Below are 288,358 nucleotides of genomic sequence, written 5' to 3'. Positions count from 1 at the left end.
ATAAATATGCACTAACGGGAGGAAATCAACTTGTGTTATTTGTTTAGGAGGTCTAAGATCCTCGCATTGACTATGGAAGAGGGTGATCGTTTAGTCGATCAATCTATAGAGACTGAGGTGCAAGGGGATACCCTAGCCCTACATAATGTTAGTGGATCAGCCGCACCAGCCCCCGCAGTACCGCAGTTTCCTGCTCAGTTCGCTCAGCTGATGGCTGCAATGTTTCAACAAATGGCTAGTAATGTGCTTACTCAAGTCCCAATACAGACACCTGTGGTGCAACCACAGTCTTCTGCGAGGCAGTATGATAAATTAATGAAATATGGGGCTACAGAGTTGTAACACCCCAAAGTTCGGTAGTGCGTTCTACTGCTTCGGTGACCAGTGTTGTCCGGACAGCTAGGATGCCTAGAACTACACTTTGACATGAGGGAGGAGACATAAAATAATGAAATACAAGAAAAGAAAATATAAGAAAAACAAAGGAAAAATAATAGCAAAGAAATGTGATCAAGTTAAGCGAGCCGGGAAACCTAGCGATGGGTGACCGCACCGGGAAGTCACGGCGTGGACCGTTGACTAGCTACTGCGGGAACCCTAGAAAACATTTTTAGGACTTAAATAGACCCTTATTGAAGAATAAATATCATTAGAAAGATTAAAGAAAAATTAAATAATTAGTACAAAGAAAAGTGAGAAATCGAAAAACGGACAAAACCCGGTGTTACCGAAAAATCGGGAATGCAACCCGAACAGGGGCATTATGGTCATTTGACATCCCGAATTGTCTTTTGACCTAAATGTCCATTAAAAATAAATATTATTACACTTAGAAAATAAAATGAAAAATTAGTTTAGTGGTATCTAATACAAATAGCTAAAATCATGGGTTAATGTGGAATAAATGCACAATTGGCTTATTATATGATTATTTGGAGTTAGTGGACCATTAAAGGATTAATTAAACACATAGTGGGGCAGGTGTACTTCCATTACACCATCAGAAAATTTCATCTTCTCCATTGTACCAAAGTTGCCGTGAATGAAGGTGAGAGAAAACTCCATGGGCGTTTCATGCAAGCTCACTTAACCTCCCCATTTTCAACTCCAATCCCTTAAGTGGCTTCATGAAAGTTTGTCTACTCATCACAAGGAAGAGTTTGATACCAAATTTGAGAAGTTTAAGCAAGGTTTAACAAGCTCCAACCATAAGGTAAGTTTGCATTTTTGAAGATTTCTTTGATAAACTTTGTATACATGTTACGGGTGTTGGTTTTGTGAAGGAAATTTTTAAGTTTGAAGAGTATTGAGATATCCATTTTTGGGCAGCCATATAATCATGTATTGATGAAGTATTTGTACATATAATTGATGAGAATTATGTTGGTTGTGATGATTTAATAACCTAGTGAATTACTTCATATTTATATGGTGATTTTTGGCACTTGGATGGGAATTGATGAATTGTAGGACAATTTGGTGTTGAAGAAGATTTTCGGCAGCTTGGGGACACTTGAATAAATGTATGTATTCATGGAAGTGTTGGCAGAATATTGACATAGAAGGATTGATGGATATGTATATGAACTTGTTGTGTAAAGAGTATGTAAAAACTAGTAATGTTATGTGTATGTGTAATTGTGTTTGGACTTTGGGAATTAGAGTTATATTTGGTGTATTGAAGATAATTGTAATCTGCCCAAAGTGATGTTAATGTAAAGTAATATATAGTTTTGGTAATGTACCAAAACAGATTTGGTAGGGAAGTAAACATATTGCAAGGTAAATGTGTGTAATTGATGTGTGTTAAGCAAAGTAACCAAGGGCAGTGTACATTTTAGCCAATAAGTTTAAATGTGTAACCTCAATTGGTATGAGACCAATTGGAGGTGGAACTAGGCACAAAATGTGCCAACTTTCATTGAGAAAACATACCAAAATTCTGCTTGCAAGGTGACCTAAGAAAATGACCAATTCGGATTAGGTGCAATTAGGACCTGAAAAATGACTAATTGGGCAGCAGTGAGTGTTTAGGCCATAACTCACTCAAAACAGGTCCAATTGACCTGAAATTTTAACCATGAATAATTAAGCCCATACCTACAAGTCTTATGAAGACACCAAAACCCAGAAATGACCAGAAGCAAGTCAAAAAGCTTGCACAAGTTCGGGTCCAAAAACTGGCTGAACCAAAGTTGACCAAATTGACCTAAAATTGACCTAATTTGATGCCATTTGACCAGCAATAGTATAATGACCATAACTTGGTCTACTTAACTCGGATTGACCTAAAATTTTGCACCGCGTGCAGTAAGACATAGATCTACAAGTTTGTAGTTTTGACCAAAACCCAAAAACCGAGGGAACTAGGTCGTCCGGCTAGGTCAAACTAGTATTCCGGAATCCAACAAGTTGCATTAAAATGCACTAAATAAGGAAATGAGTTTGGTAAAACATACCAACCCTAAAACCCTATCGAATGTGACATATTAATGACACTAAAACCTAATTTACCTAAAACGCATCGAGGGTCGGTATATTTGGTGATTGAGCAAAAAATAGCCTTCAGTGAATTACTTATCGAACATTATCGTTAGAGACAGTTTAATTTAGTACTGAAACACTTCAAATTGTGTTTCTCAGTTACCAAAGACTCAGGAAAAGGGAAGGAAACACTGAGTTCGCATCGAGAGATTATCGAGGTTTGTGCACAGCTAGTTTTTAACTGATTTTGTTTTGAATATTTCATATGATTAAATGACATATTTTCTTATGTATTATGTTTAACAAGCATTAGATTTAATTCAATGATTATTGAAAATTATTATAGTATGTATGAATTTAGCTTTGTGAAATGGTATTTCCACAAGTATTAAGCATTGTTATGGATTGAATAAATTATGTTTTGAAAAATTGTGATAGAACATGTTTTGAATTGTGAAGGTAATTTTCATGGAAAAATGCAAATTTATGATTTGAATTGTGATGAGCATAAAAATTATTGGATATTAGAATTGACTTTGAATCGAATTATATTGTGATTTATGCTCACTAAATGGATTGTAATATTGTTTTATATCTCACTATAGATGCTTGACTAGGTTATTACCCGTCTCTCTCATTTGTTGAGAAGACAATGGAGTTAGTTGTGTTTTGATTACCATGGTACGTGCACAGGCTTAGATTTTCCTCTGATTTGAGGTTAGATCTAAGTTTATTTTATCGTTATGGCCCTTGCGGAAGATTCATTATTGTGATGGTACTGTGCACGATGATTCGACCTCCCCGACCATAGGGAGTTAGAATCTGATTCGACCTCCCCGACCATAGGGAGTTAGAATCACATCGAAGATGGCTCTATCGGATTAGTCTTGCATAGTTAGTGAGATAAAGAATGATTTGTAAGATACAGCACGGTTTTTGAGCTACAGCGTGGTTTTTGAGATACAACATGGTTTTGAGATAAGGATTGAATTTTGAGATACATAATGATTTTGAGATACAGAATGGCTTTTGAATGGTAAAGAATTGTGATTTCAATTATGGTTTATGTACAATTGATTTTGTTGGAATTACTTAAATGGTTAGTTATGATTTGATAAATTGAATTTTGTGGTCAAAGTCAATTATACAAATGATTTACATTATTGGCAATGAATATTTTGAGTTTTAGAATTTGATGAGTATTCAGATTTCCAAATTATTTACTGTAAATTTTGTCAATGTATATTGTACTATGTTTTAAATTATAGTTGTGCATCACTGAGTTCACCACTCAGCGATAGCTTTGTATGCTGTCGCAGGTAAGAAGAGCATAGAGCAGTGAGTAAGTTTCTTTGAAGACACTTTCAGACCAGCTCCAGGTATATTATAGGTATACCCATGTACATAGGTCTGATGTATGCATGTAATAATATGTATGTAAATTATTTGAGCAGTTGTAAATTAAAATTGTACATTGAAGTTGTAAAGTGAGTTATGAGTTATTTTGACTTGTAAAATTTGTATTATATTTCTTTTATCTCATCCTTTGAAAATACTGAAAAATTGTTGTGGATTGAGTTGAAAAAAATATTGTGTTGAATTTTGTTGGAGTTGAGATTTGGAAATATATATTGAAGTGCTTTTTACAGGTTTTCTGAAGAACTGTTTTATCCAAAATATAGATGGCACTCTGCCAAAATTTTTACAGAAATTCCAAATAAGTCAAATGTGTTAGTTCTACCACTTCAGTTCACAAAAGTTTTTAACACCTGTAAATAGTGCTCACCACTGTGAAAGAAGTAAGAAAAGTTTTTAAAATCCCTTGTAGTGTACTTTAATGGGTTATCAGTAGACGAAGTTGATAATTCATTAGGTATACTACGGGATCATGTCATGCCTTACAGAGGGGTAGGATGTGACAAGAGTTCAAGGAGACAGTAGATCCTCTAGAGGCAGAACAGTGGTTAGAGAGAATGGATAGGGTATTCAAGAAGCTACATTGTACAGAGGAGATCAGATTTGAATACTCAGTATCTCTGCTACAGGGGGATGCATATGACTGGTGGAAAACCATTCCCCACAGTCTGGTAGAACCTGCAGTGCTAACATGGAGTGATTTTCTACGGGAATTCAAACAAAAATATGTCCCTGATGCTTATGTGGACCAGAAGCTGCAAGAGTTCTTAAGTTTGAAATAGGGGAGTAGATCAGTGGCTGAATATGAAAGGGAATTTTCCCACCTGAGCCATTATGCAGTAAGTCTACTTGCTACCAGCAGGGAGAGAAGCAAGAGGTTTGAAACCGGCTTGAAGCCCAATATCAGATTACAAGTGGTCGGATTCAAACATACCAACTTCTTTGAACTTATTTCTCAAGCACTAGAGTTAGAAAGAATTGAATCTAAAGCGGCCCCAGAGAAAAAGAAATCAGAGAAGACAGAGAAAGAGGGAAAGTCAATAGAACAGAGTTCCAGTGGTCCTACTGGAAAGAGGAAGAACCATGGGGGACACAGCAGAGGTGGTAAGAAGTCTGGTAGGGGAAGATATTCAGGATAGAAACCTTCTCTATCTGGTCAGCAGAGTACCATAACTTCTTACCCTCCCCGCCAATGTGAAACTTGTGGAAGAATTCATGGTGGGGTATGCTACAAGGCTATTGGAGCCTGTTATAATTGTGGAGGCACAGGACACTTTTCCAAGGACTGCACCAGTACTCGTAGAGTTGGACAACCTCTTACTACTGCAGAAGGGTCAGTTCAGAGCCCTATCACCACAGGTTCACAACCACCCAACAGAGGTAGAGGTAGGGGTAGAGGTAACCCAGCAGGCAGCTAAGGCACAGTAAAACAATCAGAGCAAGACAGTGCTCCAGTCAGAGTCTATGCAATGAGACAGAGAGAAGAGGCCGAGACATCTGATGTTGTGGCTGGTACCTTCTCAACCTTTAATCAAGATGTGTTTGTGTTATTTGATCCGAGTTCTACCCATTCTTATGTGAGTGCTAGCATCATTGATTGCATTGCTGTTCCATGTACAAAAATGGACTTTGAGGTGCTAGTAACAAGTCCGTTAGGACAAGAGGTCAGGGTTAATAGAATGTATAGGGATTGTCCTTTGGTGATCCAAGGACACACTTTTCTATCTGATCTCATTGAAATGCCCTTTAGAGATTATGATATCATCTTGGGCATGGATTGGTTAGCCAGGCATCACGCCATGATTGACTGTAGGCTGAAGACAGTCACTTTTGGTCTCCCCCAGTACAATGATGTGGTAATACATGGGGAGAGGCAGCTATTGCCATCAAACATCATTTCGGCTGCACTAGCCAGAAAAATGATCAGAAAGGGGTGTGAAGCATACTTGGCATATGTGGTAGACACCCAAGTGGAGAGTCCAGCATTAAGGGACATCCCTATAGTATATGACTTTCCATATGTGTTTTCTGATGAATTGCCAGGATTACTACCGAAAAGAGAAGTGTAGTTTGAAATTAATGTTCTGCCTGGTGTGTATCCAGTCTCCATAACACCATACAGAATGGCACTAGTAGAGTTGAAGGAGTTGAAGGCACAGTTGCAAGAACTACTTGAAAAGGGCTTCATCCGCCCTAGTGTGTCACCTTGGGGAGCGCCAGTATTCTTTATTAAGAAGAAAGATGGCACCCTCCGCTTATGTATTGACTACCAGCAGTTGAATAAGGTGACAATAAAGAACAGATATCCATTGTCTCGCATTAATGATCTGTTTGATCAGTTGAAGGGTGCAGCTGTATTCTCCAAAATTGATTTGCGATCTAGTTATTATCAGTTGAAGGTGCAAGAGCAGAATATTCCAAAAATTGCTTTCAGGACTCTGTATGGCCACTATGAGTTTCTGGTAATGCCATTCGAGTTAACAAATGCTCCAGCTGCTTTTATGGATCTGATGAACACTATCTTCAGACCATATCTCAACCACTTTGTGGTGGTGTTTATTAATGACATTTTGATATATTCGAAGAATGCAGAGGAGCATGACAGACATCTGCGGATTATACTGCAGACTCTAAGGGAGAAACAACTATATGTCAAATTGTTGAAATGTGAATTTTGGCTAAAAGAAATCTCCTTTTTGGGACATGTTGTGTCAGCAGAAGAGATTAAGGTAGATTCCAGCAAGGTAGAAGCTATCCTTAGTAGGAAGCCACTCAGGAATATCACAGAAATTCACAGTTTTTTAGGTTTAGCTGGATGTTACCGCCGGTTTGTGAATGGGTTTTCTATGATATCTTCTCCACTAACCAAGCTGCTTCGAAAAGATGTAAAATTTCAGTAGATAGGCAAATGTCAGTAGAGTTTTGATGAGTTGAAGAGGTTTTTAACTGAAGTTTCAGTCTTTACTTTACCTACTCCGGGTAAAGAATACACAGTTTATAGTGATGCTTCTCACAATGGGTTAGGCTGTGTACTGATGCAAGATCGTAATGTCATTGCTTATGCATCACGCCAGCTGAAACCGCATGAGAGGAGCTACCCAACACATGATTTGGAGCTAGCAGCTATTGTTTTTGCTCTAAAGATCTGGAGACACTATTTGTATGGGGAGAAATGTTACATTTACACAGATCACAACAGCTTGAAGTACTTAGGTACCCAGAAAGAATTGAATTTGAGGCAGAGGAGATGGTTAGAACTCATTAAAAACTATGATTGCTTAATAGACTATCAGCCAGGGAAAGCAAATGTGGTGGTTGACGCCTAAAGTCGCAAGACTATGGCAAGTCTCAGAGTTTCTCCTTTGTCCATGGTATATGAGTTGAAAGCACAGCATGCCAGTTTAGAGATTGATGATGAGGGACAGACAGTACTTGCATGGCATGTACAGCCAGTGTTGATTGATCGGTCGAGAATGGTCCAGAGTGATGATAAATATCAGAAGCTACTGAAAGAAGTCCAGCAGGGCAAGAAACCTGAATTCTCTGTGAAAGATGATGGTTTATTACTACATCAAGGCAGAATGTGCGTTCCTAGTGATGTGGAATTGAGACAAATCATTATGAGGGAAGCACATGAGTCTCCTTTTGCTATGCACCCTGGTGGAACTAAAATATATAGAGGGCTGAAAGAGCATTACTGGTAGATGGGTATGAAAAGGGATACAGCTGAATTTATTTCCAAATGCCTAACTTGTTAGCATGTAAAGGCAGAACATCAAGTTCCAGCTGGTTTATTACATCCATTGCCAGTACCAGAGTGGAAATGGGAACGAATAACTATGGATTTTGTTACGGGACTTCCGAGGAAACATAATAGTCATGATGCAGTATGGGTTATAGTTGACAGACTGACCAAGTTTGCTTACTTTTTGCCAATTCGGATGGACTATAGCCTGGAAAGATTAGCCAGATTATACATATATGAAATTGTAAAATTGCATGGAGTGCCAGTATCGATTGTATCTGACAGAGATCCTAGGTTCACTTCTAGATTCTGGGGTAGTCTTTAGAGAGCCCTAGGAACTAGATTGAACTTTAGCACAGCATTCCACCCACAGACAGATGGCCAGTCTGAAAGGGTAATTCAGATATTGGAGGATATGCTACGGGCTTGTGTGATTAAGTTTGAAGGTAGTTGGGATACACACTTGCCTTTGATTGAGTTTGCTTATAACAATAGCTACCAATCAAGCATTAGGATGCCTCCATATGAAGCTTTGTATGGCAGAAAGTGCAGAACTCCCCTATGTTGGGATAAAGTTAGTGAAAGAAAGACGATTGGGCCAGAGATTGTTCAGCAGACAGAGGAAAAGATCAGATTGATCAGAGATAGACTCAAGGTTGCATCAGACTGTCAGAAGTCCTATGTTGATATAAAGAGAAGAGACATTGAATATGCAGTGGGTGATAAGGTATTCCTCAAAGTTTCTCCTTGGAAGAGGATTATGAGATTTGGCAGAAAGGGGAAACTGAGTCCTCGTTTCATTGGACCATATGCGGTTCTGGAAAGAGTGGGTCCTTTGGCATATCGGTTGGCATTACCTCCAGAGCTAGAAAGGATACACAGTGTCTTTCATGTGTCTATGTTAAGGAGCTATAAATCTGACCCATCTCATGTATTATCAGTTGAAGAGATTGAGGTAAATCCAGACCTCTCATATGATGAAGAACCCATAGAAATTCTAGCATATGAGGTGAAGCAGCTGAGGAATAAACAGATACACCTGGTTAAAGTGCTGTGGAACCATCATTCAATCCAGGAAGCTACTTGGGAACGTGAAGAGGTTATGAGGAGACAGCACCCACAACTGTTCAGAGATTAATGCCAGGTAAAATTTCGAGATGAAATTTATTTTAAGTGGGGGAGAATTGTAACACCCCTAAGTTCAGTAGTGCGTTCTACTGCTCCAGTGACCAGTGCTGTCCGGACAGCTAGAATGCCTAGAACAACACTTACATATTGATGATGAGACATAAAATAATGAAATAATTAAAAAAAATACAAAAAAAAACAAAGGAAAAATAATAGCAATGAAATGTAACCAAGTTAAACGAGCCGAGAACCCTAGCGATGGGTGACCGCACTAGGAAGTCGGGGCGTGGACCATTGACTAGCTCTGGACCGCGGAAAACCCTGGAAAATATTTTTAGGACTTAAATAAATGTCTATTGAAGTATAAATACCATTTGAAATATCAAAGAAAAATTAATTAATTAGTACAAAGAAAAATGAGAAATCGAAAAACGGACAATACCCGGTGTTACCGAAAAATTGGGAATGCAACCCGAACAGGGGCATTGTGGTCATTTGACACCCTGAGTTGTCTTTTGACCTAAATTTCCATTAAAAATGTATGATATTACACTTGGAAAATGTCATGAAAAATTAAATTAGTGGTACCTAATGTAAATAGCAAAAATGGGAAGCTTAATGTGGGAAAATGAAACCTTAGATTAAACTAATATTTAATTTTAACTTAGTGCTCTGCTCACCCATTAAAGTGGACCACTAACTCATCATTTTGGGCAGAATACTCATCTTCATCTTCAACCTCTCAATTTCAGTGGAAACTAAGAAGAACAAACCTCCATTGTCGCATGGCTTGAAAGCTCTATGCAAGTGTGATCCAAGCTCCTTTCTTGGCACTTTCCTTCATTAAAAGTTGTCCATACACCCTGTGCAGTAGATAGGCAACAAGAAGACCAAGTTTTGGAGAGGTTTTGAAGAGTCTCCAAAGTGGTAAGTTTGTGTTTTTTATTATTGCTTCATTAAAGTTTGTGAGAATGTTATGGGTACTTGAATTGTGGAGAGATTTTTGAGGTTTGATGTTTAAAGGGAGATGTGTATTTTTGGCAGCCATGGAAACTCCTTAAGGGCAGTTTATTCTTGCTTGTAAATGGTAGATTAAAGGGTTGATTAAGTGTTTATGTGTGTAAGAATTAATTTGAGTGATGTATACAAAGTATATGTGAATGTGTACTTAAATTTGGAAGCTTGGAAATTAATGGAGAGTGATGTATGAATCGGCAGCTTGAATGGTGAACCATAAAAATTTCATTTCATGGTTTGGTTTATGGAATATTAATGTTGAATTGTGGTACTTGCTATGGAAGCTTGTGTATATGTATGATAGTGTGAGGTTGGACATGTAAATGAGCTAGGTTAGGTGATTGAATTGTTTGTAATTTGAGCTTGAAAAATTCTGTACTATATGGTGCATATTGAGTGTGATTATAAGCTGCCAAAATGACCAATAATTTGTTGTGAAATGTGTTTGTATTATGGTACAAAATAGAAATGGCATGAATGTGCAACTTGGTAAGTGTTAAAAGTGTATTTGGTATGTAATGAAGAGTATTGCTATAGGGCAGTGTGCATTGTGACCTAGAACCTTAAGTGTGTGGCTCCAATTGATATGAGACCAATTGGAGGTGAAACTAGGCACAAAATGTGCCAACTTTCATGAAGGAAGCTTACCAAAATTCTGCTTGTAAGGTTACTTGAAAAATGACCAAATCTGGATTAGTGCATTTAAGGCTTGAAAATTGACCATTTGGGTAGCAGTTAGTGTTTAGGCCATAACTCACTCAAAACAGGTCCAATTGACCTGAAATTTTTACCATGAATAGTTGAGACATATATATACAAGTCTTATGAAGACACCAAAGCCCAGAAATGACCATAAGCAAGTGAAATAGCTTGCACAAGTTCGGGTCCAAAAACTGGCCGAACCTAAAATGACCTAAAATGACCCAAAGTGACCAATTTTAATGCATTTTGACCAGCAATAGTAAAATGACCATAACTTGGTCTAGTAAACTCAGAATGACCTAAAATTTTGCCCCGCGTGCAATAAGACATAGATCTACAAGTTTGTAGTTTTGACCGAAACCCGAAAACTGGGGGAACTAGGTCATCCGACTAGGTCAAATTAGTATACCGGAATCTGACAAATTGCAATAAAGTGCACTATACATGGAAATGAATTGGGTAACATGTACCACCCCTAAAAGGCTACAAATGTGACATATTAGTAACATTAAAACCTAATTTACCTAGAATGCATCGAGGGTCGACAAATAAGGTTGAGTAAGCAAATAATAGAATTCAGTGAATTAATTATCAAGCATTATCGTTAAAGACAGTTTAAATGAGTACTGAAACACTTCAAATTGTGTTTATCAGTTAGCAAAGACTCAGGGAAGAGGAAGGAAACGCTGAGTCAGAGCCAAGAGACAGTAATCAAAGGTTTGTGCACAACAGTTATTTCTTTTGAAATTTTTCAGTTGAAATAAATTATGACTATTTGTATATTATTGTTTTAAATTGTGGAAATGTGTTTGAATGGATATTTATTGCTTGAAAAGCATTGTAAATAGTTTGAAACTGTGAGAAATTGTTTGAATGATATTTGATAGATACTTATTGATTGAAAAGCATTATAAAGGGTTTGAAACCACAGCTATCATGTATATTAATTGTATTCCTCGCTAGCTTGTCTAGTGGAACGAATTGAATTCCCTCTTTGGCTGAAGTGTTGAGGTGTGTGCCTGTTGAGGATGAATCGAATGAGTACTCATATTTTTGCTAGCTAGCTATGTTATTCCTCATTAGCCATCGGCTTTTGAGACGAATTGAATACCTCACTAGCCATCAGCTTTTGGGACGAATTGAACTTTGAGACATAATTAAGCTGTGTGTGATTTATTGAGATTTATTGTGATATTGTGAAATGGACTTTAAATTCTTATTGACATTTGCTGTCTTTTGAATTTAACCATGTTTTGATTTATTAAGATTCATTGTGATATTGTGAAATGGAGTTTAAATTCTTTATGACATTCATTGTCTTTGAATTTAACTATGGTTTTAAGTATCCACTACTTATATGATTTGTGATTTAAAGTTATATTTGGTTAATGTTGTGCACCACTGAGACAATGGCTCAGTGATAGCTTTTCATTGCTGTCGCAGGTAGACAGACTGACAGGGCAGCAGACTAGGCTGCTAGTGCTTCAGTGAGAGATCATCGGGTATATTGAGTATACCATTTTCTGCATTTTGTATTGTAATGTATGTTCACTGTATGTATATAGTGTTTTTTCTTACATATCCCCATGGATATGCAGATGGTTTGATAAATTCTGGCAATGCCAAGGATGAAGCACAACCTGTGATGCCCCAGGACAAATCTGAAGTGGAGTGTTATGGTGGTGATGAGCCCGTCGAGTACTATGTGGCTTGTTAACTAGTGAGATATGCAGTGAAGGTGGTTGCACAGGAAGAAACCCATGCTACATCGCTGCCCGGTGACCATATACCAAAGGAATAAGAGCTCATTGGCGTTTACCATGGCTAAGCTATCACTGCAGCCCATGATGGTGTGGACGGCTAGTCGGTGCATGTACCGCAAAGTAGGACTGGTGATTCTAGAGGATTTGGACTTGCTAGAGTTATAAACATCAGTCTTTGGAGCAATGGAGCACCAGAAATCCACGCTGTTGTAGATCATCCTATTTTGTGGGAACTCCTAGAATCCGACCCTTTCAAAGCCGAACACCGCGTTGAACTCGTCCATGATCATCACTCGATCAATTCCAAGTAGTCGAAAATTGATCCTCCCCCTATCCTCTCGATCTGTGGGCCATAAAATGGCCTTAAAACTTCTAAGGAACTCTAGAGTGGTGTCCTAGTAGATGAGAAATTAGAGTTGGGTGAATCTGGTCCACCCAATGCTGTCAAACAGCCCATCAATCTCCTCTCATAGACAGAGTTGTTCCAACAACCCAAAATCCATGTACTTGGTGGAGATAATCCTCTTATTGTTAAGCCGTGCACATAAGTCTTGGTGGGTGGAATTGCGAAATGTCCAGGTGATGGAGAACTCGGGTTATGCTGGCTATGGAGGTTGCATTTGAGGTGCGGGTTGTGGTTGAGGTGTGGGTTATGGTTGGGGTTGAGGTGGTAAAGGTGGGGCTGGCCTTGTTCTTGGGCACTAGGGCGATGGCTGAGGAGGTGAGGGTGAGGAGTCTCCTCCTTGCATTAAGGAAGAGCCCATTCTTCTTACTAGTCTCTTAGCAGGTGCCATTGGTGATTTTGGGCAAAGAAAAGGCAAGGGTTTTGTGAGGGGAGAGGAGATTTTAGAGGGTTTTAAGGAGAAAGAGGCTTGGAGAGGAAGAGTTTTTGAGTGGGAGGGATTTCAAGGGGTGTTAGGAGCATTTAAAGGGTCGTTGTGACCCTTCATTTCACTCATTTCGTTCGCGTCTGTGACATAATACACAGGGCGTGTATCACTACATGGGTCACGGTCCTCGGACCTGTGTGACCTTTTGTCCGAAATTTCCCTTTTTTGCTAAGTGACATGGTCTGTGTAAATCTATTTGGGCACTCGTGTAACTTCCTGTCCAAAGGTTGCATTGCTAGCCAAGTTACACGGTCCGTATAAAGTTGATTTGGGATCCGTGTAACTTTTTGCCTCCCTTAAACTTAAAATTTCTCTCTCCATTATCGAAGCATGCACCGTGTAATGTTACACAGGGTCAACCCATGTAAGTTTTTGGAACTTGTACAGGTGTGGTTCTGGGGGTACAAAAGATTACACGATGCATGTAGAACTATATACACGACCTATGTAAAGTTCTGGCTTTCCAATTCTCTCTGTATGAAAATTTTATGCTAAGGTTTTCCTACCATTATGAATGAAATGAATGTAAAAATTAGCAGCAGAGTTACTTCCCTGGTTTTGTATAGTCTCCTCTTGTGTGGTTTTAACTTGGCATCTCCTTTTTTCCCTTGCCTTCAGTTCCTTACTTTATGCAGAATTACGATTTGGGGTACCTTACGAAACAAAACACGGATCAAACATAAACAAAAATAAAATAAGAATGAAAATAAAGGAAATTTAAAAATTTTGGGTTGCCTCCCAAGGAGCGCTTGTTTATAGTCTTTAGCTTGACTTTTGTGTAACTCATTGAGTTGTAGGAGTCTTTTTTCACCAGCAGCTTTGAGGTCAAAATTTAGGGTCTGAATTGGCCAGTAGGCTTTGTTTTCAAGTTCGACAGGGAGGTAGTATGATTCCCCATAAACCAGCTAAAAGGGTGTTGTTCCAATTGAGGTTTTATACGTAGTGCGGTATGCCCACAGTGCATCATCTAACTTCACAGACTAGTTCTTCCTTGAGCGGTTTACTATTTTCTTTAGGATACATTTTAGCTCCCTATTTGAAATTTCTACTTGACCACTGTTTTGAGGATGATATGGTGTGGCCACCTTGTGAGTAACTCTATACTTTTCAATAGTGTTTCAAATTATTGGTTGCAGAAGTGACTTCCTCCATCGCTGATTATTGCTCATGGTGTGCCAAATCTCTTAAAGATGTTCTTCTTAAGGAATTTTGTGACCACTCTGGCATCATTAGTTGGTGCGGCTATTGCTTCTACCCATTTTGACACATAATCAACACCAACTAGAATATACTTATTTCCAAAGGAAAATGGGAATGACCCATGAAGTCTATCCCCCACACATCAAATAGCTCTACTTCAAGTATACCATGCAATGGCATGTCATTCCTTCTTGAGATGTTATCAGTTCTTTGGTATTGATCACAAGCTAGCACGAAGGATCTCACATCCTTGAACAAAGTAGGCTAATAGAATCTCGCTTGCAAAATCTTAGCTGTTATTTTTGTGGTGCCAAAATATCCTCCATATGGTGATGAATGGCAATGCTGAAGAATGCTCTCTATATCTTCCTCCAGTATGCATAGTCTTATCAGCCCATCATTACATCTTCTGTATAGCAGAGTTTCTTCCCATGTTTAGTATCGCACATCATGCAGGAATTTCTTCCTTTGCTAGTAAGGCATGTTGGGTGGCAAAACCCTATATACAAGAAAATTCACAAAATTGGCATACCATGGGGCTTGGGATAAGGCTAATAGGTATTCATCTGGGAATGAGTCATCTATTGGCAGCTCTTCAGCTTCTTCTAAGTCCTCTTGTCTCGCCCTTGAAAGGTGATCAGCTACCACGTTCTCTATCCCCCTTTTATCCTTGATTTTAAGGTCAAATTTCTGTAGGAGTAAGATCCATCAAATCAACCTTGGTTTGGCTTCCTTCTTATTCAAAAGGTACCTGATAGCAGCATCGTCTGTGCATACAATGACTTTTGATCCAAGATGATAGGATTAGAATTTGTCAATTGCAAACACTACTGCTAGGAATTCTTTTTCAATGGTAGCATAGTTGATTTGTGCATCATCAAGTGTTCTACTGGCGTAGTAAATGGCATGGAGCTTCTTATTTTTCTTTTGTCTGAGTACTGCTCCAATAGCATAGTCACTTAAATCGCACATGATTTCAAATGGTAGCTCCCAATAAGGTGGTTGCATAATAGGTGTTGAGATTAAGGCCTCTTTTATCTTATTGAAAGAAGTAAGGCAATTTTCATCAAAGTCAAAGGGAGCATCTTGACTTAATAAATTAGCCAATGGCTTAGCTATTTTGGAAAAATCTTTGATGAATCTTCTGTAAAAGCCTACATGTCCCAAAAAGCTTCGCACTCCTTTGACTGATGTTGGTGGTGGCATTTTTTCAATGATCTCAACTTTTGCCTTATCAACTTCAATCCCTTTTTCTGATATCAGGTGGCCAAGAACTATGCCCTCCCTTACTATGAAGTGACATTTTTCCCAATTCAAAACTAGGTTTGATTCTTTACATCTTTGTAACACTTCGGACAAGTTAGCAAGGCAATCATCAAAAGTAGTTCCATAAGTCATCCATAAAAACTTCCATGATATTTTGAATATAATTGGAAAAAATGACCATCATGTATCTTTGAAAAGTAGCAGGGGCATTACAAAGACCAAAAAGCATTCTTCTATATGCAAAGGTTCCATAAGGGCATGTGAATGTGGTCTTTTCCTAGTCTTCTGGGTGAATAGAAATTTGGAAAAATCTTGAATACCCATATAGATAACAAAAGTATGAATGTTTTACTAGCCTTTCTAGCATTTGGTCTATGAAGGGGCGAGAAAAATGGTCTTTTCTGGTGGCACTATTCAATTTCCTATAATCCATGCACATGTGCCAACCACTGACTACCCTAGTAAGGATCAGTTCATTGTTTGCATTTTGAACGATAGTTGTCCCACCTTTCTTGGGTAATACATATACTGGACTAACCCATTTACTATCAGAAATTGGGTATATAATACCCACATCTAATAGTTTCAGAATTTCTTTCTTAACTATTTCTTTCATGTTTGGGTTAAGCCTTCTTTGGTGTTCAATAGTGGGTTTGGTGTTTTCCTCCATAGGTATCCTGTGCATGCAAATTGAAGGATTAATCCCTTTTAGGTCTTCTATTTTATACCCTATAGCTTTGCTATGGGTCCTAAGCACTTTTAACAATTTTTCCTCTTCCATTTCAGATAGGCTAGCATTGATAATAACAGGATATTTAGATTTTGAGTCCAAGAATGCATACCTTAGTGAAGAGGGGAGAAGTTTAAGTTCTACCTATTTAGTGTTATCCTCTGGTTTGCTTTTGGATTGCTCCTCCTTTAGCTCCTCCACCTTGAAAGCTTGGGCTAAGGGTGTGGGTGGATTAGTTGCTAAAGATTAGGCACAAGCTGTAATTTTTGTGTTTACATTATCTGCTGTGTGGCTGTGCACAATGCATGCTTTAAGAGGATCTTCAGGATGTTCTTTATGAAATTCCTCTTCAACTTGCTTGTCAACTATATCAACCTTAAAGCATTCATCAGGTTCAAGTTTGTGCTTCATCATGTTGAACAGGTTGAATTCCACCTCTTCATCTCCTACTTTGAGAGTTAACTATGCATTTTTAACATCTATAATAGCTTCGGTGGTTGCCAAGAAAGGTCTCCCCAGGATGATAGGAATTTGGACATCCTCCTCCATTGCTAAGACAACAAAATCAACTGGGATAAAGAATTTTTCCAATTTGATGGGGATGTTTTCTAGAATGCCCATAAGGTATTTGACAAATCGATCAGAAAGTTACAGCAAAATTGTTGTAGGTTTAAGCTCTCCTACCTCCATCTTTTAACATACTGATAAGGGCATTAGACTTATACTCGCTCTAAGATCATAGAGAGCCTTGTCTATATTCATATTGCCGATGAGATAGGGTATGGAGAAGCTTCTTGGATCCTTTAGTTTTGGTGGCAGCTTGTTTTGCAATATGGCACTGCATTCCTCTATAAGAGCAATAATCTCATAATCTTCCAGCTTTCTTTTCTTTAATAAAATTTCCTTAAGGAACTTGGCATAGGATGGCATCTGAGAGACTGCTTCTGTGAAAGAAATGTTAATATAGAGTTTCTGCAAAACTTCTAGAAACTTTCCAAACTGCTTGTCCAATTTGGCTTTTTGGAATTTTTAAGAAAAGGGTAAAGGAGGTTGATATGGCTCTGGTAGTTTCTTCTTTTTCTTTGTTTCCTCTTCCTGGTCCTTTTTGGCTTCTTCCTCTTTCTCCCCTTTTTGGTTTTAAGATTTATCAGGAGTCTTCTAGGTTGATTCTTCCTCTTACGATTCTAAAACGCTTCCACTCTTTAATGTAACTGCCTTACAATGCTCCTTTGGGTTCATCTCTAGTTGACTAGGCAATTTACCAGTAGTCTTGCTTGAAGAACCTGCCTACTAAGCAATTTAATTTTCAAGCATCTTATTATGGGTGGCAAGTTGGTCCATTCTGGAAGCTAGCTACTTGATCATTTCATTCTGCTATTGTTGCGCTGCTAGAAAGCCCTCCATCATGGATTCCATAGTTAATTTCGATTCAAGCTGTTGAGGTTGAGGAAGTGGTGGTGGCTGTGTAAAGTTTTATCCTCTGTTCTAAAATCCAGGGGGTGCTGGTGCCCTGTAGCCTTGTTACTTATTCATGGGCTGATTCTGCGAGTTGGACCATGAGAAATTGGGGTGGTTCCTCTATCCAGGGTTGTAAGTATTTGAGTATGGGTTGTTGAGCTACCTCTGGTTGAAGTTGCCTTCAATATTCATGTAGTTCATCTATTCTATGGAGGGTTCATTGAAGTTCTTACATTCCAAAGTCATAAATCCTCCTCCACAGCTGTCGCAGTGTTGGTTGCTTGCTCCAATAGCATTGGCTTACATTCTATCAAGCCTCTTCTTAAGCTGGTCAAACTGAGCATTTATCATGGTTAGGGCATCCACTTCTAGGATCCCTGCTGTCCTCCTTGTATTCCCCCTTTCATTTGACTACTCATAGTTGTGATATGCAACCCTCTCTAGAAGTTCAAGTGCTTATGCTACCATTTCCTCCATTAGGTCACCTTCTACAGTTGAATCTATTGTGCTCCTTATAGAGGGCAATAGCCCATTATAAAAATTCTGAACTAGGAGCCAATCCTCTATGCCATGCAGGTCTATATACCTCTCCCATGCGTCATAGAGTGATTCACCTTCCTTTTACCTGAAGGTGTTGAGTTTAACCCTCAACTTTGTAGTCTTTATAGGTAGGAAATACCTTGCTATAAAAGCTTATGAGAGGTCTTCCCAAGTGGTGAATGTTCCAGCTGGTTAAGAAAGTAACCACTTCTTTGCTCTGTCTCGAAGGGAGAATGGAAATGCTCTGAGTCTTATAGCTTAATCAGAGACTCCATTCATCTTGAATGTGTCACATAGGGCAAGAAAGCTCTAGAGGTGGTAATGTTGATCTTCTATTAGTGAACCCCCAAACTGGGTCTGTTGAATCATCTGGAGCCATGCCAGTTCAAAATTGTTGGCTTCCACTACAGGTCTTGTAACACTGAGCTGGAATCCTTGTATAGATGGAGCTTTGTAGTCCCTCAAGAGGCTTGGCTTGTTATTGTTGTCAGCCATGATTGGAGTTTTTAGATTTCCTTGATCTTGTTCTTGGTGTCTCCTTTCTCTCCTGATGGCTCTTAGAGTTCTATCTATCCTAGGATCCAAGTCCAAAACTTCCTCCTCTGGCTTCATTCTGGTCATGCACCAAACCAAATACCTGAGAGAAAATAAAAGAATTAATTAAGTAAAATTAAACAATAATAATAAATGCCTAAATCAGCTAAAGTGCCTATTGCCTAATATTGCTAAAAATAAAAATTCCTCAACAACGACGCTAAAAACTTATTTACTGGTTTTACAACCACTGCAAGTGCACAAATTGCTAACAAGTAATAAAGTGATTAGTAGAGTATTATTCCCACGAGGACCGTGTTGAGTACCTAATTATAGTCATTTTAATTATCTAGATGATCGAATTATATAGAAATAATAATTAGATCTAAATTAAAAGAAATAAAAAATAAACAATTAACTAAACTAAAATACCAATGGACAATGGCATTCTAGAGCTAAGGGTTCACACTTCAATCAATTATAAAATTAATATAATTCATTCAATAAATTGGAGACTATTACTTTGATGGAAATTGATCCTAAGTTATCCTAGATCCTTTCTCAAGGTATTTAAGATGTATTTCAATTAGAGTCAAACCCTACTTTTATTAGTGATTAGTCCTAATCAAAATCCTTTAAGATCTATGATTAATTTTAGAACTTCACAAAGGTTATCAGCCTATGTCAGATTTCCTATGTTCAAAATCCCAATTTTCTAATAATTCACCTTTCAGTCCTTCAATTAATATTTGTAATCAATACTAAGCAGGTACCAACACATAGCATGCATTAAGATCACAAGAGATTGAATCAAAGAATAAAATACCCAATGTATTAAATAAAATCAAACCAGATCCATAATGAAATTGAGTGCTACTCCCTAACTCTAGAGTAAAGAACCTACTCACCCATGGTGAGTTTTACGATCAAGTTTATAAAAGTATAAAGAGAAGACATGAGAAGAAAATAGAGTGTAAGAACCCAGAAAGAGAGTTACAGCCTTAGACTTTTGAAACTTCAGCTGAAAATCCCTTCGCAATCTTATAGATCTTGTTTCTCCCTTGCCTTCCTTAAAGTTGATGTGCATTCTTGAATGTAAATCAGCTCCCTTGAATGTAAATTCCCTTCTTCCTCAATTCTTGACTCATTATATTTATATCTAGTGTAAAAACCCTAATTTCAGAGTCCTAGAAGCATTAGAAGTCCATCCAGGTTGAGTTGGAACAAAGAAAAGCAGCATCGGAATTGCTGACAGGGCACTTTAACTAGCCATGTAGTGATACATGCCCTGTGTAACTTTCTGCCACTTTTTTTTTTTTTAAATTTTCTTTGTCTAGAAGGTTGCACGGGGTCCAGGAAGTTACACGGGGCAGGTTACACGGCCCATGTACTGCTTCTGGCCTTGTATTCTTCACGTTTTGACCTCCAGATCTCTTTCAAACTCATCTTTGATTCTAGAACCACATAAAAACATCTGATAAAATATAAAAATCAATGAATTGAGTTGGATTAACATGTTTTCTAAAAAAATAATAAAAACAAATAAAAATAAATATAAAATGAGACTAAATGCTAACAATATGCAATGAATGTCAACCTTAAATGTCTATATAATTTGGCGTAATAAAGTAACTAGCTATCCATGTCTTATCTAAAAAATTGTTACATTAGATTTTTGCTTAATTTTTTGTTGGATTTCCTCTAAAATTTGGCCTTAATTAACCAGTTAAATATGTATCAAACAAATTCTCATATTATTATTCACTTCCTAATAGTTATTAATGTAACATCCTCACTTTAGGTAGTCCGTACATTCTACTATTCCGATAACTAACGTCTGTTTAAATAGCCAGGATGTCTAGAACTATACTTAAACTAGAGTGGGAAGACATAAATTGATTGAATAAAGATCAAGAAAAATTAAGGAAAAATAAAAGAAATGAAATGCCAATAGGTTAAAAGAGTCGATGTTCCAGCGATGGGCAACCCTATCGGGAAGCAACTGTGAATACAGTTGCTAACCCCAGACTCATGGGGAATGTCACACCTTATCCCTTGTAAGGCACGACATGTTCCCGTAGCATATCTAATGAATTACCGAACTCCACCTATCGATAACCCATTAGTTATGCTACAAAGGATTTTAAAATAAACTCTAGCTTTTTATCTTATCAATTCTTTTGCGGAAAACTGCATGAGAATAGTTAAAATTCCATATAAACATTCATTGGAAATAACAATAGACTAAATATTGCAAAAGTTTCTTTTTCATAAGTCTCAAAGTAAAATACAAAATAGTTACAAACTCAAAATGTGATAGCAATGCAATGCTTTTAAATACAAACTGCTCAATGTTCGTACATCCATACATATAGATACAAAATACATCCAAAGGAATCACAAGGGTATAGCTAATGTAAATACCCACAAATAATACCAAAATGCTACTTTTAAGTCTCTCACTCGGCAACCTTCTCCTTTCCCTTACCTGCGATAGCATAAAGAAGCTATGGCTGAGTATATCACTTAGTGGTGCACAACTAATAACTTTAAAACTTAAAGTAAAACACAATTTGTCAAAGCATAATAAATCACATTTTTCTTAAGCATGAAAACTTCACAATAATTCTAAGTCCATAAGAGCCATTTATTGGAATAACATTTCAAAAGAGAAATCACACTTCATAAATCACAATTCACAAAGCATTAGTGTTGCCAACATCAACACACAGTTTAGGCCATGACACAAAATTTTACGATTAGTGCCGTGTTGTACACCACGACAAAGCAATCTCAACCTCACTAATCGTTATTAAAGAGGGAAGGGCTAGCAAACTAATGAGTACTCATGTAGTCTTACCCCACTAACCATTATTAATGGGAGACATAATCAATATCAATTATAAAACCCCAAGTAGCCGTTACTACTGGGGAGCTCTGAAGAGACTGTCATGCTAACTGTGGTTTCAAAACAACTTTCAAGAGTTTCTAAATCAATAATCACGTTTGCAAAATAATAACATATTCAAATCATCATAAAACCCATAAAAGGGGTGGCAACACACAAATTCCTCAAATACAAGAGAAAAACATACCTCATTCAAAATAAACTCATTTCAAATCAAACTCAATCAAATAAACTCATTCAAATCAATTTACGAAGCTAAAACAAAGAAAAAGGTTAGTTGTGCACAAACCTTCAATGCTCTCCTTTCTCTTTACTCACTATTCCTTGTCTATTCCAACTTTTTTTTTCTATTGAAAATACACAAATAAAATACCTCAATAGCAATCTCAATTGCTACCAAAAGCTCATTACATGCATGTCTAATGCATTCCAAGTTAGCTTTGAAAATTTTAGAAAATTTTAGTTTTGGACAACTTGGTGCCCCAACTTTTGAACCCAATTTTTACCTAGTTTCGATCATAATTTGGTGAGGTGTTCTTCATGAATGTTGTTCAACTAGGTCTTAACTTTATTTTCCTTATTCAATATCCTGATTCGGAGATTTGTAGCTCATGTTATGCCCAAAATACTATTACTGTTCACTTCACTGTTCATGCTGCATATTCAGTTCTAGCAGATTTATCGATCTAATTTCGTTTAGCAATTTGGTCAAGTTAAGTCCATAATTTGGTCTAATGTTCTTGATATGAAATGTTCTACTATGTCTTAGGTTTCCATTGGTTCAAGAATCGCCTAAATCAGAGTTTTCTAGAGAGAGTTATGTTCATGCAAAGTTTACTATTCATATGGTAAATTTGCAATTCTGTAGATTTGGTGATTCAAATTTGCTCAGCAATTTGATTGGGTTAAGTCCATAATTTGGCCTCAAGTTCTTCATATGAAATATTCTACTATATCTTAGGTTTCCATTGGTTCAAGAATTGCCTAAATCAGAGTTTTCTAGAGAGTTATGGCCATGCAAAGTTTACTGTTCATATGGTCAAATTCTGCAGGTTCCAGAATTTTGTCTCTAAGTTCAAGGCTCATTTCGGATAGCTTAAGGTCATTTTCAGGGCAAGGTATCTTCACAAAAATTCTAGCCCTATATCTTAAGTTTCATTTTCAATTGATTTCACACCAATTAGAGTTGTGTAACTCAATTTATGGGCTGTCAAACACATTGAACTTAGTGTGCGAATTCTGCCATAGGTTCAAAATTTTCATTTCTTCAATTATTCTCACTAACCAACCTCAATTCACATTTAATTCACCCAAAATAACTATAATTTAGCATTGAGACATCAATGGCAGTTCCTAGCACAAACCCCATAATTTTCAAATACCAAAGTTTGCAATTTTCCCTAATCCTAACATTTTATTACCTCCATTCATCGACCCAATGTCAATTCAAACTAAATAAACCTCAAATGACCATAATTTAATACTACACACACCAATTTCACTCTCTAGCATCAAAACTCCAAATTTTCCACGTAACACCCCTATTTGTATAGCCTGGTATATTTCACTATTCCAGTTATCGGTGTCGGTCCAAATAATTAAGGGGATTAGAACCACATTTAAGACAACTAGATAAGCCCTAAACACAAATAACTAGTAATTGTCAATTAGTTAAGTATAAATAAGAAAAATAGAACATAATAAGTTAAATGAGCCGAGAGTCACAGTGATGGGTGACCTTCTCGGGAAGGATTGCGAAGTCGATTTAAACTCAAATTTCGAACCGTAAAATGTGACGCTGCGGTCCTTAGGAATATTGCAAACATAGTGGAAAAGAGATAATCACGAAAAAGAATTATTAAGCAGGTCAAATAATTAGGTCAGAGATCCAGAAGAAATATTAAATTATTTGCAAACCGAGTTAAACCGGCGAGGGGCAATTTGGTCAATTGACCCCTAGAGCTGACTTCTGACCTAACTGTCAAATAAAATAGGAGAAAAAAAAATTTTGGAATCGGGAATTAAATTAAAGAACTAATGGAAAAGTAAATAGAAAAAAAAATGAAAATGAAAAAGTGAAAAGTGATGACATCATGCATGACATCATGCATGATGCAATAAATATAATAATTAAAAAAATTAAAATTAAATTAAATTTGGATTAATTTGTGGTCTTCCATAAAGTATTAATTTATAAAAGAAAGAAAGAAAAAAAAAGTCATCTTCTACAATTGTCGTTCCATCTCTTCTCTCTCAACTCTCTCACTTTTCTTATCTTCCTCCATTGAGGCTTATTAAAAAGCTTCTTAAACACAAAAATTGAGCCATAAAATTTATAGATTTCTTGGTTAAAAATTTTAGTTGATTCTTGTTAAGAAGATTGAAGAGAGAAAAATTGAACAAAACTCGAAGAATCAAGGAGTTAGGAAGCTCCATTTGAGGTAAGCTCCCTTGCTTAACTTTGCTTTAGTTATAAGTATAAAAGTAAGATTTAAATGGTAGAATTACATGAAAATATGAAAAGAAGCATGCCTATCTAGAATCCTAAGAATTTTGGCCAGCAGTAGATTAATATTGTAATGGGTGTTTTAATGCAAATAATGAAGTGGATAAGTGTAAATGAATGTATGAGTATCAAATATGCATTTAGAATTCAAAAAATGTAACAAATTGGTGAATTAGGGTTTGGACCTAGGGTTTTGGAAGCCAAAAATTGGAGAATTGGTCAAATGGTGTGTTTGACCTAGTTTGAGCTGAAAAATTGTAACACCCCTAAGTTCGGTAGTGCGTTTTATTGTTCTGGTGACCAGTGTTGTCCGGACAGCTAGGATGCCTAGAACTAAACTTAGATATGAGTGAGGAGACATAAAATAAAGAAATACAAGAAAAACAAAAGAAAAATAATAGCAATGAAATGTAACCAAGTTAAACGAGTCAAGAACCCTAGCGATGGGTGACCACACTAGGAAGTTGCGGAGTGGACCGTTGACTAGCCCTGGACCACGGGAAACCTTAGAAAATATTTTTAGGACTTAAATAAATGTCTATTGAAGTATAAATATCATTAGAAATATCAAAGAAAAATTAATTAATTAGTACAAAGAAAAAGTGAGAAATAGAGAAAACGACAAAACTCGGTGTTACAGAAAAATCGAAAATGCAACCCGAACAGGGGCATTGTGGTCATTTGACACCCCGAGTCGTCTTTTGACCTAAATTTCCATTAAAAATACATGATATTACAATTGAAAAATGTCATGAAAAATTATATTGGTGGTACATAGTTTAAATAGCAAAAATTGGGAGTTAAATGTGGAATTTGAAATCTTTAGAATATTAAATACTTAAATCTCCACTTAGTGGTCCACTAACACCTAAAGTGGACCATTAATCTTCATTTTGGACAGCAGAAATTCACTTTCTTCAACCTCTCAAAATCCAGCCAAAAATGGAAGAGAGAAAAACCTCCATTGCCTTCCACTTTGAAGCTTCATGCAAGCATGATCCAAGCCATTTTTCTACGAGCTTCCTTCACTAAAATTGCTTTACACCAGTTGGGCAGTAGATAGCCAGCATGAAGATCAAGTTTATTCAAGGTTTTGAAGAGTTTCCAAAGTGGTAAGTAGGTATTTTTGATGCTTGCTTCATTAAAGTTTGTGTGGATGTTATGGGTAGTTGAATTGTGGAAAGATTTTTGGAGTTTAATGTTTTAAGGGAGATGTGTATTTTTGGCAGCCATGGAAACTCCTTAAGAACAGTTTATCCTTGTATGTAAATGGTAGATTAAAGTGTTGATGAAGTGTTTATGTATGTAGGAATAATTGGGTGATATATACTAAATGTATATGTGAATATGCACTTGACTTTGGAAGCTTGGAAAGCTAATTAAAGAAGATTACAATTCGGCAATGTGAAGTGTGGACCAAAATATGTTGCTTTATGGTTTGGTTTATGGAATATTATTGTTGAATTATGGTACTTATTATGGCAGCATGTATATGTGTATAAGAGTTTGAGTTTGGACATGTAAATGAGCTATATTATGTAGTTAAATTGTGTGTAATTTGGACTTCACAAATTCTGTACTATAATGTGCATATTGAGTGTGGTTACAAGCTGCCAAGATGACCAACAATGTGAAGTAAAATGTGTTTATGTTATGGTACAAACTAGAATTGACATGGATGTGTAACTTGGTAATGTTAAAAGTGTCCTTTGATGAGTGATGAACAATGTGCAATAGGGCAATGTGTATTTTGGCTTAGAACCTTAAGTGTGTCGCTCCAATTGGTATGAGACCAATTGGAGGTGAAACTAGGCACAAAATGTTCCAACTTTCATGAAGGAAGCTTACCAAAATTCTGCTTGGAAGCTAACTTGAAAAATGACCAAATTCGGATTAGTGCATTTAAGGCCTGAAAATTGACCATTTGGGCAGCAGTTAGTGTTTTGGCCATAACTCACTCAAAACATGTCCAATTGACCTGAAATTTTTACCATAAATAGTTAAGACATATATCTACAAGTCTTATGAAGACACCAAAGCCAAGAAATGACCATAAGCAAGTCAAATAGCTTGCACAAGTTCAGGTCCAAAAATTGGCCGAACCAAAAAATGACCTAAAGTGACCATTTTGTTGCATTCTGACCAGCAATAGTAAAATGACCATAACTTGGTCTAGTAAACTCAGAATGACCTGAAATTTTGCCCCGCGTGCAATAAGACATAGATCTACAAGTTTGTAGTTTTGACTGAAACCTGAAAACCGAGGGAACTAGGTCGTCCGGCTAAGTCAAATTAGTATACCGAAATCTGGCAAATTGCAATAAAACGCAATATACATGGAAATGAATTGGGCAACATGTACCAACCCTAAAAGGCTACAAATATGATATATTGGTAACATTAAAACCTAATTCACCTAGACTGCATTGAGGGTCAACATCTTAGGTTGACTAAGGAAATAATAGAATTCAATAAACTAATTGTTAAGCCTTTTTCTTAGAGACGGTTTAAATGAGTACTGAAACACTTCAAATTGTGTTTCTCGGTTAGCAAAGACTCAGGGAAGGGGAAGGAAACACTGAGTTAGAGCTAAGAGATAGTTATCAGAGATTTGTACACAACAGTTATTTCTTTTGAATTTTTCAATTGAAATAAATTATGACTATTTGTATATTTGTCACACCCTACTCCTCGTAAGATGTAACATGCTCCCGTAGTACACCTAATGAATTACCGTACTTCACCTACCGGTAATCCATTAAATATACAACAAGGGATTTTAAAACAATTTTCGTTCATTTTGGAATTGGTGGGTAAAATTTTTTTTTCAAATTTTAAAAACCTTCATTTAAAGTCCAAACATAAATCAAATTTTTGTATATTTAAAATCTCCGCAGTTTTTACAAAAATTTCGGCAGAGTGCCTTCTGTATTTTGAGAAAACAGTTCTTCAAAACCTAAAAATAGAAACACTCCCAATATATTTCTCAATCACAACTCCATTTGCAACCACCAAACTTCAAATCAACAGCAATAGCAACACTTCTATTCAAAATCCAATTTTCAAATCAAGAAATAATATCTCAAAACATTTTATAACTCATGCACATTGCATTTTAAATTATTAATTTACAATCATAAGTTAATTTACAAATGCAAAATCTCAAAAATAATATTATTATAATTTTATCTGTACAACTGCTCAAATTACAGAGATACATATGCATACTATCATATTTACATCAAACTAAACTACTAGGGTATAGACAAATACCCGTAAAAAAATTCTTCAATTGTGCTCTTCTCTGACTGTAGTAGCTCACTCTGCTGCTATGTCCTTTTCTCTATCTACGACAGCAAGTTAAAGCTATCGCTGAGTATATAAATACTCAGTGGTGCACAATAAAGCATAAAATGCATAATATAAAACATTTATGAACAAATCATCATTCAAAAATCTCATAATTGCATTTCACTTTTTTTTTTCTCAAATCACATTTATAACAAATCATAATTTTCAAAGCTTAATATAACACAACTTGATCAAACAATTTAATAAACATAGTGTTGCCAAACAATAACACAACTTAGGCCATGACATAAAATTTCCAAACATGTCGTGTGTACATCACGACAAGGCATACTCACCCTACTAATCGAAATCAATGAGGGAGGTGGCTAGCAAGCTAATGAGTACTCATCCAAACTCACCCCTCAGACTGGAAAGCCAAAGAGGGAGGAAAGTGATCAAATATCAAACTCACCCCACAAGTGGAGGAGGAACATATTAGTATTGCCATGCTAAGTGTGAATTAAAAACAATTTAAATCAAGTTATTCAAATATTTTATACAATTCACAAATAATATTTCATTCTAAACTTTTCATTTATAAAGTAGGCAACACACTATTTTTCAAATAAGATTTTCAAAGCCATAACTAAATTCAAAACCATATTGTTCAAATATTTCATACAAATCAATAATTAATTTTCCTTCCAAATTTCCATTATAGAATAGGCAACACAAAATTCTCGAAATTCATAATGAACAAACACATTCACAATGTATAACAAATCAAATTCCATTATGAAAACTATAATTTAAAATTTTTGTGCACAAACCTGACGTGAGTCGCCCTAGGCCTTGACTCAGTCCCTTATACCTTCCGGGTCTTTTTCAGCTGAAACACAACATTTATAGTGTTTCAGTATCTTATTTCACAGTAAATCCAATAATTAATTCATAAATACTTAATTCTAGCCCAAATATGCTTAAACTAACATTCTTAGAAATTTTCATTTTAGAGTTACTATTCATGATACTATTCAAGTCAATTTGTTGACTTTCTAAGGCTTAATAAGTATGGGAATTCCAACTTCACCCGCATACCACATTTTGGTCACTAAATTTGTTGGTTTTGATTGTTTACTCAAAGTTTAAGTCTTTTAGGCAAATTTTCAAATTTTCAGTTTTGGTGTCTTAAGTTGCACTGTTCCATTGGTCATTTTGCTGTTAGAATTTGGCAAAACTTTCTTCATAGAAAATATTTCCTATTGTCTTAAGTTTATTCTCCTTTTTGAATCACTCCAATTGGAGTTTTGTAGCTCAAGTTATAGCCATTTGAACCATGGCTGCCGGATTGGACTTAACCCAGATTTCTGGGCAAATTTGGTTCTGGTAGTTTTAGGTCACCAACTTTGGGAGGCCAAATGACTTGGTTAATGGCATAATTTGGGTTTGTGTTCTTCATGAAAGTTTTAGGTCTATATCTCATCTGTCCACTGGTAAAAGTTCAGGTCATTTAGACCTGCCTAGCTTTATAACACCCCCATTTGCATAGCCTGGTAGATCTCACTATTCCGGTGACTGGTGTCGGTCCAAACAATTAAGGAGATTAGAACCACATCTAAGACAACTAGATAACCTATAAACACAAATAATTAGTAATTGCCAATTAGTTAAGTATAAATAAGAAAAATAGAACATAAGAAGTTAAACGAGCCAAGAGTCACAATGATGGGTGACCTTCTCGGGAACGACTGTGAAGCCGTTTTAAACTCAAATTTCGAACCGTAAAATGTGCCGCTGCGGTCCTTAGGACCATTACGAACACAGTGAAAAAGAGAAAATCATGAAAAAGAACTATTAAGCCAGTCAAATAATTAGGTCAGGAAGCCAGAAGAAATACTGAATTATTTGCAAACCGGGATGAACCGACAAGGGGCAATTTGGTCAATTGACCCCGAGAGCTGACTCCTGAACTAACTATCAAATAAAATCAGAGAAATGAAAACTTCGGAATCGAAAATTAAATTAAAGAAGTAATAGAAAAATAAATAGAAAAAAAAGAAAATGGAAAAGTCAAAAGATGATGACATCATGCATGACCTCATGCATGATGTCATCACCTTTTGAAAATGGAAAAGTCAAAAGGTGATGACATCATGCATGACCTCATGCATGATGCCATAAAAATGATACTTAATATATTTACTTAATTGGAATTTTTGGGTCTTCCATAAGGATAAAAACAAAACAAAACAAAAGAAAAAAAAATCAACTAAAAGTCATCTTGCTTCCAAACTTGCTGCCTCCCATCCTTCTCTCTCGCTCACCATAGTTAAACCTCCGTTAAAGCTTGCTTCAAGCTTTGAAATCACCATTAAACCTCAAATCCTTCCATACTTGCTTCACAAAAACTTGATTTAGTCACTTGAGAAGAAGCTTGGTCATCAAAGAAAGAAGAAAAGAAGAGGGAAATTAGAGAATTCAAATTCAAGTGAGGTAAGCACATCAATTTGAAAGTTTGAGATTTAATTGTTGTGTTTTTAGCTTGAATTAGCTTGTAATATGCTTAAAATGAAAAGAAAACAATTGTGAGGGACCATTACTGAATTTCGGCCAACATGAGGGGGAGGGTGATTTGCATGATTTGAATGGTTTGAATGGGTATATAAACCTTAGTTAGTTGAATGACTAGGGTTAAAGTCATGGAATCAAGTAAATGCAATAAATGACATGAATTAGGGTTTTGGACATTAGGGTTTAGAGACCAAAAATGTGAAAAACTTGTAAATTGTGTCTTTGACCTAATGTGAAGTGAGAAATGGTCATTTGTGACCTAATTAAGTGTGTTAGAAGTGTTGGAATTAAAGTCAAATTCGGAGGGAGTGTGGTCATGCTACTGCAGCATGACCAAGTTAACTTTGAGGGACCAAAAATGAAATTTTACAAGTCCAATTGGTATGAGACCAATTGGAAATGAAAATAGGCACTAAATGACACAATTTTCATTTGGGAAGCATGCCCAAAAAGTGACTAAAACCTAGTGAACAAATTGACCAATGTTGGAAAATTGCAGGCTGCCCTGTATAAACTGACCAAATGAACAGTGTTTATTCATTTGTTCATAACTAGAGATAGGCAGTCAAAATGACCTCAAATTTTACCAGTGTTTAGATGAGATATAGACATAAAACTTTCATGTAGAACACAAACCCAAATTATGCCATTAACCCAATCAAATTACTGAGCAAAGTTGAATCACTGAATCTGCAGAACTGCAGATTTACCATATGAATAGTAAAGCTTCAATGGCTATAACTCTCTCTATAAAACTCTGATTTAGGTGATTCTTAAACTGATGGAAACCTAAGGCATAGTAGAACAATTCATATGAAGAAAATTAGACCAAATTATGGACTTAACTTGATCAAATTGCTGAATGAAGTTGGATCAATAATCTGCAAGAACTAAAATCTGCAGCATGAACACTAAACATAATTTGGATATAACTTGAGCTAAAAAACTCCAATTGGAGTGATTCAAAAAGGAGAATAAACTTAAGACAATAGGGAACATTTTCTATGAAGGAAGTTTTGCCAAATTCCAACAGAAAGGTGACCAATGGAATAGTGCAACCTTAGACACCAAAACTGAAAATTTGGCAAAAAGACCTAAGTTTTGAGAAAATGACTAAAATCAATAAGTTTGGTGACCAAAATGTGGAATGTGGGTGAAGTTGGAATTCCCATACCTATTAAACCTTAGAAAGTCAATAATTTGACTTGAATAGTGTAATGAATAGTAACCCGAAACACAAAATTTTCAAAAACATTGAGTTTAGCACATTATAGCTAGATAAAAGTGAAGTTAAATTTATTTTTGGATTTGTGCTAAGTTATGGTACTGAAACACTGTGAAACTGTGTGTTTCAGCTAAAAAAGACTTGGAAGCTCTGAGAGACTGAGTCAAGGCCTAGAGGCGACTCACGTCAGGGTTGTGCACAATAAACCTTATTTGAGCCTTTTGTCATTGAAAAATTGATTTAGTGTGATTTATGAAAATTTGAAGTTAATTATGAATTGTGTTGCCATCTTGTGAATGAAATTATGACTTTGGAAATTTATTGGATTTCTCACGAATCATTTGAATAAAATGTTTGAAATTGATTTTTGATTCACACTTAGCATGACAGTATCTTATTATTCCCCCTCCATTTATGGGGTGAGATCGGTTATCTTTCCTCCCTCTCTGGTTTACCAGTTGAGGTTGTAGAACGGATGAGTACTCATTAGCTAGCTAGCCACCTCCCTCATTGATTTCGATTAGTGGGGTTGTAGATTGCTTTGTCGTGGTGTACAACGCGGCATTGATCGGAAATTTTGTGTTATGGCTTAAGTTGTGTATGAATTGGCAACACTGTGTTCTTAAATTATTTGACTAAATTGTGTTATTATGAGCTTTGATAATTTGTGAAATGTGATTGAGAAATATTTAAATTGTGTTTTGGCAATGAATGATTTATGTATTGTATTTCAAATTTTTATTGTGCACCACTGAGTATTTTTATGCTCAGCGATAGCTTGTTTTGCTGTCGCAGATAAGAGCAAGGAGAAAGCAGCAGAGTGAGCTGCTATCGATATTAAAGACTTCATTGACCTTTTCTGTACGGGTATTGTTTTATACCCTTGTAGTTATTTTGATGTAAATACTGTAATGTCATAAGTATCAATGTAAAGTGAGCAGTTGTATAATAAATTGTAATAATATTATTTTTGGAACTTCTTTTTGTAAATTAATATTTATAGTTTGTGAATTTCATACTTTATGCATAGTGAATTAAGTTATTAAATATTTTGAGATGATAAACTTTGATTGGATTGTGGAATTATTTTTGAAGTGGATTAAATTGAGTTGACTTGAAATTATTTGGTGGTAGGGAGTTGTGAAAAATTTTTGGAAGTGTTTTTCTCAGGTTTTTGAAGAACTGTTTTCTCCAAATACAAACGAAACTCTGTCAAAATTTTTATAAAATTTGCCGTAAAATTAAAATGGACAAAAATTTTTACTAGTTTATAAGCTTTGAATAAATGATTTTAATTCCTACCAAAATGCTCACCACTTCCAAAATGCAAGAAAATAGTTTTAAAATCCCTTGCAGTGTACTTAATGAATTATCGGTAGGTGAAGTTCGGTAGTTCATTAGGTATTCTACGGGATCATGTTATGCCTTACAGAGAGGTAAGGTGTGATATATTTTAGTGGTATCAAAGCATGGTTTTGCAATGAATTTTGACTATTTATATGACCATTTCTTTGATAAGTACAACTGCTCAAGTATCTTTAATTGATACATATGACATATTTACATCATGAATATGCACTAACGGAGGTCAACCTCCTTGTGTTTGATCTCAGGAAGTAGAAAATTTGGAAAAACGAAATGGAAGGAGGAGATCATTCCGTAGAACAATCTGTTGAGGCTGAGGTTCAAGGGGAAGCCCCAGCACTATAGAACGTGAGTGGGTCAGCTACTTCAGCTCCTACTCTAGCACCGCAGTTCCCTGCTCAGTTTGTATAGCAGATGGCTGCGTTTTTCCAATAAATGGCAGGAAATGTGCCACCCCAAGCTCAAATGCAAGCACCTATAGCACAACCACAGCCCTCAGCTCGGCAATATGAAAAGTTGATGAAATTTGGGGCCACCGAGTTCAAGGGCACTGTGGATCCACTGAAGGCAGAACAGTGGTTAGAAAGAATGGAATGGGTTTTCAGAAAGCTGCAGTGTACTGAAGAATTAAAATTTGAATATTCAGTATCTCTTCTCCAAGGGGATGCATATGACTGGTGGAAGACCATCCCCTACAGCCTAGTAAAACCTCCAGTCCTTACTTGGTCAGACTTTTTGAGGGAGTTTCGACAGAAGTGGGTTCTCGATGCATATGTGGATATGAAGTTACAAGAATTCCTGAGTTTGAAACAAGGGGATAGAACTATAGTAAAATATGAGAGAGACTTCTCTCGACTGAGCCACTATGCTGAAAGCTTAGTCTCCACCCCCAGAGATAGATGTAAGAGGTTTAAGTCTGGGTTAAGGCCGAATATGAGAATGCAATTTGTGGGTTTCCGACATCAGAATTTCACTGAGTTGATCTCACAGGCCCTGGAACTGGAAATGATAGAATCAGAAGGGGTAGTGAAGAAGGGTACACAAGAGAAAGAGAAGACTGAAAAGACTACTGGACAAGCACCTGAAAGTGGTTCTGGGAAGAGGAAACAGTTTGGGGGATCCAGCTCCTGTAGATCTGGCAGAGGCAGATTCTCTAGCCAAAGACCACCCCGGTTTGGTCAGCAAACCCAGCAAGCACCCCGGGGAGCTCTATCAATTCGACAGTGTGAAACTTGTGGTAGAACTCATGGTGGGGTTTGTTTCAAAGTCACCGGTGCATGTTTTAACTGTGGAGGGAGCGGACATTTTGCTAAGAATTGTACTAGTCCACGCCAGTTTGGACCTTCTGCTACATCTGAAGGATCAGCCCAAGTCTCTGCACCTAGAGGGTCACAATCAGCTGCTAGAGGTAGAGGCAGAGGTAGGGGTCTTGGTAACACTCCTGGAAGTCAAAGCACTATTAACCAGCCAGTATCCAGTGGCGCACCAGTCAGAGTGTATACCATGCATCAGAGGGAGGAAGCTGAAACATCAGACGTAGTAGCTGGTATTTTCTCCATCCTTGACCAAGATGTACATGTGTTATTTGATCCTGGCTCCACACATTCATATGTTAGTGCTAGTGTGATGTGTTCTACTGCTATTCAGTGTGTACCAATGGACTATGATGTGCTAGTAACTAGTCCATTAGGCCAGGAGGTCAGGGTAAATAGGCTATATAGGGACTGTCCTTTGGTGATCCAATGACATACTTTTCTATCTGATTTGATTGAAATGCCCTTCAGAGATTATGACATTATCTTGGGCATGGATTGGTTAGCCAGGCATCATGCGATGATTGACTATAAACTGAAGACAGTCACTTTTGGTCTCCCTCAGTATGGTGATGTAGTAATACATGGGGAGAGGCAGTTATTGCCTTCAAACATCATTTCAGCTGCACTGGCCAGAAAAAATGATTAGGAAAGGGTGTGAGGCGTACTTGGCACTTGTGATAGACACCCAAGTGGGGAGTCTAGCACTGAGGGACATTCCTACTGTATGTGACTTTCTGGATGTGTTTCCTGATGAATTGCCAGGATTACCTCCAGAAAGAGAAGTGTAGTTTGAAATTGATGTTATGTCTGGTGTGGACCCAATCTCCATAACGCCATACAGAATGGCACCAGCAGAACTAAAAGAATTAAAAGTGAAGTTGCAATAGCTGCTTGATAAGGGCTTCATCCGCCCTAGTATGTCACCTTGGCGAGCACTAGTGTTGTTTGTAAAGAAGAAGGATGGCACTTTCTGATTATGCATTGACTATCGGCAGTTGAATAAGGTGACAATAAAGAACAGATACCCATTGCCCCGCATTAATGACTTGTTTGGTCAGTTGAGGGGTGCAGCTGTGTTCTCCAAAATTGACCTGAGATCAGGTTATTATCAGCTGAAAGTACAGGAGCAGAGTATTCCTAAAACTGCCTTCAGACCCCGCTATGGTCATTATGAGTTCTTGGTCATGCCATTCGGGTTAACTAATGCTCCGGCTGCTTTTATGGATCTGATGAACAATATCTTTAGGCCATACCTCGACCAGTTTGTTGTGGTATTTATTGATGATATATTGGTTTATTTGAGGAATGCAGAAGAGCATGATAGACATCTGCGAATTGTACTACAGACTTTGAGGGAGAAACAGCTATATGCCAAATTGTTGAAGTGTGAATTTTGGCTAAAGGAGATATCCTTTTTGGGGCACATAGTATTAGCAGAGGGTATTAAGGTAGATCCTCGCAAGATAGAAGCTATCCTTAATTGGAAGCCACCCAGAAATATCACAGAGGTTCACAGTTTTCTGGGGTTAGCTGGATACTACCGTCGATTTGTGAAGGGATTCTCCATGTTGGCATCTCCTGTCACACCTTACCCTTCCGTAAGGCATAGCATGCTCCCGTAGAATACTTAATGAACTACCGAACTTCACCTACCGATAACTCATTAAGTACCGTACAAGGGATTTTAAAACAATTTTCTTACATTTTGGAAGTGGTGAGCATTTTGGTAAGAATTAAAAATCATTTATTCAAAGTTTAAATACTAGTAAAAATTTTTGTCCATTCAAATTTTGTCGCAAATTTTATAAAAATTTTGACAGAGTTCCCTCTGTATTTCGAGAAACCAGTTCTTCAAATACCTGTAAAAAGCACTTCCAAAACTATTTTACAACTCCCAACCTCCAATAATTCACAATTCAACTCAAGTCAATCCATTCCAAAACAGTTTCACAATCCAAGTCAAATTTGTCAACTCAGTATGTTCAATAATTCCATTCACAAAACATAAGGCAGAAAATCCATATGTACAAATATCAAATTTACAGAAGAAAATCTAAAATAATATTATTATAGTTTATTTACAACTGCTCAATTTACATTGATACTTATGACATTACAGTATTTACATCAAAATAACCATAAGGGTATAAAACAATACCCGTACAAAAAGGGATCAAAAAGATCTTGTCAATTCGCATGACTCACTCTGCGCTTTCTCCTTGCTTTTATCTGCATGATAAATTAAACTATCATGAGTATAAACATACTCGATGGTGCACAATAAAGATTTAAAATGTGATACATAAATCATTTATTGATGAAATATAATTTGAATACTTCACAATCACATTTCACAAATATCAAGCTCATAACAACTCATTTGTCAAATAATATATTAAACAACAGTTTAGTCAAACAATTGCATAAACACAGTGTTGCCAAAGTCGTACACAACTTAAGCCATGACACAAAATTTCCGATCAATGCCGTGTTGTACACCACGACAAAGCAATCTCAACCCCATTAATCGAAACCAATGAGGGAGGTGGCTAGCTAGCTAATGAGTACTCATCCGATCTACAACCTCAACTGGCAAGCCAGAGAGGGAGGAAAATAAACGATCTCAACCCCATAAATGGAGGAGGAATAATAAGTAACTGTCATGCTAAGTGTGAATCAAAAATCCATTTCAAACATTTCATTCAAATATTGCATACAAAAATCAAATCCATTTCCAAAGTTACAATTTGATCACAAGGTGGCAACACAAAAGTTCATAAATTCATAATGCGTAATAAATCAATTTTTCAAGGATAAAATGCTTAAATAGGGTTTATTGTGCACAAACCTCAAGCGAGTCGTCCCTTAGCCTCGACTCATTTCCTCGGGTTCCTTCCCGATATTCTTTTCAACTGAAACACAAAATTTTACAATGTTTCAGTACTAGAACTTAACATAAATTCCAAAATAAATTTTAACTTCGCATTTACCTATTTCTAACGTGTTAAATTCGACGTTCTCGAAATTTTGTATTTCGGGTTACTATTCACTGCACTATTTAAGTCAAATTATTGACTTTCTAAGGCTTAATAGGTATGGGAACTCCAACTTCACCCACATACCACATTTTGGTCACCAAACTTGTTGGTTTTGGTCATTTGTTTAAAGCTTAGGTCATTTTGGCAAAATTGCCAATTTTCGGTTTTGGTTCTCCGAAGTTGCACTGTTCCATTGGTCGATCTACTGTTGGAATTTGACAAAACTTTCTTCATAGAAAATGTTCCTTATTGTCTTAAGTGTATTCTCATTTTTGGATCACCTCAATTGGAGTTTTGTAACTCAAGTTATGGCCAAAATAAGTTTACTGTTCACGTGTCTTTGTTCATCTTGAGATTTTGGTGGCAGATTTTTGGTCCAACTTTGGTTAATAATTTGATCAAGTTAAGTTCATAATTTGGTCTCACTTTCTTCATATGAAATGTTGTACTATTTCTTAGGTTTCCATCGGTTCAAGAATCGCCTAAATCCGAGTTTTCTAGATAGAGTTATAGCCATCCAAACATTGCTGCTCAATGAAAATTCTGCAGAATCTCAGTACAGTAAATTTAACTTTGCTCAATGATTTGAATGAGTTAATGGCCTAATTTGGGTTGGTTTTCTTCATGAAAGTTTTAGGTCTATATCATATCTAATTTCTGGTAAAATTTCAGGTCAATTTGACCTACCTAGCTCGAGTTATGACCAAATGAACAGTTACTGTTCATTTGGTCAGTTTAGTGCAGTGGCAGCCTGCTATCAATTCACTTTGGTCAATTGTTTCACCAAGTTTTGGTCAGTTTTTGGCCATGGTTCCTTAATGAAAATTGTGCTCTTTTATGTCTATTTTCATCTCCAATTGGTGGCATATCCATTAGGCTTGTAAAATTTGAGTTTTGGTCCTTCAAAGTGGGTTTGGTCATGCTGCCAGCAGCATGACCATTAACCTACGAATTTGGTTTAATTTCCTACCATTCCCACACAATCCATTTGATCATAATTGACCATTATTTCACTTCATAATAGGTCAAACATGCTATTTATGCATTTCTCCAAATTTTGGTTCACTAACCTAGCATTGAAACCCTAATCACACTAAATTGTTTCATTTAATCACATTTAAGCATACCAACATCACATCTACCTTCATATAAGCTTGCCTACACTTATAATCTAATCAAATTCATGCACTTACATATCAAACCCTAGCTGATCAAAATCCAGGTTTAGTCCTCCTACAATTAATTTCATTTTATTTTAAGTTAAGATCTAAGTTACATACAACAAGAACACAAATATTAAACATAATTTTAATTTTAAATTCACTAACCTTAAACTTTGAATTTCAATCTTCCTCAAATCTTCAAATTCTTTTAATTTCTTGCTCCAAATCTTCTTCTTGAGGGTCAATTTAATGGTTTCTATAATTATTTTTAAGAATTAGGGGGTGAAATCTAAAGTTTAAGAAGCTTAAATCTAAGTTTTAATGGTGAAACAAAATAAAAAGAGAGGAGAGAGAGAGCTACGGGAAAGAGAGAAAAAAGAAAGAAGAAGAAGTAAAAAAATTGGCTTTTCAATTTTGTTTTTAGTCTTTAATTTGACTTAGTCAATTAGTTAATTAAATTAAAATTAATTATGAAGTCATAGTTACATCATCATGATGATGTCATCAACTTTTCAACTTTTTCATTTTCTCTTCTTTTTTTTTTCTTTTTTTTTCTATTAATTCTTTAATTTAATTGTCGATTCCGAAATTTTCTTTTCTCCGATTTTGTTTGTGATTAGGTCGAGTCACTCTCGAGGTCAATTGACCAAATTGCCCTCGCCAGTTCATCGGTTTGCAAATAATCCAATATTTCTTCGGCTCACGACCTAATTATTTGGTAGCTTAACAGTTCTTTTTCATGATTTTCTCTTTTCCACTGTGTTCATAAGGGTCCTAAGGACCGCAGCGTCACTTTTTACGGTTCGAAATTTGAGTTTAAAACGACTTCGCAGTCGTTCTCGAGGAGGTCACTCATCGCTGTGACTCTCGGCTCGTTTAACCTCTTATGTTCTGTTTTTCTTATTTATAGTTAACTAATTAAACATTACTAATTATTTGTGTTTATGGCTTCTCAAATTGTCTTAAGTGTGGCCCTAATCCCATTAATTGTCCGGACCGACACCGGTCACCGGAACAGTGAAATCTACCAGGCTATGCAACAGGGGTGTTACAATTCTTCCCCCCTTTAAATAAATTTCGTCTCGAAATTTTTACCTGGTATCAATCTCTGAACAGCTGTGGGTGTTGTCTCCTCATGTCCTCCTCTCGTTCCCAAGTAGCTTCTTGGCCCAAATGATGGTTCCACAGCACTTTTACCAACGGTATTTGCTTATTCCGTAGCTGCTTCACCTCATAAGCCAGAATCTTTATGGGTTCTTCTTCATATGTGAGGTCTGGATTCACTTCTATTTCTTCTACTGGTAGTACATGAGATGGGTCTGATCGGTACCTCCTCAACATGGACACATGGAAGACGTTATGTATCTTTTCTAACTCTGGAGGTAGTGCCAACCGATATGCCAAAGGACCCACTCTCTCCAGAACCTCATATGGCCCGATGAAACGAGGACTTAGTTTCCCCTTCCTGCCGAATCTCATAATCCTCTTCCAAGGAGAAACTTTGAGGAAAACTTTTTCACCCACTGCATACTGAATATCCCTTCTTTTCAAATCAACATAGGACTTTTGACGGTCTGATGCAGCTTTAAGTCGATCTCTGATCACCCGGATTTTCTCTTCAGTCTGTTGAACAATTTCGGGTCCAATCATCTTTCTTTCACCCACGTCATCCCAACACAACGGGGTTCTACATTTTCTGCCATACAAAGTTTCATATGGAGGCATCCCAATGCTTGATTGGTAGCTGTTGTTGTAAGCAAACTCAATCAAAGGCAAGTGTGTATCCCAACTACCCTCAAACTCAATCACACAAGCCCGTAGCATGTCCTCCAAAATCTGAATTACCCTCTCAGACTGGCCATCTGTCTGTGGGTGGAATGCAGTACTGAAGTTCAATCTAGTTCCTAGGGCTCTCTGAAGACTACCCCAGAATCTAGAAGTGAACCTAGGATCTCTGTCTGATACGATAGATACTGGCACTCCATGCAATCTCACAATCTCATCGATGTACAACCTGGCCAATCTGTCCAAACTGTAGTCCATTCGGACTGGCAGAAAATGAGCAGACTTGGTTAGTCTGTCAACAATGACCCAAACTGCATCATGACTCTTCTGTGTCTTCGGAAGTCCCATCACAAAATCCATCGTTATTCTCTCCCATTTCCACTGCATCGGTAGTGGATGTAACAACCAATGGTACTTGATGCTCTGCTTTTACTTGCGACAAGTTAGGCATTTGGATACAAACTCGCCACATCTCTTTTCATACCCATCCACCAAGAATGCTCCTTTAGCCCTCTATACATTTTTATGCCACCGTGGTGCATGGCAAAAGGAGACTCATGTGCTTCCTTCAAAATGATCGCCAAATCAACATCATTAGGAACACATATTCGCCTGGTGTAGCAATAGACCATCATCTCCGATTGAGAATTACGGTTTCTTGCCTGTCGGACTTCTTCCATCAATTTACGATACTTCGATCATTACGGAGCCATTCTTATCGATCAATCAACACCGCTGTACATGCCATGCAACCATCTGCCGCCTCATCATTAATCTCTAAACTGGCATGTAATGATCTCAACTCATGTACCAAAGACAAAGGAGTAACTCGTAGACTTGCCATAGTCTTGCGACTTAAGGCGTCAGCCACAACATTAGCTTTCCCTGGCTGATAGTCTATCAGACAATCATAGTCTTTTATCAACTCTAACCATCTCCTCTGTCTCAAATTCAGCTCTTTCTGGGTGCCCAAATACTTCAAACTCTTATGATCTGTGTAGATGTAACACTTTTCCCCATACAAATAGTGTCTCCAGATCTTAAGAGCAAACATAATAGCTGCAAGCTCCAAATCATGTGTTGGATAATTCCTCTCATGCGGTTTCAGCTGGCGTGATACGTAGGCAATGACATTTCGATCTTGCATCAACACACAACCTAACCCATTATGAGAAGCATCACTGTAAACTGTATATTCTTTACCCGGTGTAGGTAAAGTTAAGATTGGAGCTTCAGTCAAACATCTCTTCAATTCATCAAAACTCTGCTGGCATTTGTCCGTCCACTGAAATTTCACATCCTTTCTAAGCAGCTTGGTCAATGGAGATGCCAACATGGAGAATCCCTTCACAAATCGACGGTAGTATCCAGCTAAACCCAGAAAACTACGAATTTCTGTGACATTTCTGGGTGGCCTCCAATTAAGGACAGCTTCAATCTTACTTAGATCTACCTTAATGCCCTCTTCTGATACTACATGCCCCAAAAAGGATATCTCCTTTAGCCAAAATTCACACTTCGACAATTTGGCATATAGCTGTTTCTCTCTCAAAGTCTGCAGTACAATCCGCATATGTCTATCATGCTCTTCTGCATTCCTCGAATAGACCAATATATCATCTACGAATACCACAACAAACTGGTCGAGGTATGGTCTGAAGATAGTGTTCATCAGATCCATAAAAGCAAATGAGCATTAGTTAACCGAATGGCATAACCAAAAACTCATAATGGCCATAGCGGGTTCAAGGCGCTTTAGAAATACTCTGCTCTTGTACTTTCAGCTGATAATAACCTGATCTCAGGTCAATTTTGGAGAACACAGCTGCACCCCTCAACTGATCAAACAAGTCATCAATGCGGGGCAATGGATATCTATTCTTTATTGTCACCTTATTCAACTGTCGGTAATCAATGCATAAACGAAGAGTGCCATCCTTCTTCTTTACGAACAACACAGGCGCTCCCCAAGGTGACACACTAGGGCGGATAAAGCCCTTGTCAAGCAATTCTTGCAACTGCACTTTCAACTCTTTCAATTCTGCAGGTGCCATTCTATATGGCGTTATGGAGATTGGATCCACACCAGGCATAACATCAATTTCAAACTGCACCTCTTTTTCTGGAGGTAATCCTGGCAATTCATCAGGAAACACATCTAGAAAGTCACATACCGTAGGGATGTCCCTCAGTGCTGGACTCCCCACTTGGGTGTCTATCACATGTGCCAAGTATGCTTCACACCCCTTTCTGATCATTCTTCTGGCTAGTGCAGCCGAAATGATGTTTGATGGCAGTAAATGCCTCTCCCCATGTATGACCACATCACCGTATAAAGGGAGACCAAAAGTGACTGTCTTTAGTCTACAGTCAATCATGGCGTGATGCCTGGCTAACCAATCCATGCCCAAGATGATATCATACTCTCTGAAGGGCATTCCAATCAAGTCGGACAGGAAAACATGTCCTTGGATCACCAAAGGACAGTCTCTATAAATTCTGTTGACCCGGACCTCTTGTCCTAAAGGACTAGTTACTAGCACTTCAAAACCCATTTGCACACATGGAACAGCAAGTGAACTGACTATGCTAGCACTAACATATGAATGGGTTGAACCCGGATCAAACAATACAAATACATCTTGACCAAAGATAGAGAATGTACCAGCTACCACATCAGAAGTCTCAGCCTCTTCTCGCTGTTTCATTGCGTAGATTCTAGTTGAAGCACTTCCTTGTGCTGATTGACCAACTATACCGATCGCTGGCAAAGGTGCCTCTACCTCTGCCTCTTCCTCCGCTAACCGATCGTGAACTCGGGAGCGGGACTCAATAGATCCTCGGCGAGTAGGAGCTGGGCTATATCTCGGAGCACTAGTATAGTCTTTAGCTATATGGCCCTTGCCTCCACAGTTAAAACAGGCTCCAGTGGCCCAATAGCATTCCCCCCCATGAATCTTGCCACAAGTCTCACAGGGGCAGGCAGAATGTGAACCTGCTGATCACGACTAGACCTAGGGGGTCTCTGTCCGGAGAATCTGCCTCTACTAAATCTTCCACCTCGACCCCTGCTGGGTCCACTAAACTTCTTTTTCTTTCCAGAGGTAGCACCGTAACTCGTTCAACCGATTTTTCCCCTTGTCTTTTCTAATTTCTCGACTTTTTCCTTCACCGGGTTTGCTTCGCTTCAACTCTCTCTAGTTCAAGTGCTTGAGACATAAGTTACGAGAAGTTGCTGTCGAAATCCCACAACTTGCATCCTTATCTTGGGCTTCAAACCCGCTTTCAAATCTCTTGCATCTTGCTTTCTTGGTAGTAAGGAGACTCTCCGCATAGTGACTCAAAGCGGAGAACTCCCTCTCATACTCTGCCAGCGATCGATTTCCTTGTTTCAAACTAAAAATTCTTGCAATTTCGATCAACATATGCGTGGGATGTATTTCCTCTGAACTCTGATGAAGTCATCCCAGGTTAGCATTGGTGTTTCTGCCACGCTGGGGGGATGGTCTTCCACCAATCATATGCATCCCCTTGCAGTAGCGACACAGAATATTCGAACTTCAACTCATCTGGGTCGTGCAATTTCTTAAACACTGGCCCATTCTTTCAAGCCATTGTTACGCCTCTAAAGGGTCCATGTACCTTAAATTCTGCAGCCCCATACTTCAATAATTTATCATCTTTCTGGCCGAGGCGATGGTTGTGTCCGCAGTGGTTGGGGTGGAGCTTGAGCAGCATACCCACCATTTGTTGAAACATTGCCGCCATCTCAGTAAACTGCAGTGGAATCGCGGCATTTGTGGGGCTGGTGCTACTAACCCACTGACATTCGGTAAAGCTGGGGCTTCTCCTTGTGCCTCAGCTTCAACAGACTGCTCAACTGAGCGATCCCCTTCTTCCATTTCAGGCTGAAGCTAGGGTATCTCCTGAACAAGTAACATAAGGAGATTTCCCTCCGTTAGTTCACATTCATGATGTAATGCACTGTATGTAACAATTATGGACATTGAGCAGTTGTACTTAACAAAGAAAAGACACAAATTCACAATTTAAAACATAATTCAAAAATTTGCTCTGATACCACTAAAACATGTCACACCTTACCCTTCCGTAAGGCATAGCATGCTCTCGTAGAATACTTAATGAACTACCGAACTTCACCTACCGATAACTCATTAAGTACCCTACAAGGGATTTTAAAACAATTTTCTTACATTTTGGAAGTGGTGAGCATTTTGGTAAGAATTAAAAACCATTTATTCAAAGTTTAAATACTAGTAAAAATTTTTGTCCATTCAAATTTTGTCGCAAATTTTATAAAAATTTTGACAGAGTTCCCTCTGTATTTTGAGAAACCAGTTCTTCAAATACCTGTAAAAAGCACTTCCAAAACTATTTTACAACTCCCAAACTCCAATAATTCACAATTCAACTCAAGTCAATCCATTCCAAAACAGTTTCACAATCCAAGTCAAATTTGTCAACTCAGTATGTTCAATAATTCCATTCACAAAACATAAGGCAGAAAATCCATATGTACAAATATCAAATTTACAGAAGAAAATCTAAAATAATATTATTATAGTTTATTTACAACTGCTCAATTTACATTGATACTTATGACATTACAGTATTTACATCAAAATAACCATAAGGGTATAAAACAATACCCGTACAAAAAGGGATCAAAAAGATCTTGTCAATTCCGCAGCTCACTCTGCTGCTTTCTCCTTGCTTTTATCTCATGATAAGAAATTAAACTATCGCTGAGTATAAACATACTCAGTGGTGCACAATAAAGATTTAAAATGTGATACATAAATCATTTATTGATGAAATATAATTTGAATACTTCACAATCACATTTCACAAATATCAAGCTCATAACAACTCATTTGTCAAATAATATATTAAACAACAGTTTAGTCAAACAATTGCATAAACACAGTGTTGCCAAAGTCGTACACAACTTAAGCCATGACACAAAATTTCCGATCAATGCCGTGTTGTACACCACGACAAAGCAATCTCAACCCCATTAATCGAAACCAATGAGGGAGGTGGCTAGCTAGCTAATGAGTACTCATCCGATCTACAACCTCAACTGGCAAGCCAGAGAGGGAGGAAAATAAACGATCTCAACCCCATAAATGGAGGAGGAATAATAAGTAACTGTCATGCTAAGTGTGAATCAAAAATCCATTTCAAACATTTCATTCAAATATTGCATACAAAAATCAAATCCATTTCCAAAGTTACAATTTGATCACAAGGTGGCAACACAAAAGTTCATAAATTCATAATGCGTAATAAATCAATTTTTCAAGGATAAAATGCTTAAATAGGGTTTATTGTGCACAAACCTCAAGCTAGTCGCCCTTAGCCTCGACTGCTTTCCTCGGTTCCTTCCGATATTCTTTTCAACTGAAACACAAAATTTTACAATGTTTCAGTACTAGAACTTAACATAAATTCCAAAATAAATTTTAACTTCGCATTTACCTATTTCTAACGTGTTAAATTCGACGTTCTCGAAATTTTGTATTTCGGGTTTCTATTCACTGCACTATTTAAGTCAAATTATTGACTTTCTAAGGCTTAATAGGTATGGGAACTCCAACTTCACCCACATACCACATTTTGGTCACCAAACTTGTTGGTTTTGGTCATTTGTTTAAAGCTTAGGTCATTTTGGCAAAATTGCCAATTTTCGGTTTTGGTTCTCCGAAGTTGCACTGTTCCATTGGTCGATCTACTGTTGGAATTTGACAAAACTTTCTTCATAGAAAATGTTCCTTATTGTCTTAAGTGTATTCTCATTTTTGGATCACCTCAATTGGAGTTTTGTAACTCAAGTTATGGCCAAAATAAGTTTACTGTTCACGTGTACTGTTCATACTGAGATTTTGGTGCTGGCAGATTTTTGGTCCAACTTTGGTTAATAATTTGATCAAGTTAAGTTCATAATTTGGTCTCACTTTCTTCATATGAAATGTTGTACTATGTCTTAGGTTTCCATCGGTTCAAGAATCGCCTAAATCCGAGTTTTCTAGATAGAGTTATAGCCATCCAAACATTGCTGCTCAATGAAAATTCTGCAGAATCTCAGTACAGTAAATTTAACTTTGCTCAATGATTTGAATGAGTTAATGGCCTAATTTGGGTTGGTTTTCTTCATGAAAGTTTTAGGTCTATATCATATCTAATTGCTGGTAAAATTTCAGGTCAATTTGACCTACCTAGCTCGAGTTATGACCAAATGAACAGTTACTGTTCATTTGGTCAGTTTAGTGCAGTGGCAGCCTGCTATCAATTCACTTTGGTCAATTGTTTCACCAAGTTTTGGTCAGTTTTTGGCCATGGTTCCTTAATGAAAATTGTGCTCTTTTATGTCTATTTTCATCTCCAATTGGTGGCATATCCATTAGGCTTGTAAAATTTGAGTTTTGGTCCTTCAAAGTGGGTTTGGTCATGCTGCCAGCAGCATGACCATTAACCTACGAATTTGGTTTAATTTCCTACCATTCCCACACAATCCATTTGATCATAATTGACCATTATTTCACTTCATAATAGGTCAAACATGCTATTTATGCATTTCTCCAAATTTTGGTTCACTAACCCTAGCATTGAAACCCTAATCACACTAAATTGTTTCATTTAATCACATTTAAGCATACCAACATCACATCTACCTTCATATAAGCTTGCCTACACTTATAATCTAATCAAATTCATGCACTTACATATCAAACCCTAGCTGATCAAAATCCAGGTTTAGTCCTCCTACAATTAATTTCATTTTATTTTAAGTTAAGATCTAAGTTACATACAACAAGAACACAAATATTAAACATAATTTTAATTTTAAATTCACTAACCTTAAACTTTGAATTTCAATCTTCCTCAAATCTTCAAATTCTTTTAATTTCTTGCTCCAAATCTTCTTCTTGAGGGTCAATTTAATGGTTTCTATAATTATTTTTAAGAATTAGGGGGTGAAATCTAAAGTTTAAGAAGCTTAAATCTAAGTTTTAATGGTGAAACAAAATAAAAAGAGAGGGAGAGGAGAGAGCTACGGGAAAGAGAGAAAAAAGAAAGAAGAAGAAGTAAAAAAAATTGGCTTTTCAATTTTGTTTTTAGTCTTTAATTTGACTTAGTCAATTAGTTAATTAAATTAAAATTAATTATGAAGTCATAGTTACATCATCATGATGATGTCATCAACTTTTCAACTTTTTCATTTTCTCTTCTTTTTTTTTTCTTTTTTTTTTCTATTAGTTCTTTAATTTAATTGTCGATTCCGAAATTTTCTTTTCTCCGATTTTATTTGTGATTAGGTCGAGTCACTCGTGGTCAATTGACCAAATTGCCCTCGTAAGTTCATCGGTTTGCAAATAATCCAATATTTCTTCCGGCTCACGACCTAATTATTTGGGCTTAACAGCTTCTTTTTCATGATTTTCTTTTCCATTGTGTTCATAAGGGTCCTAAGGACCGCAGGCGTCACTTTTTACGGTTGAAATTTGAGTTTAAAATGACTTCAGCTGCGTTCAGAGAGGTCACTCATCGCCGTGACTCTCGCTCGTTTAACCTCTTCTGTTTTGTTTTTTCTTATTTATAGTTAACTAATTAAACATTACTAATTATTTGTGTTTATGGCTTCTCAAATTGTCTTAAGTGTGGCCCTAATCCCATTAATTGTCTGGACCGACACCGGTCACCGGAACAGTGAAATCTACCAGGCTATGCAACAGGGGTGTTACATCTCCATTTACCAAGCTGCATAGAAAAGATGTGAAATTTCAGTGGACGGATAAATGCCAATAGAGTTTTGATGAATTGAAGAGATGTGACTGAGGCTCCAGTCTTAACTTTACCTACTCTGGGTAAAGAATACACAGTATATAGCGATGCTTCTCACAATGGGTTAGGTTGTGTGTTGATGCAAGATCAGAATGTCATTGCCTATGCATCACGCCAGCTAAAACCGCATGAGAGGAATTATCTGACACATGACTTAGAGCTTGCAGCGATTGTGTTTGCTATTAAGATCTGGAGGAAAAGCTAATGTTGTGGCTGACGCCTTAAGTTGCAAGACTATGGTAAGTCTACGGGTTACTCCTTTATCTTTAGTGCATGAGTTAAGATCATTACATGCAAGCTTAGAGGTTAATGATGATGGACAGACAGCAGTTGCATGGCATGTACAGCCAGTGTTGATTGATCAGATCAGAATGGCTGTTCAGAGTGATGAAAGGTATCAGAAGCTGTTAGAAGAAGTCCGGCAGGGTAAGAAACCAGAATTCTCAATCAGAGCTAATGGTCTATTGCTACACCAGGGCAGAATATGTGTTCCAAATGATGTTAATTTGAGACAGATCATTTTGAAGGAAGCACATGAGTCTTCTTTTGCCATGCACGCTGGTGGTACAAAAATGTATAGAGGGCTAAAAGAGCATTACTGGTGGATGGGTATGAAAAGAGATGTGGCAGAATTTTTTTCCAAATGCCTAACTTGTCAGCAAGTAAAGGCAGAGCATCAAGTACCCACTGGGTTGTTACATCCACTACCAGTGCTAGAATGGAAATGGGAGATAATAACTATGGATTTTGTAATGGGACTTCCGAGGACACAGAAGGGTCATGATGCAGTATGGGTCATTATTAATAGACTAACCAAATTTGCTCATTTTCTGCCAGTCCGAATGGACTACAGTTTAGACAGATTGGCCAGGTTGTACATCAATGAGATTGTGAGACTGCATGGAGTGCCAGTATCCATTGTATCAGACAGAGATCCTAGGTTCACTTCTAGATTCTGGGGTAGTCTTCAAAGAGCCCTAGGAACTAGATTGATCTTCAGTACTGCATTCCACCCACAGACAGATGGCCAGTCTGAGAGGGTAATTCAGATCTTGGAGGATATGCTACGGGCTTGTGTGATTGAGTTTGAGGGCAGTTGGGATATAAACTTGCCTTTGATTGAGTTTGCTTATAACAACAGCTACCAATCAAGCATTGGGATGCCTCCATATGAAGTTTTGTATAGCAGAAAATATAGAACCCCATTGTGTTAGGATGACGTGGGTGAAAGAAAGATGATTGGACTCGAAATTGTTCAGCAAACTGAGGAGAAGATCAGAGTAATCAGAGGTCGACTTAAGACTGCATCAGACCGTTAGAACTCCTACATTGATCTGAAGAGAAGGGATATTGAGTATGCAGTGGGTGAGAAAGTTTTCCTCAAAGTTTCTCCTTGAAAGAGAATTATGAGATTCGGCAGGAAGGGGAAACTGAGTCCTCGTTTCATTGGGCCATATGAGGTTCTGGAAAGAGTGGGTCCTTTGGCATATCGTTTGGCACTACCTCAAGAGTTAAAAAAGATACATAATGTCTTCCATGTGTTCATGTTGAGGAGGTATCGATCAGACCCATCTCATGTACTACCAGTAGAAGAAATTGAAGTGAATCCAGACCTCACATATGAAGAAGAACCCATAGAGATTCTGGCTTATGAGGTGAAGCAGCTACGGAACAAGCAGATACCATTGGTAAAAGTGCTGTGGAACCATCATTCGGGCCAAGAGGCTACTTGGGAACGAGAGGAGGACATAAGGAGACAGCACCCACAGCTGTTCAGAGATTGATACCAGGTAAAATTTAGAGATAAAAGTTATTTAAGGGGGGGAGAATTGTAACACCCCCGTTTTGCATAGCCTGGTAGATCTCACTGTTCCGGTGACCGGTGTCGGTCCGGACAATTAAGGGGATTAGAACCACATCTAAGACAACTAGATAACCTATAAACACAAATAATTAGTAATTGCCAATTAGTTAAGTACAAATAAGAAAAACAGAACATAAGAAGTTAAACGAGCCGAGAGTCACAACGATGGGTGACCTTCTCGGGAACGACTGCGAAGCCATTTTAAACTCAAATTTTGAACCGTAAAATGTGACGCTGCGGTCCTTAGGACCATTACGAACACAGTGAAAAAGAGAAAATCATGAAAAAGAACTATTAAGCCAGTCAAATAATTAGGTCAGAAAGCCAGAAGAAATACTGAATTATTTGCAAACCAGAATGAACCAGCGAGGGACAATTTGGTCAATTGACCCCGAGAGCTGACTCCTGACCTAACTGTCAAATAAAATTGGAGAAAATAAAACTTCGGAATTGAGAATTAAATTAAAGAACTAATAGAAAAATAAATAGAAAAAAAAAGAAAATGGAAAAGTCAAAAGGTGATGACATCATGCATGACCTCATGCATGATACCATAAAAATGATACTTAATATATTTACTTAATTGGAATTTTTGGGTCTTCCATAAGGATAAAAACAAAAGAAAAGAAAAGAAAAAAAAATCAACTAAAAGTCATCTTGCTCCCAAACTTGCCGCCTCCCATCCCTCTCTCTCCCTCACCATAGTTAAACCTCCATTAAAGCTTGCTTCAAGCTTTGAAATCACCATTAAACCTCAAATCCTTCCATACTTGCTTCACAAAAACTTGATTTAGTCACTTGAGAAGAAGCTTGGTCATCAAAGAAAGAAGAAAAGAAGAGGGAAATTAGAGAATTCAAATTCAAGTGAGGTAAGCACATCAATTTGAAAGTTTGAGATTTAATTGTTGTGTTTTTATCTTGAATTAGCTTGTAATATGCTTAAAATGAAAAGAAAAAAAAAATTGTGAGGGACCATTACTGAATTTTGCCCAGCATGAGGGGGAGGGTGATTTGCATGATTTGAATGGGTTGAATGGGTATATAAACCTTAGTTAGTTGAATGATTAGGGTTAAAGTCATGGAATCAAGTAAATGCAACAAATGACATGAATTAGGGTTTTAGAGATTAGGGTTTAGAGACCAAAAATGTGAAAAACTTGTAAATGGTGTCTTTGACCTAATGTGAAGTGAGAAATGATCATTTGTAACCTAATTAAGTGTGTTAGAAGTGTTGGAATTAAAGTTAAATTCGGAGGGAGTGTGGTCATGCTGCTGCAGCATGACCAAGTCAACTTTGAGGGACCAAAAAATGAAATTTTACAAGTCCAATTGGAAATGAAAATAGGCACTAAATGACACAATTTTCATTTAGGAAGCATGCCTAAAAAGTGCCTAAAACCTAGTGAACAAATTGACCAAATTTGGAAAATTGCAGGCTGCCCTGTATAAACTGAATAAATGAACAGTATTTGTTCATTTGGTCATAACTAGAGTTAGGCAGGTCAAAATGACCTAAAATTTTACCAGTGGTTAGATGAGATATAGACCTAAAACTTTCATGAAGAACACAAACCCAAATTATGCCATTAACCCAATCAAATCACTGAGCAAAGTTGAATCACTGAATCCACAGAACTGCGGATTTACCATATGAACAGTAAAGTTTCAATGGCTATAACTCTCAATAGAAAACTCCGATTTAGGTGATTCTTGAACCGATGGAAACCTAAGGCATAGTAGAACATTTCATATGGAGAAAATTAGACTAAATTATGGACTTAACTTGATCAAATTGCTGAACGAAGTTGGATCAATAATCTACCATCTTGTGAATGAAATTATGACTTTGGAAATTTATTGGATTTCTCACGAATCATTTGAATAAAATGTTTGAAATTGATTTTTGATTCACACTTAGCATGACAGTATCTTATTATTCCTCCTCTATTTATGGGGTGAGATCGGTTATCTTTCCTCCCTCTCTGGTTTACCAGTTGAGGTTGTAGAACGGATGAGTACTCATTAGCTAGCTAGCCACCTCCCTCATTGATTTCGATTAGTGGGGTTGTAGATTGCTTTGTGGTGGTGTACAACGCGGCATTGATCGAAAATTTTGTGTCATGGCTTAAGTTGTGTATGAATTGGCAACACTGTGTTCTTAAATTATTTGACTAAATTGTGTTATTATGAGCTTTGATAATTTGTGAAATGTGATTAAGAAATATTTAAATTGTGTTTTGGCAATGAATGATTTATGTATTGTATTTCAAATTTTTATTGTGCACCACTGAGTATTTTTATACTTAGTGATAGCTTGTTTTGCTGTCGCAGATAAGAGCAAGGAGAAAGCAGCAGAGTGAGCTGCTATCGATATTGAAGACTTCATTGACCTTTTCTGTACGGGTATTGTTTTATACCCTTATAGTTATTTAGATGTAAATACTGTAATGTCATAAGTATCAATGTAAAGTAAGCAGTTGTATAATAAATTGTAATAATATTATTTTTGGAACTTCTTTTTGTAAATTAATATTTGTAGTTTGTGAATTTCATACTTTATGCACAGTGAATGAAGTTATTAAATATTTTGAGATGATAAACTTTGATTGGATTGTGGAATTATTTTTGAAGTGGATTAAATTGAGTTGACTTGAAATTATTTGGTGGTTGGGAGTTGTGAAAAATTTTTGGAAGTGTTTTTCTCAGGTATTTGAAGAACTGTTTTCTTCAAATACAAATGAAACTCTGTCAAAATTTTTAAGAAATTTGCGATAAAATTAAAATGGACAAAAACTTTTACTAGTTTATAAGCTTTGAATAAATGATTTTAATTCCTACCAAAATGCTCACCACTTCCAAAATGCAAGAAAATAGTTTTAAAATCCCTTGTAGTGTACTTAATGAATTATCGGTAGGTGAAGTTCGGTAGTTCATTAGGTATTCTACGGGATCATGTTATGCCTTACAGAGGGGTAAGGTGTGACAAGCTCAAGTTACGGCCAAATGAACAAACACTGTTCATTTGGTCAGTTTATACAGGGACAGACTGAGATTTTCCAAGTTTGGTCAATTTGTTCACTAGGTTTGGTCACTTTTTGGGCATGCTTCCTAAATGAAAATTGTGTCATTTAGTGTCTATTTTCATTCCCAATTGGTATCATTCCAATTGGACTTGTAAATTTTCAGTTTTGGTCCCTCAAAGGTAACTTGGTCATGCTGCCAGTAATATGACCACATTGAATCCGAATTTGGTTTCAACTCTAACCATTCCAACACACTTCATTTGGTCACCATTGACCATTTCTCACTTCAAATTAGGTCCAAGACATCGTTTATCAATTTTTCACATTTTTGGTCTCTAAACTCTAATGTCCAAAACCCTAATTCACTCTAATTGTTACATTTAACCAATTCAATGCTTTTAACTATCATCACTCAACTAATTAAGGTTCATATACTCATTCAAATCCATCAAACCATGCAAATATGTCCCCATACACATGCTGGCTAAAATTTCAGTTTGGTCCTTCAACAATTAGTTTCATTTCATTTCTTTAGTTTCTAAGTTACTTTAAGCTACAACACAACTAATAAATCTCAAGTTTTCAAATTAGGGTGCTTACCTCAACTTTGATATTCAATCTTCAATTTTTCTCCTCTTTTCTTCTTTCTTTCTTGCTAAATTTCTTTCTCAAGGGAAGGAAATAAGGTTTTATGGAGTGATTGGGAAAGAACTTAGGGTTTAATGGGGGATTTAAAAGCTTGAAACAAGCTTTAATGGAGTTTCATTCGTGGTGATATGAGGGAGAGGAGAGTGAGGCGGCAACACATAAGGAAGAAGGACTTTTGTTTATTTTTTTTTTCTTTTCTTTTCTTTCTTTTATGTCTTAGGAAGACCATAATTCAATTTAATTTAATTTATTAATTATAACATTTATAGCATCATGCATGATGTCATCTCCCTACTCCTTTTTCATTTTCTCTTTTTTTTTTTCTATTAGTTCTTTAATTTAAATCCTGACTCTGAAATTTTCTTTTCTCCAATTTTATTTCACAGTTAGGTCAGGAGTCAGCTCTCGGGGTCAATTGACCAAATTGCCCCTAGCCGGTTCAACCCAGTTTGCAAATAATCTAATATTTCTTCCGGCTCCCTGACCTAATTATTTGACTGGCTTAACAGTTCTTTTTTGTGATTTTCTCTTTTCCACTATGTTCATAATGGTCCTAAGGACCGCGACGTCATATTTTATGATTCGAAATTTAAGTTTAAATTGACTTCGCAGTTGTTCCAGAGAATGTCACCCATCGCTGTGACTCTCGGCTCGTTTAACTTCTTATGTTCTGTTTTTCTTATTTATACTTAACTATTTGGCAATTACTAATTATTCGTGTTCAGGGCTTCTCTAGGTATCTTAGATGTGGTTCTAATCCCCTTAATTGTCCAGACTGACACCGGTCACCGAAACAGTGATATATACCAGGCTATGCAAATAGGGGTGTTACAATTCTCCCCCTCTTAAAATAATTTCGTCCTCAAAATTTTACCTGGTATCAGTCTCTGAACAGTTGTGGGTGCTGTCTCCTCATATCCTATTCACGCTCCTAAGTAGCTTCCTGGCCTGAATGATGGTTCCTTAGTACTTTAACCAATATTATTTACTCATCGATTGCTTACCTCGTGTGCCAAGTTTCTTATGAGCTTCTGTCATAAGTTAGATTCAAATTCATTTCAATTTTAGAGGTAAGCAAATCTGTATGCTAATGGATCCGCTTTTCTAGGACCTCGTGTGATCCTATGGGTGAGAACTTAGTTTTACTCTTTTCTTATCAGATCTCTTAATCATTTGATGTAGCCTTCAGTTTAGTTTAGAATATTTTAGTCTTTTCTTGCTGTTGTTTTAGCAATTATTTTCTTTTGTAGTCTTTTCTTTCTTGGCCATAGGTCCATAACCATTATCTTACCATCTCCATTTATGACCAAGGCCTATGTGCCATTTTGCACTATCTTGTTTGCTTTGGTTTAACTTATTTCTTTCTTGATAAAATAATTCGGAATATCGTTACGCATCTTAAGTAAATTGCTTGCCTTGGTAGCAATTCCTCATCTAGTATTTTTCTCATTTCTTACTGTTCTATTTATTTTTATCCATCGATATTCTATAGCTTATTTTGCACTGATGTGTAGTCATTATTTTCTTTTTTACTAAACTATAACCTTTCAATATTCTGACTTTAGAGTTTTAAATCTTAGATTAGGATTTTCAAACTCCTTTCCAATGAGAAAACTTTATCTTATCATAACTGTACCAAAACAGATGCCATTTGCAACTATTCTTATTCTTGTATACTATTGGGTAGTATGTAGCTCTACACAATAAATCCCAAGTCAGTACAGTAATCTGCAGCTTACAGCACAAACATCAAGAATATTGCATAGTTACTACGATACATCCCAACAGAACAAACTTCCCTATCTCTTATTTCTTTTAAATTCACTAATATCTTAAACTTATGTTGATTATGGTACCCACTAACATCTATCAGCAATAATACCCTTACCCGCATCTAAGGTAGCTATATTACTATAACTTACTTTTAGGTTCTCTTTCCTTACATAATTAGGCTTACTAATTAACTTTACAAATTCTTGTGTGCTAGCAAATACTTTTCACTGACAAACTCTTCCAAAATTAATTTTAAAAAGACTAGTCACTAACATATCAAAATTGATTTTTTTTTTTTACACATATACATATCTCAGTTAAGAATTAACAAAATACCAGCAACCATACCAGAAGTCTCATCCTCGTCCTTCTATCGTATAGTGTATACTCTCACTGGAGTATCACCTTATCCTGGTTGATTCACAGTATTCTGACTTCCAGGTGTACTACCCCTACCTCTGCCTCTGCCTCTACCAACTGTTGGTAAACTCTTCGGGGTAGAAACTTGGGCTGATCCTTCTGCCGTGGTAAATGATCCATAACGGCATGGACTTATGCAATCCTTAGAAAAATGACCAGTCCCTCCACAATTGAAACATGCTCCTATAGCTCTATAATATACTCCACTATGTGGTTTACCACAAGTCTCACAAAGTCGATCTGATAGCGTATTTTGGCGTCTCTGTTGAGTTTGCTGATCGGGTTGGGATGGTTTCTATCTAGAAGATATACCTCTACCCGATTTGCGCGAGTTAGATCCTCCAAAATGTTTTCTTTTCCTAGAGCCACTCTCAGTAGCTTGACCAGTAATCTTTTCAATTTTCTCTTTCTCTTGTGTACTCTTTTTCACTACCCATTATGATTCTATCCTTTCCAGTTCCAGGACTTGTGAAATCAATTCAGAAAAATTCTGGTGTTGGAACCCTACCACTTGCATTCTCAAGCTAGCCCTCAACCCAGCCTCAAACCTTTTACACCAGTCTCTGGGGGTGGAAACTAAGATTCCAGCATAATGGCTTAGCCTTGAAAAGTCCCGCTCATACTCTGCTACAGTTCTATCCCCTTGCTTCAACCTTAAAAACTCTTGCAGCTTCATGTCTACATAAGTATCGGGGACCCACTTTTACCGAAATTCCCTTAAAAATTCTGCCCATGTGAGGACTGATGGCTCTACCAGACTGTAGGGGATAGTGTTCCACCACTCATATGCATCCCCTTGGAGAAGAAATACTGAATATTCGAACTTCAACTCTTCAGCACACTGTAGTTTTCTGAAAACCCATTTCATCCTCTCTAACCATTGTTCTGCTTCCAGTGGATCCACTATTCCTTTGAATTCTGTAGCCCCAAATTTCATTAGTTTCTCATATTACAGAGCCAGAGGCTGTGGTTGTGCTGCAGGTGCTTGTGTCTGTGCTTGAGGTGGCACATTTCCCACCATTTTTTGAAAGAACGCAGCCATCTGCTGTGCAAACTGAGCAGGGAACTGCAGTGCTTGAGGAGGAGCTGGAGTGGCTAACCAACTCACATTCTAGAGTGCTAGGGCTTCTCCTCGGCCTCAGCCTCGACAGATTGCTCTACGGAATGATCTCCCTCTTCCATTCTATTTTCCAGAAATTTTCTACTCTCTGATAACAAACATAAGGAGGTTGACCTCCGTTAGTGCATATTCATGATGTAAATATGTCATATATATCAAACATTTGAGCAGTTGTATATATCGACAAAATATTTCAAATTCACAGTTCAAAATTTATTTTAAAACCTTGCTCTAATACCACTAAATATGTCACACCTTACTCCTCGTAAGATGTAACATGTTCCTGTAGTACACCTAATGAATTACCGTACTTCACCTACCGGTAACCCATTAAATATACTACAAGGGATTTTAAAACAATTTTCGTTCATTTTGGAATTGGTGGGTAAAATTTTTTTTCAAATTTTAAAAACCTTCATTTAGAGTCCAAACATAAATTAAATTTTTGTATATTTAAAATCTCCGCAGTTTTTACAAAAATTTCGGCAGAGTGCCTTCTGTATTTTGAGAAAACAGTTCATCAAAACCTGAAAATAGAAACACTCCCAATATATTTCTCAATCACAACTCCATTTGCAACTACCAAACTTCAAATCAACAGCAATAGCAACACTTCAATTCAAAATCCAATTTTCAAATAAAGAAATAATATCTCAAAACATTTCATAACTCATGCACATTGCATTTTAAATTATTAATTTACAATCATAAGTTAATTTACAGATGCAAAATCTCAAAAATAATATTATTACAATTTTATCTGTACAACTGCTCAAATTACAGAGATACATATGCATACTATCATATTTACATCAAACTAAATGACTAGGGTATAGACAAATACCCGTACCAAAATTCTTCAACTGTGCTCCTCTCTGACTGTAGTAGCTCACTCTGCTACTATGTCCTTTTCTCTATCAGCAACAGCAAGTTAAAGCTATCGTTGAGTATATAAATATTCAGTGGTACACAATAAAGCATAAATGCATAATATAAAACATTTATGAACAAATCATCATTCAAAAATCTCATAATCGCATTTCACATTTTTTTTTCTCAAATCACATTTATAACAAATCATAATTTTCAAAGCTTAATATAGCACAACTTGATCAAACAATTTAATAAACATAGTGTTGCCAAACAATAACACAACTTAGGCCATGACATAAAATTTCCAAACATGTCGTGTGTACATCACGCCAAGGCATACTCACCCCACTAATCGAAATCAATGAGGGAGGTGGCTAGCTAGCTAATGAGTACTCATCCAAACTCACCCCTCAGACTGGAAAGCCAAAGAGGGAGGAAAGTGATCAAATATCAAACTCACCCCACAAGTGGAGGAGGAACATATTAGTATTGCCATGCCAAGTGTGAATTAAAAATAATTTAAATCAAGTTATTCAAATATTTTATACAATTCACAAATAATATTTCATTCTAAACTTTTCGTTTACAAAATAGGCAACACACTATTTTTCAAATAAGATTTTCAAAGCCATAACTAAATTTAAAACCATATTGTTCAAATATTTCATACAAATCAATAATTAATTTTCCTTTCAAATTTCCATTATAGAATAGGCAACACAATATTCTCAAAATTCATAATGAACAAACACATTCACAATGTATAACAAATCAAATTCCATTATGAAAACTATAATTTAAAATTTTTGTGCACAAACCTGACGTGAGTCGCCCTAGGCCTTGATTCAGTCCCTTATACCTTCCGAGTCTTTTTCAGCTGAAACACAACATTTATAGTGTTTCAGTATCTTATTTCATAGTAAATCCAATAATTAATTCATAAATACTTAATTCTAGCCCAAATATGCTTAAACTAACATTCTTGGAAATTTTCATTTTAGAGTTACTATTCATAGTACTATTTAAGTCAATTTATTGACTTTATAAGGCTTAATAGGTATGAGAATTCTAAATTCACCCACATACCACTTTTTGGTCACTAAATTTGTTGGTTTTGGTTGTTTACTCAAATTCTAAGTCTTTTAGGCAAATTTGCAAATTTTCAGTTTTGGTGTCTTAAGTTGCACTATTCCATTGGTCATTTTACTGTTAGAATTTGATAAAATGTTCTTCATAGAAAATATTCCCTATTGTCTTAAGTTTATTCTCCTTTTTGAATCACTCTAATTGGAGTTTTGTAGCTCAAGTTATAGCCATTTGAACCATGGCTGCCGGATTGGACTTAACCCAAATTTTGGGGCAAATTTTGGTTCTGGCAGTTTTAGGTCACCAACTTTGGGAGGCCAAATAACTTGGTTAGTGGCATAATTTGGGTTTGTGTTCTGCATGAAAGTTTTAGGTCTATATCTCATCTGTCCACTGGTAAAAGTTCAGATGATTTAGACCTGCCTAGCTCAAGTTATGGCCAAATGAACAAACACTGTTCATTTGGTCAGTTTATATAGGGACAGACTGAGATTTTCCAAGTTTGGTCAATTTGTTCACTAGGTTTTGGTCACTTTTTGGGCATGCTTCCTAAATGAAAATTGTGTCATTTAGTGTCTATTTTCATTCCCAATTGGTCTCATACCAATTGGACTTGTAAATTTTCATTTTTGGTCCCTCAAATGTAACTTGGTCATGCTGCTAGCAGCATGACCACATTGAATTCGAATTTGGTTTCAACTCCAACCATTCCAACACACTTCATTTGGTCACCATTGACCATTTCTCACTTTAAATTAGGTCCAAGACATCTTTTACCAATTTTTCACATTTTTGGTCTCTAAACCCCAATGTCCAAAACCCTAATTCACTCTAATTGCTACATTTAACCAATTCAATGCTTTTAACTATCATCACTCAACTAATTAAGGTTCATATACTCATTCAAATCCATCAAACCATGCAAATATGTCCCCATACACATGCTGGCTGAAATTTCTATTTGGTCCTTCAACAATTAGTTTCATTTCATTTCTTTAGTTTCTAAGTTACTTTAAGCTACAACACAACTAATAAATCTCAAGTTTTCAAATTAAGGTGCTTACCTCAACTTTGATATTCAATCTTCAATTTTTCTCCTCTTTTCTTCTTTCTTTCTTACTAAATTTCTTTCTCAAGGGAAGGAAATAAGGTTTTATGGAGTGATTGGGGAAGAACTTAGGATTTAATGGGGGATTTAAAAGCTTGAAACAAGCTTTAATGGAGTTTCATTCATAGTGATATGAGGGAGAGGAGAGTGAGGCGGCAACACATGAGGAAGAAGGACTTTTGTTTATTTTTTTTTTCTTTTCTTTTCTTTCTTTTATGTCTTAGGAAGACCATAATTCAATTTAATTTAATTTATTAATTATAACATTTATGGCATCATGCATAATGTCATGCATGATGTCATCTCCCTACACCTTTTTCATTTTCTCTTTTTTTTATTAATTCTTTAATTTAATTCCCGACTCTAAAATTTTCTTTTCTCCAATTTTATTTCATAGTTAGGTCAGGAGTCAACTCTCGGGGTCAATTGACCAAATTGCCCCTAGCCGGTTCAACTCGGTTTGTGAATAATCCAATATTTCTTCCGGCTCCCTGACCTAATTATTTGACTAGCTTAACAGTTCTTTTTCATGATTTTCTCTTTTCCACTATGTTCGTAATGGTCCTAAGGATCGCGGCGTCATATCTTACGGTTAGAAATTTGAGTTTAAATCGACTTCGCAGTTGTTCCCGAGAAGGTCACCCATCGCTGTGACTCTCGGCTCGTTTAACCTCTTATGTTCTATTTTTCTTATTTATACTTAACTATTTGGCAATTACTAATTATTTGTGTTCAGGGCTTCTCTAGGTATCTTAGATGTAGTTCTAATCCCCTTAATTGTCCGGACCGACACCGGTCACCAGAATAGTGAAATATACTAGGCTATGCAAATAGGGGTGTTACAATATTATTGTTTTAAATTGTGGAAATGTGTTTGAATGGATACTTATTGCTTGAAAAGCATTGTAAATGGTTTGAAACTATGAGAAATTCTTTGAATGATATTTGATGGATACTTATTGATTGAAAAGCATTGTAAATGGTTTGAAACCACAGCTATCATGTATATTGATTGAATTCCTCGCTAGCTTATCTAGTGGGACGAATTGAATTCCCTCTCTAGCTGAAGTGTTGAGGTGTGTGCCTGTTGAGGATGAATAGTATGAGTACTCATATTATTGCTAGCTAGCTATGTTATTCCTCCTTAGCCATCGGCTTTTGGGACGAATTGAATTCCTCATTAGCCATCGGCTTTTGGGATGAATTGAACTTTGTAACATGATTAAGCCGTGTGTGTGATTTATGGATATTCATTGTGATATTGTGAAAAGGGAATTTAAATTCTTATTGACAATCACTGTCTTTTGAATTATATGTTTTGATTTATTGAGATTTATTATGATATTGTGAAATGGAGTTTAAATTCTTTATGACATTCATTGTCTTTGAATTTAACTATGGTTTAAGTATCCAATATTTATATGACTTATGATTTGTGATTTAAAGTTGTGTTTGATTAATGTTGTGCACCACTGAGACAATGGCTCAGCGATAGCTTTTCATTACTGTCGCAGGTAAACAGACTGACAGGGCAGCAAACTAGGCTGCTAGTACTGGACTGAGAGATCATCGGGTATATTGAGTATACCGTATTTTGCATTTTGTATTGTAATGTATGTTCACTGTATGTATATAGTATTCTTAGTTTTGAGCAGTTGTAAATTAAAATTGTATATTGAAGTTGTAAAATAAATTGTAAATTATTTTGGTTTGTAAATATTGTGATATATTTCTTTTATCTCAGCCTTTGAAAATACTGAAAACTTATTGTGGATTTGTGTTGACAAATGTTGAGAAACATATTGTGTTGATTAAATGTTGGAGTTTGAGATTGAGAAATATATTTGAAGTGCTTTTTACAGGTTTTTGAAGAACTGTTTATTCAAAGTATAGATGGCACTCCACCAAAATTTTTACAGAAATTACTAATAATTCAAATGTGTTAGTTGTTTCACTTTAGTTCAAAAAAAATTTTAACACCTGCAGTTAGTGCTCACCACAGTAAAAAGAAGAAAAGTTTTAAAATCCCTTGTAATGTATTTAATGGGTTATCAGTAGATGAAGTTGGTAATTCATTAGATATACTATGGGATCATGTTATGCCTTATAGAGGGGTAGGGTGTGACAAAAATGGTCATTTGTGACCAATTGAGGTATGTTGGAAGTGTTAGAATTAGGTTTAGATTCGGATTGGATGAGGGCAGTATGCAGGCAACTTGACCAAGGTCCTTTTTAGGGACCAAAACTGAAAATTTACAAGCCCAATTGGTGTGAGGCCAATTGGTAATGAAACTAGACACAAAATGACACAGTTTTCATATAAGAATCATGCCCAAAAAGTGACTAAAACTTAGTGAATAAATTGACCAAATCCAGATTAGGCAATCTAACATGTATAAAAATGACCAAATGAACAATGTTTGTTCATTTGGCCATAACTTGGGCTAGGCAGGTCTAAATGACCTAAAATTTTACCAGTGGAAAGCTGAGATATAGACCTAAAACTTTCATGAAGAACACAAACTCAAATTATGCCCTTAACTAAGTCATTTAGCCACCCAAATTTGGTGATCTAAAACTGCCAAAACCATAATTTGCCCAGAAAATCTGCGTTAAGTCCAATCCGGCAGCCATGATTCAAATGGCTATAACTTGAGCTACAAAACTCCAATTGGAGTGATTCAAAAAGAAAATAAAGTTAAGATAATAGGGAAAATTTTATATGAAGAAAATTTTGCCAAATTCTAACAGCAAAATGACCAATGGAACAGTGCAACATAAGACACCAAAACTGAAAATTTGCAAATTTACCTAAAAGACTTAAGTTTTGAGAAAACAACCAAAACCAACAAAATTGGTTACCAAAAAGTGGTATGTGAGTATAGTTGGAATTCTCATTCCTATTAAGCCTTAAAAAGTCAACAAATTGACTTGAATAGTATCATGAATAGTAACCCCGAAATACAAAATTTAAAGAATGCCAAGTTTAGCATATTAAAGCTAGGTATAAGTGAATTTGAATTTATTTTTGGATTTATAATGAGTTATGATACTGAAACACTGTGAAACTATGTGTTTCAGTGGAAAAGAATACCGGGAAAGAACCCGAGGGATCGAGTCAAGGCCAAGAGGCGACTCCCTTAAGGTTTGTACACAACATCAATATACTTTAAAATTCAATTACAAAGTGCATGAAATGTGTATTATGCTTTTGCTTTGAATTGTTGAAAGTTTATTTGTGTATGTTTGAAATGGCAATAAACGTTTAGTAAATTGTTAAGATAAGTTTTGAAAGCACAGTGTCATGACCATATATTTGAACACCTCATTAGCATGACTAGTGGGGGAAATTAGTTTCGAATTTTGATTCCTTCTCTGGCTAAAGTGTTGAGGTGTGTGCCAGTAGAAGAAGAAAAAGAATGGGTTCCCATATATTTAAGCTAGCTAGCCTTGTAATGTGACTTCTCCTTAGCCTCTGGCTATTGAGATGATATTTGTTTCTAATGGCATGATATAACTGTGTGTTTTTATGAAATTTGTTTTGAGACTTTTGAAAGGAAATTATTTGGATTAAAATTTTATAAGTCATGTTTTGAATGTATTGCTCATGTTCAATTTAAATTTTGAATAAATATGATTTAAATTTCGTATAAAGATTATTTTAGTATGTTATGCACCATTTAGTCCTAGTACTCAGCGATGGCTGTTATTGCTGTCGCAGATATTGAGACTAGAGGAGCAGCAGAGTGAGCTGCTGAGGATTGAGGAGCTACCTACTCTGAAGTCTATCGGGTACTATTTTATACCCTGATTGTAAAAATTATTTTGATGTATGTAAATGTATGTAACTACATAGACATGTAAAATTGGTTATGAGCAGTTGTATAAAGTTGTATAGAGTTGTATAAAGCTTGTAATAAATTTTGGTTTGGATTTTTCCTAATGTAAATTTTTAGAATGATGTATCTAAATTGTTTTATCTTTATTGAAATATGAATGGAAATATTTTGTTTTAATTTGAATGAAATTGAATTATAGTATTTTGATGATGTTGGATTTTGGAAATTGAGAAATGATGTTGAAATTAGCTGGGATGGATGTTGAAATGAGGAAGTTGTTGAGATAAATCTTTGGAAGTGCTTTTTTACAAGTATTTGAAGAACTGTTTTCTCAAAATACAGACGGCACTCTGTCGAAATTTTTATAGAATTTGAAGAAAAATAAAATGGGACAAAAATTTTAACTAGTTTTCAAACTCTAATTAAATATTTTAATACCTAGTAGAAAATGCTCACCACTTATGAAAGTAAGAAAATTGTTTTAAAATCTCTTGTAGGGTACTTAATGAGTTATCGGTAGGTGAAGTTTGGTAGTTCATTAGGTATTCTAAAGGATCATGTTATGCCTTACAGAGGGGTAAGGTGTGATATCCTATGAACCCTAATCTCCCATAATTAAATTTATTCACATTTCATGTAATTTCTTTACTCTAATCATGCATACTACTTCAACTAAGTTTGATTTCATCATCATTTTCATTGAAATATATCAAACCCTAATTTTTCTCCAATTTGGCCAAAACCCTAGTTTAGGTTCCATGCATGTTTCCTTTTATTTTCTTATGAAATTTCATCATAATCTAACTTAATTCAAGGTTTGTATAACAAAATGAGCATTAAAGAACTTACCTCTTAATGACTTCTTTCCAACTCCTTAAATCTTCAATTTTCTTCTAATTTCTTGTTTCCCCTTGCTTTTAATCTCTAAATCAAATATTAATTTGATGCTCTATACCAATTAGATGCAAAACCCATAGAGGAAAAGCAAGGAATTGAGTTTTGAGAATGGGTGTCAATGGAGAAAGAAGGAAGAAGAAGAAAGAAAAAAAGAGAGAAGGAGAGAGAGTGGGTGGTAATTAAATGGGAAAGAAAGGGAAGAAATGGCTTTTTAATTTTTCTTATCTTTTATATATATTTATTCCCAAAATTAGTTTATTTCAATTAAAAATTTTAATTGTGTCAAAAATGTCATAAAACTTACAATTTTATTTCCTTTCTTTTCTTTTTATATTTATACTAAAATTTTCTCAATATTTCTTCATAATTCAATAATTTATTTTTTATTTAATTAAATTGACATTTTGGTAAAAAAAAATCAACTTTTAAAGTGAATTGACCAAAATGCCCCTTATCGGGTCATAATCCCTCTTTTATAGTATACCTAGTGAATCCTTATATTTTTTGGTCACTTGAATTTTTATTGTGTCTATCTCAATTAATTTTCTATTTATTTTTTGTCTTCAAGGTGTCTTTGAATAGTACTAGTCACGAACCAAAAATGATACTATCCATAACTCGGAGGTTCGGGGTGTTACAATTCTCCCCTCCTTAAAAATAAATTTCGTCCTCAAAATTTACCTGGTCTCAGTCTCTGAATAGCTGTGGGTGCTGTCTCCTCATGTCCTCCTCATGCTCCCATGTAGCCTCCAAGCCTGAATGATGGTTCCACAATACTTTCACTAGAGGTATTTGCTTGTTCCTCAGCTGCTTTACCTCATGTGCCAAGATCTTTATAGGCTCTTCATCATATGTCAGGTCTGGATTCACCTCAATCTCCTCTACTGGCAAAATGTGAGAGGGGTCTGATCTGTAGCTCCTCAACATGGAGACATGGAAGACATTGTAAATCTTTTCCAACTCTGGAGGCAATGCAAGTCTATATGCCAATGGACCCACTCTTTCCAGAATCTCATACGGCCCAATGAAGCAAGGACTTAGTTTCCCCTTTCTACCAAACCTCATGATCCTCTTCTATGGGGAAACTTTCAAGGACACCTTGTCACCCACACTATACCGAATATCTCTTCTCTTTAGGTTAATATAGGACTTTTGTCTATCCATTGCAACTTTGAGTCTGTCTCTAATGAGCTTAACCTTTTCTTCTGTCTGCTGCATCAATTCTAGGCCAATCAACTTCCTCTCGCCCACTTCATCCCAACACAAGGGAGTTCAACACTTTCTGCCATAAAGTGCTTCATATGGGGGCATCCCGATGCTTGACTGATAACTGTTATTGTAGGCAAATTCAATTAAAGGCAAGTGTGTGTCCCAACTCCCTTCAAACTCAATCACACAAGCATAAGCATATCCTCCAAAATTTGAATGATCCTTTCAGATTGGCTGTCTATCTATGGATGGAATGTTGTACTAAAGTTCAATCTACTTCCTAGGGCTTTTTGAAGACTACCCAAGAATCCAGAAGTGAACCTTGGGTTTCTGTCTGACACAATAGACACTGGCACTCCATGTAACCTCACCACATCATCAATGTACAGTTTGGCCAATCTTTCTAGGCTATAATCCATCCTCACTAGCAAAAAGTGTGCAGACTTGGTCAATCTATCAACAATAACCCAAACTGCATCATGATTCTTTTGTGTACGTGGAAGTCCTGTCACAAAATCCATAGTGATTCTTTCCCATTTCCACTTGGGTATTGGCAATGGCTGTAACAACCCTACAGGCACTTGGTGTTCTACTTTTACTTGCTGATAAGTTAGGCATTTAGCAACATATTCTGCAATGTCTTTCTTCATTCCTCTCCACCAATAGTGCTCTTTCACACTTCTGTACATTTTGGTTTCACCGGGGTGCATTACAAAAGGTGAATCATGTGCTTCCTTTAAAATGGTCTGCCTCAGTTCAACATTCTCAGGAATGCACATTCTGCCCTTATATAACAACAAGCCCTCATCATTTATTGATAATTCTAGTTTCTTGCCATCCCGAGCCTCTTTCATTAACTTCACATACTTATCATCCTTCTGTGCAACTGCTTTAATTTGTTCTGCCAGCATTGGCTTCACTTGCCAAGTAGCTACCATCTACCCATCTTCATTAATCTCCAAATTAGCATGCAATGCCCTTAATTCATGCACCATGGACAAAGGAGAAACCCTCAAACCAGCCATAGTCTTGCAACTTAAAGCATCAGCTACAACATTAGCTTTTCCAGGCTGATAGTCTATCAAACAATCATAATCTTTTATCAGCTCTAACCATCTCCTCTGCCTCAAATTTAACTCCTTTTGTGTGCCCAAGTACTTCAAACTTTTATTATCTGTGTATATATAACATCTCTCCCTATACAAGTAATGTCTCTAGATCTTCAAGGCAAAGACAATGGCTGCCAGCTCCAAGTCATGTGTAGGATAATTCCTCTCATACGGTTTAAGCTGGCGTGAAGCATAGGTAATGACATTCCTATCTTGCATCAATACACAGCCTAATCCGTTATGAGAAGCATCACTGTATATGGTATACTCCTTTCCCAAAGTGGGCAAGGTTAATACTGAAGCTTCAGTTAAACGCCTCTTTAACTCATCAAAACTTTCTTGGCATCGATCAATCCACTGAAATTTTACATCCTTCCTAAGTAGCTTGGTCAGTGGAGATGCTAGCATGGAGAATCCCTTCACAAACCTTCGGTAATACCCGGCCAAACCAAGGAAACTTCGAACTTCCGTGACATTTTTGGGTGGCTTCTAATTAAAAATGGCTTCTACTTTGCTAGGATCCACCTGGATACCCTCTGTAGATACAATATGCCCCAAAAATGTAATCTCCTTTAGCCAAAACTCACATTTCGACAGTTTGGCATACAACTGCTTCTCCATCAAAGTCTGCAATACTATTCTCAAGTGCTTGTCGTGTTCCTCTGCATTCTTTGAGGACACCAAAATATCATCCATGAACACCACAACAAACTGGTCCAAATATAGCCTGAAGATAGTGTTCATCAAGCCCACAAAAGCAGCTGGAGCATTAGTCAACCTAAATGGCATTACCAAGAACTCATAGTGGCCATACTGAGTCCTAAAGGCAATTTTAGGAATACTTTGCTCCTGCACCCTTAACTAGTAGTAGCCCGATCTCAAGTCAATTTTGGAGAATACAGTTGCATCCTTCAACTGATCAAACAAATCATCGATCCATGACAGAGGATATCTATTCTTTATGGTCACCTTATTTAACTATCTGTAGTCTATGTATAGGCAGAGAGTACCATCCTTTTTCTTCACAAATAATACTGGTACTCCCCAAGGTGACACGCTAGGGCAGATGAAACTCTTATCTAATAATTCCTGCAATTACACCTTCAACTCTTTCAACTCAGCAGGTGCCATCCTATAAGGAGTGATGGAGATTGGCTCCATACCAGGTATAGTCTCAATTTCAAACTGCACCTCTCTTTCCGGAGGCAATCCCGATAATTCTTCCGAAAAGACATCTCAAAAATCCCATACCGTAGGAATATCTTTAAGATCTAGACTCCCCACCTGGGTGTCTATCACATGAGCTAGATAAGCTTCACATCCCTTTCTAATCATCTTTCTAGCAAGTGTAGCTGAAATGATGTTGGATGGCAATAACTGCCTCTCCCCATGTATCACTACGTCTGCATACTCGGGAAGACCAAAAGTGACTGTCTTCAGTCTACGGTCGATTATGGCATGATGCCTAGCTAACTAATCCATGCCCAAGATGATATCATAATCTCGGAAGGGCATGTCAATTAAGTCTGATAAGAATGTATGTCCTTGGATCACTAAAAGACAATCCTTATACAATTTGTTCACCCTAACCTCTTGCCCTAAGGGACTAGTCACTAGCACATCATAATCCATTTTTAAGCAAGGAATGGCAATAGAACATGCAATACTGGCACTAGCATAAGAATGTGTAGAACCAGGGTTAAACAGCACATATACATCTCTATCAAAGATGGAGAAAGTACCAACCACAACATCTGATGTCTCAGCTTCCTCCCTCTAGTGCATGGTGTACACTCTGGCTGATGCACCACTCTGTTCTGGTTGGCTTACTGTGCCCTGGCTACCAGAAGTGTTACCTCTACCCCTACCTCGGCCTCTACTAGCTGTCTATTGTCCTCTGGAAGCAGAACCTTGAACAGATCGCTCAGTGGTGGTAGGCGGCCCAGACCTGCGAGCACTAGTGCAATCTCTAGCAAAGTGCCCACTTCCACCACATTTATAACAGGCTCCTATGGCTTTATAACATACTCCTCCATGATTCCTGCCACAAGTTTCACAGGTACGAGCAGGAAAGGAACCCCTAGATGTCTACTGTCCGAATCTAGGTGGCCTCTGCCCTGAGAATCTTCCCCTACTAGATCCTCTGTTACTTGGTCCTCCAAAACTCTTCCTCTTACCCAGATTGTTACTTGGACTCTGACCTGTAGGCTTACTGCTCTTCTCTTTTTTAGTGGTTACCTTCTCAGATGCCCCTTTCAGTTCTATCATTTCCAATTCAAGGGCCTATGATATCAACCCAGAGAAGTTGTCATGTCGAAACCCAACCACTTGCAATCTCAAACTAGGCCTCAAATCGACCTCAAACCGTTTGCATCTGTCTCTACTGGTAGTGAGTAGGCTTCCAGCATAGTGGCTGAGGCAAGAAAAGTCTCTCTCATACTCGGCTACAGTTCTGTTTCCTTGCTTCAAACTGAGAAACTTCTGTAGCTTCATATCTACATATGTGTCAGGAACGTACTTCTATCTAAATTCTCTGAGAAAGTCATTCCATATTAACACAGGGAGCTCAACCAAACTGTGAGGAATGGTCTTCCACCACTCATATGCATCTCCATGCAGTAGAAAAACCGAGTATTCGAACTTCAAATCATCGGTACAGTATAGTTTCATGAATACTCTCTCCATCCGCTCTAACCATTGCTCAGCTTCCAATGGGTCCACTATACCCTTGAACTCTGTTGCCCCATACTTCATTAACTTGTCATATTGTCTGGCTAGGGATGGTGGTTGCACTGGAGGTGCTTGCATAGGAGCTTGGACTAGTATATTGCCAGCCATTTGCTAAAATAATGCAGCCATCTGCTGAGCGAATTGAGTAGGAAACTGCATGGGTGGGACGGGTGCAGCTGACCCATCGGCATTACGAGGAGCCGCCTCCCCTGCACTCAATCACATCGATTGCTCTACTGTGTGATCCCCCTCTTCCATATTGAATAATAAAGAATTCTACTCCCTGGAAAACCAACATAAGGAGATTTCACTCTATTAGTCCATATTTATGATGTAATGCACTATATGTATCAATTAATGACAGTTGAGCAGTTGTACTTATCAAAATTTTTCAAACATGCAATTTCAAAACTTGTATAAAAACCAAAGCTCTGATACCACTAAAACATGTCACACCTTATCCCTTGTAAGGCATGATATGTTCCCGTAGCATACCTAATGAATTATCGAACTCCACCTACTGATAACCCATTAGTTATGCTACAAAGGATTTTAAAACAAACTATAGCTTTTTATCTTATCAATTCTTTTGCGAAAAACTATATGAGAATAGTTAAAATTCCATATAAACATTCATTGGAAATAATGATAGACTAAATATTGCAAAAGTTACATTTTCATAAGTCTCAAAGTAAAATACAAAATAGTTATAAACTCAAAATGTGATAGCAATGCAATGCTTTTAAATACAAACTGCTCAATATCAGTACATCCATACATATAGGTACAAAATACATCCAAAGGAATCACAAGGGTATACCTAACAAAAATACCCACAAACAATACTAAAATGTTGCTTTCAAGTCTCTCACTCGGCAGCCTTCTCCTTTCCCTTACCTGCGACAGCATAAAGAAGCTATCGCTAAGTATATCACTCAGTGATATACAATTAATAACTTTAAAACTTAAAGTAAAAAACAATTTGTCAAAGCATAATAAATCACATTTTTCTTAGGCATGAAAACTTCACAATAGTTCTAAGTCCATAAGAGCCATTTATTGGAAAAACATTTCAAAAGAGAACTCACACTTCATAAATCACAATTCACAAAGCATTAGTGTTGCCAACATCAACACACAGTTTAGGCCATGACACAAAATTCCACGATCACTGCCGTGTTGTACACCACGACAAAGCAAGCTCAATCTCACTAACCGTTATTAATGAGGGAAGGGCTAGCTAGCTAATGAGTACTCATGTAGTCTTACCCCACTAACCATTATTAATGAGAGACATAATCAACATCAATTATAAAACCCCAAGTAGCCATTACTACTTGGGAGTTCCGAAGGGACTGTCATGCTAACTGTGATTTCAAAACAACTTTCAATAGTTTTGTGACACCCCTTACCCGTCTACAGTGTAGCCGAGTAAGTTATGCCACTCAGTGTGCCAGAGCACCAATCCATATTTTAATTACAATTTATCCCTTTTAATTCATTTATTTACAATTTTCGATAAATCTGAATTTTTTCTGAAATTTTTATAGAAAATTCGGCAGAGTGCCGGCTGTAAATTGGAAAAACAGTTCTTCTGAACCTGTTTAAAAACACTTCCAATATAATTTCTAAATCCAAACTCCATTATACACATTTCAAGTCAATCTCAAAATCTCAATCTCAAATCACAACACTATTTTCAGAAATTTTTCTTTTCACTTCATTACTGGAAGCACATTCATAAATATTCCTTAACATTTCATTTATCAACATACATTATACAGAAAATTTCAATAACATGAAATTTCATAGATTTACATTATTACATAATCTCAAGAGTTTATAGTTACAATCCAAACTAATACAAAATGCTACCCAAAATCCTAATGTCCTACCATATGCACTGCAGAGGTGAGGTGACTATGGACTCCGGATGTAGCTCTGAAGGCTCACCCTATCTGATGTCTGCTGGGCTCCCCAGCTAGGTCTCCAGTACCTGCGCGTGGCAAAAGCAACGCGCTAAGCAATTCTGCTTAGTGGTGATAATATAAAATAAAATAAAATAACTATGCAGAATGTATGTTTACATTTTTTAGTAGACTTAATTTCTGATATTACTTGTAGTATTATTCAATTAAAATTTGATAAGGTTTATTATCATTGCCCGAGTAACCCATATTAGTCGACTAGACTGGATAAATGGGTAAACTGGCACTGGGTACTAAGTACCTCGGACCATCACACCATCAGTCACATTGTGTCTCTCGGTGTGCAACAGAACAGCTAATAAGCTGTAATAATCATTAGGGTTAAAACCCAAGTATATCAACTCAAATAACATAGCCAAAGGCTATTATGTCACAGAATGGCATGGGAAGCCATGAAACACATAATGGTATGAAGCCATATGCACTACTGCTAACAGAATCGTATTGGCATGCCAACCTATCCAAACCAATCTTGCTAGGTATACTAGGGCATTTTACACTTTTAAGTTTCACATTTTTTGAAATATAAGTTTTAGTATTACTATTCCATTTATTAGTCAACAAAAATGTTGACTTTTGCATAGGCAATAGGTACATTGGTTCTAATACTCCCAACATACCACATTTTGCATTCTAAATTTATTGGTATTGGTTGCCAATACCATTTCTAAACTTAATGTTAATTGGATAGAATTTTCAGTTTTCATGCTTTGTATTTACTATTCCATTAGTTATTTTTTTAGTGAAAATTTGGAAAAATGATCAACATGAAAGTTGTTCCTTATTTTGTCTAGTTGCATTTCATTTTTTGAATCACTCCATTTGGAGTTTTGTAGCTCAAGTTATGGCCCAGAAACCACAACTGGCTGGATTGAAATTTTTCCAGAATTTCTGGACTGACCAAATCTATAGTGTTAGGAACAGTGACTGCAACTCACTTTTTGAATATGTTCTGATCATAATTTGAGTTAGGTTTCTTCATGAAAGTTTTAGATCTATATCTCAGCTTGTTTCTGGTAAAATTTCAGGTCAATTGGACCTTTCTACACTGAGTTATGGCTACATGACTAAATACTATTCATTTGCAAGGCACCCAGATTAGGGCAAACTTTTGGTCAACTTGGCTTAGTTTTCTGGGCATGGTTTCTTCACCAAAGTTGTGCCATTATGTGTCTAGTTTCATGTCCAATTATCCTTGCACCAATTGAACCTCTACAATTCAAGTTATTACTGCCCAAACCTACTGGACTCATACCCAGTCCTGCAGGTCACCAAGGGCAGCCACACCAAACTCCAATCCCACTATACAATTCACTTCATTTTTTATTTAAACAGAACCAAATGGTTACTAATTGACCATTAAAACCTACTTTCATCATCACATGACCAAAATCTCAATTTTCATCCCAAAACCCTAACTTAAACATCACATACCATACAATATCATTGTATTTCAACATTCCACTTAAGAGATACAATTTAAGGGTAGCCATACTAGCATGTTAGCTCCATAAAACTCATCACAATCATAGCCCAACCAAGGCTGCCAAAATTTAGGGTTAGCAAACCAATGGTATTCAATAAATTTTCTTTGTAATTTACACTCACTTAAGGTCCTTAAACATGAATTCAAAGTAAAAACTAAGGTTAGGTCACTAACCTCTAATGGAGTGAAGTTTTCCCACTTGCTAGAGTTCTTGTTTTCCTTTTCTTTTTGCTCCCAAAAGACTCACCAAGATGCAAGAACACTTTTTTGTGTTGGGAGTATAGGGTTTAGTGGGGTGAGAGCTAGGGAAATCAAGCTTTCAAAAGCTTGAAAATGGGTGGCTATGGAGGAGGTGTGTGACGGCAAGGAAGGTATGAGAAGGCTTTCTAATTTTTTTTCTTCATTTTCCAGCCCATTAAGTCTCTTTTAAATAAGTTTATGCCATGTGTCAACATTGGATTGGTTGGGAGAATTTTAATGACATTATGATGATGTCATAAGTCCATTTTCTTTCATTTTCTCTCCATTTCTTGTCTATTTAATTTCAATTAAATTTTTAACAACATTTATTCATATTTTATGTTATATAAATTATTTATTTAATTGGACAAGTTGGCCAAAAACCATCTCTGAAGACGAAATGACCAAAATGCCCTCCATTTGGCTTAACGAGCCAAAATTATCTGTACCAATTGAAAATTTTTTCTAAGCATTTTCTTGGCATTCTAATGCCATAAGAACCTCAACAACCCTTCTCTGGAGTCCTAATTATTATTTTATAATTTTTCCCCCGGGTCTAGGATTGCTAACAGCCTTTACCGTCACTTCCCCTTCGGGTTACTCATCCCTGGGGTTTCGGCTCATTTAACCTTAGTGTATTTGGTTTCTAAAATTTTTCCTTGATTTTTATGAGCATTATTTAGTTTCATTATAACTCCTCACTCTAGTCTATTTATAATTTCAAATATTCTAGCTACCCGGACCAACATTGGTCACCGGAACAATAGCCTGTACGGACTAGCTAAAGTGAGGATGTTACTAGTTTCTAAATCAATAATCATGTTTGCAAAACAACAACGTATTCAAATCATCATAAAACCCATAAAAAGGGTGGCAACACACAAATTCCTCAAATACAAGAGAAAAACATACCTCATTCAAAATAAACTCATTTCAAATCAAACTCATTCAAATAAACTCATTCAAATGAATTTACAAAGCTAAAACAAAGAAAAAGGTTAGTTGTGCACAAACCTTCAATGCTCTCCTTTCTCTTTACTCACTATTCCTTGTCCATTCCAAATTCTTTTTCTACTAAAAATACACAAATAAAATACCTCAATACCAATCTCAATTGCTGCCAAAAACTCATTACATGCATGTCTAATGCATCCCAAGTTAGCTTTGCAAATTTTAGAAAATTTTGGTTTTGGACAACTTGGTGCCCTAATCTTTGAACCCAATTTTAACCTAGTTTTGATCATAATTTGATGAGGTGTTCTTCATGAAAATTGTTCATCTAGGTCTTAACTTTATTTTCTTTTTTGAATCGCCTAATTCAGAGCTATGTAACTCAAGTTATGCCCAAAACATGATTACTGTTCACGTCACTGTTCATGCTGCAGATTCACTTCTGACAGATTTATCAATCCAATTTCGTTCAGCAATTTGGTCAAGTTAAGTCCATAATTTTGTCATACCTTACCCCTCTGTAAGGCATAACATGATCCCGTAGAATACTTAATGAACTACCGAACTTCACCTACCGATAACTCATTAAGTACCCTACAAGGGATTTTAAAACAATTTTCTTACATTTTGGAAGTGGTGAGCATTTTGATAAGAATTTAAAATCATTTATTCAAGTTTAAATACTAATAAAAATTTTTGTCCATTTTAATTTTTCTGTAAATTTTACAAAAATTTTGATAGAGTTCCCTCTGTATTTTGAGAAACCAGTTCTTCAAAGACCTGTAAAAAAAAACACTTTCAAAAATATTTCACAACTCCCAACCTTCAATAACTCCATCATCTCAATTCAATGCACTTCAAAATAATTTCACAATATAAATCAAGTTTTCTCATTTCAAAATATTTAAAATTTCCATTCACCAAGCATAAAGCAGAAAATCCATATATACAAATATTAAATTTATAGAAGAGAATCCAAAATAATATTATTACAATTTATTTACAACTACTCAACTACATTGATACAAATAACATTTCTATATTTACATCAAGATTATCTACAAGGGTATAAAATAATATCCGTACAAAATGATCAGAGTAGTCTTCGATTTAATAGCAGCTCACTCTGCTGCTTTCTCCTTACTCTTATCTGCGACAGTAAAATAAGCTATCGCTGAGTATAAAAATACTCAGTGGTGCACAATAAAAATTTAAAATGCAATAAATAAATCATTCATTGCCAAACACAATTTAAATATTTCTCAATCACATTTCACAAATATTAAAGTTCATAATAACATCATTTTGTCAAGTAATCTATTAAACACATTTTAGTCAAACAATTTTGTAAACACAGTGTTGCCAAAGTCATACACAACTTAAGCAATGACACAAAATTTCTGATCAATGCCGCGTTGTACACCACGACAAAGCAATCTTAACCCCATTAATCGAAATCAATGAGGGAGGTGGCTAGTTAGCTAATGAGTACTCATCCAATCTACAACCTCAACTGGCAAGCCAGAGAGGGAGGAAAATAAACGATCTCAACCCCATAAATGGAGGAGGAAATGTGATATTGTCATGCTAAGTGTGAATCCAAAATCAATTCAAAACAATTTATTCAAATAATTTATTGGAAATCTGGCAAACTTTGAAAGTCATATTCACAATCATAAATGGCAACACAATTCGTAACTAGCTCAAAAAAAATCAATTTTTCAAGAATCATATATTCAAATAAAAATTACTGTGCATAGACCTGTCGTGAGTCGCCTTTAGGCCTTGACTCAGTCTCTTTGAGTTTCCAAGTCTTTTTCAGCTAAAACACACAATTTCACAGTGTTTCAGTACCATAACTTAGTATAAATCCAAAAATAAATTTCACTTCATTTTTACCTAGCTTTAATGTACTAATTTCGACGTTCTCGAAGTTTTTGTGTTTCAGGTTACTATTCACTACACTATTCAAGTCAAATTGTTGACTTTTTAAGGCTTAATAGGTATGGGAACTCCAACTTCACCCACATACCACATTTTGGTCAATAAATTTGTTGGTTTTGGTCATTTTCTCAAAGCTTAAGTCCTTTTGGCCAAATTGTCAAATTTTCAGTTTTGGTGCTCCAAGTTGCACTGTTCCATTGGTAATTTTACTGTTGGAATTTGGCAAAACTTCCTTCATAAAAAATATTCCTTATTGTCTTAAGTTTATTCTCATTTTTGAATCACTCCAATTAGAGTTTTGTAGCTCAAGTTATGGCCATTTGAACTAGGGTTGCCGGATTGAAAACAACCCAGATTTTCTGGGCAAATTTTGGTGCTGGCAGATTTGAGTCACCAACTTGGGGTGGCCAAATGGCTTGGTTGCTGGCAGAATTTGGACTTGTTTTCTTCATGAAAGTTTTAGGTCTATATCTCATCTAAGCTCTGGTAAAATTTCAGGTCATTTTGACCTGTCTAGCTCGAGTTATGACCAAATGAACAAATACTGTTCATTTGGTCAGTTTGTACAGTGGCAGACTGCTCTTATTCAACTTTGGTCAATTCGTTCACTAACTTTTGGTCACTTTTTGGGCATGGTTCCTAAATGAAAATTGTGTCATTTTATGTCTATTTTCATCCCCAATTGGTGCCATATGAATTGGACTTGTAAAATTTCAGTTTTGGTCCTTCAAAGTTGACTTGGTCATGCTGCCAGCAGCATGACCATACAACCTCCGAATTTAGCTTCCATTCCAACCATTCCCACACATCTCATTTGGTCATAATTGACCATTTTCCACTTCACAATAGGTCAAAGACATCATTTATTCATTTCTCCAAATTTTTGCCTCAAACCCTAGGTTTCAAACCCTAATCTCACTACTTAATTACCATTAGCAAATTTCAAAGTTCTCAACCATAATCATTCAACTAAGGGAGGTCCATAAATTCATTCAAACCCATCAAATTCATGCAAATCATACTCCCCTTCAACAGGCTGAAATTTCAGTTTGGTCCCTCACAATCTTTTTCTTTTCATTTTAAACATATTACAAGCTAATTCAAACCAAAAACACAAAAATCAAATCTCAACTTTTAAATTGATACACTTACCTCAACTTTGATACCAAATCTTCAATTTTTTTCTCCTCTTTTCTTCTTTCTTTCTTGTTAATTTTCTTTCTCAAGGGAAGGGAATAAGGTTTTATGAAGTGATTATGGAAAAATTTGGGTTTTGGTAAGGGTTTCAAAGCTTGAAGACAAGCTTTAATGGAAGTTCATCAATGGTGAGGGAGAGGGAAATGGGAGGCGGCAATAAGGAAGGAAAGATGACCCAAAATGATTTTTTTTTCTTTTTATTTCTTTTATGTATTTTAGCTTATGGAAGACCACAAAAGTCTAATTTAATAATTCAATTAATTTATTTATTTATAGCATCATGCATGAGGTCATGCATGATGTCATCACCTTTTTACTTTTTCATTTTTCCTCTTTTTTTTTTTTCTATTAGCTCTTTAATTTAATTCTCGTTTCCGAAATTTTATTTTCTCCAATTTTATTTGATAGTTATGTCAGGAGTCAGCTTTCGGGGTCAATTGACCAAATTGACCCTCGCCGGTTCATCCCGGTTTGCAAATAATTCCATATTTCTTCCGGCTCCCTGACCTAATTATTTGACTGGCTTAACAGTTCTTTTTCGTGATTTTCTCTTTTTCACTGTGTTTATAATGGTCCTAAGGACTGCAGCGTCACATTTTACGGTTCAAAATTTGAGTTTAAAATGACTTCGCAGTCGTTCCCGAGGAGGTCACCCATCGCTGTGCCTCTCGGCTCATTTAACTTCTTATGTTATGTTTTTCTTATTTATACTTAACTAATTAAACATTACTAATTATTTGTGTTTATGGTTTCTTTAGTTGTCTTAAGTATGGTTCTAATCCCCTTAATTGTCCAAACCGACACCGGTCACCGGAACAGTGTAATCTACCAGGCTATGCAAATGGGGGTGTTACAATTCTGCGCCCCCCCCCCCCCCCTATAATAAATTTCGTCTCGAAATTTTTACCTGGTATCAATCTCTGAACAGCTGTGGGTGTTGTCTCCTCATGTCCTCTTCTCGTTCCCAAGTAGCTTCTTGGCCCGAATGATGGTTCCACAGCACTTTTACCAATGGTATCTGCTTGTTCTGTAGCTACTTCACCTCATAAGCCAAAATCTGTATGGGTTCTTCTTCATATGTGAGGTCTGGATTTACTTCAATTTCTTCTACTGGTAGTACATGAGATGGGTTTGATCGATACCTCCTCAACATCGACACATGGAAGACGTTATGTATCTTCTCTAACTCTGGAGGTAGTGCCAAACGATAAGCCAAAGGACCCACTCTTTCCAATACCTCATCTGGCCCGATAAAACATGGACTTAGTTTCCCCTTCCTGCCGAATCTCATAATCCTCTTTCAAGGAGAAACTTTGAGGAAAACTTTCTCACCCACTGCATACTGAATATCCCTTCTTTTCAAATCAATATAGGACTTCTGACGGTCTGATGCAGCTTTAAGTCGATCTCTGATTACCCTGATCTTCTCTTCAGTCTGTTGAACTATTTCGAGTCCAATCATTTTTCTTTCACCCACGTCATCCCAACACAACGGGGTTCTACATTTTCTGCCATACAAAGCTTCATATAGAGGCATCCCAATGCTTGATTGGTAGCAGTTGTTGTAAGTAAACTCAATCAAAGGCAAGTGTGTATCCCAACTACCCTCAAACTCAATCACACAAGCCCGTAGCATGTCCTCCAAAATCTGAATTAACCTCTCGGGTGGCCATGCATGCGTGGGTGGAATGCGATCTTGAAGTTCAATCTAGTTCCTAGGGCTCTCAAGACTACCCGAGAATCTAGAAGTGAACCTAGGATCTCTGTCGTCACGATGAATCGGCACTCCATGCAGTCTCACAATCTCATCGATGTACAACCGGGCCAATCTGTCTAAACTATAGTCCATTCGGACTGGCAGAAAATGAGCAGATTTAGTCAGTCTGTCGACGATGACCCATACTGCATCATGACTCTTCTGTGTCCGCGGAAGTCCCATTACAAAATCCATCGTTATTCTTTCCCATTTCCATTCTGGCACTGGTAGTGGATGTAACAATCCAGTTGGTACTTGATGCTCTGCCTTTACTTGCTGACAAGTTAGGCATTTTGATACAAACTCTTCCACATCTCTCTTCATACCCATCCACCAGTAATGCTCCTTTAGCCCTCTATACATTTTTGTACCACCAGGGTGCATAGCAAAAGGAGATTCATGTGCTTCCTTCAAAATGATCTGCCTCAAATCAACATCATTAGGAACACACATTCTGCCTTGGTGTAGCAGTAAACCACCATCTCTGATTGAGAACTCTGGTTTCTTACCATGCTGGACTTCTTCCATCAGCTTCTGATACTTCTTATCATTCTGAGCAGCCATTCTAATCTGATCAATCAACACTGGCTGTACATGCCATGCAACTGCTGTCTGCTCCTCATCATTAATCTCTAAACTGGCATGTAATGATCTCAACTCATGCACCAAAGACAAGGGAGTAACTTGTAGACTTGCCATAGTCTTGCGACTTAGGGCGTCAGCCACAACATTAGATTTCCCTGGCTGATAGTCTATTAGACAATCATAGTCTTTTATCAACTCTAACCATCTCCTCTGTCTCAAATTCAACTCTTTTTGGGTGCCCAAATACTTCAAACTCTTATAATCTGTGTAGATGTAGCACTTCTCCCCATACAAATAATGTCTCCAGATCTTAAAAGCAAACACGATAGCTGCAAGCTCCAAATCATGTGTCGGATAATTCCTCTCATGCAATTTTAGCTAGCGTGATGCATAGGCAATGACATTTCGATCTTGCATCAACACACAACCTAACCCATTGTGAGAAGCATCGCTGTAAACTGTATATTCTTTACCCGGTGTAGGTAAAGTCAAGACTGGAGCCTCAGTCAAACATCTTTTCAATTCATCAAAACTTTGCTGGCATTTGTCCGTCCACTGAAATTTCACATCCTTTCTAAGTAGCTTGGTCAATGGAGATGCCAACATAGAGAATCCCTTCACAAATCGACGGTAGTATCCAGCTAACCCCAGAAAACTGCGAATCTCTGTGACATTTCTGGGTGGCTTCCAATTAAGGACAGCTTCAATTTTGCTAGGATCTACCTTAATACCCTCTGCTGATACTATGTGCCCCAAAAAGGATATCTCCTTCAGCCAAAATTCACATTTCGACAATTTTGCGTATAGCTGTTTCTCCCTCAAAGTTTGCAGTACAATCCGCAGATGTCTATCATGCTCTTCTGCATTCCTCGAATAAACCAATATATCATCAATAAATACCACAACAAATTGGTCGAGGTATGGTCTGAAGATAGTGTTCATCAGATCCATAAAAGCAGTCGGAGCATTAGTTAACCCGAATGACATGACTAGGAATTCATAATGGCCATAGAACGTCCAAAAAAATATTTAAACTAAAGTCAGGAATTATAATTAACTCAAATATTGATAATAAAAATTTAGTAAAAATTTTAGAAATAAAATACAACCAAGTTAAATGAGCCGGTGCCCTAGCGATGGGTAACCCAGCGGGAAGTTGCGATTTTCGCAACTAAGAGCCCTAGACCCTGGGGAAAAATTATAAAATAATTTTTGGGACTCCAGAGAAGGGTTATTGAGGTTCCCATGGCATTAGAATGCCAAGAAAATACCTAGAAAAATTTTTCAATCGGTACAGACAATTTTGACCCGTCAAGCCAAACGGAGGGCATTTTGGTCATTTCGCCTTCAGAGGCGATTTTTGGCCGACTTGTCCAGTTAAGTAAATAATTAATATGACATAAAATATGAATAAATATTACTAAAAATTAAAGTGAAAATGAGTAGAGAAAAGAAGAAAAGAAAATGAAAGAAAAACCTAAATATGACATCACATGATGTCATTTGGAAGGCTTCCACCAATCACAACCCAACAAGCCAAATTAAAAAGAGAAAAATGACAAATGAAGAGACAAATTTTCTGGTTCTTCTTCTTCATTTGGACGTGAACCTCTTCTTCCATAGCTAAGTATATTCAAGCTTTTCAAAGCTTGATTCACCCATTTCTACCCAACAAAATCATAACCTAGCTTCACAAAAAATTAACCTAGCAACTTGAGTAACCTCTAGGCAGCCAAAAGAAGAAGAAAGAAGGATTTTGGGTAGTTTGAAATTCTGCCCTATTCAAGGTTAGTGCCTATTTACACTTAAATCTCTTTTAATTCATGTTAAAGACTTAAAGTGAGTAAGGTTTTGTGAATTAAATGAATGGAATCTATGTATATGGACCCTATGAATTTTCGGCAGCCCTAGGAAGGAATGAGGTTGATTGTATTAATGGATTTAGAGTGAATTGGAGATTATGTTTAAAGTGTATACATATATATATACAAGAATGAAAGAGTTAACTAAAGAAATTGTGAAAACCATGACTTTGAGCTAGGGTTTAGGAGTGAAAATTTGACTTTGCTTATGAAATTGTTAAAGAACATTCTAATAGTCAATTAGTGACCATTTGAGGTAAGTTGACCATAATTAGGAGTGAATTTTTGCATGGCAAAGTGGAATGGGCAGGCTGCCCCATGAGTGCAGCAGGGTAACTGAAATTTCAGTCCACTTGGACTGCCATATCTTGGGCTGTGTTGGTCCAATTGGTGTTTGGCCAATTGGACATGAAACTAGGCTTATAATGGCATATTTTTGCTGAAGAAACCATGCCCAAAAGACCAAAGCAAGAGGACCAAAAGTTGGCCCCATTAGGATACCACAACCAAGCACTGCGAAATGACCATATGAACAGTAACTGTTCATTTAGCCATAACTCACTGTAGATATGGTCAATTGACCTGAAATTTTTACAGCAACAAGATAGGATATAGAAAAACAACTTTCATGAAGAACATCACCCCAAATTATGCCATTAACCCATTCAAATTATTGGTCAAAGTTGAGTTATCAAACCTGCAACTCTACAGATTTTCATTTGAGCAGTAATGTTTGGAGGACTATAACTCTCTCTAGAAAACTTGGATTTAGGCGATTCTTGAACCGATGGAAACCTAAGGCATGGTAGAACATTTCATATGAAGAAAGTTAGACCAAATTATGAACTTAACTTGATCAAACTACTAACCAAAGTTGGACCAAAATCTGCCAAAACCCAAATTTGCAGCATGAACAGTACACGTAAACAGTAAACTTATTTTGGCCATAACTATAGCTACAAAACTCCAAATGGAGTGATTCAAAAAATGAAATTCAACTAGACAAAATAGGGAACAACTTTCATGTTTACCATTTCCTCAAATTCCCACTGTAACAGTGCTTAATGGAATAGTAAAGTTAAGCTTCAAAAACTGAAAATTTTATTTCCCTTGGTTTAAGCCTAGAAATGGTAATGGTGATCACTCCCAACAAGTTTTAAATGAAAAATGTGGTATGTTTGAATTGCCAAAGCCAATGTACCTACTTTCTATGCAAAAGTCAACTTTTTGTTTGACTAATGAAGTGAATAGTGACACCAAAACTTGAAATTCAAAAATGTGAAACTTAAAAATGCAAAATGCCCTAGTAGGCCTAATGTGATTGGTTTGGATAGCTTGGCATGCCAATAGGGTATTGTTTTAGCAGTACTGCAAAAGGCTTCATGCTTGTGTTCATGGCTTTATGCCCGTATTCATGGCTTTTATGCCCGATTATGTGATATCATGGCTTTTTAGCCATCGATCGCATACATGGTTGGCGTTACCGTCCCATGGTATGACGGCCCGAGGCACCGCAGTGTCCAGTGCCAACGACCCGTTATCCAGTCCAGTCGTCCAGTATAGGTTACTTGGGCATGGAAAAGTATAACTGTGATTGAACTGATTATTAAAGAAAATACGAAAATTAAGTATCAGGAATGATTACAAAAATACAAAGAAGCTCAAGATCATGAAGAAAATAATTAACGAAATGCATGAAGAAGTTAATATCATAAAACATGATTAGCCCTCGACTAAACAATAAGTTAGTAATTATTCATCTCTCATGAACACAATAGCAAGGAATTATTATTTTTATTTGCATATTATATTTTCTTGTATTATTGGCACCACTAAGCTTTATGCTTAGCGTGTCGCTTTTGCAACGCGTAGTGCGAAGATTTGGACAGAGGGCCCAGACCACAGATTCGGTAAGGCGGTTCACGATTACGCATAGCGTCCGTGTCACCTCACGGACTACTGATTGCATTGGTAGGACACTAGGTCCCATTTTGTATTTTGAGATTTTTGTAAATTTGGTAATTAAACTCTTATTTTATCATATGTATTTGAACAAATGTAATATAATTTTGTATTAATGTAAGTACTTGTAAATTGTGATTATAAATCACATGTGAGAATTTATTTATGATTTGAGTCTAATGATGATGTGAAATGAATGAATGACAAATAGAGGAATTGTTAAGAAAATTGTGTTTGTGAAAGGAAAAGTGAATACATAACTGTGACTTGTACATGATTATCACATGAGATGAATGATTGAGAAATGAATGGTGAAAAAAGTTGAGATTTTGATATTGAAGTTTGAGAGTGATGAGATGATTGAATATGATCATAGGAAGTGTTTTTCACAGGTTCCGAATAACTATTTTCTCTATTTTTAGCCGGTACTCTGCCGGATTTTCTATAAAATTCTCGGAACCTCAAATAAATTATAATTTCGATAAATGACTTAAATAAATTATATTTCACAAGTTATATTCAAAACTACGATAAAAATGAATTAAGATAAAATAGAGTGCTCGGCACACTGAGTGGCATAACTTGCTCGGCTACACTGTAGTCGGGTAAGAGGTGTCACATTTAGTGGTATCAGTGCACGGTTTAGGCATTTCTGAGCCTAGATTGAGTCCATACCATGCATTGCATTTGTAAGAGTCGAGGTGACACTAATGCAGATCTGTTTGTCTTTCTTATTTTGAATAGGATATGGACCCTACATCTCAGAGGGCAGTTGAGGAGGAAGTGGAGAGTCATGCTCCACCGCTTGGTGAGGCTGGGGTATGGGAGAACTGCTCCGCCACTCAAGCGAGCACCTTTCGGCCTCCACAGGCCATGTTCCAACAAATGGCCGATTTCTTTAGACAAATGGCTGGGGTAATGCCAGCACCACCACCACCACCACCAACTCCACAGCAGAAATCACACCTGGAAAGGCTAAGAAAGTTTGGAGCAGTGGACTTCTATGGTAAGAGAGAAGATGATTCTGTTGCAGCCGAAAATTGGATGAACAGAACAGGCAGAATTCTAAAATAACTCCATTGCACTCCAGAGCAAAACTTGGAATCTGTTGTATCTCTGCTGCAAGACGATGCATATGAATGGTGGGACACTGTGTCCAGTGAAGTGCAGCCAGAAATAGTGACATGGGACTTCTTTCTCTCCGAAATTAAGAAGAAATATATGGGTACTGTATACCTAGAAGAGAGAATAAGAGAGTTTATTAACCTGAGGCAGAGACAGTTGTCAGTGGCCGAGTATGAGAAGGAATTCGTAAGATTGAGCCGCTATGGAAGGGAGATAGTCCCTAATGAAGCTGAAAGGTGCAAGAGATTCGAAGAGGGACTGAATGACAACATAAAGATCCAGCTCACTGCCTTGGGAATCACAGAATTTACCAAGTTAGTGGAAGCTGCATTAAAAGTGGAGAAAGTGAGAATAAATGAACAAAATAGGAAAGATAGGCAGCGTAAGAGGGAATTTGGACCAGGACAGTCAAGTATACCAATTGATAGTAAGAAGTTTAAGGGTTCTAGTTCACAAGATCAGACATAGGGCCACAGAGGCCAGATTGGAATATCTATAACTAGTTCCCCGGGCACAATAACAAGGGGATCAACCCCAGTGCCAGAATGTATGCATTGTGGTAGAAGACACAGAGGGGAGTGCCGACTGTTAACTGGAGAGTGTTTCAAGTGTGGGGCTACGGATCATTTCATAAGAGATTGCCCTCAGAGGAGTGGTTCAATAGCTCCGGTACAAGTTGATAGATCTTCCCCTATAGTTTAAAGGGGTAAAAGATCGGGTAGAGCAGAAACGGCTGACATTTCACAGAAGATTGTTTCTGAGACAGTTGAAAAGCCCGAAGTCAGGGTGGCACCACAAGTATATGCTATGGAAGCACAGGAAGAGCCAAACCCAGACACTGATGAGGCGATACAAGGAAGTGAAGAAACAGGGAGGTAGCAACTCCCCGATTACTTAAGTCAGGTAAATTTCGAGGACGAAATTTAAATTAGAGGGGAAGAGTTGTAACACCCTCCCGGTAGCACTCCATACATTCTCTTTGTTTGGTGGCCAGGATAGCTAGAACGTCCGGAAAAATATTTAAACTAAAGTCAGGAATCATAATTAACTCAAATATTGATAAGAAAAATTTAGTAAAAATTTTAGAAATAAAATACAACCAAGTTAAATGAGCCGGTGCCCTAGCGATGGGTAACCCAGCGGGAAGTTGCGGTTTTCGCAACTAGGAGCCCTAGACCCTGGGGAAAAATTATAAAATAATTTTTGGGACTCCAGAGAAGGGTTATTGAGGTTCCCATGGCATTAGAATGCCAAGAAAATACCTAGAAAAATTTTTCAATCGGTACAGACAATTTTGACCCGTTAAGCCAAACGGAGGGCATTTTGGTCATTTCGCCTTCAGAAGTGATTTTTGGCCGACTTGTCCAGTTAAGTAAATAATTAATATGACATAAAATATGAATAAATATTACTAAAAATTAAAGTGAAAATGAGTAGAGAAAAGAAGAAAAGAAAATGAAAGAAAAACCTAAATATGACATCACATGATGTCATTTGGAAGGCTTCCACCAATCACAACCCAACAAGCCAAATTAAAAAGAGAAAAATGACAAATGAAGAGACAAATTTTCTAGTTCTTCTTCTTCATTTGGACGTGAACCTCTTCTTCCATAGCTAAGTATATTCAAGCTTTTCAAAGCTTGATTCACCCATTTCTACCCAATAAAATCATAACCTAGCTTCACAAAAAATTAACCTAGCAACTTGAGTAACCTCTAGGCAGCCAAAAGAAGAAGAAAGAAGGAGTTTGGGTAGTTTGAAATTCTGCCCTATTCAAGGTTAGTGCCTATTCACACTTAAATCTCTTTTAATTCATGTTAAAGACTTAAAGTGAGTAAGGTTTTGTGAATTAAATGAATGGAATCTATGTATATGGACCCTATGAATTTTTGGCAGCCCTAGGAAGGAATGAGGTTGATTGTATTAATGGACTTAGAGTGAATTGGAGATTATGTTTAAAGTGTATACATATATATATACAAGAATGAAAGAGTTAACTAAAGAAATTGTGAAAACCATGACTTTGAGCTAGGGTTTAGGAGTGAAAATTTGACTTTGCTTATGAAATTGTTAAAGAACATTCTAATAGTCAATTAGTGACCATTTGAGGTAAGTTGACCATAATTAGGAGTGAATTTTTGCGTGGCAAAGTGGAATGGGCAGGCTGCCCCATGAGTGCAGCAGGGTGACTGAAATTTCAGTCCACTTGGACTGCCATATCTTGGGCTGTGTTGGTCCAATTTGTGTTTGGCCAATTGGACATGAAACTAGGCTTATAATGGCACAGTTTTTCTGAAGAAACCATGCCCAAAAGACCAAAGCAAGATGACCAAAAGTTGGCCCCATTCCAGATACCCAACAACCAGCACCTGCAGAAATGACCAAATGAATAGTAACTGTTCATTTGGCCATAACTCACTATAGATATGGTCAATTGACCTGAAATTTTTACAGCAACAAGATAGGATATAGAAAAACAACTTTCATGAAGAACATCACCCAAAATTATGCCATTAACCCATTCAAATTATTGGGCAAAGTTGAGTTATCAAACCTGCAACTTTGCAGATTTTCATTTGAGCAGTAATGTTTGGAGGACTATAACTCTCTCTAGAAAACTTGGATTTAGGCGATTCTTGAACCGATGGAAACCTAAGGCATGGTAGAACATTTCATATGAAGAAAGTTAGACCAAATTATGAACTTAACTTGATCAAACTACTGACCAAAGTTGGACCAAAATCTGCCAAAACCCAAAATTGCAGCATGAACGGTACACGTAAACAGTAAATTTATTTTGGTCATAACTTAAACTAAAAAACTCCAAATGGAGTGATTCAAAAAAGGAAATTCAACTAGACAAAATAAGGAACAACTTTCATGTTTACCATTTCCTCAAATTCCCACTTTATGATGCTTAATGGAATAGTAAAGTTAAGCTTCAAAAACTGAAAATTTTGTTTCCCTTGGTTTAAGCCTAAAAATGGTAATGGTGATCACTTCCAACAAGTTTTAAATGAAAAATGTGGTATGTTTGAAGTGCCAAAGCCAATGTACCTACTTTCTATGCAAAAGTCAACTTTTTGTTTGACTAATGAAGTGAATAGTGACACCAAAACTTGAAATTCAAAAATGTGAAACTTAAAAATGCAAAATGCCCTAGTAGGCCTAATGTGATTGGTTTGGATAGTTTGGCATGCCAATAGGGTATTGTTTTAGCAGTACTGCGAAAGGCTTTATGCCTGTGTTCATGGCTTTATGCCCGTATTCATGGCTTTTATGCCCGTATTCATGGCTTTTATGCCCGATTATGTGATATCATGGCTTTTTAGCCATACTGACTGCATACATGGTTGACGTTCTTCGTCCCATGGTATGACGGCCCGAGGCACCGCGGTGTCCAGTGCCAACGACCCGTTATCCAGTCCAGTCATTCAGTATAGGTTACTTGGGCATGGAAAAGTATAACTGTAATTGGACTAATTATTAAAGAAAATACGAAAATTAAGTATCAGGAATGATTACAAAAATACAAAAAAGCTCAAGATCATGAAGAAAATAATTAACGAAATGCATGAAGAAGTTAATATCATAAAACATGATTAGCCCTCGACTAAACAATAAGTTAGTAATTATTCATCTCTTATGAACACAATAGCAAGGAATTATTATTTTTATTTGCATATTATATTTTCTTGTATTATTGGCACCACTAAGCTTTATGCTTAGCGCGTCGCTTTTGCAACGCGTAGTGCGAAGATTTGGACAGAGGGCCCAGTAGACCACAGTTCGGTAAGGCGGTTCACGATTACGCATAGCGTCCGTGTCACCTCACAGACTACAGTGCATTGGTAGGACACTAGGTCCCATTTTGTATTTTGAGATTTTTGTAAATTTGGTAATTAAACTCTTATTTTATCATATGTATTTGAACAAATGTAATATAATTTTGTATTAATGTAAGTACTTGTAAATTGTGATTATAAATCACATGTGAGAATTTATTTATGATTTGAGTCTAATGATGATGTGAAATGAATGAATGACAAATAGAGGAATTGTTAAGAAAATTGTGTTTGTGAAAGGAAAAGTGAATACATAACTGTGACTTGTACATGATTATCACATGAGATGAATGATTGAGAAATGAATGGTGAAAAATGTTGAGATTTTGATATTGAAGTTTGAGAGTGATGAGATGATTGAATATGATCATAGGAAGTGTTTTTCACAGGTTCCGAAGAACTGTTTTCTCTATTTTTAGCCGGTACTCTGCCGGATTTTCTATAAAATTCTCGGAACCTCAAATAAATTATAATTTCGATAAATGGCTTAAATAAATTATATTTCACAAGTTATATTCAAAACTACGATAAAATGAATTAAGATAAAATAGAGTGCTCGGCACACTGAGTGGCATAACTTGCTCAGCTACACTGTAGTCGGGTAAGGGGTGTCACACAAACTGTTTCCTCTTTCCAGAACCACTCTCAGATGCTTGTCCCGTAGTCTTTTCAGTCTTCTCTTTTTCTTGTGTACCCTTCTCACTGCCCCTTCTGATTCTATTCTTTCCAATTCTAGGGCTTGTGAAATCAATTCAGCAAAATTCTGATGTCGAAAACCCACGACTTGCATTCTCAAATTCTGCCTTAGCCCAGACTCAAACCTCTTGCATCTGTCTCTGGGGGTAGAGACTAAGCTTCCAGCATAGTGGCTTAGCCTTGAGAAGTCTCTCTCATACTCTGCTATGGTTCAGTCCCCTTGCTTCAAACTCAGGAATTCTTGCAACTTCATATCCACATATGCATCGGGAACCCATTTCTGTCGGAACTCCCTCAAAAAGTTTGTCCATGTCAGCACAGGTGGCTCAACCAGGCTGTGGGGGATGGTCTTCCACCATTCAAACGCATCCCCTTGCAACAAGGAAACAGAATACTCAAACTTCAGCTCTTGGTACATTGCGACTTTACGAAAACTCATTCCATTCTTTCCAACCACATTACGCCTCCAGTGGATCCACAGTGCCTTTAAACTCAGTGGCCCCAAATTTCATCAATTTTTCATACTGCCAAGCTGAGGGCTGTGGTTGTGCTACAGGTACTGGCATCTGAGCTTGGGGTGGCACATTACCCACCATTTGTTGAAAGAAGGCAGCCATCTGCTGCATAAATTGAGCAAAAAACTGCGGTGCTGGAGCAGGAGCTGGAGTGGCTGACCCACTCACGTTCTGGAGTGCTGGGGCTTCCCCTTGAACCTCAGCCTCAACATATTGTTCTTCGGAATGATCTCCTCCTTCCATTCCATTTTCCCAAATTTTCTACTTCCAGTGATCAAACACAAGGAGGTTGACCTCCGTTAGTGCATATTCATGATGTAAATATGTCATATGTACCAATTTAAAGACACTTGAGCAGTTGTACTTATCAATAAATTGTTCATACACGTAGTCAAAATTTATTGAAAAACCATGCTCTGATACCACTAAAACATGTCACACCTTACCTGTAACACCCCTCACCCGACTATAGTGTAGCCGAGCAAAGTGTGCTACATTCGGTGCCGGAGCACCCTATCTTATCTTATTTTATTCCTTTCATATTTTGATCTCGTTATATTTTAATATTAATTATTTTTCGACGGAGAAACCAGCGGAGTTTTCCCCATTTTATTACCAGTTGACGTATTTTACTATTTACCTGTTTGAAAGTTTCAATAATATTTTACAAATAAAATCTCATCAATTATTTTCATAACCATCTCATAATTAACATCTCATTCATATATCTCAATTTCATATTCATTTCCATGCATTATCTATATATTTCAAATCTGTCTTCGAATCCATACAATCTCATTCATGCTCAAATCACATAAATAAAATTTTCAAATTTCTTTAATTTACATAATTTCATAATTTACATGATATATAAATTAATTACACATGAAAAAGCTAATTTATTAAATTACATTACATTTCTATTAATTACCTGCTCATAATCTACATTATAATACAATATCTAGCATTTTATACTAAATACAAAATATGATCTATATGGGCCCTATCTACATGCATTGTTGAGGAGGTGATAACCTTGAATACTCCAGCCACTTCTGCAGATCTGGACTCCAAAAATCTTAGTCAAAGTACCTGCGCGAGGAAACAAATCCATCGCGCTAAGCATTGCTGCTAGTGGTGCAATAATAGAACAAGAAAATAAAATATACAAATAAAGAAAGAACGAAGCATAATTTGAATATTTAAGAATCAATTTAATTTAATACAATGTGTCTAATATTAATTTTCTTTTGTTCTCATTTGTTTCGCTTTGGAAGCGTTTAATTCCGAAATTCACAGTGATAATGTACAACGTACAGAATTAATAAAAATACTCAGTTTATATTTATATGGCAATAGAAGGTACATTTAAAATATTTAGTTAAGTTATACCTATTTTTGCAACTCTTTTATCATTTTACTTAACAATTTTTATGTGATTTGGATCATTTCATAATTGTAACTAATTCTTTTGAAGTCTTATTAACTCATTTATTTGATTTCTAATATTTTTAATTACTAATAGTCTTAATTTGTTTCAATAAATTACACTGCCCAAGTAACCTATGACAGGCTGACTAAACTGGATAACAGGTCGTTGGCACAGGACACCGCGGTGCCTCGGGCCATCATACCATGGGACGCAGAACGTCAACCACGTATGCAGTCAGTATGGCTAAAACGCCATGATAACACATAATCGGGCATAAAAGCCATGAATGTTGGCATAAAGCCATGAATACGGGCACAAAGCCATGAATACAGGCGTAAAGCCTTTCGCAGTACTGCTAAAACAATACCCTATTGGCATGCCAATCTATCCAATCTAACACACGTGTTCAGGCAATATAAGGGCACATAATATCATTAAATATTAATATTTTTTTTTTATGACTTCATTAGTTCATGATAAATTTCAATTATAATTCATACATTCATTTGATCATTTATATGATCACAATTCACATCAATTATCCTTTTATACCATTGTACTTAAAATACTTCTCCTCTCTACAATAATGAGAACTAATGTCTCATTCATACATTAATATGGTTCATTTATTCATTCATTATGTTATTCATATTAATCACAATTCTAAACAATGGTTCACATGTACCATTGTATTCAAAACATTTTCCCTTTTCTCATTTATACATTCAAGAATCTACTTATGTAATTACAAATTTTATATTTCAAGTTGAATTATTAATATTTTATGAATTCCATTTGTGATGGGCATATAAACCCTAACTATCTATTCACATCAATTAGGTGACTTATTTTTCATGTTTCAAGTAATCCATAAACATTTCATGGATTTCAAATTTATGGCCTTAATTCCTTTTTAACAATTTTGACTAGGATGCATAGTCTACATTTGTCATACAATTCTAAGCATTTAAGCTTAGAATTGGTTCTAGGTTTTCATCTTAATTTACTAATCATTTTGATTACTATTCACCTTACTAGTCAACCAAAATGTTGACTTTTTCATACTTAGTGGATATATTAATTCTAATTACACCAAGATCCCACATTTTGAGTTTTACATTTGCTAGTATTAATTTCCAATTGCAATTTAAAGTCCCCTATATGCATTTCTAATTTCAAATTTTGAATTTCAAGTTTTGGTGTCACTATTCACCTCATTGGTCAACAAAAATGTTGACTTTTGGATAGAAAATAGGTACATTGGTTTTAGCACCCCCAATGTACCAAATTTTACATTTAAAACTTGTTGGAATTAACCACCAAATCCATTTCCAAACCTAAAACCAAGAGAATAAAATTTTCAGTTTTTGTGACCCAACTTTACTGTTCCATTGGGTCCTGTTGCAGTGGGAATTTGAGGAAATGGTAAACATGAAAGTTGTTCCTTATTTTGTCTAGTTGAATTTATTTTTTTGAATTACTCCATTTGGAGTTTTGTAGCTCCAGATACGGTCCAAAAACCACAGCTGGCCGGATTTCAATTCTGCAGAATTTACCAAATCTATAGTACCATGAACAGTGACTGCCACTGCCATTTGGGTTAGGTTCTGGTCATAATTTGGGGTAGGTTTCTTCATGAAAGTTGTTTGTCTATGTCTTGACTTGTTTTTGTAAAACTTTCAGGTCAATTGACCATTTCTACAGTGAGTTATGGCCAAATGAATTGAATTGAATTGCATAATTGAATTGCAGGGTATCCAGATTGGGGCCAACTTTTGGTCTACTTGCTTTGGTCTTTTGGGCATGGTTTCTTCAGAAACAATGTGTCATTATAAGTCTAGTTTCATGTCCAATTGGCCAAACACCAATTGGACCTACACAGCCAAAGTTAAGGCTGTCTAAGTGGGCTGGAATCACAGCCTCATTGCTGCTGTCACTAGGCAGCCTACCAACTTGGTTTGTGACACTTTAGTTCACTTCAATTTATGATTAACTTGCCTCAAATGGTCACTAATTGACCATTAGAATTTCCATTAATCACTTCATAAGCCAAGTCCAATTCTTCACTCCCAAAACCCTAATTTCCATTTCAATTCACCCATACACCTAGTTAAACACTTTCATTCATTATATATGTGTATATACACCTTAAACATAATCTCTAATTCATTCTAAGTCCATTAAAACCATCAAAAACACTCCATCATTATTCCTTCCTTAGGGATGCTGAAATTCATGGACATACACATATATTTGGTTCATTTAATTCACAAATTTTTACCTATTTTAAGTCTCTAACATGGAAAATAAAGAGTTTAAGTTATATATGTGCACTAACCTCTTGTAGGGCAGAATTTTCCCAAGCTTAACTTCACTTTCTTTCTTCTTCTTGGCTACCAAAAGGTTATGCAAGGTGCAAGGATAAATTTTAGTGAAAGGAGTAGGAGGAATTATGGTGAAAAGAGGAGAGAAATGAAGCTTTGGTTGAAAATCAATGGAGGTTTGGCTATGGAATTTGAGAGCTACGGGTGAGCTTTGTGAAGGTGATGGCTGCTGGAATTTTAGGAGCTTTTGTTGTATTCTTATACATATTTTATTAGTTAATTTAAGTGTTGACTAAATGTGATTGGTGGGTAAGTGTTTAATGACATCATATGATGTCATAATTGGTATTTTCTTCCATTTTTTTTCTTCTCTTCTCTACTCATTTTCAATTTAATTTTTAGCATTATTTATTCATATTTTAGATCATAATAATTATTTACTTAACTGGACAAGTCGGCCAAAAATCACCTGTAAAGGCGAAATGACTAAAATGCCCTCCGTTTGGCTTAACGGGTCAAAATTGTCTGTACCGATTGAAAAAATTTTCTAAATATTTTCTTGGCATTCTAATGCCATAGGAACCTCAATGACCCTTCTCTGGAGTCTCAAAAATTATTTTATAATTTTTCCCCCGGGTCTAGGGCTCCTAGTTGCGAGAATCGCAACTTCCCACTGGGTTACCCATCGCTAGGGCACTGGCTCGTTTAACTTAATTGTATTTTATTTCTAAAATTTTTACTAAAATTTTCTTATTAATATTTGAGTTATTTATGGTTCCTCACTTTAGTTTAAATATTTTTCCGAACGTTCTAGCTGTCTGAACCGACACCAGTTACCGGAACAGTAGAATGTACGTAATTGCTACAATGAGGGTGTTACATTACCCCTCTGTAAGGCATAACATGATCCCGTAGAATACTTAATGAACTACCGAACTTCACCTACCGATAACTCTTTAAGTACCCTACAAGGGATTTTAAAATAATTTTCTTACATTTTGAAAGTGGTGAGCATTTTGATAAGAATTTAAAATCATTTATTCAAGTTTAAATACTAATAAAAATTTTTGTCCATTTTAATTTTTTCGCAAATTTTATAAAAATTTTAACAGAGTTCCCTCTGCATTTTGAGAAACCAGTTCTTCAAAGACCTGTAAAAAAAACACTTCCAAAAATATTTCACAACTCCCAACCTTCAATAACTCCATCATCTCAATTCAATGCACTTCAAAATAATTTCACAATACAAATCAAGTTTTCTCATTTCAAAATATTTAAAATTTCCATTCACCAAGCATAAAGCAGAAAATTCATATATACAAATATTAAATTTACAGAAGAGAATCCAAAATAATATTATTATAATTTATTTACAACTGTTCAACTACATTGATACAAATAACATTTCTATATTTACATCAAGATTATCTACAAGGGTATAAAATAATACCCGTACAAAATGATCAGAGTAGTCCTCGATTTAATGACTCACTCACTGCTTTCTCCTTGCTCTTATCTGCGACAGCAAAATAAGCTATCGCTGAGTATAAAAATACTCAGTGGTGCAAAATAAAAATTTAAAATGCAATAAATAAATCATTCATTGCTAAACACAATTTAAATGTTTCTCAATCACATTTCACAAATATTAAAGTTCATAATAACATCATTTTGTCAAGTAATCTATTAAACACATTTTAGTCAAACAATTTCGTAAACACAGTGTTGCCAAAGTCATACACAACTTAAGCAATGACACAAAATTTCCCATCAATGCCGCGTTGTACACCACGACAAAGCAATCTCAACCCCATTATTCGAAATCAATGAGGGAGGTGGCTAGCTAGCTAATGAGTACTCATCCGATCTACAACCTCAACTGGCAAGCCAGAGAGGGAGGAAAATAAACGATCTCAACCCCATAAATGGAGGAGGAAATGTGATATTGTCATGCTAAGTGTGAATTCAAAATCAATTCAAAACAATTTATTCAAATAATTTATTGGAAATCTGGTAAACTTTCAAAGTCATATTCACAATCATAAATGGCAACACAATTCGTAACTAGCTCAAAAAAAAATCAATTTTTCAAGAATCATATATTCAAATAAAAATTACTGTGCACAGACCTGTCGTGAGTCGCCTTTAGGCCTTGACTCAGTCTCTTCGAGTTTCCAAGTCTTTTTCAGCTGAAACACACAATTTCACAGTGTTTCAGTACCATAACTTAGCATAAATCCAAAAATAAATTTCACTTCATTTTTACCTAGCTTTAATGTACTAATTTCGACATTCTCGAAGTTTTTGTGTTTCGGGTTACTATTCACTACACTATTCAAGTCAAATTATTGACTTTTTAAGGCTTAATAGGTATGGGAACTCCAACTTCACCCACATACCACATTTTGGTCATTAAATTTGTTGGTTTTGGTCATTTTCTCAAAGCTTAAGTCCTTTTGGCCAAATTATCAAATTTTCAGTTTTGGTGCTCCAAGTTGCACTGTTCTATTGGTAATTTTACTGTTGGAATTTGGTAAAACTTCCTTCATAGAAAATATTCCTTATTGTCTTAAGTTTATTCTCATTTTTGAATCACTCCAATTGGAGTTTTGTAGCTCAAGTTATAGCCATTTGAACTAGGGTTGCCGGATTGAAAACAACCCAGATTTTCTGGGCAAATTTTGGTGCTGGCAGATTTGAGTCACCAAATTGGGGTGGCCAAATGGATTAGTTGCTGGCAGAATTTGGACTTGTGTTCTTCATGAAAGTTTTAGGTCTATATCTCATCTAATCTCTGGTAAAATTTCAGATCATTTTGACCTGTCTAGCTCGAGTTATGACCAAATGAACAAATACTGTTCATTTGGTCAGTTTGTACAGTGGCAGACTGCTCTTATTCAACTTTGGTCAATTCATTCACTAACTTTTGGTCACTTTTTGGGCATGGTTCCTAAATGAAAATTGTGTTATTTTATGTCTATTTTCATCCCCAATTGGTGCCATATCAATTGGACTTGTAAAATTTCAGTTTTGGTCCTTCAAAATTGACTTGGTCACGCTGCCAGCAGCATGACCATACAACCTCCGAATTTAGCTTCCATTCCAACCATTCCCACACATCTCATTTGGTCATAATTGACCATTTTTCACTTCACAATAGGTCAAAGACATCATTTATTCATTTCTCCAAATTTTTGCCTCAAACCCTAGGTTTCAAACCCTAATCTCACTACTTAATTACTATTAGCAAATTTCAAAGTTCTCAACCATAATCATTCAACTAAGGGAGGTCCATAAATTCATTCAAACCTATCAAATTCATGAAAATCATACTCCCCTTCAAAAGGCCGAAATTTCAGTTTGGTCCCTCACAATCTTTTTCTTTTCATTTTAAACATATTACAAGCTAATTCAAACCAAAAACACAAAAATCAAATCTCAACTTTTAAATTGATACACTTACCTCAACTTTGATACCAAATCTTCAATTTTTTTCTCCTCTTTTCTTCTTTCTTTCTTGTTAATTTTCTTTCTCAAGGGAAGGGAATAAGGTTTTATGAAGTGATTATGGAAAAATTTGGGATTTGGTAAGGGTTTCAAAGCTTGAAGACAAGCTTTAATGGAAGTTCATCAATGGTGAGGGAGAGGGAAATGGGAGGCGGCAATAAGGAAGGAAAGATGACCCAAAATGATTTTTTTTTTCTTTTTATTTCTTTTATGTATTTTAGCTTATGGAAGACCACAAAAGTCTAATTTAATAATTCAATTAATTAATTTATTTATGGCATCATGCATGATGTCATGCATGATGTCATCACCTTTTTACTTTTTCATTTTTCCTCTTTTTTTGTTTTCTATTAGCTCTTTAATTTAATTCTCGTTTCCGAAATTTTCTTTTCTCCGATTTTATTTGACAGTTAGGTCAGGAGTCAGCTCTCGAGGTCAATTGACCAAATTGACCCTCGCCGGTTCATCCCGGTTTGCAAATAATTCCATATTTCTTCCGGCTCCCTGACCTAATTATTTGACTGGCTTAACAGTTTTTTTTCATGATTTTCTCTTTTCCACTGTGTTTATAATGGTCCTAAGGACCGCAGCGTCACATTTTACTGTTCGAAATTTGAGTTTAAAATGATTTCGCAGTCGTTCTCGAGGAGGTCACCCATCGCTGTGCCTCTCGGCTCATTTAACTTCTTATGTTATGTTTTTCTTATTTATACTTAACTAATTGAACATTACTAATTATTTGTGTTTATGGTTTCTCTAGTTGTCTTAAGTATGGTTCTAATCCCCTTAATTGTCCAGACCAACACCGGTCACTGGAACAGTGAAATCTACCAGGCTATGCAAATGGGGGTGTTACAAATTTGGTCTAATGTTCTCAATATGAAATGTTCTACTATATCTTAGGTTTCCATCGGTTCAAGAATCGGCTAAATCAGAGTTTTCTAGAGAGAGTTATGGCCATGCAAAGTTTACTGTTCATATGATAAATCTGCAATTCTGCAGATTTAGTGATTCAAATTTGCTTAGCAATTTGATTGGGTTAAGTCCATAATTTGACCTTAAGTTCTTCATATGAAATGTTCTACTATGTCTTAGGTTTCCATTGGTTTAAGAATTGCCTAAATCGGAGTTTTCTAGAGAGAGTTATGGCCATGTAAAATTTATTGTTCATATAGTCAAATTCTGCAGGTTCTAGAATTTTGTTTCTAAGTTCAAGGCTCATTTCGGATAGCTTAAGGTCATTTTCGGGGCAGGGTATCTTCACAAAAATTCTAGCCCTATGTCTTAAGTTTCATTTTCAATTGGTTTCACACCAATTGGAGTTGTGTAGCTCAATTTATGGGCTGTCAAACACACTAAACTCGGTGTGCAAATTCTGCCCTAGGTTCAAATTTTTCATTTCTTCAATTATTCCCACTAACCAACCTCAATTCACATTTAATTCACTCAAACTGACTATAATTTAGCATTGACACATCAATGGCACTTCCTAGCACAAACCCCACAATTTTCAAACACCAAAGTTTGCAATTTTCCCTAATCCTACTATTTCATTACCTCCATTCATCAACCCAATGTCAATTCAAACTAAATAAACCTCAAATGACCATAATTTAATACTACACACACCAATTTCACTCTCTAGCACCAAAACTACAATTTTTCCATGAACTCTAATCTCCCATAATTAAATTTATACACATTTCATGCAATTTCTTTACTCTAATCATGCATACTACTTCAACTAAGCTTGATTTCATCATCATTTTTATTGAAATATATCAAACCTTAATTTTTCTCCAATTTGGCCAAAACCCTAGTTTAGGTTCCATGCATGTTTTCTTTCATTTTCTTATGAAATTTCATCATAATATAACTTAATTTAAGGTTTGTATAACAAAATGAGCATTAAAGAACTTACCTCTTGATGACTTCCTTCCAACTCCCCAAATCTTCAATTTTCTTCTAATCTCTTGTTTTCCCTTGCTTTTAATCTCTAAATCAAATATTAATTTAATGCTCTCTACCAATTAGATGCAAAACTCATAGAGGAAAAGCAAGGAATTGAGTTTTGAGAATGGGTGTCAATGGAGAAAGAAGGAAGAAGAAGAAAGAAAGAAAGAGAGAAGGAGAGAGAGTGGGTGGTAACTAAATGGGAAAGAGAGGGAAGAAATGGCTTTTTAATTTGTCTTATCTTTTATAAATATTTATTCTCAAAATTAGTTTATTTCAATTAAAAATTTTAATTGTGTCAAAAATGTCATAAAACTTACAATTTTATTTCTTTTCTTTTATTTTTATATTTATACTAAATTTTCTTCAATATTTCTTCATAATTCAATAATTTATTTTTATTTAATTAAATTGACCTTTTGGTAAAAAAAATCAACTTTTAAAGTAAATTAACGAAAATGCCCCTTATCGGGTCATAATCCCTATTTTATAATATACCTGGCGAATCCTTATATTTTTTGGTCACTTGAATTTTTATTGTGTTTATCTCAATTAATTTTCTATTTATTTTTGGTCCTCAAGGTGTCTTTGAATAGTACTAGTCACGGACCAAAAATGGTACTATTCATAACTCGGAGGTTCGGGATGTTACAGGGAACCCTATGAGATAAATATTTGGGACTTCATTGGGGGATTTATGAGGAAAAATGACAATAAAAATGCCAAAGAAATGCCAAGAAAATTTAAGTCAATCGGTAAAGGTAATTATAACTCAATGAACCCAATAAAGGGCATTTTCATCATTTCACTTGGAGAGTTTACTTTTGACCAAAATATCAATCTAATTAAGTGAGATTCATCTAATAAAATATGAAGAAATATTGATAAAAATTTAAATGGAAATAAGTAGAGAAAAGAAGAAAAGAAAAGAAAGAAATAAAAATTTAATTTTTATTTATGACATAAGCATGATGCATGGATAACTTAATTAAAATTTTTAACCAACAGAAATTAGACAAACATATATAAAGAAGTCAAAAGAAATTAAAAGACATAAAATTTGGTCATCTTCTCCCTCTCCACCAAGTTGGCTGAACCACCATAGCCATCACCTCCACTATTTTTTTCAAGCTTTCAAGCTTGATTTTCCCATGCTTCTCACCCTAAAACATATACTTCCCTTCATTAAATCTTGATTCTACACCTTGGGGAAGCTATTGGCAGCCAAGAAAGAGGGGTAAATTGAAGTTCTAGCAAGTCAAAGCTTGGTCACAAGTGAAGTTAGTGCAAGATTAGCCCAACCTCTCTTCTTTAATCATTGTAAGCATGTTGAAATGAGTTGGTATGACATGAAAATTGAAGAAAAAGATGAGTATATGAGGAGATGAATTTTCGACAGCCATGGGAAAGATTAGAGTTTGATGATTTTGGTTGAATTAAATTTGTTTAGTAATAGTGATTGATGAGTATACATGTATTAGAAGTTGCATGTTATGAGTTTGTATGAGTTGAGAATTTTGATAGTTAGGGTTTTGACCCAAAAATTTAGGGTTTTGTGAATTGATGCCTAATTGACATTGTTGAGACCATTTATTGACTATTTGAAGTGTAGTGAATGTGGTTTGAAGTTTGGTAGTGGATGGAATTAAGATTGGAAGTGCTGAATCTCTTATGTAGGATTCTAGACCCTGAGTCTAGTGCGGTTATGTGGCCATAAGTAGAGCCAAATTGTTTTAATTGGTGTGAGGCTAATTGGAGATGAAACTTAAGACATAATGTCACATTTTTCATGAAGAGACTCTACCCAGAAACTGAACCTAACAAGACCTAAAATTGCCTTGAATCCGGGTGACCACTTGCTGGACCTGGAAAAATGACTATATGAATAGTAAATGTTCAAATGGGCATAACTCACTCTAGGAAGGTCAGAATGACTTGATTCTTAACCAATGGAAAGGTTAGACATAGGAGCACATTTTTTATGAAGAACATAGGGCTCAGTTTTGACTCTAACCCAACCAATTTGCCAGAACAAATTAGGTCGACAATTCTGACCAGAACCAAAACCTGACCTGAAATTCTGGACTTTGACCTACCTGACCAGTTTTGGCAAAAATGCCATAACTCAGTCCACAAAACTGCAAATACAGTGATTCTAAAGCTAAAATCTCCTAAGACCTAGAACTACAATTTTTGTGTTTTGACCAAAACCCAGAACCTAATGGAACTTAGACAATTTGCTAGGACAAGTCAGTACTTCCAATCCTGGATTTTCTGAACTTGAACCAAAATGCCATTTGACCCCTGGACAGTTGTTAAATCATAACTCCCACTAGGAAACTCCAATTGGGATGAGCTAAATTGTTCTAGAAACTTAAGAAACAGGACTCCAACTTTAGTTTAGGAACTTTACTCAAATTTTGAGTGTAAGGACCTTAAAATGGGAATTGTAACACTAACCTAAACCTGAACTCCTGAATATACAGGGTTCATAAGTCCAGGTCAGTTAATTAGCCATAGCTCACCCTACACAACCCAAAAATTAGTTATTCTTGAACCTGTGTGACCCTAAGACACAAGGGAACAGCTAATACGAAGGACATTAGGCCGAAATATGACCGTAACATGACCAAATGGTTGGACAAATCTGGAATTCCAGAATCTGCCTAGTTCTAAAACAGTAATGAGTCAATGGACCAGTCTTGAAAAATTGACCATAACTTGAGTTTTAAAACTACAAATAACATGATTCAAAAAGAAAAATAAAGATAAGATATAGAGGAACAACTTCTATGAAGGAAGTGTGATCCAACAGACCTTGCATCATAACTAATTTTCTAGGACAAATTGCAATACCAAATCTGGACCTTGAGAAAGGTTCATGAAATAACTTGTTATATGATATGGAATTAACTAAAATAACTTGTTATATGATATGGAATTAACCAAAATGATTTGTTAACCACATAACTCGCTTGAAAATGAGATTGGGACCTATGTTCCCACCACAAATGGAATGACCATGATATGCACAGTGAATAGTACCTATGAATAGTACATAAAATAACATAATGACACTAAATTGCCCAAGATATGCCTAGACTTATGTGTAGAGGTTGGATCGATGTATTTAGGGACCACAGATTACAATACTACTTTTATGAATGATCATTGATAGATAACATTTGTTTGATATGATTATTCTTCTGGCTTTATGCCTGACATGATATGATCTGGCTTTTATCCCTGACATGATTTTTGGCTTTATGCCTGCCCGCTGGCCTAGTGCCTAATATGACATGATATATACTTTGTCACACCTTGCCTCTCTGTAAGGCGTAACATGATCCCGTAGAATACCTAATGAACTACCGAACTTCACCTACCGATAACTCATTAAGTACCCTACAAGGGATTTTAAAACCATTTTCTTACTTTTTGTAAGTGGTGAGTATTTTAGTAGGAATTAAAAACAATTAATTGAAGTTTGAAAACTAGTTAAGATCTTTGTCCCATTTTATTTTTTCACAAATTTTATAAAAATTTTGGCAGAGTGTCATCTGTATTTTGAAAAAACAGTTCTTCAAATACCTGAAAAAACACTTCCAATAATTATTTTCACAACTCCCAACCCAAATCAACTCAAGTCAACATGATTTAATTTAATTTCACAACTCAACAAAAAATTTGTCAACTCAAAATACTTCACAAATTTATTAACATTGCATATAGTACTTAATTTACAAATACAGATTTTAATTTAAAAAAAGAAAAATCCAAAATAATATTATTACAATTTACTGTACAACTGCTCAACTTTTCATTAATACATAAGACACTACAGTATTTACATCAAATAACTACAAGGGTATAAATAAATACCCCTACAAAAATATCAGCGAAGTCCTTGCCAATTCAGTAGCTCACCCTGCTGCTTTTTCCTTGCCCTCATCTGCGACCGTAAAATAAGCTATCGCTGACTATAAAAATACTCAGTGGTGCACAATAAAGTATAAAATGCATAACATAATATATTTATGAACAAATTATAATTCAAAGATCTCATAATCGCATTTCATAATTTTTCAAATCACATTAATAACAAATCATAATTTTCAAAGCTTAATATAACACAAATTTAATCAAACAATTTAATAAACACAGTGTTGCCAATCAATAACACAACTTAGGCCATAACACAAAATTTCTGAACATGCCGTGTGTACATCACGACAAGGCAAACTCACCCCACTAATCGAAATCAATGAGGGAGATTGCTAGCTAGCTAGCTAATGAGTACTCATCCAAACTCATCTCAGACTGGCGAGCTAGAGAGGGAGGAATATAATCAAATATCAAACTCACCCCACAAGTGGAGGAGGAACATATTAATATTGCCATGTCAAGTGTGAATTAAAAACAATTTAAATCAAGTTATTCAAATATTTTATGCAAAACACAATCAATTTCTAAAGTCAAATTTCCATTCCCAAAGTGGCAACACAGTAGTTCTCAAAACCCATAATTAAGACAATAATTTCACAATGTATAACTGAACAAGTTTTCTATGAGAAAACGATAAATTAGGGTTTATTGACGTGAGTCGCTTCTAGGCCTTGACTCAGTCTCTTAAACCTTCTGGGTCTTTTTCAGCTGAAACACGAAATTTATAGTGTCTCAGTGTCTTTGCCTCACAATAATTTAAATAATTAATCCCAATATGCTTAAACTTACATTTTTGAAAATTTTCACGTTGGGGTTACTATTCATGGTACTATTCAAGTCAAAATATTGACTTTCTTATGCTTAATAGGCATGAGAAATCCAAATATACCGACATACCACATTTTTGTTATCTAACTTGTTAGTTTTGGTCATTTTCTCAAAATTTAAGTCTTTTAGGCAAACTTTCAAATTTTCAGTTTTGGTGACCTATTTTGAACTGTTCCATTGGTCATGTTGCTGTTAGAATTTAGCCAAGTTTTCTCCATAAAAATTGTTCCTTATTGTCTTACTTTATTTTCCTTTTTGAATCACTCCATTTGGAATTTTGTAGCTCAAGTTATAGCCATTTGAACATGGCTGGCCGGATTGGCCTAACCCAGATTTTTGGGCACCAAAACTGGTTTTAGCAGTTTTAGGTCACCAAATTTGGGTGGCTAAATGACTTGTTTAAGTGCATAATTTGGGTTTGTCTTCTTCATGAAAGTTGTAAGTATATATCTCAGCTTTTTACTAGTAAACTTTTAGGTCATTTAGACCTGCCTAGCCCAAGATATGGCCAAATGAACAAACACTGTTCATTTAGTCATTTTTGTACAGGTCAGAACACCCATTTCCAGATTTGGTCAGTTTGTTCACTATGCTATGGTCACTTTTTGGGCATGATTCCTGAATGAAAAATATGCCATTTTGTGTCTTGTTTCATTCCCAATTGGCCTCACAACAATTGGGTTGGTAAATTTTCAATTTTGGTCCCTAAAAGGGACCTTGGTCATGCTGCCTGCAGAATGACCATATCCCATCCGAATTTCAATTTGGTTCTAACACTTCCAACACACCACAATTGGTCACATTTGACCATTTTTCAGCTCAAACAAGGTCAAACACATCATTTAACTAATTCTCAAAATTTTGTCTCCCAAACCCTAACTTTCATGCCATTCAAATCTAATACATTCCTGTGACACCCCTTACCCGACTACAGTGTAGCCGACCAAGTTATGCCACTCAGTGTGTCGGAGCACTCTATTTTATCTGATTTCATTACAGTCCTTGATTTATTTATTCAAAAACTTTATTGAAGATTTAGGCTATTTTTACTTTTATCAAAATCTAACTAAGTTGGAAATTTCAAAAATTTTAACGATAATCCGACAAAGTGTCGGCTGTAATTTGGACTAACAGTTCTTCTGAACCTGCCAAAGACAATTTCAATATATACTAAATTTCTCAAACTTAATAGTCTCAAAAATTTTCAAACATAATGTATCTCAATGCAGTATCCAGATTTCTCAGAAATCTCATTAGATTTTCAATATCTCAATATTCACAAGTATAATCTCATTATAACTCAAATTCAATTCACATACTAAAATACTTACTTTGAATAGCTTCCATAATTCATAGGTTAATTACATGAGTTTATTTTGTACAAGATATACAAATAATTTACAATGTGCTAGGAATGAACAATATACATAACATGTATAAAATGAGCCCTATCTACATGCATTCCGAGGAGGTGACAATCTTGAACTCTTCCGACACTTAGATCCGACTCCAAAAATCTCTGGTTTTACCTTGATACTGCGAGGAAGCAATTCCATCGCGCTAAGCATTTCCGCTTAGTGGTGCAATAATATAACCAGAAATAATATATACAAGTAAAGAAAGAAATAAATGATAATTCAGATACTCAAGAATTAATTTAATTTGGTATGGTATTTCTAGTATCAACGATCTTATATACTAGTTTGTTCCTCTTTGGAAGTGCTTAGTTTATAACTTTTAATACTAGCAGTATATAATTTATTCTATCCGTATTGTATTTCAAGTGCAATTTATATTTTTGTTATGTTTCTTTTGCTAATCTCTTTTGCTTATTCATTCAATACTTAATTTAATTGTACTAGATTTTCATTATACTTAACTTAACTTAGCTGAATTGAATAATACTTTAATTGATCGCCCAAGTAACCTATACTAGACGATCGGATCGATAACGGTCGTTGGCACCGATGTGCCTCGGGCCGTCATATCATGGGACGCAGAACATCTACCACGTATGCAGTCAGTATGGCTAAAAGGCCATGATATCACATAATCGACATAAAAGCCATGAATACGGGCATAAAAGCCATGAATACGGGCATAAAGCCATGAATACGGGCATAAAGCCATGAATACAGGCATAAAGCCTTTCGCAGTACTGCTAAAACAATACCCTATTAGCATGCCAAACTATCCAAACCAATCTTGTTAAGTATACTAGGGCATTTGATAATTTAAAATTCTTTAATATATTGTGCTTTATGACTTCATTATTTCATGATAAATTTCAATCATAATTCATACATTCATTTGATCATTTATATGATCATAATTCACATAAATTATCCTTTTATACCATTGTACTCAAAATACTTTTCATCTTTACAATAATGAGAACTAATGTATCATTCATACATTAATATGGTTTATTTATCCATTCATTATGTTATTCATATTGATCACAATTCTAAACAATGGTTCACATGTACCATTGTATTCAAAACATTTTTCCTTTCTCATTTATACATTCAAGAATCTACTTATGTAATTACAAATTTTATATTTCAAGTTGAGTTACTAATATTTTATGAATTCCATTTGTGATGGGCATATATGCCCTAACTATCTATTCACATCAATTAGGTGACTTATTTTTCATGTTTCAAGTAATCCATGAATATTTCATGGATTTCAAATTTATGGCCTAAATTTCTTTTTTAACAATTTTGACTAGGATGCATAGTCCATATTTGTCATACAACATTTAAGCTTAGAATTGGTTCTAGGTCTTCATCTTAATTCACTAATCATTTTGATTACTATTCACCATACTAGTCAACCAAAATGTTGACCTTTTTATACTTAATGGATATATTAATTCTAATTACACCAAGATCCCACATTTTGAGTTTTACATTTACTAGTATTAATTGCCAATTGCAATTTAAAGTCCCCTAGATGCATTTCTAATTTCAAATTTTGAATTTCAAGTTTTGGTGTCACTATTCACCTCATTGGTCAACAAAAATGTTGACTTTTGCATAAACAATAGGTACATTGATTTTAACACTCCCGATGTACCACATTTTGCATTTAAAACTTGTTGGAATCAATTACCAAATCCATTTCCAAGCTTATTTCAAGTTTTCATGTCACTATTCACTTCATTAGTCAACTAAAATGTTGACTTTTGCATAGAAAATATGTACATTGACTTTGGCACTTCAAACATACTACATTTTTCATTTAAAACTTGTTGGTTTTGGTCACTTTCTCAAAGCTTAGGTCATTTTGGCAAAATTGCCAATTTTCGGTTTTGGTGCTCTGAAGTTGCACTGTTTCATTGGTCGATTTACTGTTGGAATTTGACAAAACTTCCTTCATAGAAAATGTTCCTTATTTTGTCTAGTTGAATTTCGTTTTTTGAATCACTCAATTTGGAGTTTTTTAGCTCAAGTTATGGCCAAAATAAGTTTACTGTTTACGTGTACTGTTCCTGCTGAAATTTTGGATTTTGGCAGATTTTGGTCCAACTTTGGTCAGTAATTTGACCAAGTTAAGTTCATAATTTGGTCTAACTTTCTTCATATGAAATGTTCTACTATGCCTTAGGTTTCCATCGGTTCAAGAATCGCCTAAATCCGAGTTTTCTAGAGAGAGTTATAGCCATCCAAACATTACTGCTCAAATGAAAATTCTGGAAATCTCAGTACAGTAAACTTCACTTTGCTCAATGATTTGATTTGGTTCTGGTCATAATTTGGGGTAGGTTTGTTCATGAAAGTTGTTTTTCTATGTCTTAACTTGTTTCTGTAAAAATTTCAGGTCAATTGACCATATCTACAGTGAGTTATGGCCAAATGAATAGTTACTGTTCATTTGGTCATTTCTGCAGGGTGTCCGGATTGGGGCCAACTTTTGGTCCTCTTGCTTTGGTCTTTTGGGCATGGTTTCTTCAGCAAAAATGTGCCATTATAAGCCTAGTTTCATGTCCAATTGGCCAAACACCAATTGGACCAACACAGCCAAAGATATGGCAGTCCAAGTGGACTGAAATTTGCACTCATTGGGCAGCCTTCCATTTCAGTTTTGCCATGCATTAACTCACTTCAAATTATGATTAACTTGCCTTAAATGGTCACTAATTGACCACTAGAATGTCCATTAATCATTTAAACACAATATCTCCAATTTTCATACTAACCCTAATTGATCAAATCTCATTCTCATACAAACTCAAAAAATTCAACTCCATTAAACTCCAATTCATATATATGCATTAATTGACATTAATATACCAACTTAATTGCAATTAAACCATCAATACCCTAACCCTCTCTTGGCTGCCACCATTCATACATACTCCTACATAAGTGTTTTATTCAATTTCTTAACAATTTCTTATTCACTTGAACTTCCTAACATGGAATAAAAAGAAAAATGTAAGAGTTAGCACTAACCTTTTTTTTTAGCAGAATTTTCCCAAGCAATTCCTTCACTTTCTTGGCTTTTCTTGGCTGCCAAACACTCCTACAAGGTGTGGGGCTAATTTTTATTGAAGGGATCTAGGGTTTTTGGTGCAAGATAAGCAAGGTTTCCAAGCTTGGAAGCTTGAACTATGGTGGAAACCCTCTCCTCTCTTTCTCTACGTTTTGGCTGCCCAAGGATGAAGATGGGAGTGCAGATTTGGTCTTTCATTTTGTCTCTTTTTAATTAGTTTTTATCTCTTTTAATTTGGCTTGTTGGGTTGTGATTGGTGGAAGCCTTCCAAATGACATCATGTGATGTCATATTTAGGTTTTTCTTTCATTTTCTTTTCTTCTTTTCTCTACTCATTTTCACTTTAATTTTTAGTAATATTTATTCATATTTTAGATCATAATAATTATTTACTTAACTAGACAAGTCGGTCAAAAATTGTCTCTGAAGGCGAAATGACCAAAATGCCCTCCGTTTGGCTTAACGGGTCAAAATTGTCTGTACCGATTGAAAAATTTTTCTAAATATTTTCTTGGCATTCTAATGCCATAGGAACCTCAATGACCCTTCTCTGGAGTCCCAAAAATTATTTTATAATTTTTCCCCCTGGTCTAGGGCTCCTCGTTTCGAGAACCGCAACTTCCCTCTGGGTTACCCATCGCTTGGGCACCGGCTCATTTGACTTAGTTGTATTTCATTTCTAAAATTTTTACTAAATTTTTCTTATTAGTATTTGAGTTAATTATGGTTCTTCACTTTAGTTTAAATATTTTTTCGGACGTTCTAGTCATCGAATAAGAGAATGTACGGAATTGCTACCGGGAGGATGTTACAATTCCAATCACCAATACATAGTTTACATACATAATTCAACTTAAACACCCATTCAAATACATCAATTCGTTCATTATCAAACCCCAACCTACTGCTGGCCAAATTTCTATTTGGTCCATCATGCTTGGTTTTGTTTAATTTTTTCACAATTTCTAGATTAACTCATGCATATAAACATAATTCTAAAGAAAAATCTAGTGGTTAATTACTAACCTTTATGCAGAATTTTTCACCTCTCCAAACTTCTTCCTTTCTTCTTCTTTTTGTTGTCAAACTCCTTGTCAAGGTTTAAACACAAGATTTAATGATGGAAAGTAAGGTTTCTATGGTGGGATTTAGGTTTTTTTCAAGCTCAAATTGAGCTTTAATGGAGGATGAAGTGAGAGAGCTTTGGGAGAGAGAAGTGGGCGGCAACCTAGGAAGAAGAAGACCAAAATAAATTTTCTTTTATTTTGTTATTTTATGTGTATTTATCATAAATTGACTTGGTCAAATTAATTCATTAATTTAATAATTATTTATGAGGTCATCCATGATGTCATGGAAGATGATGTCATAAACTTTTTCCTTTTTTTTTCTTTTTCTTTTGCATTTATTTTTCTATTAATTCTTTAATTTAATTCTTAATCCCACAATTTTTTTTCTCCAATTTTATTTGACGGTTAGGTCAGGAGTCAGCTCTAGGGGTCAATTGACAAAATTGGCCCTCGCCGGTTCGATCCGGTTTGCTAGTTATTTGATATTTCTTCTGGATCCCTGACCTAATTATTTGACTTGCTTAACAATTCTTTTTCATGATTTTCTCTTTTCCACTGTGTTCGCAATAGTCCTAAGGACCACGACGTCACATTTTACGATTCGAAATTTGAGTTTAAATCGACCTCACAGTCCTTCCCGAGAAGGTCACACCCATCGTTATGACTCTCAGCTCACTTAATTTTTTATATTCTGTTTTTCTTATTTATACTTAACTATTTGACAATTACTAATTATTTGTGTTCAAGGCTTCTCTAGGTGTCTTAAAAATAGTTCTAATCCTCTTAATTATCTGGACCGACACCGGTCTCAGGAACAGTGTAATTTACCAGGCTATGCAAATAGGGGTGTTATAATTCTCCCCCCCTTAAAATAAATTTCGTCCACAAAATTGTGTCCACTATCTGTCATCAAATAGTCATACGTGTTGTTTTCTCATATTTTTCTCACATTTCTATATGGCTTTATAATCGGAATAATGGTCCGTAGCACTTTAACCAACGATATTTACTCATCGATTACTTACCTCGTGTGCCCAGTTTCTTATGAACTTCTGTCATAAGTTAGATTCAAATTCATTTCAATTTTAGAGGTAAGCAAATCTGTGCTAATGGATCAACTTTTTCTAGGACCTCGTACGATCCTATGGGTGAAAACTTAGTTTTACTCTTTTCTTATCAAATCTCTTAATCATTTGATGTAACCTTTAGTTTAGTTTAGAATATTTTAGTCTTTTCTTGCTGTTGTTTTAGCAATTATTTTCCTTTGTAGTCTTCTCTTTTTTTCTATCGATATTCTATAGCTTATTTTGTACTGATGTGTAGTCATTACTTTCTTTTGTACTGAACTATAACCTTTCAATATTCTAACTTTAGAGTTTTAAATCCCAGGTTAAGATTTTCAAACTCCTTTCTAATAAGAAAACTTTATCTTATCATAACTATACCAAAACAGATACCGTTTACAACTATTCTTATCCTTGTGTACTATTGGGTAGTATGTAGCTCTACACAATAAATCCCAAGTCAGTACTGTAATTTGCAGCTTATAGTACAAACATCAAGAATATTGCATAGTTACTATGATACATCCCAATAGATCAAACTTCTCTATATCTTATTTCTTTCAAATCCACTAATATCTTAAACTCATTTTGATTATGGTACCCACTGACACCTATCAGCAGTAATACCTTTACCCGTATCTAAGGTAGCTATATTACTATAACTTACTTTTAGATTCTCTTGCCTTACCTAATTAGGCTTACTAATTAACTTTACAAATTCTTGTATGCTAGCAAATATTTTTCACTGACAAACTCTTCCAAAATTAATTTTAAAAAGACTAGTCACTAACATATCAATTTTTTTTTTTTACACATACATATCTTAGTTAAGAATCGAGAAAATACCAGCAACCATGTCAGAAGTCTTATCCTCGTCCCTCTGTCGCATAGTGTATACTCTCACTGGAGCATTACCTTGTTCTGGTTGATTCACAGTACTCTGACTTCCAGGTGTACTACCCCTACCTCTGCCTCTACCTCTACCAACTGCTAGTGAACTCTTCGGGGTAGAAACTTGGGCTGATCCTTCTGATGTGATAAATTATCCATAACAGCATGGACTTACGCAATCCTTAGCAAAATGACCAGCCCCTCCACAATTAAAACATGCTCCTATAGCTCTATAACATACTCTACTATGTGGTTTACCACAAGTTTCACAAAGTCGATCCGGCAGCGTATTTCTGCTTGTCTGTTGAGTTTGCTGATCGGATTGGGATGGTTTCAGTCCAGAAGATCTACCTCTACCCGATTCGCGCGAGCTAGATCCTCCAAAATGTTTTCTTTTCCCAGAGCCACTCTCAGGAGCTTGGCTAGTAACCTTTTCAGTTTTCTCTTTCTCTTTTGTACTCTTTTTCACTGCCCATTCTGATTCTATCATTTTCAGTTCTAGGGCTTGTGAAATTAATTCAGAAAAGTTTTGGTGTCGGAACCCTACCACTTGCATTCTCAAGCTAGGCCTCAGCCCAGCCTCAAACTTCTTACACCGGTCTCTAGGGGTGGTGACCAAGCTTCTGGCATAGTGGCTTAGTCGAGAGAAATCTCACTCATACTCTGCTACAGTTTTGTCCCCTTGCTTTAAACTTAAAATCTCTTGCAGCTTCATGTCTACATAAGTATCGGGGACCCACTTTTGCCGAAATTCTCTTAAAAAGTCTGCCCATGTGAGGACTAGTGGCTCTACCAGGCTGTGGGGGATGGTCTTCCACCACTCATATGCATCCCCTTGTAGAAGTGATACTGAATATTCGAACTTCAACTTTTCAGCACACTATAGTTTTCTAAAAACCCGTTCTATCCTCTCTAACCACTGTTCTGCTTCCAGTGGATCCATTGTTCCTTTGAATTCTATAGCCCAAATTTCATTAACTTCTCATATTATCGAGCCAAAGGCTATGATTGTGCTACAGGTGCTTGCATCTGAGCTTGTGGTGGCACATTTCCCACCATTTATTGAAAGAACGCAGCCATCTGCTATGCAAACTGAGTAGGGAACTGCGATGCTTGAGGAGGAGCTGGAGTGGCTGACCCACTCACATTCTGGAGTGCTGGAGCTTTTCCTCGGGCCTCAGCCTCGACAGATTGCTCTACGGAATGATCTCCCTCTTCCATTCCATTTTCCAGAAATTTTCTACTCTTTGATAACAAACACAAGGAGGTTGACCTCCGTTAGTGCATATTCATGATGTAAATATGTCATATGTATCAAATATTTGAGCAATTGTATTTACCGAAAAAATATTTCAAATTCACAATTCAAAATTTATTTTAAAACCTTTGCTTTGATACTACTAAAACATGTTGCGCTTTACCCCTCTGTAAGGCATAACATGATCCCGTAGAATACTTAATGAACTCTCGAACTTCACCAACCAATAACTCATTAAGTACCCTACAAGGGATTTTAAAACCATTTTCTTACTTTTTGGAAGTGGTGAGCATTTTAGTAGGAATTAAAAATAATTAATTGAAGTTTGAAAACTAGTTAAGATTTTTGTCCCATTTTATTTTTCCGTAAATTTTATAAAATTTTCGGCAGAGTGCCATATGTATTTTGAGAAAACAGTTCTTCAAATACCTGAAAAAACACTTCCAATAATTATTTTCACAACTCCTAACCCAAATCAACTCAAGTTAACACAATTTAATTCAATTCCACAACTCAACCAAAAATTTGTCATCTCAAAATACTTCACAAATTCATTCACATTGCATATAGCACTTAATTTAAAAATACAGATCTTAATTTATAAAAAGAAAATCCAAAATAAAATTATTACAATTTACTGTACAACTGCTCAACTTTTCATTAATACATAAGACACTACAATATTTACATCAAATAACTACAACAGTATAAATAAATACCCGTATAAAAATATCAGCGAAGTCCTTGCCAATTCAGCAGCTTACCCTGCTGCTTTTTCCTTGTCCTTATCTGCGACAGCAAAATAAGCTATCGCTGAGTATAAAAATACTCAGTGGTGCACAATAAAGTATAAAATGCATAACATAAAACATTTATGAACAAATTATAATTCAAAGATCTCATAATCGCATTTCACAATTTTTCATATCATATTTATAACAAATCATAATTTTCAAAGCTTAATATAACATAAATTTAATCAAACAATTTAACAAACAGTATTGCCAATCAATAACACAACTTAGGCCATGACACAAAATTTTCGAATATGCCGTGTGTACATCACGACAAGGCAAACACACCCCACTAATTGAAATCAATGAGGGAGGTGGCTGGCTAGCTAATGAGTACTCATCCAAACTCACCTCAGACTAACAAGCTAGAGAGGGAGGAAAATAATCAAATATCAAACACACCCCAAAAGTGGAGGAGGAACATATTAATATTGCCATGCCAAGTGTGAATTAAAAACAATTTAAATCAAGTTATTCAAATATTTTATGCAAAACACAATCAATTTCTAAAGTCAAATTTCCATTCCCAAAGTGGCAACACAGTAGTTCTCAAAACCCATAATTAACGCAATAATTTCACAATGTATAACTGAATAAGTTTTCTATGAGAAAACGATAAATTAGGGTTTATTGTGTACAAACCTGATGTGAGTCGCCTCTAGACCTTGACTCAGTCTCTCAGACCTTCCGGGTCTTTTTAAGCTGAAACACGAAATTTATAGTGTCTCAGTATCTTTGCTTCACAATAATTCCAATAATTAATCCCAATATACTTAAACTTACATTCTTGAAAATTTTCATGTTGGGGCTACTATTCATGATACTATTCAAGTCAAAATATTGACTTCTTATGCTTAATAGGTATAGAAAATCCAATTATACCCACATACCACATTTTGGTTACCTAACTTGTTAGTTTTGGTCATTTTCTCAGAACTTAAGTCTTTTAGGCAAACTTTCAAATTTTCAGTTTTGGTGACTTATTTTGCACTGTTCCATTGGTCATGTTGCTGTTAGAATTTGGCCAAGTTTTCTTCATAGAAATTGTTCCTTATTATCTTAACTTTATTTCCCTTTTTGAATCACCCCATTTAGAGTTTTGTAGCTCAAGTTATAGCCATTTGAATATGGCTGGCCGGATTAGCCTAACCCAGATTTTCTGGGCACCAAAACTGGTTCTGGCAGTTTTAGGTCACCAATTTTGGGTAGCTAAATGACTTGGTTAAGTGCAATACTTGGGTTTGTGTTCTTCATGAAAGTTGTAGGTCTATATCTCAGCTTTCTACTGGTGCTTTCTACTGGTAAAATTTCAGGTCATTTAGACCTGCCTAGCCCAAGAGATAGCCAAATGAACAAATTGGTCATTTTTGTACAAGTCAGAACACCCATTTCCGGATTTGGTCAATTTGTTCACTATGCTATGGTCACTTTTTGGGCATGATTTCTGAATGAAAAATATGCCATTTTGTGTCTAGTTTCATTCCCAATTGGCCTCACCACAATTGGGTTGGTAAATTTTCAATTTTGGTCCCTGAAAAGGACCTTGGTCATGCTGCCTGCAGAATGACCATATCCCATCCGAATTTCAATTTGGTTCTAACACTTCCAACACACCACAATTGGTCACATTTGACCATTTTTCAGCTCAAACAAGGTCAAACACACCATTTGACCAATTCTCAAAATTTTGTCTCCCAAACTCTAGGTCTGAAACCCTAACTTTCATACAATTCAAATTTAATGCATTCCAATCACCAATACATAGATAATTCAACTTAAACACCCATTCAAATACATCAATTCATTCATTCTCAAACCCTAACCTACTCCTGGCCGAATTTCTATTTGGTCCACCATGCTTGGTTTTGTTTAATGTTTCCACAATTTCTAGATTAACTCATGCATATAAACGTAATTCTAAAGAAAAATCTAGTGGTTAATTACTAACCTTTATGCAGAATTTTTCACCTCTCTAAACTTCTTCCTTTCTTCTTCTTTTTGTTGTCAAACTCCTTATCAAGGTTTAAATACAAGATTTAATGATGGAAAGTAAGGTTTCCATGGTGGGATTTAGGTTTTCTTCAAGCTCAAATTGAGCTTTAATGGAGGATGAAGTGAGAGAGCTTTGGGAGAGAGAAGTGGGCGACAACCTAGGAAGAAGAAGACCAAAATAAATTTTCTTTTATTTTGTTATTTTATGTGTATTTATCATAAATTGACTTGGTCAAATTAATTCATTAATTTAATAATTATTTATGAGGTCATCCATGATGTCATGGAAGATGATGTCATAAACTTTTTCCTTTTTTTTTCTTTTTCTTTTGCATTTATTTTTCCATTAATTCTTTAATTTAATTCTTGATCCAAAATTTTTTTTTCTCCTATTTTATTTGACGATTAGGTCAGGAGTCAGCTCTAGGAGTCAATTGACTAAATTGCCCCTCGCCGGTTCGATCCGGTTTGCTAGTTATTTGATATTTCTTCCGAATCTCTGACCTAATTATTTGACCTGCTTAACAATTTTTTTTCATGACTTTCTCTTTTCCACTGTGTTTGCAATAGTCCTAAGGACCGCGGCGTCATATTTTACGATTCGAAATTTGAGTTTAAATTGACCTTGCAATCCTTCCCGAGAAGGTCAACCATTGCTATGACTCTCGGCTCACTTAACTTTTTATGTTTTGTTTTTCTTATTTATACTTAACTATTTGGCAATTAATTATTTGTGTTTAAGGCTTTTCTAGTTGTCTTAAACATAGTTCTAATCCTCTTAATTGTCCAAACCGACACCGGTCTCCGAAACATTGTAATTTACCAGGCTATGCAAATAGGGGTATTACATACTTGGTAGACACACAGGGTGTCTAACTAGTGTACTCAAGTGTATCCAGTCTTAACAATCTGTTATAGGATACTTGGGCATTGAAATAAGTTAATAAGATTTGATATTAACTAAATGAAAGAAAAAGATCCAAATGAACTAAATGTCCCAACAATCACCAAAAATGTTTAAATCTGAAATATACATGGACATGTGAATGAATTACATAAACATAACATTTCATGATATTACACACATGGAACCTATACTTTTATGGTTTAGTTTAATTTGCATTATCTTATTGCACCACTAAACAATATGCTTAGAGCAATGGATTTTTCCCTAACGTAGGTACCAAAGATACAGCCTAGTAGACAGAGGACTGGGAATTGGACTACAGATCTACACTAGAGCTAGAGTCACCTCAGCAGTATATTTTTGGTAGGGCTCATATATACCTAGATTTTGTATTTTGCTCGTTGTACATAAATGGGACTTGTAATTAAATTTTGAGATTGTATAATAATTTGTAAATATTGTACATGATTTTATATGAATGAAATGAAAGGTATTTACTTGAAATGAATATGAGAAATGTGTATGAGCAAAAGATAATATGATATGATACATAGAAAAATGAAATGGATATGAAACTATTTTTAGCAGGTAAATAGTGAAACCCACCAAACGCTAATAAAACAGAGGAGACTCTGTCCAGGTCTCCATAAAAATAAAATGTGGTGAAAAAAAATTCAACACATGGGATAATATAAATAAATAGAATTTAAATTAATAATGTGTATGACAAGACAAGATAGGGTGCTCCGGCACTGAATGTTGCACGCCTTGCTCGGCTACACTGTAGATCAAGTAAGGTGCGTCACAATTAACCTACAATATCTTACTTTTAAAAGCTTTATTAATTCATTCAATAAACATAATGAAGTCTTGTACCTAATTTAACCAACTCTAAATTCAAAAAAAGCTTTAATTATTACATTTATAACTATACAAGTCCAAATGAATTTTTCACAAACACACTATTATGCTATACATGACTTAACTAACTCACCAATACACTTGTATTATATAGATATTTTAAGGTACATTTTACTGAATTTCATGAGCATTTAGTTAGTTAATTGCATGATTTCTTGTTAGTTTCATTGCTTTTTAGGATTTTTGGTTACTTTGGCTTAATTTCTTAATTTCTATATTTTATCAGGTGATTTTATACAACCCTAAGGCCTAGAACGCATTTGGACAAGTTGGAAAGTCAAAAGGAATAAAATTTGTACTGAGGAAGATTGCACATGTAGTGCATTGAGTACCCTTGCCCTGTGTAACTGATTGTCAAGAAAGTGCTGAGAAAGCGCAAGTACACAGGCTTGTAAAAGGACCCATGTAAAGGTCCCTAGCCTGTGTGAACTTCTGCCACCCTAATATTTGAAAGCTTCAAGAGCTCTAGAGAATTATACAGCCTACCCCATGTAATGAATCATGGGTTATATAAAATGCCCTAACTCATACTCCGATTCGACTCCAACTCTACTTTGCTCGACTCGGATAGACTTCTAAGGCCTCTAAGACTCCAAATTGAGGGTTTTTATGCCAGATATAAATACGAGAAGTAATGTAACACCCTCACTTTAGCTAGTCCATGCATTCGATTATTTTGGTAACCAATGTCTGTCCAGACAGTCAGAATGTCTGGAATTATATTTAGACTAGAGTAAGGAGTCATAAATAACTCAAATAATGGTAAGAAAAATCAAGGAAAAATTTTAGCAATGAAATACAACAAAGTTAAATGAGTCGTTGCCCCGACGATGGGTAATCTAATGGGAAGTTGCTGTCTTCACAACTAGTTACCCTAAACCGAAGGGAAACCCAGTGAAATAATTTCTGGGATGCCAGAGAAGAGTTACGGCACCCTAGGTAGCATTAGAATGCCAAGAAAAGGTTAGGAGAATTTTTAAGATTGGTACAGATAGTTTTGGCTCCTTAAGCAAAATGAAGGGCATTTTAGTCATTTCGTCTTCAGAAATGATTTTTGACCAACTTGTCCAATTAAGTAAATAAATTATATGACATAAAATATGAATAAATAATGCTAAAAATTTAATTGAAAATAAGTAGAAAAGAAAAGAAAGGAAAATAAATAAAATGGGACTTATGATATCAATATGATGTCATTTAGAAAGCTCCACCCAATCACCATTGGACAAGCATTTTAAAAGGATAAAAACTAAATCAATAAGGCTAAAAATTAAAAAGAATCAGACCTTCTTCTTCTTATTTTCGATAGCCACTCTTTCTCTTCACCATTGAAGAGTTTTCCTCTCTCTCTCTTGCCAAACCTCACCTTTTCACCATAAAACCTAACCTTTCTTCATTAAAACTTCTCCTCACACCTTAGATTACCTTTAGGCAGCAATTTGAAGAGGAAATTAAGAAGATTTAACAAGTTTGAGATAGCTCAAGTTGAGGTTAATGCCTATTTCTTCTCTTTTTCTTTATATTTTGTGCTAGTAACATTATTTATGCTAGGAAATTGAGAAAATTGAACAAATATGTGCAATTTTGGGCCTCTGCAAATTTCGGTAGCTTTATGGGGGGAAGTAGTTCTGATTATTTTGATGGATTAAAGTGGATTAGAGGTGGTGTTTAAAGTGTATATGTAGAGTGATAATGAATTAGTATGTTTAATTGATGTATGTGCATGAATTGAAATTGGAGAATTAGGGTTCTTGAGCTAAATTTGGGGATTTGTGCTTTGAGGGTGAATTAGTGTTTTAATGGTCAATTAATGACCATTTATGGTGATTTGCATTTAAATTGGAGTGAGTTGTGGCATTAAGAAGTGAACTGGTATGCTGCCTCTCAAGGTGCTAGAATACTGGACTTGAGTCTAGTGTGTTCCTAGGGTTATAACTTGAGCTATGTTACTCCAATTGGTGCAAGCTCAAATGAAAATGAAACTAGATACAAAATTGCACAACTTTGATGTAGAAACCTAGCCTAGAAAACCAATTTAAGTTGCCCTAAAAATTGACCTAATCTGGGTGACTAATATGCTGTCCTTGGAAATTGACCAAATGAGCAGTGTTTGTTCATTTGGTCATATCTCACTGTAGAAATGTCCAATTGACCTGAAATTTATATCAATAGAAAGCTTAGACAATTTAAAACAACTTTCATGGAGAACAACACTTCAAATTTTGATCATAAACTATCTGAAATGCTGGCCAAAAATAAGGTACCAAAATTGCCAGAACACATTCTGCCCAAAAATTCTGGGTAGATACCAATCCGGCCAGCCTTGCTAAAATTAGCATATCTTGAACTAGAAAACTCCAAATGGAGTGATTCAAAAAGGGAATTAAAGAAGACACATAAAGGAACAACTTTTATGGAGAAAGTTTTATCAAAAGTTCACTGTAGTAAGGTCCAATGGAACAGTAAACATGGACCTCAAATTCTGGAAATTTGAAATAAAACCTAGGAGACTAGGAATTGAGTTTGGCAACCAATGCCAACAAAAATAAAATGTAAAATGTGGTATATTGGTGAACTTAGGCTTAACAAATCTATTATGAATTAAAAAGTCAACTTTTGTGTAGGAATGACCAAGTGAATAGTAACAACCAAAATTAATATAGTGAATGGTGGCCCACTTAAATGATTTAATGAATTTTTAAATTATGTAAATGTGTAAATGAGGTTTGTATTCTCATCACAAATAAAACTTAGGGGATATTGTTAATTTAATTTGAAATGTGATTTATAAATGACTATAAATGAAATATTAAAAGTATAAAGGATGTGCAAATAATATTTGGGACTTAGGTTCCTTTTATGAATACAAATGAAAATACTTGAATCTAGGTACATATAAATAAAAATGCTTGAACCTAGGCACTTGTAAATTGGTGTAATAAATTAGCTAAATGATAAATAAATAGTGAGGTTGATAAATAGTGATCTATATAAATGAAATTTATTAATGATAATTTACATAAATAGGGTAATAAATAAATGGATGCATAAATTTGACATTAGTTCTCCTCATGAGAGAAAGGAAAAATATTTCAATGTACAAATGGTACATAAAAATTGATTGATGTGAATTGAAATTATCATAAATAGTATAATGAATTGTATAAATTGTGTAGGAATGAAATTAGGGTATTTATGCTTTTGCTATGAATAAAAGTTAAAATACTATAAATTAGGATTAGAGTATTTAATAAAATAATGATATTATGTGCCCTTGTATTGCTTAGACATGTGTGTCAGATTAAATAAATTGGCATGCCAATAGGGTATTGTTTTACCAGTACTGCATAAGGTTTTATGCCTGTATTCATGGCTTTATGCCCGCACTCATGGCTTTTATTCCTGATTATATGTTATCATGGCTTTTAGCTATACTGATATGTTATCATGGCTTTTTAGGAATTCCGACTGCATACGTGGTTGACGTTCCGCATTTCAGGTCCCATGGTATGACTGAAGGAGCAGAAGTATGAAAAATGTAAGTTTAGATCATTGAAATTCAAAATTTTTCATCTAGGGTCACATGCATCATGCAAGATTTATTTTTATCTATTTGATTTCATTGATAAACAGCATATTAAAACTCTTTTAATATATTTTTGGATCAACATTTAATAGATTAATCCATTAAAACCCTAGATTAGATCAAGAACAAGTGCACTAATCTTTTGATGCGCTGCAGTGTGTTTAGCACCTTTGGGATGCGTCTTTAGGACACCAGATGTTGTCCCTCTAGCTTGTCCACACCAAGATCACCTATGGCAGCCCTTGAATAGCTTATAATGCTTTTTCTATGAATTAGAAAATTAAGTTTTGCCTTTTGAAAGATTAAAGATGTAAACAGGACACTAGAAACAATTTCTAGTATTTTTAATTAAAGAGATTGTTTACTAATCTCTTTGAATTGATGAGAGATGAAGAAGAAGAGAAGAGAGAGCAGCCAAGGGTGGCAGCACAAAGAGATGAATGGCAACTTGTTATTATTTTTTCTTTTCATAACAACACTTATATAGCTAGGTCACCACTTAAAACCCTTGCAACATGTCACCTTCTTATTGGCTTTAGGTTTAATTGACCCAATCACATTGTGCCAAGTGTTAAACCTATATTTAATCTTGACTTTGATCATCTTACATGATTAAAAGACATATGGCAAGCTTATGTGTAGTGCCATGTGCCACCATCTCATGGTGCCACATGTCACCCTGTGAAATGACCAAAATACCCTGTGTCTTAATTTTGAGTTCTCAACCCAAAATAATTATTTCTCTTCTTCTAATCAATGTATATCAAATATAAATTAATTAATTAATCTCTATTAATTAATTTTTCATTAATTAAATTCATATTTAAACACTTTAAATATAAATTTAACTTATACTATAATCCAATAACCTAGATTTAGTTTCAAGCCATGCTAGGGACTTTGCAATCTAATTGCAAACCAAACCTATTTAATAAATCAATTAAACTCTTTAATTAATTAATTAAATCATAATTAATTTGGTGATTACTTGTGTATATGTGTGACTTACTAGGCTCATCACTAATTGGCAATGAGACATGATATCAACTCTTAATATCATCATAACTCTTTCTTACTATAAATGATTTCTCTAAATCATTTTATGCATCTCATAGACCATGGTTAGCAACTAGCATAACATACTATGGCCACCCAATCAGTAATAAGGTTTACCTTAAATGAACCTATAATCATATGTTACCATGCACTAGAATCTCTCTGTTACAAAATCTTAATTCGAGCTGAAGTCATGGTTTATGTCAAACCCCATTTGCTATGAATATTATGTTCTCTTTTAATTCCAGTTCTTAATTAAAAGATTTTCTCATCAGAAACTCTTTTCTGATTAAATATATCTGTCCTGGCTAGGAACTTGAAACATCAAGAATAATTAAATGAACATACGATTTTATCCCTATTTACTTAGTGGAACAAATTCCATCTTGATCAACACCTACCTCCATATATAACTAGTAGGAGCCAACACATGCCCATATACCCATACACAGTAAAAGTATGAAAGTAGTATCAAACTCAAACCACCTATATACAAGATAACTATGCTATCTCAAGTCTAAAGATTATATGCACTGATATGATTTATGACAATGCATTGACAAGACTAAACTCCATTTGCTTGTCATAAGTGTCACTGGTTTGACCTACTTATCATGTATAAGTGCCTATCATGTTTGTTATATGGCATGAGACTCACCATTCCATCCTATTTACATCTCATATAAATAACTTGGGAACAAATATGATTACAATCTTTCTGGATAATTCATGTTCTTATTGTGAAGTATCCTCGATTGTGAACCTATTTATGATACTTTGTAACACCCCCGTTTGCATAGCCTGGTAGATCTCACTGTTCCGGTGACCGATGTCGGTCCAGACAATTAAGGGGATTAGAATCACATCTAAGACAACTAAATAAGCCATAAACACAAATAATTAGTAATTGCCAATTAGTTAAGTATAAACAAGAAAAACAGAACATAAGAAGTTAAACGAGCCGAGAGTCACAGCGATGGGTGACCTTCTTGGGAACGACTGTGAAGCCATTTTAAACTCAAATTTCAAACCGTAAAATGTGACGCCGAGGTCCTTAGGATCCTTATAAACACAGTGGAAAAGAGAAAATCACGAAAAAGAACTATTAAGCCAGTCAAATAATTAGGTCAAGGAGCCAAAAGAAATATTGAATTAATTGCAAACCGGGATGAACCGACGAGGGGCAAATTGGTCAATTGACCCCGAGACTGACTCCTGATCTAACTGTCAAATAAAATCGGAGAAAAGAAAATTTTGAAATCGAGAATTAAATTAAAGAACTAATAGAAAAATAAAAAAAATGAAAAAGGTATAGGAAGATGACATCATGCATGACATCATGCATGATGCCATAAATCCTATAATTAATAAATTAAATTAAATGGATTTTTGGGGTCTTCCATAAGACAAAATAAATAAAAGAAAAAAAAATTCATTGTCTTCTTCTTCCCTTCCAAGACGTTTTCTCTCTCCCTTAGCTCTCTCTTTCAAACTCCATTAGAGCTCTTAAGTCAAGCTTCATAAACCTTCAATTCCATCCTAAAAACCTTACTCTCTAATATTAAATCTTGTAGTTAGACCTAGATAAGGAGCTTAACAACAAAAAGAAAAAGAAAGGAAGGAGTTTTGAAGAAAAGGAAATTCTGCATAAAAAGGTTAGTAATCAAATTTGATAAATTGAGTTTGATTCTTACATTTCTAACTTATTTAGCTTGTAAATATGCTCATAATGAAAAGAAAAATTGTGAGGGACCATTACTGAATTTCAGCCAGCATAAGGGGGAGGGTGATTTGCATGATTTGAATAGTTTGAATGGGTATATAAACCTTAGTTAGTTGAATGACTATGGTTAAAGGCATGGAATCAAATAAATGCAAAAATTAGTGTGAATTAGGGTTTGGACATTAGGGTTTAGGGACCAAAAATATGAAGAAGTGCTAAATGATGTCTTTGAAATAGTTTAAGGAAAGAAATGGTCATTTTTGACCTAATTAAGTGTGTTAGAAGTGTTTGAATCGAAGCCAAATTCGGATTGGGTATGCACCATGACCAAAAGTCAACTTTGAGGGACCAAAAATGGAATTTTACAAGTCCAATTGGTATGGGACCAATTGGGATTGAAAATAGGCACTAAATGATACAATTTTCATTTAGGAAGCATGCACAAAAAGTGACCAAAACCTAGTGAACAAACTAACCAAACTTGAAAATCTGCAGTATGAACAGTACACATGAACAGTAATCATGTTTGGGTCATAACTTAAGTTAGGAAGGTCTAAAAGACCTGAAATTTTACCAGTAGTTAGATTAGATATAGACCTAAAACTTTCATGAGAATACAAACCCAAATTATGCCATTAACCAAGTCATATGGCCACCCCAAGTTGGTGACTCAAACCTGCTAGCACCAGAAAATTACCCAGAATTCTGGGTTGTGTCCAATCCGGCAGCCATGGTTCAAATGGCCATAACTTAAGCTACAAAACTCCAATTGGGGTGATTCAAAAAGGAGAATAAACTTAAGACATTAGGAAACATTTTCTCTGAAGAAAGTTTTGCCAAATTCCAACAGTAAAGTGACCAATGGAACAGTGCAACTTAGGACTCCAAAACTGAAAATTGGCAATTTTACCTAAAAAAACCTAACTTCTGAGAAAACAACCAAAACCAATAAATTTAGTGACCAAAATGTGGTATGTGGGTGAAGTTGGAATTTTCATACCTATTAAGCCTTAGAAAGTCAATAATTTGACTTGAATAGTATAGTGAATAGTAACTTGAAACACAAAATTTCAAGAACGTCGAGTTTATCACGTTAGAGCTAGGTAAAAGTGAAGTTAAATTTATTTTTGGATTTATGCTAAGTTATGGTACTAAAACACTATGAAATTGTGTGTTTTAGTTGAAAAGAACACCGGGAAAGAATCCGAAGAACCGAGTCAAGGCCAAGAGGCGACTCACTTGAGGTTTGTGCACAACGTATACTTTTTATAATCATCTTTTGCATATTGTTTTGAATAATGTGAAATATTGGATTATGGCATTCTTATGATGTTTGATTTAAATTGTTGATAGTTATTATGTATATTTGAAATGACAATGTTTAGCAAATTGTTAAGATAAGTTTTGAAACCACAGTGTCATGACCATATATTTGAACACCTCACTAGCACGACTAGTGGGGGTAATTAGTTTCAAATTTTGATTCCTTCTCTGGAGAAGTGTTGAGGTGTGCCAGTAGAAGAGGATGTGAATGGATATCCATATATTTGAGCTAGCTAGCCTTGTGATGTGATTTCTCTTTAGCCTCTGGCTATTGAGATTCTATTTGTTTCGAGTGGCATGATCTAACTGTGGGTTTTATGAAATGTGATTTGACACTTCAAATTGAAATTGTTTGGGATTAAAATCTCATAAATTATGTTTTGTGTTTAACTCGCATGCTTAGTTCAAATTTTGAATAAATGTGATTTTATTTCCGCATAAAGATTATTTTAGTATGTTGTGTCACACCCTACCCCTCTGTAAGGCATAACATGATTCCGTAGTATACCTAATGAATTACCAACTTCGCCTACTGATAACCCATTAAATACACTACAAGGGATTTTCAAAACTTTTCTTACTTTTTTTTACAGTGGTGAGCATTATTTACAAGTGTTAAAAACCTTTTTGAACTGAAGTGAATTAGCTAACACATTTAGACTATTAGTAATTTCTGTAAAAATTTTGGCAGAGTGCCCTCTGTAATTTGGATAAAACGGTTCTTCAAAAACCTGTAGAAAGCACTTCAATATTTTTCTCAATCTCAAACTCCAACATAATTCAACACAAATCCACAATAATTTTTCAAAGACTGAGATACAAAAAATATAATACAATTTTTACAAGTCAAAATAACTCATAATTTATTTCATAACTTTAATGTATAATTTTAATTTACAAATGCTCAAAATCAAGAACAATATGTACATATAGTAGTCATACATTACAGTACAAAATGCAAAATGTGGTATACTCATTATACCCGATAATCTCTCACTGGATGTACTAGCAACCTAGTCTGCTGCCTTGTTCGTCTGTCTACCTGCGACAGCAATGGAAAGCTATCGTTGAGACAATGTCTCAGTGGTGCACAACATTAACCAAATACAACTTTAAATCACGAATCATAAATCATATAAATAGTGGATACTTAAAAACCATAGTTAAATTCAAGACAATGAATGTCATAAGGAGTTTAACACAATATCACAATAAATCTCAGTAATCAAAACATAGTTAAATTCAGAAGACAGTGAATGTCAATAAGAATTTAAACTCCATTTCACAATCTTACAATACGTATCAATAAATCACACACAGCTTAAAATCATGTTCCAAAGTTCAATTCATCCCAAAAGCCGATGGCTAATGAGGAATAACATAGCTAGCCAGCAAAAATATAAGCACTCATTCTATTCGTCCTCAACAGGCACACACCTCAACACTTCAACGACAGAGGGAATTCAATTCATCCCACTGGATAAGCTAGTGAGGAATACAATCAATATACATGATAGCTATAGTTTTAAACCATTTATAGTGCTTTTCAATCAATAAGTATCCATCAAATATCATTCAAACAATTTTTCACAGTTTCACAATTTAAAACAATAATATACAAATAGTCATAATTTATTTCAATTGAAAATAATTCAAAAGAAATAGCTGTTGTGCACTAACCTCTGATAACTGTCTCCTGGCCTTGACTCAGTGTTTCCTTCCCTTTCCCTGAGTCTTTGCTAACCGAGAAACACAATTTGAAGTGTTTCAGTACTAAATTAAACTGTCTCTAACGATAATGATTGATAAGTAATTCACTGAATGCTATTATTTGCTTAATCAACCTAATATATCGACCCTCGATGCGTTTTAGGTAAATTAGGTTTTAGTGTTACTAATATGTCACATTCGATAGTCTTTTAGGGTTGGTACATATTACCAATTTCAGTCCCGTGTATACTGCATTTTCTTACAATTTGCTGGATTCCGGGATACTAGTTTGACCTTGCCAGATGACCTAGTTCCCTCTGTTTTCGGGTTTCGGTCAAAACTACAAACTTGTAGATCTATGTCTTATTGAAAGCGGGGCAAAATTTCAGATCATTCTGAGTTATGTAGACCAAGTTATGGTTATTTTACTATTGCTGGTCAAATTACACCAAAATTGGTCATTTTAGGTCATTTTAGGTCAATTTTGGTTCGGCCAGTTTTTGGACCCGAACTTGTGCAAGCTTTTTGACTTGCTTATGGTCATTTCTGGACTTTGGTGTCTTCATAAGACTTGTAGATATGGGTCTTAAATATTCAAGGTCAAAATTTCAGGTCAATTAGACCTGTTTTGAGTGAGTTATGGCCTAAACACTAACTACTGCCCAAATGATCAATTTTCAGGCCTTATTTGCACTTAATCCGGATTTGGTCATTTTTCAAGCTACCTTGCATGCAGAATTTTGGCAAGCTTCCTTCATGAAAGTTGGCACATTTTGTGTCTAGTCTCACCTCCAATTGGTCTCATACCAATTGGAGCCACACACTTAAAGTTCTAGGCCCAAAACACAAACTGCCTTATTGCATTTCTTTCATACACATCAAGGATCACTTTTAACACTTAACAAATTCAACATTCGAGCCAATTCTGATTGTACCATAATCTAAACATAATTCACAACATATTATAGGTCATTTTGGCAGCTTACAATTATATTCAATGTGCACCATTTAGTACAGAATTTTTCAAACCCAATTTACAACAATTCAATCACCTAACCATAACACTTTTACATGTCCAACTTCACACCATTACACACTTATCCAAACTGCCATAATAACCAACACAATTCAACATTAATATTCTATAATCCAAACATGAAATAACATCCTTATGGTTCACCAAACCAGGCTGCCATTTCATGCATTACATTCCCATAATTTCCAAGCATTCAAATTTCAATACACATTCACATATACTAAGTATACATCACCCAAATAATTTCCTACACAATATATATTAAATCAATCCTTTAATTCAACATTTACAAGCAAAAATAAGCTGTCTTCAAGGTGTTTCCATAGCTGCCAAAAGTACACTTCCCCCTTTAAACATCAAACCTCAAAAATCTCTCCATAAATCAAACACCCATAACATCCTTATAAACTTTAACAAAACAACAATAAAAAATACAAACTTACCTATTGATGAGGCTTGTTAAATCTTCCCCAAACTCCCTTAAATTTAGTATCTACTTCTTCCTTATGAGGTGGGGATCAAGATTAGTGAAGCAACTTTGGTGTTTGGAGGTGAGAATAGAGGAGATTATGAAGTTCTTTCAAGTTTCGGCCATGGAGGTTTTGATGGAATTCATTTCGGCATGGGAGAAGGATTGAAGATGATGAAGTGTTTAGTGGAAGTAATCTACCCACTTAGTGTATATTTTAATTCCCATAGTTCTCCACTCACCTAAGAAAATGATTTAATATGATTTAAGTGCTAATTACCCAAATTATACTCCACTTTTGGCTATTTACATTAGGTACCCCTAATTTAATTTTTCATTATATTTTCCAAGTGTAATATCATGTATTTTCAATGGACATTTAGGTCAAAAGACAACTCGGAGTGTCAAATGACCACAATGCCCCTGTTCGGGTTGCACTCTCGATTTTTCGGTAACACCGGAATTTGTCCGTTTTTTGATTTCTCACTTTTCTTTGTACTAATTATTTAATTTTTATTTAGTATTTCTAATGATATTTGTATTTCAATAGGTGTCTCTTTAAGTCCTAAAAATATTTTCCAGGGTTCCCCGCGGTCCAGGCCTAGTCAATGGTCCACGCCGTGACTTCCCGGTGCGGTCACCCATCGCTAGGGTTCTCGGCTCGCTTAACTTGGTTACATTTGTTTGATATTATTTTTCCTTTGTTTTTCTTGTATTCCATTATTTTATGTCTCCTCACTCATAACGAAGTGTAGTTCTAGACATCCTAGCTGTCCGAACAACACTGGTCACTGGAACAGTAGAACGCACTACCGAACATAGGGGTGTTACAATTCTGTGTCTCTTTAAGTCCTAAAAATATTTTCCAGGGTTCCCCGCGGTCCAGGGCTAGTCAATGGTCCACGCCGTGACTTCCCGGTACGGTCACCCATCGCTAGGGTTCTCAGCTCGCTTAACTTGGTTACATTTGTTTGCTATTATTTTTCCTTTGTTTTTCTTGTATTCCATTATTTTATGTCTCCTCACTCATAACGAAGTGTAGTTCTAGACATCCTAGCTGTCCGGACAACACTGGTCACTGGAACAGTAGAACACACTACCGAACATAGGGGTGTTACAATTCTCCCCCCCCCCCCCTTAAATAAATTTCGTCTAGAAATTTTACCTGGCATTAGTCTCTGAATAGTTGTGGGTGCTGTCTCCTCATATCCTCTTCACGTTCCCAAGTAGCTTCCTGGCTTGAATGATGGTTCCACAGTACTTTAACCAGGTGTATCTATTTGTTCCTCAGCTGCTTCACCTCATAAGCCAGAATTTCTATGGGTTCTTCATCATATGAGAGGTTTGGATTTACTTCAATCTCTTCAACTGATAGTACATGAGATGGGTCAGATCTGTACCTCCTTAACATGGACACATGGAAGACATTGTGTATCCTTGCTAACTCTTGATGTATTGCCATCCGATAGGCCAAATGACCCACTCTTTAGAGAACCTCATATGGTCCGATGAAAAGAGGACTCAGTTTCCCCTTTCTGCCAAATCTCATAATCCTCTTCCAAGGAGAAACTTTGAGGAATACTTTATCACCCACTGCATATTCAATATCTCTTCTCTTCAGATCAACATAGGACTTCTGACGGTCTGATGCAGCCTTGAGTCTATCTCTGATCAATCTGATCTTTTCCTCTGTCTGCTGAACAATTTCTGGCCCAATCATCTTTCTTTCACCTACTTCATCCCAACATAAGGGAGTTCTACACTTTCTGCCATACAAAGCTTCATATGGAGGCATACCAATGCTTGGTTGGTAGCTGTTGTTATAAGCAAACTCAATCAAAGGCAAGTGTATATCCCAACTACCTTCAAACTCAATCACACAAGCCCATAGCATATCCTCCAATATCTGAATAACCCTTTCAGACTGGCCATCTGTCTGTGGGTGGAATGCTGTGCTGAAGTTCAATCTAGTTCCTACCGCTATAGACTACCCCAGAATCTAGAAGTGAACCTAGGATCTCTGTCAGACACAATTGATACTGGCACTCCATGCAGTTTTACAATCTCATATATGTACAATCTGGCCAATCTTTCCAGGCTATAATCCATCCGAACTGGCAAAAAGTGAGCAGACTTGGTCAATCTGTCAACTACAACCCATACTGCATCGTGACCATTCTGTGTTCTTGGAAGTCCTGGAACAAAATCCATAGTTATTCGTTCCCATTTCCACTCTGGTACTGGCAAAGGATGTAACAAACCAGCTGGAACTTGATGTTCTGCCTTCACTTGCTGACAAGTTAGGCATTTGGAAACAAATTCAGCTATATCTCTCTTCATATCCATCCACCAGTAATGCTCTTTCAGCCCTCTATATATTTTAGTTCCACCAGGGTGCATAACAAAAGGAGACTCATGTGCTTCCTTCATAATGATCTGTCTCAATTCCACATCACTAGGAACACACATTCTGCCCTGATGTAGCAATAAACCATCATCTCTCATAGAAAATTCAGGTTTCTTGCCTTGCTGGACTTCTTTCAGTAGCTTTTGATATTTATCATCACTCTGAGTAGCCATTCTGATCTGATCAATCAACACTGACTGTACATGCCATGCAACTACTGTCTGTCCCTCATCATCAATCTCTAAACTGGTATGCTGTGCTTTCAATTCATATACCATGGACAAAGGAGAAACTCTGAGACTTGCCATAGTCTTGCGACTTAAGGCGTCAGCCACCACATTTGCTTTCTCTAGCTGATAGTCTATTAAGCAATCATAGTCTTTAATCAGTTCTAACCATCTCCTCTGCCTCAAATTCAATTCCTTCTGGGTGCCTAAGTACTTCAAGCTCTTGTGATCTATGTAAATGTAGCATTTGTCCCCATACAAATAGTGTCTCCAGATCTTCAGAGCAAAAACAATAGCTACTAGCTCCAAATCATGTGTTGGGTAGTTCCTCTCATGCGGTTTCAGCTGGTGTGATGCATAAGCAATGACATTCTGATCTTGCATCAGTACACAGCCTAACCCATTGTGAGAAGCATCACTATAAACTGTATATTCTTTACCCGGTGTAGGTAAAGTGAGGACTAGAGCTTCAGTCAAACACCTCTTCAACTCATCAAAACTCTGCTGACATTTATCTGTCCACTGAAATTTTACATCTTTCCGAAGCAGCTTGGTCAGTGGAGAAGATAACATAGAAAACCCTTTCACAAACCGACGGTAATATCCAGCTAAACCCAGAAAACTGCGAATTTCTGTGATATTCCTGGGCGGCTTCCAATTAAGGATAGCTTCTACCTTACTGGAATCTACCTTGATCCCTTCAGCTGACACAACATGTCCCAAAAAGGAGATTTCTTTCAGCCAAAATTCACATTTCGACAATTTGGCGTATAGCTGTTTCTCCCTTAAAGTCTGCAGTACAATCCGCAGATGTCTGTCATGCTCCTCTGCATTCCTCGAATATATCAAAATGTCATCAATAAACACCACCACAAATTGATCGAGATATGTTCTGAAGATAGTGTTCATCAGATCCATAAAAGCAGCTGGAGCATTTGTTAACCCGAATGGCATTACTAGAAACTCGTAGTGGCCATACCGAGTTCTGAAAGCAGTTTTTGGAATACTCTGCTCTTGTACCTTCAACTGATAATAACCAGATCGCAGATCAATTTTGGAGAATATAGCTGCACCCTTCAATTGATCAAACAGATCATCAATGTGAGGCAATGGATATCTGTTCTTTATTGTCACCTTATTCAACTGCCGGTAATCTATACATAAGCGGAGAGTACCATCCTTCTTCTTAACAAACAACACTGGTGCTCCCCAAGGTGACACACTAGGGCGGATGAAGCCCTTTTCAAGTAGTTCTTGCAACTGTATCTTCAACTCCTTCAACTCCGCTGGTACCATTCTGTATGGTGTTATGGAGATTGGTTCCACACCAGGCATAACATTAATTTCAAACTGCACTTCTCTTTCCGAAGGTAATCCTGGCAATTCATCAAGAAATACATCTGGAAAGTCATGTACTGTAGGGATGTCTTTCAATGCTGGACTCCACACTTGGGTGTCTACCACATGTGCCAAGTATGCTTCACACCCATTTCTAATCATTTTTCTGGCTAGTGCAACCGAAATAATGTTTGATGGCAATAACTGCCTCTCCCCATGTATTACCACATCACTGTACTGAGGGAGATCGAAAGTGACTGTCTTCAGCCTACAATCAATCATGGCATGATGCCTAGCTAACCAATCCATGCCCAAGATGATATCATAATCTCTGAAGGGCATTTCAATGAAATCAGACAAAAAAGTGTGTCCTTTGATCACCAAAGGACAATCTCTATCATTGTATTAACCCTGACCTCCTGTCCTAGCGGACTTGTTACTAGCACCTCAAAGTCCATTTTCGTACATGGAACAACAATGCAATCAATGATGCTAGCACTCACATAAGAATGGGTAGAACCCGGATCAAATAACACAAACACATCTTGATTAAAAGTTGAGAAGGTACCAGCCACAACATCAGATGTCTCGGCCTCTTCCCTCTATCTCATTGCATAGATTCTGACTGGAGCACTATCTTGCTCTGAATGTTTTACTGTGCCTTGGCTGCTTGCTGGGCTACCTCTACCCCTGCCTCTACCTCTGCTGGGTGGTTGTGAACTTCTAGTGACAGGGCTCTAAACTGACCCTTCTGCGGTAGTAGGAGGTGGTCCAACTCTGCGACTATTGGTGCAGTCCTTGGCAAAGTGTCCTGTGCCTCCACAGTTATAACAGGCTCCAATAGCCTTATAGCATATCCCACCATGATTTCTTCCACAAGTTTCACATTGGCGGGGAGGGAAGGAACTTCTGGAACTCTGCTGATCAGATAGTGGAGGATTCTGTCCTGAATATCTTCCCCTACCAGACTTCTTGCCACCTCTGCCATGTCCCCCATGGTTCTTCCTCTTTCCAGTAAGACCACTGGGACTCTGTTCTACTGATTTTCCCTCTTTCTCTGTCTTCTCTGATTTCTTTTTCTCAGGAGCAGCTTTAGACTCAATTCTTTCCAACTCTAGGGCTTGAGAAACAAGTTCAGAGAAGTTAGTGTGTTTGAATCCGACCACTTGTAATCTGATACTAGGCTTCAAGCCGATTTCAAACCTCTTGCATCTCTCCCTGCTGGTAGCAAGTAAACTTACTGCATAATGGCTCAGGCGGGAAAATTCTCTTTCATACTCAGCCACTGATCTGCTCCCCTGTTTCAGACTTAGGAACTCTTGTAGCTTTTGGTCTACATAAGCATCGGGGACATACTTTTGTCTGAATTCCCTGAGAAAGTCATTTTATGTTAGCACCAGTTTTACTGCATCGTGGGGAATGGTTTTCCACCAGTCATAAGCATCCCCCTGTAGTAAAGATATTAAGTATTCAAATCTGAGCTCCTCCGTGTAATGCAGTTTCTTGAATACCCTATCCATCCTCTCTAACCACTGTTTAGCCTCTAGAGGATCTACTATCCCCTTGAACTCTGTAGCCCCATATTTCATCAATTTGTCATACTGCCTAGCAGGAGACTGTGGTTGTACCACTGGTATCTGTATTGGGACTTGAGTAGGCACATTACCAGCCATTTGTTGGAACATTCTGACCATCTCACGAGCGAATCGAGCAGAAATCGCAGATCTGCAGGGCCGGTGTCTTTGAACCACTGACATTGTGTAGGCCTGGGGCATCCCCTTGCACCTCAGCCTCAATAGATTGATCGACTGAATGATCACCCTCTTCCATAGTCAATGCGATGATCTTAGACCTCCTGAACAAATAACACAAGGAGATTTCCTCCCGTTAGTGCATATTTATAATGTAATGTACTGTATGTATCAAACAATGATATTGAGCAGTTGTACTATGAAGAAAGAATATTCAAGTAACAGGTGAAAACAGAATTTAAAAACTTTGCTCTGATACTACTAAAACATGTCATTCCCTACCCCTCTGTAAGGCATAACATGATCCCGTAGTATACCTAATGAATTACCAACTTTGCCTACTGATAACCCATTAAATACACTACAAGGGATTTTCAAAACTTTTCTTACTTTTTTTTACAGTTGTGAGCATTATTTACAGGTGTTAAAAACCTTTTTGAACTAAAGTGAATTAGCTAACACATTTAGACAATTAGTAATTTCTGTAAAAAATTTTGCAGAGTGCCCTCTGTAATTTGGATAAAAAAGTTCTTCAAAAACCTATGGAAAGCACTTCAATATTTTTCTCAATCTCAAACTCCAACATAATTTAATACAAATCCACAATAATTTTTCAAAGACTGAGATACAAGAAATATAATATAATTTTTACAAGTCAAAATAACTCATAATTTATTTCACATCTTTAATGTACAATTTTAATTTACAACTGCTCAAAACCAAGAACAATATGTACATACAGTGGTCATACATTACAGTACAAAATGCAAAATGTGGTATACTCATTATACCCGATAATCTCTCATTTGGATGTACTAGCGGCCTAGTCTCCGCCACTGTCGTCTGTCTACTGCGGCATAAAGAATGGAAAGCTATCTCTGAGACAATATCTCAGTGGTGCACAACATTAACCAAACACAACTTTAAATCACGAATCATAAATCATGTAAATAGTGGATACTTAAAAATCATAGTTAAATTCAAGACAATGAATGTCATAAGGAGTTTAACACAATATCATAATAAATCTCGATAATCAAAACATAGTTAAATTCATAAAACAGTGAATGTCAATAAGAATTTAAACTCCATTTCACAATCTTACAATACGTATCAATAAATCACACACAACTTAAAATCATGTTCCAAAGTTCAATTCATCCCAAAAGCCGATGGCTAATGAGGAATAACATACTAGCTAGCAAAAATATGAGTACTCATTCTATTCGTCCTCAACAGGCACACACCTCAACACGTCAGCCAGAGAGGGAATTCAATTCATCCCACTAGACAAGCTAGCGAGGAATACAATCAATATACAAGATTGTTGTGGTTTCAAACCATTTACAGTGCTTTTCAATCAATAAGTATCCATCAAATATCATTTAAACAATTTTTCACAATTTCACAATTTAAAACACTAATATACAAATAGTCATAATTTATTTCAATTGAAAATAATTCAAAAGAAATAGTTGTTGTGCACAAACCTCTGATAACTGTCTCTTGGCCTTGACTCAGTGTTTCCTTCCCTTTCCCTGAGTCTTTGCTAACTGAGAAATACAATTTGAAGTGTTTCAGTACTAAATTAAACTGTCTCTAACGATAATGCTTGATAAGTAATGCACTGAATGCTATTATTTGCTTAATCAACCTAATATATCGACCCTCGATGCGTTTTAGGTAAATTAGGTTTTAGTGTTACTAATATGTCACATTCGATAGTCTTTTAGGGTTGGTACATGTTACCAATTTCAGTTCCGTGTATACTGCATTTTCTTACAATTTACTGGATTCCGGGATACTAGTTTGACCTAGCCGGACGGCCTAGTTCCCTCAGTTTTTGGGTTTTGGTCAAAACTACAAACTTGTAGATCTATGTCTTATTGCACGCGGGGCAAAATTTCAGATCATTCTGAGCTATGTAGACCAAGTTATGGTCATTTCACTATTGCTGGTCAAATTGCACCAAAATTGGTCATTTTAGGTCATTTTAGGTCAATTTTGGTTCGGCCAGTTTTTGGACCCGAACTTGTGCAAGCTTTTTGACTTGCTTATGGTCATTCTGGGCTTTGGTGTCTTCATAATACTTGTAGATATGGGTCTTAACTATTCATGGTCAAACTTTCAGGTCAATTGGACCTGTTTTGAGTGAGTTATAGCCTAAACACTAACTACTGCCCAAATGATCAATTTTCAGGCCTTATTTGCACTTAATCCGGATTTGGTCATTTTTCAAGCTACCTTGCATGCAGAATTTTGGCAAGCTTCCTTCATAAAAGTTGGCACATTTTGTGTCTAGTCTCACCTTCAATTGGTCTCATACCAATTGGAGCCACACACTTAAAGTTCTAGGCCCAAAACCCAAACTGACTTATTGCATTTCTTTCATACACATCAAGGATCACTTTTAAAACTTAACAAATTCAACATTCGAGCCAATTCTAATTGTACCATAACCTAAACATAATTCACAACATATTATAGGTCATTTTGGCAGCTTACAATTACATTCAATGTGCACCATTTAGTACAGAATTTTTCAAACCCAATTTACAACAATTCAATCACCTAACCATAACACTTTTACATGTCCAACTTCACACCATCACACACATATCCAAACTGCCATAATAACCAACACAATTCAACATTAATATTCTATAATCCAAACATGAAATAACATCCTTATGGTTCACCAAACCAGGCTGCCATTTCATGCATTACATTCCCATAATTTCCAAGCATTCAAATTTCAATACACATTCACATATACTAAGTATACATCACCCAAATAATTTCCTACACAATATATATTAAATCAATCCTTTAATTCAACATTTACAAGCAAAAATAAACTGTCTTCAAGGTGTTTCCATGGCTGCCAAAAGTACACTTCCCCCTTTAAACATCAAACCTCAAAAATCTCTCCATAAATCAAACACCCATAACATACCTTATAAACTTTAACAAAACAACAATAAAAAATACAAACTTACCTATTGATGAGGCTTGTTAAATCTTCCCCAAACTCCCTTAAATTTAGTATCTACTTCCTCCTTATGAGGTGGGGATCAAGATTAGTGAAGCAACTTTGGTGTTTGGAGGTGAGAATGGAGGAGATTATGAAGTTCTTTCAAGTTTCGGCCATGGAGGTTTTGATGGAATTCATTTCGGCATGGGAGAAGGATTGAAGATGATGAAGTGTTTAGTGGAAGTAATCTACCCACTTAGTGTATATTTTAATTCCCATAGTTCTCCACTCACCTAAGAAAATGATTTAATATGATTTAAGTGCTAATTACCCAAATTATACTCCACTTTTGGCTATTTACATTAGGTACCCCTAATTTAATTTTTCATTATATTTTCCAAGTGTAATATCATGTATTTTCAATGGACATTTAGGTCAAAAGACAACTCGGGGTGTCAAATGACCACAATGCCCCTGTTCGAGTTGCACTCTCGATTTTTCGGTAACACCGGGTTTTGTCCGTTTTTCGATTTCTCACTTTTCTTTGTACTAATTATTTAATTTTTATTTAGTATTTCTAATGGTATTTGTATTTCAATAGGTGTCTCTTTAAGTCCTAAAAATATTTTCCAGGGTTCCTCGCGGTCCAGGGCTAGTCAATGGTCCACGCCGTGACTTCCCGGTGCGGTCACCCATCGCTAGGGTTCTCGGCTCGCTTAACTTGGTTACATTTGTTTGCTATTATTTTTCCTTTGTTTTTCTTGTATTCCATTATTTTATGTCTCCTCACTCATAACGAAGTGTAGTTCTAGACATTCTAGCTGTCCGAACAACACTGGTCACTGGAACAGTAGAACGCACTACCGAACATAGGGGTGTTACAATTCTGTGTCTCTTTAAGTCCTAAAAATATTTTCCAGGGTTCCCTGCGGTCCAGGGCTAGTCAATGGTCCACGCCGTGACTTCCCGGTGTGGTCACCCATCGCTAGGGTTCTCGGCTCGCTTAACTTGGTTACATTTGTTTGCTATTATTTTTCCTTTTTTTTTCTTGTATTCCATTATTTTATGTCTCCTCACTCATAACGAAGTGTAGTTCTAGACATCCTAGCTGTCCGGACAACACTGGTCACTTGAACAGTAGAACGCACTACCGAACATAGGGGTGTTACAATTCTACCCCCCCCCCCCCTTAAATAAATTTCGTCTAGAAATTTTACCTGGCATTAGTCTCTGAATAGTTGTGGGTGCTGTCTCCTCATATCCTCTTCATGTTCCCAAGTAGCTTCCTGGCTTGAATGATGGTTCCACAGTACTTTAACCAGGTGTATCTATTTGTTCCTCAGCTGCTTCACCTCATAAGCCAGAATTTCTATGGGTTCTTCATCATATGAGAGGTCTGGATTTACTTCAATCTCTTCAACTGATAGTACATGAGATGGGTCAGATCTGTACCTCCTTAACATGGACACATGGAAGACATTGTGTATCCTTGCTAACTCTGGAGGTAATGCCAACCGATATGCCAAAGGACCCACTCTTTCCAGAACCTCATATGGTCCGATGAAAAGAGGACTCAGTTTCCCCTTTCTGCCAAATCTCATAATTGTAACATCCTCCCGTTAGCAACTCCGTACATTCTACTGTTTCGGTGATCGGTGTCGGTCCGGACAGCTAGAACTTCTGGAAAAAATATTTAAACTAAAGTGAGAAACCATAATTAACTCAAATATTAATGACAAAAATTTAGTAAAAATTTTAGAAATAAAATACAAACAAGTCAAATGAGCCGGTGCCCAAGCGATGGGTAACCAGAGGGAAGTTGCGATCCTCGCAACGAGGAGCCCTAGACCCGGGGAAAAATTCATAAAATAACTTTTGGCACCCCAGAAAAGGGTCACTGAGGTTCCTATGGCATTAGAATGCCAAGAAAATATTTAGAAAAATTTTTCAATCGGTACAGACAATTTTGACCCGTTAAGCCAAACGGAGGGCATTTTGGTCATTTTGCCTTCAGAGACGATTTTTGGCCGACTTGTCCAGTTGAGTAAATAATTATTATGATCTAAAATATGAATAAATATTAGTAAAAATTTAATTAGAAATGAGTTAAAGAAAGAGGAAAGAAAAATCAAATAAAAAGGCATTAATGACATAAGCTTGATGTAATTAGAACCCCTTAGCCAATCAAATTAAAGGAAGACATTTATAATACCTAAATGGGCAGAAAAAGAAGACCATTTTAGAGAATTTTCTGTAGCTACTCTTCTTCCCCAATAAAACGTTTCATGCTTCTCTTTTCCCTTCTCCATTTTCATGCTTACAAAGCTTGAATCCACACCCTTTCTCACCTCAAAACCCTAAGTTATCTTCACTAAAATTAATCCACACACCCTAAGGAAGCTTTTGGCAGCCAAGAAGAGGAAAGAAAGTGAAGGTTTAACAAGTTGGGAATTTTATCAAATAAGGTTAGTGCATATTAACTTCCTAATCTTGTTTACTTATTGAAATTTAGTTTGAATATGAATAAATAATTAAGAAATTGAAGAAAATCATGTGTGAAATTGAGAAGCAAATTTTGGCCAGCACTTATAGGATGAGGAATTGATGAGTTTTATTGGGCTAAAACCTAAATACAAGCTTAGATAATGACATATGAATGATTGATGACCTTAATTGGGATGTGTTGCATGATTCATGGATTGGAAGCTAGGGTTTTGGGAGTGAAAATTTGACTTGGCTTATAAAATGATTAATGGAAATTCTAGTGGTCAATTAGTGACCATTTAAGGCAAGTTAATCATAATTTGAAGTGAGTTAATGCATGGCAAAACTGAAATGGAAGGCTGTCCAATGAGTGCAGCAGGGTGACTGAAATTTCAGTCCACTTGGACTGCCATATCTTTGGCTGTGTTGGTCCAATTGGTGTTTGGCCAATTGGACATGAAACTAAGCTTATAATGGCACATTTTTTCTGAAGAAACTATGCCCAAAAGACCAAAGCAAGAGGACCAAAAGTTGGCCCCAATCCGGACACCCTGCAACAGCACCTGCAGAAATGACCAAATGACTGTTCATTTGGCCATAACTCACTGTAGATTTGGTCAATTGAACTGACATTTTTACAGCAACAAGTTAAGATATAGAAAAACAACTTTCATGAAGAAACCTACCCCAAATTATGACCAGAACCTAATCAAATCATTGAGCAAAGTGAAGTTTACTGTACTGAGATTTCCAGAATTTTCATTTGAGCAGCAAAGTTTGGAGGACTATAACTCTCTCTAGAAAACTCAGATTTAGGCGATTCTTGAACCGATGGAAACCTAAGGCATAGTAGAACATTTCATATGAAGAAATTTAGACCAAATTAGGAACTTAACTTGATCAAATTACTGACCAAAGTTGGATCAAAATCTGCCAGAACCCATGATAGCAGCATGAACAGTGCACGTAAACAGTAAATTTATTTTAGCCATAACTTGAGCTACAAAACTCCAAATGGAGTGATTCAAAAAAAGAAATTCAACTAGACAAAATAAGGAACATTTTCTATGAAGGAAGTTTTGTCAAATTCCAACAGTAAATCGACCAATGAAACAGTGCAACTTTGGAGCACCAAAACCGAAAATTGGCAATTTTGCCAAAATGACCTAAGCTTTGAGAAAGTGACCAAAACAAATAAGTTTTAAATGAAAAATGTAGTATGTTTGAAGTGCCAAAGTCAATGTACATATTTTCTATGCAAAAGTCAACATTTTAGTTGACTAATGAAGTGAATAGTGACATGAAAACTTGAAATAAGCTTGGAAATGGATTTGGTAATTGATTCCAACAAGTTTTAAATGCAAAATGTGGTACATCGGGAGTGTTAAAACCAATGTACCTATTGTCTATGCAAAAGTCAACATTTTTGTTGACCAATGAGGTGAATAGTGACACCAAAACTTGAAATTCAAAATTTGAAATTAGAAATGCATCTAGGGGACTTTAAATTGCAATTGGCAATTAATACTAGTAAATGTAAAACTCAAAATATGGGATCTTGGTGTAATTAGAATTAATATATCCATTAAGTATAAAAAGGTCAACATTTTGGTTGACTAGTATGGTGAATAGTAATCAAAATGATTAGTGAATTAAGATGAAGACCTAAATTCTAAGCTTAAATGCTTAGAATTGTATGACAAATATGGACTATGCATCCTAGTCAAAATTGTTAAAAAGAAATTTAGGCCATAAATTTGAAATCCATGAAATATTCATGGATTACTTGAAACATGAAAAATAAGTCACCTAATTGATGTGAATAGATAGTTAGGGCATATATGCCCATCACAAATGGAATTCATAAAATATTAGTAACTCAACTTGAAATATAAAATTTGTAATTACATAAGTAGACTCTTGAATGTATAAATGAGAAAGGAAAAATGTTTTGAATACAATGGTACATGTGAACCATTGTTTAGAATTGGGATCAATATGAATAACATAATGAATGGATAAATAAACCATATTAATGTATGAATGAGACATTAGTTCTCATTATTGTAAAGAGGAGAAGTATTTTGAGTACAATGGTATAAAAGGATAATTGATGTGAATTGTGATCATATAAATGATCAAATGAATGTATGAATTATGATTGAAATTTATCATGAAATAATGAAGTCATAAAGCACAATATATTAATATTTTAAAGTATCAAATGCCCTAGTATACCTAACAAGATTGGTTTGGATAGTTTGGCATGCCAATAGGGTATTGTTTTAGCGATCGCGAAAGGCTTTATGACTGTTTTCATGGCTTTATGCCCGTATTCATGGCTTTTATGCCCGTATGCATGGCTTTTATGTCCGATTATGTGATATCATGGCTTTTTAGCCATACTGACTGCATACATGGTTGACGTTCTGCGTCCCATGGTATGACGGTCCGAGGCACCGCGGTGTCCAGTGCCAACGACCCGTTATCCACTCCACTGTCTAGTATAGGTTACTTGGGCGATCAATTAAAGTATTATTCAATTCAGCGACTAAGTTAAGTTAAGTATAATGAAAATCCATTACAATTAAATTAAGTATTGAATGAATAAGCAAAAGAGATTAGCAAAAGAAACATAACAAAAATATAAATTGCGTAACTGCATGACTTGAAATACAATACAGATAGAATAAATTATATACCGCTAGTATTCTCGAAAAGTTATAAACTAAGCACTTCCAAAGAGGAACAAACTAGTATATAAGATCGTTGATACTAGAAATACCATACCAAATTAAATTGATTCTTGAGTGTCTGAATTATCATTTATTTCTTTCTTTAATTATATATATTATTTCTGGTTATATTATTGCACCACTAAGCAGAAATGCTTAGCGCGATGGAATTGCTTCCTCGCAGTATCAAGGTAAAACCGAGACTGTCGATCGAGATTTTTGGAGTCCAGATCTGTAAGTGTCGAAGAGTTCAAGATTGTCACCTCCTCAAAGAATGCATGTAGATAGGGCTCATTTTATACATGTTATGTATATTGTTCATTCCTAGCACATTGTAAATTATTTGTATATCTTGTACAAAATAAACTCATGTAATTAACCTATGAATTATGGAAGCTATTCAAAGTAAGTATTTTAGTATGTGAATTGAATTTGAGTTATAATGAGATTATACTTGTGAATATTGAGATATTGAAAATCTAATGAGATTTCTGAGAAATCTGGATACTGCATTGAGATACATTATGTTTGAAAATTTTTGAGACTATTAAGTTTGAGAAATTGAGTATATATTGAAATTGTCTTTGGCAGGTTCAGAAGAACTGTTAGTCCAAATTACAGCCGACACTTTGTCGGATTATCGTTAAAATTTTTGAAATTTCCAACTTAGTTAGATTTTGATAAAAGTAAAAATAGCCTAAATCTTCAATAAAGTTTTTGAATAAATAAATCAAGGACTGTAATGAAATCAGATAAAATAGAGTGCTCCGGCACACTGAGTGGCATAACTTGCTCGGCTACACTGTAGTCGGGTAAGGGGTGTCACATTTAGTGGTATCAGAGCGCGGTTTAAGCGTTCCTGGACCTAGATAGATTGCATATCATGCATTGCATTCATAAGAGTCGAGGTGACACTATTGCAGATCTGTATTTCATGTTTATTTTAGGTTAAGGTATGGAATAAGAGAGTGAAGAGACAATGAGATAGCGAATGGAGATGAGAAGGAGACTGTATTTAAGATGAAAAAGGATGAGTACATAACTGTTTGAGGATAGGATTGAGACTAAGGAGAAAGTGAAGTAGGATAACACGGAAAGGTGAAGAAACAAGGAGGTAGCAACTCCCCGATTACTTAAGTCAGGTAAATTTCGAGGACGAAATTTAAATAAGAGGGGAAGAGTTGTAACATCCTCCCAGTAGCAACTTCGTACATTCTACTGTTTCGGTGATCGATGTCGGTCCGGACAGCTAGAACTTCTGAAAAAAATATTTAAACTAAAGTGAGAAACCATAATTAACTCAAATATTAATGACAAAAATTTAGGAAAAATTTTAGAAATAAAATACAAACAAGTCAAATGAGCCGGTGCCCAAGCGATGGGTAACCAGAGGAAAGTTGCGATCCTCGCAACGAGGAGCCCTAGACCCGGGGAAAAATTCATAAAATAAATTTTGGGACCACAAAGAAGGGTCACTGAGGTTCCTATGGCATTAGAATGCCAAGAAAATATTTAGAAAAATTTTTCAATCGCTACAGACAATTTTGACCCGTTAAGCCAAACGGAGGGCATTTTGGTCATTTCGCCTTCAGAGACGATTTTTGGCCGACTTGTCCAGTTGAGTAAATAATTATTATGATCTAAAATATGAATAAATATTAGTAAAAATTTAATTAGAAATGAGTTAAAGAAAGAAGAAAGAAAAATCAAATAAAAAGGCATTAATGACATAAGCTTGATGTAATTAGAACCCCTTAGCCAATCAAATTAAAGGAAGACATTTATAATACCTAAATGGGCAGAAAAAAGAAGACCATTTTAGAGAATTTTCTGCAGCTACTCTTCTTCTCCAATAAAACGTTTCATGCTTCTCTTTTCCCTTCTCCATTTTCATGCTTACAAAGCTTGAATCCACACCCTTTCTCACCTCAAAACCCTAAGTTATCTTCACTAAAATTAATCCACACACCCTAAGGAAGCTTTTGGCAGCCAAGAAGAGGAAATAAAGTGAAGGTTTAACAAGTTGGGAATTTTATCAAATAAGGTTAGTGCATATTAACTTCATAATCTTGTTTACTTATTGAAATTTAGTTTGAATATGAATAAATAATTAAGAAATTGAAGAAAATCATGTGTGAAATTGAGAAGCAAATTTTGGCCAGCACTTATAGTATGAGGAATTGATGAGTTTTATTGGGCTAAAACCTAAATACAAGCTTAGATAATGACATATGAATGATTGATGACCTTAATTGGGATGTGTTGCATGACTCATGGATTGGAAGCTAGGGTTTTGGGAGTGAAAATTTGACTTGGCTTATGAAATGATTAATGGACATTCTAGTGGTCAATTAGTGACCATTTAAGGCAAGTTAATCATAATTTGAAGTGAGTTAATGCATGGCAAAACTGAAATGGAAGGCTGTCCAATGAGTGCAGCAGGGTGACTGAAATTTCAGTCCACTTGGACTATAATATCTTTGGCTGTGTTGGTCCAATTGGTGTTTGGCTAATTGGACATGAAACTAGGCTTATAATGGCACTTTTTTGCTGAAGAAACTATGCCCAAAAGACCAAAGCAAGAGGACCAAAAGTTGGCCCCAATCCGGACACCCTGCAACAGCACCTGCAGAAATGACCAAATGAACAGTAACTGTTCATTTGGCCATAACTCACTGTAGATTTGGTCAATTGACCTGAAATTTTTAAAGCAATAAGTTAAGACATAGACAAACAACTTTCATGAAGAAACCTACCCAAAATTATGACCAGAACCTAATCAAATCATTGAGCAAAGTGAAGTTTACTGTACTGAGATTTCCAGAATTTTCATTTGAGCAGCAATGTTTGGAGGACTATAACTCTCTCTAGAAAACTCGGATTTAGGCGATTCTTGAACCGATGGAAACCTAAGGCATAGTAGAACATTTCATATGAAGAAAGTTAGACCAAATTAGGAACTTAACTTGATCAAATTACTGACCAAAGTTGGATCAAAATCTGCCAGAACCCATGATAGCAGCATGAACAGTGCACATGAATAGTAAACTTATTTTGGCCTGAGCTACAAAACTCCAAATGGAGTGATTCAAAAAAAGAAATTCAACTAGACAAAATAAGGAACATTTTCTATGAAGGAAGTTTTGTCAAATTCTAATAGTAAATCGACCAATGAAACAGTGCAACTTCAAAGCACCAAAATCGAAAATTGGCAATTTTGCCAAAATGACCTAAGCTTTGAGAAAGTGACCAAAACCAACAAGTTTTAAATGAAAAATGTAGTATGTTTGAAGTGCCAAAGTCAATGTACATATTTTCTATGCAAAAGTCAACATTTTAGTTGACTAATGAAGTGAATAGTGACATGAAAACTTGAAATAAGCTTGGAAATGGATTTGGTAATTGATTCCAACAAGTTTTAAATGCAAAATGTGGTACATCGGGAGTGTTAAAACCAATGTACCCATTGTCTATGCAAAAGTCAACATTTTTGTTGACCAATGAGGTGAATAGTGACACCAAAACTTGAAATTCAAAATTTGAAATTAGAAATGCATCTAGGGGACTTTAAATTGCAATTGGCAATTAATACTAGTAAATGTAAAACTCAAAATGTGGGAACTTGGTGTAATTAGAATTAATATATCCATTAAGTATAAATGTCAACATTTTGGTTGACTAGTATGGTGAATAGTAATCAAAATGATTAGTGAATTAAGATGAAGACCTAGAACCAATTCTAAGCTTAAATGCTTAGAATTGTATGACAAATATGGACTATGCATCCTAGTCAAAATTGTTAAAAAGAAATTTAGGCCATAAATTTGAAATCCATGAAATATTCATGGATTACATGAAACATGAAAAATAAGTCACCTAATTGATGTGAATAGATAGTTAGGGCATATATGCCCATCACAAATGGAATTCATAAAATATTAGTAACTCAACTTGAAATATAAAATTTGTAATTACATAAGTAGACTCTTGAATGTATAAATGAGAAAGGAAAAATGTTTTGAATACAATGGTACATGTGAACCATTGTTTAGAATTGGGATCAATATGAATAACATAATGAATGGATAAATAAACTATATTAATGTATGAATGAGACATTAGTTCTCATTATTGTAAAGAGGAGAAGTATTTTGAGTATAATGGTATAAAAGGATAATTGATGTGAATTGTGATCATATAAATGATCAAATGAATGTATGAATTATGATTGAAATTTATCATGAAATAATGAAGTCATAAAGCACAATATATTAATATTTTAAAGTATCAAATGCCCTAGTATACCTAACAAGATTGGTTTGGATAGTTTGGTATGCCAATAGGGTATTGTTTTAGCAAGATCTTGCAAAGGCTTTATGCTGTATTCATGGCTTTATGCCCGTATTCATGGCTTTTATGCCCGTATGCATGGCTTTTATGCCCGATTATGTGATATCATGGCTTTTTAGCCATACTGACTGCATCCATGGTTGACATTCTGCGTCCCATGGTATGACGGCCCGAGGCACCATGGTGTCCAAAGGCCAACGACCCGTTATCCATCAATGCCTAGTATAGGTTACTTGGGCAACAATTAAAGTATTATTCAATTCAGCAGCTAAGTTAAGTTAAGTATAATGAAAATTCATAATTAAATTAAGTATTGAATGAATAAGCAAAAGAGATTAGCAAAAGAAACATAACAAAAATATAAATTGCGTAACTGCATGGACTTGAAATACAATACAGATAGAATAAATTATATACCGCTAGTATTAATGAAAAGTTATAAACTAAGCACTTCCAAAGAGGAACAAACTAGTATATAAGATCGTTGATACTAGAAATACCATACCAAATTAAATTGATTCTTGAGTGTCTGAATTATCATTTATTTCTTTCTTTACTTGTATATATTATTTCTGGTTATATTATTGCACCACTAAGCGTAAATGCTTAGCGAGATGGAATTGCTTCCTCGCAGTAATCAAGGTAAAACCAGAGACTGTCGATCGAGATTTTTGGAGTCCAGATCTGCGAAGTGTCGAAGAGTTCAAGATTGTCACCTCCTCAAAGAATGCATGTAGATAGGGCTCATTTTATACATGTTATGTATATTGTTCATTCCTAGCACATTGTAAATTATTTGTATATCTTGTACAAAATAAACTCATGTAATTAACCTATGAATTATGGAAGCTATTCAAAGTAAGTATTTTAGTATGTGAATTGAATTTGAGTTATAATGAGATTATACTTGTGAATATTGAGATATTGAAAATCTAATGAGATTTCTGAGAAATCTGGATACTGCATTGAGATACATTATGTTTGAAAATTTTTGAGACTATTAAGTTTGAGAAATTGAGTATATATTGAAATTGTCTTTGGTGTGTTCGTAAGAACATAGTCCAAATTACAGCCGACACTTTGTCGGATTATCGTTAAAATTTTTGAAATTTCCAACTTAGTTAGATTTTGATAAAAGTAAAAATAGCCTAAATCTTCAATAAAGCTTTTGAATAAATAAATCAAGGACTGTAATGAAATCAGATAAAATAGAGTGCTCCGGCACACTGAGTGGCATAACTTGCTAGTCGGGTAAGGGGTGTCACAATAATCCTCTTCCAAGGAGAAACTTTGAGGAATACTTTATCACCCACTGCATATTCAATATCTCTTCTCTTCAGATCAACATAGGACTTCTGACGGTCTGATGCAACCTTGAGTCTATCTCTGATCAATCTGATCTTTTCCTCTTTTTGCTGAACAATTTCTGGCCCAATCATCTTCCTTTCACCTACTTCATCCTAACATAAGGGAGTTCTACACTTTCTGCCATACAAAGCTTCATATGGAGGCATACCAATGCTTGGTTGGTAGCTGTTGTTATAAGCAAACTCAATCAAAGGCAAGTGTATATCCCAACTACCTTCAAACTCAATCACACAAGCCCATAGCATATCCTCCAATATCTGAATAACCCTTTCAGACTGGCCATCTGTCTGTGGGTGGAATGCTGTGCTGAAGTTCAATCTAGTTCCTAGGGCTCTCTATAGACTACCCCAGAATCTAGAAGTGAACCTAGGATCTCTGTCAGACACAATTGATACTGGCACTCCATGCAGTTTTACAATCTCATATATGTACAATCTGGCCAATCTTTCCAGGCTATAATCCATCCGAACTGGCAAAAAGTGAGCAGACTTGGTCAATCTGTCAACTACAACCCATACTGCATCGTGACCATTCTGTGTTCTTGGAAGTCCTGTAACAAAATCTATAGTTATTCGTTCCCATTTCTACTCTGGTACTGGCAAAGGATGTAACAAACCAGCTGGAACTTGATGTTCTGCCTTCACTTGCTGACAAGTTAGGCATTTGGAAACAAATTCAGCTATATCTCTCTTCATATCCATCCACCAGTAATGCTCTTTCAGCCCTCTATATATTTTAGTTCCACCAGAGTGCATAGCAAATGGAGACTTATGTGCTTCCTTCATAATGATCTGTCTCAATTCCACATCACTAGGAACACACATTCTGCTCTGATGTAGCAATAAACCATCATCTCTCATAGAAAATTCAGGTTTCTTGCCCTGCTGGGCTTCTTTCAGTAGCTTTTGATATTTATCATCACTCTGAGCAGCCATTATGATCTGATCAATCAACACTGACTGTACATGCCATGCAACTACTGTCTGTCCCTCATCATCAATCTCTAAACTGGCATGCTGTGCTTTCAATTCATATACCATGGACAAAGGAGAAACTCTGAGACTTTCCATAGTCTTGCGACTTAAGGCGTCAGCCACCACATTTGCTTTCTCTAGCTGATAGTCTATTAAGCAATCATAGTCTTTAATCAGTTCTAACCATCTCCTCTACCTCAAATTCAATTCCTTCTGGGTGCCTAAGTACTTCAAGCTCTTGTGATCTATGTAAATGTAGCATTTGTCCCCATACAAATAGTGTCTCCAGATCTTCAGAGCAAAAACAATAGCTACTAGCTCCAAATCATGTGTTGGGTAGTTCCTCTCATGCGGTTTCAGCTGGTGTGATGCATAAGCAATGACATTCTGATCTTGCATCAGTACACAGCCTAACCCATTGTGAGAAGCATCACTATAAACTGTATATTCTTTACCCGGTGTAGGTAAAGTGAGGACTAGAGCTTCAGTCAAACACCTCTTCAACTCATCAAAACTCTGCTGACATTTATCTGTCCACTGAAATTTTACATCTTTCCAAAGTAGCTTGGTCAGTGGAGAAGATAACATAGAAAACCCTTTCACAAACCGACGGTAATATCCAGCCAAACCCAGAAAACTGCGAATTTCTATGATATTCCTGGGCGGCTTCCAATTAAGGATAGCTTCTACCTTACTGGAATCTACCTTGATCCCTTCAGCTGACACAACATGTCCCAAAAAGGAGATTTCTTTCAGCCAAAATTCACATTTCAACAATTTGGCGTATAGCTGTTTCTCCCTTAAAGTCTGCAGTACAATCCGCAGATGTTTGTCATGCTCCTCTGCATTCCTCGAATATATCAAAATGTCATCAATAGACACCACCACAAATTGATCGAGATATGTTCTGAAGATAGTGTTCATTAGATCCATAAAAGCAGCTGGAGCATTTGTTAACCCGAATGGCATTACTAGAAACTCGTAGTGGCCATACCGAGTTCTGAAAGCAGTTTTTGGAATACTCTGCTCTTGTACCTTCAACTGATAATAACCAGATCGCAGATCAATTTTGGAGAATATAGCTGCACCCTTCAATTGATCAAACAGATCATCAATGTGAGGCAATGGATATCTGTTCTTTATTGTCACCTTATTCAACTGCCGGTAATCTATACATAAGCGGAGAGTACCATCCTTCTTCTTAACAAACAACACTGGTGCTCCCCAAGGTGACACACTAGGGCGGATGAAGCCCTTTTCAAGTAGTTCTTGCAACTGTATCTTCAACTCCTTCAACTCCGCTGGTACCATTCTGTATGGTGATATGGAGATTGGTTCCACTCCAGGCATAACATTAATTTCAAACTGCACTTCTCTTTCCGAAGGTAATCCTGGCAATTCATCAAGAAATACATCTGGAAAGTCATGTACTGTAGGGATGTCTTTCAATGCTGGACTCCACACTTGGGTGTCTACCACATGTGCCAAGTATGCTTCACACCCCTTTCTAATCATTTTTCTGGCTAGTGCAACCGAAATAATGTTTGATGGCAATAACTGCCTCTCCCCATGTATTACCACATCACTGTACTGAGGGAGATCGAAAGTGACTTTCTTCAGCCTACAATCAATCATGGCATGATGCCTAGCTAACCAATCCATGCCCAAGATGATATCATAATCTCTGAAGGGCATTTCAATGAAATCAGACAAAAAAGTGTGTCCTTGGATCACCAATGGACAATCTCTATCATTGTATTAACCCTGACCTCCTGTCCTAGCGGACTTGTTACTAGCACCTCAAAGTCCATTTTCGTACATGGAACAACAATGCAATCAATGATGCTAGCACTCACATAAGAATTGGTAGAACCCAGATCAAATAACACAAACGCATCTTGATTAAAAGTTGAGAAGGTACCAGCCACAACATCAGATGTCTCGGCCTCTTCCCTCTATCTCATTGCATAGATTCTGACTGGAGCACTATCTTGCTCTGAATGTTTTACTGTGCCTTGGCTGCTTGCTGGGCTACCTCTACCCCTGCCTCTACCTCTGCTGGGTGGTTGTGAACTTCTAGTGACAGGGCTCTAAACTGACCCTTCTGCGGTAGTAGGAGGTGGTCCAACTCTGCGACTATTGGTGCAGTCCTTGGCAAAGTGTCCTGTGCCTCCACAGTTATAACAGGCTCCAATAGCCTTATAGCATATCCCACCATGATTTCTTCCACAAGTTTCACATTGGCGGGGAGGGAAGGAACTTCTGGAACTCTGCTGATCAGATAGTGGAGGATTCTGTCCTGAATATCTTCCCCTACCAGACTTCTTGCCACCTCTGCCATGTTCGTTATGGTTCTTCCTCTTTCCAGTAAGACCACTGGGACTCTGTTCTACTGATTTTCCCTCTTTCTCTGTCTTCTCTGATTTCTTTTTCTCAGGAGCAGCTTTAGACTCAATTCTTTCCAACTCTAGGGCTTGAGAAACAAGTTCAGAGAAGTTAGTGTGTTTGAATCCGACCACTTGTAATCTGATACTAGGCTTCAAGCCGATTTCAAACCTCTTGCATCTCTCCCTGCTGGTAGCAAGTAAACTTACTGCATAATGGCTCAGGCGGGAAAATTCTCTTTCATACTCAGCCACTGATCTGCTCCCCTGTTTCAGACTTAGGAACTCTTGTAGCTTTTGGTCTACATAAGCATCGGGGACATACTTTTGTCTGAATTCCCTGAGAAAGTCATTTCATGTTAGCACTGCAGGTTTTACCAGACTGTGGGGAATGGTTTTCCACCAGTCATAAGCATCCCCCTGTAGTAAAGATATTAAGTATTCAAATCTGAGCTCCTCCGTGTAATGCAGTTTCTTGAATACCCTATCCATCCTCTCTAACCACTGTTTAGCCTCAAGAGGATCTACTGTCCCCTTGAACTCTGTAGCCCCATATTTCATCAATTTGTCATACTACCTAGCAGGAGACTGTGGTTGTACCACTGGTATCTGTATTGGGACTTGAGTAGGCACATTACCAGCCATTTGTTGGAACATTACAGCCATCACGAGCGAATCGAGCAGAAATCAGATGCAGGTCAAGGCCACTTGAACCACTGACATTGTGTAGGCCTGGGGCATCCCCTTGCACCTCAGCCTCAATAGATTGATCGACTGAATGATCACCCTCTTCCATAGTCAATGCGACGATCTTAGACCTCCTGAACAAATAACACAAGGAGATTTCCTCCGGTTAGTGCATATTTATAATGTAATGTACTGTATGTATCAAACAATGATATTGAGCAGTTGTACTATGAAGAAAGAATATTCAAGTAACAGGTGAAAACAGAATTTAAAAACTTTGCTCTGATACTACTAAAACATGTCATTCCCTACCCCTCTGTAAGGCATAACATGATCCCGTAGTATACCTAATGAATTACCAACTTTGCCTACTGATAACCCATTAAATACACTACAAGGGATTTTCAAAACTTTTCTTACTTTTTTTTACAGTTGTGAGCATTATTTACAGGTGTTAAAAACCTTTTTGAACTAAAGTGAATTAGCTAACACATTTAGACAATTAGTAATTTCTGTAAAAATTTTTGCAGAGTGCCCTCTGTAATTTGGATAAAAAAGTTCTTCAAAAACCTATAGAAAGCACTTCAATATTTTTCTCAATCTCAAACTCCAACATAATTCAATACAAATCCACAATAATTTTTCAAAGACTGAGATACAAGAAATATAATATAATTTTTACAAGTCAAAATAACTCATAATTTATTTCACATCTTTAATGTACAATTTTAATTTACAACTGCTCAAAACCAAGAACAATATGTACATACAGTGGTCATACATTACAGTACAAAATGCAAAATGTGGTATACTCATTATACCCGATAATCTCTCGCTGGATGTACTAGCAGCCTAGTCTGCTGCCCTGTCTGTCTGTCTACCTGCGACAGCAATGGAAAGCTATCTCTGAGACAATATCTCAGTGGTGCACAACATTAACCAAACACAACTTTAAATCACGAATCATAAATCATGTAAATAGTGGATACTTAAAAATCATAGTTAAATTCAAGACAATGAATGTCATAAGGAGTTTAACACAATATCATAATAAATCTCGATAATCAAAACATAGTTAAATTCATAAAACAGTGAATGTCAATAAGAATTTAAACTCCATTTCACAATCTTACAATACGTATCAATAAATCACACACAACTTAAAATCATGTTCCAAAGTTCAATTCATCCCAAAAGCCGATGGCTAATGAGGAATAACATAGCTAGCTAGCAAAAATATGAGTACTCATTCTATTCGTCCTCAACAGGCACACACCTCAACACGTCAGCCAGAGAAGGAATTCAATTCATCCCACTAGACAAGCTAGCGAGGAATACAATCAATATACATGATAGCTGTGGTTTCAAACCATTTATAGTGCTTTTCAATCAATAAGTATCCATCAAATAGCATTCAAACAATTTTTCACAATTTCACAATTTAAAACACTAATATACAAATAGTCATAATTTATTTCAATTGAAAATAATTCAAAAGAAATAGTTGTTGTGCACAAACCTCTGATAACTGTCTCCTGGCCTTGACTCAGTGTTTCCTTCCCTTTCCCTGAGTCTTTGCTAACTGAGAAATACAATTTGAAGTGTTTCAGTACTAAATTAAACTGTCTCTAACGATAATGCTTGATAATTAATGCACTGAATGCTATTATTTGCTTAATCAACCTAATATATCGACCCTCGATGCGTTTTAGGTAAATTAGGTTTTAGTGTTACTAATATGTCACATTCAATAGTCTTTTAGGGTTGGTACATGTTACCAATTTCAGTTCCGTGTATACTGCATTTTCTTACAATTTACTGGATTCCGGGATACTAGTTTGACCTAGCCGGACGGCCTAGTTCCCTCAGTTTTTGGATTTTGGTCAAAACTACAAACTTGTAGATCTATGTCTTATTGCACGCGGGGCAAAATTTCAGATCATTCTGAGCTATGTAGACCAAGTTATGGTCATTTTACTATTGCTGGTCAAATTGCACCAAAATTGGTCATTTTAGGTCATTTTAGGTCAATTTTGGTTCGGCCAGTTTTTGGACCCGAACTTGTGCAAGCTTTTTGACTTGCTTATGGTCATTTCTGGGCTTTTTTTTCTCCATAAGACTTGTAGATATGGGTCTTAACTATTCATGGTCAAAATTTCAGGTCAATTGGACCTGCTTTGAGTGAGTTATGGCCTAAATACTAACTGCTGCCCAAATGGTCAATATTCAGGCCTTATTTGCACTTAATCCGGATTTGGTCATTTTTCAAGCTACCTTGCAAGAAGAATTTTGGCAAGCTTCCTTCATCAAAGTTGGCACATTTTGTGTCTAATCTCACCTCCAATTGGTCTCATACCAATTGGAGCCACACACTTAAAGTTCTAGGCCCAAAACACAAACTGCCTTATTGCATTTCTTTCATACACATCAAGGATCACTTTTAACACTTACCAAATTCAACATTCAAGCCAATTCTGATTGTACCATAACCTAAGCATAATTCACAACATATTATAGGTCATTTTGGCAGCTTACAATTACATTCAATGTGCACCATTTAGTACAGAATTTTTCAAACCCAATTTACAATAATTCAATCACCTAACCATAACACTTTTACATGTCCAACTTTATACCATCACACACATACCCAAACTACCATAATAACCAACACAATTCAACATTAATATTATATAATCCAAACATGAAATAATATCCTTATGGTTCACCAAACCAGGCTGCCATTTCATGCATTACATTCCCATAATTTCCAAGCATTCAAATTTCAATACACATTCACGTATACTACGTATACATCACCCAAATAATTTCCTACACAATATATATTTAATCAATCCTTTAATTCACCATTTACAAGAAAAAATAAATTGTCTTCAAGGTGTTTCCATGGCTGCCAAAAGTACACTTCCCCCTTTAAACATCAAACCTCAAAAATCTCTCCATAAATCAAACACCCATAACATCCTTACAAACTTTAACAAAACAACAATCAAAAATACAAACTTACCTATTGATGAGGCTTGTTAAATCTTCCCCAAACTCCCTTAAATTTAGTATCTACTTCTTCCTTATGAGGTGGGGATCAAGATTAGTAAAGCAACTTTGGTGTTTGGAGGTGAGAATGGAGGAGATTATGAAGTTCTTTCAAGTTTCGGCCATGGAGGTTTTGATGGAATTCATTTCGGCATGGGAGAAGGATTGAAGATGATGAAGTGTTTAGTGGAAGTAATCTGCCCACTTAGTGTATATTTTAATTCCCATAGTGCTCCACTCACCTAAGAAAATGATTTAATATGATTTAAGTGCTAATTACCCAAATTATACTTCACTTTTGGCTATTTACGTTAGGTACCCCTAATTTAATTTTTCATTATATTTTCCAAGTGTAACATCATGTATTTTCAATGGACATTTAGGTCAAAAGATAACTCGGGTGTCAAATGATCACAATGCCCCTGTTCTGGTTGCACTCTCGATTTTTCGGTAACACCGGGTTTTGTCTGTTTTTCGATTTCTCACTTTTCTTTGTACTAATTATTTAATTTTTATTTAGTATTTCTAATGGTATTTGTATTTTAATAGGTGTCTCTTTAAGTCCTAAAAATATTTTCCAGGGTTCCCCGTGGTCCAGGGCTAGTCAATGGTCCACGCCGTGACTTCCCGGTGCGGTCACCCATCGCTAGGGTTATCGGCTCGCTTAACTTGGTTACATTTCTTTGCTATTATTTTTCTTTTGTTTTTCTTGTATTCTATTATTTTATGTCTCCTCACTCATAACGAAGTGTAGTTCTAGACATCCTAGCTGTCCGGACAACACTGGTCACTGGAACAGTAGAACGCACTACCGAACATAGGGGTGTTACATGTTGTGCACCACTGAGTCCTAGTACTCAGCGATAGCTTTTATTGCTGTCGCAGATATAGAGACTAGAGGAGTAGCAGAGTGAGCTGCTGAGGATTGAGTATCTTCCTGCTTTGAAGCTATCGGGTATAATTTATACCCTGATTGTAAATATTTATTTTGATGTATGTAATGCACAGAAATGTATGGACATGTGAAAATGGGTCTTGAGTAGCTTGTACAAAATCTGTATAAAATTCGTAATAAATTTTAGTTTGGATTTTCTTAATGTAAATTTTTGTATGATGTATATATAAATTGTTTATCTTTAAAGAAATATGAATGTATGAAATTGATTGACTGTACCTTGAGGATTATTGAATTTTGAACTTGAGAAATTGATTGAAATGATTGTGGAGTTGTTGAAATTGATTGAGTTTGATTGTGAAATTGAAGTAGTGGTTGAGAAAAATTTTTAGAAGTGCTTTTTACAGGTATTTGAAGAACTGTTTTCTCAAAATACAGACAGAACTCTATCAAAATTTTTATAAAATTTGCAAAAAAATAAAATGGGCCAAAATTTCCAACTAGCTTTCAAACTTAATTAAATGTTTTAATACCTTTTAGAAAATGCTCAACACTTAATAAAAGTAAGAAAATTGTTTTAAAATCCCTTGTAGGGTACTTAATGAGTTATCGGTAGGTGAAGTTCGGTAGTTCATTAGGTATTCTACGGGATCATGTTATGCCTTACAGAGGGGTAAGGTGTGACATACTTTGTGCTAGAAATACTGTCACTCATATTCTTAACAACTTAAGAATAGAATTTCTAACAAAATATCAATGGACCTTTTCTATTACACATAAATATATTATGTGAATGGAAAAGTGAAAATGTCTTTTAATAATAAAACATGTACAAGATACATACTAAATGATATGCTCTAGGGCATACTACTAACAATCTCCCACTAGCACTAAAGTCATTCATTACAATACCTTAAACCCATCTTCTCAAGATGTCGGTCTAGCTGTGCTTGTGACAAAGGCTTAGTGAATGGATCAGCCGGATTTTCAGCTGATGCTATTTTCTGCATGGCTACATCGCCTTGCCCAACTATATCTCTGATAATGTGGTAGCATCTTTCTATGTGTTTGGATTGGAAATCAGAATCGGTATAACCATCCAATTACAAGTCTCCACCTCCATATGTCAAGAATAAATCCTTAGTTATTCTCAAGTACTTAAGGATATTCTTGACAGCTATCTAGTGTTCCAAACCTGGATTGGATTGATACCTGCTAGTCAAACTAACAGCATATGCGATATCTGGCCTAGTACACAACATTGCATACATCAAACTTCCAATAGCCGAAGTATATGGAATCCTAGCCATTTTATCTCTTTCTTCAGGTGTCTTTGGAGACATCTCTTTAGAAAGGTGAATACCATGTCTTACTGATAAAAATTCTCTCTTGCAATCAAGCATGTTAAATCTCTTTAACACCTTTTCCAAGTATAGACTTTGGGATAAACCAATTATTCTTTTCGCTCTATCTCTATAGATGCAAATCCCAAGAATATAGGTTGCCTCCCCGAAGTCTTTCATGGAGAATGTATTTGACAACCATACCTTTATAGTTGTCAAAATACTTGTGTTATTACCTATCAATAGAATATTATCCATATATAAGACAAGGAAAGTGATAGCACTATCACTAACCTTCTTACATACACATGGCTCATCCTCATTTTTTATAAAACCAAATGACTTAATGGCTTCATCAAAACAGATGTTTTAACTCCTCGAAGCTTATTTCAACCCATAAATGGATCGCTTTAGCTTGCGCACTTTGGAACTAACTTGGGATTCATAGTATGCAGCTATTGCTAATAGAGTCCTAATTGATTTAAGCATGGCAATAGGCGAGAAAATCTCCTCATAGTTGATTTCTTGCCTTTGGCGAAACCCTTTTGCTACTAGCCTTGCTTTATAGGTCTCTACCTTTCTATCAGAACCAATTTTTTTCTTGAAAACCCATTTATTCCCTATAGGGACAATACCTTCAGATGGGTTAACAAGATCCCAAACTTGATTCTTAAACATGGAATCAATCTCGGATTTCATAGCGTCAATCCATTTTAAAGAGTCTATATCTGATATAGCTTCTTCATAGGTAAGTGGATCATCTCCATGACCAACTTCTTCATGAGTAGACAACTCTTGTTCTTCTTCATAAAGAAAGCCATATCTTACTGGTAGGTGAGATACCCTGGTTGTTCTACGAGGAACAGCTGTAGATGTTTTATCAATAGGTCTAGGTTGACTAGATGGATCTATATCCATCTGATCTGTTGGTTGATCAGAATTCTCCAATTCTAACTCTATTTGCCTTCCTTTACCTCCTTCTTGAACAAACTATTATTCAAGAAATGTGGCATCTCTACTTATCAGAACCTTTTGTAACGTAGGCAAATAAAAATAATATCCAGAACTATCTTTTAGATATCCAACAAATCGACCCTTTTCTGATCTGGTTTCTAATTTATCAGTGTTCAGCTTTTTGATATAAGCTGGACAACCCCAAATCTTAATATGCTTAAGACTTGGTTTTCTTCCATGCCATATCTCATAAGGTAAATAAGATACTGATTTTGTTGGAATCCTATTCAGAATATACAAAACTTATTCTAATGCAAATCCCCAAAAGGAGATTGGCATATCAGTATAGCTCATCATGCTACGTACCATATCCAATAGGGTACAATTTCTCCTTTCAGATACACCATTCAGCTATGGTATTCCTGGAGGACTCAGCTAGAAATAATGTCATGCACTTTCAAGTATTCATCAAATTCAGTACTCAAGTATTCACCTCAACGATCTAATCGAAGAGCTTTAATACTTTTTCCTATTTGATTTTCTACTTCAGATTTAAACTCTTTGAACTTTTCAAAGGATTCATGTTTGTATTTTATCAAATACAAATACCCAAATCTTGATTTATCATCAGTGAAGGTAATTAAGTAATGAAAACTATCTCTAGCCATTTCCTTAAATGGATTACATACATCACTATGTATTAGATCCAAAATATTTTTCAGCTCTTAGTCCTTATCCAACAAAGGGCGATCTAGTCATTTTGCCCTAAAGGCAGGATTCACAAGTTGGAGTAGGTCCAAAACCCAATGAGGATAAAATTCTCATTTTCCCCAGCTTTGCAATCCTATCTTCTGCAACATGACCTAACCTTAAGTGCCAAATATATTTTGAACTTGAATTGATTTTTACCATGGCATTGCATTCATTTAGATCACTTGTATTAGATTTGTATTTAACATTATTATCTAGATAATAAAGTCCATCATGCATATAACCCGAACTAACATATTTATTTCCAAAATAAATATTGCAAACATCATTTATGAACTGAAGTTCATAACCATCTAAAGTCAAACTAGATATAGAAATGATGTTCTTAAAAGGCATCAGGTACATACATAACCTTATTTAAATACAAAAGATGTCTACACATGTATAAAGATTTAGATCCTATGGCTAAGGCTTCAACATTTGAGCCATTGGCTATACTTTGGGCAGTTCCTATTCCTGTGTCCATCATTATGGCAGTGGAAACACTTTCCTTTTGCCTTTGTCAGCTTTGGCCTTCCCTATCTGTTTAGCTATCTACTTGGAAGGACCAGGAATCTGAGGTTTCTTTGTCTTATTGCCCTTCTTCTTGTTTGACTTTCCAACAAAAGAAGATGCAGTCAAAGCTACTTCTTTTTCTTTATTACCCAGCATATTCTTTTGGGCAATAACCAGCATGTTGAGTAAACCAGCCAAGGTGCATTTCTGTTTAGTCATATGGAAATTTATCACAAAATTCCCAAATGACTCAAAAAGGGACTGAAGGATCAAATCCGTCAGCAGTTGGAAATCCATATTAAAGTTAAGATGTTCCATTTGCTCAATCAGCCGAATCATCTTGTGGACATGATCCCCAACATTCTGTCCCTCAGACATCCTCATGCGGAACAGCTGCCTAGATATCTCATACCTAGCATTCCTGTTGTGCTTCACCATACAACTCTTATAGGTGAAGGAGGATCTCACTCACACTCTGCATGTTCTCATGCTACTTCTGTAACTCATTACTCATAGAAGCAAGCATGTAACACTTGGCTCTCATATCATGCTCCTTCCACTTGTCCAAAGTTTCATGTTCCTTTTGTGTGGCCTCTGGAGGTAAGGGACCAGGAACCTGTGAGTCTAGAACATATCCAATATGTTTAAGGTTTAGGACAAGTTTCAAATTTCTTAGCCAATCAGATAAATTAGGTCCTGTCAACCTATTGCGATCAAGTATGCTTGCAAGGATATTGGATGGTGGTGGTTGTTCTGTGCTCATTATTATTAGAAAATTAACTGCAGAAAATAACCAGATTAATTAGTAAATGTATCATGTAATTAACCAAAATGATTATGGTCTTTTAATCAAATTGGTCCTCCCACTAACTTAGCGAATCCTACACTTCCAAAGTAGAAAACAAAAATCCTAGTTGAATGGATTTCTAGTGGGCAATTGAATTCTTATAATTCTATTGATCATCCTCAGGTACATCCATTATTGAAATTACAATAAACTATAAGTAAACAACTCCTTGCCCATCACATCTCATGTGAGGTTCAATCCTTTACCTAGCTCCTAATGCTTAAAATCTCAGGTACATCCATTATTGACTTATCTTGCATTAGTTAAGTTGATCCAATTGAGCCAGTAATTATGCAAATAATTTTAATGTCCTCAGGTACATCCAATATTAGCCACCAAACTATTTACATATTTATAACATCTCATGCTTAACAATTATTCTTACGAAAATCTCTTAAATTAATTGCATCATATGCAAGTATTTAAAATTTCTTAAAATAATTGCTTCAATGTAGGGCCAATGTTATAATTATTTTAATTATACCATATCAAACTTAATCATTTCTTTGGAAGATTTTGTGATCGTCCTAATTACTAGTATGGTCTCACTTTACACATTATCTAATTAGTATGCATATATCATATACTTGCATACATTCCCATGCATCTCATACATTCATGGATAATAAATAAATATGGTATGATCATGAACTTTCTAAGGATTCAATTCTGAGCCACCAAGAATTGAATCAGGGCATTCCTAGGTGCATTTTATTCATTCATATTACAAGAGTTGCTGAAGGAGTACATAATCAACACTTGATCTTAAATTCCTCCCACTGGTCCCACCAATGCTCTTGACCTCCTTATTCTACTTGCAATCCAATTACACAGTAGTCCTTGGCATACCAAGGCAAATTTATAAGAACTAAATAAATGAAATTACAACCCAAAAATTATTACAACCTTAATAATACATGCCCAAAATAAATTAAAATAAATTAATTAATTTACAACCCAAAGAGATATAAAAGAAATAAATCCAATCACATTGGTCTTTTATAGTCCATGATCATCCATCATGCATATCACTATTTAACAATTAAATAAAACATAAATACTTAAATTAAATTGAATATCTCATATTCAACTTATTTGAATATGATTCAAACAAATTTCAAAATTCAAATTTGAATCACATTCAAACAAATTTAAAATTTCATATTTGAATCACATTCAAACAACTTTAAAAATTCAGATTTTAATCACATTCAAACAACTTTAAAAATTCATATTTGAATCAAATTCAAACAACTTTAAAAATTCATATTTGAATCACATTCAAACAACTTTAAAAAAAATTCAGATTTGAATCACATTCAAATAACTTTTAACTTTAAAAATTCAGATTTGAATCACATTCAAACAACTTTTAAAATTCATATTTGAATCACATTCAAACAACTTTTAAAATTCAAATTTGAATCAAAATTTAATTGTGTTATAAAACTCTAATTAAACAATTTAATTAGACATAAAATGGGCAGATCATACAACACTTGCACACACAATACCCATCACTTACCATGCGCACCATGGTGGTGCACAAACCATGCGCACCATCATGCATCCAAGCATGCCGCCACCTTATTCATTGCAACCAAAAATGATTTAATCATCTCATGATCAAATCACACAATTAAATTATATAATCAACAATCTAAATGGCAAACATAGTGGCTCTGATACTAATTGAAGGAACTGAAGCATGAAAAACATAAGTTTAGATCATTGAAATTCAAAATTTTTCTTTTAGGGTCACATACATCATGCAAGATTTATTTTTATCTATTTGATTTCAATGATAAACAGTATATTGAAACTCTTTTAATATATTTTTGGATCAACATTTTCCATTTAAGATTTTAGAATTAACAGATTAATCCATTAAAACTCTAGATTAGATCAAGAACAAGTGCACTAACCTTTTGATGCACTGCAGCGTGTTTGGCACCTTTGGGATACGTCTTTAGGACACCAGATGTTGTCCCTCTAGCTTGTCCACACCAAGATCACCTATGGCACCCCTTAAAAAGCTTCTAAAGCTTTTTCTATTAATTAGAAAATCAAGTTTTTCCTTTTGAGAGATTACAGATGTAAATAGGATACTAGAAACAATTTCTAGTATTTTTAATTCAAGAGATTGTTTGCTAATCTCTTTGAATTGATGAGAGATGAATAAGAAGAGAAGAGAGAGCAGCCAAGGGTGGCAGCACAGAGAGATGAATGGCAGCTTGTTATTATTTTTTCTTTTCATAACAACACTTATATAGCTAGGTCACCACTTAAAACCCTTGCCACATGTCACCTTCTTATTGGCTTTAGGTTTAATTGATCCAATCACATTGTGCCAAGTGTCAAACCTATATTTAATCTTGACTTTGATCATCTTACATGATTAAAAAAAATATGGCAAGCTTATGTGTAGTGCCATGTGTCACCATCTCATGGTGCCATATGTCACCCTGTGAAATGATCAAAATACCCTTGTGTCTTAATTTTGAGTTCTCAACCCAAAATAATTATTTCTCTTCTTCTAATCAATTTATATCAAATATAAATTAATTAATTAATCTCTATTAATTAATTTCTCATTAATTAAATTCATATTTAAACACTTTAAATATAAATTTAACTTACACTATATATCTAATAACCTAGATTTGGTTTCATGCCATGCTAGGGACTTTGCAATCTAATTGCAAACCAAACCTATTTAATTAATTAATTAAATCATATTTAATTTGGTGATTACTTATGTATGTGTGTGACTTACTAGGCTCATCACTAATTGGCAATGAGACATGATATCAACTCTTAATATCATCAGAACTCTTTCTTACCATAAATGATTTCTCTAAATCATTTTATGCATCTCATAGACCATGGTTAACACCTAGCATAGCATGCCATGGCTACCCAATCAGTAATAAGGTCTACCTTAAATGAACCTATAATCATATTTTTAGTAGTATGCCCTAGAGCATATCATTTAGTATGTATCTTGTACATGTTTTAATTAATAAAAGGTATTTTCATTTTTTCGTTTACATAAAATATTTATGCGTAATAGAAAAGGTCTATTGATATTTTGTTAGAAATTCTATTCTTAAGTTATTAAGAATATGAGTGACAGTATTTCTAGGACAAAGTATCATAAATAGATTCACAATAGAGGATACTTCATAATAAGGACATGACTTATTCAGAAAGATTATATTCATGTTTGTTTCCAAGTTATTTATATGAGATATAAATATGATGGAATGGTGAGTTTCATGCCATATGACAAACATGATAGGCACTTATACATGATAAGTAGGCCGAACCAGTGACACTTATGACAAGCACTTGGAGTTTACTCTTGTCAATGCATTGTCATAAATCATATCAGTGCATATAATCTTTCGACCTGAGATAGCATAGTTATCTTGTATATAGGTGGTTTGAGTTTGATACTGCTTTCATACTTGTACTGTGTATGGGTATATGGGCATGTGTTGGCTCCTACTAGTTATATATGGAGGTAGGTGTTGATCAAGATGGACTCTGTTCCTCTAAATAAATAGGGATAAAATCCTATGTTCATTTAATTGTTCTTGATGTTTCAAGTTCCTGGCTAGGGCAGATAGATTTAATCAGAAAAGAGTTTCTGATGAGAAAATATTTTTAATCAAAAAATGGAATTAAAAGAGAACATAATATTCATAGCAAATAGAGTTTAACATAAACCATGACTCCAGCTTGAATTGGGATTTTGTAACAGAGAGATTCTAGTGCATGGTAACATATGATTATAGTTTCATTTAAGGTAAACCTTATTACTAATTCGGTGGCCATGGCATGCTATGCTAGGTGTTAACCATGGCCTATGAGGTGTATAAAATGATTTAGAGAAATCATTTATGATAAGAAAGAGTTCTGATGATATTAAGAGTTGATATCATATCTCATTGCCAATTAGTGATGAGCCTAGTAAGTCACACACATACACAAGTAATCACCAAATTAAATATGATTTAATTAATTAATTAAAGAGTTTAATTGATTAATTAAATAGGTTTGGTTTGCAATTAGATTGCAAAGTCCCTTACATGACTTGAAACCAAATCTAGATTATTGGATGTATAGTATAAGCTAAATTTATATTTAAAATGTTTAAATATGAATTTAATTAATGAGAAATTAATTAATAAAGATTAATTGATTGATTTATATTTGATATAAATTGATTAGAAGAAGAGAAATAATTATTTTGGATTGAAAACTCAAAATTAAGACACAGGGGCATTTTGGTCATTTCACAGGGTGACATGGGGCACCATGAGATGGTGACACATGGTGAAGGAACGGAAGCGTGAAAAACACAAGTTTATACCATTGAATTCAAAAATTTTCACCTAGGGTCACATGCATCATGCAAGATTTATTTTTATCTATTTGATTTCAATTATAAACAACATATTAAAACTCTTTTAATATGTTTTTGGATCTGTATTTGTCATTTAAGATTTTAAAATTAATCAGATTAATTTTAGAACCCTAGATTAAATCAAGAACGATTATACTAACCTCTTGATGCACCGCGCAATGTCTCGTGCCTTTGAGATTCGTCTTCAGGACAGCAGATGTTGTCCCTCTAGCTTGTCCACACCAAGAACACCTATGGCAACCCTTGAACAGCTTCTAAAGCCTTTTCTATTAATTAGAAATTCAAGTTCTGCCTTTTAAGATATTAGAGATGTAAACAGGACACTAGAAACAATTTCTAGTGTTCTTAATTCAAGAGATTGATGGCTAATCTCTTTGAATTGATGAGAGATGAAGAAGAATAGATAAAAAGCCTCAAAGTGGCGTGACAAAGGAGAGGAGTGGCTGCTGGTTATTTTTTCTTTTCATAACCACACTTAAATAGCTAGGTTAACACATTAAACCCTTGCCACATGTCACCCTTTGATTAGCTCTAGGTTTAAGTGACCCAATCACATTGTGCCAAGTGTCACCATCTCATGGTGCCACGTGTCACACTGTGAAATGACCAAAATGCCCCTGTGTCTTAATTTTGAGTTCTTAACCCAAAATAATTATTTTTCTTCTTCTAATTAATTTATATCAAATATAAATTAATTAATTAATCTCTATTAATTAATTTCTCATTAATTAAATTCATATTTAAACACTTTAAATATGAATTTAATTTATACTACACATCCAATAATCTAGATTTGGTTTCAAGTCATGCTAGGGACTTTGCAATTTAATTGCAAACCAAACCTATTTAATTAATCAATTAAACTCTTTAATTAATTAATTAAATCATATTTAAATAGGTGATAACTTGTGTATGTGTGTGACTTACTAGGCTCATCACTAATTGGCAACGAGACATGATATCAACCCTTAATATCATCAGAACTCTTTCTTACCATAAATGATTTCTCTAAATCATTTTATGAACCTCATAGACCATGGTTAACACCTAGCATAGCATGCCATGGCCACCCAATTAGTAATAAGGTTTACCTTAAATGAACCTATAATCATATGTTACTATGCACTAGAATCTCTCTGTTATAAAATCCCAACTCAAGTTGGAGTCATGGTTTATGTCAAACTCCATTTGCTATGAATATTATGTTCTCTTTTAATTCCAGTTCTTGATTAAAAGATTTTCTCATCAGAAACTCTTTTTTGAATAAATCTATCTGTCCTGGAAATGAAATTGAAACATCAAGAACAATTAAATGAACATAGGATTTTATCTCTATTTACTTAGAGAAACAGATTCCATCTTGATCAACACCTACCTCCATATATAACTAGTAGGAGCCAACACATGCCCATATACCCATACATAGTACAAGTATGAAAGCAGTATCAAACTCAAACTACCTATATACAAGATAACTGTGCTATCTCAGGTCTAAAGATTATATGCACTGATATGATTTATGACAAAACATTGACAAGAGTAAACTCCATGTGCTTGTCATAAGTGTCACTGGTTCGACCTACTTATCATTTATAAGTGCCTATCATGTTTGTTATATGGCATGAGACTCACCATTCCATCTTATTTATATCTCATATAAATAACTTGGGAACAAACATGAATACAATCTTTCTGGATAAGTCATGTCCTTATTATGAAGTATCCTTGATTGTGAACCTATTTATGATACTTTGTCCTAGAAATATTGTCACTCATATTCTTAACAACTTAAGAATAATATTTCTAACAAAATATCAATGGACCTTTTCTATTACACATAAATATATTATGTAAACGGAAAAGTGGAAATGCCTTTTATTAATAAAAATATGTACAAGATACATACTAAATGATATGCTCTAGGGCATACTACTAACACATGGTATTACACATAAGCTTGCCAAATGTCTTTTAATCATGTAAGATGATTAAAATTAAGATTAAATATAGGTTTGACACTTAGCACAATGTGATTGCATCAATTAAACCTAGAACCAATAAGAGGGTGACATGTGGCAAGGGTTTAAGTGGTGACCTCGCTATATAAGTGTTGTTATGAAAAAAAAACAATACAACCAACAGCTGATATCTTTGGTGCCGCCGCCCAAGAAGCTCTCCCTTCTCTTCATCTTCTTCTCTTATGTATTCCAAGAGATTAGCAAGCAATCTCTTGAATTAAAAATACTAGAAATTATTTCTAGTGTCCTGTTTACATCTTTAATCTCTTAAAAGGAAAAACTTGATTTTCTAATTAATAGAAAAAGCTTTAGAAGCTGTTCAAGGGCTGCCATAGGTGAACTTGGTGTGGACAAGCTAGAGGGACAACATCTGGTGTCCTAAAGACGCATCCCAAAGGCACAAATACGCTGCAGTGCATTAAGAGGTTAGTGTATTTGTTCTTGATTTAATCTAGGGTTCTAAAATTAATCTGATTAATTCTAAAATCTTAAATGTAAAATACATATCCAAAAACATATTAACAGAGTTTTAATATATTGTTTGTCAATAAAATCAAATAGATAAAAATAAATCTTGCATGATGCATGTGACCCTAGGTGAAAATTTTTGAATTCAATGGATAAACTTGTGTTTTTCATGCTTCCGCTCCTTCACATATGTTACCATGTACTAGAATCTCTCTGTTACAAAATCCCAATTCGCGTTGGAGTCATGGTTTATGTCAAACCCCATTTGCTATGAATATTATGGTCTCTTTTAATTCCAATTCTTGATTAAAAGATTTTCTCATCAGAAACTCTTTTCTGATTAAATCTATCTGTCCTGGCCAGGAACTTGAAACATCAAGAACAATTAAATGAACATAGGATTTTATTCCTATTTACTTAGAGGAACAGATTCCATCTTGATCAACACCTACCTCCATATATAACTAGTAGGAGCCAACACATGCCCATATACCCATACACAGTACAAGTATGAAAGCAGTATCAAACTCAAACCACCTATATACAAGATAACTGTGCTATCTCAGGTCTAAAGATTATATGTACTGATATGATTTATGACAATGCATTGATAAGAGTAAACTCCATGTGCTTGTCATAAGTGTCATTGGTTCGACCTACTTATCATGTATAAGTGCCTATCATGTTTGTTATATGGCATGAGACTCACCATTTCATCTTATTTACATCTCATATAAATAACTTGGGAACAAACATGATTACAATCTTTCTGGATAAGTCATGTCCTTATTGTGAAGTATCCTCAATTGTGAACCTATTTATGATACTTTATGCTAGAAATATTGTCACTCATATTCTTAACAACTTAAGAATAGAATTTCTAACAAAATATCAATGGACCTTTTCTATTACACATAAATATATTATGCAAACGGAAAAGTGAAAATGCCTTTTATTAATAAAACATGTACAAGATACATACTAAATGATATGCTCTGGGGCATACTACTAACAATGAGGGCCCGAGGCACCGCCGTGTCCAGTGCCAACGATCCGTTATCCAGTTTAGTCAGCCTGTCATAAGTTACTTGGGTAGTGAAATTTATTGAAATGAGTTAAGAATAATAGCAACTGAAAATATTAGCAATTAAATAAAAGAGTAAGAATATTTAAAATAAATTAGATTAGTTATTTAATAGAAAGAATTAAAATAAATTGGCAAGATATTAAAATATAATTATTATGAAATAATTTGCGATAACCTAGGAAGTATTGAATGAAATGATAAAATGATTTGCAAAAGAGATATAAGTATATTACTACTATGAATTTAGGAATAAATTGCTTCTTAAGAGGAATAAATTAGAATGAAAGATAGTTGATACTAGAAGTATTATATTAAATTATATTAAATTCCAGAGTATCCAAGGTATAATCCATTTCTTTCTCTATTTGTATATTATTTTCTTTGTTATATTATCGCACCACTAAGCAGCAATGCTTAGCACGATGGATTTGTTTCCTAGCGCAGGTACTGAAGATAAAGCCCAGCAGATATTAAACTAGGATTTTTGGAGTCAGATCTGTAGAAGTATCAGAAGTGCTCAAGGTTGTCACCTCCTCAGCAATGCATGTAGATAGGGCTCACAAAAGTTATTTTATGTATTTATAATCAATTATTATGTTGAAATGTAAATTATGGAATTATAATTAATTTGTATATTATGTAAATTGTAAATTATGTAATTAGTTTGTAAATTATGTAATTAATGGAAATTTGAGAATTTTGATATATGAAATGAGCAGGAATGGATATGCATGGTAATGAATAAGAATCGAAATGTATGGACACTATCAGAAATGATGAGTATGGATGAGATCTTTATTTGAAAATGTTATTGAAAATTTCAAACAGGTGAATAGTAAATCACGTCAAACAATAACAAAATAGGAGAAACTCTATTACTTTCTCCAAAGAATATGAATTATTTTAAAATATAATGAGTTCAAAATTATTAAAGGAATAAGGTAAGATAAGAAAGGGTACTCCGGCACCGAGTGTGACATGCCTTGCTCGGCTACACTATAGTTGGGTAAGGGGTATCACAAGTAAGGAACAAGCTAGGGATCACACCTTTTACATTCTAACTTAGATTTTCTATAATTTGGAGAGATTTGCATCAAGATTCTTAAGAGAGATTTACAGCTAAAGTTCCACAAGTTCAAAGCTATTGAATCTTCTATGTGGGTTTCTTTGTTCTATTTCTTCTAATGTTTTGTCATTGTCATTTTATTTTTATGTTGATCGTTAAACTCACCATGAGTAAGTAGTTTTCTTAATTCTAAGATTAGGGATATAGCACTTTCAAATGTGTTATGGATTTACATTGATTTTATTAAATAAATTTAAAGACTTATTCTTTGATTCAATTTCTTATGATCTTAATGCATGCTATGTGTATAGCTCCACTTAGTTATGATTTTAGATATTAATTGAAGGACTAAAAGGTGAAAATTAATATTGAAAAATCATGATATTAAACTTAGGGCTTTTGACCTAGAGATGGGCTGAGATTTTATGTGGAGTTCATAATTAATCAAATAGTTTAAAGGGTCTTAATTAAGATTGATCACCACAAAAAGTAGGGTTCAGATCAATTAGAATACACCTTGAGTGCCTTAAGAGAAGACTTAAGATAGTTTAGGATCAATTTCCTTCAAAAAACAACTATCCAATTTATTGAATAAATGAGTTTAGATTTGTAATATGTTGAAGTGTGAACCCTTAATTCTAGAATTGGTTTTATTAATTGATTTCTTTAATTAAATTGTTTAGCTTTCTTCTATTTGATTAGTTTAAAATAACTTAGCTTAGATCTTCTTTGCTATAATTGGTAGTCTAAATAGTCATAATTGTTGTTTAGTTTAGTGCTTACTAAGTTTCTCGTGGGAATAATACTTACTCACTACTGTGTTACTTATTAACAATCTGTGCACTTGCAGAATTTTACACAACACTCACTACGAAGGAATTTTCATATCTAACAAGCATACCTTCTTCTTTTGAGAAAAACTAGAACCATTCAGTGTGTAGACACCATATTTTAGCCAACCTCCGAAGTCAAGAAACTTTTAAACTTTTCACTTTGTTATCCGCTCTCAACCGATGTCCTTCGATCACAAATGGCCTTTCCGAGCTCACCGATTGCTCGACCATGGAACAAATTGATCTCATGCTTAAGTTAATTATTTTCCGATCTCTTATCAGAGGGGGTCAAATCAATATTGGGTCTCCGGACCATCCAATCTTGCCTACTGATACTCTTCAATCTCTCTGCACAAATATTGTAGAACTTTATTCGACTAATAATGTGATCGGGTTTCTCTTTTGAGGATCCCAAATTTTTCCTAAAATAACGTTAAGGTTTCTATCCGATCTAATAACAATCCCGATCTTAAGAGTTCAAGTCAATGTCAAGTCTTTGCAATTCTAATATTCTAAAGTTTTACCCAGTATTTGGTCATGGCTTAGTCCGATCTCATGCTTACGTGTAATGTTTTTCCGATATCTTATACTCTGATTAACAATCACTTTTAAGTTTAATGTTCAAATACGTTTAATCAATTAAGTACTCAGACAATTTGGACGCTTTTCGATCTCATCAAGAAATTGAACAAAAGGGGATTTCTATTCATTTCAAAACAAAATATATACAAGTCACTCAGTAGGTGGATCTCCTCCAACCTGCTCCCCAGGTATAATATCAGCTCTCTGATTCCCCCCCTCTCTCTCAGACTCCTCGTCACTCTCCTCCTCAGCCTTTGGAATGAGCTGATTCATCTAAGAGAAGTCCTCCTCAGGATAACGCTTCCTCAGCTCGGCCAGGAGATCATTATGGGTGTTCACATATGCCCCAGCCTCTTTCATTGTGCTTTCCTCTTCTTTGGCTTGGAGCTCCTCATCCTTGGCTTGGAGCTCCTCATCCTTGACTCGGAGCTCCTTCTCCTTCGCCAGAAGTTCCTCAGTAAAATGAGCGAGATCGGCAAATCGACCAGCAGGGAGTCTTCAAGTTCCCGCTCCACCTCCGCTATCCTCTCTTCGTAATGCTTCATCCAATCTTCGATTCTAGCGATGTGGTCATTAACAGAGGAGAGTTGAGCTTATTCAGCCGAGGCATCCTAGATCGCCTTAAGAATCTCCCTCCTTAAGGCGTGGGCTTTCTCTCGGATCACATGTTGATTGGCAATCGCCTCCAAGCCCAAGCTCATTGTCTGAGTTAGAATATCATCGATGCTCTCCTCTGCCAATCTGTTCCAATCCTCTTGGAAGCAGATAGAGGTGCCTATGACTTTGGCTAACCCAGGGTTCCCTCGAGTCGAACAATTCCTTTCTAGTGATTGGATCAGGAGTTGAGCTCCCCGAGAAGGCGTCCTAACAGTAGGACCAGAAGACTCCCCTTCCACATTGGAAGAGATCGGAGGAGGTAGGGGAGGTGGAAGTTCGATCTGCTGAGGAGGAGGAATGATGACCTCTACTTATGGGATTGCCTGCTTCTGAGGTCGAGGAGGAGAGCTCGGCACCTCTACTAATTCACACTGAGGAGTCTAAGCAGCAGTAATGGTAGCCTCCTTCATCGCTCACACCTTTCGAGATACCTCCCTCTTTCACTTACGGCTCTCCTTAAAAGTGTCGCCACCCACCATACCTGCACAGAGAAGAAGTCAGTGAGTTCGCTAAGATTCAAAGGCTAGAGATATGGATTGTACCAGGACCGAGGTTAGAGAGCTGAAGCTCGTAGTCTTCGTCGGTGATCAGCCGCATCATCTAATACTTCAGTTCGGCCATAACCCCGTCTAAGCATGAGAATTTCTAGGTGGACGCCTGAGACTTTAACTCTCTCACCATGGCATCTTCGTCCTTATTTAAGGTGATCTTTTTCGGAATCGGAGACACTGCCAACTCCGTGGGATACCCTCAAAGCCGTTTGGAATCTTGCTCCTCAATATAAAAAAAAATGGTCCTTCCAATTCTTTAATGAAGAAGGGAGATCGGTAAAGAGTGAGCAGTTTGGCTTAGCCTAAAAGAACCAAAACTCATCATCCTTCCTTCGGGTGAGCCTATGTAGCTCGACAAAGACTTTAGCTGTGGGTTCTAGTCCCTTAGCAAGCTACTAAAGTCCGCCAGAAGTTCAGATGCACTTAAGCTGCTTAGACATGGTGGAGCTTTATAACGGCCTTGTAAAACTCATCCAAAGGAAAACGGAGTCTAGCCTTCAGCTGTTCTTCATATACTCTGAGGAGATCACCTTCATCAAAGAAGTGATCGGCTCGAAGGTCGCCATGGCACTTGATTAGCTCAAAAGAGTCGATCCGCAGATTGTACTCTTAGCTTATAAATTGAAGATCGGTCTCTCTCAGGACCGAAGGCAATTCATCAACTGCCAGGTTTTCTCTTCTACAAGACGCTCCGCGCCTCAGTCTAGTAGTCGGACCAGTAATCAGAACGATGGCTGTACTGGGGTGTTCGCTTGGCCCTGTCGGATCGCCTTCTTTCGAGGTCCACAAAATATAGACGAAAGGCAGGCTTGCAGCTCTTTGACCCTCGGTATCGCTCATTTTCAGAAAAATAAAAGAAATTAACCAAGAAAGGAAATCAAAACCCTTACTGGAGTGTGATCGGCACCTGAAAACTTAAAAAAATGAGAGAAAATGCTGGGATTGCTAGAGAGGTTCTGAAAATGATATAAGGAAATGACTGACGTGCCTCTCCCCTATTTATACCCGTATGAGCATTAAATACTCGCGAAGTCCAAAGTGACGCATTAGTTAGCAGAATAAGCACGCCGCCTTGACACGTCGCAAGAAGGTTCTAGAAAACATACTAAAAAATGGAATAAATGAGATCGGTCAGCCGTGGTCTTCGGATTGAACAAACTTCCAAAACCACGGATTGGCTAATGGAAATTCGTTTTGGGATCAGATCAGACATGCATATCAGAGATCAAAAAATAACTAATGCAATAATAAAATAAAAACTTTTAAATAAAATTTCATTTCATTTCCAAAAGATCGGATTACATCATTTGGGTGATCTCAAGAGATCGAATTACATCATTGGGGGAATCTTTAAAGACTGGATTACATCATTTGGATGATCTCTAAAGATCAGCACTACATTTTACCTAGTTTAGGACTACTTCGGATAATGGCCTATGTCAAAGCCTAGTCTTATGACTGAATCAAAAGATGTGTTTGATTAGAAAACCAGCCACAAGTGTTGGATAGATGTGCAGCTCAGATAGGGTGACTATGACTCTTATGGAAGTGAGCGGAGTCATCGTCAATGTCATTGACTAGAACTGAGCTGCAGTTGGGACACCCGATGTGGTTGGGGGCCAAATGAACTTCAAGAGGCGGTCACCGACATTAAGATTGAAATTAGCAGTCCTCTTGCCCGAGATCGGTCCACCGATTATACCGATAGATCGATTCGAGATCGGCACGATCGTCACTTTCAATCTTGATCAGTAAATTAGTCCAATTCCCTCACTGAGGTCATAAATTTTCAGGCGAAGGGCAAAGAAAACAGTTGGCAAAAGATCAAAAGCAGCCAACATAATCAAAATTGTTACCAGAGAAGCTAGAATTGGAGATATGGAGCATTGAAAAAAACTAGAGGAGGAAAATTGAAGTGTGAAGGGGATTTCCCATAAGAACATATATATAGGGCCTGGGCATTTATTGCATACAGAAACTGAAGCAGATGCATTGGTAACTGAGGAATTAATTGCTTTGATAAAGGCAAGTCAGATAAAAAGGAAAAATCTAGAATGAGAGAGATTGGAAAAGGAAAGGGTCACAATAGGGAGATCGGAAGAAATAGAGATCGAAAAGCTCAAAGAGATTAAATAACTTTCAATCAACTCTCTTCATAATCAGAGCCGAGTTAGTTAAAGCGTTCCAGGCATGATCAAATCTTCACCACACGCCTCATTTGCAGAAATGCCTACCTAGCTGACAGACGCCAAAACAGTTATGGCAGTCCTGTATATCTCGATCTCCACTGATGATCATAATTGTAAGGATAGACCCAGAGCCCTTAGATCAAAAAGCAGATGATAGGTTTGGCGTTTTTTATTCCCAGCCTTTGGATCCATCTTATAAGGCAAGACCCTGAGCCGTTGGATTAAAAGAAGAAAGGACGAATATTCTGAATGGAATCCCAACCCTCCATTTTGATTCTCTTTAATTCTCAGACATCAGATAATGTCCTTTTGAATCTAAACCCTCCGTCTCCCCTGGTGAGATCCTGACCCTCCATTATGAGTGCCCATTCCCTATAAATACCTGCATGCAATACTGTTGAGAATAGGGGATAAAAAAATAAGAAGGTAGTGATTATAGTGGAAAGGCTCTGAAATTTGATTCAGTCTTGCTATTTGCCATTCTGAGCTTCCAAAGTATTGAGAAACTTTAGAAACCAGTTTTCTTAAGTATTTCACTAAAAGGAACTCTAAGTCCTAAAACTTCCATTTTTAGTTTCTGTGCAATCATCTTCACATCATCTCATTCCCACTGCTCTAGTATTTGGCATTACCTTCCGAGTCCAACTTTATTCCAACCTGGTTCCCATTACTTCGAGTGGGTTCTAGTCTTTCGGCCGATAGCTCTCATCTGCACAAGATTTGTAGATTCCGGAGTTAGTTCATCTGTCTCCTCAGCTTCCCACAGGTAAGTGTCTAGAGTGTCATTTTGTTGAATACTCATGCTTTATTTTCTCCGTGTTTATTTTTAAAATTTCTTTTATATTCAATCGCACTAAAATCTCCAAGTAGATTATCCAGGCCAATAGTTATTTCCCAGGTCTTCTTTTTCTATTCATTCGTAAACTTTATTTATCACCTCTTAGTTTTCATTTCCTTCGAGAATAGACATTCAGGTTGTGGACAACTTGTAGATAATCTAGGAGATACCGGTAGAAGTATTTTAACATGAGAGCTTTGGGCCTGAATGAATAAAAAGTACAAAAGATAGGCATTGCAAAAGGTCGAATATATTAGAAGAAAGAATAGATCAAATAAACAAGTTATGAGATCGGCCCTCAAAATGACACTAGGCAAAAATACAATGATTGGGAATCAAGATAGGATCGGATCCCAGACTAGCGACTAAAGAGAGATCGGATGTCGTTAATCAAAGAGTTCTGATAAGGCGATCACATAGAAGATCGGCAAGAAGTTCGGTCTTGCATCCACTCTCTAGTTATAAGGTTCGGTGGGTTAGGAAAAGCTTGGCAGGGGTTTCTTGTGCCCTTGGTCACCAGAATCCTTAGTTCAAAGTTCTTACGATATGCAATTCTAATGAACACTTTAAGAGATCGAGGGAGAGTTCTTACCCGATTCTCATCCAAAATTTTAATAAAATATATGGAAATCAGAGGAGAGTTTTTATCCGAGATCCTTCACTTAAGCTTTAAACTGAACACTTTAAGAGATCGGGGGAGAGTTCTTACCCGATTCTCATCCAAAATTTCAATAAAATATGTGGAGATCGGAGGAGAGTTCTTATCCGAGATCCTTCACTTAAGCTTTAAACTGAACACTTTAAGAGATCGGGGAAGAGTTCTTACCCGATTCTCATCCAAAATTTCAATAAAATATGTGGAGATCGGAGGAGAGTTCTTATCCGAGATCCTTCACTTAAGCTTTAAACTAAATACTTTAAGAGATCGGGGGAGAGTTCTTACCCGATTCTCAACCAAAATCTTAAAATATGTGGAGATCGGAGGAGAGTTCTTATCCGAGATCCTTCACTCAAACTTTAAGTAGAATACTTTAAGAGATCGGGGGAGAGTTCTTACCCGATTCTCAGCCAAAATCTTAATAAAATATGTGGAGTTCGGAGGAGAGTTCTTATCCGAAATGTCCCACTAAAACTCTTAACAAAATACATCAAGAGATCGGGAGAAATTTCTTACCCGAATTCTCTTAACCGAAATCCAAATTAAAATATCACAACTTCAATATACAAAGTAACCCTTAAACAAAATCCGCTACATGACACCTATTCACTAAGGGTCATCTCATGTACTCATGTTCTTAGGTAACTCTGAATAGTGAAATATCAAATATTCCTTTCATCCATACGAAGGATTAACATCGTCACTCCAACCCCCCTAATTACCAATTTTAAGTTATGAAGAGCATGATATTAAATCTGCTTACCCTCGTTGAGGGACAAAGTCAGGTATCTAATACCTTCCCCACCCGTATATGGTCCCCGAACCTAGAATCTCTGTTTTCAAAGTGGTTTCTTTTTAATTTACCTTTTCACAAATGGTTTTCTTTAATTTCCCTCAAAATTAAAGTGGCGACTCCTCACTTTTCCCACTTCGGTGAGAACTCATCCAGGCAACCGCAAAAACCCTTACGACACAGTGAATAACTTTATTTACAAAACTTGAGGAATCCTCTATTAGTTATAAAATAATGGTTATAAATAACTGAGTAAATAAGCATTACATGAAAGATTTATGGATATTAGCATTCTGTTATCAAATCATTATTTAACTTCTTTTAGCTTTAGCTATATACTTATTCGTAAGAGGGAATTTTCATTATTTACCTCATTGAAGAATATAATTCCTTAATTTCCTTAGAAGTTTGAGTTCTCTGGATGGATGCCAATTAATGGTTGTATAAGTTACAAATTAAGCTTAATCAGTAACCCTTAATAGTTTAATAAGGCTTTATGTAGTCAAAAGAACTTCTAGATAATTATATTATTCAACTCAATTCTAAGGTCAAATCCCCTTAACAAAAAAGTGGTAAAATGATCAAAGTGCACCATCATAGACCTACAATTCATACAACAAAATTAGTCTTTAGAACCTATCAACACATATTAACATATAACAAGTAAAACTTATTAATTGCAACATGACATATTGAGATTAATTATATTCTCATCGATGATTTTGTATCCAAATTTACATAGTACTTTCTGTAATCAAACTTCTAATCACAACTTAACTTGCTCTTAATCACTAACATTACCCATTTCAGAATATCAATGTTTCATTGAACTATTAATCACCATAGATATTCAGTTGTGTAGTGTTAACAAAATATAGGAAGCTCTCCCATCATCCTAGGTTTTGCCTTAATTTATTTAGGCTGACTGTCTAATTTATTTTTTCATGTTCTAAAATCTATATGCATATATTTGAGTTAAGGAAGCTTAACAATAGAAATGCAATATTAAATTTCAAATGTGGCAAAGCCACCGGATTTAGATAGTGGTAGTCATAGGGTTACTGCATTTAGATAACAGTAGTGGCAAAGCCACTGAAATCGAATTCAAAGTATTTTTCTGTCAACTATAAATTGCGCCTATTAAAGAATCATAGTTATTAAAAAAAATATTTAACCTCAAAACTATAAGTTTATCAAATGGCTTATAATCCTTATTGAAAGAATAACATACATAACCTTATCTTCACTATTTACTCTATCATTGGGTATAATATATATGTATACATATATATAAACAAAATAACACGCGATAGTCTATCTAATAGAGCTTCAAGTGAAATGGTTATATCAATCATATACAAAAGTGAATATCTCACTACCCTATTGAAGAAGTACAACAATATCACATGATCATTTGACAGATGTGGTTGAGCCACAATTTCAATTGTCTTATGGAACATAATTCCAATGTAATCAAAGATTATATTTGACATGGTTACAGTATTTCATATAACAAATATGGCTAAGCTAAGTAGATACTCCACTGAATAAAAGTACAGATGTGATTTAATTGCAATTAAGAATTTGACAGATGTGGATAGGTTAGAATGTTAAAGGACCTTTCACAATTTTAAAGTTTTAAAATTTTCAAAATCCATTTTCTTAATATTTCCTTAACCTGATACTCCTATGAATCATCAAAATCCTTAAAGGGATCATTTCAACCCATATGAATATATCAAACCAACTTTTGGTAGAGAACTACATATTCTGGCTGTGTAGTTTAAAGGAATTACACAGCCAGCCCATGTAATTCTGCACATTCATCTGCACATGAAACCCTATTTGCCCAGTTAACTTCTATTCATTTACAATCCATTTTATAATACTTTGAGATAGATGTATATAGTTTAAATCCTTTTCCCCACATAATCAAATGAATTCTTTTATGCATTTTCATAATATCAAAGACAATTCCTGCACAAGACTTGAGATAATTTAATAGTCATTCCCAGTGATGTAGGTTTAATAAATCACTATTCAAATCATTAGGATCTCTATTTCTCAATTTAGGATAGTAATACTCTCTCACTTGTAAAAAATTCCACTTTCAATTATTAACCCTAAACATTTCTTTTAAGAGTCTAACCATCATTAGCTTAACATAATTTCAATTTATAATTCATTCTCATTACAAATTCAAAATGAAATCTCCTACATGCAAAGTACCTTAAAACATTGAAGATACACCACCATGCTTAATAATTAGCTTTTATCGTATTCAATTACTTCACAAGCCCAAATCCTTAAATAAACACTTCTCATATTGCTATTATGCATTTTTCTCAAGTCTTTTATGCACATACAACCCAATTCAAAATCATCTTGAGGCCACTCTTATAACCCGTAACTAAAGTTTTCAAGCGACTAGTATTCTCACTTAAATTCAGAGCAACACCTTTAAGCCCTTGTAATAGTTTTCATTTGCCCTAGTCATCCGCAATCCTTTTCAATTTATTCAAAACTATAAGCTCACATTTGCTAAGTTATTAAGTGTTCAATAAGGGAATATATATATATAACTAATTATGAACTATAATAAATGAAATTTGAAGTAATAAATACTCACTTCAACTTGGCACATATCCATAATTACATTTACATTTAACTCAGTTACATTAGCCAAAACAATTTGCATATCACACATAAAGTTTAAGGGCTTGAATTTCTACTAACTCACCTTAACCTTCAGTAGGATCTCCTTACAATTACAAATTTCAAATTCCCAATAGTGCCCAAAACACATTTAGATTCGTAAACTTCACAAGTATTCCTAACACATGCCATTACTAAATCTTTCAAAATATTCTATGAAATTTTCTTCCTCACATATAATAAATTAAAAAAGAATGCACCATCAATTTGCATACTATACATGGTAGAAGAGTAATATGTTCATTTGCTTCCCACTTACCAACCAAATTTCTCTAGCCACCTATTCCATATCTCCTTACAATTACAAATTTCAAATTCCCAATAGTGCCCAAAACACATTCAGATTTGTAAACTTCACAAGTATTCCTAACACATGCCATTACTAAATTTTTCACAATATTCTATGAAATTTTCTTCCTCACATATAATAAATTAAAAAAGCATGCACCATCAATTTGCATACTATACATGGTAGAAGAGTAAAATGTTCATTTGCTTCCCACTTACCAACCAAATTTCTCTAGCCACCTATTTCATATCAAGAACTTTTTATAGCCACTTTAACCATCAATAGTATTACAAGAAAAAGGAATTAAGAATTTAATAAAGGAGGAAAGAAAAACCTAGTCATCTCATTCATAGCCAAGACCCTAGATCAATAGATACTTTGACTTGCCTTAATCTCCTTCATCCAACCCATAGCCAAAACATCACTCTTCCTTCCCTTCTTAGATTTGGTTGGAACTTTTCTTCTCTTTGTAAATCTCCTTGAGTTGTTAAAAATGAATTTAATAGGTGTAATTGAGAAGAAAAGGTTTGGTGGACTTAGGATGAAAGCCTATGGTTGAATGGAAAAGGTAGAGAAGCTTTTTAAGTGAAAGAGATACCAAATAAGAATGGAAAAAAAAAGAAAGAGGTTAGAAACTCATGTGGTCGGCTCCTCTCCCTTCAAACTCCCAAAATGTCCTCTAAATTTGGACTTGATCATGCCAAGTGGCATTAAATCAATGGAAGAGGGAAAATTTTTTTCGCTCCTTCCTTGACTTGTTTCTTTTCTACTTGATCCTTGGACATAATTTCCAAATAATAATAATAAAACCTTTCCTTATTATTCATTTATATATTTTAAATATTAAGAGAATTTATAAAATTAATTCATTACATTATCTTTAAATTTTACTTGTACAGTATCTCTAGATTTTAAAGATGTTACACTGCATTTCAGAGTTTATATGTTCCTCCGGGTCTATTTTTCCTTTGTGGTACATGTGACAGGATGAAATCCTTACTTTAATTTTTGAAGTATTAAGTATTGTATACTATAATCTTTAATTCCTTTAATAATTTTTTCATGTGCAATATAATGGGACTTTTTAATACTACATTAGAGCTTACTTATCCAAAATCTATTAACTACTTCCCTTACTCATGTTTTTAAAGGAGATAAATAAAAGAAACCAATGAGTAGAGAATTACAAGGGGAAGGAAAATATATTATTTAAATACAGTTTGAGCATATGAATGCATCGTTCACATGAATATTTCCATGACACAAACAATTCACAACAATGTAGCTATAAAATGGTTCCCCTTCCCTTTCATTCATAATTCCAACATGTTCGGTCATCTATGGGAGCTCAACAGGGCTTCCACTTATCATTTATTTTAATACAAGCAAATGATGAAGACACATAATTGCCTTACCTGGACACCCTTCGTAACATGTGAGATCATAATGTAACGTCCTGAACTTCTGAGCTCTGAATAATGCCATATTCAATAAGTGAATAGTACTATTCAAAGCCAGTTTGAGGACTAAAAATAAGATGAAAATAAATTGAAGTAAGCATTATAAAAATCAAAGTGACCATCCGATTATGGACTTAAATGTAATTATCGAAAAAGATTGACTATAACCCGATGAGGGACATTTTGGTCATTTGACACCCAGAGCTAACTTTTAATCAAAATGGCAATTTAATTAAGTGATATTAATGTAATAAAATATAAAAAAATATTGATAAAAATTCAAATGAAAATGAGTAGAGAAAAGAAGAAAAAAAAATAGAAGAAATGAAAAATCTAATTATAATTATTACCTAAGCATGACTAAATTATGACCTCATTAAAAATTTCCACTAATTAAAATTTAACACATAAACATAAGAGGATAAATACTTAAATATAAGATAAATTTGACCAAAGAAAAAGCTATCTTCTTCCTTTAGTTCTCCTTGGCCAAACCACCATGGGAGTTCTCCTTTCACCATTTTTAATTTATCCAAGCTTGAATTTCCATCAATTCTCACCATAAAAACCCTAGTTTCCAACCTAAAATCTTGAATTATCATCTTGCTAGAGTGATTGGAAGTGAAAGATTGAAGAGATATTAAAGTTGATCAAGAAGGAAGAAGTGGTCACAAGAGGTTAGTGCAATTTCTAGCTCTCTCTCTTCTTTGATTTTTGAAACTAAGTTGAAGTATATTAGAATTGATTGAAAATTTGAAGAAATTGATGCACAATGAGAACCCTTGAATTTCAATAAACCTTGATGTAGTGAGGGGTTAATGTGTTTGTTGAGTTTAAACATGCTTATGGGTATTGATGAATGCAATTACATGATTTGTAATGGAAGTTTGAGTGAATTGCATGAATTTGAAAAGATGTCCAATTAGGGTTTGGAAAAATTTGGGGGTTTTATACCTTGATGCTTAATTGAGATTTTTGAGGTCAATTATTGACCATTTTATGAGAATTGAGTGAGTTTGAAGTTAGTAGTAGTGTTGAATTGTTGTATTGGAAGTGTTGTTTCCATGCAGGGATTTTTAGACCTTGAGTCCAGTTCATTTATATGGCTATAAGTAGACCTAGACAGCTTCAATTAGTGTGAGGTCAATTTGAGATGAAACTTAAGACCTAAAGCCACAAATTTCATGAAGAAACCTTGCCTAGAAACTGACCACAAATTGCCTTAAAATTGGCTTGAATCCGGAATGACATATTCTAGAACTGTAGAAATGATCATACGAATAGTAAATGTTCAAATAGGCATAACTCACTATAGACAGCTTCAAATGACCTGATTCTTAAACCAATGGAAAGATTAGACATAATAGAACATTTTTTATGAAGATCAAGAATCCTAATTCTAACTCTAACCCAATCAAATTTCTAGTTGAAATTAGTACAGAAAATCTACCTGGACCAACCCTGACCTAAAAATTCTGGACTTTAGGCCATCCGACCAGTTGTGGTAAAAATGCCATAACTCAGTCTAAAAAATTACAAAAATAATGATTCAAAAGCCAAAATCTTTATAAGACCTAGAACTACAAATTTGATATTTTGACCAAAACCCAAAACCAAATGCAACTTTGAGAAATTGCTATGACAAGTCAGTACTTCCAATCCTGGATTTCCTGAACCTAAACCAAAATGCCATTTGACCCCTAGGTGTAGTTATAACATAACTTTTACTAAGAAATTTCAATGAGGATGAACCAAACTGATCTAAGAAATAGAGCTATAACTTTGGTGTGTTGGCTAGAATTCAAATCTTAAGGGAACTTAGGGAAATTGTTAGGAGAAATCAGAATTCCAAACTTGGAATTTCTAAATTTGAAGTATTTGGTCATTTGACCCCCAAATGGTTAAAAAACCATAACTTTCTCTAGAAAACTTCAATTGACATGATTCAAAATGATATGAAAAGTTAAGATGAAGGTCTAAAACTTTATTTTAGGGACCTGGACTCAATTCTAAGCCTAAGTACTTAGAAATGAATGGCAAAAAAGATGGAAAATTTTAAAACTGGTAGACTCTCAGGATTCAGCACCCCTAAGCAGTCCTTAGTATTTTAATCATAACTAGAGTTCTAAAACTTTAAATTGAGTAATTCAAAAAGGAAACTAAATTTAAAACATAGAGGAACAATTTCCATGAAGGAAGTAGGCTCAAAAGAAGTCTGCATCTCAACTAAATTGCCAGGGGAAGTTGACTCTTCAATTCTGTAATTCATAATACATTAGCAATGCAACTTAAAATATGAAATGTAATTAACATAAATGAATTGTTAAATGTATAAATGAGGTAAAGCTATCATTAGAACTTATGTTTCTATTGTAAGTAGAATAATAATACCTTGCACAATAAATGGCACTTGAGAGGGAATAATGTGACTTATAAATACTTAGTATGCAAAACACTTCTTGAATTGTGAATGATAATTCACATAAATAAAGTAATGAATAAATAAATCACATGAATGATATGATGAATGCATAAATTATGTAGAAATATGATTTGGAAATTTATGCTCCCACCATGAATAGGATTAAAATGCTATAAAATATAAATGCAACATGTAATGAACTAATGAAACATATGAACACTTAATGGTAATAATGTGCCTATGTATTGCCTAGACCTGTGTGTCGGATTAGATAGATTGGCATGCCAATAGGGGATTGATTTAGCAGTACTATGTAAGGCTTTATGCCCGTTATTAAGGCTTTATGCTCGTATTTTTGGCTTTATGCCCATTCATGGCTTGTATGCCCGATTATGTGTTACCATGGCTTCTCATCCACATTGATTACATTCGTGGTTGATGTTATGCGTCCCATGGTATGATGGCCCAAGGCACCATGGTGTCCAGTGCCAGGGACCAGCGTATCCAATCCAGTCAACCTGTCATAGATTACTTGGGTAGTGAAATAAGTTAAGAATATTGGAAATTAAATAAATGAGTGAGAAAGATCTGAAACAAACTAAATTGGCTCTAAAAATTTATTTATTATGAAATGATCCAAAACACATAGAAAAGGTTAAGTAAGGAAATGAAAAGGTTAGCAAAATAAGTGTGACTTAAACGATTATTACAAAATGCATCTTCCATAATAATATGAACATAAATTCAATATTTTTATTAATTTATATATTGTATATTATTATTATAAACTTATGAAATAAGTGCTTCCAAAGAACAATAAAAATGACAAAAGATATTTAATATTAAAAATTTCATACGAAATCAAAATAATTCTTGATTACACAAATTATGCTCTATTTTTATTTTTATTTTGTATATATTATTTCTTTGTTATATTATTACACCACTAAGAAGAAATGCTTAGCGCGATGGATTGTTTCCTCACGTAGGTACTAAAGATAAAGTCTAGTGGACATTAGACTGGGATTTTTGTAACACCCCTATTTGCATAGCCTGGAATATTTCACTGTTCCGGTGACCGGTGTCGGTCTGGACAATCAAGGGGATTAGAACCACACTTAAGACAACTAGAGAAGTCATAAACACAAATAATTAGTAATGTCCAATTAGTTAAGTATAAACAAGAAAAATAGAACATAAGAAGTTAAACGAGCCGAGAGTCACAGCGATGGGTGACCTTCTCGGGAACGACTGCGAAGTCATTTTAAACTCAAATTTCAAACCGTAAAATGTGACGCCGCGGTCCTTAGGACCCTTATGAACATAGTGGAAAAGAGAAAATCACAAAAAAGAACTATTAAGCCAGTCAAATAATTAGGTCAGAGAGCCGGAAGAAATATTGGATTATTTGCAAATCGGGATGAATAGGCGAGGGGCAATTTGGTCAGTTGACCCCGAGAGCTGACTCCTGACCTAACTGTCAAATAAAATTGGAGAAAAGAAAATTTCAGAGTTGGGAATTAAATTAAAGAACTAATAGAAAAAAAAAAAAGAAAAGAAAAAGCTAATTACATCACTTTATAACATCAAAATGATGTCAAAATTAATTATTTTAATTCCCACAAATTTTGACCCATTCAAATACATAAAGTAAGTCTTAAAAGACATAAAAAAATAAAAAAGAAAATGGTTTTCTCCTACCTCAAAAAAAAACGGCAGCCATGGCTCTCCCAAATTCCACCATTGACTCCTCCATGAAAGCTTGAATACAAGCTTTTAAATACCCATTTGACCCTACCTTACCCCAAATTCTCCCATAAAAATTTGATTTAATCACTTGAGAAGAAGATTGGTCATCAAAGAAAGAAGAAAATAAGAAAGAAAATTGGAGAAAAGGGGAGTTAGAAGTTGCTACACAAAGGTTAGTGATTTAAGTTGCAAATGAGTTTATTACTTGTGTTTATAACTTAGTTAACTTAGAAAAATGCTTAAAATGAAATAAAAATTTGTTGAGGGATCATGAATGGTTTTCAGTCAGCATGTATATGAGAGTGATTTGCATGATTTGAATGGTTTGAATGGGTTTAAGAACTTTAGTTAGTTGAATGGTTAGGATTAAAAGCTTTGAAGATAGCTAAATGCATGAGGTTAGTGAATTAGGGTTTGGACATTAGGGTTTAGAGAACAAAAATGTGAAAAACTTGTAAATGGTGTCTTTGACCAAATGTGAAGTGAAAAATGGTCATTTGTGACCAAATGAGGTGTGTTAGAAGTGTTGGAATTAAAAGCCAAGTCAGATTGGATAAGGTCATGTGCTGGCAGCATGACTAAAATCTCCTTTGAGGGATCAAAAATGAAATTTTACAAGTCCAATGAATATGGACCAATTGGGAATGAAAATAGGAACTAAATAACATAAATTTCATTTAGGAAGCATGCCCAAAAAGTGACTAAAACCTAGTGAACAAATTGACCAAAGTTGAGAAATCACAATCTGCCTCTGCACAACCTGACCAAATGAATAGTGTTTGTTCATTTGGTCATAACTCAAGCTAGGCATATCAAAATGACCTGAAATATTACCAGGGGTTAGGTGAGATATAGATCTAAAACTTTTATGAGGAACACAAACTCAAATTATGCCATTAACCAAATCAAATTTCTGAGCAAAGTTGGGTCACTGAATCTGCAGACTGCAGATTTGCCATTTGAACAATAAAGTTTCAATGGCTATAACTCTCTCTAGAAAACTCCGATTTAGGTGATTCTTAAACCAATGGAAACCTAAGGCATAGTAGAACATTTCATATGAAGAAAGTTAGACCAAATTATGGACCTAACTTGATCAAATTGCTGAATAAATTTGGAATTAATAATCTGCCAGAACAAAATTCTGCAGCATGAACAGTAAACGTAATTTGCGTCTAACTTGATCTACAAAACTCCAATTGGGGTGATTCAAAAAGGAGAATAAACTTAAGACAATAGGGAACATTTTCTATGAAGAACGTTTTGCCAAATTCCAACAGTAAACTGACCAATGAAACAGTACAATTAGGGACACCAAAACTGAAAATTTGGCCATTTTGCCTAAAAGACCTAAGTTTTGAGAAAATTACCAAAACCAACAAGTTTAGTGACCAAAATGTGGTATTTGGAGTGAAAGTTGGAGTTCCCATACCTATTGAGCCTTAGAAAGTCAACAATTTGACTTAAATAGTATAGTGAATACTAACCCGAAACACAAAATTTCGAGAACGTCGAGTTTAGCACATTAGAGCTAGGTAAAAATAAGGCTAAATTTATTTTTGGATTTATGTTAAATTATGGTACTGAAACATTGTAAAATTGTGTGTTTTAGTTGAAAAGAATACCAGGAAGGAACCCGACGAACCGAGTCAAGGCCAGAAGGTGACTCGCTTGAGGTTTGTGCACAACTTATACTTTTTATAATCATCTTTTGCATATTGTTTTGAATAATGTGAAATATTGGATTATGACATTCTTATAATGTTTGATCTAAATTGTTGAAATGTTATTATGTATATTTGAAATGACAATGTTTAGTAAATTGTTAAGATAAGTTTTAAAACCACAGTGTCATGACCATATATTTGAACACCTCACTAGCACGACTAGTGGGGGTAATTAGTTTCGAATTTTAATTCCTTCTCTGGAGAAGTGTTGAGGTGTGCCAGTAGAAGAGGATGTGAATGGATATCCATATATTTGAGCTAGCTAGCCTTGTGATGTGATTTCTCTTTAGCCTCTGGCTATTGAGATTCTATTTGTTTCGAATGGCATGATCTAACTGTGGGTTTTATGAAATGTGTTTTGATACTCTGAAATGAACTTGGTTTGCATTAAAATCTTATAATTCATGTTTTGTGTTTAATGCTCATGTTTAGTCAAATTTTTTGAATAAATGTGATTTAAGTTTTGCATAAAAATTATTTTAGTATGTTGTGCACCACTGAGTCCTAGTACTCAGCGATAGCTTCTATTGCTGTCGCAGATACAGAGACTAAAGGAGCAGCAGACTGAGCTGCTGAGGTGTGAGGAACTATCAGCTTAAAGTCATTGGGTATAATTTATACCCTAATTGTAAATATTTCTTTTGATATATGTATTGCATATAAAAGTTTGGACATGTAAATGGGTCTTGAGCAGCTTGTACAAAGTTTGTATGAAGTTTGTAATAAAAAAATTTAGTTTGAATTTCCTTTGATGTAAATTTTGTAATAATGTATATATATATAAATTGTTTTGTCTCTAATGAAATATGAGTGGAACTATTTTATTTAATTTGAATGAAATGTATTGTTAGTATTTTGAGGATTATTGAATTTTGAACTTGAGAAATTGATTGAAATGATTGTGGAGTTGTTGAAATGGATTGAGTTTGATTGTGAAATTGAAGTAGTTAATGAGAAAACATTTTTAGAAGTGCTTAATACAGGTATTTGAAGAACTGGTTTCTCAAAATACAGACAGAACTCTGTCAAAATTTTTATAAAATTTACAGAAAACTAAAATGGACCAAAAATATTAACTAGTTTTAATTTTAACTAAATGTTTTAAATACTTATTAGAAAATGCTCAACACTTACCAAAAATAAGAAAATTATTTTAAAATCCCTTATGGGGTACTTAATAAGTTATCGGTAGGTGAAGTTCGATAGTTCATTAGGTATTCGACGGGATCATGTTATGCTTTACAGAGGGGTAAGGTGTAACATGTTTTAGTGGAATCAGAGCAAATTTTTGAAGTATATTTTAACTTGAGAATTTGTGTCTTTCTTGTTAAGTACAACTGCTCAATGTCCATATTTATTATATACAGTGCATTACATCATAAATATGAACTAACTAAGGGAAATCTCCATGTGTTACTTGTTCAGGAGATACCCTAACTTCAGCCTGAAATGGAAGAAGGGGATCGCTCAGTTGAACAGTCTGTTGAAGCTGAGGCTCAAGGGGAAGCCCGACTCTGAGAATGTTAGTGGGTCGTGACACAGCCCCACAAATGCCGCGATTCCTGCCAGTTTGCCTGATAGATGGCGGCAATGTTTCAACAAATGGCTAGGGGTATGCCTGTTTAAGCTCCACCCCAACCACCTGTGGCACAACCACTGCCTCCAGCCAGACAGTATGATAAGTTATTGAAGTATGGGGCTGCAGAATTTAAGGATATAGTGGACCCTTTGGAGGCAGAGCAATGGCTTGAAAGAGTGGACAGAGTATTTAAGAAGTTGCACTGCCAAGATGAACTGAAGTTTGAGTATTACGTCGCATGCTCGCAAGGGGATGCGTATGATTGGTGGAAGACCATCCCCACGGCTTAATTTGAACCACGATCTTGACACAGGATGACTTTATCGAGAGTTCGCGAAATATATCGGATGCATATGTTGATCAGAAATTGCAAGAATTTTTGAGTTTGAAATAAGGAAACCGATCAGTGGTAGAGTATGAGAGGGAGTTCTCCCGCTTAAGTCATTATGCTGGGAGTCTCCTTACTACCAGCAAGGCAAGGTGCAAGAGATTTGAAACGGGTTCGAAGCCCATCATAAGGATGCAAGTTATGGGATTTCGACACAACAACTTCTCAAAGCTTATGTCTCAAGCACTTGAACTGGAGAGAATTGAATAAGAAGTAACCCCAGTGAAAGAAAAATAAAAAAAAGCTGAGAAATCAGAAAAAGATAAGGGGGAAAAGTCAGTAGAGCCTAGTTCTGGTGGTACCTCTGGAAAGAAAAAAAAATTTAGTGGACCCAGCAGGGGTCGAGGTGGAAGATTTAGTAGGGGCAGATTTTCTAGACAGAGACCCCCTAGGTCTGGTCAGCAGTCGAGTAGGGGTTCATATTCTGCCCACCCCTGTAAGACTTATGGCAAGATTCATTGGGGGGGGGGGGGGGAGGAGTGTTATTAGGCCACTAGAGCCTGCTTTAACTGTGGAGGCAAGGGTCATTTAGCAAGAGACTGCACTAGTGCTCCATCTTCAAGATATAGTCCAGCTCCTATTACTGCTGAGGGATCTATTCAGAGTCTTGCTCCTAGAGGTTCACAGTCAGTTGGTAGAGGAAGAGGCAGAGGTAGAGGCACTGCTTGACGATCGAGAACGCGATTGGTCAATCAGCACAAGGAAGTGCTTCAGCCAGAGTTTACACGATGAGATAGCGAAAAGAGGCTGAGACTTTCGATGTAGTAGCTGGTACATTCTCTATCTCTGATCAAGAAGTATTTGTGTTGTTTGATCCGGGTTCAACCCATTCATATGTTAGTGCTAGCATAGTCAGTTCACTTACTGTTCCATGTGTGCAAATGGGTTTTGAAGTGCTAGTAACTAGTCTGTTAGGACAAGAAGTCCTGGTCAACAAAATTTATAGAGACTATCCTTTGGTGATCCAAGGACATGTTTTCCTGTCAGACTTGATTGAAATGCCCTTCAGAGAGTATAATATCATCTTGGGCATGGATTGGTTAGCTAGGCATCACGCCATGATTGACTGTAGACTGAAGACAGTCACTTTTGGTCTCCCTTTGTATGGTGATGTGGTAATACATGGGGAGAGGCATTTACTGCCATCAAACATCATTTCGACTGCACTAGCCAGAAGGATGATCAGAAAGGGGTGTGAAGCATACTTGGCACATGTGATGGACACCCAAGTGGGGAGTCCAACACTAAGAGACATCCCTACTGTATGTGATTTTCCGGATGCATTTCCTGATGAATTGCCAGGATTACCTCCAGGAAGAGAGGTGCAGTTTGAAATTGATGTTATGCCTGGTGTGGACCCAATCTCCATAACACCATATAGAATGGCACCAGCAAAATTGAAAGAGTTGAAAGTGCAATTGCAAGAATTGCTTGACAAGGGCTTTATCCACTCTAGTATGTCACCTTGGGGAGTGCCAGTGTTGTTTGTTAAGAAGAAGGATGGCACTCTCCGCTTGTGTGTTGATTATCGGCAGTTGAATAAGGTGACAATAAAGAATAGATATCCATTACCCCGCATTGATGACTTGTTTGATCAGTTGAGGGTGCGGTATGTTCTCAAAATTGACACGAGATCGAGTTATTATCGGTGAAAGTACAAGAGCAGAGTATTCCTAAAACTGCCTTCAGAACCCGCTATGGCCATTATGAGTTTTTGGTTACGCCATTCGGGTTAACTAATGCTCCGGCTGCTTTTATGGATCTGATGAACACTATCTTCATACCATACCTCGACCAGTTTGTTGTGGTATTCATAAATGATATATTGGTCTATTCGAGGAATGCAGAAGAGCATGATAGACATCTGCAGATTGTACTGCAGACTTTGAGAGAGAAACAGCTATATGCCAAATTGTCGAAGTGTGAATTTTGGCTGAAGGAGATATCCTTTTTGGGGCATGTAGTATCAGAAGAGGGCATTAAGGTAGATCCAAGTAAGATTGAAGCTGTCCTTAATTGGAGGCCACCCAAAAATGTCACAGAGATTCACAGTTTTCTGGGTTTAGCTGGATACTACCGTCGATTTGTGAAGGGATTCTCTATGTTGGCATCTCCATTGACCAAGCTGCTTAGAAAAGATGTAAAATTTCAGTGGACGGATAAATGCCAATAGAGTTTTGATGAATTGAAGAAATGTTTGACTGAAGCTCCAGTCCTGACTTTACCTACTTCGGGTAAAGAATACACAGTTTACAGTGACGCTTCTCACAATGGGTTAGGCTGTGTATTGATGCAAGATAGAAATGTCATTGCTTATGCATCATGCCAGCTAAAACCGCATGAGAGGAATTATCCAACACATGATTTGGAGCTTACAGCTATTGTGTTTGCTCTTAAGATCTGGAGACATTATTTGTATGGGGAAAAGTGTTACATCTACATAGATCATAAGAGTTTGAAGTATTTAGGCACCCAAAAAGAGTTGAATTTGAGACAGAGGACATGGTTAGAGTTGATAAAAGACTATGATTGTCTGATAGACTATCAACCAAGGAAAGCTAATGTTGTGGCTGATGCCTTAAGTCGCAAGACTATGGCAAGTCTACGGATTACTCCTTTGTCTTTGGTACATGAGTTAAGATCATTACATGCCAGCTTAGAGATTAATGATGATGGGCAGACAGCAGTTGCATGGCATGTACAGCCAGTGTTGATTGATCAGATCAGAATGGCTGCTCAGAATGATCAGAAGTATCAAAAGCTAATGGAAGAAGTCCGACAGGGCAAGCAACCAGAATTCTCAATCAGAGATGATGGTCTATTCCTACACCAGGGCAAAATGTGTGTTCCTAATGATGTTGAATTGAGGAAGATCATTTTGAAGGAAGCACATGAGTCTCCTTTTGCCATGCACCCTAGTGGCACAAAAATGTATAGGGGGCTAAAGGAGCATTACTGGTGGATGGGAATGAAAAGAGATGTGGCAGAGTTTATTTCTAAATGCCTAACTTGTCAGCAAGTAAAGGCAAAGCATCAAGTACCCACTGGGTTATTACATCCATTAACAGTACCAAAATGGAAATGGGAAAGAATAACGATAGATTTTGTGATGGGACTTTCGAGGACACAAAAGAGTCATAATGCAATATGGGTCATTGTTGACAGACTAACTAAGTCTGCTCATTTTCTGCTAGTCTGGATGGACTACAGTTTGGAAAGATTGGCCAAGTTGTACATTAATGAGATTGTGAGACTGCATGGAGTGCCAGTGTCCATCATATCAGAAAGAGATCCTAGGTTCACTTTTAGATTATGGGGTAGTCTTCCGAGAGCCCTAGGAACTAGATTGAACCTCAGTACGGCATTCCACCCACAGACAGATGGCCAGTCTGAGAGGGTAATTTAGATCTTGGAGGACATGCTACGGGCTTGTGTGATTGAATTTGAGGGCAGTTGCGATACACACTTGCCTTTGATTGAGTTTTCTTACAACAACAGCTACCAATCAAGCATTGGGATGCCTCCATATGAAGCTTTGTATGGCAGAAAATGTAAAACCCCATTGTGTTGGGATGACGTGGGTGAAAGAAAGATGATTGGACCCGAAATTGTTCAGCAAACTGAAGAGAAAATCAGGGTGATCTGAGATCGACTTAAGACTGCATCAGACCGTCAGAAGTCCTACATTGATTTGAAAAGAAGGGATATTGAGTATGCAGTGGGTGAGAAAGTTTTCCTCAAGGTTTCTCCTTGGAAGAGAATTATGAGATTCGGCAGAAAGGGAAAACTGAGTCTTCGTTTCATTGGGCCATATGAGGTTCTGGAAAGAGTGGGTCCTTTAGCATATCATTTGGCACTACCTCCAGAGTTGGAGAAGATACATAATGTCTTCCATGTGTCTATGTTGAGGAGGTATCGATCAGACCCATCTCATGTACTACCAGTAGAGGAAATTGAAGTGAATCCAGACCTCACATATGAAGAAGAACCCATAGAGATTCTGGCTTATGAGGTGAAGCAGCTACGGAACAAACAGATACCGTTGGTAAAAGTGCTGTGGAACCATCATTCAAGCCAGGAGGCTACTTGGGAACGAGAGGAGGACATGAGGAGACAGCACCCACAGCTGTTCAGAGATTAATACTAGGTAAAATTTCGAGACGAAATTTATTTAAGGGGGGGGAGAATTGAAACACCCCTATTTGCATAGCCTGGTATATTTCACTGTTCCGGTGACTGGTATTGGTCTGGACAATTAAGGGGATTAGAACCACACTTAAGACAACTAGAGAAGCCATAAACACAAATAATTAGTAATGTCCAATTAGTTAAGTATAAACAAGAAAAATAGAACATGAGAAGTTAAACGAGCCGAGAGTCACAGCGATGGGTGACCTTCTCGGGAACGACTGCGAAGTCATTTTAAACTCAAATTTCGAACCGTAAAATGTGACACCGCAGTCCTTAGGACCCTTGTGAACACAGTGAAAAAGAGAAAATCACGAAAAAGAACTGTTAAGCCAGTCAAATAATTAGGTCAGGGAGCCGAAAGAAATATAGGATTATTTGCAAACCGGGATGAATAGGCGAAGGGCAATTTAGTCAATTGACCCCGAGAGCTGACTCCTGACCTAATTGTCAAATAAAATCGGAGAAAAGAAAATTTCAGAGTTGGGAATTAAATTAAAGAACTAATAGCAAAAAAAAAAAAGAAAAGAAAAAGCTAATTACATCACTTTATGACATCAAAATGATGTCAAAATTAATTATTTTAATTCCCACAAATTTTGACCCATTCAAATACATAAAGTAAGTCTTAAAAGACATAAAAATTAAAAAAGAAAATGGTTTACTCCTACCTTAAAAAAAACGGCAGCCATGGCTCTCCCAAATTCCACCATTGACTCCTCCATGAAAGCTTGAATACAAGCTTTTAAATACCCATTTAACCCTACCTTACCCCAAATTCTCCCATAAAAACTTGATTTAATCACTTGAGAAGAAGATTGGTCATCAAAGAAAGAAGAAAAGAAGAAAGAAAATTGGAGAAAAGGGGAGTTAGGAGTTGCTACACAAAGGTTAGTGATTTAAGTTGCAAATGAGTTTATTACTTGTGTTTATAACTTAGTTAACTTAGAAAAATGTTTAAAATGAAATAAAAATTTGTTGAGGGATCATGAATGATTTTCAGCCAGCATGTATATGAGAGTGATTTGCATGATTTGAATGGTTTGAATGGGTTTAAGAACTTTAGTTAGTTGAATGGTTAGGATTAAAAGCTTTGAAGGTAGCTAAATGCATGAGGTTAGTGAATTAGGGTTTGGACATTAGGGTTTAGAGACCAAAAATGTGAAAAACTTGTAAATGGTGTCTTTGACCTAATGTGAAGTGAAAAATGGTCATTTGTGACCAAATGAGGTGTGTTAGAAGTGTTGGAATTAAAAGCCAATTCGGATTGGATAAGGTCATGTGCTGGCAGCATGACCAAAATCTCCTTTGAGGGATCAAAAATGAAATTTTACAAGTCCAATGAATATGGGACCAATTGGGGATGACAATAGGCACTAAATGACACAATTTTTATTCAGGAAGCATGCCCAAAAAGTGACTAAAACCTAATGAACAAATTCACCAAAGTTGAGAAATCACAGTCTGCCTCTGCACAACCTGACCAAATGAATAGTGTTTGTTCATTTGGTCATAACTCGAGCTAGGCAGGTCAAAATGACCTGAAATTTTACCAGTGGTTAGGTGAAATATAGATCTAAAACTTTCATGGAGAACAGAAACCCAAATTATGCCATTAACCAAATCAAATTACTGAGCAAAGTTGGGTCACTGAATCTGCAGACTGCAGATTTGCCATTTGAACAGTAAAGTTTCAATGGCTATAACTCTCTCTAGAAAACTCCGATTTAGGTGATTCTTGAACCGATGGAAACCTAAGGCATAGTAGAACATTTCATATGAAGAAAGTTAGACCAAATTATGGACCTAACTTGATCAAATTGCTGAATAAATTTGGAATTAATAATCTGCCAGAACAAAATTCTGTAGCATGAACAGTAAACATAATTTGCTTATAACTTGAGCTACAAAACTCCAATTGGGGTGATTCAAAAAGGAGAATAAACTTAAGACAATAGGAAACATTTTCTACGAAGAAAAGTTTGCCAAATTCCAACAGTAAACTGACCAATGAAATAGTACAATTAGGGACACCAAAACTGAAAATTTGGCCATTTTGCCTAAAAGACCTAAGTTTTGAGAAAATGACCAAAACCAACAAGTTTAGTGACCAAAATGTGGTATGTGGGTGAAGTTGGAGTTCCCATACCTATTGAGCCTTAAAAAGTCAACAATTTGACTTAAATAGTATAGTGAATAGTAACCCGAAACACAAAATTTCGAGAACGTCGAGTTTAGCACGTTAGAGCTAGGTAAAAATAAGACTAAATTTATTTTTAGATTTATGTTAAATTATGGTACTGAAACATTGTAAAATTGTGTGTTTTAGTTGAAAAGAATACCGGAAAGGAACCCGAGGAACCGAGTCAAGGCCAAGAGGCGACTCGCTTGAGGTTTGTGCATAACGTATACTTTTTATAATCATCTTTTGCATACTGTTTTGAATAATGTGAAATATTAGATTATGACATTCTTATGATGTTTGATCTAAATTGTTGAAATGTTATTATGTATATTTGAAATGACAATGTTTAGCAATTTGTTAAGATAAGTTTTAAAACCACAGTGTCATGAGCATATATTTGAACACCTCACTAGCACGACTAGTGGGGGTAATTAGTTTCGAATTTTGATTCCTTCTCTGAAGAAGTGTTGAGGTGTGCCAGTAGAAGAGGATGTGAATGGATATCCATATATTTGAGCTAGCTAGCCTTGTGATGTGATTTCTCTTTAGCCTCTGGCTATTGAGATTCTATTTGTTTCGAATGGCATGATCTAACTGTAGGTTTTATGAAATGTGTTTTGATACTTTGAAATCAACTTGATTTGCATTAAAATCTCATAATTCATGTTTTGTGTTTAATGCTCATATTTAGTCAAATTTTTTGAGTAAATATGATTTAAGTTTTGCATAAAGATTATTTTAGTATGTTAGTCCTACTACTCAGCGATAGCTTCTATTGCTATCGCAGATACAGAAACTAGAGGAGCAGCAGACTGAGCTGCTGAGGTGTGAGGAACTATCAGCTTAAAGTCATCAGGTATAATTTATACCCTAATTGTAAATATTTCTTTTGATGTATGTATTGCATATAAAAGTATGGGCGTGTAAATGGGTCTTGAGTAGCTTGTACAAAGTTTGTATGAAGTTTGTAATAAAAAAATTTAGTTTGAATTTCCTTTGATGTAAATTTTGTAATAATGTATATATATATAAATTGTTTTGTCTCTAATGAAATATGAGTGGAACTATTTTATTTAATTTGAATAAAATGTATTGTTAGTATTTTGAGGATTATTGAATTTTGAACTTGAGAAATTGATTGAAATGATTGTGGAGTTGTTGAAATGGATTGAGTTTGATTGTGAAATTGAAGTAGTTATTGAGAAAACATTTTTAGAAGTGCTTAATACAGGTATTTGAAGAATTGGTTTCTCAAAATACAGACAGAACTCTGTCAAAATTTTTATAAAATTTGCGGAAAACTAAAATGGACCAAAAATATTAACTAGTTTTAATTTTATAACACCCCAAAGTTCGGTAGTGCGTTCTACTGTTCCGGTGACCAGTGTTGTCCGGACAGCTAGGATGCCTAGAACTACACTTTGACATGAGGGAGGAGACATAAAATAATGAAATAAAAGAAAAGAAAATACAAGAAAAACAAAGGAAAAATAATAGCAAAGAAATGTGATCAAGTTAAGCGAGCCGGGAAACCTAGCGATGGGTGACCGCACTGGGAAGTCACGGCGTGGACCGTTGACTAGGGAACCTGGAAAACATTTTTAGGACTTAAATAGACCCTTATTGAAGAATAAATATCATTAGAAAGATCAAATAAAAATTAAATAATTAGTACAAAGAAAAGTGAGAAATCGAAAAACAGACAAAACCCGGTATTACCGAAAAATCGGGAATGCAACCCGAACAGGGGCATTATGGTCATTTGACATCCCGAATTGTCTTTTGACCTAAATTTCCATTAAAAATAAATAATATTACACTTAGAAAATAAAATGAAAAATTAGTTTAGTGGTACCTAATACAAATAGCTAAAATCATGGGTTAATGTGGAATAAATGAACAATTGGCTTATTATATGATTATTTGGAGTTAGTGGACCATTAAAGGATTAATTAAACACATAGTGGGGCAGGTGTACATCCATTATCCAAGGCAGAAACTTCATCTTCTCCATTGTACCAAAGTTGCCGTGAATGAAGGGAGAGGAAACTCCATGGACATTTTCATGCAAGCTTGATCCATCCTTCCATTTCAACTCCAAACACTTGAGTTCCTTCATTAAACTTTGTTTACTCATCACAAGGAAGAGTTTGATACTAAATTTGAGAAGTTTAAGCAAGGTTTAACAAGCTCCAAGCATAAGGTAAGTTCATAATTTTGAAGATAGCTTTGTTAAGTTTTGTGTGCATGTTATGGGTGTTGGTTTGGTGAAGGAAAATTTTGAGTTTGAAGGGTTATTGTTGTTGCCATTTTGGACAGCCATGGGTCACGTTTTTGATGAGGTATTTGTGTATATAATTGATGAGAAATAATGTTAATCATGGTGATTTAGTAACCTAGTGATTTAATGCATGTATATATGGTGAATGATGCACTTTGATGGGAATTGGCATATGGTACGGCAATGTGATGTTGATGAATGAATTGTGGCAGCTTGTGGACACTTGAATAATGGTGTATATTGAAGGAGTGTGGGCAGCATATTGACCTAGAAGGATTGATGATATGTATGTCAATTTACATTGTAAAGTGTATGTAAAGTTTGTAATGTTTAGGTGTGTTTGTAATGGTACTTAGAAATTGTAATTGTGAATGATATTTGGTGTGTTGAGGGTGATTGGAATCTGCCCAAAATAATGCTTATGTAATGTAGAAAATGTTGTTGGTAATGTGCCAAAACAGTTTGGTAGGGTATGGAAGTAAACCTTGCAAAGGTAAGTGTGTGTTTGAAGTTGGGATGTGAATTGCATATTGAGGGCAGTGTATATTTTAGCCTATAACCTTGAATGTGTAACCTCAATTGGTATGAGACCAATTTGAGGTGAAACTAGGCACAAAATGTGCCAACTTTCATTGAGAAACCATGCCAAAATTCTGCTTGCAAGGTGACCTAAAAATGACCAATTCGGATTAGGTGCAATTAGGACCTGAAAAATGACCAATTGGGCAGCAGTGAGTGTTTAGGCCATAACTCACTCAAACCAGGTCCAATTGACCTGAAATTTTGACCAAGAATAGTTAAGACCCATACCTACAAGTCTTATGAAGACACCAAAGCCCAGAAATGACCATAAGCAAGTCAAACAACTTGCACAAGTTCGGGTCCAAAAACTGGCCGAACCAGAGTTGACCAAATTGACCAAAAATTGACCTAAAATGGTACCACTTGACCAGCAATAGTGTAATGACCATAACTTGGTCTACTTAACTCGGATTGACCTGAAATTTTGCACGCGTGCAATAAGACCTAGATCTACAAGTTTGTAGTTTCGACCGAGACCGAAAACCGAGGAACTAGATCGTCCTGTTAGGTCAAACCAGTGTTCCGGAATCCAGCAATTTGCATTAAAATGCACAAAGCAAGGAAATGACTTTGGTAAAACATACCAAACCTAAAACCCTATCAAATGTGACATATTAACGACACTAAAACCTAATTTACCTAAAGCATAGCGAGGGTCGGTATATTAGGTGATTAAGTGAATAATTGAGTTGATGCATTATTTACCAAACACCATCGATAGAGACACTTTAAATTATTTGTCATCAAACACTTCAAATTGTGTTTCTCGATTACCAAAGACTCGGGAAAAGGGAAGGAAACACTGAGTCGGATCGAGAGGGGATCATCGAGGTTTGTGCACAACAACTGTTTCTTTTGAATTATTTTCAATGGAAATAAATATTGACTATTTGCATATCATTGTTTTAAATTGTGGAAATGTGTTTGGTGGACACTTATTGATTGAAAAACATTGTGAATGGTTTGAAAGCGTGAAAAATTATTTGAATGGTATTTGATGGATACTTATTGATTGAAAAGCATTGTAAATGGTTTTGTGGAAATTGAAGTGAATTACGAATTGTGTTGCCATTTTGTGAATGAAATTATAACTTTGGAAATTTATTGGATTCTTACGGATCATTTGAATAAAATGTTTGGAATTGTTTTGACTCACAATTGGCATGACCGATAATATGTTCCTCCTCCATTAATGGGGTGAGTGTGATTATTCCTCCCTCTTTGACTTATTAGTGCAGGGTGAGTATGATTAAGTTCCTCCTCTTTGACTTCCCACTGAGGTGAGTATGGATGAGTTCTCATTATATAGCTAGCTTCCTCCTCATTGATTTCGATTATTGGGGTGAGCATGTCTTGTCGTGGTGTACAACACGGCATATATGGAAAAAATTGTGTCATGGCCTAAATTGTGTTATAGATTGGCAACACTGTATTCTTGATTATTTGATCGAATTGTGTTATTATGTATTGTGAGATTGTGAAATTGATTTAAACTCTTATTGACATATCATCTATTGAATTCAACCATGATCGACTTATTGAAAATTATTGAGATATTAACAAATGGAGTTTAAATTCTTGTTGACATTTATTGTCTTGAATTTAACTATGGTTTTAAGTATCCAATATTGATATTATTTATGAATTGTGATTTAAAATTTGTATTTGGTTAATGTTGTGCACTGCTGAGACATTGTCTCGTGATAGCTTTATTCTTTATCGCAGTAGAGAGACAGACAGAGCGTGAGCTCGCTAGTATCGCCAATGAGAGATTTTTGTGTATAGTGAGTATACCACATGTGGCATTTTGTCTTGTAATGTATATTCACTGTATGTATATTTTGTTCTTGGTTTTGGCGATTTGTAAATTTAAGTTGTCTGATAAAGTTGTAAAATAATTATGAGTTATTTGGCTTGTAAAAATTGTGTTATATCTTTGTATCTTAGTCTTTGAAAATCACTGTGGATTTGACTTGAGAAATGTGTTGTGTTGATAAAAATGTTGGAGTTGAGATTTGAAAATATATTGAAGTGCTTTTTATAGGTTTTTTGAAGAACTGTTTTGTCTAAAATACAAATGGCACCTTGCCAAAATTTTTACAGATACTCCAAATAAATCAAATGAGTTAGTTGTTTCACTTGATTCACCAAAGTCTTTCACACTGTAAATAGTGCTCACCACTGTAAAAGAAGTAAGAAAAGTTTTTAAAATCCCTTGTAGTGTATTTAATGGATTATCAGTAGACGGAGTTGGTAATTCATTAGGTATACTACGGGATCATGTTATGCCTTACAAAGGGGTAGGGTGTGACATGTTTTAGTGGTATCAGAGCAAAGTTTTTAAATTCTGTTTTCACATGTTATTTGAATATTCTTTCTTCACAGTACAACTGCTCAATATCATTGTTTGATACATACAGTACATTACATTATAAATATGCACTAACGGGAGGAAATCTCCTTGTATTATTGTACAGGAGGTCTAGAATCCTCGCATTGACTATGGAAGAGGGTGATCGTTTAGTCGATCAATCTATTGAGGCTGAGGTGCAAGGGGATGCCCCATGCCTACATAATGTCAGTGGTTCAGTAGCACCAGCTGCGATCTGCGATTCTGCTCGATTCGCTCGTGACAGCTGCAATGTTCCAACAAATGGATGGTAATGTGCCTACTCAAGTCCCAATACGACAGGTGGTACAACCACGATCTTACGCTAGACAATATGACAAATTGATGAAGTATGGGGCTCTGAGTTCAAGGGACGATAGATCCTCTAGAGGCGAACAATGGTTAGAGAGGATGGATAGGGTATTCAAGAAAGCGCATTGCAGAGGAGCTTAGATTTGAGTACTCGGTATCTTTGCTACTGAGGATGCTTATGGTAGTGGAAAACCATCCCCACGATCGATAGAACTGCAGTGCTAACATGGAATGACTTCCTCGGGAATTCGGGCAAAAATATGTCCCGATGCTTATGTAGACCGAAGTGCAAGAATTCCTAAGTCCAAGCAGGCGGATCGGTGGTCGAGTATGAAAGGGAATTCTCCCGCCTAAGCCATTATCACGATAAGTCTACTTTCTACCAGCGAGGAGAGATGTAAGAGGTTTGAAACCGGCTTGAAGCCTAGTATCAGTTACAAGTGGTCGGATTCAAACATAACAACTTCTCGAACTTATTTCTCAAGCACTAGAATTAGAAAGAATTGAATCAAGCGGCTCTTGAGAAAAAGAAATCGAGAGAAGCGAGAAAAAGAGGAAAAGTCAGTGACAGAGTTCTAGTAGTCCCTCTTGGAAAGAGGAAAAACTTTGGGGATCTGACGGAGATAGTAAGAAGTCAGGTAGAGATAGATCTTTTGAATGAAACCACCTCGATCCGATCACCAACTCAACAGAAACCGTAAATGCTGTCGGATCGACTTTGTGAAACTTGTGGTAAACCACATAGTGGGGTATGTTATAGAGCCGTAGGAGCATGCTTTAATTGTGGAGAGGCGGTCATTTTGCTAAGGATTGTGTAAATCCAGTCGTTCTGGATCATTTACTACACCAAAGGGATCAACCCAAGTTTCTACCCCAAAGAGTTCACCATCGGTTAGTAGAGGCAAAGGTAAAGGTAGGGTAGTACACCTAGAAGTCGGACTCATCGTGAATCGGCCAAAGCAGGTGATGCTTCAACGAGTATACGCTATCTGACGAGAAAAGAGATGAGACTTTTGACATCATTCTTGGTATTTTCTCAATTAGCAACCGAGATATATATATGTATTGTTTGACTGGAATTTTCATATTTTTACATTAGTGTTAGAACTATATGTTCTGTTGTTATTCGTTCTGAGAGGAATAAATTTTGACGCATTAGTGATTAGCCCTTAAGATAAGGATTGTGATAATAAGTGAAATTAGTTTTGAAAGAGTTTATCGGCGAAAAGTATTTTCTAACACACCATAAATTATAAAGCTAATTAGTGAGCCTACTTAATGTAAGGCAAGAGGACGTAAAAGTAAGATGCAGTAATGGAATTGCTCTTGATAAGGGCAAGGAGGTTACTGTTAGAAATTGCTAATGGATATTGTAATCAGAATAAGATTCGAATATCAGTGAATTCAAAAAGAATAAAAGATAGGAAAATTTGATCTATTGGGATGTATCGTAGTAACTATGCAATATTCTTGATGTTTATCTTTGTAAGTGATTCTGATTACTAACTTGAGATTATTGTGTAGAGCTACGTACTACCCGATAGTACACCTAGATGAGAATAGTTGCCAACGGCATCTATTTTGGTATAGTTATGCTAGGACAGAATTTTATTGTTGGAATAAAGTTGAAAATCCTACTTAGGGATCTAAAACTCAAAAGTTAAAATATCGAAAGCTTATAGTTCAGTACAAAAGGAAGTAAGTTATAGAATATTGACAGATAAAAAGAGTTATGAAAGTAGAGAATTGAACAGTTGATTCATGTGTAACAAAGAAATATTACAAATGTGAGGAAGACTATGGACTAGAATGGTCAGAGGACTAATGACTGATGAATGATTCTAACATGACCTCAAGGGTCATTCAAGAAGGAACGTGAACCGAAATATTAGACAAAACAATAGTAAGAGGAGATTAGTATTATACAAACAAATTAAACATGGTATTAGATTGTTAAAAGTCTTATACGAATTTGAGGAAAAGAAGATTATACGATCATATAGACAGGAGAAAATAAACGTATGACTATTGTAAGATAGCTATTGGGTAAAATTTCGTGGACGAAATTTATTTAAGGGGGGGAGAATTGTAACACCCCAAAGTTCGGTAGTGCGTTCTCATTCGGTGACTGTTGTCAGGACAGCTAGGATGCCTAGAACTACACTTTGACATGAGGGAGGAGACATAAAATAATGAAATAAAAGAAAAGAAAATACAAGAAAAACAAAGGAAAAATAATAGCAAAGAAATGTGATCAAGTTAAGCGAGCCGGGAAACCTAGCGATGGGTGACCGCACTGGGAAGTCACGGCGTGGACCGTTGACTAGGAACCACGGAAAACATTTTAGGACTTAAATAGACCCTTATTGAAGAATAAATATCATTAGAAAGATCAAATAAAAATTAAATAATTAGTACAAAGAAAAGTGAGAAATCGAAAAACAGACAAAACCCGGTATTACCGAAAAATCGGGAATGCAACCCGAACAGGGGCATTATGGTCATTTGACATCCCGAATTGTCTTTTGACCTAAATTTCCATTAAAAATAAATAATATTACACTTAGAAAATAAAATGAAAAATTAGTTTAGTGGTACCTAATACAAATAGCTAAAATCATGGGTTAATGTGGAATAAATGAACAATTGGCTTATTATATGATTATTTGGAGTTAGTGGACCATTAAAGGATTAATTAAACACATAGTGGGGCAGGTGTACATCCATTATCCAAGGCAGAAACTTCATCTTCTCCATTGTACCAAAGTTGCCGTGAATGAAGGGAGAGGAAACTCCATGGACATTTTCATGCAAGCTTGATCCATCCTTCCATTTCAACTCCAAACACTTGAGTTCCTTCATTAAACTTTGTTTACTCATCACAAGGAAGAGTTTGATACTAAATTTGAGAAGTTTAAGCAAGGTTTAACAAGCTCCAAGCATAAGGTAAGTTCATAATTTTGAAGATAGCTTTGTTAAGTTTTGTGTGCATGTTATGGGTGTTGGTTTGGTGAAGGAAAATTTTGAGTTTGAAGGGTTATTGTTGTTGCCATTTTGGACAGCCATGGGTCACGTTTTTGATGAGGTATTTGTGTATATAATTGATGAGAAATAATGTTAATCATGGTGATTTAGTAACCTAGTGATTTAATGCATGTATATATGGTGAATGATGCACTTTGATGGGAATTGGCATATGGTACGGCAATGTGATGTTGATGAATGAATTGTGGCAGCTTGTGGACACTTGAATAATGGTGTATATTGAAGGAGTGTGGGCAGCATATTGACCTAGAAGGATTGATGATATGTATGTCAATTTACATTGTAAAGTGTATGTAAAGTTTGTAATGTTTAGGTGTGTTTGTAATGGTACTTAGAAATTGTAATTGTGAATGATATTTGGTGTGTTGAGGGTGATTGGAATCTGCCCAAAATAATGCTTATGTAATGTAGAAAATGTTGTTGGTAATGTGCCAAAACAGTTTGGTAGGGTATGGAAGTAAACCTTGCAAAGGTAAGTGTGTGTTTGAAGTTGGGATGTGAATTGCATATTGAGGGCAGTGTATATTTTAGCCTATAACCTTGAATGTGTAACCTCAATTGGTATGAGACCAATTTGAGGTGAAACTAGGCACAAAATGTGCCAACTTTCATTGAGAAACCATGCCAAAATTCTGCTTGCAAGGTGACCTAAAAATGACCAATTCGGATTAGGTGCAATTAGGACCTGAAAAATGACCAATTGGGCAGCAGTGAGTGTTTAGGCCATAACTCACTCAAACCAGGTCCAATTGACCTGAAATTTTGACCAAGAATAGTTAAGACCCATACCTACAAGTCTTATGAAGACACCAAAGCCCAGAAATGACCATAAGCAAGTCAAACAACTTGCACAAGTTCGGGTCCAAAAACTGGCCGAACCAGAGTTGACCAAATTGACCAAAAATTGACCTAAAATGGTACCACTTGACCAGCAATAGTGTAATGACCATAACTTGGTCTACTTAACTCGGATTGACCTGAAATTTTGCACCGCGTGCAATAAGACCTAGATCTACAAGTTTGTAGTTTCGACCGAGACCGAAAACCGAGGAACTAGATCGTCGGTTAGGTCAAACCGGTGTTGGAATCGACAATTTGCATTAAAATGCACTACGCATGGAAATGAATTTGGTAAAACATACAAAACATAAAACCATATCAAATGTGACATATTAACGACACTAAAACCTAATTTACCTAAAACGCAAAGAGAGGTCGGTATATTAGGTGATTAAGTGAATAATTGAGTTCATGCATTATTTACCAAACACCATCGATAGAGACACTTTAAATTAGTATCGAAACACTTCAAATTGTGTTTCTCGATTACCAAAGACTCAGAAAAGGAAGGAAACAGAGTCGGATCGAGGGCGATCATCGAGGTTTGTGCACAACAAGCTGTTTCTTTTGAATTATTTTCAATGGAAATAAATATTGACTATTTGCATATCATTGTTTTAAATTGTGGAAATGTGTTTGGTGGACACTTATTGATTGAAAAACATTGTGAATGGTTTGAAAGCGTGAAAAATTATTTGAATGGTATTTGATGGATACTTATTGATTGAAAAGCAACGTAAATGGTTTTGTGGAAATTGAAGTGAATTACGAATTGTGTTGCCATTTTGTGAATGAAATTATAACTTTGGAAATTTATTGGATTCTTACGGATCATTTGAATAAAATGTTTGGAATTGTTTTGACTCACAATTGGCATGACACGATAATATGTTCCTCCTCCATTAATGGGGTGAGTGTGATTATTCCTCCCTCTTTGACTTATTAGTGCAGGGTGAGTATGATTAAGTTCCTCCTCTTTGACTTCCCACCGAGGTGAGTATGGATGAGTTCTCATTATATAGCTAGCTTCCTCCTCATTGATTTCGATTATTGGGGTGAGCATGTCTTGTCGTGGTGTACAACACGGCATATATGGAAAAAATTGTGTCATGGCCTAAATTGTGTTATAGATTGGCAACACTTTGTATTCTTGATTATTTGATCGAATTGTGTTATTATGTATTGTGAGATTGTGAAATTGATTTAAACTCTTATTGACATATACTGTCTATTGAATTCAACCATGATCTGACTTATTGAAAATTATTGTGATATTAACAAATGGAGTTTAAATTCTTGTTGACATTTATTGTCTTGAATTTAACTATGGTTTTAAGTATCCACTATTGATATGATTTATGAATTGTGATTTAAAATTTGTATTTGGTTAATGTTGTACTGCTGAGACATTGTCTCGTGATAGCTTTATTGCCGCAGTAGAGAGAGGCAGACAGGCGTGAGCTAGTATCGCCAATGAGAGATTTTTGTGTATAGTGAGTATACCACATGTGGCATTTTATCTTGTAATGTATATTCCTTTGTATGTATATTTTGTTCTTGGTTTTGGCGATTGTAAATTTAAGTTGTACAGTAAAGTTGTAAAATAATTATGAGTTATTTGGCTTGTAAAAATTGTGTTATATCTTTGTATCTTAGTCTTTGAAAATCACTGTGGATTTGACTTGAGAAATGTGTTGTGTTGATAAAAATGTTGGAGTTGAGATTTGAAAATATATTGAAGTGCTTTTTATAGGTTTTTTGAAGAACTGTTTTGTCTAAAATACAAATGGCACCTTGCCAAAATTTTTACAGATACTCCAAATAAATCAAATGAGTTAGTTGTTTCACTTCAGTTCACCAAAGTCTTTCACACTGTAAATAGTGCTCACTTGTAAAGAAGTAAGAAAAGTTTTTAAAATCCCTTGTAGTGTATTTAATGGATTATCAGTAGACGGAGTTGGTAATTCATTAGGTATACTACGGGATCATGTTATGCCTTACAGAGGGGTAGGGTGTGACAAATTTTAACTAAATGTTTTAAATACTTATTGGAAAATGCTCACCACTTATCAAAAATAAGAAAATTGTTTTAAAATCCCTTGTAGGTTACTTAATAAGTTATCGGTAGGTGAAGTTCGGTAGTTCATTAGGTATTCTACGGGATCATGTTATGCCTTATAGAGGGGTAAGGTGTGACAATTTTAGAGTCCGAATCTACAAAAGTGTCCAGGGTATCACCTCCTCAGCAATGCATGTAGATAGGGCCCATATAGGTCATATTAATGTATTTTGTACATTATAAATATTCATTGTGTTGTAATATAAATTATGAAATTATATTTAATATGTATATGATGTAAATTAATAAATTGGCTATTTCATATATAATGTGGGTTGTACACTATTATAAATCGAAATGGATGAAATTTTTGAAATTGTGATGGAAAACAAGAATTGAAATTTATGAGATGATATTTGAAATTATGGAAATGATGATGTTGAGAAATGATATTTGGGATTATTAGTTGAAATTATTTAGTTATGATGAATATAGATGAAATTATTATTGGAAAATATTGTTGAAATTTTTAAACAGGTGAATAGTGAAATACACCAAATGGTAATAAAATAAGAGAAACTCCTTCAGTTTCTCCTTAGAAAATAATTAATTTTAAAATATAACGAGGTTAAATAAATAAAGGAATTAAGTAAGGTAAAGTAAAGTGCTCCAGCACAGAGTGTGGTAATCCTTGCTCGGCTGCACTGCAGACTAGGTAAGGGGTGTTACACATAATGCATGCATGCCTTTCTTTTACTCTTCCTTTCCTTTCCCATTAGGAACTATTGGGTCATCCACAGCCATAGCACAGCATAAATACATGATGCAACATCTTCGTGAGTTAAGTACATACATAATTATATATGCAAATCCTACATGCAATATAACTAATTAAAATTATTGAATGATGCATTAATGCACATATAAGGTAAAACAAAATTTAAGAAAGCTTTTTGTAATTTCTACTCACCTTAAAAGTAATCCCTTTTAACTTGACACTTACTTCTAATTAGGTGTATTCCCTTTAGTTCTAACTTTTGTGTCTCTATCCCAAATCTATAAGAAGAACATGTATTGTTATACTTAATTAATAGATTCATTAGGATTAGACTAAGCTATTTTTTGTAAGATAGATAACTTTTGGCTACCCAACATAGACCTCGACACCCAAAACTACATGCATGGTGTTGCTTACTGTTTACATGGTTCAACTACCAAAGCTTGATGTTTTGGCCTCCGAACCTATGTTTCTTAGAATACCCATTTTATTCTATCTCTTTATTTTACTTATTAAATCCTCCCTATTCATTCTCAAGATTACTCTCATCATTATTTCAAGTTTGAACTTAGTTAAGCCTTTTTATTTTTTATACAATGATGTCTATTTCTAATTACTTTATTTTATCATTCATTACTTATTCTCTTCAAACCTTAATAGCATAGATCAATGTAAATAAACTAACTCAGCTATATAAAACCATTTTAACTCTTATAAAAAGAGCATAATGTTGAGGAACACTTATTGGGACTAGTTATATCTCCTAGGGTTTTCCTTTTTTGCACTCTTTTCCTTAACTCCTAGATCTCCCTTCTTCTATTTTTAGTGTTCTTAAGGTTGTGATATATTTTGGGTTTCTCTCACTCACAAAGATTTGGAGAGGGAAAGAGAAGAGAATGTGAAAGAAAAAGAGGAAAAGGAAAGGGAAAGGGAATGATAAGATTCTGGAGTGTAAAAGAAAATAGGTTGTAGAAAATATCTAAGGTTCTCTCCTTATATACTTCTATCTCCCTACATTTGATGGCCGAAATTAAATTCTTTAGCAGCTAAAGATGCTTTTATGTTGAACACTCTAGAAATTACCCTTCTTGTTAGTTAATTACTACTTTAAGTTACAATTGTACTTATTCCTTTACTCTTTTATAGGTTAGGCATTTTTTAGTCACCCAATCCTTAAAGGACATTTCCTTTCTCAGAAGCATATTTCGACATGCTATGACAAAGGGTTACATACCTGACCGAATCTTTTTTTTTTCCAGAATAAGAAATTTTCTTTTATTTCAAATCAAGATTTCACCAATTAAAATTTTAAAAACATATATGGAAAATTCAAGAAAAATTCTAGAATTATTCTAGAAAATTATTGAGATGAAGAAGAATTAATTTTAAGAATAGTATATTTATTATAATATTTAAATATAAAGTCTAAATTAATGAACTAAGTTATAAGTTTTGTCAAATCTGCAGGACTAAATTGCGTGGTTTACAGACTAAGTTGTAAATTTTGCCAAACCTTAAAGACTAAATTGTAAATTTCCCAATTCTAATTTAGGTGTTAGATAAAATTCTTTAATTTTGGAAGGTTTGGTTTAATTGTCTAAAATTAAAATATTTAGAAAAAATGAGTAACAGATGCAAAAATTTGAATTTATTCAGTCAGTAGGCTTAAATTTTTTACAGCTACATTTATAATATGGCCTAATGGACGAAAAAGTCCAAACATTTACAAAAATTCACGATTATAGCTAATTTTTTAAATTTTTTATAATAAAATTGAAAAAGTAGTTGCAATGGTAGACAAAAGGCCTAAATGCATTCGAAAAAGTTAACGGTAAATTACATTATAGTTCCTGAACTTTTACTTTGTCAACAAAATAGTCGCTTAATTTAAATTGTAACACCCTCCCGGTAGCAACTCTGTACATTCTACTGTTCCGGTGACCATGGTCGGTTCGGACAGCTAGAACGTTCAGAAAAATATTTAAACTAAAGAGAGCAACCATAATTAACTCAAATATTAATCAGAAAAATTTAGGAAAAATTTTAGAAATAATATACAACCAAGTTAAATAAGCCGGTGCCCTAGCAATGGGTAACCTAATGAGAAGTTGCGATTCTCGCAACTAGGAGCCCTAGACCCAGGGGAAAAATTATAAAATAATTTTTAGGACTCCAGAGAAGGTTCATTGAGGTTTTTTTGGCATTAGAATGCCAAGGAAATGCTTAGAAAAATTTTTCAATCGGTACAGACAATTTTGGCCCGGTAAGCCAATCGAGGGCATTTTGGTCATTTCATCTTCAGAGATGATTTTTGACCAACTTGTCCATTTATGCAAGTGAATTATATGACATAAAATATGAACAAGTATTAATAAAAATTTATTTAAAAAATGAATAAGCAATGAAAGAAAAGTAAATGGAAATAATGGGATTTATTACCTCATGCTTATGTAAGCATGAGGTAATTAAAAATGCTATGGCCAATCACATTAAAGCAAGACAATTAAAATTCAATAAAAAGGGATAAATGAGGCAGAATTCTAGAAAATTTCAGCAGCCCTTTCTCTCTTCAAAAACGTCACCCATGCTCTCCCATTGTCCACCATAGCCAAGCTTTACCAAGCTTGATTTTCTTGGTTTTTACCCAACTAAAGCCTAAGTTCCCAACACAAACTCTTGTTCTTTCCTCTTAGTAAAGCTTTTGGGAGCAAAAAGAAATCAAAAGGAAGAGTTCTTACAAGCTTGATTTTAGCTCCATTAAAGGTTAGTGACAATTAATTCTTTAAACTTATATATGCATCATTAGGAGTGTGAATTGATCCATTGATTTTATGTGTTTGAAAAGTTGAAATGGTAGAGCTAGGGTTTGGACCCAAATTTGAGATATTGATCATGTAATGGTGAAATTAAGTTTTAATGGTCAATTAGTGACCATTTGGTTTGGTTTGAATCAAAAATGAAGTGAATTGGGTTGTGGGATTTGAGGTTGGAGTGGCTGCCTTGTGTGACTTACAGGTTTGGATGTGAGTCCAGCCTATTTGGATAGCCATAACTTAAGTTGTAGAGGTTCATTTGATGTTTGGCTAATTGGACATGAAACTAGACACAAAATGGCATAACTTTGGTGAAGAAACCATGCCCATAAGACTAAACTAAGTGGACCAAAACCTTGGTCCAATTCCGGTGACCTGCAATCTGCCTAGGCAAAATGACCAAATGAACAGTATTTGGTCATTTGGCCATAACTCAATCTAGCAAGGTCAAATTGACCTAAAATTTTACCAACAACAAGGTGACATATAGACCAACAACTTTCATGAAGAAACTTGACCCAAATTATGACCATAACTTAGTCAAATTGCCAACCAAACTTAGATTACCAAATCTGGCAGAACCAGTTTTGCCCAGATTTTTGGAATCTACCCAATCCGGCCAGTTATGGTTTTTAGGCCATAACTTGAGCTACAAAACTCCAAATGGAGTGATTCAAAAAAGGAAATTCAACTAGACAAAATTAGGAACAACTTTCATGTTTACCATTTTTTCAAATTCCCACTGCAATAGTAACTAATGGAACAGTAAACTCAAGGCTTGAAAATTGAAAATTCTGTCCAATTCACATTAAGCTTAGAGATGGTATTGGCAACCAATACCAACAAGTTTAAAATGCAAAATGTGGTATGTTGATGATATTTAAACTAAATTACCTATTGTCAATGTAAAAGTCAACATTTTGGTTGACTAATGAAATGAATAGTGGTCATAAAAATTTCAATTTCAAAGAATTACACAAATTAAAAGTGTTAAATGCCCTAGTAGGCCTAATGTGATTGGTTTGGATAGGTTGGCATGCCAATAGGGTTCTGTTAGCAGTACTGCATATGGCTTTATGCCATTCTGTATTTCATGGCTTCCATTCTGTGACATAATAGCCTTTGGCTATAATAATGAGTTATTATACTCGGGTTTAATCCCCGATAATTATCACAGCTTATTAGCTATTCTGTTGCACACCGGGAGACACAATGTGACCGATGGTGTGATGGTCCGAGGTACTTAGTACCCAGTACCAGTTTACCCGTTTATCCAGTCCAGTCAACTAGTGTAGGTTACTCGGGCAGTATTAATAAATTTTACCAAACTTTAATCGAATAATATTGCAATAAATATTTGAAATTTAGTCCACCCCAAAAATGTAAATATACATTTTGCACACATGTCTTATTTTATTTTATATTATATTATTTTATTTTATTTTATATTGTCACCACTAAGCAGATTGCTTAGCGCGTCGCTTTTGCCACGCGCAAGTATTGAAGACATAGCTGGGGAGTCCAGCAGACCTCACACAGGGTGAGCCTTCATATCTGCACTCAGAGTTCAGAGTCACCTCACATTGCAGTGCATTTGGCAGGACATTAGGCCATTTTGATATTTTGTATTTTGTAACCTTCTGTAATGTATATTATAAATTCATGTAATTATGCTTTTAATGTAAATATCTATGAAACATGTTCAGTAATAAATTGAGCTTTTTTTTTTTATTGAGTTGACTGTGGTATGAATTTAATTGAATTTTGAGATATTGAAGTGAATTGAGAAATTGTTGAGAATATATTGGAGGTTGATTGAGAATAAGGTGATGATATTATTGGGAGTGTTTTTAACAGGTTCAGAAGAACTGTTTTTCCAATTTATAGCCAGCACTCTGCCGGATTTTCTATAAAATTTGCGGAAAAATTTAGATTTATCAAAAATTATAAATAAATGAATTAAAAGAGATTAATTGAAATTGAAATATGAATTGGTGTTCCGACACACTGAGTGGCATAACTTGCTCGGCTATACTGTTGACGGGTAAGGGATGTCACATAAATTTTATATTTAAAGTAAATATATTTTATATTTATTATGTACAATGAATATAATATAGTAAATATTTATCATAAATGAACTCTTCTTATAATGAATGTAGTATAATAAATAAAGAAAAAAATTTGCATTAAATGTTTATGCTCAATAGTATTGCAAATAAAATTAAATTCCATAGAATGATACTTAGGTATATTAATGAATTGGGCTTATTATTTGACAAAATGTGTGTGAATGCAATTTGCATTTTTACATCAATTTTTTATATCAATTAAAATTATTTTTAAAATTTATAAATATAAATATTTAAATAATACATAAATAATGTATAACATTAAGATGAAATTCACGAATTTAAATTTTTTTTTGTCACCTCAACATCTCTAATTGAAAGACTAATTATAGATAGTAATAATTTGAATTGAAATAAATTAGTGTCAAATTATTTTCATAAAATAATTTCTTAATGATCATAATGTGATTTAATAAGTATATTGTTAAGTAAAATTAGCCATGTACGTAATTATAGACTTCTCCGTTCCTTTTCCTTGTGAGTTTTTGTCGATTTTCAAATGTTTTATTTTGGTTTTGGATAATTTCTCTCTCATTATTGTTGGGTTTTTTGTTCTTTCGAACAAATTGATACTACTAGATATTTTTACACATGATAAGTTGGATTGAAACAAAAACTGTAATTATATAGTAAGCACATTATTTGCAAAGTGTTGAGTGCATAACACCTAATGAAATATTTTTATACATAATAAATTTAGAATATATTTATTATACTTAATTTATTATATAAAACATATGCTTTTAAATATAAAGTTTATTAAGGGACTAATTTATTAATCAAATAAATATCTTTAACTTTTTCAAATTCAATTTAGCCCTTTGTCTAAAATTATAATTAATTATAAAGGTTCAACTTCTTTTTATGAAATTTAAAAAAATTGGCTACAGTCATGAATTCGAGCAAACGTTTGAACATTTTCATCCACTAATCCTTATAATATTTGCAAGGATAAGACATGCATGGCCAAAAGCAGATGCAAGACACCACTAAATTTAAAATAAAGCCCATGAGAAATCCTAACCTCCTATCCTTCAACATCCTCCCTCTTCTTCCTCTGTTTACTTCAAAAATTTCGCCCATGATGTGGACTATCATTACCTTTGGAGACTATTCTCAAAACCATGGCACATTGAGGAGGCTTTCATTCCTAATAGACTTAAAAAAATGTTAAGGAGGTTTGGTTTTGTCACTCTACATGATCACAGAAGGTCCAATTCTTTCATTGAATACTTGAACACTCTGTGGATAGATTCTTATAAGTCACATGCCTTTCCAGCCTTATCTCTAAGAACTAGAAAACAACAACATTTTTCTGGCTATTCCAACCTAAAATAATTTCACAACAGATATCAGTTTGATCCCCGTCATAATAATAGAAGCCATCAACATCATGGGCGCTTTACTATAAAGCATCGATTTGACAGAATCACACACAGGAGCAACCCATTACTTATATTGCATAAGAAGGCAGATGATGGCACTGCTAGAGTAGGGATTGAAGCTTAGTTACCTCAATAGGACCGCCCTTCTTCACCGATGCAAAAGGATTTCCCATAACTACCTATATTTTTGGAGGCTCCTTTGAGCCTTCCACTAAAAATCTTGCATGGTTCCGTCGTAGTGCAATCGACATTCTCAAGCATCCCTCCTAAGCCAAAACCATCCAATTGAATTCCCAACCTAATGGAGTATTCTCCATTTCATCCACTCTTATGGGTGGTTCCGCTATTTTATTAACTTTCCAGTCACCAAAGGACAGAGAAACATTCCTTGAACCCTCAAATGACTGGCTTTCACTTTGGTTCTCATCTTTGGTGCCATGGGATGAAAAATTCATTCCCATAAATCATTTCATCTGGGTTCGTTGTCATGGAGTCCCACTCCATTTATGTATCTTAAATTATTTATGTGGTTGAGCAATTTCTATGGATCTGATGAAGTCAAATTGTATAGGCATTTATGGTTAATATTCATGGCATTTTGTTAGTATTTAGTCTTTTTTATGTTTATTTTTAAGTATTTTTAATAATATTTTAGAAAACTTATTAATCTAACTCAATTTTTTGATTTTATATGTTTTATTAGGTGTTTTTATATGGTTTTAGAGCCAAGAACAAGTTTAGATACGGTCCAAAGGTCAAAAATTGAGGAACAGAAGGCTAGAAAGGTTGCACCAGATGTGTAAGCAAATACACGACCTGTGCAATCAACCGTGTAACCTTCTAGATAGAAGAAAACTAAAAAAATAAAGCTACAAAACATTACATGGGGTACCCAGTGTAACACTACACAGCCCGTGTCATGTCCCCAAATAGTAATCCTTGCTCGACTTTTCTTCCTTCTGACTCAATTCAAATGGAATTCTAAGGTTTTTAAGACTCTGTAATAAGAGTTTTTACATCATATATAAATATAATAAGTCATGATTTCATTGGGAGGATGAATTTACATTTAAGAGTGCACATTAACTTCAAAAGAGGCGAAAGAGAAACAAATCTATAAAATTGTTAGAAGGGATTTTTAGCTAAAGTTCCAAAAGTCCAAAGCTACAATTCTCTATCTGGGTTCTTTCATTTTATTTTCTTCTCATGTTTTCTCTTTATTATTTTATAAACTTAATTGTAAAACTCATCGTGTGTAAGTAGTTCATTTATTCTTGATTAGGGATGTAGCACTTTCAATTTAATTGTGGATCTGGTTTGATTTTATTTAATAAATTAGGCATTTTATTCTTTGATTCAATTTCTCGTGCTCTTAATGTAGGCTATGTGTTTGTACCCACTTAGTATTAATTGAAGGACTAAAAAGTAAAAAATTAATATTCGAATAATAGGATTTTGAAGTTAGGGTTTTTGATCTAAAGATAGGCTAAAATTCTATATGGATCTAACAATTAATCAAAAAATATAATAGTTTTAATTCATTTAATCACCACAAAATTACATTTTAGGTTAATTAAAATGCAACTTGAGTGCCTTGAGAGACGATTTAAGATAACTTAATTTTAATTTCATTCAAAGTAATAATTTCCTACTTATTGAATGAATTAGATTGAATCTATAATTGATTGAAGCGTAAACCCTTAGTTCAGGATTGTTTTTATTAGTTGATATTCCAGTTTAGTTAATTTTTTTAAATTTTATTTCATTTAATTTAGATTTAATTACTTTTTCTCTACAATTTAATCATTTAGATAATTAACATCACTATAGTTTAGTACTCACATGGTCTTTGTGGGAACGATATTCTACTCACTACTTTATTACTTGTTAACGATCCGCGTACTTGTAAGATTTTGGACAATAAGTCCTTCATGTCGCTTGATTCCTGCACTTCAAAGAAATCAAAGCTTGATTCAACCAGGCTTGATATCTACTTCAGATTTATCTTTTATTCATAAAACTGTAGGAGTTGACACGGGTCAAACAAGATTCGACATTACGCCAATCAAAGATCGTGGCACTGATGCTTTCTTAACGGCATCGATCCTCAACCCTCCATCGTCTGCTGCTATGGATCAATCCTTCTCTTCTCCCTCGTCATTTGAAGTCACTCCACATGTCCTAATTGAGCATTCACAAGGTGCAGAGGTGTCTCCCATGCCTTCTGTGTCCCCAAGGGCGGGCAAAAACAACTACTTGTTATTCTCCAATCTAGTGCTCGAGAAACTAGGCCGGCTCAAGAGCACACAGCCAACATCTCCTCTCTGTAACCAACTGCATGTAGAGGATACTATACCCGAGGTTGCTCTGTCCGAGGATCCCCTGCTTTCTTTGCAAGCCCAGCCCATAGTCAATAGTCACAAAATTTGCATCAAAATATCAGTGTTCTTAAACAAAGGAGGAAGTATAAATCAGTTACAGATTTGTTTGGTCTCTCTCCCAAGTTAAGACGAGGATGTAAGAAGAAAAAGGCTAATAAATGTGGGAGAAAAATTGTTCGTCCAGCTGATAGTGATATCTCCAGGATGAACTCGATGCATAAAAAATCTGATCGTGTGGAAGAATATTTAGAGAGCATTTTATATCCAGAACAAGAAGCTTGCTAGACGGTTTCTCTTGGCAAGCATCTGGTTCTCGTATTCTCTGAGCGAGATGATTTAGTGGCACAATACTTTGTTAAACAAATTAAAGAAGACATGAACTTGTTCCAAGAAATTAATCAATAGCCTCCCTCTCTCCACATCAAATTCTGGTTTTCAAGCTTTACTCCTCTGTCTCTCTTTGCTTTATGTACTCTTGTTCTTTTGGTTTTAGAAATTTGGTCTTCGAGCTTCAATCTTTCTTCTGCTCTTGTCTTGTTTCTATTCGGTTCATAAGTCCCTTTAGGTTATTTCATGTTTTCGGTGTTTGCGTTTTATTTGGAGTTTTTGGTTTAGGCCCTTCTTGTTTGCTTTGGCGCCTCTCGGTTCATCGGAGTTTTTGTCCTTTTGCTGCCAGTTTTCTTTGGCTTTAATAATTTTTTTTATTTAAAAAAAAAAAACGGATGCAAGACAAAGGTGGGGGGCTTGCTTTTTTTTTTTTAATTAAGTACATCATAGTTACTTTTATTTTAGAATATAAAGTGACCCTCCCCCCAATTTTTTCTTTTTTAAAAATAAGCTTTAAAATAATAATAATAATAATAATAATAATAATAATAATAATAAAATTATGAAATTTATGTTAAAAAGTATTATTTTAGAGGTGAACGAAATAAAAATAATTAAATATTATAATGTGTGAATATTTATTTAAAATATCAAAAAATAAATAAAATATAAAAAATAAAAATAAAAAAGAAAATGAAAATTAAAAAAAAGGCACTTTTTTTTTTCTTCGTACCAACTTTTTTAACTTAATATTTTAGGTATTAAGTTGAGTGTATAAATTGAATTTGCTATTTTGAAAGTGACATGTACCTTTTTATGTTTTTTCATTATTTAAAATTAATAAAATATATAATTTATAAATAAATAAATATTAATTATTACTTAATGAAAGTGTAATTTATGAAATTTTTACTAATTATAGTAATTATATAATTATTTAATGACTTTTCTCACGAGTATAATATTGCCCTTGTTAAGATTTATTGAATATATTTATTTATTATCAATATTGTATTAGTGATATAATAAATTATATTTTCTATGCGATATAATACCTTTTTAATATAATATTATAAATTTCTTTGCGCCATTAATAATTTTAGATATAAAATTAGGAATAAATAAATATATTTAATCAACACTAATAAGTGCAATATTGTATTGATAGAAAAATTATTTTTTAAACTTTAGCCCTTCCACATTTATTTCTGCATCTACCTCTGTGTATGATTATATTCATAGTATTTATAGATATTTAATTTACTAATACATTTTAGACAAAAAAAATTACTAATACATTTTTTTTTACATATAATTAGATATTTTTAAGTCAACTTATACGTATTAATTAAGATCAGAGCATCCATTTAATATTACATCCATCTATTATATTTAAAATTTTTTAAATAATCTAAAAATACTTCGTAACAAAATTAAATCCAAATCAATAAGAAAAAAAGAAAAAGCTCATATGTCTTTACCAACTCAATTACAATTTAATTTATATTATTTTATAAATAAGCCACGTAGCTTTGTGAATTAATTCCATTTAGTTAACCATCATTCTATTGAAAATCCCTGCTATTTATTTTTTTTTAAAAATATAAATTGAATATGATTTTAAAAAAAAAAAAAAAAAAAGATCGAATTGAAGTATAAATTCTGCCAAATTTGAAAAGCTTTTAAACGCACCTTTCCATAAAGGGTTCTTTGTCCAAAGCAACGAATGAAATGAGAGCTTCACCAAACATTCCACTCGAAGAATAAAACCCAACTGAAGATGTAACACGGATTCGCCAATATATATATATATATATATATATATATATATATATATATATATATATATATATATAAACCTATGAAAAGAAGTCAAAGTGGTCCAAACTTTTCACTTCTATGATAAGAAAACCAAAAATCTATTTTGTCACTATCCCATTTATTATGAATCATTGAGAAATCTCTCTTTAGTAGCTTTGATCAATCAATGAGATTTGCAATTAATTGCTTTATATTTAGCTTTACCTACTTTACAAGTGATACAAACAAGAACTAGATTTGGTCACTTTGTGTCCTCCAGAATCACTATTGACCTTTCGGCTTGTTTATGGTTTGAACAGAATTAGGTTCTTTGCGAGCAAATATTATTTGACCTCATGCAACTTGTTTCTCAACTTTTCTTTGTAGTTTGTTTGATAGTGATGGAAGCATTTTTTTAGAGCTATTATGAGTGGGTAGGCTTTGAAATTCCTATGCGTAAACCATTCTTATTTGGGCTTTAGTTTTGTTGCAAAAATAAAGTGGTCACTTTAGCCTTGCCAATGCTTTCCACGTAGACACTCGTTAAATAATTTCAGCTATCGATAAATCATCTTTAGTACTATGCCATTATGAATTTAAATCTCAAATTTATTTAGTATTGAAATTACGAGTTTAAATTCTAACTAAAACCAACAAAGAAAACCAATTTCAGTTGCTTGTTTCACGATTGATCAATTGGCTTTTATAGTTCATTTGGTTTGCTAAGGTTATTGATGCTGTTTAATACACTTCTACACTCTTCTATTGCCGTACACTGGCAAATACCTGATGTATTATAAGCAAAACCTAACCAAATTTGGTATAGCCTACTCCTTTTCGAGGAGCATGCAAATTTTCTTATGTTTTCTTTTCTTTTCTTTTCTTTTTGACAATCCAATTAATTACAAACACTTCTAAATTACACAGAAAAAAAATGTTGAAATTCTACAGCTAAATTGAAAAGTCATTACAGAAGCAGTAGAAAAGCCAACACACAAAAAACAAACAGTTGGAGTCTGAGGCAAGCAACTCAATGTGATCATATTATATTTAGAACACTTACCAAGATAAAAACACAGTAACAAACTAAAGTCTCTTCAAAAGGAACATAAACACATCAACCCCGATAGTAATTACTGTGGTACAACGGAGTCTCTCCATCATCTTTTCTTTTCATGCCCCAGGACAGTGGCAATTTGGATTGATTTACCACTTCGTCTGCGCTCTTATTTGCTTAGAAGTTCAACTGTAATGGATTCTTGGGAGGAGCTGTGTGCATCATTGCAGCAACATCCTGAAGGGATGGAATTCATTCAAACGATGGGTTTTATCCTCTGGCACTAGTGGAAATGCCGAAATACACTGATTTCAACTAGCCAAATATCAATCCGCGGGATGTTGTTGGAGCGGCTCTCAAGCACCAGGAAGATAAATTCTCTAAGTAATCAGGTTCCAGTAACTGTAGTAGATTCTGTTCTGAGTTGGTTACCAACTGCTGCTCCAATTGTGAAACTAAATTTCGATGCGGCAGTACAGCAGTTGTACTAAGAGATCATCATGGGAAAGTGCTTGATTGGTGCTGTAGTTTATGGCCAGCAATTAAAGATCCTCTCACCATGGAGAGTTTAGCATGCAGAGAAGCACTAGTCTTGGCAAGAAGCAGGGGCTTTATAAAGTGTATTGTTGAAGGGGATTCTTCAATTGTTATTAATGCCTACAAAGGTCATCCTACTCCACTATTAACTCAAGAAACTGTCCTAGATGGACTGGAAGTTTTCAGCAGTTAAGAGAATATGCAACAGGCAGCTCCTTCTTTAGTTCGCAAGTTTATTCAGGATGCTGCTTTTCGTTGTAATAGGATGTATCAGTTGAACTTTGTATCTGATGAATTGCCTCTTTGATGGCTTTCAATGAATTTTCAATCTTTGAGGGGGAAAAAAAAAGAAGAGTGAACGTACTGCATGTGAAAGTCTGCGGATAAAAATCCATTTGAGTATTTCACTCTTAAAATTGATAGCATGGTTAGGAAGATGATAGGATGTTCTTGGTGTAATGCCTCCCTTTCTCACAAAAATATGGCCCTCCTTTTAATTTAAAAATATATTCCATATAATTGTAAGAGATTGTGTATGAATAAAAATTGTACCTAATAACATTTTAATAAGTTCAATAAAGCTAAAAAAAAATAAAAAATTGTCAACATTATGTCAATTGAACCTGATATTGGCAAATTAGATCTAGGCCGAATACACAATATCGTACTTAAATTTTAGTAAAAAAATCTCATGGCACCCTAAACTTTTAAAACTTCACACGACACAGCTCAACTCCTGTAAAGTGAAATTAAAATATCCTTAAGATTCTTAAACTAAAGAGCGTGAACTCCAATGACGATCTACTTTTATAAGAGTTAAGGCATTTCATAGGACATTTATAAGAGTTAAGGTGTGTAATGAAATATTTTAAAAGCTTAGGATACCATGAATCTTTTATTTTTTTAGGGGTAAACTTATATATTCAGCCTTAAATCTATTTATCCTAATTGCACTGACATGACTATCTACTGATTAGGATTTAATGGGTATCTTAATTCTGCTTTTGTAAGAGTTAAGGCGTGTTATAGGATATTTACAATAGTTGAGGTGTGTCATGAAAGGTTTTTAAAATTCAAGTACCACGAACTTTTTTTTTTTCAAAGTCCAGGGGTAAACTTATATATTTAGCCTTAAATCTATTTATCCCAATTTTTGGATGTGCATAGCACCGAAGCGAGAGAAGAGAAGCGCATGAGAGCTCCTAATTTGAATGGAAATTATATTTTGATCTTAGTATTATATAAAAGTAATAAATAAGTGCTTATTTTTTTAATAATTTTTTAAAAATATTTTCTGCAAATATAATAATATTGTGAACTATTTTTAATGTTAGAATTGTTGAATATTTGATTTTAATTTTAAATTTTAATATGAGATTGAAAGAGTTTTTTTAAAAAATGAATTGATAGTATTTTTTATTTTAATTTTTAATTGAAATTTATTTGTTATTGCTGTGGTTTTTTGGGATTAAAGTATAAAAATGAAGGAGATGAGAAAGAAAGAGTGGAAAGATAATGTGCACAGATAGTGATGAAAGTGTAGCTTTTTATAAACTTTGGAGAACAAATCGTAAAATCTCAAAAAAAAATTTTGGTCCTTAAATCGTCGCAAGTGGCGTACAGCTAAAAATTAGGGCAAATACATTCAATTTGTCAAATTCAGAATATAATTGACCTAAACTTTTGTATTTTTGTTTAGTTAAATTTTGCTACTAATTTGGAGGATCAAATCAACCTTTTTCTTAAATTTTGCATATCACCTAATAACCTTTTTAGTTAACATACATTACAACAATGCCTCTTAAGAATTTCATTATATCCCAGTAAATTCTTTTGCTTCTCCTCTTTTGCCTTAAGGAATGAATTCTGGTTTTACATGGGCTTCCATATCCCTATCCAGTTCAGTTTTCAGACCAGCCCTTGGCGGGTCCTATCTCTAGCATGTATGCATCTTATTTCTAAAAAAGGTCGCTGCACAATGGTTTTAGTGTACAGTGGTGATGGTTGCTCAAAATTGTTGTTGAACGAAAGAGCTAGCTAGAAGGAGCTAATTTAAATCATCACAGCCCAATATCTCAATAGTGTAGAATATCATAAATAATTGAATATGCTATTTTAACTTTGGTAGATTATATAACTGCAGGCTCTTTAATTTTGGAAACTTGATTCCACAAACATTTTCTTCTTCTTCAATCTCTTCTTCTTTTGAAATTACGTGCTCCGTATTGATGATGTCATACACAATGATTTCTTGATCATTTTGAAGGTTGCCCAGCAGAACTCCCAAGAATAGGCACTTCAGACTCCAACAATTTATAATTTTTTACCTTTAGGATTCTGAGAATGTGCCAATGCACGATGCCCTCTGCTAACTAGCATCCTCAGATTTTCAAGGCCATTTGAGTTTCATTCCAGTGAAGAAAATTTTGTTCTCGTCAGAATTGACAGTGGATTTTTTATGGCTGCAATGATAAACCTTACAAGATTTCAAATCCTTCAAATTTGATGCACTGTGACAATCTTGTGATAACTTGTTAAGGGACAAAACTCAAGTGTTCTTGTGGGAAGCAAAATGGATACATCACTCGGAACAAATTTTCCATTCAAGGCTATGCTTCTTTCATCGGTGTATTTGGAAGGCTGCCAACGTTAATTCAAATTTTGTAGAGCATTTTCCAATTCCTATATTTGGCATAATAATCAAAGACTTTTACATTCCATAACTCTACTTCAAGAAATGATAAATTTGCGGAGCTTATGAGGTTCAAGAAATGATAAATTTGCGGAGCTTATGAGGTTTAGGCATCTTAGGTTTCTTAGTTCTTTCATTCCATTAGGAAGCTCCTTAATTTTTCCACTCCAAGACAAAACCAAAGCATTAGCTTTGCCAGCTTAGTGATAATTTCCAACAATTAATTAGTAATAATGCATATAGATTTTCTAAATTAAAGAGTGACTCGGGCAAAAACTAAATTTCAGTATAGGATAGATTAAGAACTAATAGATTATGCTTGGCATGAAAATGTGAGAGTTGTTTTTAGAGAAAGAATTAGATGGCAGTAACAGTGAAGTAAGAATAGGGCTCCTCAGATTAAAAGGAAAGCCTTGCATATCATTTCTCATCAATGAGACCCTGTGAAAACCTTCAACCTACTCGTCAATAAGTGGCGGTTTTCTTAGCCAATACCCGTTTTAACCATGCATTAATCAATGAGACTCATTTCTATCAATTTGATGAATGATGAACCAAAAATAAAACATTATCAACTTATGTCATCCTTTAATTTTTGGAAGCTAAATCTTAATCTATTAAATACTTGTTCTTCCATGAATGTTATAGCAGCAGTTGACGCTCTCAACTTTATCAAAGCAGTCTCTCACCCTGAAATATCAGTTGCTCTTTGCAGGGCACGTCCAACTGAAATATTTGCAAGAGGCGAGCCGCCATATTAATGTTAGTATATGTGCACTGTAGCCAATGTGTTAGTTGTAAGTATGATCACTTAATTACATGTATATATATTTTATTGTTAATAAAGGCTTATTTATCTTTAATGTTCATGTTAATTTTAATTAATATTAACTAATAAAGATGAAGTCCATGGGACTTATATGGTTATAATTATAAGATTCCGGCTGCATTATAACATTGTTCAAAAAATATTCTTGATCAATGTTATATCGAGACTAGACATTAATATAACTCTTAATACCGGTACACGTTGCATTTTTTTCTTTATTAAAAAAAGCAACGATTCTCATTAAGCTGAGGTATATGGAATATCTAGAGCCAACGTGCAGGTGCTTGTGATGACAAGTTAACTAAACTGACCTGTACGAGGACTTCATATGAAAGTTTACCTGTGTCTAAGGAAGGACTTGCGTGACAGTCGTGTAGGTGATCCTTAGACTTGAGACACTAAGTTATTTTATATAAGAATTACTATATTTTGTTACTGCTCACATATCATTTTATATAAGGATAATAAATATGACAGCTATTGAATATAGTATGAACTATATAGAGATATTTATTTGTCAAGAAAGAATTCATCACCCTTAGTAATTAGGGAAAATATTTCAATTTTTCTTGGCCAGTGTGAACTGTTAAATCCTTGCGCAAGGTAAAATAAGATTAAGATTTTATTTAATTAATCAATCATACTAGAAGGACAAAAATGATTTATACATAGCAGACACATTCTATGCATCAATGTATAAATTAGAATATTATGATAAAGGGATATTAATTACACTGACAAACTGATCACAAAAATATTAATCAAACCACTTTGACAAATTCTAATATTTGAGTGATAATTACATGTTACTAGATACTAATAATGATTTATAAATATAATTAATCAATTATAAATTGATAATAAAATTAAAATATTAATTTTATTTAATTATATTTATTGCTAACATATCAAAAACTTAATGGATCACACATATAAAGACTGTAAGTATAGTGCTAGTAGTAATAAGAGTATTAGTAGTAACAGCAGCAGCAGCAGTAGTAGCAGCAGCAGCAGCAGTAATAATTACAGGAAATGGGTGAAATAGCCCATTCTAGCAGATAGAATAAGAGTAATGTGAAAGGAAGCTATTTGCTAAGAAAAGAAGAAGCAGCTTAAAGAAGGGGAAAAGCGAAGTGAAGAAAGAAACTTAAAAAAGAGAGGAAGGAAAGTGATGGATTTGATGATCTATAATGGAGATTGGAGGTGTGGAAGCCATTAGATGCTACATTTAATAAAGAAAAACTCAATGAGAAGAAGAGGAAGATAAGGAGGAAGTACCTACACAAAGGAGATTATTGAGCTCAAAACCATGTTGGTGTTCTTCTCTAGTATGATCCAATCTGTTTTTTCTTTTTCTTTTTTTTTTTTTTTTTTATCATTTGTTGTGTGCGTCACTCACAAAAGCTTGAAGTTTGACAGATGGTGGATTAATTTGGTCTTAAATAGATAATTTTGAGTTATTTAAGCAAAAAGAACAATTTGGGTTTATTTGACTGTTAATGAAAATTTGGGAGCTAATTTAGACTTTTTTCCTTTCCTGTTTTTGCTTTGGCATAGATCTCAAAGCAAATGTAGATACAACCTTTTTTCCTTCCTTGATCTAGAGTTGTAGGCGTCATCTTTAACTCCAATCGCTTCAACCACATTCTATGCTAAATTGTCATTTTAAAAAATAAGTTCATTTATATCTAATTCTTCATCCATTTAACCCATAACCATTCATTATTAATATCATCCATGCCTTTCAATTTTTCTACACAATAAATTTAATTTATTCATAATAGTCCATTTAAATTTAAATTCATTAAAAAAAGCTTTAGTAATTATTTTCTAGAAAATTATTTTTATAGGCATTATTATTATAAAGTAAATATGAAAATATGTATTTTATTCTCATTGTTTTATGATTTTTTAAAATTAATTATATAGCATATTTAAAAGATAAAGTATAAATTTGTGAGAAATTGTGATTAAAAGTGAAAAGAATTTATAAAAATACATATCAATCATGCATATATGCCTCTAATAAAAGATATATATATATATATTCGATGGTTTAACCGTCGCTTTTATGAATAGAAAATCATATATTAAATTATTTGAAATTGATTGATTTGGTAACTCTTCTTCAATTTTGTTTTTACAATTAAAAGAACATTTTTAATGATTGTTGATTTATTTTATTCACTCTGGCTGCTATAATCTCATGCTAAAATGGTTTTCCCATTTAGCAACTTCCTTATTTTCCGAGTTCCATCTTTTTTTTTTTTCTCCTGTTTTGGATTGCCGTCGGCTTTTTTATAGGCCACAGGTGTTTTTCCCCCTTCTTTTCAATAAAATTGCGTCTTTTTGTATCTATTAATCTATACTTTTAAGGTATAGATTTTTTTTTTTTTTAAGTGTTATGTTTTATTTCCTTTGGTGGGCTTATTCAATTCCCATCAATGGGAGTTTTATATTATTATTTTATAAAAATTTTATGTTCTTTTAATTGGAGTTTTAAGATTTGAGTTATTAATAATAATAATGATATTATTGCAAATATTCAAATAATCAGACATATTAAAAGACATATAAAGAATAATTTATAGTACACAACAGCATTAAAATGAAGTATTTTAAGGAACTTTTGGTTTTGACGGGGCGGATAATATAACTAAAATATTATTAACATGATATGAATTAAAATATTATTATTTTATATGTTATTGCTAATGTAGCATAAACTTTAATAATAAAAAAGTTAAATATTTTTTTAACTTTTATCAATTATAGTTAATTTTATTTGGTTTATTTTAATTATAGCTAACTACTTAATTTTGACCTAACTTAATGAAAAATTCATGTTATGTTAATTAATGTAATTGTGAAAAATTAATATTTATGTAACATAGTATAATAAAAAATAATTTTTTCCTCTCTCTTCTCATATTTTCATAAAATATATTTAAAAAATAGGTAAAATTTTATTATATTTTTAAAAATCATAAATTCATATAAGAAAATCAAAAATAATAATCATCATTATCATTTTAGCACATATACAACTAATAATCAACATATGGGCGAATGTATGTATACATATATTATTGGATGATAATGGGTGAAATGAGAGATAGGGAGAGAGGGGTGAGTGGATGGGGATAGAGAGGTCCTCTATTTAAAAAATAATAAATTATTGTTGTAATAATAAAATTATAGTTAGCTAACTATAATTAAAACAAATCAAATAAAATTAATTATAATTGAAAAAAATTAAAAAAAAAACTTAGCTTTTTTATAATCAAAGTTTAGCTATGTCGTATAATATATAAAATAATAATATTTTTACTACATCAGCAAGTTTTAGTTCACGCCACATCACAAGCCCATCTTAATATTTAAAATAATAATATTTTAGTCTTGTTATCAGTCATGTCAACACCTAATATCCCCTTAGTTGCTCTTTGGCCAAAATAAATATTAAAATTTAAAATTAGTCTAAAAAAAAAGCTAAAATAAAACAATTCAAGTAAATTTTTTTTTTCTTTTTAAATTAGATCTTTTATATATTTTGATAGTTCTCAATAATATATACTATATATAAATATGGGAAAGGAGAACATCTACTTTTATCAAAAGTCCCATTCATTCTTTAAATTAATTATAATTATATTTTTATTATTTAAATTAATTTAAAATTTTTAATTTTAGAGTTAATATAAATTTTAAATTTTAAATCTTACTTATACTATAACTTCTATTAAATACAAAATTTTATAAGAAATAATTAATTAAAATATGAAATTAATAAGTAAAAAAATTATATACATATATAAGGGAACATTGGGATTTTCAAAAACACCTTTCATTATTTTTATTATTTATAAAAATACAAAAAATATATTTATAACTGCAGATAAATAATTCGTCACCAATAATACATAGGAGGGACAATACTCTTATCACCGGTAATTATGGTAAAAGTAGTTTTCTATACTTTATCGTCTTTAATAACTTTTAGCGATGCATAATTTACCGCTAAATATCCAATAATGTCAAGTTTTGCCTTATAATATGTAGGCACTAATAACTTTTAGCGACGGATTATCTACCACTAAATACCTAATATTTCAATTTCTAATATTACAATAGTTAATATAAAATAAAATTTTAACATTACTTTAATAATAACTCTAGTTATACTAGAAAAACATATTATAATTCTGAATATAATATTTTTATAATTTTAACCCTATAAGTATTATTAATTCATTAAAAATTATTTAATTTATCTTAATAAAATTACTAAAAAAATTAAATACTGAGTATTACTCTTACTAATCTATTTTTTAATTTTTTTAGATATTTACAAACTTATAAAATTAAATTAAATTAATATATATATATATATATATATTTGGAAATGAGGGGTAATAATAAGAGAAACAAAAATATCCTTCACATAATTATAAAATTATTATTAAAAAATTAAATATTTAATTAAATGAAAATTTATATTTATATCAATAGATATGCAATTCTAACCCTATTTGATTATAATTATTTTATTTATTACAGATTTCTAGTCATTTTAAAAAATATAAATATTAGTAATGGATAATTTTTAAATAAATATTAAAATTAAAAATTTAAATTTTTATCCAATTCAAGAAGAACTACCTTATTAGCCATAAATTTATAGCATTTTCTTTAAAAAAATTAATTGATATTGATAAAAATATATATTTAACCAAAATAAAAATAAAAATAAAAATAAAAATGAAATATTTTTATATTCTCAAATTATTTTTCAATATAATAAATCAAAAATTACTTTTTAATGAAAACTTTAATGAAATTATAGTTGCATTTGAATTTTGAAGGTAAATAGAATAATACTCTATATAAAATAAAATTAATCAAAATTTTGAATAAAAATTAAAAAATGCTTAGAATTTTTTTTTATTAATTAGTCCTATTTTCAAATAAATTTTATTTTTTATGTTAATAAAATATTATAATTTATAAATTTATTTAAATTTAAAAAAAAAAGCAACATTCATAAAAATTATTTAGACTTTATTTAAATAATTAATAGTTTTCAAATAAAAATAAATTTTGATTTTGTATTAAAATATAGTTAAAAAATCATAATATCAAATTTAAATACTCATTTACTTTTAAATTTTTAACTTTTTAAATAAAATTTATATTATTATTTAATGACTAAATAACTAAAAAAATCAAAACTTTTATAAGTGTTTTCAATTTTAATCAAAACTTTTACATTTATTCTTTTCTGTTCTAAAGTGGCATCGGTCTGGTATTATGGCTCCCTGCGCTTTGATGTTCAAATCATGCCACTGAGAATATGGCCCAGCTGATTAGTAATTTTTTTTGATGTTTTTAAATAATGCATAGAATTAATTTGCTGTCACGGTTTAGACGATACGCAAAGAAAGGAATGAGATAGTTTTAACAATGTGGAATGGAATGAGACTCGAATTCTGTCTATGGCTTCTTGTTTTTGTCAGGAATGTAACGATGCAATTGTTACTCGACCCAGAATTGTCAGAGAGGTCTGCACATGATCACCGGACACCTCCAAAAGAAGGATGGTACAAGTTAAATGCAAATGCTGGTCTTCTCCCTAATGGTAACGTTGGGGATGGGAACAGTTGTAAGGATTAGCAATGGATAGGTCTTGATGTCGGATGCAAAATGCTTCAGGTTAAATGGGATGTGGCACTGGCAGAAATGAAAGCTCTCAATTTTGGTATTGAGACTGCTTTGGCAGCTGGATTTCGCACTCTTGAAGTGAAGAAGTTGTTATAAATAGCTTGTAGGTTAGATACTATAGAGAAATAATTCCTATATTGTTAAAATATAAGAAAGTGAAGAAATGGCAAGAGTGAAATATGTATAGAATTATATATATATATATATATATATATATATATATATATATATATAATTCAATATATATTATTCTATTATGACACTTGACAAGTATATGTGTGAAATAAAATAATTATCATATTATAATTTTCGTAAATAAATTACGAACAGATGTGTTTATTAACAAGTAGATATGTCTGTTAATAGACAGATATATCAATTCTATACAAACAGTCACAACTGTTTATATGGGTGTCTGTTAATAAACAGACATGTCTATTCTATACAAAAGTCATAACTATTTGTATAGGTGTCGTTAATAAACAGATATATCTATACAAATAGTCACAACTATTTGTATAGGTAGCTTTTAATAAACAAACATGTCTATTACACAAATAGTTGTATCTATTGGAGATAGACAGATGTGTCTATCTAGTAAAGGTGCCATGACTTTTCATTCTTTATAAATATGGATGAGTTTTTTCAATCCAGATATACTACTTCTACTTCTTCTTCTTTTCTTCTAGTCTCTCTAAACGGTTCGTATAAAGAGTTCTTAAGGGAAATCTTCAGGAGTTGCTGTCTGCAGATTTCAGGCTTTGTTGTATCCTGGAGGTATATTGTCATAACCTTGCAGCAATCTAATGGGGGCAATTAATACCTTAAAGATAGTGATTCATCAAACCTCAAAACCTATTCTACACCCACTGCCTCAACAATTTTAAGGTATTAATCGCAATGGAGTCTAAGACTATTTCCGTGATGAATCAAGAGTTCGTGAAACTTGATCATTTTACGGAACAAATTATGTTCACTGAGAAGGTAAAAACAGATCAGGAAAAGAAGATGAATTGCCATGCAGATGTCATATTCTCAATAACTCATCAGATATGCTATAAAATTTGTTTACCTCTGTCAATTCTCCAAAGGAAATCTGGAATTTGTTAGAATTCGAATATAATACAGAAAAAAAGGTACGGATAAATTTCTCATTATGAAATATTTTGAATTCTAAATACTTGATAATATGCTTGTTATGGATAAGTCCATGAGTTGCATATCTTTATTTCAAAGTTTAAGGATTTGAAAATGGTAGTTCCTAAGTCACTGCAATTAGAGGAATAATAGCACATCATACTTCTAGTTTGAATGATTATAGGAAGAAATTACTGTATGTCACATATAACTTTTCTTTTAAACAGATTCAAAAACACTTACATGTGAAAAGTTTTTTATGTGATAATTTGTTTTTATGTTAATGACATGCTTATATTAGAAGAAATATAATGTTATATTATGATGCTAAAGCTCATGGTGAATGTGTTAAAGAAGGTAATAAAATTTATGTGCATAAGTTGAAAAACACTTTTTGTATGCATAAATCATAATTCATATTGATTGTATCTATCACTAACTAGGTAGGGATATTGTTAAAATATTAGTGATAAAAAAATTTGTCTCATTTCAAAAGAGTTATGTCTGTTCATAAGTGAACATATATAATTGTTCTAAGAGATACAAAGTGAATGGCTGCATCTGTTCTAAAAGGTATAAGTGAATGATTATATCTATTCTAAAATGTATAAGTAAATGGTTGTATCTGTTCTAAAAGGTATAAGTGAACAGTTGTATATGTTCTAAGAGGTATAAGTGAACAGATATAATTATTCTAAGAGATACAAAGTGAACAGTTGTATCTGTTGTAAAAGGTATAAGTAAACAGATGTAATTATTCAAAGAGATACAAAGTGAACGATTGTATCTGTTGTAAAAGGTATAAGAGAATAGATGTAATTATTATAAGAGATACGAAGTAAAGTATTGTATCTATTCTAAAAGGTGTAAGTGAATAGATATAACTATTCTAATAGATACAAAGTGAACTATTGTATATGTTTGAAGAGATGCAAATGCTTTATAAATAGCAGTTTGGAACAAAAAAAAATCTATTAACTTTCTTTTTTTTTTGTCTCTTCTTTTCATTTTTACCTACAATCAATATTATTATTCTTTAATTTATTCTTGGAAGAATTTTAAATTTACTGTCTAGATTTATATTTTGGTTATTATCCTTGAGGGATCTACCTAAACTACCTAGCTGTAACATAGTGGGGGTTTTACTTTTTGTCAATTTCATTATATTGAGGGAAGCAAATACTCCATATGATATTATTACAAATTCACTGGAAATTTTGGTAGAATAATTACTCAAATTGAGTATACTAATGCTATTGATAGCTTAATATATGCTATGTATTGCACTAGACCTGATAATGCTTTCGCAGTATTTAAATTATTAAGTTATACTAGTAATATTAGTATAAAATATTGGAAAGAAATTTCAAAGATTTTTGGATATTAAAAAAAAAAAAGAACTATAAACTATAGATTATTCTGTGATAAATTTCCAAATGTGCTAAAACCATATAAAGAGTTGTATTCATGCAAAGAGTTGTGTCTCTTGACCAAAAGATGTAACTAAATAAAAAGATGCAATTTTTCTTAATAGTTACATGTATGAAGAGATGAATTCATTGGCCAAAAAGTTGATACATTTTGAGTAGTAAATATAAGAGCCTTACAAGTCATTTGTAAGAAGTAACAAAAGGACAAATGAGTATGCATTTGTGTGTATGTGCAAGTTTAGCTTGGTTCTTTATTGTTGGATACTCTCATTTTAAACAAGTTATGGAGTAATTTATTTCTGAAAAAATAAGGTATATATCTAGACTGTAAATTATTTATATAGTTCATGTTATAAACATATGATTATATGGTTGACTAGTGAAACAAATATGGTGAAGATCCTAGGATTATACAAATGCCAATTTGATAAGTAGTACTATGGATAATAAGTCAACCTTTGGTTAGGTGTCCACTTTAGGTGGAGGTTTTGTTTCTTGGGCATCAAAGAAACAAACTTGTATAACTCATTCTACGATGGAATCCGAATTTATAACTTTGACGAATGTTGGTAAAGAAGTAGAATGACTGAGAAACTTGTTATCGGATATTAAGTTGTGGCCACAACCTGTGCTATCTATTTCTTTATATTGTGATAGTCAAATCACGATGGTTAAAGCTTATAGTAAAATATACAATTGAAAGTATATACATATAAGCTTAAGACATGAAAATGTAAGACAATTAGTCTCTAATGGTGTTATGACCATATTTATTTTAAATCCTATAATAATCTAGCAAATCCTTTAATAAAAGGGCTCTCGAGAGTTATGATTATAAGTACATGTGCTAATTAGGATTTAGAATATTCCATTAAATTTACTAATGATGGGAACCCTACTTTATAGTATTATTACTAAATAAAGTTTAAAGGGTAACAACAAGTCATTAGTAAATGTTGTAATTAAAGTACATAATGTACTAAGTTAATAGAATGAGGATGAGTATTTATACTCTTAATGAAGTTTAAAATTATTACAAAGGAAACTTCACCTATATGAACATAGGAAGTGGTGCCGCTTTAACAAAAGTGACAATAACTTTTGTAAATGTTCATGAAAACAGGAGGTAGCACAAGGCCATATTCGTGCTAAAATTTTGGTGAACTTTTTAAGTTGAACTAATTGATTCGTGTGTGTAGTATTTCCGGTTCTATTTAATAGAAATATAGGTTTAAGCTAAGGCCACCATGATTTCTTTAGAACTTTGAAATACTTATACTAAGGAAAAGTTTAAATCGAAAAATACTTTTCATTATGCATGAAAATGGGATCTAACAATACAAGCTAAGTGGGGGGTTGTTATAAATAGCTTGTATGTTAGATAGTATAGAGAGAAATAATTCCTATATTGTTAAAATATAAGAAAGTGAAGAAATGGCAAGAGTGAAATATGTATAGAATTATATATATATATAATTCAATATATATTATTCTATTATGGCACTTGATAAGTATATGTGTGAAATAAAATAATTATCATATTATAATTTTCGTAAATAAATTATGAACAGATGTGTTTATTAACAAGTAGATATGTCTGTTAATAGACAGATATATCAATTCTATACAAACAGTCACAACTGTTTATATAGGTGTCTGTTAATAAACAGACATGTCTATTCTATACAAAAGTCATAACTATTTGTATAGGTGTCTGTTAATAAACAGATATATCTATACAAATAGTCACAACTATTTGTATAGGTAGCTTTTAATAAACAAACATGTCTATTACACAAATAGTTGTATCTATTGGAGATAGACAATGTGTTTATCTAGTAAAGGTGCCATGACTTTTCATTCTTTATAAATATGGATGAGTTTTTTCAATCCAGATATACTACTTCTACTTCTTCTTCTTTTCTTCTAGTCTCTCTAAACGGTTCGTATAAAGAGTTCTTAAGGGAAATCTTCAGGAGTTGCTGTCTGCAGATTTCAGGCTTTATTGTATCCTGGAGGTATATTGCCATAACCTTGCAGCAATCTAGTGGGGGCAATTAATACCTTAAAGATAATGATTCATCACGCCTCAAAACCTATTCTACACCCACTGCCTCAACAGAAGTGACAGTGCACAATTGTGGCCCCACGAGGTGGAGCAACGTTTCACTATGAGTGAGCAATATTCAATTTGAATTAAATAAATTGAATTGATCTGCCTTAATTTAATAATTTGATTTGATTTTTAAGATAATTTGATTCAGTTCGATTTTATATTTTAAAAATTTTGATTATTTCGGTTCGGTTTGATTTTAAAGAGAAAAAAAATTAATTGAATCGAACCAAATTAAATTGCTTTATTGATTTTTAAATTAATTTATTTTTATAGAGAATTTATGAATTATATGTAATTATATATATATATATATATATATATATATATATATATATATATATATATATATATATAGTTTAATTTCATTAATTAATGGTTATTAGATTCAAATGAAAGTTAAAATCAAATTAAATAACTTGAAAAATCAAATCTAAATTAAAAAACCCATCAAAACTCAAAAACCAATATATTCAAACTAAACCAAACCAAAATAAAGTGATTTAGTTTAATTTCAATCATTTCAATTCGGTTCAGTTTCTAAAAAATGATAATTCAATTAATTTAATTTTAATAATTTAATTCAATTTGATTCGATTTAAATCGAATGCTTAGCCTTACGTTTCACCTTTTCTTGCTTTGAAATGTTTATTTTGTGTTAAGTTTCAGTATGTCCCAAGATGAGCTAATCGATTGATTCATTATTTACCTTTATTTGGAAATGGGAGAAAAAAAAAATAATTTGTTGAAATTCTTTTATTTGATTATCAAATAAAAAAGAGAAAGAAAAAAAAAGTTAAAAAAAATTAACTTTTCAACTCATTTATAATAAACTTAAAACAATACCCTCCAAATTGGTGAGATATGTAGAGAAATCGGTATTATTTATGTTAAAATGCCTTACTTTTACGTAAGAGCGTGAGATTCTAGATAGAAAATGTTCCCCCAAATCATACATCCCTTGTTTTTTCTGATTTAGTTTTGCATTTCTTTAATTTGCTGCATTGAAATAGCCCCTTTCCTCAAAAAAAAAAAAAAATCTAAAACCATATTAATTAAAGAAATAAAATTTAATTGATTTAACGTAAATTTACTGCATAATCAATAAACTTTAAAAAGAAATACAAAGACTAATAATAAAGCTTATAAATGTCGCAATCTTTTGTGATAGTATTTGTTAATTACTTCTCAAACTCTTATCAATTAAGCACATGAAAAATAAAGGCCACTGCCCTCTTAGACAGTAGATCTTATTAATTAATCTAATATTATCACTTAACATCATATTTTTATGGATATAAAATCTATATAGAGGCTAAATGATAAAAAAAAAACCTTTTTATCAATTATTAATTTTAATTAACTTTTAATTTTATCAATTTGAGCATAAACTTTTTCAGTTGTTTTTAATTTTAGTAATAAATTTATTTAAAAAAATTGAATTCATCAATTGACAAAAATAAATTAAAATTTTCATTCATTGTCAATTTTAACAAATTCTTTTAATTTTATTAATCTATTTAATAATTTTAGTATTTTTATTAATTTTAAAAATTTCATATTGATAATATATATATATATATATAATAATAAATAATATATCTATTATTATTAATTTAATTTTTTATTTTTTTTTTGCTCTCTCTCTTTCTACTTAAACTTTTATTTCACATCTTTCCGATTTTATTATAAATTTAAGACAAAATTAAAAAATTAAAAAATTTTAATATTTAAACATAAAATGTATACAAATAATATAGCCAAAATAAATGTAATTATAACTTTCAAAAAATTAGAGAAGTTAATTAAAATAATGCTTCTATCAATTTGTCAATAATTGTTAAAACTAATATCAACAATAAAAATTGGGTAAGATTAAAAATGTAGGCAAATATTTGAATTATTTTTATCAATTAAATAATCCAATTAAGTTAATTATTAAAATTGAAATTAATATGAAAAGTTTGAGATTAAATTAATAAAATTAAAAGGTTTGGCCGAAATTAAAAAATTTTATAAAAGTTTTGATTTTTTTAATCATTTAGTATAAGAATTTTTTTTTAACTTTTGTAATTATACCTTATTCTTTTAATTTTAATAATTGTATTTCAAATTTCAAATATTAGTTATAATTTTTCAATTAGAATTAAATTTGAGAATGTTTATGTGGTAATTGATTAGGATAAACTTGAAAATGATTTTAATATAATTGAGTTAAAATTTGATTAATAAAATTATTACAATTATGACTCAAAATTCAAGTGAAATTTGAAGAGGGACCTTTTTCTAATTTGAGTTTGAGAAATATTCCTCAATAAAATTAAGGTATATTTTATTTTCTATATAAAGTAAAACTCATATTTTAGTATTATTCTAAAAATTGAGTAGGACTCATAATCAAATTAGGATTTGGAGAATTAGCACTATAAATAAGAGAATGGTGGAAAAGTTATTTAGCTTTACCCATGGAGTGACTATATTTGCCTATAGAGAGTGGCTTTATCCATAGAGAGAGGTTTTCACCCATTGTAGAGAGTAGCTTTGCCGATTGCTGAGAATTTAGCTCTACCCATAGTAAGAGGGCTCTTGCACATTGCAATCTCATGAAGGGAAAGAGGGTTCGGTCTAAGATGGAGAAATGGCATAATCAAGAGCAAGAGATTATAACCCATTGTAGTATGGTAGTTAAAGTAGTAAATATATTGACTTATTTTAGAGGAAACTGAGAGAACTAACTAATATATTTAATAAACAATTATTATAAGGGTTCTCTTGGGTGTAATTAGGTTAATAGGTGGTATAGTTTTGAACTTGTAATGATGTTATTTAATTATAGTAGATGATGGCATGCCCTCATGCCCATGAACATAACCCTATATTGAGAGGGTGAACGACGTAAATATTACTATTTTGTGTGTTTACTTTATTTATTTATAGTTTACTTGGTTTTCGCGGTGCACAACAAAAATATTATTTCTTAATTGTAAGATTTGCATATAGTCTTATAATTTCAAAAAAAATAATGTTTTAAATTAATTATGTAGATTTACGATTTAGTTTTAATTTTGATTATCAAATAAATTTATAATCAAAATTTGAAATTATGATAAAATTATTAAAATTAAAAGAGTGCAATCTATATAATTATAAATATTTGAAGTTTTTTTTAACTATTAGTTATTAGACTTCTAAAAACTAAAAAGTTATTTAAAAAATAAAAATATATGTTTTCTTTAAAAAAAGCAGCTGGTAAAATATTATACATGAAAGTAAAAATTACTTTCTAAATGCAATCTTTTATTATCAAAATAATTATTCAAAACATACAATTTTTTAATCCAAATTTTGTTAAAAATAACAATAACTTTATCAATTAAAAGTTAATTATTAAAAAAATATAAATTTTCATAAAAAATTTGGTCAATCTCTTACAGAACTATGTTGTGAAAATTTATACGTTATAATGATAATGGCTAAAAAATTAATTAATGTTTAAATGTTTATATTTATTTTCAATTTTAATTAATTAATCTTTCAATTTTATTGATTTTATACTAATTTAAAAAATTAATAATAATTATAACTAGCTAATTAAAATTATAAATATATAATCCTCTTCTTGAACCATATGACAATAGTAACTGTTACTAATTAAGAATTGTAACTACTTCCTTTTTATTTTTTAATTTAAAATAAATTATTCATCAACTCAAAATGTTGAAAATTAAAATCTCGACAATTTAAAAGAATTAATTTTTTTTTTAATTTTGATAGTTAACTATCGACTAATTAATTTTTTTTTAAAAAAATTAAATGTCAATATTATTTTTTTTAAATAGTTGTAATATATAATTATTATTTAATTTAATTTTAAAGATATTTTATGCATTAAAATTACTCATTTGCTAAACACGTATGTTTACTTAATTTAATTAATAAAATAGAATTAATTAAAAAAATTAAGTTAAACTTATCCTAAACCAATTAAAATTAAATTATATCACTAACAATATTTTTATCAAATTGTACACACATGACACATGTGAAAGTGGATTTCCCACAATGCCAATTAAAACGCGGGAGATCATGTGAAAGCGGCACTTTCCTGCTGCCTCCTCCATTAACTAATATTAGGAAATTCCACCAAACAGCAGCCAAAAAAAGAAATCTATCTCTTACTATATTTATTATTAATTTCAGTCTTATTTCAATCTAATTATTATTATAATAATTATTAGATTGTTGTTCTAGTTTATGTTATCATCAACAGTGCCATCAAATAACGTGTAAAAATGTGGTAACTATTTTCTAATTATTTGTTATAGTGTAATAATATTTAAATATATTTAAATTAATGATAAAAAATTTCAAAATATATATTTTAATTTTTTTCATTTCAAAATTATTAATTTTATTTTTTATTATATTTTTTATCTATTTTTATTTATCATATTAAAATTTTTATTTTATGCGAAAACGAATTTTTAAATTTATATATTCTAAAATTATTTTTTTTATCTCCAGTATAAAAAAATTCAACGCATGTGGAAAGATTTTTAATAATTAAATATGATTAAAAAAAAAAAAAAGAACAGGGTTGGGTTGTTAGGGACTTAGACTTAGACCCTTGACCTTGATGAGTCTACGTGTTAGTTAAATCCAAACCCTCGGCTCCCCGTAACATCTTCCCTCTACCTTTAAGTATTTATTGTCATTACTTCTCTGTCACCGATTCAACTTCCACACCAACTGTTTTCCTCTCACTATCAAATGTCGGGCCAGGTCCCTGCCCAGCTCGAGCCATGGTGCGACCTACAGAACAAGGTGGTCCTGATCACCGGCGCCTCTTCTGGTCTAGGCCGAGACTTCTGTCTTAACCTTGCCAAAGCCGGCTGCAGGATTGTCGCGGCCGCTCGCCGTGTTGATCGTCTCAAATCTCTGTGTGAAGAAATCAATCAGCTTCCTTCTCCTTCATCGGCGAATGATAAGCACAGTTCTGGTTCACGAGCTGTTGCTGTGGAACTTGACGTCTGCGCTGATGGTCCTACAATTGATAGATCCGTACAGATGGCTTGGGAAGCCTTTAGTGGAATCGATGCTTTGGTCAATAATGCTGGTGTTAGAGGTATTTTCTTTTTCTTTTTGATTTTTTTTGGGTTCAAATTCTATGGATTTATTTTTCTGTTTGGATTCCGAGAAAACTGTGCGAAGAAATTTTGACATTGAATTCCAATATTTTTGTTTTAGAAAATTACAAAGCACCGTGTCATGTTGATTTGATTTTGAATTTTTCATTGTGACCCTTCTGTTCACGAAATACGCGTCTTTATTCCTTGAAAACGGTGTCGTTTTCAGGTAGCGTGAAGACTCCGTTGGACTTGTCTGAGCAGGAGTGGGATCACGTAGTGAGAACAAATTTGACTGGATCCTGGTTAGTGTCCAAATCTGTCTGCATACGTATGCGCGACTCGAAACGAGGAGGATCAATCATTAATATTTCTTCTATTGCTGGCCTTCACCGTGGTCATTTACCTGGAGGTGTTGCCTATGCTTGTTCAAAGGCGGGCTTAAACACCATGACCAAGGTATTTGCTTTCACCGTGGTGGTATTCCAATTTTTTGAATTTTTAATAATTATGCCTTTTTATTATCTGGGTTGTGAACGTTTTACATGAATTCAATCAATCTTAAGTGTAGTGGTCAAATGTTAAATGGGGGACCAATAAGTACTCAAACTTAAGCTAAATCTTGTGTGATGGATACGATGTTGCTTCGGCTGTGGTTAGCCTACATGCCTTCTATTTTGCTTGACCTGAAATTATGCTAAGCCTTAATGGCATGGAAAATGTTGGAACGAAAGAATTCCACAAAATTTTGTGCAATTCATTCCTAATTCTAAATTTTTGTGTTTGGAATGAAAAAAAAAAAAAAAGAGAGATTCGAATTCTATGATCATAGAATTCTGCATAATTAGACATAGTTATCGCAAATTTCAGGTGGAATTTGCAAATGAATTCCACAAAATTTACAACAAAAATTGTTATGACTAAACTACTCTTATCACAAAACCCATTTTTCCCCTCATCTCCAAATCACCATAAACTCTCTCTCTCTCTCTCTCTCTCTCTCTCTCTCTCTCTCTCTCTGTCTCTCTTCCCTTCTTGAGATATATGATACAATTTGAGTAATGGCTATTACATGTGGCAATTGTATAAAAAGGGCATCTTGGTTTGTCACAGGCATACCATTGGCCACCTCCATTTATCTGTGTCTATTCTGACATTTTTTTTTCAGAGGACTGTGGGGCATTGATGCAATTTTTAAGCTTAGAAAATAAACCATAAAGAAAAGATGTGTTATTGATAAATATTATTTTGTCATTTTAAATTATTTAATTTACATAGCTATAGATATTATTTTAAGAGTAATAATATATAAATAAGAGTATATTATGTATCTTAATAAAAAAAGATAAATACAAAATTGTTATGTTACTTAAAATAAATATAATTATGAATTTATTATTTATTTCATAATAATAGTATGTCTAGGAGATTGTAGAAAATAAATGCAAATAAGTCTTCAATTTTGTATTTATTCCAAACATGATTTTGTGGAATTTAATTCAAATAAATATTTTAAATTTCAGCATTTCAAATATGAAAATTCATTTGCAAATGAATTCACTTAAATTCATTTACAAATGAATTCTACATTTTGAATTTCAGCATGCCAAATGGATTTACCCTTCTCTCTATTCTATAGACATGTTTTCACTGAACCTACAATTCTGATTAGCAAATTATGCAGTACTGCTGGTGTGATGTTGATTTGTTTATATATATATATATATATATATATATATATATATATATATATATATTTGCGAGGAATTAATAGACTCACCATTTATTCTGAAGATCTTTCAAATTAATTTCATGAGGCTAAAGGAATCAGGCATTCTGTTTAGCTGATAACAAATGCCCAAGGCTCGTCCTGTCACTTTGTTTTAGCTAAAAAAAATTGGTGTCTACTGATGGTGTGGCTGCTTGGCAGAAGGAGTTTCACTCCAAATATTTTTCTTTCCGTCATTCTGTTTTCTTTACTACTTCCCTTGCTTCTCTGGCAATCTTGACGGTCAAATCATGGAAGTATCTTGCCATTGATTCTATGCTGTGAATTTGGGACTTTAGTTCTTGTTATTTGTTAGCTCCTAATCGTCTGACATGCATGGTTGTGAGAAATGAAAAAAATGACAATGATGTTAATATCAGGTCATGGCTCTGGAGTTGGGAGTGCACAAGATCAGAGTTAACTCAATATCACCTGGACTCTTCAAATCTGAGATCACAGAGGGTCTTATGCAAAAGGACTGGCTCACCAATGTTGCTTTGAAAACTGTCCCTTTGCGAACATATGGCACCTCAGATCCGGCATTAACGTCGCTGGTCCGATACTTAATCAATGACTCCTCAGAATATGTGTCTGGCAATACATTCATTGTTGATGCAGGTGCCACCCTACCTGGTGTCCCTATATTCTCTTCCCTTTGAATCTGTGTACGCAAAGTGTTAATTTTTTTTGCACATGACCTTTCTACATTTTCTTCTGTTTCTATGTGATTTTAGCTTGATTGAGTTGTATGGTGGAATGATTTAGTGGGAGACGTCAAATTTTCCATAATTATGCTCAAGCTTTCTTGGCAAGGTTTTGATACAGTGCTTTTATATTCCTATTTTCTAAATATTCCATTGTAGAAACTACTGAGTTAAAATTTTGTTAATAAAAATATTGTGGATTCAGATATATGGTCTTATAACTTAGAATAATAATAATAATAATAATAATAATAATAATAGTAATGATTTTAATTATGTGAGCTTTATAATTTAAAAATAATACTTCTCACTTTGATTAGTTGTTATATAATTATTTTTATTTTTAATTTTGATTATTAAATAAATTTCTAATTAATTCTTGAAATGATGATAATTTGTTTTTTCAGAAGAATAAAATTATTAAAATTAAAAAAAATGTGATACGTAAATATTTGGTTTTGATTAAAATTAAAATTTAAAATTTATAATTTTAAAAATGACTTTAATTTCATTATAAATATTTATTTAAAAATAAAAAAATATTTTTATCAAATCGTACACACCGGACATGTGTAAGTGGATTTTATCCAATGCTAATAAAAAAACAGAAGTTGGGCAATGTTTAATGGGAACACGGAACTTTCCCGCAGCGTCCTCCGTTAACGTTGCACTTGCGTACATGTTAGGTTGAGCATTTGATTCAAATTGAATTAAATTAAATTATAAAAATTAAATTATAAATTTTAGAAATCAAATCGAATTGAAATGAATAAAAAATTGAATCGAATCGATTCATTCTATTTAGATTTAATTCGATTTAAATTTATCAATTTGATTTTTTATTAATTTTTTAATTTAGAATTAATTTTCAAGTTACTTGGTATAATTTTAACTTTGATTTGAACCTAATAACCATTAATCAATGAAATTAAACAATTAATATATATATAAAATTAAATATAATTCATAAATTTTCAATAAAAATAAATCAATTCAAAAATCAATTCGGTTCAATTTAGTTTGATTTGACTATATAAATTACTATTCGGTTTGGTTCGGTTTAACTGATTTTTTTATCTTCAAAACTGAACCGAACCGAAATAACCAAAATTTTTATAATGTAAAACCGAACTGAACCGATTTAATTTTAAAATCGAACCGATTGAACTGAATTGACTTGGTTAGGTTTGATTTTTCGATTTGAATCGAATTCTGCTCAGCCCTAGTGCTACCGCCACCAATAAAAGCAGCCAAAAAAAATCTCCACAGTTCCTTGGTTCATAACCACCACAAAATAGATTTCTTGTTAGTTATTACTTTCATTATTATTAAATAATTTCAGACGAATTTCAATCTAATTATTTTAAAATTGCTGTTCCTTTTAAAATTGGTGTTCCTTTTTATGTTCTTTTAGTGCCATTAAAATTGTGAAATCGTTATTTTTTATATAGGCGTAAAACTCCATTAAGATAAATAAGAATTTACTGCAACTAGAATGAAGTCGAGGAATAGATTCCATTCTTTAAAATCAGATATAAAATTAGTTATTATAACAAGTAAATGTGCAACAAAATTCGCTAACTTTTTAGTAAGAACAGCCAAGTTGTCAAGAAAACTCTTTAAGAAAAGCAATACAATCACATGACCCAAGTAATATTCAAACAAAAGAAAATGGCAAACTCCTGGAAATTTATAATTTGACCCAAACTCTCCCATATAAATCCAAATAAGATTTAACTTGCAAACATTTATAATGCATCGTTTTAAAAAAATAAGTAGCGATCATCTGCAAAGAAGAGATGTGAAACAGGCGGAGCTCCATGGGTTACCCTACAATTATGGATAATGCCTTTACTCTCTCTATATCAAAGCAAGGTAGTTAAGCCTTTAACACATATTATAAACAAATATGGTGATAGATGGTCACCCTACTGATGTGCCTAAGCATGGCATCTATCTAAATTTCTCATCTTGGTTTTCTAATCTTGTTGAATGTGTGCATGGTTTCTTGAATATGCATTGGAGACGTGCGCGGCATGCATGAATGGGGGATGTTTTAATGTGAAGCTTATTTGGGCTTAAGAAAAAAACTAAGCCTAAATGGATCCACTTTATGGGGCATGAATTGGGTTTAATGTTTGGACTTAAAAGAGACATGCCGTTTCGTCATGCGGGGCGTGTATGAGCTGCCAATAATTATTCAAGATTGACCAAGTCCAATCCAATCCTTGTTAGGAAGTTCATATAGGCTTGATTTAATTAATGACATGCAAGTGGACCTAAGTGATAAATTGTCAAGACAAGTCTAAGAAAGGACCAAGACCAATGTGGCGTGTGGGAGTCTTCTCCTAAGGCTGCATGGAGTTGACAAAGTCAAAGCTACTTTTGTGATCATGGACAGACATGGAAAGATAATCACTTTTGCAAGATTGACTTTTCAAAGAGATATATTCTCTCTCTTACAATTTAGCCAAGAAGGAATCCTTGTACTAAAGGATTTGTCTTCCTATTTCAAGAAGTATTCTTCTCTCCCTCCAATCAAGAATTTTGGCCTAGACTTCTAAGGAAGATTCAAGAAGCATTCTTATTTAGTTTTCTTTATTTCTTCTTATTTAGAGACTACTTATTTTCCTATTTAGTTTTTTTTATAATTTTCTTCTTTAGTTTCTTATCTTTGCCTATAAATAGACTTTCATATGTAATTTTTTTCAATTCAGACAATTGAGAGAAAACTTAACAAAGTGCTATCAATATCAATTCTACCAAAAATTCTTGTTTGTGGCAAACTACTTAACTTATCACATGAGTTCTTTTTGCATGGCATCTACTTTTTGGTTAATTGTGTCCTTTGTGGCGTTTACAACTCATCAAATATATACAATTTGCCTATTTATCTCTTTTATCTTTCTTGTTTGTTTCTTAGTTGTTTCTTTCATCTTAATTTCAATACATCAACATCAAAACTACAAAAAGATTTTCTTTTATCTATCTTATCACTTTGCTGCAAGATTAAACATAAAATACCAAAAAGAGTTTCAATATGGCCAAGTTCTTACTCTTGTGTTTTTTAGTGTTCTTGCTCAATTCTACTTAGTTCCATACTTATTTCAATTTAGTTTACTTATATTCTCTCTTTCATTCAAATTTCCTTCTGATTAAATCAAGTGTGTTATTTCTTCCCTCACTAAGGCACATCACTTGCCCTAGCCACCTCTCTGGAATAACAGGCCACAAACAATGACCATTATGAACTATTGAATATTTTACTAAAGAAACACACATCATGATTCTGTCAATCTAAAACTAACTATACGTCAGTTTGACCAACATACCTTGCAAGAATCCCTACTCAATCCTATCATAAGCTTTGCTCATGTCAATATTTAATGTAGCAAAACAATCCTTCCCCCCCCCCCCCCCCCTTCCTATCTCTTTCTTTTCATAAAGTGAATCATCTCAAAAAGCAATCCGGATATTATCAGTAATCAGCTTGTCAGGTATAAAAGCACTTTGAGAGAGAGAAATATAATGTCAAGAAGTAATAACTTAATCTATTTACCAAAACTTTTGCAACCACCATACAAAGAACATTACATAGTGATATGGGTCTAAGCTAAGACATAACTTTAGCATTTTTCTTCTTTGGAATAAGAACTAAATAGTATCATTCAATTTAATAGGCAAAAAAGCCTCATTCAAATATTTCAAACATGTAGAAGTTATATCCATACATAATATGTAACATCCTGTCAAGTCTAGATTATTGTATGTGTACGATTCCTTAAATTTTTGTAATTTTATCTCTGTTGTCCTGAAAAATTGAGTGTTCTTACAAGTACAGAAGTTAATAATTTAGTAAATTAATTTTATTACTTAGATAAGCAATTTTCATATAAATTTAGATATTTTTATATTTTTCTAGAGTCTTATGTCATTTTGAAATAACTTTAAAGTACTTGAATCCTGAATTTCTCTTTAGTGGGGAAAACTAATAAATAATAATTTTAAGGTCTAAAAAGTAGATTAGAGGAACCTTATGGAGGATGGAGATCCAAGGATTCATTAAGTAAATTGTCAAGAAAAGGAAGGATTAAAAATGAAGATTTTTTTCCTTACACCAATAGAAGTTTGCCCACCATCTACCAAGTTTAAAGAGAACATATTTGGGAAGGGAGGTTTTGGATGGTCCTCCCTTCACTTCTCAACTTTCCTCCATTAGTCATTTCTTTTTCTTATTTTTTTTCCCCAACCGTGAACCCCATTTTGCATACTCCTTCAAATGAATTTTTTTTTCATCATTTTTAATGGCTAGATCTCTTCTCTATCTAGATGTTTAATGGAGATTTGGAAGGATTAGAAGTAAAAGCAAGAATTAAAGAGAAGTAGTCATATAAAAGGGGTATGTCTCTTCCTTGTCATGCACTTACCTCTTGTTTATTTCTTCTTCTCATTATGTGTATGTTTGGTATTGTGGTTGGAAGGCCTAAACTGCTTTTTAGGTAAAAACCATAATTTTAGATGTTATTGAGAAAAGAAGTTTTAAAAAAGTTATTTTGTTGTTTAAGTATACTTATGATTAAAACTTATCAAATTTAATTTTAAATTATTTTTTAATACTCTCTAATTAGCATATTTAGAAAAACATTTTTCTTAATTGCAACTCCAATAATAATGCCAAATAGACCTTATGTCCTCTTGTGAAACATAATGTTAATTTATTGTCGGAAGATCTTTCAAGCCATACATCTTAGGGTTTGGTTTAAAATAAGTGTTGATTTTAGGTTAAAAAGCAAGGGAGAACCTTGGGGTGGACTTCTAATATGGCCAAGGAGTTTTGGAAGTACTTTTCTTGCAAGGATCCTAGAATAAATTGGAGATGAGCTTAGTAATTTTAACCCCAACTTTCTAATTAGTAACTAGGATAGTTAATTGAAATGTATATTTTATGATTTTTGCCTCTTTCTTTTAAAGAGCATAAATTAGCCTTTGGAAGCTTGGGTGAGTTGTAATTGTGACTCATGATAATTTAGCTACTGTGGGTAAGTGAAATTATTCATCTTCTCTTGTATATAATTCTTAAATTTTCTTATTATTTTTATGATTTTAATCAGTGATTGGGAATGAATGTAACATCTACCATTTTCTAATGTTGAAATTTCTATCATTGATGGGAAATTTCTAGTGAAACTTAGGGTTTCACTGATGGAAGCAATAGTGGGAAGTGTTTGTATGTGTTACTTTTGATATGTTATAGAGTTTTAAATGTTTGTTTTTGCAAGTAAAGAGTAAAGGTTCTTTTTTGGATAATATAGTTTTCAACCGCTGAAAGCTAGGCTTTCAATAGTCGAGGGTATAAATAGTCTTTTAATTGGAGAAAAAAACTTTGAGAAAGAAAATTAAGTTTTAGATTTTCTCTCTTTCCCTTTACTGTTGCATGCAAACCATTTTCTTTCACAAACCCTTTCTTGTGACCAAGAGATTTAAGTTCATTCATTCCTTGGTTTTGAGCTAAGAGTGAATCAAAGTTTTCAAAGGGAAATGTGAAGCTTCAAGAAAGGTAAGTTCTCTTATTTTGGGTTTGGAGGAAGTTTTGAATGCATGTCATGTATTTTAGGGTTTTTTTTTTATTTTTTATTTTTTTTATCTAGTTAAGAGATTTAAAAGTTATGAGCAAGATGGTTTTTGAGTTATTGCTGTTGTGATATGTGTAAGATTTCAACTCTTTTGAAGAGAATGAGGGATGAGGGCTTTTCTATGTAAGCAATGCATGTTATTTCTTCTTTTATTATCTTGAGTTTTAGTGTTTTAGATACAGAAATAGAGTACCCAATTCTTATTGCATGTTGAGTTTTTGACTTTGAGTTTTTAGAAAAAACAAATTTGATCTTTTTCATGTCCTGAGCTTGTGAGAGAATAAGGAGTTGCATGTGATAATTCTAAGTTTTTTTGGCTTGTTGGGTAAGAGAATATATGCTGGGATCAAGTTTTGGAATGCTTTAAGCTTGGTTTGATATGTTTTGGCCATGGGTTTTCTACAAAATTCAAACTGGGAATTCTAGAAATTCCCAATTTTGGTTGCTGAAGCCATTATTTTGGTAGCTAAAGTAGCTATTACTTCTCGAGAGTTTTTGAGGTTTAGGACTTCAGTAGCCAAAGTTTCCTATAATGGCAGTCAAAGTAACTACTACCTAAAAAGGGCTTTTAAGGTTCAAGACTTCTGCAGCTGAAGTTTCTTACTTTGGCAGTCAAAGTTACTTCCACCTATCTTATTTCCTTTTTGGTTTTAAGGTTGCAAAAACTATTTTTAGACACTAAAGAAATCTATAATATGTTGGAGTTATAATGATCTAGAAAACTAATTAGGGTCCGTTTTTTATAAGATCATATGTGAGGAACCCAAAAAGTTACAATTAAGGAATAACTACCGTTTGTGATTGTAGTGGTTGATAGGCTCCAAGAGGTGAGTAATACTAATCCTAATAAATGATAACTTTTTACTTAATTGTAAATGAACTCATAATCTTTTGCACATATCATTACATGATTTTATTAGGTTGCATGTACCTAGAACTTGAATATGCTGCATTATTGCATAATTATTATTGATGCTTGATTAGATGTTGGATGAACTATTGATTTCCCCTATGATATAGATATGTTATATGTTATGATCATGCATGATGTGATGTGGTAAGATCAGATGAGGCCTAATAAGTCTCTAGCTCACCTTTTATGATAGAGGAAGATCGGAGGAGCTTCTTTATAAGCCGGGCACATTCGTTAGATTATGTATTAAGAGGAAGTCCTAAGAAGCATCTTTATAAGCTAGACAAATTAGTTATGGAAAATCATTGATGAAAAATCTATTTTATATAAATTGTTTGTGTTGGGCAAACTCATCTTCTTATTGCATTGCATATGTATGAATTGAACAATATTTTAAATGAAATTGGTTATTTATTCACTAAGTTTCCCTAAGCTCACCCCTTTCCCTTAACCTAAGATGAAGTGTTGTAGGATTAAAGACTTCTACAAGAAAAGCTAGCAAGAGGTATAGGTCTAGCAAGTTACTTTGTATGACTTGAGTTTGTATAGTGGACATGTAATTTATAAATTGTTAGATACTATGCTTGGTTTTAAAGGATTATAGTATGTAATGTGTAAGTATAAAAATAACATGTATGTTTGCCTGGATCTTTAAGCATTCTCTTGTAATTATAATGGATGAATGTATGGATTACACTTTACCATTTTATGAATGATATGAAAAGGTTCAAAATTCTTAGCCATTTTAAAAGAAAATGTCTTATGCTATGATGGAAATGCTAAAGTGTGATTGCTTATAAGTTTCTTGGATTTTGGTTTATATGGAATGAATAAAGGTTTTGTCAGGTTTTTAGACTTGCTATGGGTTATAGCAGCCTTATGCTGACCTATTCTCTAGTGTTGGTAATGACCCCTAGTTGGGTCATTACAAAGTTGGTATCAGAGCTCTAGGTTAGATGAATGGACCTAAATGCTAGCAAAGGATATAGTAAAGAAATAAGGAAAGTTTATCAGCTAGCACAGTTAGGAAAATACATGCCCACTAGGGTTATGTTCCTATATGTATATGATATGATTCTGTTTCATGCTATGTTATATGATATGTTTTGTGTTCATGTGATCTCACATGAACTCTATGTGTATTCAACACTTCTTGTTCACTTTCAAAAAATGCAAGGTTCAAGATAGCTCGTAAGGTTGACAGGTGCACCACCTGAAAATGAGGGTATTGGAGCACTGCCCGCTAACCCTGCTACTAGGGGAAGAGCAAGTAGAAGTGGTAGACGAGAATCCTCTAAAGGCCCTAAAAGGTCTTTTGAGGTTAGTAGAGAGACAACTAGTGCACCCAGAATGTCTATTGATGCATAAAGGGGTTCTTATGATATTCAATGACAGCATGAGGACGCTAGTTTTTTTGGTATGGGTAGAGGAAGAGAAGACAAATATGAAGAGGGGGGGGGGGGGGATGAGTCAAAGTTTGTGTTTCCACCTCGATAAACTCAAAAATATGGGTTTGGGCAAAATTATCCCCAGTAGGGAAGCTTTAGGAACATTGGGTTTATGGGCCACCCTCAGAACCCTTCTTACCCACCTTACTTCCCACCATTTAATCCTTATCCCATATATTTACCTCAACAGTACCCTTAAAACTCTCCAACCACCATGGGACCACAAAATCCCATGGAAAGAGTTACATGAAGGCAAGCACCACTATCGGTAGCTCCAGCAGTTCAGACTTAAGGGCTTAAGGTAGTCAAAACTATAGGTGATGAATTGGAAGCTCATGATAGTAGGGCTATTCAAATGGCTAGATTTACACTGAAGTATAAGATAACCAAGGAGTGGTACAAGACCTACATTGCTAGTAGGATTGACAACATGACCTTGTAGAAGTTTATTGCAAAATTCACCAACTGGGCTTTCCATAAAGCTCCAGGGAACTAAAAGTAGTGGAGTTTGAACAGTTGAGGCAGATAGTTAACATAAGTGTAGATGAGTATACAAACATGTTTGTGGATCTTTTGCAGTATATGGGGCATGAGTATGATACTGACAAGAAGAAGGCAAAAAGATAAACCTAGAGGCTGCATTCTTGCTACTCTTCATTGATATTGGCTACAGAAACCCATAGCTTCCATTCTATAATAGATGATGCGAGGAAGATGAAAGCAGGGGCTATCATAAAGGGAGTTTAGACCTAAAAAGCAAAAAGGCCGAGCAGTTCGCAGTTTTTAAAGCCACAGACATGGGGAGGTTCGGTCACCTAACTAAGACCACTTCTTCATCTAGAGCTAAGAAAGAGAAAGAGGGAAATTTTGCTAAAAAAATAAAAGAAAAACAAGTTTTAGAGTAGGATCAAATTTGGTATTGGGATGGGGAGTGGGTCTAACTCGAGTTTAGATACTTCGAGTTATGTGAGATGTGGGAAACTCATCGAGGACCTTGTAGGTTTCGAACCTCTAAATTTTATAGGTGTGGTTAAAAGGGACATATGGCAAGGGAGTGTCCCAACATGGAAAGGGTGGCCTCCCAATAGTAAGCAGGGTCAACTAGTGTGGCTCAACCAGCTGCAAGGCAGGTTCCTGTGGTTCTTTCTTAAGGAAAAGGAAAAGGAAGAGGAAGAGGGGCTTTTTCCTCCATGATAGGCTCTCAAGGAAGGGGTTCTATAATACCAACTTGAATCTTCACCATGACACAATAAGAAGTGAACACCTCCAACATAGTGGTGTAAGGTAAACTTCATATAGGAAGTTTCAATGTGCATATTTTCATTGATCAGGGTGCTTCACACTCTTTTGATACCCCTAATACAACCCTAAGGTTAGGATTAATGGTTTCAAGCTAAAATGTTCATTGTTAGTTAGTGGACCCAAGTGTGACCCTTCAGTGATAAAGATGATCTATTACTTTTATCCAATTATGGTTGAGGACAGATGCTTTTTAGCTAACCTTTTGAACTTAAGATGTGGAGGCACTATCTTTATGGGATAAAGTTTGAAATCTTCACATACCACAAGAGTCTCTAATATATCTTCAATTAGAAGAAGATGAATCTCAGGTAGAGGCAGTGGGTAGAACTGCTTAGTAATTATGATTATACTATCTAGTACCACCCTAGTAAGGCAAATGTAATTGCAGATGCCTTTAGCCAAAAATTATTTAGTAGTTTGGCTCACATATTAGTGCAAATGGCCTTCCATGAAGAAAGAGATTACATAGTTCATATCTGCATGTGAGGTGTGTGAGAAGGTGAAGCTAGAACATAAAAAACCGATAGGAATGCTTAACCCATTAACCATTCTAGAGTGGAAATGGGAAAATATGGCCATGGACTTTGTTATGGGGTTACCCATAGCCTCCAATAGACATAACTCAAAATGGGTAATAGTGGACAAGTTGACCAAGACTACTTACTTCATCCCTATGAGAGTTAACTATTTTGTGGACAAGTTGGCTTAGGTATATGTTACAGAGATTGTAAAATTGCATGGAGCTCCAGTGACAATAATTTTTGATAGAGGACTAGAGCTCATGTTAAGGTTTTCGCATTGTCTTTGGAGTGAATTATTCACCAGGTTGGATTTCAGCACGACTTTTTATCCTTAGACCAATGGGTTATTAGAAATAACTATATAAACCCTAGAGGATACGTTAAGAATGTGTATACTTGACTTTGGAGGATCATGGAAGAAGTATCCTCTTCTAGTTGAGTTTGCATACAATAATTCTATCACTTTAGTGTTGGAAAGACACCATATGAAGCTCTATATGGGAGGAAATACAGATCTCCAGTATGTTGAGAAGAAGTTGGTGAACGAGCATTAGTAGGCATTGAGTTGGTGGAAATCACCAATCAGACTATGCCTTTGATCAAAAGGCAAGGATAAAGATAGTAGCCAGCAAATAGAAAAGTTATATAGATATTTGTAGAAGGAAGTAGTTTTCTAAGAAAAGGACATGGTGCCTCTAAAGGTGTCTCTAATGAAAGGTGTTATCTAGTTTGGAAAAAAGGGTAAGTTAGCTCCAATGTGTGACACCCCTTACCCATTTACAGTGTAGCCGAGCAAGATATGCCACACAGTGTATTGGAACACCATAACTTATCTCATTGATATTTATCAGTTCTTAATTTATTTATTATAGTTATTAAGTGAAATTTATGAAATTGAGCTCATTTAGATCATATATTCAAATTATAAATTAATTTTCGGCTCTGAAAATTTTATAGAAAATCTGGCAGAGTGCATGCTAAAAATGGAGAAAACAGTTCTTCGGAACCTGTGAAAAATACTTCCAATAATTTTCAATCATTCTCAAACTCCATTTGTATCACATCAATTTACAACAATTTCTTAACAATTTCTTAACAATTCCTCCATTTATCATTCATTCATTTCACATTATCATCATGCTCAAATCATAAATAAATTCTCACATGGTATTTATAATCACAAAGTTATAAATACTTACATTAATACAAAATTATATTACATAGGTTTCAAATATACATGATAAAATAAGAGTTTAATTACAAAACTTATAAAAATCACAAAATACAAAATAGAACCTAGTGTCCTACCAATGCATTGTAGCCTGTGAGGTGACACGGATACTATGCAGAACTGTGAACGGCCTTACCCAGTCTATGGTCTATTGGGCTTTCTATCCAAATCTTCAGTTCCTACGCGTTGCAAAAGCGACGCGCTAAACATAAAACTTAGTGGTGCCAATAATACAAGAAAATATAATATGTAAATAAAAATAATAATTTCCTGGTTATTATGTTCATAAAAAAAATGAATAATTTCTAACTTATTGTTTAGTCACAGGCTAATTACATTTTATGATATTAACTTCTTCATGCATTTTGTTAATTGTTTTCTTGATGATTTTGAGCTTCTTTATTTTATTGTAATCATTCTTGATCTCTATCTTGATTTTTAAATTCCTTAATTTCTTTAATAATCAATTCAATTGCAATTATTCTTTTCCATGCCCAAGTAACCTATACAAATTGACCGGACTGGATAAACGGGTAAACTAGCACTGGGTACTAGGTACTTCGGGCCGTCACACCATCGGTCACAATGTGTCTCCTGGTGTGCAAACAGAATGGCTAATAAGCCATAAAAGCAATAAGGCATAATGCCAAGTATAACATCATAATCAGTATAGCCATAGGCTATCATCACAGAATGGCAATGAAGCCATACATCATACGCAGTACTGCTATCAGAACCCTATTGACATGCCAACCTATCCAAACCAATCACATTAGGTCTATTAGGGCATTTAACACTTTTAATTTATGTAATTTTTTGAAATTGAAATTTTATGGCTACTATTCATTTCATTAGTCAATTAAAATGTTGAATTTTTCATAAACAATAGGTATATTGGTTCTAATATCATCAACATATCACATTTTGCATTCTAAAGTTGTTGGCATTGGTTGCCAATTCCATTTCAAAGCATAGTGTTAGTTATTCACAATTTTCAGATTTCGAGCACTAAGTTTACTGTTTCATTGGTCATTTGTACAGTTGGAATTTGGCAAAGTTATCTTCATGAAAGTTGTTCCTTGTTGTGTCTAGTTACATTTCTTTTTTTTTGAATCTCTCCATTTGGAGTTTTGTAGCTCAAGTTATGGCCTAAAAACCATAACTGGCCATATTGCAAATTTTCTAGATTTTTCTGAGCAGAACCAATTCTGCAGGTTTTGTGCAGTGAATGCATGTTACTTTTTGAACATGTTTTGTTCAAAATTTGGGTTATGTTTCTTCATGAAAGTTGTAGGTGTATATCTCAGCTTTCTGCTGGTAAAATTGCAAGTCAATTAGACCTTTCTACACTGAGTTATGACCAAATGAATAGACACTATTCATTTGGTCATTTTGCCCAGGCAGAATGCAAGTCACCCAGATTAGGGCAATTTTTAGGTCAACTCAGTTTGGTTTTCTGAGCAAGGTTTCTATATCAAAGTTGTGCTATTATGTGTCTAGTTTTATGTCCAATTGGTCTTGCACCAATTGAACCTCTACAACTCCATTTATAACTACCCAAACCTGCTGGACTCATGCTCAGTCCTGCAGGTCAGCCAAGGTAGCTCACCCATACACAAATGCTAAGCCTCAACTCACTTTATTTCCTCATCATACATATTCAAATGGTCACTAATTGACCATTACAAGGTTAATGAACCATCACATGAGCAAACCCTATTGTTTTTCAAGTGTCCACATTTTCAAGATTCATTCATGCATCACACTTGCATTTCACTTACTCTTACATGTTCAATCACTCATCTGATGCTATGGGCAGCTCATAAACACTTTTCTTCAAGTAAATTCATCAAACCCTAACCATCCCTAGGTTGCCCAAATTGTAGGGATGAATATACATTAGTTTTATTTTATTTTTCTTACACTTTCCATTTATCTCATGTTAATAAACATGAATTAAACAAGAATGGAAGGAGATTGGTCACTAACCTTGTTGGAGCTACTCCCAAGCTTACCACAACCTTTCTTTTTCCTCTTCAAATTGCTGTCCAAGGCTTGCTCTAGTGATAAGGGAAATTTTTTATGAAGAGAGTGTGAGGTTTTATGGTAATTTTTCAAGAGAATTTTTAGTGAGAAGTTTGGAATAACAATGGTGAAAGGAGAGAAAAGGGAGAAATGGCTGAAGAAGAAGATGAATGGCAGAATTTCTTTTCATTTTTTTCCCATTTTATCTCTTTTTAATTGGCTTGCTGAGTTGTGATTGGTGGAGGCCTTCTTAATGACATCATGTGATGTCATATTTCCCATTTAATTCAGTGTCTTTTTTTTTTCTTTTCTACTCATTTTTAATTCAATTTTTAACAATATTTATTCATATTTTATGTCATAATAATTATTTACTTAACTGTACAAGTTAGCCAAAAATCACCTCTGAAGGCGAAATGACCAAAATGCCCTCCGTTTGGCTTATTTAGCCAAAATTGTCTGTACCGATTGAAAAATTTTTCTAAGTATTTTCTTGGCATTCTAATGCCATAGAACCCTCAATGACTCTTATCTGGAGTCCCAAAAATTATTTTATGAATTTTCTCCTAGGTCTAGGGCTCCTAGTTGTGAGGACCGCAACTTCCCATTGGATTATCCATCGCTAGAGCACCGGCTCATTTAACTTGGTTGTATTTTATTTCTAAAATTTTTCCTAAATTTTTCTTATTAATATTATAGTTAATTATGGTTCCTCACTTTAGTTTAAATATTTTTCCAAACGTTCTAGCTGTCCAGACCAACACCGGTCACCGGAACAATAGAATGTATGGAATTGCTACAGTGACGGTGTTACAACTCTTCCCCTCTAATTTAAATTTCGTCCATGAAATTTACCTGACTTAAGTAATCGTGGAGTTGCTACCTCCTTGCTTCTTCACTTCCTTGTATTGCCTCATCAATGTCTGCGTTTGGCTCCTCCTGAGCTTCCATAGCATATACATGTGGTGCCACCCTGACTTCGGGTCTTTCGACTGTCTCTGAAACAATTTTCTGTGAAATGTCAGCCGTTTCTGCTCTACCCAATCTTTTACCCCTTTGAACTGTAGGGGCAGGTCTATCAACTTGTAATAGAGCTATTGAACCACTCCTCTGAGGGCAATCTCTTATGAAATGATTCGTAACCCCACACTTGAAACACTCTCCAGTTAACAGTCGACACTCCCCTCTGTGTCTCCTACCATAGTGCATACATTTAGGCCCTGGGGCTAATCCCCTTGTTATTGTGCTCAGGGAGCTAGCTATAGATATTCCAATCTGGCCTCTCTGGCCCTATGTCTGATCTTGTGAACCAAAACCCTTAAGCTTCTTACTATCAGTCGGTATACTTGACTACCCTTGCCTAAATTCCCTCTTACGCTGCCTATCTTTCCTATTCTGTTCACTTACTCTGGCCCTTTCCACTTTCAGTGCGACTTCAACTAATTTCGTGAAGTTCGTAATCCCCAAGGCAGTGATTATTATTTTAATGTTGTCAATTAGCCCCTCTTCAAACCTTCTGCACCTCTCTGCTTTTGTGGGAACTATTTCTCTTCTGTAATGGCTTAGTCTGACAAACTCCTTCTCATACTCCTCTACTAATAACTGCCTCTGCCTCAGACTAATAAACTCTCTTCTCTTGTCTTCCAGGTACACACTTCCCACATACTTCTTCTTAAATTCAGCGAGGAAGAAATCCCAAGTTATCAACTCTAGCCGGACCTCACTAGATACGGTGTCCCACCACTGATAGGCATCATCTTGAAGTAGGGACACAGTACCCTCCAAATTCTGCTCTGGGGTGCAATGCAGTTGCTTCAATACCCTTATGGTGCGATCTAGCCAATTCTCAACCGCCACCGAGTCATCTTCTTCTTACCAATGAAGTCCACAGCCCCAAATTTTCTTAGTTTTTCCAGATAGGATTTCTGCTGTGAGGTGGTGGTGGTGGCATAACCCCAGCCATCTGTCTGAAGAATTTAGCCATTTGCTGAAATTTAGCCAGCGGAGGCTATGCAGGCACTGCTGGTGCTGGTGGAGCAGGTTCTCCTTGGCCCCCAGTCTCAGCTGCAGGTGGAGCACGACTCTCTACTTCCTCATCTAGTGCTCTCTGTGACGTAGGGTCCATATACTAATCAAAATAAGAAAGAAAAATAGATCTGCATTAGTGTCATCTCAACTCTTACAAATGCAATGCATAGTATGTACTCTATCTAAATCCAGAAACGCTTAAACCGTGCTCTGATATCACTAAATGTGACACCCCTTACCCATCTACAGTGTAGCCGAGCAAGATATGCCACACAGTGTATCGGAACACCATAACTTATCTCATTGATATTTATCAGTTCTTAATTTATTTATTATAGTTATTAAGTGAAATTTATGAAATTGAGCTCATTTAGATCATTTATTGAAATTATAAATTAATTTGCAGCTCCGAAAATTTTATAGAAAATCTGGCAGAGTGCCGGCTAAAATGGAGAAAACAGTTCTTTAGAACCTGTGAAAAACACTTCCAATAATTTCCAATCATTCTCAAACTCCATTTGTATCACATCAATTTACAACAATTTCTTAACAATTCCTCCATTTGTCATTATTCATTTCACATCATCATCATGCTCAAATCATAAATAAATTCTCACATGGTATTTATAATCACAAAGTTACAAATACTTACATTAATACAAAATTATATTACATAGGTTTCAAATATACATGATAAAATAAGAGTTTAATTACAAAACTTATAAAAATCACAAAATACAAAATTGGACCTAGTGTCCTACTAATGCACTGTAGCCTATGAGGTGACACGGACACTATGCAGAACTGTGAACGGCCTTACCTAGTTTGTGGTCTACGGGGCTCTCTGTCCAAATCTTCAGTTCCTACACGTTGCAAAAGCAACGTACTAAGCATAAAGCTTAGTGGTGCCAATAATACAAGAAAAATATAATATGCAAATAAAAATAATAATTTCCTGGTTATTATGTTCATAAAAAAAAATGAATAATTACTAATTTATTGTTTAGTCGCAGGCTAATTACATTTTATGATATTAACTTCTTCATGCATTTTGTTAATTATTTTCTTAATGATTTTGAGCTTTTTTATTTTATTGTAATCATTCTTGATCTCTATCTTGATTTTTAAATTCCTTAATTTCTTTAATAATCAATTCAATTGCAATTATTCTTTTCCATGCCCAAGTAACCTATACAAATTGATCAGACTGGATAAACGGGTAAACTAGCACTGGTACTAGGTATCTCGGGCCGTCACACCATCGGTCACAATGTGCTCCTGGTGTGCAAACAGAATGGCTAATAAGCCATAAAAGCAATAAGGCATAAAGCCAAGTATAACATCATAATCAGTATAGTCATAGGCTATCATCACAGAATGGCAATGAAGCCATACATCATACGCAGTACCGCTATCAGAACCCTATTGGCATGCCAACCTATCCAAACCAATCACATTAGGCCTACTAGGGCATTTAACACTTTTAATTTATGTAATTCTTTGAAATTGAAATTTTATGGCTACTATTCATTTCATTAGTCAATTAAAATGTTGACTTTTTCATAAACAATAGGTATATTGGTTCTAATTGTTAGTAGTATGCCCTAGAGCATATCATTTAGTATGTATCTTGTACATGTTTTATTAATAAAAGGCATTTCCACTTTTCCGTTTACATAATATATTTATGTGTAATAGAAAAGGTCCATTGATATTTTGTTAGAAATATTATTCTTAAGTTGTTAAGAATATGAGTGACAATATTTCTAGCACAAAGTATCATAAATAGGTTCACAATCGAGGATAGTTCATAATAAGGACATGACTTATCCAGAAAGATTGTATTCATGTTTGTTCCCAAGTTATTTATATGAGATATAAATAAGATGGAATGGTGAGTCTCATGCCATATAACAAACATGATAGGCACTTATAAATGATAAGTAGGCCGAACCAGTGACACTTATGACAAGCACATGGAGTTTACTCTTGTCAATGTTTTGTCATAAATCATATCAGTGCATATAGTCTTTAGACTTGAGATAGCACAGTTATCTTGTATATAGGTAGTTTGAGTTTCATACTTGTGACACCCGTTACCCGACTACAGTGTAGCCGAGCAAGTTATGCCACTCAGTGTGCCGGAGCACTCTATTTTATCTTAATTCATTTTTATCGTAGTTTTGAATATAACTTGTGAAATATAATTCATTTATTGAAATTGTAATTTATTTGAGGTTCTGAAAATTTTAAAGAAAATCCGGCGGAGTACCGGCTAAAAATGGAGAAAACAGTTCTTCGGAACTTGTGAAAAACACTTCTAATAATCATATTCATCTATTCACAAACTCCAATATCAAAATCTCAATATTTTTCAACCATTCATTTCTCAATCATTCATCACATTTGATAGTCATGTAACAGTCACAGATCAATATTCACTTTTCCATTTACAAACACAATTTTGCATTATTTACATGAAAATCAAAATACATTACATAAGTTTCATTTACACAAAGGAAAATAAAAATCAATTACAAAATACCAAAATGAAGCCGAGTGTCCTACCAATGCACTATAGACGGTGAGGTGACACGGACACTATACAGAACTGTGAACTGCCTTACTGAATCTGTAGTCTACTGGGCCCTCTGTCCAAATCTTCAGTACCTACGCGTTGCAAAAGCGACGCGCTAAGCATAAAGCTTAGTGGTGCCAATAATACAAGAAAATATAATATGCAAATAAAAATAATAATTTCCTTGCTATTGTGTTCATAAGAAATGAGTAATTACTAACTTATTGTTTAGTCGAGGGCTAATCATGTTTTATGATATTAACTTCTTCATGCATTTCGTTAATTATTTTTTTTTTCATGATCTTGAGCTTCCTTGTATTTTTGTAATCATTCCTGATACTTAATTTTCGTATTTTCTTTAATAATCAGTTCACAGTTATACTTTTCCATTCATTTGGTTGCCCAAGTAACCTATACTGGATGACTGGACTGGATAACGGGTCGTTGGCACTGGGCACCGCGGTGTCTCGGGCCGTCATACCATGGGACGCAGAACGTCAACCACGTATGCAGTCAATATAGCTAAAAGCTATGATATCACATAATCGGGCATAAAAGCCATGAATACGGGCATAAAAGCCATGGATACGGGCATAAAGCCATGAATACAGGCACAAAGCCTTTCCTTTCGCAGTACTGCTAAAACAATACCCTATTGGCATGCCAAACTATCCAAACCAATCTAGTTAGGTATACTAGGGCATTTGATACTTTTAAATTTTTCAAATTTTGAATTTCAAGTTTTGGTGTCACTATTCACCTCATTGGTCAACAAAAATATTGACTTTTGGATAGAAAATAGGTGTATTAGTTTTAACACCCCAAACATACCACATTTTGTATTTAAAACTTGTTGGAATTGATTACTATTACTATTTCTAAGTTTAAACCAAGGGAAGCAGAATTTTCAGTTTGTGAAGCTTAATTTTACTGTTCCATTAAGCACTGTTGCAGTGGGAATTTGAAGAAATGGCAAACATGAAAGTTGTTCCTTATTTTGTCTAGTTGAATTTTCTTTTTTGAATCACTCCATTTGGAGTTTTGTAGCTCCAGATATGGTCCAAAAACCACAGCTGGCCGGATTTCCATTCTGCAGAAATTACCATATCTACAGTAACATGAACAGTGACTTCCACTGCCATTTGGGTTAGGTTCTGGTCATAATTTGGGGTAGGTTTCTTCATGAAAGTTGTTTGTCTATGTCTTAACTTGTTGCTGTAAAAATTTCAGGTCAATTGACCTAATCTATAGTGAGTTATGGCCAAATAAACAGTTACTTTTCATTTGGTCATTTCTGCAGGTGCTGTTGCAGGGTATCCGGATTGGGGCCAACTTTTGGTCCACTTGCTTTGGTCTTTTGGGAATGGTTTCTTCAGTAAAAATGTGCCATTATAAGCCTAGTTTCATGTCCAATTGGGCAAACACCAATTGGACCTACACAGCCAAAGTTATGGCTATCTAAGTGGACTGAAATTTCAGTCACCCTGCTGCTGTCCCTAGGCAGCATACTCATTCACTTTGCCATGGTACATTTCAGTCCAAATTATGGTCAACTTACCTAAAATGGTCACTAATTGACCCTTAAAATGTTCTCTAACAATTTCCTAAGCCAAGTCAAATTTTCACTTCTCAAAACCCTAATTCCCATCTCCATTTCACACTAGTTACCCTAGTTAACTAGCTAAGTCATTATCCACATAATTATGTACTTCAAACATGATCTCTAGTCCACTTTAAGTCCATCAAAAACACTCAATCTTGTTCCTTCCTTAGGGCAGCCGAAATCCATGGTATGTATACACATGAATTTAGTCCATTTAGTTTACAAATTCCTACTAAATTCAAGTCCCTAACATGGAAATAAAGAAATCTTTGCATAAGTAAGCACTAACCTCTTGTAGGGAAGAATTTTCTAAGCTTCAACTCCACTTTCTTTGCTTTTCTAGGCTACCAAACACTTCCCCAAGTTGTATGGACAAGTTTTAATGAAAGGTGTCTAGGGTTTTATAGTGGAAATTCATGGGAAATGGAGGAAATGAAAGAAAATTTTCATGGAGGGAGGAAGAAGAGAGGGTCACGTTTTGAGGAAGAAGAAGAAGAAGATGACCAGAATTTTTGGTCTTTCTTTGTCTCTTTTAAGTGATTTAAGAAAGCTTGTTGAATGGTGATTGGTTGGGAGAAAGTAAATGACATCATCATATGTCATAAATGGGCATTTTTCTCATTTTCTATTCTTTTCTTCTCTACTTATTTTCAATTTAATTTTTAGCAATATTTATTCATATTTTGAATCATAATAATTATTTACTTAACTGGACAAGTCGGCCAAAAATCACCTCTGAAGGCGAAATGACCAAAATGCCCTCCGTTTGGCTTAACGGGTCAAAATTGTCTGTACCGATTGAAAAATTTTTCTAAATATTTTCTTGGCATTCTAATGCCATAGGAACCTCAATGACCCTTCTCTGGAGTCCCAAAAATTATTTTATGAATTTTTCCCCGGGTCTAGGGCTCCTCGTTGCAAGAACCGCAACTTCACTCTGGTTACCCATCGCTTGGGCACCGGCTCGTTTAACTTGGTTGTATTTTATTTCAAAAATTTTTTCTAAATTTTTCTTATTAATATTTGAGTTAATTATGGTTCCTGACTTTAGTTTAAATATTTTTCCGAACGTTCTAGCTGTCCGGACCTACACCGGTCACCAGAACAGTGGAATGTACGTAATTGCTACAATGAGGGTGTTACAATTCTTCCCCTCTAATTTAAATTTCGTCCCCGAAATTTACCTGACTTAAGTAATCGGGGAGTTGCTACCTTCTTGTTTCTTCACTTCCTTGTATCGCCTCATCAGTGTCTGGGTATGGCTCTTCCTGAGCTTCCATAGCATATACTTGTGGTGCCACCCTGACTTCGGGCTTTTCAACTGTCTCAGAAACAATCTTCTGTGAAATGTCAGCCATTTCTGCTCTACCCGATCTTTTACCCCTTTGAACTATAGGGAAAGGTCTATCAACTTGTACCGGAGCTATTGAACCACTCCTCTGAGGGCAATCTCTTATGAAATGATCCGTAGCCCCACACTTGAAACACTCTCCAGTTAACAATCGACATTCCCCTCTGTGTCTTCTACCACAATGCATACATTCGTGCACCGGGTTGATCCCCTTGTTATTGTGCCCGGGGAACTAGCTATAGATATTCCAATCTGGCCTCTGTGGCCCTGTGTCTGATCTTGTGAACTAGAACCCTTAAACTTCTTACTATCAGTTGGTATACTTGACTGTCCTGGTCCAAATTCCCTCTTACGCTGCCTATCTTTCCTATTTTGTTCATTTATTCTCACTTTCTCCACTTTTAATGCAGCTTCCACTAACATGATGAAGTCTGTGATCCCCAAGGCAGTGATCATGATCTTTATATTATCATTTAATCCCTCTTCAAATCTCTTACACCTTTCAGCTTCATTAGGGACTATCTCCCTTCCATAGTGGCTCAATCTTACGAATTCCTTCTCATACTCGGCCACTGACAACTGTCTCTGCCTCAGGTTAATAAACTCTCTTCTTCTCTCTTTTAGGTATACAGTACCCACATATTTCTTCTTAAATTCGGAGAGAAAGAAGTCCCATGTCACTATTTCTGGCTGCACTTCACTGGACACAGTGTCCCACCATTCATATGCATCGTCTTGCAGCAGAGATACAGCAGATTCCAAGTTTTGCTCTGGAGTGCAATGGAGTTGTTTTAGAATTCTGCCTGCTCAACCAATTTTTACGCAGCAGAATCATCTTCTCTCTTACCATAGAAGTCCACCGCTCCAAACTTTCTTAGCCTTTCCAGTGTGATTTCTTTGTGGTGGTGGTGGTGGTGGTAGTCTGCATTACTCGCCATTTGTCTAAAGAAATCGGCCATTTCGGAACATGGCCTGTGGAGGCCGAGCAGCTCGCTTGAGCTGGTGGAGTAGGTTCTCCCTACCCCGCCTCACTGCTACAGTGGAGCATGACTCTCCACTTCCTCCTCGACTGCTCTCTGTGATGAAGGGTCCATATCCTATTCAAAATAAGAAAGACAAACAGATCTGCAATAGTGTCACCTCGACTCTTACAAATGCAATGCATGTCATGCACACAATCTTATTCTATCTGTCTATGCCTAGGAACGCCTAAACCGCGCTCTGATACCAATAAATGTGACACCCCTTACCCGACTACAGTGTAGCCGAGCAAGTTATGCCACTCAAGGTTTGAGCACTCTATTTTATCTTAATTTATTTTTATCGTAGTTTTGAATATAACTTGTGAAATATAATTCATTTATTCAAATTGTAATTTATTTGAGGTTCCGAAAATTTTAAAGAAAATCCTGCGGAGTACCGGCTAAAAATGGAGAAAACAGTTCTTCGGAACCTGTGAAAAACACTTATAATAATCATATTCATCAATTCACAAACTCCAATATCAAAATCTCAATATTTTTCAACCATTCGTTTCTCAATCATTCATCACATTTAATAGTCATGTAACAGTCACAGATCAATATTCACTTTTCCATTTACAAACACAATTTTGCATTATTTACATGAAAATCAAAATACATTACATAAGTTTCATTTACACAAAGGAAAATAAAAATCAATTACAAAATACCAAAATGAAGCCTAGTGTCCTACCAATGCACTGTAGACGGTGAGGTGACACGGACACTATGCAGAACTGTGAACTGCCTTATCGAATCTGTGGTCTACTGGGCCCTCTGTCCAAATCTTCGCACTCACGCTGCAAAGCGACGCGCTAAGTATAAAGCTTAGTGGTGCCAATAATACAAGAAAATATAATATGCAAATAAAAATAATAATTTCCTTGCTATTGTGTTCATAAGAAATGAGTAATTACTAACTTATTGTTTAGTCGAGGGCTAATCATGTTTTATGATATTAACTTCTTCATGCATTTCGTTAATTATTTTTTTTTTCATGATCTTGAGCTTCCTTGTATTTTTGTAATCATTCCTGATACTTAATTTTCGTATTTTCTTTAATAATCAGTTCACAGTTATACTTTTCCATTCATTTGGTTGCCCAAGTAACCTATACTGGATGACTGGACTGGATAACGGGTTGTTGGCACTGGGCATCGTAGTGCCTCGGGCCGTCATACCATGGGACGCAGAATGTCAACCACGTATGGAGTCAATATAGCTAAAAGCTATGATATCACATAATCGGGCATAAAAGCCATGAATACGGGCATAAAAGCCATGGATACGGGCATAAAGCCATGAATACAAGCACAAAGCCTTTCCTTTCGCAGTACTGCTAAAACAATACCCTATTGGCATGCCAAACTATCCAAACCAATCTAGTTAGGTATACTAGGGCATTTGATACTTTTAAATTTTTCAAATTTTGAATTTCAAGTTTTGGTGTCACTATTCACCTCATTGGTCAACAAAAATGTTGACTTTTGGATAGAAAATAGGTGTATTGGTTTTAACACCCCAAACATACCACATTTTGTATTTAAAACTTGTTGGAATTGATTACTATTACCATTTCTAAGTTTAAACCAAGGGAAGCAGAATTTTCAGTTTGTGAAGCTTAACTTTACTGTTCCATTAAGCACTGTTTCAGTGGGAATTTGAAGAAATGGAAAACATGAAAGTTGTTCCTTATTTTGTCTAGTTGAATTTCCTTTTTTGAATCACTCCATTTGGAGTTTTGTAGCTCCAGATATGGTCCAAAAACCACAGCTGGCCGGATTTCCATTCTGCAGAAATTACCATATCTACAGTAACATGAACAGTAACTTCCACTGCCATTTGGGTTAGGTTCTGGTCATAATTTGGGGTAGGTTTCTTCATGAAAGTTGTTTGTCTATGTCTTAACTTGTTGCTGTAAAAATTTCAGGTCAATTGACCTTATCTACAGTGAGTTATGGCCAAATGAACAGTTACTGTTCATTTGGTCATTTCTGCAGGTGCTGTTGCAGGGTATCCGGATTGGGGCCAACTTTTGGTCCACTTGCTTTGGTCTTTTGGGAATGGTTTCTTCAGCAAAAATGTGCCATTATAAGCCTAGTTTCATGTCCAATTGGCCAAACACCAATTGGACCTACACAGCCAAAGTTATGACTATCTAAGTGGACTGAAATTTCAGTCACCCTGCTGCTGTCCCTAGGCAGCATACTCATTCACTTTGCCATGGTACATTTCAGTCCAAATTATGGTCAACTTACCTAAAATGGTCACTAATTGACCCTTAAAATGTTCTCTAACAATTTCCTAAGCTAAGTCAAATTTTCACTTCTCAAAACCCTAATTCCCATCTCCATTTCACACTAGTTACCTTAGTTAACTAGCTAAGTCATTATCCACATAATTATGTACTTCAAACATGATCTCTAGTCCACTTTAAGTCCATCAAAAACACTCAATCTTGTTCCTTCCTTAGGGCAGCCGAAATCCATGGTATGTATACACATGAATTTAGTCCATTTAGTTTACAAATTCCTACTAAATTCAAGTCCCTAACATGGAAATAAAGAAATCTTTGCATAAGTAAGCACTAACCTCTTGTAGGGCAGAATTTTCTAAGCTTCAACTCCACTTTCTTTGCTTTTCTAGGCTACCAAACACTTCCCCAAGTTGTATGGACAAGTTTTAATGAAAGGTGTCTAGGGTTTTATAGTGGAAATTCATGGGAAATGGAGGAAATGAAAGAAAATTTTCATGGAGGGAGGAAGAAGAGAGGGTCACGTTTTGAGGAAGAAGAAGAAGAAGATGACCAGAATTTTTGGTTTTTCTTTGTCTCTTTTAAGTGATTTAAGAAAGCTTGTTGAATGGTGATTGGTTGGGAGAAAGTAAATGACATCATCATATGTCATAAATGGGCATTTTTCTCATTTTCTATTCTTTTCTTCTCTACTTATTTTCAATTTAATTTTTAGCAATATTTATTCATATTTTGAATCATAGTAATTATTTACTTAACTGGACAAGTCGGCCAAAAATCACCTCTGAAGGCGAAATGACCAAAATGCCCTCCGTTTGGCTTAACGGGTCAAAATTGTCTGTACCGATTTAAAAATTTTTCTAAATATTTTCTTGGCATTCTAATGCCATAGGAACCTCAATGACCCTTCTCTGGAGTCCCAAAAATTATTTTATGAATTTTTCCCCGGGTCTAGGGCTCCTCGTTGCGAGAACCGCAACTTCACTCTGGTTACCTATCACTTGGGCACCGGCTCGTTTAACTTGGTTGTATTTTATTTCAAAAATTTTTTCTAATTTTTTCTTATTAATATTTGAGTTAATTATGGTTCCTGACTTTAGTTTAAATATTTTTCCGAACGTTCTAGCTGTCCGGACCGACACTGATCACCGGAACAATAGAATGTACGTAATTGCTACAATGAGGGTGTTACAATACTGCTTTCATACTTGTACTATGTATGGTTATATGGGCATGTGTTGGCTCCTACTAGTTATATATAGAGGTAGGTGTTGATCAAGATGAATTCTGTTCCTCTAAGTAAATAGAGATAAAATCCTATGTTCATTTAATTGTTCTTGATGTTTCAAGTTCCTGGCTAGGACAGATAGATTTATTCAGAAAAGAGTTTCTGATGAGAAAATCTTTTTAATCAAGAACTGAAATTAAAAGAGAACATAATATTCATAGCAAATGGAGTTTGACATAAACCATGACTCCAGCTTGAGTTGGGATTTTGTAACAGAGAGATTCTAGTGCATGGTAACATATGATTATAGGTTCATTTAAGGTAAACCTTATTACTAATTGGGTGGCCATGGCATGCTATGCTAGGTGTTAACCATGGTCTATGAGGTTCATAAAATGATTTAGAGAAATCATTTATGATAAGAAAGAGTTCTGATGATATTAAGAGTTGATATCATGTCTCATTGCCAATTAGTGATGAGCCTAGTAAGTCACACACATACACAAGTTATCACCTATTTAAATATGATTTAATTAATTAATTAAAGAGTTTAATTGATTAATTAAATAGGTTTGGTTTGCAATTAAATTGTAAAGTCCCTAGCATGACTTGAAACCAAATCTAGATTATTGGATGTGTAGTATAGATTAAATTTATATTTGAAGTGTTTAAATATGAATTTAATTAATGAGAAATTAATTAATAAAGATTAATTAATTAATTTATATTTGATATAAATTAATTAGAAGAAGAAAAATAATTATTTTGGGTTAAGAACTCAAAATTAAGACACAGGGGCATTTTGGTCATTTCATAGTGTGACACGTGGCACCATGAGATGGTGACACATGGGATTACACATAAGCTTGCCAAATGTTTTTTTTTTAATTATGTAAGATGATTAAAATCAAGATTAAATATAGGTTTAACACTTGGCACAATGTGATTGGGTCACTTAAACCTAGAGCTAATCAAAGGGTGACATGTGGCAAGGGTTTAATGTGTTAACCTAGCTATTTAAGTGTTGTTATGAAAAGAAAAGAACCAGCAGCCACTCCTCTCCTTTGTTACGCCACTTTGAGGCTTTTCATCTATTCTTCTTCATCTCTTGTCAATTCAAAGAGATTAGCCATCAATCTCTTGAATTAAGAACACTAGAAATTGTTTCTAGTGTCCTGTTTACATCTCTAATCTCTTAAAAGGCAGAACTTGAATTTCTAATTAATTGAAAAAGCTTTAGAAGCTGTTCAAGGGCTGCCATAGGTGTTCTTGGTGTGGACAAGCTAGAGGGACAACATCTGGTGTCCTGAAGACGAATCTCAAAGGCGCAGACACGCTGCAGTGCATCAAGAGGTTAGTGTAATCGTTCTTGATTTAATCTAGGGTTCTAAAATTAATCTGATTAATTTTAAAATCTTAAATGGCAAATACAGATCCAAAAACATATTAAAAGAGTTTTAATATGTTGTTTATCATTGAAATCGAATACATAAAAATAAATCTTGCATGATTCATGTGACCCTAGGTAAAAATTTTTGAATTCAATGGTATAAACTTATGTTTTTCATGCTTCCGTTCCTTCAATTGGTATCAGAGCCACTATATTTGCCATTTAGATTGTTGATTATATGATATAATTGTGTGATTTGATCATGAGATGATTGATCCATTGCTGGTTGGATCAAGAGGTGTGGCGGCATACTTGATGAACTCCAACATGGTGCGCATGGCTTGGGAAGATCATGGTGCGCATGGTTGTTATTAAATTCTGCAATTGTTGCATGATGAAAGGTTCATCATATGACTAATTAAAATGTTTAATTAGGATTTTTAATCACACAATTAAATTATGATTCAAATCAGAATTTTAAAAATTATTTGAATGTGATTCAAATCTGAATTTTAAAAGTTGTTTGAATGTGATTCAAATATGAATTTTTAAAGTTGTTTGAATCATATTTAAATCTGATTTTTTAAAATTGATTGAATAAAATTCAGATCTGATTTTTAAAAAAATGTTTGAATGTGATTCAAATCTGATTTTTTAAAAAAATGTTTGAATGTGATTCAAATATGAATTTTTAAAGTTATTTGAATGTGATTCAAATCTGAATTTTTAAATTTGTTTGAATGAGATTCAAATCTAAATTTTTAAATTTATTTGAATCATATTCAAATCTGGATTTTTAAGTTGAATATGAGATATTCAATTTAATTTAAGTATGTATGTTTTATTTAATCATCAAATAATGATATGCATGATGGATGATCAAGGACTATAAAAGACCAATGTGATTGGATTTATTTCTTTTATGTTTTTTTGGGATTGTAAATAAATTAATTTATTTTAATTTATTTTGGGCATGTATTATTAAGTTTGTAATAATTTTTGGGTTGTAATTTCATTTATTTAAGTTCTTGTAAATTCGCCTTGGTATGCCAAGGATTACTATGTAATATTGGATTGTAAGAAGTTCAAGGAGGTCAAGAGCATTGGTGGGACCAGTGGGAGGAATTCAAGATCAAGTGTTGATTATGTACTCCTTCAGCAACTCTTGTAAAATGAATGAATGAATGAAATGCACTTAGGAATGCCCTGATTCAATTCTTGGTGGCTCAGAATTGAATCCCTTAGAAAGTCCATGATCATACCATATTTATTGCTTATCCATGAATGCATGAGATGTATGGGAATGTATGCTATTATATGATATATGCATGCTAATTGGATAATGTGCAAAGTGAGACCTTAATAGTAATTAGAATGACCATAAAATCTTCCAAACAAATGATTAAGTTGGAAATGCTATAATTAAAGTAATTATAACATAGGCCCTCCATTGGGGCAATTATTTTAAGAAATTTTAAATAGTTGCATAAGATGCAATTAATTTAAGATATTTTCTTAAGAATAATTGTTAAGCATGAGATGTTGTAAATATGTAAATGGTTTAGTAGCCAATATTGGATGTACCTGAGGACATTAAAATTATTTGCATAATTACTGGCTCAATGGGATCAACTTAACTAATGCAAGATAAGTCAATAATGGATGTACCTAAGATTTTGAGCATTAGGGGCTAGGTAAAGGATTGAACCTCACATGAGATGTAATGGGCAAGGAGTTGCTCACTTATAGTTTATTGTAATTCCAATAATGGATGTACCTGAGGATGATCAATAGAATTATAAGAATTCAATCACCCACTAGAAATCCATCCAACTAGGATTTCCGTTTTCTACTTTGGAAGTGTAGGTTCGCTAAGTTAGTGGGAGGACCAATTTGATTAAAAGACCATAATCATTTTGGTTAATTACATGATACATTTACTAATTAATCTGGTTATTTTCTGCAGTTAATTTTCTGATAAGAATGAGCACAAAACAACCACCACCATCCAATATCCTTACGAGCATACTTGATTACAATAGGTTGACATGACCTAATCTGTCTGATTGGCTAAGAAATTTGAAACTTGTCCTGAACCTTGAACATATAGGATATGTTCTAGATTCAAATGTTCCTGGTCCCTTACCTCCAGAGGCCACACAAGAGGAACATGAAACTTTGGACAAGTGGAAGGAGCATGATATGAGAGCTAAGTGTTACATGCTTGCTTCCATGAGTAATGAGTTACAGAAGCAACATGAGAACATGCAGAGTGCGAGTGAGATCCTCCTTCACCTACAAGAGTTGTATGGTGAGCACAGCAGGAATGCTAGGTATGAGATATCTAGACAGCTATTCCGTATGAGGATGTCTGAGGGACAGAATGTTGGGGATCATGTCCACAAGATGATTCGGCTGATTGAGCAGTTGAAACATCTTGACTTTCACATGGATTTCCAACTACAGACGGATTTGATCCTTCAGTCCCTTCCTAAGTCTTTTGGGAATTTTGCAAATTTCCATATGACTAAACATGAATGCACCTTAGCTGGTTTACTCAACATGCTGGTTATTGCCCAAAAGAATATGCCGGGCAATAAAGGAAAAAAGGTAGATTTGATTGCATCTTCTTCTGCTGGAAAGTCCAAAAAGAAGAAGGGCAATAAGAAAAAGAAACCTCAGATTCCTGGTCCTTCCAAGAAAATAGCTAAACAGAAAAGGAAGACTAAAGCTGATGGAGGCAAAGGAAAGTGTTTCCACTGCCAAAAGGATGGGCACTGGAAAAGGAACTGCCCAGAGTATCTTACTTATCTGAAGGACAAGAAGGATACACCTTCGGAAGGTATGTCCATATCTTGTTATTTAGATTCTGATGATACTCATAATTCATCTACAGCTTGGGTTTTAGATACTGGTGCCAGTTCTCACATTTCTAATAATATGCAGGAACTAGCAAACAAGAGCGACTATGCTCTCAAGATATTAGAGTCCGGATTGGCAATGTTTCAACTATTGAAGCTTTAGCCATAGGATCTAAATCTTTTTACATGTTTGGACATGTTTTGTGTTTAGATAATATTTTATATGTACCTGATGCTTTTAAGAACATTTCTATATCTAGTTTGACTAGAAATGGCTATGAATTTCAGTTCACAGATGATGTTTGCAATATTTATTTTGGAAATAAATATGTTGGTTCGGGTTATATGAATGATGGTCTTTATTATTTGGATAATAATGACAAACACAAATTGAATGCAAGTGATCTAAAAAAATGCAATGCCATGGTGAAAACCACTCAAGTTCAAAATATATTTGGCACTTAAGGTTATGTCATGTTGCAGAAGATAGGATTGCAAAATTGGAGAAAATGGGGATTTTATCCTCATTGGGCTCTGAGCCTACTCCAACTTGTAAATCTTGCCTTCAGGGCAAAATGACTAGATCACCCTTTGTTGGACAAGGGCTAAGAGCTGAAAATATTTTGGAGCTAATACATAGTGATGTATGTGGTCCATTTAAAGAAATGGCTAGAGGGGGTTTTCATTATTTTATTACCTTTGCTGATGATAAATCAAGGTTTGGGTATTTGTATTTGATGAAATACAAACATGAATCTTTTGAAAAGTTCAAAGAATTTAAATCTGAAGTAGAAAATCAAACAGGAAAGAGTATTAAAGCTCTTCGATCAGATCATGGAGGTGAATATTTGAGTACTGAATTTGATGAATACTTGTGAGAGCATGGCATTGTTTCTCAGCTGACTCCTCCAGGAACGCCACAACTGAATGGTGTATCTGAAAGGAGAAATCGTACCCTATTGGATATGGTACGTAGTATGATGAGCTATACTGATATTCCAATCTTCTTTTGGGGATTTGCATTAGAATCAGCTTTGTATATTCTGAATAGGATTCCATCAAAATCAGTTTCTTCCACACCTTATTAGATAAGTCAGGGAAGAAAACTAACACATAAGCAGGTAAAGATTAGGGGTTGTCCAGCTTATATCAAAAAGCTGAACACTGATAAATTGGAGACCAGATCAGAAAAAGGTCGATTTGTTGGATATCCAAAAGATAGTTTTGGATATTATTTTTGCCTACTTCACAAAAGGTTGTGATAAGTTGAGATGCCACATTTCTTGAACAACAGTTTGTTCAAGAAGGAGGCAAAGTATGGCAAATAGAGCTAGAATTGGAGAATTCTGACCAACCAACAGATCAGATGGATATAGATCCATCTAGTCAACCTATACCCATTGATGAAACATCTACAGCTGTTCCTCGTAGAATAACCAGGGTATCTCATCCACCAGTGAGATATGGTTTTCTTCATGAAGAAGAACAAGAGTTGTCTACTCATGAAGAAGTAGATCATGGAGATGATCCACTTACCTATGAAGAAGCTATATCAGATATAGACTCTTCAAAATGGATTGATGCTATGAAATCCGAAATTGATTCCATGTATAAGAATCAAGTTTGGGATCTTGTTGACCCACCTGAAGGTATTGTACCTATAGGGAACAAATGGGTTTTCAAGAAGAAAATTGGTTCTGATGGAAAGGTAGAGACCTATAAGGCAAGGCTAGTAGCGAAAGGGTTTCGCCAAAGGTAAGGAATCGACTATGAGGAGACTTTCTCGCCTGTTGCCATGCTTAAATCAATTAGGATTTTATTAGCAATAGCTGCATACTATGATTATGAGATTTAGCAGATGGATGTCAAAAAAGCTTTTCTCAATGGATACATTGAAGAAAACATTTTCATGGAATAACCTAGGGGTTTTGAATCCCAAGATGGTTCCAAGGTATGCAAGCTAAAGCGATCCATTTATGGGTTGAAACAAGCTTCGAGGAGTTGGAACATCCGTTTTGATGAAGCCATTAAATCCTTTGGTTTTATCAAAAATGAGGATGAGCCATGTGTATATAAGAAGGTTAGTGACAGTGCTATCACTTTCCTTGTCTTATATGTGGATGACAAACTATTGATGGGTAATGACACAGGTATGTTGACGACTATAAAGGTATGGTTATCAAATACATTCTCCATGAAAGACTTAGGGGAGGCAACCTATATTCTTGGGATTCGCATATATAGAGATAGAGCGAAAAGAATAATTGGTTTATCTCAAAGTCTATACTTGGAAAAGGTGTTAAAGAGGTTTAACATGCTTGATTCCAAGAGAGGATTGTTACTAGTGAGACATGGTATCCATCTTTCTAAAGAGATGTCTCCAAAGACACCTGAAGAAAGAGATAAGATGGCCAGGATTCCATATGCTTCGGCTATTGAAAGTTTAATGTATGCAATGTTGTGTACTAGGCCGGATATCGCATATCTCGTTAGTTTGACTAGCGGTATCAATCCAATCCAGTTTGGAACATCGATAGTTGTCCAAGAAAATCCTTAAGTACTTAAGAAGAACTAAGGATTTATTCTTGATTTATGCAGGTGGAGACTTGCAATTGGATGGTTATACTGATTCTGATTTCCAATCAGATATCGATGATAGAAAGTCTACCTCTGGATATATGTTCATTTGTAATGGAGGTGCAGTCAGTTGGAAGAGTTCCAAACAGAGCACGACTGCAGATTCCACTACAGAGGCTGAGTATATTGCATCGAATCTTCGCAAAGGAAGCTGTTTGGATAAAGAAGTTCGTAACAGAACTTGCAGTAGTTTCTTCCATTGAGTCAGCAGTTTCACTACACTTTGACAACAATGGAGCAGTCATACAGGCTAAGGAACTAAGTTCTCACCCAAAATCCAAACACATAGAAAGGCACTACCACATTATCAGAGATATAGTTGGGCAAGGCGATATAGCCATGTAGAAAAATAACATCAGCTGAAAAATCCAGCTGATCCATTCACTAAGCTTTTGTCACAAGCTCAGTTAGACCGACATCTTGAGAAGATGGGTCTAAGGTATTGTAATGAATGGCTCTAGTGTTAGTGAGAGATTATTAGTAGTATGCCCTAGAACATATCATTTAGTATGTATCTTGTACATGTTTTATTAATAAAAGGCATTTCCACTTTTCCGTTTACATAATATATTTATGTGTAATAGAAAAGGTCCATTGATATTTTGTTAGAAATATTATTCTTAAGTTGTTAAGAATATGAGTGACAATATTTCTAGCACAAAGTATCATAAATAGGTTCACAATCGAGGATAGTTCATAATAAGGACATGACTTATCTAGAAAGATTGTATTCATGTTTGTTCCCAAGTTATTTATATGAGATATAAATAAGATGGAATGGTGAGTCTCATGCCATATAACAAACATGATAGGCACTTATAAATGATAAGTAGGCCGAACCAGTGACACTTATTACAAGCACATGGAGTTTACTCTTGTCAATGTTTTGTCATAAATCATATCAGTGCATATAGTCTTTAGACCTGAGATAGCACAGTTATCTTGTATATAGGTAGTTTGAGTTTGATACTGCTTTCATACTTGTACTATGTATGGGTACATGGGCATGTGTTGGCTCCTACTAGTTATATATGGAGGTAGGTGTTGATCAAGATGGATTCTGTTCCTCTAAGTAAATAGAGATAAAATCCTATGTTCATTTAATTGTTCTTAATGTTTCAAGTTCCTGGCCAGGACAGATAGATTTATTCAGAAAAGAGTTTCTGATGAGAAAATCTTTTTAATCAAGAACTGGAATTAAAAGAGAACATAATATTCATAGCAAATGGAGTTTGACATAAACCATGACTCCAGCTTGAGTTGGGATTTTGTAACAGAGAGATTCTAGTGCATGGTAACATATGATTATAGGTTCATTTAAGGTAAACCTTATTACTAATTGGGTGGCCATGGCATGCTATGCTAGGTGTTAACCATGGTCTATGAGGTTCATAAAATGATTTAGAGAAATCATTTATGGTAAGAAAGAGTTCTGATGATATTAAGAGTTGATATCATGTCTCATTGCCAATTAGTGATGAGCCTAGTAAGTCACACACATACACAAGTTATCACCTATTTAAATATGATTTAATTAATTAATTAAAGAGTTTAATTGATTAATTAGATAGGTTTGATTTGCAATTAAATTGCAAAGTCCCTAGCATGACTTGAAACCAAATCTAGATTATTGGATGTGTAGTATATATTAAATTTATATTTAAAGTGTTTAAATATGAATTTAATTAATGAGAAATTAATTAATAAAGATTAATTAATTAATTTATATTTGATATAAATTAATTAGAAGAAGAAAAATAATTATTTTGGGTTAAGAACTCAAAATTAAGACACAGGAGCATTTTGATCATTTCATAGTGTGACATGTGGCACCATGAGATGGTGACACATGGGATTACACATAAGCTTGCCAAATGTTTTTTTTTTAATTATGTAAGATGATTAAAATCAAGATTAAATATAGGTTTGACACTTGGCACAATGTGATTGGGTCACTTAAACCTAGAGCTAATCAAAGGGTGACATGTGGCAAGGGTTTAATGTGTTAACCTAGCTATTTAAGTGTTGTTATGAAAAGAAAAGAACCAGCAGCCACTCCTCTCCTTTTTCACGCCACTTTGAGGCTTTTCATCTATTCTTCTTCATCTCTTGTCAATTCAAAGAGATTAGCCATCAATCTCTTGAATTAAGAACACTAGAAATTGTTTCTAGTGTCCTGTTTACATCTCTAATCTCTTAAAAGGCAGAACTTGAATTTCTATTTAATAGAAAAAGCTTTAGAAGCTGTTCAAGGGCTGCCATAGGTGTTCTTGGTGTGGACAAGCTAGAGGGACAATATTTGGTGTCTTGAAGACAAATCTCAAAGGCGCAGACACGCTGCAGTGCATCAAGAGGTTAGTGTAATCGTTCTTGATTTAATCTAGGGTTCTAAAATTAATCTGATTAATTTTAAAATCTTAAATGGCAAATACAGATCCAAAAAAATATTAAAAGAGTTTTAATATGTTGTTTATCATTGAAATCAAATAGATAAAAATAAATCTTACATGATGCATGTGACCCTAGGTGAAAATTTTTGAATTCAATGGTATAAACTTGTGTTTTTCACGCTGCCGTTCCTTCACTAATATCATCAACATATCACATTTTGCATTCTAAAGTTGTTGGCATTGGTTGCCAATTCCATTTCAAAGCATAGTGTTAGTTATTCATAATTTTCAGATTTCGAGCACTAAGTTTACTATTCTATTGGTCATTTGTACAGTAGGAATTTGGCAAAGTTGTCTTCATGAAAATTGTTCCTTGTTGTGTCTCGTTACATTTGTTTTTTTGAATCACTTCATTTGGAGTTTTGTAGCTCAAGTTATAGCCTAAAAACCATAACTGGCCGGATTGCAAATTTTCCAGATTTTTCTGGGCAGAACCAATTCTGCAGGTTTTGTGTAGTGACTGCAAGTCACTTTTTGAACATGTTATGTTCAAAATTTTGGTTAGGTTTCTTCATGAAAGTTGTAGATCTTTATCTCAGCTTTCTGTTGGTAAAATTTTAGGTCAATTGGACCTTTCTACACTGAGTTATGACCAAATGAATAGACACTATTCATTTGGTCATTTTGCCCAGGCAGAATGCAAGTCACCCGGATTAGGGCAATTTTTAGGTTAACTTGGTTTGGTTTACTGGGCAGGGTTTCTATACCAAAGTTGTGGCATTATGTGTCTAGTTTCATGTCTAATTAGCCTTGCACCAATTGAACCTCTACAACTCCATTTATAACTACCCAAACCTACTGGACTCATGCTCAGTCCTGCAGGTCAGCCAAGGTAGCTCACCCATACACAAATGCCAAGCCTCAACTCACTTCATTTCCTCATCATACACATTCAAATGGTCACTAATTGACCATTACAAGGTTAATGAACTATCACATGAGCAAACCCTATTGTTGTTCAAGTGTCCATATTTTCAAGGTTCATTCATGCATCACACTTGCATTTCACTTACTCTTACATGTTTAATCACTCATCTGATGCTATGGGCGGCTCATAAACACTTTTATTTAAGTAAATTCATCAAACCCTAACCATCCCTAGGCTGCCCAAATTGTAGGGATGAATATACGTAAGTTTTATTTTATTTTTCTTACACTTTCCATTTATCTCATGTTAATAAACATGAATTAAACAAGAATGGAAGGAGAATGGTCACTAACCTTGTTGGAGCTACTCCTAAGCTTGCCAAAACCTTTCTTTTTCCTCTTCAAATTGCTATCCAAGGCTTACTCTAGTGGTAAGAGAAATTTTTTGTGAAGAGAGTGTGAGGTTTTAAGGTGATTTTTCAAGAGAATTTCTAGTGAGAAGTTTGGAATAAAAATGGTGAAAGGAGAGAAAAGGGAGAAACTGCTAAAGAAGAAGATGAATGGCAGAATTTGTTTTCATTTTTTCCCCATTTTATCTCTTTTTAATTGGCTTGTTGAGTTGTGATTGGTAGAGGCCTTCTTAATGACATCATGTGATGTCATATTTCCCATTTAATTCATTTTCTTTTTCTTTTCTACTCGTTTTGAATTCAATTTTTAACAATATTTATTCACATTTTATGTCATAATAATTATTTTCTTAACTGGACAAGTCGGCGAAAAATCACCTCTGAAGGCGAAATGACCAAAATGCCCTCCGTTTGGCTTATTTAGCCAAAATCGTCTGTACCGATTGAAAAATTTTTTTAAGCATTTTCTTGGTATTCTAATGCCATAGAACCCTCAATGACTCTTATCTGGAGTCCCAAAAATTATTTTATAAATTTTCGTCCGGGTCTAGGGCTCCTAGTTGTGAGGACCGTAACTTCCCACTAGATTACCCATCGCTAGAGCACCGGCTCATTTAACTTGGTTGTATTTTATTTCTAAAATTTTTCCTAAATTTTTCTTATTAATATTAGAGTTAATTATGGTTCTTCACTTTAGTTTAAATATTTTTCCAAACGTTCTAGCTGTTCGGATCGACACCGGTCATCGGAACAGTAGAATGTACGGAATTGCTACAGTGAGAGTGTTACACAATGTATATGGGACCATATGAAGTATTACAGAAGGTCAGGGAATGTATCTTACAAGCTAGCCTCACCACTAGAAATGGAGAGGATCCAATCAGTTTTCATGTTTCTATACTATAAAAGTTTGTATCAAATCCAAATGAGGTTATAAGTGAACCAAACATGGAAATTTTAGAGGATTTTTCTTATGTCAAATAACATGTCCAAATTGCAGACACGCAGATCAGGAGGCTAAGGAATAGAGAGATACCAATGGTTAAAGTCCTGTGGAATCACCACAACATGGAGCAATACACATGGGAGACTCATGACTTCATGTTACAATAGTATTCCTTCTTGTTTTAGGTATGTTTTTGTTTTGTCTTAACATTTAAGGGCAAATATTTCTAGAAGGGCAAGAATGTAACATCCACCATTTTCAGATATCAAAATTCTTGTGATTGATGGGAAATTTTCGGTGAAACTTAGGGTTTCACTGATGGAAGAAATAGTGGCAAATGTTTGTATGTGTTACTTTTGATATATTATAAAGTTTTAAGTGTTTGCCTTTGCAAGTATAGAGTAAAGCTTCTTTTTTAGGCAGTGCAGTTTTTGGCTGCCAAAAGTCCCCTCGATAGCTAGGGGCGTAAATAGTCTTTTAACTAAAAAAAAAAACTTTGAGAAAGAGAATTAAGTTTCAGATTTTCTCTCTTTCCCTTTATTATTGCATGCAAACCATTTTCTTTCCCAAACCTTTTTTTGCGAGCAAGAGATTTAAGTTCATTCATTCCTTAGTGTTGAGCTAGGAGTGAATCAAAGTTTTCAAAGGGTATTGTGAAGCTTCAAGAAGGGTAAGTTCACTTGTTATGGTTTTCAAGGAAATGTTGAATGCATGTGATGTGTTTTGTTTTCTTATTATTTTTTTTTTGTTTTTATCTAGTTAAGAGATTTAAAAGTTATGAACAATATGGTTTTTGAGTTGTTGTTGTTGTGATTTATGTAAGATTTCAACTCTTTTGAAGAGATTAAGGGATGAGGGGTTTTTTTTTATATGAGCAATGCATGTTATTTCTTCTTTTATTATCTTGAGTTCTAGTGTTTTGGATAGTGAAATAGATTAACCAATTCTTATTGCATGTTGAGTCTTTGACTTTGAGTTTTTGGAAGAAACAAATTTGATCTTTTTCATGTCTTGAGCTTATGAGGGAATAAGGAGTTTCATGTGAAATTCTAAGTTTTTTTGGAGTGTTTTTGGCTTGTTGGGTAAGAGAATATATGCTAGGATCAAATTTGGGAATGCTTTGGGCTTGGTTTGGTGGTTTTGGCCATGGATTTTTTTGTAGAATTTGAATTGGAAAGTCTGGAAATTCCTAGGTTCAGCTTGATGCACTTGTGTTATATAGGTATATAGGGGTAGTATTTGTTACATTTAATTCACATTTAGTTAGTCAATTGCATGATTTTTAGTTAATTTCATCATGTTTTAAAATTTATGTTGATCTAGCTTAATTTCTTTATTTTTTGTGTTATATTAGGTGATTTGATGCAATCCTTATTCTAAGAACAAGTATGGAGGAGTTTGGAAATCAAAAAGTACGAGTTTGGAAGTCAAAAATTACAAGTTAGAAAGCTGGAAGGATTACACAAGCTGGCAATGTTAAAGCTGGACTCATACGACATAGCTAAGGGAGACAGCCAGTACACGAGCCATGTACAAGGACCCATGCAACAACCCTTACCCATGTAACCTTTTGTTCCTCCATAAGATGCAAGGTTAAGGAGTCCAAAGAATTACATGGCCCTACCCTATGTAACACTGCACGGCTGTGTAATAGATATTAGTAGAGACTCCCAATTCAACTTTTCCTCCTATTTGCTCGACTTGTAAGGACTTTAAGGCTACTAAGACTATAAATTGAGTATTTTTACACCAACTATAAATACAAGAAGTCTGAAACAAAGCAGGGATCGATTCCTTTAAATTAAAGCATAGTAATTCCACCTCGAGAGAGATTGTTAGCAAGATTTTTGGATGAGATTCTCAGCTGAAGTTCAAAAAGTTCAAAGTTGCAAAATTCTCATTTTGGGTTTCTTCATTCTATTTCTTCTAATGTCTTTATTTTATTTTCTTATTTTAAGTTTGATTATAGAACTCACAATGAGTGAGTAGTTTTTTTATTCTGGAATTAGGGATGTAGCACTTTTAATTCATTTATGAATTTTATTTAATTCTATTTTAATAATTTTGGGATTTCATTCTTTGATTCAATTTCTTGTGTTCTTAATGCATGTTATGTGTTGAGCTCCATTTATTATTGATTCTAAAAATTAATTAAAGGACTGAAAGGTGAAGATTAATAGAGATAGCCTAAGATTCTATGTAAAGTTTATAATTAATCAAAGATCATAATGGGTTCTAATTAATTTAATCACCATGAAAGTAGGGCTTAAGTTGATTAAGATATAACTTGAGTGCCTTCAGAGGTGACTTAAGGTAACTTATGATTAATTTCCTTCAAACTACAATTCCCAATTTATTGAATAGGTTAGATAGATTTAAGATTGATTGAAGTGTAAGCCCCTAATTCTAGAATATTTTTATTATTTGATATCTTCAATTAGTTAATCTACTTTTATTTATTTTTTAGCTATAATTTATTTGGTTTACAATTCTTTCTTCAAATTTGGTAGTCTAGATAATTACAATTAATGTGTAGTTTGGTACTCAAACTCGATTCCTCATGGAAATGATACTCTACTCATTAATTTATTACTTGTTAATGATCCATGCACTAATGAGATTTTGCACCATACAGCTGTTAAAACCATTATTTTGGTAGTCAGAGTAGCTACTGCTTCTTGAGAGTTTTTGAGGTTGAAGACTTCAGTAGTCGATTAGCTACTGCATAAAGAGGCATTTAAGGTTTAAGATTTTAGCAATTGAGGTTCCTTACTTCAACAGCCAAAGTTACTTCTGACTGCCTTATTTTCCTTTTTGTTTTAAGGTCCCAAAACCTGTTTTTAAATACCAAAGAGACCTACAGTATGTTGTATGATACGTATATAGATTTATAGAGATCCGAATAACTCATTAGTCCGTCTTTTATATGGAAATAATTATGAGCTAGGCAAATTGGTTATGGAAATCATTGGTGACAAATCTATCTTATATGAATTATTTGTGTTCTGTAAACTCATGTGATTAATGCATTGCATATGTATGAATTGAACAATGTGTTGGTTTACTCATTAAGCTTCCCCATGCTTACTCCTTTCCCTTAACCCCAAGTGAAGTGTTGCAGGATTAGAGATTTCTGTAGAAAAACCTAGCAAGAAGAGGAGGACTAACAAGTTACTTTGTATTATGGATTTTGTATGGTGGACATATAGTTTATAAATTGTTAGATATTGTGCTTGGTTTCAAAGGACTATAGTATATAATGTGTAAATATAAGAATAGCATGCATGTTTACCTGGATCCTTAAGTACTCTCTTGTAATTATAATGAATGAATGTATGGATTACACTTTAGCATTTTATGAATGATATGAAAAGGTTCAAAATTTTAAACCATTTAAAAGAAAATGTTTTATGCTATAATGGAAATGCTAAAGCATGACTGCTTATGAGTTGCTTGGATTTTGGTTTATACAGAATGAATAAAGGTTTTATCAAGTTTTTAGGCTTGCTATGGATTCCGATAGTCTTAAGTTGACCCATTCCTTAGCGCTAGTAACGACCCCTAGTTGGGTCCTTATAATGAATCTATGTATGCATATACATATAGCTTTAATGTCACGACCCAAATTCTGGGCTAGACCGGCACTAGGACTTGGGTCAGCATAAAGCCCCCAAAGCCCGTAGTAAGCCTAACTATCCCTAGCCCAACCATAAGGCCCATAACTATAGTCCAAATTCAAGAAATCAAACGAACATAGTCTGGTCATAAATTGGACTACTCAACGAGGAGTATTAACTCTCCTAACCCATAAATACGAAATAACTCAATTTGGGGAGCTCAACTCACCTTTACAATCCTCATAATAATAAATAATCAAATGGGAACTCAGCTCCCTTAGCCAAGATAAATACTCATCTCAAACATTCCAACATACCCATATAATATTTTTACAACTTTAGAGAAATAAATTATTACAGTCGCAATCAAGATTAGAACGCTGCTAGCACATGTGAAGTTTTAGATTATAAATCAACAAAATGAAATATAGCTACGCTGCTGCTAGTAAACCTGCGAGAAAGGAAATAGGTTATTCACAAAAAGAGTCCACCTGTCACCTGAGGAAAAATAGTTGAATAAGGGTGAGCATTCGACTCATAGAGTAAAATATTAATCTCAAATACAATTTTTATAATTATCTAAGTCTAAATGCATTTTTATGTATGAAATGCAGCATACACACATATTTCTAAACAATTCAAACAATATTCGCACAAAAGATAATTTAGAGCACTCACACACCTATGTGTCACATTCATGTGTATATATATATATGGAAGCTGATTCCCTATACAACTCTCTTAGTTCTAACACTTGTCAGCAAGATCAACTCGAGTCAGACTTTCTCTTAATAATCCAAATGTAGAGGTCAACGAGATCAACTCAACGTCATACTCACCCCGACTTATCCACAAAAAGAATCGAGTCCCAGTGAGTCAAGCTCCAGCCGTGACTACTCGTCCTACCCATATCCATAATCACATCACACACACGCTGGCATATGCATACAGCTTCAAATTACCTTAAGGCGATATCCATAATAGTCTCATCAAATAAAAATGAAATAAAAGGTGTGCCTAGTTTTTAACTACTTAAATATATCTATAAATGAATACATGAGCATGCCTTGAATATATAATAATATTAAAATCATAAATAAAATTAATATCTACTCACAAATCTACCAGATATCACTGTGGCGACTGAGCAAAAGAAGAAGGCTGACCCTGATCACCTAAACAATTATATTATGAATTTATCAGTACTAACACAAAACAAGAATTTTAAGAGTCAAAGACATCCTAATTTATGCCGAAAATCTGACAGAGTTTTTCTTGTACCTAGAACCTACCAACCCACAAAGCAATTCAAACAACACTTCTAAACCCAAAAACCTTAGGCCCACATCACAACAATATCATATGACCCCTTTTGGGCTTGCCAAACCAGACAATTCTGAAGTAGCTATACAATTTAGCTGTAAGGCTTAAAACTAACATTTTGCAAAAACCATCTAAACCTTCTTCAAAAATTCTATAAACATGCCTTACAGTCTTTAACAATGCTATAATACTATTGCAAAAGGAATTATAATTTTCTGGCTACCTACGAATATTTTATGAATTTTTATCCTAAGCCCAGTATTAAGTAAATAGGGCAATCTACAATTCGGGATTACCTATGCCAATTCTAACTCCTATAACTTGTTGGGGCATCTGAAAATGGTGGGAAGCACTGTAATATTGACCCACTTCAAAAGTGGGTCTAATAGCCAGCTTGTTCGGCCCAAAAATGTTGTATCGATCGCTGGTGGAATTTCCACAAAATGAGAATACATACGCGAAGCCCACAACACCAAAAATTAGAATATAATTTTTATTTAATTAAACAGACTCATTAAAAGCCAAAAAAACACTGCAAAGCTCATGGGACCCATCAAAATTTCGATGTAAAAAAAATTTAAAATTTATGTCGTTGCGAAGCTCTTGTCAAGTGGAGCATGCTGGTAGTCTTAGAATCTCTGTGGCGTTCATGGTTTATGAGAAATCTAGCCCAAAGTTTGAAATGATCTAAAATTTTCTAGGCTTGATTTACACAAACCATTTGATAAAAATGGGTGAAATGAGTGTCAATGGAAAGCTCTCAAAGAGAATGACATAAAGGGGACTGGACTTGGTCCAATCGGTGGCCGGATTGACTAGATTTAGGTTGAGAATATGAAGAGTCACGCAAGGAAAGGAGGAGAGTTTTGGGGCATTTTTCAGCCCTCTAGAGGGGCAGCGCCAGCAGGGAAAGGTGGCTAGAGGTGCGCCAGCTTGTGGGGAAGGGGAGGGGAAGGCTAGCCAGTGGTGGGGAACGAAGGAGAGAGAGGAAAAGAAAAGAGAAGGGGAGGGGAAGAGTGATGCACGGGAAAACAGAGGAGGAAGAAAAAGAGACCGATCTGATTCTACCAGGCAGTTCGATTCAAGGTACCCAAAAATTGATTTTTACTCTGCCTGGGACCCAAAATTTGTGGAATCCAAATATATTTTTAAACTTGCCACGTGGTCTTTAAATTAATTTTTAAAAATAGATAAAATTAATTGTCTAAAAAAATAAACCCGATTTCGAAAACCTAAAAAATTTAAATACATTAAGATACTATAATTTACACATAAAATAATTATTTAAAAATTTGAGGTGTTACATTTAAAACCTTACATGTTGGTTCTATAAGTGATTTTACATTGTGATGGAGTCATTTATGAGAATTATAGATAATGAATGTTGCAAGTAATGAATATTGCACATAGTCAAGGTATTATGGCAGTTGTTTTAGCAAAATAAGGAGGGTGGTACCCCTTCTTAGATGTAATTGCCATGCAAGGCATGGATATATGCCTTAAGAAAGATGGAGAGTTATAGATGGTGCTCATGACAAGTAAAGTCATCTCCTCAAAGGGATAATAAGATGATGAGAGAGGAAAAGCACTTGAGACACTTTGAAGGTGACAAGTAGCTTAGAGAAATGAAGTAAAATGGTTTAGAAGATGAAAAGCAAGGATCCTTAAGGCCTAGAAAAGTAGATCTAGGAACAAAGACACTCAATTTTTGAGGATATAGGTGTAGGCACATAGGAAATTTCTCACAGGAGCCCTTCCTTAAGAGAATAAGACAAAAGAAGTTAAAGTGAGGCAAGAAGAAGAATCAATCTTTTTTCCTTGAATCTCTTCCTCGTTTTCACTAATTAGAGTGAGAATCTCTTTGAAAAAGAGAAAGTAAAAAGACCAGAGGGTGGTTACCAAGGCACAACTAAAGCTACCAAAAATAAAAGTCAACATAGCTAAGGTATTCAAAAGTAGCAAGAATGATTCTTAAAGGAGCCACATATGATGCATTCTTTTAATATGGATAGAGTGGAGTTTAGAAAGGGTCCTATAAACCACACCAATAAGATGATAGAATGTCTATTGTAATGCATGACTACTTAACAGGGGGATTCATTGCAAATACCAGCTTGACTCATTATTGCCAAGATAATGATTTACTTCTTCACATTCACCATGCAACGCATGCAATTATTGATAGATAGAAGAATCATGGTATGAGATAACAAATCTAGTCTTTCACTAAGATTTCGAATAGCTATCTCGAATTCAAGTTGATTATGTTTTGCCCCTTCCTTGGAGAAAAACGATCAAACAATTCCCAATCATGGTCCTTGAGGATCGGATAATCCATATAATATACAAAAAGAAACTCCAAATATTTGATATCTTTTTTTTTTTTATAAAATGGAGTCAACTCCTTATTACGTATTGGTACTTATCGGGTATAAAATAGATATGCTTCTCTTTTCTTTGTCCCTATAAATAGAATTATTACATTATTATTACTACAACAAAAAAAATAGAATAGAAAGAAATATTAATTCTTTCTCTGAGATAATCCACTTAAAGGGGGAGTTCCATAACATGCTAGTCATGTTTAAGGTCAAGAATTTAGCTCTTAAAGGTGAGGCTCCAATGAAAAAATTGAGATGAAAGGGATTCTATGGAGACTCTTTTTGATGTAAAATAAGATGATGACAGAAGGAAGAGAAGTGGAAGAAATAAATAAGGCAGTTAAGACCTAATGTTACGTGGCTCCATCTTCAATAATGTAGAGGATGTGAAGACCTAATAGAAGCTGCATGAAGTGTAGTTATTGCCAAGTTGTTAGGACAAAGAAAAAAATTGTAAAGATAAAAGACAAAGCCACCATGTGTTGCTAATCAGTAAAGAAAAGCAAGTAAATAAAAAGATAGACTAGAAATTTAGGTCAAATTGAGTCTGGTAGAAACAAAAAGTGAATTCAGGGACTGATAAGATATAAATTCATGTTTAGAATCCAGTTACTTCGTGTCCTTAAGTAAGAGGGCTAAAAATGAAAGAAGATTTCCACTAGCTCGAGGATAGAATTAGGATTCCTGAGAAGAAATGACTGTAAGGGAATTAGAAATGTGAGGGCTTACAAATGATATCTTGAGCTATCATTGTAAATGAGACAAATGAGATAGCAAATGGTAGATAAAGGAGAAACGATAAAGTGGTGAAAAAGGGGGAATGAAGCTAAAATGAACGGTCCGTATAATGATAAGCTAAACTCCCTACCTAGTAAGACAAGAGAGCTAGCAGATGATGGACCTAAACAAGGTTGACCAAAGGGTTCAAAGGAAAGAAAATAGGCTTAGAACCTAAGGATTCCTATTACAATGATAGCATTGAATCAGAGACCAAGGGGGACAACCAAATGGTGCCAGAGATTCGATTAAAGTAGGGTCAATAGAAGGTCATTGATGAGAAGGTAGAACATTTTACTAATGGAACACAAAGATATCTTGAAGAAAGTAGATAGGAGTTCAAAGCCATGAAACAATGATCATCCTTTAGATGTGTACTGTCTACCTAAGAGGGAGATACTCTCTCTCCTTGTAACTTCCTAGTGTTTTGACTCTCTTAGAATTTAACGTTAGGGGGAATGGAGTTGATGTGCTCCAAGAGATTTGGGAGACTGTGTTGAAATTAACTTGCAATTGATCTTTGGAAGTAAAATGATAAACTGTAACACCCTCTACTCGACTATAGTGAAGCTGAGCAAAGGAATGCCACATTCTGTGCACAGAGCACCTAAACTTGTATTTAACAAATTTCTTTCTTACTTAATGCTTTTACATTTTATTTTTAATAAATTTCAAATGGAAAAACTGTAAGAGTTTTCCCTAAATATTTAGCATCCACCTGTTAATAACAACATTTATAATTTCCAATTTCAAATGATACTCACAATCCATTCTCATCATATTTGAATTCAACTTCATTCCTTCATCATAGGCAAATATTAACATAATATATATTTAGACATCATTTAGTTAAATATATAAGTTTAAAGATCTATAAATGCAACAAAATATGTTTATACTTAAATTTACAGTCATCCAAAATAAATTTACATAATGTGTTTTTAGTACATGACAAATGGGCATACTAAAGTGAGTGACCAAAATGCATCTAGCAATGGTAGTGCATCTATCACAAAGTCCAAGTATGAGGTGACTTTAGACTTTCCTGCAGATCCACTCTCTTCTCTCCTGTCTGACTATCTACTCTTTACCTTCTGTACCTATGTGAGGAAAAACCTATACTCTAAGCTTTACAGCTTAGTGGTGCACTTTAAATTTAAAAAAATAATTTTCAAAAATAAAAAAAACTCAAAAGATCAAATTTATAACCATTTCCAAATGCAAGCATACTGAATTGATTAAATGATACAATGATTATATGAAATCTTTGAAGTTTCAAGGTTTAACATAATTCTCATTATATTTGTGCACATTCTCTTAATTAAATTACATTTTAAGATTTGTTATGTGCCCACAGTAACCTATGATAGAACTGCATGGACTGGATATGGGATTCCTAGTACGAACACTTGGTGTCTCCGATCGGTTTAACAATGGTTACTTGGTGCCTCTATATTACTGTCAACATAAACTCCTGGTATAGAACACTTGGTTTCTTTGTCCAGTTCGATAATAGTAACTTGTGCCTTTAATAGACATTCATCAATCCAGTAATATGTGCAGTACTGCTAATTATGTCCCTTATTGGCATGTCAATCTATCCAAACCTATAATTCATAGTCTAAGTTTACCCTTGCATAATAAGGTAATTATCATTTTTATTTTCACATCATGTAGTCAACAATACTTGTATGCACATAAACTTTTGCTAGTACCATATTTTCATATCGCATGCATTTAAATTTCATACATTTATATAAAATGTACACATATGATGACAATTGTCAAATTCCAACCAAAATCAGACTTTATGCACTACTTTGCTCAAGCATTTTAACCTACTAATTGTAGGAATTAAATTCAACTTTATTCATGAGATTTTTAAATCTATGTCTTAACTTTAATATATAGTTTTTGAATCACTTAATTTGGGTTCAAAGATCAAAAGTTATGGTCAATTAATCAACAGTTGTCCTTAAGCAAAACTTCAACTTCACCGGTTACAGGATAGGTTCTGGACAAATTTTAGAGTCCAGATTTGAATAGGTTGCAATTAGATTTTGCCAATTCATTCTCCATGAAAGTTGATCCCTCATATCTTAACCATTCAAAAAAACAAGAATCACCTCATTTGGAGTTTCTTAGGGTAAGTTATACCCATTTTACTTCGAATAGTCCAGAATACACTCTTGCCAATTTCCAGATTCTGTGCCCAATTTTCTAGCCAATTTTAAGGTCACTTACACACAATTTTTGTCTCACCTTACCCCTCTGTAAGGTATAACATGATCCCGTAGAATACCTAATGAACTACCAAACTTCACCTATCGATAACTTATTAAGTACCCTATAAGGGATTTTAAAA

The 288,358-nt window shown here is 34.5% G+C and overlaps 1 protein-coding gene across 1 annotated transcript; it reads left to right on the top strand.

Annotated features, from left to right (window-relative positions):
• The first annotated feature begins 238,272 nt into the window (after positions 1 to 238,272).
• Positions 238,273 to 241,305, top strand: LOC110654442 (uncharacterized). The gene is made up of 3 exons (XM_021810433.2): positions 238,273 to 238,724; positions 238,955 to 239,184; positions 240,874 to 241,305. The coding sequence occupies exons 1-3, from the start codon at positions 238,370 to 238,372 to the stop codon at positions 241,150 to 241,152; spliced, it is 864 nt and encodes a 287-aa protein (XP_021666125.2). The 5' UTR covers positions 238,273 to 238,369; the 3' UTR covers positions 241,153 to 241,305.
• Positions 241,306 to 288,358: the final 47,053 nt, after the last annotated feature.

This window comes from Hevea brasiliensis, chromosome 5, assembly GCF_030052815.1.
Source record: "Hevea brasiliensis isolate MT/VB/25A 57/8 chromosome 5, ASM3005281v1, whole genome shotgun sequence".
NCBI classification, from domain to species: domain Eukaryota; kingdom Viridiplantae; phylum Streptophyta; class Magnoliopsida; order Malpighiales; family Euphorbiaceae; genus Hevea; species Hevea brasiliensis.
This window is presented reverse-complemented; position numbering and strand designations above follow the sequence as displayed.

What these genes read in the sequence shown, in the direction of transcription:
- LOC110654442 (XM_021810433.2), top strand. Translation starts at nt 238,370, where the DNA reads ATGTCGGGCCAGGTCCCTGCCCAGCTCGAGCCATGGTGCGACCTACAG. An exon ending in CAATAATGCTGGTGTTAGAG is followed by an intron (nt 238,725 to 238,954) that starts GTATTTTCTTTT and finishes TGTCGTTTTCAG; the next exon opens with GTAGCGTGAAGACTCCGTTG. An exon ending in GCTTAAACACCATGACCAAG is followed by an intron (nt 239,185 to 240,873) that starts GTATTTGCTTTC and finishes TGTTAATATCAG; the next exon opens with GTCATGGCTCTGGAGTTGGG.